The sequence below is a fragment of the Cuculus canorus genome, chromosome 9, assembly GCF_017976375.1.
Source record: "Cuculus canorus isolate bCucCan1 chromosome 9, bCucCan1.pri, whole genome shotgun sequence".
Taxonomy (NCBI): Eukaryota; Metazoa; Chordata; class Aves; order Cuculiformes; family Cuculidae; genus Cuculus; species Cuculus canorus.
In genome coordinates, this window is record NC_071409.1 from 7,177,255 (window position 1) to 7,465,612 (window position 288,358).

Below are 288,358 nucleotides of genomic sequence, written 5' to 3' on the forward strand. Positions count from 1 at the left end.
CTCCCCCACAGGTCAAGCTATTATTGAAAGGGCTCATCAAACCCTAAAGCAATATCTTCAAAAATTTATGGATCTATCTGATGTTCAAGAACGATTAGCAAAGACTCTCTTTGTTTTAAACCATCTATGTATATTTGGAGATCAGAAAGAACCATCAGCATGGATCCATAGTCATGATAGTGATGAGCAAAAGAATCCATCAATGTTTGTTATGTACAGAGATCCATCAACAGGAATATGGCAAGGACCAGCTGAAGTAAAATATATGGGTAAAGGGTACATGTGTGTACCTACTCCCACAGGACCTAAATGGATTCCCAGTAAATGGACCAAAGCAGCAGTATCTCAAGAGATCAATGACCGACAGAGTGATTCTACCGACGGAGGAGGACAAGCAGAGGGTCAATGACAAACTACTGTTAATTGTAAGACCTATTATTGAGAGGTTAAGAGGCTATCGAGAGGAGATCGATGACATTATTGAAAATTCTACATCTTTTGAAACTATTATAGATGGGATAGAAGAGTTAGCATCATTTGAAGTCGAGGGACCAGCTAAACAGGACTGTCTTGGATGTAAGAAATCACGATGTACAGCATGGGTAGCTTTACAATGTGGGATGTGTGAAAAAATATTTTGGATAAGGTAAATATTTTTGAGACTACTATGGTGTCCAACCTGTGAATTTAAATTTGGCTATTATAGTTGGCGAAGAGAGCTGCGAAGGCAAACTAAATTACCTTTGCCTGTCTCTTTAACCTTGTTTGAATCACCAGAACAAAAAATATTGGCCTTCTATCGTTTTCACGCTGACGCCTGTGTAAAGAGAATTCAGGGTCAGTTAAATTCAAGAATTTTAACCTATTGTTGTTCCAAGGAGGTAACATCTACAAGACATTCACTGTTTGGACCCATCGAAGGGAACTTAAAAGAAGAATTGTATAGAGCAATTGAAAAAGGGAACAGTGATCATGCTTATAAAAATTGATCACATTGTACTGTTTATAGCATCAGTAGCTATGGTTTCGGGCATAACACGTTTTAATCAACCAAGGGACAATATTTGGGTAACATTTGCAAATCAATTGAATCAGTCTTCGCTTTGTCTTAGCCTAGGAGGAGTGACTAATCCTTTTCGAACTTGTTTAATAGGTCTGCCAGTGTGGAAGCCTGAGGAATTTTGTGGTTTTGTGAGTAATGAAACATTGTGCCGAAATTTATCTGCAGTTAAGGTTTTAGATGGAATGATTAATGGAACTCCACCACTTCATGATGCCTATCGGCAGTGCCAATTAATACTGTCACTTAACACGACCTTGCAATCACCCCCTGAAGAGTTAGACCTTCTCGGGAGCGCTAATGCCAGTCTGTCAAAAAACAATTTAGGAGGATGGGTTGATTTTACTCCTGTAAGTGATGTGGCACCTCGACCGTGGTTAAAATACAGGGGCACTTGGGCTACTTTGGACTCTAATTTAGATTGGTTTAGTGTTTTTGACCAAACGTTTGATAAATGTAATGCTAGCAAAATTGACACCCCAAAAAGGCTACCGAAAGGCATCTTTCTGATTTGTGGAGATAGAGCATGGAATGGTATACCGGCACAACCACAAGGAGGGCCTTGCTATCTTGGCAGATTATCACTGTTTCACCCTAATGTATCTTTGATCATGCAGTGGAGCCAGCAAACGAGCAGGAGAAAACGTAGTGTACATGAGCTAGACTGCAATCAGATAGGAGACCCTACATTTTGGAGTGAATTCAAACAGGTAGCAATTGCGGCCATTCTCCCTGGAACTGCAACTAATAAGGCAATGAATTTAGCAAAACAATTGGGTTGTTGGGCAAAAGACGAATTGAACATGACATCGGAAATTCTGGATATGCTCACAAGTGATGTACAAAGTGTCAATCATGCAGTGTTACAAGATAGAGCTGCCATAGATTTCTTGCTCCTGGCACAAGGCCATGGATGCGAGGAATTTGAAGGAATGTGCTGCTTGAACCTGTCTGATCACTCCACATCCATACATGCTAAAATAAAAAGATTACAGCACGGCTTTCACCAACTGAAACAGGAAAATGGATGGGGAATAGACAATTGGATACAATCGATATTTGGCTCTTTATCACCTTGGCTCCTCTCTGTGATTAAAGAGGTATTGCGTTGGATAGGCTTAATACTGTTGTTTGTAATTGCATTTAAGATAGGCTACAACTGTATTATGCGCAGTATAACAAAAAATCACCATGCTCTGCTTGTGCAAAAAGAAAAAAAAAAGGGGGAAATGTTGGGAAATGGTTAAGTGAAAAAGGATATGAGAATGTTGAAAAATGGATTGAGGAATGGTTAAGTGAACAAGGACATGATTCAATAGAAAGGCTTTGTGAGACACGTATTGTGTAAAGTAGAAACCTTGTTAAACTCTGAGTGTAGATATGGACTGAAAGAACAAGAAGGCATACAAGAAGGAATTTCTAAGAAGAAACTTTTGAAGGACAAGTGAATCTTTCCCAAGGAAACAGGATGGAGCACTGAGCTCAGCTGTAACTGTAACATACCTGCAAGAAGATACATGAAACTCGAAGTAGCAGTATAGTAATAATGAATTAACAAAGGACAATGAATCAATAATGAATTAACAATAGACAATGAATCAATAAAGAGCAAATAGTTTTAAGTAAATAATAATGTATTCAGTGCTGTAACTGTAACATACCTGCAAGAAAGATACAACCCAAAGTAGCAGTATAGTAATAATGAATTAACAAAGGACACTGAATTAACAATAGACAATGAATTAATAAAGAGCAAATAGTTTAAGTAACTAATAATGTATTCAGTGCTGAACTGTAACATACCTGCAAGAAGATACATGAAACTCGAAGTAGCAATATTGTAATAATGAATTAATAACGGACAATGAATCAATAATGAATTAACAAAGAGCAAATAGTTTTAAGTAACTAATCATGTAAAAGTTGTAACAAAGCATAAGGCATAAAGCACAAAGCACAAAGCACAAAGCATCTTTTGAACGTTAGGGTATATAATCCGGGCTGATTTTGAATAAAGTTGAAGCTTGCTTTATCACTCATATTGAGTCGTCCGCTTGCTTCCCTCGCCCGTCGCAGGGAGTGACCTGATCTTGGTGTACAAAGCACCCATGTGGGAAAGTGGTTTCTGAGAGCGCAGCCATTTGAATCAAGTAGGAAAAGACAGCTTGAAAAAGCGTTTGGAAATTGAAACAAGATCGAAACCAATGATACACCAAAGGTTCCTTAAAACTATTTACCTGCAGATGCAACAGATACTTCATTATTCAACGTGCAAATGAAGCTCAGTCACTTCCTAAATACCAAGTCAGTATCCAAACAGTGAGTCTTGTCAGGACTAGCTAATGCTACTGTCTTCCAAAACAGAAGCTGCGGATTTACTGAAAAATACTTATTTCAGTAGCAATACCATCACACCATCAGCGGCTCTTGGCACCACATACAGATGGGGGTGGGTAATATAGCTCTTTGGTACCATCCACCCTCCACTTTCCTGTGGCACACATGATGCTGGTGGAGAACGTGTGCTCCGAGGCAGCTGACAAATCGTTATTCTTAGGAGATCTAGTTTTTTAGTACCAATTCAGTTTCTTTGCGACTGGAGGAAGTTGCTTTGAAAGCTGGGGGAGAAACATGTTTCAAAGTTGTCACGGTTACACCCACTAGAGATTACTTTATTTGTGGCTGTTACTGATTTTCATGCCTCAGCTACCCTGACGTTTCCTCTTAGCTAAGTGACAGAGAGCAGGTTGCCTTGCATACTAAAATGCCTGTACATTTGTGGTCTTTTCACATTCAGGTAAAAAACTCTAGGCTTCCCAAGTATAAATTTCCTCCTCCTAAAATATATGCACCATTTCTAAAGTTACTTCTGCGCAGGAGAAGCTTTTCACTGGCTGTAGTTTGGATGCTTTCCAGGCCCTTTGCGCTGCCATAGAAAGCCCTGGGCAGCAAAGTGACTCATCTTCAGTCTCGAGTCAGGTGTTTACTGGAGAAGCTGCTGCGCTGGTTTAAGATGTTGACTGTCATCCAGATGTTTGTCATCGCTCTGCAGCAGCTCTACAGTCAGCCCCATTGCGTAGTGGAGGAGACTGTATATAAAAAAAAAAAATCGGTGTTTAAATTCCAGCAGAAAGTCAGGTGCGTAAACTCACATCACTCCTACCAGCACTTACTGACCTGCTGCCATTGCACTGAAACACGTGAGGAGTGACCGGATGATTTATTCTGACATCTGAGCTGTACCAGGAAGAGGGTAATTTCCAGTTTACGGGTGGCAGTGGATGTCTTCAAGTGTCACAAACTCATTTCTACAATGACCACGTGACTGTAGCCTCAAAGAACAGTCATTATTTTAGAGGCTGTGGGTAAACATCCTCTTCCAGACCTGGCTCTGCAGGCTAAAGATGCCAGGCATCTGGAATGGGCATTCCCAGAAACCAAGGCTCTTCCTGTGTCTCCATAAATTGGAATTGTGCTGCTGTTTTCCTGATCTGCCTGAGACAAAGTGTCAGTAATACACAAAAGACACAGCAATAAATTCAGACAAGATATCTCTTTAAACCATAAGATTGTTGCTACTGTCTTTACTGCACTGTTGTCAAAGGGTCAACAAACAGTACCCGTATCCAGCATCAGGCAGCACAAAACCCCCAGGTAGTCTTCTACAAAAAAGCTCACAGATTATGTAGATACAGCAGGTTGTGGGGAAGGTGTGGCAGGAAGGAAAGTGTGTTTTCAGGAATGGGATTACGGTTCCTGGACTTTCAGTACGAAAGGAGCCCTAAAACAAGTGAGGACACCTCACCACACACACATACTCCATATCTTGAATCTGTGCTGAACGTGCATAATTCTTCACAATGAGGGTGGTAAGGCGCTGGCACAGGTTGCCCAGGAAATTTGTCCCCTCCCTGGAGGTGTTCAAGGCCAGGTTGGATGGGGCTTTGAGCAGCCTGGTCCAGTGGGAGATGTCCTTCCCATGGCAGGGGGGTTGGAACATGGTAGGCTTTAATCCAAACCAATCCAAACCATTCTATGATATGATCATTCATGTATGCATTTGCCTCTTGCGCAGAGAGAGACACATGGGCTTGGTAAATCAGGCCTATGTGTGCTGAGACTTGTTTTGGAACAGTCAGGACACAGATGGAAGGTAAGGATAAACTTTTGATGCCAATGAATTATTTGTTTTACCCTCAGGAAACACTTAAATTATAAGAGGGCATGACATGTTAATACTTGGTAGCACTGACCCCTTCCCATGAAAAGGTTAGAGTTTCTCAAAACATTAAAAGACAAGTGCAGAAAAACCAAGATCATAATGGATAAAGAGATACACTAGAATAAAAATCTGCATGCAAGAGCATTTTGCCAGGATGGGCATATCAGAAGTATGGCAAAATATTCCTAAGATAAATGCAGCATATATTTTTAACAGTTCATTGTTACTGATGTACTTTACACAAGCCTGCTGTGCTGATGAAAAAAAAATACATATATTTGAACAAGCAGTAAAGGCTTTTTCAGGTGGTACTCAGGCTGGCAATTGCATTTCTTAGTGTCTCTTTCTAACCTAAATTCTTTCTAGGGATTGAAATCAGTTGTGGCCAGACCTTAAGGCGTATTTGGCTGCAGCTGCCTTGTCTAGGGGATGTTTTATTCATGTCATTACTAAAATAAGTAGTTTGATTTAAAATGCTGTTAGAGAGCCTGCAGGTTCTGCCCATCTAGCATAAGGCAAGCTATATTCCTCAAATGAGCTATGTTGCGTCTAGCACTCTTCAAAATTGTTTTTTATCGCGCACATTGATGTGTGCACACACATTCCTTAATTTGAGCAAACAGCAGGTTTGATACAACTGCAAAGAAAATCTGAATCTGTAAAACACTTCTGTTTCAGTGTGGAGAGAGAATACCAGTAGTAAATTTGACACAGGCAATAAGAATTATTCCTGGAAAATAATTTTACTCTTCTCAGTTCAGTGGGATGTCTAGCCGGGAGTAGAGGAACAAAACAAATCCTGCAAATTGCTTAACTATAATCTCTCTCTGCTACTCTTCTGTTTGTTTTTGGGTTTTTTTTACTAATTAAGGTGCTGTTACTACTAGGGATAGGTATGCACTATCATCAGAAACTTTTTTCAGACGATAACATGGACACAGTACTATGCTTTCTATTGATACCAGGACTGTAGCACAAACAAACAAAAAGGACGTGAAAATGCAAAACAAGCACCATAATCTGGCATTTTCAAAGCGATACGGTATCATTTTTAAATCAATATCACTTTACTTTTCCTTCAATGTATGTTGAAGCCATCGTAAGGGTTATTTCTGACGTCTCTGCTATGCAGGACAGCCGTATGGATGTACATACACGAGAATCACTTCCCGTCCACTTGCCTGTGCAGAAAGTGTTTATTGCTAAGGCTCCAGCCCCTGTTCTTTGAGTCACTGAGCAACTATTCCCTCCAAGTTGATGCAGTGCAGCAGCAGGGCCAGTCCCCTCCTGGGACGGTGGCACACACCGTCACTGATTTGTTGGGAGGAGCAGGGCTGTCTCTCCTGACACCCCTCTTCCCCAGAGTCTTGAGTCCTCCTGATGGGGTACACAGAGGGGCCCAGCATCCCATGTCCCAGCAGCAGGTTTAGCTGAGGAAAGGCCACCTCCACCTTCCCATAGGCCATGTGAATGCCGCCAGCAGCAGCAGCCACTTGTGGGAGAGGCCAAGGTGCGCAAGTGCCCCGGTTTGTCTGCCACCACCTCCGCTCTCTTGAGGGTCCCGCCAAGACCAGGCTGACCTACAAGCTTGGCAGCCAGCTCTCAGACCTTTCTGAGCATATCCAGTGCCAGATCCAGGCACCGAACACTTTTCAGGTATACACAGATACTGAGTGGGGTTTCCTTTTTATTTTCCTTTCATTTCCTAGAACATCATTTTGGATCTAGACACCCAGAGTTCCATCTTTTGTGACCTTGCCATCAATCCTGCTGCCTTTAAGAAGGCTCTTTATTAACTTGTAAGGGTTTGGGTTCAGCTTATCTAAAGACCTCCAAGAATTCGCCTCCTCAAAGATTTCCAATTTTATCTTTTTAAATCTTAGCAGAACAAGAATTTAACAAATGTGTGCCTTAATGAAATACCTGTGGCATAAGTGTTATCTGCAAGCCTTGTCTCTAGTAACAGATTGTTCAAGTAAATTCTAGGGTAGTCCCAAGGTGTTATGGAAATAACAGGAGCAAGGCTTGTGCTATTTTAGCCATTTCATTGTCGAAACGCTATCACAGTTTAGCAACTGCCAGACATCAGGCAACAGTTCAGCAAACCTCATTTAGTTTGCAGATTTCTTAAAACCAGGAATGCCAAAAACTCTTCTCTGCCAAATTAAGCAAAGTCACCCAAATGGAAAGGTGTAAATCCTATCCTCTTGCATACTCAGTGCCTCTAGCCATTCTCAGGACCTGGTGGAGATGGAAGTTGCTTGCTACTAGCAACAAGAAAAAGCAAGAGGCAGAATGCCAGCTTCTAAATTAAACAAACAAAACTCCTTTTCTAGCTGGATTTTAAAGAAATGCATATTTCTTTCACACCTAGCGCTCAATACATGGTCAAGTTTAAGTAAGCAGCTGGAAGAAAACCAAAGACTTACATGTACTTACATTGCTAAAGACTGCATTTTTGAATGCATCCCAAGGATCCTTGAAGACATCCCTCACTCCATCTCTGGGCCATCTGGACTAGTAAAAGTTGGGAAGATTTTTGATTGGAGTGGAAAGTCCTAAAGATCAGTTCACAAGCCCTATCAATCAGCCCAATGTTGGCCCAGTTGCTGTAGGAGAACCAAGTCTAAAGAATTTTGCGATTAGTAAAAAGGGTGATTTATTTAATTGTAGATCTTCACTCAGGGAGAGTGGCATGGATTTTGTTTTGTTTTGTTTTGTTTTGATTTTTTTATTTAATGCTACTTTCACATATCAGAACTGCCCTGTCTTCAAGGGCTTCTTCCGATGGACAGTCAGCCATCCAAAAAAAGCCCTTATTCAAATAGATCTGTTCCCCTTCATAACGTATTCAAAACACTGTTTCCCCATGGGTAAGAGAATGCATATATAAATGCGTCTCTGAAAGGGAGAGAAATGATTCAACGTGACATGTTTATTGAAGTTGTGTGTGCTGTATAGCAAGTAGTTCACACACAGGAGCTCTGGTGTCACCACACATGCTTGGGTCCCAGCAAATACAGGACTGGGCAGTTTAAAGAGTGACATATGGTGCTTACTAACAAGAAAATATGGGTAGATGCCTATGAGAAGAAATACTGTGATACTCCAGACTTACTTTTCAGTATTTGTAGGAAAGCATCCAGGAAGAAGGGAGGAACATTCAAGTCTGGCTCTGTATACTTTCTGCCAGACTCCTAAGAAACTCACTGGGAAACCAATGTGTTCTGGAGACGGCTAAACACCTAAAGAAATAAACAAACACGTGTTGAAATCAATGGAATTATTTCCATCAGGAAAATTATTTTCCAGAGCCAAAACCATTAACTCTCCTTCTCTCTCTTCATGTCCTTTTCCACTTCTGCTCTCTTTCCTAGATCCTGGTCACTAAAAAACCAAATCCAAGCCAGTCTTTCCCACGTAGAAATCTACACCATACTAACCAACCCTTTACATAACTCTGCCAGGCTCTTTTCACGTGTGTCAGAATTAGCTTATACCAGTACTTGTAGGGTTTTCCCTTCTGCTCAAAACTCTTTGCACCAACCTTCGTGACTCCCTCCTCCGGTGTGCAGCTGCCCCAGCCATCAAGGTCTTTGGAACTGCCACAGCGCTGAATGCAAACCGGAGCAAGGCAGAAGGCTGCAAACTCATTTCTTGTGCCAGATGTCTTTCCTTAAAATTATTCTTTTTAATATATATATATATACACACACACACACACACACGTATATATATTTATTTATGCATTGTCAGTAGCAAGTTTTAGTTTGCTTACCAACAATACATTGCTTAAGACCTCCCCCCCCCCATTCATAGTAGCATACATATTAGTGGCAGATCTCTTATGGAGGTCTTCTAAACTTGAAGCTTAAATGTTTCATTAAAACTTACAAAGCCTTTTAGGTCTGCTTGTGTGCAAGATCCATCGGAGCCCAGCTGCTGTGTGTGGGAAGGCAGTGCCAAGCTGGCTGTCAGATGCACACAGTGCTCCATCAGACTCAGCGTGGAGAGGAGCTTCATCCAACATCTCACTTCTGCAGCCACAAGGGAAAAAGACATCTACTTGAAACTGGCAGGAATTTAACTATTAGAGCAGGATTTTACTCCCATTGTTTTCTTCTTGGCATTACACAATGGGTGAAATGCAGACAATTATGCTCTGTATTTTAATGAAGACCTGTGGCCATGGCAGAAATCATTCAAGGATTTCCCAGGCCTACAAGAATGACTTCGCTTGAAGGATTGTGCGTCCAAACGCACAGATTATCCAATAAAATCTGTACCATCCTGATGCTCATCAGTCCTGGTCTTATGAATCAAGAGTTCTGTTGGGTAATCTTGCATCTTAATAATATTTTGGTGACAAGCATGGATTTGAAAGATTCTTTAGGATTACTTTGTTCACAGAAGTGCTCTGGTGCTGGATGTCTGTTGAAATAGTTCTGCCTCATTTTCCTTTTGTTTAAGCATTGTGCAAGGAAATGTTTGCAATGCACAAGGAGATGCAGGGGTCATTGGAATAATTGTGAACATGGGACAGATTTCCAGACAGTTATGCTATAAGCAATACTTGTCAGACGAGTCCAAAGCCCAGGTGGACTGCACAACAGCAATGACCTTGTTGCCCAGGACCAAGCACTATTTTGGCATCGGAATATTCCATTGCTATTCTCATCTCTTACCCTGAAAGATGGGAATCAAGACATACAGCTGAGGATGTTAGCCTATACTAGAAAAAAACAGCCTCAAAAGGTAGTTTAATGTTTTTTACACAGTTAACAATTCTCTCACCCTAGATTAGGAAATAAGCAATGATATCTTCTCTTTAATGCTCATACTTACAGTGAGGCGAAAGAAGACATAATGCCTATTGCCCAAGAAGCTCCACCAAGTTCCATGCATAAAACTGTGTTGCAATTTTTGGTAACTGGATGTTGTCAAAGGGGAAAATGAGGAATGAAGCTGATCGCTTAAGGGCAGCAAAAGGAAGTCTGGGAAGCAGTGGAAGCCAATGTAACTTAGAGTCTGTCACTGCAATGGCCAGTTCTTTGAAAGACTTGTTGCTCTAGATTATGGTTGGCCTTACCTGTGATATTCCTTCCTGCATTTCTGCTTTCAGCTGTAGTAAAGATTATAGCAACTAGCCCATACATGTTACTGGACAGCAGGATTACTGTTGTTTTTAACGTATTACACCATCAGGCAAGCTGTTTGGACAGAACAGCTGACAAGTTGGAGCTAGCCTCCTCCCAATTAGCTGCTTGGTGGTTCTGCTTCTCAGCTAGAAACTCGCATCTCTCCAGTTTTACATGTGTACTTGCTTATTTCAACTAATAAAACAAGGTCCAGTATACAGATCTGATGGCCAGGAGCTCTGTAGTTGTACGTTGGATCATCTCCTCTATATCACATTGCACGTCGCACTGCTTTTCTCTTTGCCCTTAAGAAAACGCAGGCAGCACCATCCACCTACATTCCCAGTATCACTCGAGTAAGGCTTTGGAGAGATGGTACAGCATACCCTAGTAACTGATGTTCACTTTATACAATATACAGGCTCATCAAGCAGAAATAAATTAATGTTTTAAAACCAATTAGCAAACTATTTTTAATTGATTTCTTACAAATGCTGCTGCTGGTAAAGGACTGCCTGGTCCTTTGGGCTCCTCCTCAGCCTGGCAATCTTTTCTAGCAGCTCATACATACTGCACGCTGTCACAGTCAAGGTTCATTTGGAGCTGGGTTGTTTGCATTGCGGTGCTTCAGAAATACTCAGCTTTCCCTTTCCCAGAAGGCTATTCTGTTAGAGTAGGAAAAGAAAGACAAAAGCTAGCCAAGCAGCAACAAAGGAGGCGAGCAAAGCCGCAGCACGCTCCTTGAGGGGCTGCAGGCACTACTGTGCATGCAGCAGAGAGGACAAATTACTCCGGCAGCTCCTGCACACTTTAAAACAATTACACGCACGCAGACAAATTACAGTGTGCTTCCCGGCCACAGAAACAAAATGGGGTCTCCGTATTATTCCACACAGCTAAAGTTAGTACTGCACCACTTCTGAACTAAATTCGTATTACAGTACAGCTCCTAGTTTACATGCGCATATATATATTATCTAGCTTCACTAATTCCACAGCCATGTCCCACCCAAGCACTTGTCCTGCCCCTCCATGAAAGACTAGAACGTGGATTTTTCCCTTGCTTTCAGCAGTGAATGCAGCAGCCCTGGTCAGGAAGACAAGGAATATAGTTGGCACACAGAGAGTAGTAAGCAGTTACCTGCAGCTGCAAACTGTTTTTAAAAGACCAATGGCTTTTCCCTGCTACATCCATCATGAGGACAATGCCAGTTTCCAAGCATATGACAAATCTACACTGGAGCACGGGTCACATGCATGTTAACTGGCCAGTCCTGATCCTACCAGCAGCTCAGAGCTGAGCTCAAGCTATCTGTCCTGCTTCTTGGACAGGTTTTACAGTCTTTGTCAAGTTCTTTGTAGCTACAACTAAAATGCTTCATCTGCTGGGGCTGAACCAGTTCACATGTACTGGAAAGGGCCACAGATAGACTTTCCTATTCCAAACAAAGTGGCCTTTCAACAAAATGAACCTTCTAGCAAAATAATTAATCTTCAAATAAGAGAGACATTTATTCCCTGGCCTCACTCAAAGACACACTACAGAGAACATTTCTGATGAAACCAAGATGGTGCAAATCATGAACAGAAAACATTGTGTTTGGCAAAACTAATTATCAGAGGAAAAAGAAAACCCAAACAGTCTTAGGGAGAATTGCTCCACATAGCTCCACGTCTAATATCAAAAAAACTCAAAATCTGTGGGGTTCATATCAGTGCAAAACTGAGCACAAATCCAGAACAAGGACAAAGCCTCTTTTTGGTCCCTAATTAACCTGTAGGAGCTAATGGATGGCCACAGACCATCAAAAATGGACCACAGACCATCAAAAAACACAGCAGGGCATTTCGAGTAGCTAACTTGGGTTGGTAAGAGGTTTTTTTTTACCATTGCTAGTTTACAAAAAAGATACTTTCTATTCCTGAGGATTAGTGTAATCAGCCACAGCCAAAGTCAGACCAACAGTTCAAACTTTAGGGTGAATCTTTTTTGTCATCTAATGGCAGCTGTTTGGGCTATGTTGCTCTGAGTTGTGCATTACAACTTTGATTGTATAGAGATACACAGGGAAGACAGAATACATAATAAACATCAGAAAGTTCATCGGAAGGACCATTTCTGTTGTTTTCTTGGTAGCGTAGAGCTCAGCTCTTCTCTGCTCTGCACATCATGTTGACAGACTGTGCCTTTCAAGTTTGTTCATCATTGATTGGATGCAAGGGGGTGGTTTAAGAGTGGAAGGAAAATTATGGAGATCTTTGGATAATCCTCCAAAGGCATCTGCCAGGATGACAGCCACTCACTCATCACACGATACTGCTGCCCTCATCCCTACCCAGCCCTTCAAGGGCAAACGGTTGGCGAGTCAGGTCCTGGTTACATCATCACCAACACCTAGAGTTTCGAAAGGAGAGATCAAAAAGGAGATTACAATTGTAGGTGGAGACGTGGAAAACACAAGGCTACCTTCAACCACCTCTTATTACTTGCTATCAGCTAGGCTCTATCTGAGTTTCTTACCCCGCCACTGCACCCTACCGCAGGCAGGCGGGTCACTTGAGTTCTCCAGTTAAGCCCTTAACCCTCACAGAGCCCATTACAAAACATAAAGCTGCCCTAACAACCACCCAGCACCTATCGCCTTCCTCACTCCTGATCACTGTGCTCCTCCCTGTGCAGAAGGGACAGGAGCCTTCATCCCACCGCACTTTTAAAGACCACAGGCATGCATGGGCATGGAGGCAAGAATCTCATTCTTTCAGGCTCCCTTCTCCTTCCATTTTACTAGAAACTATATTTGAGCCTTTGAACTTACATGCTTTTAACTTGTTAGCCATCCTTGCTTGGACATTTAAAAACTGCTGTTTAATAGCACTTCTACTTGACAAACCTACCGTTTCCTTAGAGTTCCTTAGCCACCACTCTCTGCCCTTTCGACTTCTTTTGTATCAGCATCATGGAATCCCACTGGAATTTCCATGAAAGCTTACTACTATCTATTAATCACTCCTTAATTACCTACAAACATTATGTAGGTATATATATTTTTTTTGTTATACCTCCTCCTTTTCCCAAAGTTCATTGCTGTCAAAGCTTGGGTCTAGTTGTTCTTGGGATGATGGGAGCTGAAGTCCTCTGGAAACTGAGACCATGTTAGGCTTGTGCCCCTCCTCAAGCTGTAGAACGGTTTGTCCCTATCAGCAAAAAAAAAAGGATGCCGAACTTCATCTTTGCACAGATGGATCCAAGTATTTTTCAGTCAAAGATACCACATGGGATATAGCTCACACATCCAGTTCAAATATGAAAAGCCAGAGTAAACATGCATTTGTTGATAATGGTATGAGAAATCTAAGCACGATCCATAATTAATACTATTGCAAAATATTAATGGAGGTGTAAAAGCAGCAAGGAAGCTGAATGTTACACCTGAAGTACTAAGAGAGCATCCATGGTAGGTGGGTCAGTGGGAATGCTCACGAGAAGATTTGAAACAAGAGTGGATGCGATGGAGGCAGTGGGAGAACTCGGAAAAGTAAAGCCATCACTGTATACAAAAAGATTTGCAATTTAGCAGCTATAGGTGCAATTAACACCCACAGTCACAGGAAACCAGAGTCGATGTGTTACGAACAAAACCTCCAGATATTTAATATGCTACCATGCAGGATCACTGGATTATCAATTTCAAAAGTAAAGCAGCCATTTCTCACAATATTAAAGCCAAATAAAGCTAGTGCCAATGTTCACCAGTCACTGCTGGTTTGACATTATCACAGATGTGCTACAAAATTGGTCTGAGTTCTCGATCTGTGCCTTTGGAGCTCTACGAGTTACATAGCAAGTGATACATGACATAAAGAGCACCCAAAAGGTGCTCCTTTCAAATCTGCTGGGATGGAAGAGATATGCACCACAAACTCCTCAGATACAGCCTTCTTTAACAACATAGCCTGCACAGGCTGGTGTGACACTATTCCTTCATTTGACACACGCACCTTAAAGTTTGCAGTTATTTTTCCAAAGGAACAAGATCCCAGAAAGAGACAAAACAGCTCCTTATGCTAATAGGTTTGAGCTACATGGCTCCAAATGCAATACAGATGCCATAGCATAGCACCAAAGATTGATGAGCGTTGGCTTTTACCCATCTTTGCATTATTCTGGACTGCATTCTTCCAGTGTCTTGGATAACTGCTACCTGTGAAGTGAGCCTGACCCAGACAGTCCATACAAATGTTTCTTTGTAGCTCATTGCAGTGATGTTAAAGCTGGAACACCTTTCATTAACTAGCCATCAGAAGCAAAACCACAATTAATGAGCTATTTTCTCTTCAGAAAATGAAGGTATGAGATGATAGCAAGAGGCAAGTGAAAGAAAATACCAAGGAACATGCACAAAGACTTTAACCAGAAAGTTTCAAATGTCCCCCAGGACATGTTTCTCCTTGGTGTTAAATGTATTTTCATGGACGCAGCCCTGTCTTCCCCAGCTCAAAGACAGGTACCTGGGAAGGGAAGTGCCAGGTTGGGTCATGCACAGGAAGCAAGGAACTCCACAGCAGCACAGCTACGGGAGAGGGAATAATGCCAAAGGCCATCCAGCTCTCGACAAAAACACTCCTTTCTTCCATTCCCTCCCTGGTAGTGCAATAAAGGGCACTCGTGAACAGGTTTTGCACCCAAGCCTGTAACTTTCCCAACAGTTTTGCAAAGCCAATTTAAATACTGTTGACCAAGGCCCCATTTACAGCTCAGCTTGACAGCAAACCAGAAGAGTTGGGGTTTTGAAAGTTTGTGTGTAAAGCCTGCACTGGTACAATTTCACTGTTGTTCAGTTAGTCTACATTAGTGACATCTAAATTTTGCCTGGGGTCTTTAATAAGAATACAAATATAACTGTTGGGGGTTTAAAATACGTGTTTCAAAACTTGGAGCCATCCAAACTATGCAAGGCAGCACATCTTCTGTGTTTATTTTTATTGCTAATGTAGACTCTACATCAGCTGTCCTCGTGATTTGGTAGCATGGAGAACTGGAAGCCTACCAACATATATACGTAAAAGTTCCTTTTTGTATCCCATCGGTGGAAGGACAGATTATTTTTCTCTCGAAGTCACTAAAAAGTCACTGTGCAGACTAATTCAAGACAAATGTGAACACATGGTATCTGAACAACGGATGTGGGGCTGCATTTGAAGCAAGTACGCTACAAAGGACTGGGCTCTAGGGGTCTTTGGTAGGAGAGAGTGCTGGCAACCACTTGGAAAAAGGATTCTGTTACTGCTGTGGTATTTTGAGCTCCAGATTGCAATGTTTAGAATGTGATCTGCTCGGATGGTTATGGGAGCAGCCCCTCCACCATCACAACTAACATATGGCTTTTTGTTGTTGCTAATAACCACACAGCAGAAAGAAAGAGAAGTAAAAAGGGGGACATGCTTGCATACACAAAGAAAATCTATGACTACATTCCCCAAGGCCGTAACCAGAAGTTATAAATTGCTCTATCATATATTTTCATTTTTCATCGAATTGAAAAACAGGGTATACAGTTCTTGCAGAGAGCCCATTTGTTTTGCTGCACTACCTAGAGCTCAAGAATGCTGTTTATTACTAGGTAGGTACGAGCACAACAAAAGGCCAGAGGAAACTGGCTCTTGATATAATTATTTTTGTCAGGTATGGATGAGTATCTTGTTGGCAAAGGCACAGCTTTCTGAATTGATGGATGCTTTGACACAAAGGCAGAAGATATACGACACACAGGCTCACAGAGCACTGGGAAGGATGCAGAATTGTACAGAGTAAGCAGCACAGCCTTTAGGTTGCTGTCTGCCTTCCAGCCACACCGCTTTTAGAAACTCAGAAGGGACAGATCAGTGCTTGGCCATCCTCAGCATAACACTGGCACTGAACACACATGCTGGGTGCTCTATCTTTGATTAAAGACTGGTAATTATACGTGGAAACAGCTGCTGATCTGCAGAATTCTAGGAAGCACTACTTACATCGTGCCAAAGGAATAAAGAAATGTTAAATAGAGTCACGCTAGAAGCTTATTATAGATTTTTCTCTTTTGTTTTCTGTTCTCTTACCTAGAAGGCTTCTGTTATCCAGCTAGAGATGGGAAAGGTGGCCAAAGACACATCACGGGGCATGGACTGCAACGGGGGAGCAGCCCAATGACCTGCTTGCAAACAATCCTGACTGCAATATTCCTGATCCAATTTTGTCTCATCATGACAGACCTGAAAAAAAAGAAGTAGTATCAATTCACTAAACAGGGAAGGGCTCACACACCATTAATAAATTCAATTCCAGCATGAATTACCTTTTGCAATATAGGTTCGGTATACAGGTATCATTTTGAATTTTGAATAGCTTATCTGAATTGCATCTCCAAACCTTTTTGATAGATGCTTACCTTTGTTACCAAAAATCATTTGATTGCTTATTTAGCTGTAATGCATACAATAAGGAAAAGAAAAGATATCGAAGTACTTATTTTATTTGCAAATCTCTTCAGTGATTCAGGTGTTATATACCTGAAAATTATTTTTATTTAAGTATAATAGAAATGAATTTATAAATTGAAGGCAATGAGCAAACCCATACAATTCTTAGATGATGCGGTGTTTATTCCTCTTCCATTTCTTTTGGCTTTATCTTCCTGATTTGTCATTTCCAGTGTCAAATTATTTGTATCCATATTAACAGCCAAGTTATAAGGGTAAAACTTGCATGTGACAAAATAAATAATTCCATAGTGGTTTACACCGGTATCGATTGTACTGACAGTCCTGATTTGATTCTTTTTGGTTACTTCGCAGGCTGCGATGAAGTGGTGAGCCCAGCTCTGCTACTCAAAGCAACTAAAATGAGGGGATCTGCACCCTTTTGGGGGAGAGCTGTGTGTCTGCAAAGAGAGCAGCTGCACCATCCCTGGAGCTGCTCAAAAAGTGAGTAGATGTGCCACTTTGAGACACGGTTCAGCAGGCACGGCGGTTGTTAGGCTGACAGTTGGACTGGATGATCTGAGAGGACTTTTCCAACCTTAATAATTCTATGCAGATCTGGGGGCTGTAGAGCTGTGGGTTCGGCACTACCTCCTGCTCCGCAGTGGGCAAGTGTGCTCCTTACAACCACACTAGGGACAGTAAACCAAAAGACTGGTCATCTACTGCGCAGGTGAAGGTTAGCTCCAACAGGTGTATGTTAAAATAAATATTAAATGTTGTCCAGGAAATACAGAGGGGTTTGCATGCATATTTCTATGCTACTCTATTCCTGTCCAGCACAGCTGCGGGAATACAGGGTTGTATGGGCTTTCATATTTTCTCCCCTCCAAATCCACTCTCCAACTGGTATTTGGCTGTTAAGACAGCTTTTGGGGAAAAACAACCCAGACAAACCCAGTCTATGGATCAGTGAGGTCTCATGAGAGTCCCTAACATCTGCGGGATGGAAGGTGTGAGGAGGCGACAGGTCAGCAACAGCACGGGACCGAGAGGAGGGCTGTGATCATAGAATCATAGAATGGTTTGGGTTGGAAGGGACCTTAAAGATCATCCAGTTCCAACCCCCCTGCCATGGGCAGGGACACCTCCCACTGGATCAGGCTGCCCAAGGCAACATCCAACCCGGCCTTGAGCACCTCCAGGGATGGGGCAGCGACAGCTTCCCTGGGGAACCTGGGCCAGTGTCTCACTGCTCTCCTTGTGAAGAAATTCTTCCTTATGTCCAGTCTGAATCTGCCCCTCTCCAGTTTATACCCACTGCCCCTCATCCTATCACTATAAGCCTTGTGAACAGTCCCTCCCCACCTTTCTTGTAGCCCCTTCAGGTAATGGAAGGTCGCTATAATGTCTCCTTGGAGCCTTCTCTTCTCCAAGCTGAACAAGCCCAACTCTCTCATCCAGTTCCCACCTCCTGCCATGGGCAGGGACACCTCCCACTGGATCAGGCTGCTCAAAGCCCCATCCACCCCGGCCCTGAACACCTCCAGGGATGGGGCAGCCACCACTGCTCTGGGTAACCTGGGCCAGTGCCTCACCACCCTCACAGGAAAATATTTCTTCACACGATCTCATCTCATTCTTCCCTCCTTCATCTTAAAACCATTTCCCCTCATCCTATCACTCCATGCCCTTGTAAAAAGCCCCTCCTCGACTTTCCTGCAGCCCCTTCAGGCTCTGGATGCTGCTCCAAGGTCTCCCCAGAGCTTTCTCTTCTCCAGGCTGAGCCACCCCAACTCTCTCAGCCCGTCCCCACAGCAGAGACGCTCCAGCCCTCTGATCATTTTTTGTCTAATCTAAATCTTCCCCCCCTTCCAATTTAAAGCCGGTTGCGTGCCAGCAGCTCCATCTTCTGCTGCTCTCCAGGCCTTCGGCAGCGACGCAGCTCAGCAGCGTCCACCCAAGACGCTGCCTCTCCCTGCGAACCCCTTTCCCTCGGACAAGCGCGGTTATTGATGCCGCCGTTTTCGGTCTGGGAGCAGGAACGTGAACCCCCAACCCTCGGGAGAGCCGGACCCGCGCCGCACCGTGCTTTGTCCGCCGCACGTGCTGCCCGGCAGCGGCGAACGGGCCGGGGAGCCGCCGGTGATGCCATCTGACGGGGATGCTGCTCGGCAGCGCCCGGCTCCGAGCCGAGAGCGGCGCCTCCGCCGCGGCCAGCGGGGCGGGGCGGGATGGTGAGCGGGGCGGCGGGGGGGGAAAGGGAGCAAAAGGATGGTGAGCGGGGCGGGGAACGGGGGCGGCTGGGATGGGGAATGGGGTAGGAAATGGGATGGGGGGCAGGGATGGGGAGCGGGGGGCAAACGGGACGGGGAATGGGGAGCAAGAGGATGGTGAGCAGGGGGAGGGAAGAGGGATGGAGAGCCGGGGGCAAATGGGATGGGGAGTGGGGAGCAAAAGGATGGTGAGAGGGGCGGCGGGGGGGAACGGGGGGAGTGCGTGGGGATGGGGGGCAATGGGGTAGGAAATGGGATGGGGGAAGGGATGGGGAGTGGGGGAGGGAAAGGCATAGAGAGCAGGGGGCAAATGGGATGGGGAACGGGGAGCAAAAGGAGGGTGAGCGGGGCGGGGAACGGGGGGGACTGGGATGGGGAATGGGGAAGGAAATGGGATCGGGGGGAAGGGATGGGGAGCGGGGGGCAAACAGAATGGGGAATGGGATGCAAAAGGATGGTGAGCGGGGCGGCGGGGGGGACGGGGAGAGTGCGAGGTGATTGGGGGCAATGGGATGGGGAATGGGGTAAAATGGGATGAGGGGAAGGGATGGGGAGCGGGGGGCAAATGGGATGGGGAATGGGGAGCAAAAGGATGGTGAGCGGGGCGGTGGAGTGGGGAACGGGGGGGAATGGGATGGGGAATGGGGGGAAGGGATGGGGAGCGAGGGGTGCAAAGGAATGGCGAGTCGAGGGGGAAATAGTATGGAGGGAGGAATGGGATGGGGAATGGGGAGCGGAGGGGAGATGGGATGGGGAGAGGGGGGCAAAGGAATGGGGGGAAACGGATGGGGAGCGGGGGGGAGAATGGCATATGGAGGGTAATGAGATCGGGAGAGGGGCGTAATGGGATGGGGAACGGGGAGGCAAAGGGATGGAGGGGCAAAGGGGTGGTGAGCGGGGCGATGGGGTGGGGAATGAGGAGTGAATGGGATGGGAGGGCAAAGGGTTGGGGAGCGGGGGCGGAATGGGATGGGGAATGGGGGAATGGGATGGGAGGGCAAAGGGATGGGGAGCGGGGGCGGAATGGGATAGGAGGGCAAAGGGATTGGGAGCGGGGGGGGGGGAATGGGGTAGGAAATGAGAAGTGAGCGGGGAGGGAATGGGATGGGGAATGGTGTAGGAAATGAGAAGGTGAGCCTGGGGAATGGGGTGGGTGGGGAGGTGGGCAGGGGGCTCGGACTCTGCTGCAGCCCCGGCGGTGTGCGGCTGCCCCGGGCGGGGGGAAGCGCGGCGCAGACAGGCAGCTCCTGTCGGGATAGACAGACAGACAGAGAGCTCCTGTCTGGGACAGGCAGACAGCTCCTGTTGCAGAGGGAAAGACAGGCAGCTCCTGCCGTGGACAGGCAGACTCTTGTCGCAGGCAGCTCCTCCTGGGGCCAGCCAGCTGCTGCCGGTCCCTCCGGGCTGGCTGCGAGCCCCTCTCCTGCCGTGCCGGGGCTGGGTGCCCCCTGCCAACACGCATTGCTTTGGGGGATTTGGGCCACGCCATCCTCGGGCTGTTCCTGCTGGCATAGTGCTAATTCGGGTTATTCTTATAATGTTTTCTGCCCTCATCTCCGATACACAGTTTGTCAGTGCTAATGCTCAAACCCGACAGTGATGGCAAAGCCCAGCTTCCCTCCTGGTGCTGCCGGCGTGCGTGGATCCGACACTGGTGTCTACGGGTTCTTGTCTGCAAAACAGGGTTGAATGCGTCTGCTCTGTTTCACTGAACGCTTGTGAGAAATGCTGACATAAAAGATACACTCCTGGCTACCACACATTATTACTTTTCTTTTTTTTTTTTGCACTATAAATTAAGCAGTGGAATCTTCAGTACAAGAAGGTGGCATTTGGGCTGCATTTTATGAATCAGTATGTCTTTGCCATGCTCATGTGTTTGCTTTTGCAGTATGGATTTATAAATACATGCCTGAAGTCGTTGGTGGTTGAGAAGTATGGTGAAGAAACATGGGAAAACTTAAGGTAAAGTGTTCCCAATAAATGTAGTGTATTGGAAGAAAATGCTCAGGAATGTGGCAGCAGAGGGTTCAGATTTCTCACTGTTCAAATGGCAGCTGATGTGTATGTCAAGTGATTATTAGAAGTAGCTAGCAGGGCAAAAGCAAGAGTTTCTTACTTTGAAGCACTTCATATTCTGATACTCATTTGTCCCAATTAAATTGTTGTATCAGATAATTAAGGATGACATTTAGACTTACGGACAAGCGTGCAGTAGACTCGCTCGCTTACTGTGACAATATCAAAAAGTAATTACATTGAAAATATGTCATCCTTGATATGAAGTCAGTTTAATCTCAGTACTTTCAGAAAGGCAGCTAAATATATCATCTTCTCCAGTTTTGTCTTTACTTTATGAGCTATATGGTATTTCCCAAGGTATAAAGATATAGAAATGATACTTAGATGTATACATCTAAGGATGCATACATGTATAAATGTTACTTAGGTGTATACTTAGTATAAATGATGCTTAGATGCTTATATCTGTCCAGGGAGGGTGTCCCTGCCTGTGGCAGGGGGGTTGCAACTGAGTGATCTTTAGGTCCCTTCCAACCCAAACCATTCTATGATTCTGTGATGCAAATACAGGCATTGAAGCCAGTATAAAAATCAACAAGCATTTGGTCAAGTCTGTGAAGACCCAGGAACTTGATACTGTGGCCACATTGAACAACAAGGCAGTAGACCAGAAGACAAATTAAGCCTTCAGTTGCTCTAGCCCTGCACAGTACGATGCCCTAATCCTTGCAAGAGTTTATCATAACACCATAACATGAACTAGCAGAAATGGGGAGGTTGACATCACCATTCAGCTGTGTTAAAGCAACACTTAACCATCAGGAAAAGTATTGTGTTCCAATACAATACCTTAAGGAGGTGTAGGAGTGGGTTAACAGCAAACACTGGTTAATGAATGCTGGCTGGGTCACCAGAGCATGTTGTGTTCACAATGCTGCTGGGCAAGAATATTGTCTTCTTTGTTGTAGACGCCAGGCTGGGGTCCAGGATTCCTTCTTGACTTTTGAGGTGTACAAAGATGAGATCACGATGCAGCTTGTTGACAAAGCCTGCAAAATATTAGGTATGTGTCACTGCGGCTCGAAAATGAACCAGCCTGAGGCTACAGCCGAGGTCTTAGTCTCCTGTGCTCTTTGAAATGTCCTCCCTGTCTTGTGAATTTTCTATGTTCACTTTTAATTCTCCTGACAGCATTGCAAGAACTCCCAAGCTTTTCAATACTCATTAAGGTATCTTTATTTTGCCAGGTGTTCCAGCTGACATGGTTCTGAGAGAATTTGGAGAGTATTTCTTTGAATTCTGTAAACGTTCAGGCTATGACCACATGCTGAGGACTCTGGGTGGAAATCTCTATGAGTTCATAGAGAACCTGGATGCATTGCACAGTTACCTGTCCCTTTCTTACCAGGCAAGTTCGAGTAGTGTTTATGGAGCAAGTATGGGTGGACTCTGCCAGCAACACAAGGAACAGTGTCTCACAGGTGTGAGCGGATGAAGGAAAAAGACGGTCTAACAGGTTCTCCTATGTTCTGAAACAAATTACTTCAAAATGTTAGGACAGTTTTTAAAAATAACATTTTCTGAGTAATCTTCAACATTAGATATTATTTAGTACATTGGCTTTAATGCATAGCATGTTCTCCTTCACAGATAAACGTATTTAATCTTCTGTATTTCATCTTATTCTGATTACTGCTTATTTTATTAAGACATAGGATGCTTTTCTACAAGTGGAATTTACTAGTAACAGATATTGAAGTTTTGGTTTGGTTTGTTTTTCCACAGGAGATGAATGCTCCATCTTTTAGAGTAGAAAAGAATGAAGACGGTTCGATGCATTTACATTACTATTCGGATAGAAGAGGTCTGTGCCATATTGTGCCAGGTAATCAGATAGAATACAGAGTGCAGATCAGCTGGTGGAGCAATATATATACAGCGCAATCACATATTTGCAGATATGATAGAATCATATGATGGTTTGGGGTGGAAGTGACCTTAAAGATCATCCAGTTCCAACCCCCTGCCATGGGCAGGGACACTTCCCACTGGATCAGGCTGCTCAAAGCCCCATCCAACCTGGCCTCGATCGCCTCCAGGGATGGGGCAGCCACCACTGCTCTGGGCAACCTGGGCCAGTGCCTCCCCACCCTCACAGGAAAGCATTTCTTCCTATGATCTCATCTCAATCTCCTCTCTTTCATCTTAAAACCATTCCCCCTCATCCTGTCCCTGCAGTCCCTGATCAAGAGCCCCTTCCCAGCTTTTCTGTAGCCCCTTTCAGTACTGGAAGGTCGCTATAAAGTCTCCCCACAGCCTTTTCTTCTCTGGGCTGAACACACCAAACTCTCTCAGCCTGTCCTTGTATGGGATTCGCTCCAGCCCTCGGATCATTTCTGTGGCGTCCTCTGGACTCGCTCCGACAGATCCATGTCCTTCCTGTGCCGAGGACTCCAGAACTGAATGCAGGGCTCCTGGTGGGGTCTTGAGAGCAGAGGGGCCATTTGCTCTGGTTTCAGAATCTTTTTTCAGGTGAGGACTGACCATGGAATTGGAGCCTGGTAGAGTTTTGTCACAGACACTGATCTCCATATTTCCGTGACTGTCTCATCGCTCCTAGCTCTCAGTGGCTTCATCAAGATTTATGATATGACAGCCTGGGCCCTAAGTGTCTGTTCCTTCTATAGAATTCCTGTAGAATTCCTTTCCTGTGAGGAAAATTAAAGCTCATAGTGTGTATTGTATCTGCCTGTTGATTAGTTCTTGGTAACTTATGCTCCTTAAATTACAGTGAAGTACAAATTATAGTTGATTTGAAGACAAGCATACATCCTGTAATAAATCCTTCTGCGGTACATACAAACTCTAAAATTACTACTGAACCTTGCTTGAAGCGATCTATTTCTAGCATTTATAGGAATTTCCACCGTTGTACTTGCACAGGGGTTGAAAATCTGTAAATCTGTAAGAGATGATCACATTCCTTTCTTTCATTTAGAAGTTTATCAAAACTTATCCCTTTGTCAAAACTCATTTCCTATTCTCTTTGAAGCCCAGAACTATTTGGAATTTCAGACAGAACTTTTCATGTCATTGTCCGGCATTTTGCCTAGTAGTTAAGCAGAAAAGAGGCGACAGATTGTGCATCTTCATGAAAGATATTTCCTTCCTTTCAAAAGCAAATATTCTGCAGTGATTGGAGTAGATTATTGTAGCAGAATCTCTTTAGAGCCCGTGCATGTTTTGGGTTAATCTGTATTCATATTATCGCTATGGAAGACTATTTGGGCACATTTTTCAGATACCCTGCTGAGCTTTCTCTGGTGAAAATAAGCATTTGTCATCAGGCAAGACAAAAGAAACAGTAACTTTAAAGCTTTTCTCCTGTGCGCATATTCTTACCATGGCAATGGTACTAGGAACGACATGGGTAACAGGTTTTCTTCTTCCAGAGTCCTTTGGAAAGTTGATTTCTGTAATAGTGAATTCCACTGTGGGCCCTCTAAAAGAAAAAAAAATTGGAAAGGGTTTGGTTTTGGCAATGCTTTGTCTTTTCTTCTCCCTTCAGGAATCATCGGTGCAGCAGCCCTGGATTTTTTTAACATTGAGATTTCAATGGAAATAGTTAATCAAACAGAGGAAGAAGAACGAACTGGTAAAAAAGAACATATTGTTTTTCTTGTCACTCAAAACCCTGTATTTTCATACAAGGAGAGAAGTAAATTTTCTTCCTTACCTCAATATCTTGCTGACTCTGAAAAAAAAATTGATAGCCAACTGAAGAAAGAGGTATTTTAATATTTGTTATCACCATATTATTAAAATATAATTAAAGTGAAAACACCCTTGAATTTCCCTTTGGATTTTTTTTTCAACAGGATGTTGAAAAAGCCAAGAATGCTATTAGAGAGAGAGGAAGCACTGTTTGCCCTGTCAGGAAAAGTCACTGGAAAACAATAAGAGGAATAATCGCATTAGGAAAAGGTGAGAGATCATTCAGAGAGAGCTTGTCGTCATCATTCTGAGTCTCTTCTATAAGAAAGTCAGTCAGCTTCCCTATCTCCACCCACCCCTCCATTTGGAAGTTACCGTTCATTGCCTCTGCAGCTTTTCAAAATGTTTCTGGTGAAGTTTCTTTTGTTTAGACATTGGTAATCAAAGACAAATTGCAGATAATAAGCATGCTTAGCGATGACAGCTGCTTAAATGGAAGATGACCTGTCACTTCTGTCTCTTAAACAGGGTTTTCTTCTAAAAAGTACTCTTCTATAAAAAGTCTCTGTGTGTTACATTTCATACTTGTTCTCATGTCACGTGGTCCAAGCTGATGAATTTAAAAGAGTGAGCTTTTTTAACTTGGTAGCTGCTTCTCCTTTCCAAAGTTATCAATTATAGTAAATTCTGAAAGCCAAATTATACCCTCTGTTACCGAAAATACTACTAATCTGTTTATATCATAGAATTGTTAAGGTTGGAAAAGACCTCTAAGATCATCAAGGTAAACCATCAACACAACCCCACCATGCCTACTAAACCATGTCCTGAAGCACCACATCTACATGTTTTTTGAACCCCTCCAGGGATGGAGACTCCACCACTGCCCTGGGCAGCCTCTGCCAGTGCTTTACCACTCTTTCAGTAAAGGGATTTTTCCTAATATCCAATCTAAACCTCCCCTGGCACATGTGTCTTTATATACAGACATAGGACTCTTCAGGGCACTTCTATAAATGCTACAAATTATATCTATCCTATATGTTATATCTTTATAATCTCTGTTTCTATATGTTTACAAAACAGGGGATTTTTGCATTTAAGATCTTTTTATTCCTGAAGAGGAATGAGAATCCAGCTCAGTATTGCCAAGCTGTCTGGATTCTGGGAGGGGTGAAAAATTGAATCTGATATCATCTGGTGCAATGCCCCATGCATTACAAGTGGGCGCTACACGAGTAAGAAATTAATGTATGCTGAAAACAAAATTTTAAAGAATCATTATTACTCAAAAAAATAAAATCCTTTAACAGTTATCCAGACTGTGAAAAGATGAAAAAAACTATTGAAGCAGTAAGAGGTCTAAAAGTTGGGTCCTAAATTTGTAATCCTTTTTACCAGTCTCCTAAGTGACCTGAACATTTTTTTATTAAGCAGAATTTACTAGAGTAAGTGTTACAGCCACCTTCTGGTGGGAAGAGATCACTTGAAATAATCATTCTTTTGATTATTGTGGGTTACTGGAGAATCCAAGTTTGTACTGTGATGATTAAAGGCTTTGTGTGCTTCAATCTTTTGACTATTTTGCCCATTTCATTCACGGTACAAAAATATCTGTGCGCTAGAAAGCACAACATGCTCTGTGAATTTGGGACCATTTGGACAATACCTCGGGGTAAGTAAAATAGAAACAAAATAGTTATTTGGTCTCTGTGCTATGGACTAGAGTTCTTTGTATAGGAGAATGAAACCTAAATCATGGGGTTTTCTCTATAAATGTTTCATAATAACTGGCAAATATATTAAACCCACTTCTGTGTACATTCTTTTTGTGGGATCATAGAATCATAGGTTGTTTGAGTTGGAAGGTCCTTAAAACCCATCCAGCTCAAACTCCCCTGCCATGGGCAGGGACACCTCCCACTGGAACAGGATGCTCCAAGCCCCATCCAACCTGGCCTTGAACACCTCCAGGGATGGGGCAGCCACAGCTTCCCTGGGCAACCTGGGCCAGGGCCTCCCCACCCTCGCAGGAAGAAATTTCTTCCTAATACGTAACCTGAATCTCCACTCTTTCAGCTTAAGACTGTTCCCCCTCACCCTATCACTACACTCTCGGAGATAGCTGTGTTATATCGCTATAACATCCGGAGACTGACAGAGCAGGAACATTTACAGTTGTTCGTCTATTCTTACTGTTTCCACATAATTTCATGCATCTGATGCTCTGTGCTTTTTGTGTGGTGAAGTTTTAAACTCTCAGCCAACTCAAATTAGTTACTAATCATCTGTGAATTAAACCGTGGAGCATTTAGCACAGATGTATGCACATTTCTGGGCCCATGCACTGTTTACTTTGTCTTCACTCCTTACGATACAGGATCCTGTCTCACTGAGTGCTAAGATGTAATGCTGACTGCTTTTATGAGGTGCAACCTGATTAAAAGCTGCACGTTTATCTTGCCACAGGTAAGCTTCTGAGAGGATTTGATCCTGTTTATCCCAAGAGCCTCTGGATTGACACAAAAACATTTTGCAACGGACTTCCTTTTCACATGGTTTTTGACAAAGAGGTAGGACAAGCATATGGTGAGGGCATTTAGTTTGCATAAACCATATAGGAATTTTCTCCTGGTTTGTCTGTCCTACACATTACTGCTGCTGTGCTTACAGTGCACTCACATTTGTAGCATTTGTACAGAGACATGCAACAGAATTCACTTGTCACAACTGGATCTGTGTCATTTGAGATAGGAATCTCCTTTGGATTTTTTTGTGATTGCTATGGCTGAAGCAGCTATGGATATGCCAGCAAGGTTTATTGCAGCACTCTCTGTTACCAAACATGCAACAGAGTTTTTTTTAAGTTTCTGGCCACCTTCCTGTCCTTGGATGTGCCAGAGGCACGACCCATCCTTTAAACTGGGTTTGTACTTACAGCTAGTCACCCTCTCCTCCCAGCTACTAATCTATCAAAATGCTCTTACAAAGCTTTGCTGCCAATGGAGAGTCTACATGCTTCCTGAGTCTATTCCTGCCTGGTATTATTTGCATAATGACATTCCTTTCTGAAGCTTTGTCTTGCTACGAAGGACATTCATTCAAATCTTTGCAGTAATACGTTAATAAGATAGAAACTTTGATCACGTATGAACAGTGACCAGCTATAGCTTGGCCTGAATCCAAACAGGATATGAATTGTAACACGTTGTCCATATTTTCTTTTTAAGCTCAGAGTGAAGCAAGCTGGGGTGAGCATTCAAAAGATCGTACCTGGCCTCCAGACCATGGACATCTCCTTGGATCAGTATTTCAGTATTGTTCACCCAGAAGTACCCTTCACCATCTCTAGCATTCAGAAATTCATCAACAGCCAATTTGTTTTCCAGACTAGAAGAGAGATGATGCCAGAGTCATGGAAACAACGGCCAATGCTAGAGCTGAGAGGTAATTCATTGTTTTCAATAGCCTAAGTGTTTGTATTAAATCAGGAATTATGCTGGAGTTAAACTAATGTCCTTCTGAGGACTCCTGGCTTCACCTAAGTCCTATAAATGGCTTTGTCTCTGTGCAGTGAGGAGAGGATTAGATGGTTCTGCTTTGAGAAACAGTACTTTAAGATGCCTGTAAACAAATTCTGCCATTACCTCACCAGATTTTGAAGGCTTTGAGTCAGAAATAACACCTGCACTTCCATTTGAAAGGCTTAGGCAGACGGTGTTTTTCTAATACTGCACAACCCATATCTTTGCAGGTTTCCTGAGTAACAGAGGCAAGGCCAAGGGAGGGTTAAATTGTTTTCTAAACCACCTCTGGTCTCAGTTACTCAGAGAGTCACAGAACTGACTCAAATCCAGTTGAGTTTGGAAGGGACCTTTGGAGATTGTTTAGTCCATCCCTGCTCAAAGCAGGCTCAGCTAGAGCAGGTTACTCAAGACCGTGTCTGGCTGGGTTCTGAATTTGTTCAAGGATGGAGATTCTACAACCTCCCTGGGTGACTCATTACAGTGTTTAACCACCTTTACAGTAAAAAGGGCTTTTCTTATGTTTAAATGGAATTTGTGCATTTCAGTTAGTGTCTATTATCTCCTGTCCTTTCATTGGATACCACTGAGAAAAGTATTTTTTACTCCCTCCTATCAGATATTTATACATATTCATAAGCTCCCCTTCTCTAGGCTGAACAACTCCAGCTTTCTTAGCTTTGCCTTACATGACAGATGCTCCAAGCCCTCCCAGGTCCTCCATCCTTTACTTCCTAAAAGTAGGAGTGACATTTACTTTCTTCCAGTCCTCATGAACCTCCCCCAGTCCATGACTTTCAAAACCAAGTAAGAGTGGCCTTGCAATGATACCGGCCAACTCCCTCAGCACTCCTGAATACATCACATCAGCTCTTGTGCACTTTTGTATATCCAATTTGTTTAAACATTTACTAACCTGAATCTCCTGTACCGATGGTAGTCTTCATCGCTCCAGACTTTCTCACTGGTCTCAGGCCCCTCAGATTCCCAAAGGTTGATTCTTATCAGCAAAGATTGAAGCCAAGAAGGCACTAAGCACCTTGGGTGCTTAGAGTTCTCCTTTCTCAGCAGAACTCTTGTTCCATTCAGCAGCAGGCCCACATTTTCACTTCTCTTCCTTTTGTTGCTCATATATCTGTAGAAGCTCTTCTTGTTTCTCAAGAAGGAAGGAAGGTTTGGTTTCAATGCCAGTTGCACTCTGAACCTCCCCAGCCCTCAGTTACAGCCTTCCACTTCACTGGGGACCTGTGGAAGGGGCACAATGCCAGCTCTCAGAGCCAGCTTCTGCCCATGGATCCACCAGGCTCGGCAGGGAGATGCGCCAAGCTGTGTAGAAGTCCAGGTCTCACATCCCCATAGCTCTACTCATCAGCCTGTGCACCCAAAACAGAATAGCTTTATGCTGCTACGAATTTTCATTGCCAAAAAAATTACTGCTTTGTATTGGAACAAAACTGAAGAACCAGCCACCCAGCACGGGCAATGCCAGTTCACAGCTTTTGGATTGCATCTTTGGCATCTACAAACAAGTCCTAATGGCATTGCTACAGCTGGAGGCAAGAAACGGCTCCCCCTGTGCCTTCATGCGTTTTGATTCCTAAAATGCGAATGTATGATTCATTCTTAATTTATGCCTTCGAGGGGAGTTATTTGCTACTGGCTGGGTTTCAAACGTGGATAAAAATAGATTAGTTAGCTGTGCTTCTAGTTTTTATAGTCATATTTTCAGATTCTGATTTCTGTCTTCAACCCACCCCAATGTTGCATAAGAGTTTACCAGTTAAAGTTAGTTTAGCAAAAAAGTTATTTTATTTGCTTCGTTTTTACTGAGAGGAATGAGTACGGAATGATTCTCTGCTTTCTGTAATTAACTATAATGACATTTGATTTAAGTCTTCTGTGACCTCAATTTTGCTTTTCCGAACTATATAATATGACCTAATTTTTCATTCTCTCCTTTCACCTTTGCGTGATGAATGCTAAATCTGGCATTCCTGAGATTCAGGGAAAAAATATAAGTTTAGAGAGACCTTGAAAAAAAGTGATGTTACCAAAACAAGGAACTCAAGGAGTCACAGGTAGAATTCTACTCCCTCTAATGCTGTCGGGGTTAGTTCACAGCGTATCTCTGATGTTCCAGTCTTGTTAGTTTTCAGGCCATTCATCCAATTTCCCTGGGTGAGAGAGAAAGAAAGAAATAGGAATTCCTAGATTGCTGTTCAGAAACCCAGGATACTTATGAAGCAAATGAATAATAATAATATAAAAAAAATCAAACCCATAACCAAACCTCAGAAAAGAAACCAGAAATGTAATCTCTCACCAAAAACCCATTCTACTTTTCAAGCATTTTTATACCTATTTATTTTGATCATTGTAATGACTGGAAGGCTCCAGCTTCCAGAAAGAAAAGCTCCATTGACTTTACGGGGGTCATATGTTACCCACTGTGAAATGAAACTTTAAACATTTCACTCAGTCGTTGTGGGTTTCAGTTCCCCTGTGCAGGATGCTGACTGCCTGGCTTCAGGAGCAGCTCAGGTAACTAGTGGCAGAGAAGAGGAAAGGAGAGATGTTGTGAGCACTAGGGTTCCTCATGAAGAGGGACCAGAAGCATGGCAGGGCTCTGCCTAGGACACGCAATGAGGGAATGACTGCTTTCTGGGACCTGAATTTGCACCTCCTCCAAACAAGTCCACCTCTAATTCCAGGAAACAGAGCAATTCCTGCGATGACGCAGACCTTACAAAAAGTCGTTGTCTTTAGAACTCATCCACTAAAATGAACATCAGTAATACTAAGCATCACATGAAAGTCCAAGCTGCTGAAAAGCTCTCACCGACACTTGTTTCAAACAGGCCAGATGATCTGGATGGAGTCCCTGCAGTGCATGCTCTATCTGTGCTCACCTCTACTTCGCACTTTGCATGAACTGGAGGAGCGACAGATGCATATTGCAGACATTGCACCTCATGACGTGACCAGAGACTTGATTCTTCTCAATCAGCAACGACTTGCAGAGATGGAGCTCTCTAACCAGCTGGAGAGAAAGAAGGAAGAACTGCGGATACTGTCCAAGCATCTGGAGGAAGAGAAGAAAAAGACTGAAGCTCTGCTCTACGCCATGCTTCCTCAGCACGTGGCCAACCAGCTGAAAGAGGGGAAGCAAGTCGAGGCAGGTGAATGAACGGGATGTATTTGTGATGTATGATTCATGCACCAAGTGATGATGATAGAGAAACTGGGGTGCTGGCACAACCCCGTTGCCACTATCACGGAGTACATTCTCTATGTGGTGACATCCATGGGTAGGAAAAGGACCACAGACCCTAAATCTAATTAAGATTAGACTATTATTTCAAACAAAACTTTGGCAGCTATTTGCCAATATAGTTCTTTAGGAGGTGAGAGGTGGTAGCAGCTGCACATTCAGGGAACAAAATTCGGTGTTCCAATAGTAACCTGATATATATATATATATGTATTTGTATATTAACATGAGTATATAGGGAAATGAGAGCTCAAAACCATAAGGAATAAAGAAATTAGTCCTTTTTACAAACTTTTCTTAGTTCATCTACGCTATAGATAAACCTAGAGTCCTCATCTTTCCCAGTGCTGTTAAAGATAGCAAGTAAGAATAAGCTGAAATTCCCTTTAGTAAGCATGCATACGTCCTGAATATGGATGGACAAAGGGATGTATTCAGATGTCTGGATTGTTTGAAATGTGAAATGATTCTTATATTTGATACACTCTTATATCAACATCTCTTTCTCCTATCAGCACGCATATACGAATATTACAACTGATGGGTGATGTATCCTGGTGGAATGATGAGAAAGTCATCTTTACAAACGTGTTTCAAACAGATGCCATGATTGTCCAGCCATTAGAAGTACTTACTACTGGTCTTTCTGCTCACAGGAGAATTCAAGGAATGCACTATATTGTTCAGCGATGTTGTGACCTTTACCAACATTTGTGCTCAATGTGAGCCGATTCAGATAGTTCTCATGTTAAATTCAATGTACCTGCGATTTGACAGACTGACCACAGTGCATGATGTGTACAAGGTATGTACTGATTGATAGAGGCTGTAGAAATAGGCTGGAAAAAAAAATGATTGTTGTTGTTTTGTTTTTTTTTTTAAATGCTCTGAATCCTCTTCCCCCCAGCATGGCTTTCGATAAACGATAAAATATTGGATATTTGTAATGTTCACACAGAGAAACTGAAAATCAGGCAGAGGTATGATTAAATAGATTTTAAATATTCAGACAGGAATGTGACGTCTAGCACAGGCTAGAGTCTCTTTCCAGAACGCTGACACCAGAACGGCTGTTCTTTCACACATTCCTCTCTCTTCTCTCAACCGCCTCCCCAACATGACAAGATATCCTAGTTTATGGACCAACTGGAATAACGTTCCTAATTCCTTTATTCCAACTAACTAGGACACAATGTCATGAAGTGTCTCCTTTAGTGGGAAATAGCATTCTCAATAACACCCAGACAATACGTAGACTTTGCGTTGCCTCATGGAGACCTTAGGCGATGGTGTGGATCTGCTGACCCCAAAGAGCATTGATTAGATCTAGAATGTATGAGCTGTCCGAACTGTGATGAAAGAATCAGAGCCATGGTTGACGTATAGTGTTATAATAGTGTTATTAACATTTCCAGAGCTACCCAGATTTGATGAGCTGAAGAGCAAATCCTAAGTTTCTATCTGTCCCTTGCACACATTAAATATTTAGGAAAGCAGAAATAGTAAAGGGTGAAATCCAAATCTCATTCATTCCTTGCTCAGGCAAGGCATGCAGTTCTTCCTGCAATAAATTGTACTGGGAAATCAGAAACTTTTCTACCCTTGCAAGGAAACCATATTCAATAATTGAAGCATCCAGGATATGGTCCAGAGATTTTAGGGTAAATTAGCATCATATTCTATCTAAATCACCCGTCTCATGACTGATTTAAATTACCTGTCACTATTATAATCTCCTTTTGATGCCTGTATAAAACTCATATTAATATTGGAGGAGGTTACTAGGGTGCAGAGGGAGGACGAGATCGCTATTTCAGGGAATTGGGAAAGAAATGAAATATTGAGATTGATCAAAGCAACTTAGCCCATGCTTATAAACATCTGAAGTTATGAATAAATCTTGTTAAATTAAATCTCCTACCACTGCCAAGAAATAATTAGGATATCTATTTGCATTAGTAGCTTTTTACAGTTGTTTTTAATCTGTTTCAGAAAATTACTGGCCTAAGCTTGGGCTTGGCCTGTCTGGTAGAAGGCATTTGTACGGGAACAGATTTTTCAAGACTAATTTACTAAACAGTTCTAAGTTTTTGTGTTAATGGACAACAAAGATGGAATTATGGTGTTCATTTTTAAGACATTCAATTAATCTAATTTTAACTGATCTTTTATTTATTGACGGCAAATGTAACAACGACTCCTTAGCATTTAACAGTCTTTTACAGTCTTTGGTTTAGGGACAAACACCAAAGTATTTCCGAGGTGCCTTATCATGCATTTCAAAGAGCCTGGATGCCTGAAGGAGGACGAGCCCTTCAGCATTTGTCTCACAGGGTGTGGGAAACCAGCTGGTTGTAAGGAAAGATGCTCCCAAACTGCTTAGTTCAAACGTTGCATTCTCTGATGTCCTGGAGACTGGAGAGTTCTTAATTTCAAGTGAACCCCTTAATAGAAAACCACCAGTGAACAGACTTCATTGCTTTACTGTGCCTTCTTAAAAAAAGAAGTCTCTTTGGAAAAAAGGAATAAACTTTTAACACTGATGGTGAATCAGAGCTAATTAATAGCATCTAGCTATTGGATAACCTCCTGGCTCAGGAGGCTGTGCCTGGGGATAGCTTTTTGCTTATAGGTCCGCCCTGGGTAAGAGGAAGGCAAAAAATCTGACGCTTTCACAGCATCCCTTACTCCTTAGGTTATTTCGCACTGATAACTAAAATGGGTCAAGCAAGCAGGGACGGAATGCATTGAGATTTTTTGCGTGGAGTCGAGGAAAGGGTCCCTATCTCAAGGAAGGTCACACACTCTAGAGCTTTTTAGTGATTGGAAACATCTTTTAGAAGAAAGGGGGAGTTGGTGCAGGTATGAAGAGCCTCAAACAGCAAAGCACTAACCTGGGCAAGGTATATATGGCATACTCATATGCTTGTTCCTCTCAATTAAAGGTGGAAACAATTGGAGATGCCTATATGGTGGTCGGTGGGGTTCCTGTGCCTGTACCCACTCACGCTGAGCGAGTTGCTAACTTTGCCTTGGGGATGATAATAGCAGCTAAAGGAGTACAGAACCCAGTTTCTGGAAATCCTATCCAAGTAAGTTGTTAACGCCAAGATGAATGCATTTCTGTCTGCTTCTTGGGTTGGGCCGTTGGTTAATGTATTGCAGCAGGACCTCAAAGAGCATATTCTGACTCCTCTGTGACTTTGGGCAAGGCCCACATGGGTGTGTTTTTCACAGAGTCTGTCTCTATGTATGTTTGATATTTTACTGGTGTCCAGTGTTGCTTTTGGATGAACTTTTAGGTGACTGGATAACATTAAGATGTTAGATAACAAATGACATTTTTGGGTGGTGTTTTATGTCTTTGTAAAGATTAGAGTTGGGATCCATACAGGTCCTGTCTTGGCTGGAGTTGTTGGAGAAAAGATGCCTCGTTATTGCTTGTTTGGAGACACAGTGAACATAGCTTCCCGGATGGAGAGTCATGGTGTCCCAAGTAAAATTCATCTAAGCTCCAGTGCCTATCAGTGAGTAACTATGATGGAAACCTTGCCTCTTAGGATCCGTGCTAACAAACACTGCCTTGACAGCTGTAGCTTTCAAAGTCTATGATGCTGTCTGTAGCCATTTATGAAGTTTACTTATAAATGAAAATCACTACTTGCGTGAGTTTTATTTGTTCTGATTATTTAAAGTGCACTGTATATGGAGACAGAGGCTTGAGCGTCTGGATTCTAGAGAGTGAAATAGGGAAAAAAAGAATTTTGGTATCTTATTTGGAAGTATTGAGTAATGTAGATGCTTGAAAGACAGTTAGAACATTTAATTTGACATCCTGCATAACAAAAGCTTTAAAGTCTCTGATGTATCACAACAATTTGTGGCAAAACAGTTTTATTTCCACTTACTTAGGATTAATGTAATAAACCACTATCCTATTCATTCAGTGAGTAATTTACTTTCCTAAAACTCATGTTACTAAAAATTAAACACTACTTTTTCAAGAGTTTTACGTATGCATAAAATATGCCTGCAAGAGTTGGAAGTGAAGACAAGCTATGAAGGAGGAGTACAAAAACCTGTTTGGGCACATAGGAATGATATTAGGAAAGCCAGAGCTCAGCTGGCATTGAAGTGGGCAAGGAAGGTTCGAGACAGTAAGAGAGGCTTCTGCTGTGATAGCTGAAAAGTATAAATGGAAACGTGCATCTGCTGTGGCAGGTGATTTAGTGACAGTGACCTGAATAAAAGCTGAGTCACTCAAGGCCTCTCCTGTCTCACTCTTCACTGATAAGGTCTTCAAGGTCTCTGCACCGAGAGTTAGAGTTCAAGGAGCAGGTGAATTACCAGTATGGGAAGAGGTCAGAAAAGCCAGAAAGCAATCCAGATGTTACGCTTCTATTGAAAAATGGCAAGGCAAACAGGCTGGGGAGCTGTAGGCTGGTCAGCCTCACGTCAGTCCCAGTAAAAAACAAGTCCTCTTGGAAGCCATTTTTGGACACCTGAAGAAGGCAACTGGGAATAGCCATTCTGGATTTACCAGAAGTAAATCATGCTAGATGATCCTGATTGCCTTCTCTGATGAAATGACTGGAGATAGTTCTGTCCAACGGATCCTGGCTGCTGCAGTTCTTAATTTCTATTTACTGATCCATAAGAACCCATCACCTTGTAACATATTGATTTTTGATCAGGCTGTACATGTAAAGTTATAAAGCACAGCAGGCTTGAATAAACAGCTGAAAGGTTCATGGATCAATGCAATTCTTCCCAGACTGTTGTGACTGGATTTCTTAGGTTAAAATAGCTTTTCTAAAATGTAAGAGTCAATTTTGCTAATATTGAATTTTCATGTGTCATTTTGCTTCTGATACTTTAGATGCCTAAAGTACAAGAATTTTGAGATGACTGAGAGAGGAGAAATAGAAGTAAAAGGCAAAGGAAAAATGCACACATACTTCCTCATTAGAAATAAAACTGCAACTGAGAACGAGATTATGGGAAGGCCAATGAAAGACACAGATTCTGGCCATGAATCTGTCCAGTCCTTTCAAGAAGGCAGGGCTGAAACAATACCAAGTTGTCATCAGCCAGGTAGAGTCAACTCAATGTATCTTTCACTCATTTAACAAAAGAACATTAATGCCAATCAATTAAATATCCTTTTCTGTTCTTCTTTCAGTTACGCAGGCTCAGACAGAGAAGGACCAGACCCCAGCCGTCGCAATGAAGTATAGTGATGGCCCCACAGTTGCACAAAGCAGCCTCAAAAGAAACCAAGCCAAAATCCCAGATTTAACAGGTAGTTATTAATTTATCATGTAGCAAAGACAGCAGAATGAGGGAGTAACTGAGGCTTAACCTTGCAGCTTCATTATATTCGTTTTCTGAATAACCATTGTTTTACTCAAGCCAGAAGTTCATGCCATCACATCCATGTTGGTGAAACTAACCATTCTGCACACTGTTTAGGACTAAACAAATTTACCTTCAGAGAAATCCCCGTTGTTAATTGTGCACTAGGGAGAAAGAAGCTGATGTAACTCTCAAATCCCAGAGTCATCCTGGCAGCGCCAGCGGAACAGATAAATGTTAGACAGCTCTTCCAGTGGACAGACCCAAGTGTTTAGTACACATCTTTTCCTAAAAAAGTTGTTGTTATTTACAATTATGGGGAAGCCCTTACCAACTCAAGCCTGAGAGAGAGAGACCTCTCTGGCTACACAGCCTGGCAATCCTCAAGACAGTCTCCTGCAAGAGGCAGAAGGATTTACTACCATGCCCATGTTCTGAGACCAAAGTTAATCCTCATTTGACTTAGCTGATACCACAAGAGAGATAACAGATTCAATGCTACAACAGTTTAATCTAATGCAGCAAGTCTTGTAATTCTATTTACGTATTTGGTGGTTTTATACAGACTAAATATGTTGTCGCTGATTACTAGAAAATATTTTACTCCCTTCCCTCCCACCTGCTTAGACATGGTAGTTAATTTATTATACGCCGTTCTGACAAACAGAAACGTCTGTGGTCATTAAAAACTCACACTGAAGGAGTGTTTCCTTTCAGGCAGAACTTATGATTCCAAAAGCGATGGGAGTCTCCATGGCAACCAGCATGCAGATGATGGTCCTTGTCCTCTAAACCGGGGAAGAGTCAAACCTGCTACTGAAGAGCCACAGATTAGAAATGTTCGCTCTAATTTTTGCACTTTACTCTAAGTTTCTTACATTTTACATTAAACACAGCAATTTTATTATGATTTGGTGCATTTTGGTGTTGTGGGACTGATTTTGTATATCAAGCACCAAGTGATCTTGCCAAAAAAACCTCCAAAACCCATGAAAGAGAAAAAAGACATTTCATCACAGCTTTCAGGAAAAAGAAAACAACGGAGTATAAATTTTTTAACCAATCTACATGTGCCACGTAATACTCCCACTAGAGAAGGAAACCACCACAAGATGCTTTGAATATGTATTTTTCAGCCTCTGCCGTGTCTTCGAATATCCCCCTGCAAAAATCAGTTTTCAGTGTCTCATGCAGCAATTGAGAAAGAGGTGACTTATCCATCTAGAAATATTCCTACTCAAATGAGCACTTGCCATAAAAGAAACGTTCCTTCAAGTGACCATCTGTCTCAACTTCAGCACAGCCAACAACTTCCCTGTGTAACGTTAGCAGAGTTTGTTCTCCATTTTAACTGTGATGATAGTTTAATCTCTTAACAGGTCTTTTTTTTGGATAAAGGCATGACCACAGAGTCATAGAATGGTTTGGGTAGGAAGGAAGCTTAAAGATCACCCAGTTCCAAGCCCCCGCCATGGGCAGGGACACCTCCCACTGGCTCAGGCTGCCCAAGGCCCCATCCCACCTGGCCCTGAACACCTCCAGGGATGGGGCAGCCGCAACTTCTCTGGGCACGTACTTCTCTGGGCACTAGCAGATGACGCAGTAGAAGTATCGAACAGATTTAGCATAACGTGTATTCTTTCCATCCTGAAGAGAAAACGTTGCATACTTTATAACACTCAACAGTAAGAAAAACATCTTTGACCTTTGAACCAGCTGTCCACGCTGTGCTTAGATGATTGTGGAAGGACATGTACATAGCAGAGTTATGTAGCATCAAATTCATCACAGCACTGAAGGACTGTTAAAGGCCTATGAACTCTTTGAGACCTTCAAATGGGTTGCAAGTTTATTTCTCATTTTCTCACCTCAGCTGAAGCAAAATGAAACCTCAAGGACTGCAGAGAGAGCCTGTCAGTGCTGGAAATAATGATGTTAACATCACTGGAAATAGCAGCGCTAAAGATCAACATCACTTACCTGGTGTCACAGGCTCCTCAGTTGAATTACTTCCATGCTGATGTATCCTCGGATTATTCCTGATCAGAAACGGCAGAGAAAAATTGAAATTCAGCTGTCAAGGATTTAAGGTATAGGAGCAAAACTACAATGGATATAAAAGTTGTGGACAACTCAGCGCATTATAAATTGTTCTCTCACTCCTATAATAGGAGCTTGAAGTAGGTGGAATATGCTTGTATTGGGTGACTTTGATGGGAGATGCACTTTGCACACCGATTTATTACCTCGGAGCATGGATTCATTTTCTGAAGATGCAAAGATGAGACCCACTTGAAATGAAGCAAGAACTTGCTGGAGAATATGATAATGTTACACCTCTGGTACCGTCTAGAGCATCACATTTCTATCTCTTTGTCTGTGGCAAGAGTGAGGCTCTTTAACTCCAGAGGGAAGACTGCTGACAGACAGGCATCTCCTCCTCTCTATAGTATAACAAGATGAAATTTCACCTGGTTAGACTTTCTTTTTAAACTTCTAAGACAGTATCTCCCTTGTCTTGGGGCTCTGCAGCTCTGTCTGTCTTAGCAGGTAGTGCAGACCAGCAGAGAAGGACATGTACAGCAAAACCATCAGTGCTGTTGTCCATGCTACGGATTTCTCAGAGGGTTTGCTACAGAGGTAACACTGAATACCTGTTAGCTTTTGGAGCACCTTATAAGCACGTCCTCTGACAGTTTCATCCAGAAGACATCCATATATGTTCTTTGAGACCACTCTACAGTGTGAAACAAAGTACAGTAAGTGGGTTTGGCCAGGAAATTCACTCAGGAGGATACTCCTGACTGAAAGGCTGATGTAGATGCATCCTTTTAACATTAGCATTTTCATGGTACAGCTGAGCAGTACCATTCTGGAAGAGCACAGTTTTATGAATGACAGGATTTAGTTATAAATGTATAGAATCATAGAATCACTTGGTTGGAAAAGAACCCTGAGAAAATTGAGTCCAATCGTATGTATGCATTTATTTATTTATAGGGATTTTGCTGTCTCGGAACTGTTTGTTATTTTGCTGAGGCTGAGACCTACTCTAAGCTGAAGATTCATTGAAGGATTATTATTGTTAATTTGGATATCAACTTTTTAAGCATTTGGCTGTGTGCTACCCTCATATGCACAACATCTAAATTTCGCCTTCATCCGTAGTAACTCCTCCCCACTGGTACAGCACTGATGGCTTTGCTCTTCTTTATTATGGCCACAGCTTTAAAAAGACTTTCCTAAAGAAAGGCAGTACCCACTTTCTGTCTCGCTCACAGTGATGTAAATGTGAAGTGACAGTTAAATTGGCATTATCCAACTGATTGAGGTCAAGAATCAACTCTGACAAGACTTTTGCACCTCTAACCTAGGGATGTGTTTCACTACTCTTGACTAGCCGTGCTGATGGAACAGAGAACACGTCATTTAACAAATAGCAGTGGTGGACTCCATCTTTATCACCATTCTTTATGGAGGTACATAACCACTGAGCCTCAAGCACACGTGTGACACAAGAGAGTACATCTCTCAGGGGACAGTGCTAATGCAGGAGGGAACCTCTTGCTGCTCAGCTGCTCTTGCAGTCTGATATCTGTGTGGCCAAATACCACTGACCACTTCTCCAAAAGGAAGAGTTTCCAATTGGAAACTGTCCAACAGGCCTGGCCATCAGTGAATAGAGTTCAGTATCTACCCCAGCATTTAATATAGATCTATTCCAGACTGGTTTTAGGTAGAAGCCTGGAGCTCCTGTGAAATTCTATGGATCCTCTTGGGAAGAAGAAAGCAAAGGACTATGGCTTAATTGCTGTCTACATCTCTGTCCAAATTTCAACACTCGCTTTGCTTATTCCCACCAGTTTTGCACTGAACAATCTATGAATGTTTAGTATTGAAATGTTTTAACTGCCAGTAAGTGCTCCATGGTAAAGTGACTTCCTGCTGTACTGTGGTAAACCTGGTGTGGTTTCTCTGTGGCCTCTGCTACAATCTAGTTCTCATGGAGATGCAGAGCTACGTCAACTCTGCACAACTGCTTTCAAGAATTAATGTGCCTGTTCATCATTGCGTGTTCTTACATCTGTGGGCACTGCTAAAGACTGCAAAAGTATCATTAAAAATAAATCTTTCCATTAATATACTGACCGCTATTTGTCAATAACTACTTTGATTCCTTTCCCCCTTTTACCTTCAACTTTTCTGTTCTTTTTCCTTATAAGTATACAAAAGTTTAAGACCATTATACCTCTAATAAATGATCACTGAGTTTAATTTCTTGAGTGAGCACAAAGTTATGTGCATTGGTGTGACATCAGAATCAGTAGCCCACTACAACTGACATTGCCATATGCATACTAATAGGCAGTCTTAGTATCGGTGACCAATCTACACTGAATTGACCCCAAAAGGGTGGGAGAAGAGAATTCCTACCGCTGCTTCATGGAAGCCGAGACTTAGCAAACTTAGAAGTTAAGACTTTTGAAAGCTGTCTGAGGCTTACGGCTTTTCAAATCCTATTAAACCTGGTGTTCAAACACAAATTGTCAGAAGGTTGTGTGCCCCAAAGGTCTGGAGGCCAGGTTTCCAAAGATGTTTGTTGTTATTTTGGTAAGTGGAATCAACCTGATTTAGGTACTTAACTGAACACATATGCAGCATCTAGTTTCTGACAATGAAACTCTCTTTAAAACATTTAAAAAACACTTCTCTGTAAATGCCTTCTGAAATGAGCTGCTCTGTAAACTTTCCAACTGTAACCTCATTTCCTGGAAGCATTTGATTCCTTAACTCTGCCATTACGACGCAGCTCTGTATGGACCCAAACTGAACATAAAAATCTTCAAATAAAATAGCAGTAAAGTCGAAATTGTTACTTCATTGGTAAGCATATATTAAGAATGTACTTGAATATTCAAAACATGCTGAATTTCAAAGTGAAAAAAAGGAGCACAGACTTTTATAGAAGCATACAACATCATGGAAAATCCAGAAGGGATTTTTTTTCATCAGGTCCCTGCTTTCACTTTTGAAAGCTCAAGAGTTTAAGAACAGACAACGAGAAGAAAATCTTCCCTAAAGTTACCGGTACAAACATTTACTGTTCAGGCATTCTCTGCACAATATTCAATCACTGCTGTCTGCATATAAAGAAATAGCAATGGGCAGTATTGGGATAAATATTTCAAATACTTGAAATCAAAATACACGTACGACCTGTCTTTACTCTTATGACTATAATGAACAAGCACTCCTCATTTTTTACAAGCTGTTTGTTCTCTCTCACATTTAGTTTGCACCCATTTGCTGAATTTCTGCTAGTGATTTTTGATCCAAGTTGTGCTGAGACAATTGTTCCTGAACAATTCTTGTGATATGCACAATTCTTCGTATTTTGACTTGTTGTACAGTCTTTAGTCTCTGGCTGAATGAACGCATCAAATCAGAAGCAGATTTGTAGTCACATTTTCACCTTGACTGGTACTCATTGTCCCCTGTGCTCCCTTAGAGGTGAACCCCGAATGGACGTGAGCAGTCATTACCAAGAATTGCAAAAAAATCACAGTAGCGTTAAGTGGCTCTGTGACACCTTCTGAACTTTGCTGCATTAGTACTGTAAAGTTTTCAAGTTTTACATACAAAGAAGACCTCACAGGCTCTTGAATAGCTCTTATTTTGCCATTTGTATCAAATACCTCTCTGGCAAGGGACTCAGCAAATATAAACGGTGACATGGTTTCTGCTTTTCATGACAAACACAGCAAATCCAGCTTCAACACCCAGTTTACAGCAGTCCTAAGGTAAAGGATCCTGAGACGTGGCGCAGAGGCTACTTTGTGGAGGTAACTTTGCTATCATGTGGCTTCATCACGGTGTATGGGCTTCGTCGTGGCTTCTATTTCCATGCTTAAACATCAGGCCAGTGACCTGAAACGCATGCTGAGTGATCTTCTGCAGGCACCCTGCCAAAGCGTTTTGCAGGAAAGGAACCTGACACACAGCTCTCATTTAAGGCCAATTTATCTTGGGAATTAATGGGCCTTTAAAAATTCACCAGCTCACATATCCTTTTCAACCATAGCGGTTAACTGTTTTGTACTATGATTTTGTGGGCTTTGGAGGGAGCCTTGCCTTTCAGCGGATGATGACATATCCATTGGTAAGAGGAAACTAATGGCCTTTACTTTACCTCTGGAGAAAAAATGAGAAAGCATTATGAGGATTACAAATACGCTAAATAAGTAAAAAAAAAAAACAACCAAACCACCCAGCAAGCAGAAGGTAAATGCTTTCAGCACATTCACACTGCATGGAGACAGGATTTCATGCCCTGCTGGGACGGGGTTCATGTGCTTTTCCCAAGAGACCAAGTACAGTTTTGTCTGCCTGTCTGTCTATCTGCCTTTTTCGATCCAGCCTCACGTCTCTGTTGGTGCCTGATGCGTAGGTGCAGAGCTATGTGTGCGCAGAACCCTCAGGACGCACGTGCACCCAAACAGACCCAGGGGGTCCTTCGTTGCCTTTATGCTCATGTGCATCAGTACCCAGGCACTGCAAGAGGGTGTGAGAACTATGGTTTGCAAGTGGCGAGTGTGCATGTGGCTAATAAAGCTAGCAGTGAAAGCAGAGGGAGAAAGATGCTCCTTTGTGTGTCCCAAAACTGGCTGGTCTGGCAGGTAAATGGATTGGGTTTTACAGACCTTTGGTTTCCATTCTGACTGTCCTCTACGACTGCCGTCAGCTCAGGCCCTTGAGGAGCACGAGAAAGGAAAAGTCATGAAACTACAAAAGTATTTATTGGTGGTTAGGTAGGGGCGTCCTGCAGGGCAGAGAACCTCCGTAGTTTCCCTGGCCCTTCTCACCTACCAATTTGAGCTGTCGCACTGGAAGGTGAAACTTGAACCCCAGTGTCGATGTTTGTACCAGGCTGAACTTGTACCTGTTCTAATTTTACTGCAATAGCCCTGAAAACAGTTCTCAGCCTCTGTTATCCTGCCTAATGTATTCAAATATTTAGTCTTCTTTCTTATTTACAAAAAAGTGGGAATCAACTGGTGTAAATAATGCATATATGAATGAAAACGTTGTAGATGTGCAAATTAGTGATGATGTGCTAGCAGTGCTGTTATTTTATTTCTTGGATGCAACTGCATTCTATGTAAATCCCAGGTGATGCTTCTAGAGAGTTAATTGCTAAGCAAAAACATTCAGCCTCACAAATAGAATTAAAGCATTGGAGTAAAATGTGAGAAGACTACAGCAGACAAAGAACAGGAAAACCTGTCATGGACCTGCACGCTGGGAAGCAAAAATGTCATCACTGCGAAAAATTAAGTTCAATTAGCTTTCTGAACTCATTGCCACAACTGAGTTAGTTAAAAGCTTAGTAAGATTGCTGTCTGTGTTAGAACTTTGTGTGTATAATGTGAACATCCACCATTATGACCAGAAAATATACTGAACTGTTTTTCGGTCTAAGCATGGTCCTACATGCTTCAGGATATTACCCAGTCGACCGAAGGGGTAAGGTAAAAAGCTCCTTCCATAGCCATTTCTTCTCCTAAAGCAGCCAACACTGAGTGGGCACGAGTCACAGTGTCACAGGCACTGCTGTTCAGAGCTGACAAGGCGCTCTAAAGATAGCGATAAAATAATCAGCACCATTCCTTTGGCCGCTGGGTAACCGGTCCTTTTAAACCTCTAGGTCCCAAGGTATTAGTTGTAATAGATCTACATTGCTATTTTGATTGCTTTGAAAGCTCTCTTTCCCCTTATGAGAAAGCAGCAGCCTTTGCCATTGCCGTTCCTGCTCCTGCATGCTGACGGTGTTTCCCAACACACACGCTTTCCACGTGAGCTGGCTTCGGGGCAAACCTCTCCAAAGCATTTATGTGCACTGAGAGTCTTAAGTTTCCCTGAACCCAGCAGAGCTTATGCTGAAATCCAGAGTTACAGTGTCAGACTGCATTTGAAAACGATACAAGTTCCCTGCCACGGACTAAATTTAGGTGTTTGAATGCTGTAAAATATATGACCCTCAAACATCCTTATGAAAAAACTTAGGTGCCTATGAACGCTTGACCTCATTGTCCCTTCCAGCCTCTCAGTGAGGAGCTGGGCTCCTAACGGGGTTTGCGCAGGGCATTTGAGGGGCTGTGCACTGCTCTGAGGACACATCGGTGTGTGACAGTGGTACAGAATAAAAGCTTGACATGACACGCGGCGCGGACAGGTGCATCAGTGCAGGCAACATAGAATCATAGGCTGATTTGGGTTGGAAGGGAACTTAAAGCCTAACGTCTAATGTAAATCTTCCCCCTTCCAATTTAAAGCCATTCCCCCTCATCCTATCACTACCTGCTGTTGTAAGAAGTTTCTCCCCAACTTTCTTGTAGTCCCCCTTCAGGTACTGGAAGGCCACTCTAAAGTCTCCCCACACATGACCCACTGCAGCCACGTAACCCCTGAGCAGAGACTGCTGGAGTCCTGTCCTGGGTCACACATCTGTGGGCACAGCACTGGACTTCTCTCTGTTCAAACACACACACTTTGAGGCCATTTGGGCTCTGACTGTTGAGCAGGAGATAATCAGCCCTTCACCCAGCGGTCTTCTTGGATTCCCAGTGTGAATACATACTGGGGGGGGACCGGGGCTAGTCTCGTTATTGGTGCTTCTACCTTTGATTGTTGCCCTGTGGTGGAAAGCTTCTCATCAATGAGCACAGACATTCAGGGCTTGTCCAGCAGCCATTTAACTTAATTTAGAAGCTGTCCTGAGAATGTTTTTCTCAAGGATGAAAGCGTTAACTTGCACTGCTTCAACTGCAGGTGAAATATGATAGAATACATCTAAATCTATGAACCATATTAATCACATTTTCAAAAGCATAGCTCAGAATTCCTTGATATCTCTATGTTTTTCATTTAAAGTTAAAAATCCCTTTCAGGCTTCGCACATCAATCTGCAAAACTCTGCCTGACCGTAATGGAGAGAAGATTTCAACTCCCTTCCCTCTCTCTCCCCTCAATTTAAATTGCTGACACTGGCAATTTCACACACTGCAAGGAGGAGCAGGACAGCTCACCCAAGAGGTCTCTCATCTGCTCAATGCCCATATTCATTTGAACAAAGATTTTGCTGATAATGTCCGTATATGTTAGTAGGTGAAACCTGCAACCAGCCCAGGCAGGTGATGCTGTCAAGGCAAATTGAACCTACCTGCACTTATAGACATGCTCCTGAAACAGCTTCATTTTGCTGGAAGGACTATGGGAGAGAGAGTTGGCTGGCGTCCTTTCAAGCCCTTTCTCCTCTCCAATGATGAGCTGTGCTGCACTGGGAGGGGCTGGTGCCAGGGCACTGCCCGGTGTGTTTGGTAGCCCATTGCTTGGAGACCTCTTGCCAGCCCAGCCAGACTTCATGTTGGAAGGCCCAGGTGCTGGTGACGCAGTGGAGTAGCGCCGCACGGTCATGGTGGTATCTGAGTAGCAAGGACAAAAACAGGGCTAGGAGCAATAATAATGATAAGAACTCAGCTATCCTCAGTATATTTTTAATCACTTTCCTTTGGTTCAAACCAGTTTTGTACGTGGGAAGGCTGAAAAGCAGAGGAGGCCGAGCAGCCCCTTTGGATCCCACTCTTTCCCCTAGAAGGCAGCTAGAGAAGAAAAGCCACAAGGTTAGAGAGCACTCTACACGTCTTTCATGCTTGCCAAAAGACTAATCAGCTATTCCTAAGCTGATGACATCCATAGCCAGCAGCAGTCCCAGTTTAAGAGGCCCTCAGGTTAATAACCTGACCCTTTGGCTCAGTGGGCTTGGCAGTAAGTGTTATTCAATTACAGCACTCACATAGCTTCACATAAATCCACTAGTACAGTTCAGCCCCTTATTGTAATCATTTTCATAGACTTCTCTCTGTCAGAACTTATGGGGACATTTTTCCACAGCCTGGACTTCCTCCAGGAAGCTGGCTTGGAGCTGAAGCTAGGTCAGCTCCAGGACCCGTGGAGAACATGGGCTGTAACAGCAGCTGCAACTTATAACATGCACCATACTAATGCCAAGAACTCGTTTAGAGAAGCAGTTTTCCAGCAGACTGGATGTGACAGACACCAGACAAGGAGGCAACAGCCTGACCCTGCCAATAACCACATCCAGTTCTAGACAACTACTTCTCACCAGACAACATTTTATTCCAATTCTTGCTTCACTAAAAAACCCAGAAGTCCTGACCAGACTTCTGTAACTGAGAACTATTTCCATTGATCAATGGAAATATATTCTATTGATAAATGGAAATATTTCCCTTTGATAAAATTGTGATGAGAGCACATCATATTCCTCTGTGTTTGCCCTACTTTCCCTCAACAAAAACTAACTGCATTATCTGCAAAAAGAAACTGCTCACCTGGTGTAATTTATGCAACCTGTCACTATTTGTTAGTTTGTAGAGTTTTTCTCATCTTTTGCTAAGGCAAGAGAGGTTATGGCACGATTATAACTGTTGGTCCTTCTCTGTCTGGAGCAGTCAGGGGGCATGCACGGGCAAGATAGTCCATGCCCATAAAACTCAAAGCAGTAAGTCAAAATCTGCTTTAGCAAAGACAAACTGAACTCTTCTGCTTAAGCAGCAGCAAAACACTCCACTAAGCTCAGCCTGGGGGATGCTCGTAACCCCTAAAAAGGAAACAGAGTGAGACACCCCATAAGGTGGTTTTGGGTGTGGCACCTGAAGGAGGCCAGAGCACTTCCATCAAGTTAACTAGGCAGACAGCTAGTGGCTCATCCCCCACCCCCTGCAGACGTGTAACAGCTGGGTTGGCAGATCCTGCGCAGGCAGCACACACGGGTGCCATAGGCAGCCCTAGTTCTTTGGTACCTGTCTGGTTTTTTGGTGCAGGAGCAGGACTGGTCATGATGCTTCTATGCAGGAGTGCTGGAGAGTCAGCTGGTCCTTCCCCACCATTGGCAAGGCTCCTCATGTCGTTGTTCCCACCTTCTCTTGCTGCGTCTCTCGCTGATGGCACAACTCTCTGCCCACAGATCTGCAGCTCTCCTCTCAGGGCTCTGTTCTCTCTCTCCAGCTTATTGATTTGGGAACGCATCTTGTGGATGACCTGGAGGAGGTGTATGTTTCCCTCCATGGTCCCACAAGGAGCAGCAGGGCTTCTTGCTCCCCCACCAAAGAAGCAGCCCTGTGGAGAAGCTCCTAAGCTGCCAGAAGGCAGATCCTGCCCTTAAAAGCCTCCGGACAAAAGGGAGTCCCTCCCCACATGCCGGGCTTGGGCAAGCTCCCACCACCAAGAGGGCTGGACCAAGCTGTTAAATTACTAAGAGAGGCCCCATGATTTATTCATTCAGGATCTCATTTTTCAGAGCAGAGCTGACCTCTTACACACTGCACAAATCAGTGTCAACACAATATTGCTGCATCATCAGAAAACTCTCCCACCCCCTCGCTTGCCTTGGGCTTTGGCTTTCTCCAAAAGGACTGAGGAGGAGAATCCGTTTCCTTCAGTTTACCTGAAAAGGCCAATGATTGTCTCTGTTGCAGTGAGGGAGGGGTTGCCCTTTGCTGTGCAGCACTCTTCTCTCCCTTAACACTGGGTGAATTACTCCTTTTCACTGTGCACCTGGAAAATAATTAACAATTTCTCAAAGGAAAATTAAATTTCTAAATGAAAGCTGATACGGTAGAAGACCCCTGCTCTTAGAGAAGGATGCCAACAGCTGTGCTGGAGAAGTAGGTAAACTAAAGCTCTCCTGAAAGGCTGCAGCAAAGCCCGCTGCCCCTTCCCGGGGAGACTCGCTGGCATGAAGCACCTGCACCAGCATCCTGGGAGCGTAAGGAGAGACCAGACATGAATCTTGCATTAGGAAGGGAAACATGATCCTCTGCTGTTTTCATCACCTACTCCCTAAAGCGATCTTTCTGTTGGCAGTAAAACGCAAAAATCTGTGGAACACCCTTCCAAACCCCCCAGCTTGCTTCTAAACACAAAACTGAGAATGCCAGAAAGCCAGCAGAAAAATAATTTAACACACCGTTTGCTTTGAGATCGTTCCTTTTCCAGTAGCTCAGCAGTGACTCAGTAATATCTGAGAAAAAAAAAGGCCTTTCGTCTGTGTGTGCTTCACTGCTGTGCTTGCTGGAGGCTACGGGGAGAAAGAAAGGCTAGTGGGAGATGATCAAAACAAGAGATGACTCAGTGTTATTTATTCCAGAGGGTGTCAGGGGAGGGCTACTGTGAGGAAGCCATCAGGTCTGGGAGGAGATGCTGCCTCCCAGCAGCTACTGAGAAGCTGGGGAGAAACTGCTGGAATTCAGAGGAAAAACAGGCACGAAGGAGAGGATCTTTGTCCTTGGGCATGTTCCCTTGTGGGCAGTGCTGCCTCGTATGGAGCAGCATCCTCAAAAAGAGCTTCATAATGACAAAGGGGTTCCTGTAGTTCACGCTACGCTCACTCCACCCTCTGACCTACAGCAATAAGCCGTGCCCAGGAGGGCAGGTAGGGCTTGCTGTAAGGCCTGCAGGAATATGCAGTGACACTGATTTTTCCAGTGACACAGGGCAGGGGAGAGGGAGCCACAGGAGTCACCAGCAGCTCTGCTGTCACCTCCCGGGAACCTCTCCAGACACCTCTGCAGTATTTGGGCTGCATGCAGAGAGGTGAAATAAATTTGATTTTTCATGCTGCAAACAAAGCCCACAGTATCTACGCTCTCTTGTGAGCTCACAGTGCGAGGGGAAGAGCATGTCAGGCCCTGCTGTGCTGCCCCTGCCTGCTGCTGGCGGCAGTCTGGGCTTGGAGTGCTGGCATCAGTCTTGGAAAAGCTCCTGGCAGGCTGCAGCTGTCCTCTCTGTGCTTCTTCAAGATTGCATCACAAGAAGCATCAGCTTATGCTGAGGTTTTTCCTCCTCTCCAGAGAGTAGTAGGTTGCTGAGAGTGTAACCACCTACAGCTGGGAAGGAATGGGCTCAGAAATAGGCTTGGATCCAGGCTTAAATTACAGTGCAAGTGCCCCAGTGTTGGGGACAATGTGCGGGGAGCAAAGCTGCTGGAAGCAAAATATGAATCCTCTCTATTTTGGAGTCACCCAAGGACTTAAAACATAGCAGCAACCCCTCAATGTTGGTTTCAAAGTTATGTTTCTGCTTCTCCCGTAAGTGGATCAGGTACCGAAGCACCGACAGCATTCACATGTAATTATAGTGTTGCTGCTGATCTGGCAGCTGGCAGGTCTGGATGGGCAGAGGATGCTTGCTGGCTCAGCAATTAGCTACCCGGGCTGCAACCGAAGACATTTGCTCCTCTGATCCCATGCCTGCTGCTCCATTGGAACCATACCAGAGCTGGCATGAACCTTTTGTTGTACTGGAGACTTCTGAGGAACCGCTGTTTATCTTGAAACCTTGTACCGCTGCTCCTGCTGCGTCTCCTGTCCAGGAATTCCTGGCAGGGCAGCAGATGAGTCAGGTGTTTTGGATGATGAAAATCCAGCAAATCTAAATTTGCCACTGGACTGGTCAGCACATTCCCTGTCAGCGGACAGAACTCTATGCATGCAAACTCCTGTTTGTAAATTCGGTGTCCAGGATGTGTGCGGAACCCATGGCACTGCCAGCCTGGGTCAAAGCTAGGCCACTTCCAGGTGCTGCTGCTCCATGTGCCATGGGTGGCAAATGTGCTTGGTGCCTCTTAGCCATGGCACACGTGCAGGTTGCAGGTTTTGGCTGGCCATTTGTTCAAAGTACCTTCCTGTGGCTACTGCCAACACCTGTAACAGTATGGTTTTCGCTGTGAAACACTTCAGCTCAAAGTCATTTAGAGGAAAGGACAGAGTTTCTCACAATCGAGCTGCTTTGGCAACTCAACGCTTGGTAGGATGTGAACTCAGGCAAAATTGTATTCACCGTCAGTCACAGAATGCATTGACTGGCATATCTGCTGCCAGACCCACCACCCTGCACAGGAAACACCTATCCAACAGGCTGTGAACAGCAAACGGCACACATCACTTCTGTGAAAGCTATTTTTTCTAAGCGTGCTTGGGGAGCAACTTCCTATCAGAATGAAAATCACCCAGCGGAGCGGCAGAATGAGCCCAGGAAGGTGATTGCAAGTCTGCATTATTGCTCTCCCCTTGACGCTGAAATGAGGATAAGGAGTGTGGCAGCAAACCAGGCAGGGAGGGGCTGTGGGGAGCCGGGCTGCCTTTGGGGCCCAGACACAACCAGCAGCTTTTGGAGAGGAACACGCTCACTGGCCTCACGTGTAGCAAGGCATGAGGGTATTAAGCTGGCTATGCTTGAATGAAATCTTGCCTTACACTCATGACTAATTAAACGCTAGCTTTTAACGATGTCTGAGAGGTGACTTTTGCTCAAGCTGAGCTGCACAACCTCCCGGAAAGAAAGCAAGATGGCAAAAAAATCAATTAATGTTTATAGCATTCTCAGGTTTCATAATCTAATGAGATAACAATGGCACAAAGAAAGTTATTGGATTAGTCTATTTAACAGGTAATTGCCTAACCTTTTAATGTCCATTAAGCTTTCTCTTTCTTTTGAAGGACTATTTGCCTGACTGAGTGCCTTAAACCCCACATGTACGCAGGAAATCTCACACAAGCCTTGTTAAAAGAAACCCCTGTGAGCAACCTGCTTGTTTCAGTGGTTGAAGGGAACCAAGTACAGGTGCAACACACGGAACCTCTAGCTTAGTGTAAGCAGCCTAATAACCTTACTGGTCTTGCTTTCCTTTTGAGTATTTGAGGTTTCTGAAAGTGGTCCGATTTCCAGCAGGGGATGCTCAACACTTTCAAAAAAAAATCAGATTTAACCTGAACATGGGAAATAGAAACTCCAGGATACATGAGTCGCAACTGGAAACCTTGGCTATGGTTTTGGACTGGGCTGCCACCAGATCAAGGCTATAGAGATGTCTCAAACTTTTCAGAGAGAGCGGTTCATGTTTCATGTTGCATTTCCAAGTCTCTGGGTCTCTCTCCCTTTAAATGGAACTTCAAGTTAGTCTGCAATAATCAAAATTCATCTGTTTTATGCCAGCTCCCTGCAAGCACAACATATGCTGCAGAGTACAAACCCGTGCCTCATGCAAGAAAATCTATATAGACAGCTGGAGATTTCCATACCGAGGAGCATACAACTAAGCCCACAGTTACCTTCACAGGGCTAGTGATAGCTTTCAAATTAAAACAAACCATCACTCATGGGAGCCTTGTGATTATGGAGAAACTCCAAGCAGAAAATCCATCCTAAAAATCAAAATAATAATTATTTCTTACTCAGTTTTCTTTTCTTAAACAAAATGTACCATATAAACTGTATGTGGGGATATTTGTATATATGTGGCTGTTAAGATATCACACAGTCTGCAGTCTGGGCAAATGCATATACAATGTGTCTCAGTACTACAGGGAATACCATACAGAATTTGCAGGGCAAGTATCATCCTTAGTGGGCAAGTAACACCCTCACAGCTTCTTCTCCAACAAAGATGATTGATTATACCTAACTGAAAAAGCACATGGGGAGCACAGCTTAAAAACCACACAGAAAATGCATATCCTACAAAATTTGGGGATAATTAATTGGAAGGGAAACATGCATTTTTTTGCCCCTGTTCATGTGGAGATACTCATACTAAGAGCTTCAAGGTACTTGCTTTGGTGAATAGTTAAGAGCATCATGAAGGACCTCAACGACCTAAGCAGAGAAGTCAGTAATTATGATTGCAGTTTTGCATTACTGAGAATTTTCAAAAAAAAGATGTACCTTGTCTACTTAATGAAGTGTTCCAAACAGCCACACACATATTCCATGTGGACTACAACTCCTGGCCCAAAAGGCACTCCTTCCTCTAACTCTCACTTCACTGAGCCTCAAGGAGGCTCCGGAGGGAATGGGACAATTGTGGCTGCCTGAGATTGTTCCTAAACCTCTGTTAGGCACAACTTCCTGCAGGGGTAACAGCACCTCCTTTCACAGTGCCAAGAGCCAGAACTGCTCACATGCCAAGGTTTTGAATCTTGAGGGCAAACAAGTAAAAGAGACACACAGCCTACTAACTAGGAGGCTTTCCCAAATGAGCTCTTTACCATTCTGCCTTAAAACCACTCACTTTAGTCCCTGATGATCCAGACATCGCAACAACCTTCCCCTCACTCTGGTGGTATCACTATGCTGTTCCTTTTCTCCCATCTCCGAATGCTCCAACACGTACTTCAGAGGTAGAAAAGTTGCTTGATATTTTCCATAGCTAGTATTTCACCAAGGAACCATGCTGGACTTCTCTTGAAAAGAATAGTAATGTTCTTTTTCCTTCCCAAGCCAGTGGTTGCCCAGAGCTGCTCTCTACACACCGCCAACAAAATAGTGCTGGAAAATCCTTGTGTGAGGGAGAGCCGTGAGAACACCCAGGTGTTTTGCAGTGCTCCTTGCTGGGGTGAGCATCGCTGCCAGGGTCTGCTGCAAGGAATGGCCAGAGGGACCAGTCTCATTCAGAACAAACACCAATGCTTTCCTGATTGTAGTAATTTCAAAAGGAAAGCATCTATTTTGCCCTTCCCAATGTTTCCTTGCTTTTCCCAACTGAAATTATTCTATTCAGTTTGAATTAGCAAACAATTTCAGTTGCATTTTCCAGTAAGGAGCATCATATGTTCGAAGCACAGAAGAGATTTGACTGAGCTCTGAAGGAGGCGATGAGAGTAGAGTTGTGTGAATTGCCATTACACAGGGTTTGTAACGAGGCAAGAACTAACGACTCTGTGGCCTTGCAATCCAAACGCCTAAGCTTGGAAATGGGACTGCTTCAGCCCACCTGATCTCTATGAAGCACCAACCCTCTGTCCTTAAGTCTGAGCATCTTTCCATGCTCTCTCACATGAGCCACGTTCTGTCCTGGGCAGGCAGACCTGCTCTTCCCACCAGAGAGCTCACCTCAGAGCAGAAGCCACGCGGGTGGTCTCATGTCCCAGAGCTGACCCATGGCAATTTTGGAAACAGAAAGACTCACAAGCATGTTTTCTCTCTGCTGTTGCACTGCGTGTGCTTACCAGGGCAGGAGCCGTGCTTTTTCTTGTTCAGGATTTACCTACTTGGGGCTACCACAAAAGCGAAAAAAAAAACCAAAAAACCAAAGAAAATAATAGACAAGAATATCAGATTTCTGATGACTCTGTACTGTCTGAATTGGCTCTTAGCTGTCGGTATATATAACTTGCTGGCCCTTATTGTCTCTTTCTGTCTCATAGCAGCAATGTTTCATCAGCAAAGCACCAGGATTTTATTGTAGGGTTAGCTGGGAGATGGTGGCTCCGAAGCTTCAATAGCTCCTGCTGCTTTTATGCTTTCTCTTTGCTCCCCAGTTCCTGCTGCAAGGAAGAGTGTTTTGTCTCATTGTTACTGGTGGCAGCATTTCCAGCTCCTGCATCAAAAGGGGTTTGAGGAAATGATGCATAGAAACAGAGAACGCAAGCAGACTGCTAATCCCTGCAGCTGCAGGTGTGGCCCAGCAGTGCTCTGTGCTTCCACAGCAATGCCTTAAGCGTGACTGATATCCAGTGACCAACAGCTCCGGCAAAGAACTGCCTGTGCAGAAACCTCCCCAGGACAGGCAGCAGCTCTTCTGCCTTCTAGTACATCCCAGTGCAGATGCGTGAGGTCCTTTGATGATTCCTTACTGCAAGGAGGGGAGCTGGAGGAGAAACTGCCTGCCTCACACTGCCACCTCCAAAAAGCAAAGGGAGGACAAGGGGAGCAGGATACCTGTGTGGGGCCATTGGGTCTGTGCCAAGCGGTTCCTGCTCAAGCAGCTCCTGATAAAGCAGAGGGGATGCAGTGATAGTGAAGCTGAAGGTCATGGTCATGGCTCTGTACAGGCTTAGCTATTCTTTGTCTTTTGGCATAATTTTAATTATCTCAATGCAATTCTCTTAAATGAGAAACGCATTCTAGGTGGGGTTGTTTTTTTTTCTCTACAGCATTGAATGCTTTTCTCAAAATCCCATTCCTCTGCTCTCATTTAATATTTGAATTTAACATCTTTTGACTTTAACTGCCTGGGTTCAAAATTGATTTCACGGCTTTCATTTTCTTGCTGTGAATGTGTAACACTGATTATTTTTGCGATAGTTCTAAATATTATGAGAAAAAAAAAAAAAATCTTTCTCTTGCATACCCAACTTGTTAAAAACTGTTCAATGCATTCAAACCCACAGCAGATACTTTTAAGATATCCTTGACAGACCATTTGTCTTGAAGCCTCACCTCCCATATTAATTACAGCTGATATACTGAGTAGTCAGTTACCAAAACTGAAGTGACAGGTACACCCAGTCTGATGCTTCTCAGCATGTGGGGCAACATTTTTTACACTGAGATCCAAAAAAAATCCATTTTCAAAGCTACGTGTGACTGTCATTTCACTTTTTCCCAGCTCCAGGCCCATGGCTGTGCAGCCTAGTCTGGAGTATGAATGGTGCAGATCATCCTCCCGATTCTCATTTGGGTAGTAGCCAAACTGTCCCCCATCCCTGTTCAGATCAACGTTACATTGTCAATGTAACATCTCTCCAGTGAATCAAGATATAATTACCCTGCAAGGAATGATTCCTATTAAACATTTAATACATCTCCCTCTAATTGAAATTTAAGCCTTTGGTTGTGGTTGGGTGTCACTACAGATGTGATTAAACATAAAATATGTATAATGCTTAACTCCTTTTGGAGTGTTGGGATAGCTCCCATTAAGTAACAAACATAAATAATTTCTTTTGCAGTCTAAAAAGTTTTTAAAGTAGCTCAATTGGAGGCTGGTGCAGGACAATCTCCTTCCTCAGACGCTCCCTCAGATGAAAGGGAATCTTTCACCAGCTTCGCCCACAGCAGCAGTGGAAGGGGGAGGGATGAGTGCCTCCTCGAGTTCAGCTTCATCCTCCACCTTCCTGCTCTTTGTCTCCCATTCTCTCACAAACACACTGCCCTAGACCTCCCCCTCCGCTACCTCTCTCTCTTCTGGCTCCACCTGCCTCACATTATTCCTCTTTTGGGTCGTAGCTGCTCAGCCTGCTCTTAGTTCTGCACAAGACATCTATTTGCTGTGAAGGTATAATGGAGAAAAAAGTAGATTTTCCTCTTAGGCAGGGAGTCAAAGTAGTCCTAAATCAAACACTCCCATAACTTTTTTGTCTATTATCTTGCTCATAGCCTAAAGAATCAGTCCTTGTTGAAGTTTCATCCACAAAGACAAACACATATGTAATTCTACATGTTATCAAGAATCATAGAACAGTTTGGGTTGGAAGGGGCCTTAAAGACCATACAGTTCCAACTGCCCTGCCACAGGCAGGGACACCTCCCACTGGATCAGGCTTTAGACAAAGTCTTGAAGAAGTATGAGCAGCTGTTTTCCCTGTCCATCCTAATTTCTTTTCTTCAAGCAGCACAATTAACATCATTGCAGCATTTCTTCTGCCACCTTTGCCTGGTCCCCTGAACATCCGTGCTTAAGCCACCGAGGCTTTGTCCATCCTACGGTAAAAATAAAACCTATGAAAGGCAGCAGTGGGAAAGTGCAACTCATCTTCCCGCTGTTCCATTGGGTCCCGGTCCTTGGTCACCAGAGAGACTAGATCAGTGTCTGCTCCTCCTCCTTCCCTTGTGAGGAAGCAGTAAACTGAATGAGTAAAACAAGTGATGAAACTTTGTTGTGTGATTATTTTAAAATTATCCTAGTATTTTAAATGTAGCAAATCCAGAGAATCACTTTCAAAAGTAAATGAAAAATAAACTCAGCTGTAAGAGTACACTGTAAACTAATTTACTGAAGAAAACCTCAGCTCTGAGAACAGCTGATCATGTTCTTGTGGTTGCCTTGTACAAAAGGAGTCTCAGAATAGAGCTTCTTGGCAGAAAAAAATTGTGTAGATCTCATGCAATCCTAAGAGTTTGAAATGTAGTGACTACATAGAAAGAGCCCTTTCTTACAGTGCCTGCCCTGTGGTACGCAACGTCCATCAGGCATGAGAGTTTAAAACACTGCTCAGCTCTGTATTTCTCTGCCTTCTGTATTTCTCTCATTCTCTCCCCTCAAAGGCTGGGACAACCCATGGTTTAATGCTTTGTTTTGTGTCTTTGCTGTGGCCCTGGTTCAAATCTAATGTTTGCTAATTGCTTTCATGTGACTATGTTGAAAGAGCTCTAGCACAGCAGGGGAGGAAGAGCCATCTGGAATGAGGACCTAGCTACACTCAAGCCTGAGCATCTCTAATACCAGCAATAAGGTAACAGCCAGAATATGGTCTAGAGTTTCAAACCCCCAGAGGAGGCTGCGGAGCCAGTGGCTTAAAACAAATAAAACTCTGCAACCCTTAGACTTACACATGAAACTAATTTTGTGTGCAACATATTGACAAAACAATCCAGGAATCTCCTTACCTCTTCTTTGTAGACCCCAGCTTGGCTTCAGACCAGCCCAGTGTCAGCTTTCTCTCGGTACAAACCACACTTTTGCAAACTACTTATTCCCAAAGATGCCCAACAGATTTAGTTGCTCAATTCTTGCAGACATTAACTAGAAAACAGTCTGTCTCCAGATCAGTTTGATGGCTTCTGAAGTACCCACTCATAAACACAAATCACAATAAATGAAAAATTAGTCCAGTGAGACCAACAAACCACGGGACAAAATGGTTCGATGCTCAGACTTACCTCCTCCGTACTGTGGTTTCCTGCTGTTGGCACCGATGACCGGTTCCTCCCACGTACACAAGCAAGCAGGTAACTTATCTACCACTACATATGCAGTATAAAGTAGGTTAAAATCTGGGCCAGAAATCATTCCTTTCTACTGGCTTTGAACAGGGCAGTGTCTGAAGAGCAGAGCTGGGCGTTTCAAGGGGAGGAAGAGGAAGGTGACCGGCTCCCTGCGATTGATGCACGGTGATAGCTTGGACTATTACCAATTCACAGGCATGGACTTCCATTGCTGCTGCCACTGGAGCAGGGCCCCTTCCCAACCCACAGAGTGCCCATCCCAACTGCTCCCCTTCTTCCCCCACCAGGAAAGAGAACTGTGTGGGTTTCAACACTTAGCAAAGGTTTATTCTGAAAAAAACCAGGTCTGCTGATAGTGAGACACAGCAGCGAGCGCTGGCAGCACCAGCACAGGCGGCATCCAGATAATGGCATTCTACCTCGCAGATAGAGATGGGGTGAATGTAGAGGCTACCCTTGGGCTTTTGTCTGTGGGACCAGGCTACAATTTAAGTTGAGCTTCACCAGTTGTGAACCTGGGGTGTGATGGGAAGAGACAGAGGGAAAGGAGACAGTAGGGTGGAATGCAGAAACACACTGGAAAAACCCTTCTAGCAAGACACAACATTGGCCTCTGACCTGAACAAACACTTGTGAAGGCCTTGAGGGAATCACCAAGGCTTCTCCAGGGAAAATGAGTCACAGCTTAACAGAATTGTGGGGACTGCATGCATAGAAGAGAAGGACTTAACATACACAACGACCAGGGATCCCCGAAATCAGGGCTTTTCTATGGGCAAAGGAATGAAGATGAAGGAGTGTGGTAATGCTGTGGTTAAAGGGAACTCAGGAGCTGGCAGAACTGCTTCCCCCTCATCCCACCATGAGGCAGAAACCAAAACAAACATCTCACTAGAAGCACATGGTTTCCCAACAGGCCCCAAGCAAAATGTATGACTACCAACTTCAAAGGAAGAGCAGAGCTTCCTTGGCCTCAAGCAGAATGACTACATCAAGCCCCGGTTTCCCAAGGTAGTTTCCCAAGGTAGCTTCAATCCACGGCCACGGAGAGACTCTGAAGCCACCTTCTGCAGATGGTCCTAAGTGTCTCTATCAACAACGGCAGCACTACAGACAGACAAGATGCAGGAGGCATCATGAACTCCACCAGTCTGTGAAGCGCTGATACAGGAATGAAGAAACAAACAGACTTTCAAAGAGAAAATTTTATGGACGCTTTTATACACATACACAAATATTTTAATACAATGGTAACTGAAATGTTATCCATATTCTTAGTACTGTCATAATTAACTAAAAAGATATTTTTTAAATTTTGTAAAAATGACATATTTTACACATCTTCTATTTACAATTGCAATATACTTAAATGTTATAAAACATCCACTCTGACCTTTAAAATATATGTATACTAGGACTTAGTATTAGATATATTATAATTTATAGCAAACTTAGGGTTTGCTGTGTACCTATCTGTTCAATGGGAATTTCATAATCAGCCTGGCTTAATAAAGGCTGCTCAAACCCAAAAATGGACAACAACAACAAGGAAAAAAAAAGAGAGGGAATGTGCAAATATTGGGGTAGGTAACAAAAGAAAAAATATCAAGCTTGCAGTTTTAAAAAATAACACTGTGAAGACTTCCAATAAATTAAAATGATAACCTACAAACCCTTTTCCTGGCATTGTCCGTGACCAAATGAATTTTCAATACTATTAATGTAAAAGGGACAAACCTCTCAAGTAACTACCCCACCCCCATTCCCCAGGTCTTCCCAAGGTCGTGTGTTCTGCACGACACAGTCAAGCGTCAGGGTTTGCTGGGGTGGTTGCTGCTGGCATGGATGAGCTGGCTCTATTGATGACTCGTGAATAAGTGCGCTCCATTCCTTGCTGCTTTGCTGAGTCCTCCTTGTAAGCAATCTTTTCATAGAGAAAAAAAAAAGAAAACAAACCAAATAAGCAGCAGTGAGAAAGATCTGAATAGTTTGGTGTCTGATGCATTCTTTGTCTAACTACAGATTTCACATTTTTCGCTTCTTACACAATGATGCTAAGGATCTGATAGAGGAAAAGGACCTTTATCTGGGGACCCAGAGTGGCCAGAGGCTGCAGCAAGAGGGAGAACATCCTCTGAGTTGTGGGGGATAGATGGGGCTGCAGTCACCGGCTTGTGCCATGCTGTGCTCCATGGGATTCCCTGAAATGTGTTTCTTTAATAATTCTGATACAAATACAACTAAGAAGTCACCTACATCTTATCAACTCAGCAGACCCCTGCACTAGCACCTACGGACTGTGGTTCGGACTGGCCCCAGCTCGCTCAGTCATTCGGAGCGCGCAGCATCCCCACTGAGCTTCATACACGCGGCAGCTGCAAAAACACAGCCATTAGGAGGTTTGGAGCAACTGCCCGGCTGAGGCTGTGGGCAGAGCTGCGCTCTCAGGCAGGAGCAGCCGGAAGAGCTTGCTTTGCCCTGTCCTACGTATAGGATTCAGAAAGAAGGAAGACTGTTTTTCTGAAGTTCTTTCTAGCCTTGCTAATAGCTATTCTTCCTACTTGCTTTTATAAAGCCAGGCTGAAAAACTGCCTTCTTCCATGGGGCACTATATTAGAGCATCCACAGCAAAGACATGGGCCATCCCTACGGACCTTGCAGATGTCAGCGGTGGAAAAGAAACCTCTCCCCTTCTCACAGCATTGCTCCTCAGCTATCCCCGGTCAGGACCGCAGGTCAATCACCCAAAATTTATTAGGCACATATGAGCACGCTGCCTCCACGTACGGCTTTAGTGTCTGAGCCAGCAACTTGGTGGGGAGCTGCTTCCATGCCACGGGCTGGAGGAAAAGCACTGGGACTGAGGGACCCCCTGGCAGTGACCAGCTAAGCCAGGGAAGCTGCAAGGAGAGCAGAGCAGCACGGTGGAGCACAGGTAGGCTGTGGCACACGCTGTCTGCCCATACTGCTGACTTCACCCAGCTGTAACTCAAATCCAATGCTCTCCCCAGAGTCATCAGAAGGGCAGAGCTTGGGGCAGCTGCTGCTGCACTGGGCTGGACCAGTCCTTCTGAACCATGTGCATCTGGGCTTGCACATTGTCCGGGAGGCTTGGCTTAACCGGTACTTTTCTGTGCCATTTGTCCCTAGCCCTTCTATCTGCCACTTTTGCTACGACCGGCACACGATTTTATGTTAGGAAGTTCTTATTGAGCTGCCCCACTGACTTCCCCAAGTTCATAGCTGGGGTCCTAAAGAACATGCGCCTTAACACTGCTCCTGGATAACATCACAAGTATTCTTTGTCTTTTTAACTCCCTGAGCAAGGGAGTCATTAGATGAAACTAAACAAACACACCAAGTAGAAAAAACAGCAAGTGAGGAAAGTACATGGCATTAAAATAAAAAATAAATGTAAGAAAAATGAACATACCACTTTTGGCTATAGTATTGAGGGAAATGTTAGACAGGGAAGAAGAGAAGCTGTATAAGCAAGGACCATGACAGAGCTGTCAGAAAAGAAAACAAAAAAAAAACGAAGAGAAAAACATGGTGATGAAAGAGTCATTGTCAGTGGGTGAACAAAACAAAACCCTCTTGAATACGACAATGGGAAAGATGGCAAATCTTACTGGTGTAAAGCACATAGCACAGTTATAAGAGAGCCTCAAGCTTTCCAGCTGAGATAAATATTTCAGCCATGTTTTACAGCATATGATTTCTCTCAGGCTGTGCTCAGAAGTAGAGAGCTCAGGCATTCATTGCAAGAAGAGCAAAGTATTCCCCCAAAGCCACCCTGCCTGGAAAACTGGACTGTCACTTATAGCCTGTCCCACAGGGCTGCAAATGGGAGGCTGGTTTTCAGTGTAGACTTTCAAAATCAGATGATTTTGGTTAAACAGGCAATGATTTTGACTCTTGCTGGATGAACTCTTAACTTCAAATAATAACAATTATGTACAAGTAATTTTGTGTTCTTCAGTCCTTTCATTTACATGAAGAAAATTCAGACCTCACTGATACAAATACAGGTGTGAGTATTTAAGAGAACTCACCAAACGTTTAATGAAGGCTGAAACTCATGGGCTGCTCATTTAAGTTTGCCATATATTTTCTAGTCTTGCGGGGAACAGCAGTTCATACAAGACATGGTGCTGCCTACGTACATTGACTAGGTGGTCAAAACCACTTCCACAGGAGAGGCATGAACATTGAGTAACAAATGATACTCTTAATACTTACATACTTAATACAACAAGCAGCGATAAATGTTAGTTATGATAAAATTACTGGACTGCTTGAGGTTCACAAATCTTCATACACCTAAACACGAAGGAAGCACAACTCGCAGAACAGCAACCACCACTGAGCTCGACCCCAACCAGGCATACATCAGGCCTTCAAAGCAATTACACAGCTTTATAGTCTGTGAAAAACTAGCTCAATTCCACAGTGATTCCACAGTGATTCCAATGGGCCAAAAAACCTGGTAAACCCTTATCCTCCTCATATGTGAAGATGAATAGTACAGCATGGGCTACTGAGGTGTTAATTAAATGCTTCTGTGAGAGTCCATCACTGATCCACAATGGCTAAACAAGGTAACTGTACACAAACAGTGCTTACGTGTGCTACAGGCATCTGGAAATGCCGTGCAACTGCTAGAGAAAAAGTATTTCTCAGATGTAATCTAAGGTGGCCTACATAGAAGCATGCAGTGAAATAATTAAGGATGATTAAATTTATTATTCTGCACTTTATTACGCAGAATCACTCAATATTTAAATTGAATCAGAAAACTTAGTAAAAAATGTCTGCAAAATACATGGCACGTATTTTGACGGTGTACTTTATATATATAAAAAGAAGAAAACAAAAAGAGAAATAACTCTTGCTCTGAAAGCTGAATATGAACAGAAACTGTAAAAATACCTCCTCCCATTATAAGCTATGTCTTAAAAGCAATTTACTGTTTTAATTAAATACATCACAGTTGTAGGAAGAGGCAAGCATAGCACAAACGAGTAATTTAAATTATTATCTTTCTGCACCTCTAGACCTCTTTTTGCATTTAGCCTCATAACTGCTCAACTTTTCAATATGTAGTGAGACAGGGGGAAGACAAATCTTTGTTGATTAATCAGATTCATTACACATAATACAGCTGGTTTTAAAATAAGGGGTGGGGAGAAAAGGAGTAAAGAGTAATGTTTCTAAGTGACTGCTGCACTGTCAGGTTTTACTTGTAGTGTTTTGCTCTACAGCTTCATTTGTCACTAGAAGACGCAACTAGCCACCCTCGTTCAGCCCAAGCAGCAACAAAATAAATGATCTAACCTGTTCATTCATAACCACAGAGAGCTCATTGAGCATATCCTTATAGTGAGACTTCATCTCTCCCTGATATTCAAATTGGTCCTCCTTAATAAGGCGTTCGTTGACATCGAGAGCATGTCCACATGCTTCTGCAAATTGCCTACAAGCACAAAAACAGAAAGAACAACCATACCGCCTCTGTAGTAATGAAAAATCCCTATCTACCTATACATATATACACACACACTACTGTTCCATTTCTCCCCCTTGCAAATTACACCTCATGAGAAATGAATTTCAGAACTCATCCTCAGATCAAGAGGACTGTAGGCTACTAGGATAGCCCATAATTTCAGTAAATGTTTTCTGGGGAATGACTGGTAAAATAAGGTAAAATGCAGATGTAAATTAGTCTGGTTGAATGCAGCCCTATCTCATGTCACACCTACTCATGCTACTCACAGTATGTAGAGGGTGGAACGTCTAAACCTCATGTTTACCTGAAGATTTCCTTCAGAAGCTTAACTTGATTATCAGGATATCTCTTAGCATTTGTCTCCTCAAGAAAAGCTCGAGCATAGGCCATTGGTCCAGCATTTACCTGGGGAAAAAAATACACAGCTTAGGTGCAGAGAACAAGCAGTGCATTGCAATTTTCTCTTGTGTTTCAAGGCCTGGGGGCTGCCCTCAGGCAACCACAGGATCACAGAATCATCTGTTTGGAAAAGATCTTTGAGATCATCGAATCCAATCGTACCTGTCCACTACTAAACCATATCCCTGAGCATTAATCTACCCATCCTTTAAACACCTCCAGGGAGGACTCCACCACCACCTCCCTGGGCACAGGATATGACCAAAAGTAGAAAACATACAAAACATATCTGGAATGATGAAAATCAGAATAAAAATTTCTACAGATACATTGAAACATAAAAGATGGAAAAAGGCAAATTATCGTTACCTTGACACTGACGCTTCCTTGGAGTTTGAGCTGCAGTCGGATCATGTCCACTTCTTCCATTGTGCAAAGCTGATTGAGCTCTGAGACCTTCTTGGACATCTCATCAATTGCTACTTCGATAGGGTTCAGCTCTGTGCTGGTTTGGCTTATGACTTGGATACGCTTCTTCACATAAGGAAACAAGTGACTGGCTGCTCGAAAGCCAGAAACGTATCAACAAGAGAGTATTTAAGAAAGAAAAACAATTTAAGTCAAAATATTAACTTTTGACTTTGTCAATCTGTTTATCTATGTATACACATGAAGTTTTAATAACCAAATAAGCAAAAGTGGCACAGGAGGTCTAAATTGAATCTGATGTACCTGGCATTAGAAGAGCATTTCCTTTTGGTTTCACCACTGACTGCTACTGAGCTACATCACATCCACAAAAGCTCTCTACTCAGATTATAGAATCCACAAATTTCTTCTGAGTTAAAGCACCAAATGGTGAGACACTGCAACATTTTGGCCAGGGAAGTTGTGGCTGCCCCCTCCTTGGAAGTGCTTAAGGCCAGGTTGGATGGGGCCTTGAGCAGCCTGATCCAGTGGGAAGTATCCCTGCCCACGGCAAGTGGTTGGAATTGGACGATCTTTAAGGTCCCTTCTAACTCAAACCATTCTATGATTCTATGAAATGATAAGTCCATACCAAACTTCAAACAGCTCAAAACATCCCATCAAATAAATTTCAAGTTAGAGGCAGGAGCCTCTAGATTAGTTGAACTGGAGATCACTCACCCACAGATGAACTATAATTAAAACATCATCCTTAAAGAAATAAGGAAGTTACTTAGCGTTCAACTTAAACACTGCTATCACAGCTGACGGAGGAATTACTGTTAAAACCCTTTCCTTCCAGCTTTTTCACGGATCTCAGGGAATCAGGTAAAGCTACTGCTACAGCAGATTAAGTCTGACCTAAGCTAACACCTTTTCCTGACTGTTCTACATGCTTTGGAAAGCCTTCCACACTCTGTGTACGCCCTCCTCTGGTGAGCATCCGCTGCCAGTCAGCTCAGACCTAAACGAGCTCTTGCTTACAGGGTGGCTGTCTCCTTGGAAAGCAGCAAACCCAGGACTTTGAGAGCTGGAAGCACAAGTCACAACCAGGTATGGCAGAGAGCCAGGGATCCACAGACCACAGCCAGACTGCACTTGTCCTCTGTGCAACCGCAGGCAGCAGGCTCTGGAGCAGAGATGCTAAGCAGCTACTGTTCCAGCCACCCAATACCTGTGTGCAAGCACAATTAACTTTCACTGCTCTTCCAGTCATACCGGTAAACCTTGCTTTCTTCTCAAACTAAAAGCATTTCTTTTTACACAGGAATCAAATGAAAATATATGATTTAATTGAAGGAGAGGGGGGCAAAAAAGGAAAAGTAAAAAAAAAGATAGATGTTTCCTTTAGAGAAAAGCACTGAGATGAGGCAGGTGCAAAAGGAAAAGCAGGGAAGAAGAAAAGGTCATCAAATTCCCACCTGATGCTGAAGACAGAGTCAGACTGAGAGCGGTGGGAGTGGATGACAGCATGTAATATCCCAGGGAAAATATTCTGCTGGAAGAACAACCCTCTCTGGTTTTGCCAAACATACCATAACACTGCACTTTCAAGTCAGTGAAACTACTTTCTTCAATACAGATCTCAAAACATCTGCTGCTGCTAAACACTACAAAACCCCACATTCAAGCTACTGCTCCTTTCCTCTTGCAAACAAAGCTGTGTCCCATAACAAGATGCCCTCAGACACCAGTGCCTCATTCCTGTGTTGCCAGAACAAAACTTTCAGGTGACTACACCTGTACCCTCTTCACTCTGCCCTTTGGAGGAAGCAGATGCAATGAAGTTGGTGGGGAACTGGATTTTCTGTTGCTCAGGAGCCTTTGCACACATCAGCCTCTCTGCTCATGGTTGCCCATCATGCCTCCATCTCAGACAGCTCCTCACGCTCCCAGCCAAACTGAGACAGGTCTATTTTCACACTAGTAGTTTCACAAAGGATGTCTCTTTAAAAAGAGATTTCAATCATGATAAGGAACCAAATATTTTCTGTTTAATACGACTCAGTAAGAACAGGCATATCTAGTGCTCCTGACATCACCATCTTGAAACACCGATTGTGCCCAATGAGATGAAATCTTACCTCTCACTAAAAAAAAATATATATATAATAAAATTATTATTAATATATAATATAATATTAATATATTAATATATATTATATACAATAATATAATATTAATATATTAATATATTATATAATATATTAATAATAGTAATATAATGTTATATTAATATATATTAATATAATAATAATTATTATTAATATATATATAAAATATATAGTACATCTTATCTCCATTTTGAACAAAACATTCTATCTGCTAAGTTCTACTCTTCTTAGCAGAATAGGTACCCTACTTTGCTTTGTCTTCCACTTGTTTATTATTAAAAGAACAATGGTTCTGAGTGCTAAGCTGCCTCCAGGAGAACCACTCCCAAGTTACATCATTGCAAGGATAGTTCGGATGTCAACAATAAGGAAAAATAAGACAGCTGATGCCTCCACAAATGAAAATAACTTTCCCTAGGACAGTCACAGCAGGACTGCAGGAAAGCATATACTTTGTCAATGGACACACTGAAAAGATTACTCATTCTGCACAACACGCTGTGCCCACTGACAGCAGAAAACCTGGCACATGAAATGCACTGCTGGGTTTAACTGGCAAAGGTGGAACAGGAGGGGGAAGTAGTCTGACCAAACATACTTGTCAGGATTGTGCGCCTCTTGCACTGCTCTTCTACACCACCGTGTTTTTTTCCTGAGAGTGTGAATGGTGTTTCAAACACAAAACGGTTGATATTGTGATGCATTTCAAAGTCGGTCTTTCGATCTTCAGCTTCTTTCTCTTCAAAGAAAGGTGTGACGTACGTCACCTGGATATATGCGTATTTTGGATCCAGATCTTTGGGGTTGACCTGTGTAACAGTGGCAAACATAATAAAATACGTGTGATGAGCTTCCAAGACATCCATTGTATTTCTGATACTTTTATCTATCATGACAATACTGATTAAAACTGAGACCTCCAAAATTGTAATATTCCGATCACAGATTATTATGAAGTTATTTAACCAAGAGGCCCTTAAGAACAGTCAAATTTTTCAATATGGCCATTGGCAAAGGTGGATGAAAGCTGATTAAGAGAGAAAACAACCTGCTTCTGCATTGCAGAAAACATCTGCATGCTCTCTGCAGGAATATGCTGGAATATGCTCTTTTCCCACTGACTGCAATGCCCTGCTATAGCATTGTTGTTTCCATACAGCATCTGTCACACTATAGGGCGAGGGTCCTTTTTTTGATTGTAAAACTAGGTCACAGTGGTTTGCACACATGTTCAGTTCGCAATCATTCAAAACAGCTCTCAAAACAAGAACGCTGCCATCAGTTCTGCCCCTTCTGCAAAACTCAAGACATCTGTCATACCTTGTTGGAATCCTGGATGATCTTCACGTTATCTATTCCAAACTTGTCTGCATAAAGTTTCATCAGCCTCTGAGAGATCTCAGACAAGCCAGTTAATTTGGGCTCTTTATAGATATACTCTTTGCCCTCCTCTTCTTCAAAAAAACCCTGTTTGGCACGAAATGGAAGGATACAGTGAACACAACAGGCAGGGCAAAGCCTGAACAAGGTGCTTACATCAGGAATCTCCATACCCACCAATATGCCATTTCCAGTACCTCAGTTAAAAGCTTACCTCTCTCCATTCATAGCAGACACCTACCTAGCACTTTATAGTGGTCTGGTATCTCTGGTTAAGCAGGAAATAGCTCATAAACATTTATTCATGTAAGAGATCTAGCAGCTTAAAGAATTAAAGTGTTTTCTTGAGAATGCTGGTGTGTGTATGACAAAAAAAAACCCCATAATGAACTAAAAACCGGACATAAAAATTTATTTAAATTTTATTCATTTGGTTCATTAACTATTTTGGAAGTACTAACAGAACATGAGTGTAACAGCTGTTTGCTGGATGCCAGGCCCAGCTGGGGGGCACACAGGATGCACATCCCATCTGGGAGCCACGTGTCCAGGCAAAGGCTGGGCACTATGCAGGGCACTGGTACCTGCAGCGATGTGCAGGGCACTCCTGCCCACAGCGATGCGCTGGGCCATGGCGCGGGGAGCACCTGTGAACTCGTCTGCATCTGTTCAGAGCAACTGTAGAAGAATTCTGGTGGCATCTTGAAAGGCCATGTGCAATTGCAGCATTTTCAGAGACAATCAGTAAATTATTTAGAATCACTGAATGGCTTAGTTTGGAAGGGATCTTAAAGCCAATCCAGTTCCAATCCCCCTGCTGTGGGCAGGGACACCTCCCACTAGATCAGGCTGCTCAAAGCCCCATCCAACCTGGCCTTGAACACCTCCACGGATGGGGCAGCCACAGCCCCCCTGGGCAACCTGGGTCAGTGCCTCACCACCCTCATCAAGAAGAATTTCTTCCTCTAAATGCTCCCCTTTCCAATATAAAGCCATTCCTCCTTGTACTATCACTATATGCCTTTGTAGAAAGTCCTTCCCCAGGTTTTCTGTAACCCCTTCAGGTACTGGAAGATGCTCTTATGGTCTCCTCGGAGCCTTCTCTTCTCCAGACTGAACAACTCCAACTCTCTCAGCCTGTCCTCAGAGCAGAGGTGCTCCAGCCCTTTGATCACCTTTGTAGCCTCCTCCGGACCAGTTTAAACAGTTCCGTATCCTTCTTATGTTGGAGATTCCAGAACTGGACACAGTTCTCCAGTGGGGTCATTTACATTTGAAAAGAAAAACAAGAAAGCCACAGAGACTGTGTTCCTTTGCAAAAAACCCCTCAATCTTGTTAAGGTCATTTACTTAATACACTGGATGGAATGGGCAGAGCTGTAATAAAAGGCTCCACTGATGAGCTATATAAGAAAGTGTCAGGCTTCAGAAAAAATGCCAACCTCAGAAAATTACCACAGCATTGCATCACATGCAGGTGGGGCTGCAACATGATGAACATGTACTTAACACTCTAGGAGAAGTTCTCTCAGCTGAGCAGAACACAGCAGGTGCCCCATTAACAAAGTCTGGATTTATCCCAGTGCCATCAGCAGCACCAGCCCTCCTCCTAGGATTTCATATGTGGCTGATGAAATCTGGCAGTGTTATAACCACTGCAGCTGCACCCAAAACCTCCTCCTTTCACCTCAGTGCAAAGTGACCCAGAGGAAAATACCTGAAGCTGTAGGTACAAAGAGGAAAGGCAGACAGCATTAACGATGTCACACCTAAGACCCTTTAAATTTAGCACATTGACAGCTAATTCTACAATATGCCTAAGCAAACTGCCAGCTGTTGAAGAGAGAAGCACAAATGAACGGAGTCAAGAGATACCTCCAAAATCTCCTTGGAAAATACACATGCAAAATCCAGCCTTTTCATGCTGAGGTGTATTTCAACTTTGGCCACCAAAATTATTGACTAGGCAAATCTTCACCCAAAAATATACAGAATTATAATAAATTATCTGAAAATGTCAACGGGTGTTTAAGAAAAAACCTCTAAGCTTTATTTCAATAAGGATTAACAAATATGTGCGTCTCTGGCTTCTCCTTCAGTGAGGGCAAGGGACAATAAAATTGTCTTTTAATTTGGCAAGTGCCAAGAGCACTGTGGGAATTACTGGAAACCAGTGACTAACAGCAGGAACAGCAGCTTCTCTGATGTATCTTAATCAGTCTCATGCTAACTTTCTAATATCACTCTTTTTAACAACGTTATCAACTCAACTCCATAGGAATATGAAGAGCTTCACAGGTTATTAGAGAACAAATCTAGAATCCAAAAGCTGACACCCTATAAACATTTACTGACCTGGGCAAGCAGTTGACTTGCTATGGATTTCCCTGCGATAAGATCTGCAGGATCATAATCTAGTTTCTGATCTTGTTTCCACTGAAGCAAAACTCATTTATGTGGGGAAACTTCATTAGTTTCATGCAACCATAGTCAAACTTGCTACTCAGGAATCCTTCTGTCAAAAACCATCTGTTTTCTGTTACTATTCAGTGTTTTCAACCAAAAAAAAAAAACCCTTATGTTTTCCAAACAATTCACATAGCAAACTATAGTTTAAGCTCCTGAACACTGATTCTGTCTACACTTGTACGCTGGAACATAGTGTATGTAAGTGCCAAATCTCTGTCCTGACGCTGCATGGCACACCTAGAAGGATATCTGTATTAATGCTTTTGCTTAAAAACCATTTTAGTCTTTTAGTCTTGTCTCTAACACAAGAGACATCATTTAAGCACATATCCCCGACATTACTTCAGCTGACAAGTGACAAGCAGGAGTTAATTGCGAGCTATAAATAATCATATTTGCCATATGCTATATGTCTGGCAAAGACTATTAAAAGTAAGATTAAATATTTTTCCGGAACCAAATATCCTCCAGTTTCAGGATTTTAAAATATTAAGCAGCCAAGGTTACGTTACGAATGCATATCCCCAACTTATTTTCATACTGGCTGGTTTTGCCCTGCAAGGACAGCACAGCCTTACGGATTAAAATTATTATTTGGAGCAGCTGAACATGATGGAAGGGAGATGACCTCCTGGACAGTAGCTTATTGGTTTCCACTGAGCTCTGATGTGCTGAGAGTCAAGTTGTGACCTGGTGTTGTCACCACGGGAGCACTGAAAATGCTCCCCTTCCCGTACACTCCCAGACTCTGCCTTTGAAGCTGACAGTACATGAGATTCTTCTCTGCCCTTTGCTGGAAGAAGACAGACCAGCCCCACAGCCAAGGTAAAACCTTCTGCTTTACCTGCCAAGAATTAGAATTTCGTGGATTCATCCCTGTCTGTATCAAGCGCACATCTCCTGTGATAAGCATGTCTGTTGTACTGTTTGGTAAGGAAGCTACAGCTGTTTTATCACTTTTGGAAAAGGGGGCACATCATCTGCTCTTCAGACATAAGCCTGCAGTGAGCTTAGCACTACGAAAATCTGCCCTCCAATTTCTACAGCTTCTTGCACAGACAGAACAAAACCTCAGCTCTACCTTTACGTGGTGCTGCTCTGTAAAGAAGAACTGAATGCCTTTGCTTATCAGCACATTATGAATTTTCATCCATTAACATGTTTAGCAGCTTTTTTTGTTATTGTTTTATTTCAAGAAATATTCTGACTTCTCAAAACTCATCTGTGAATAAAACCATAAGCTCTGGCTAGTGTGGCCACTTGGTGGTGCAATGAGATGTTGTCACCAAAGGCCCTTAACAGAATTTGCAGTCTAAAGCAGCAGCTGCTGTGACATCCGGCTCTCTGAGCTGGCAAATAAAGCTCTCTGGCAAAAATAACTGACTACATCCTCTCAAAGGACTGCACTCATTCAAACCATCCTTCCAGAGGGACCTGCAGCACTGCAGTAACCAAATGCTCTCTCTGGCTTTGCATGAAGAACGATAGTTTTCAGATGCAGCTGCAGATTTTCTTGTTCTGCCAAGAACTCCCCAAACTCCCCCTGCAAACAGTATTTGCAGTCTTCTTTTGTCTTTTAATTTGCTTTCTCTGCAGTTTTTGTTTCAGTTAAGGAACAGCAGCACTCCATTTTTACAAAACATACATACATATATATTTATTACTGATGCAATTGATAGAAATGTGTAAAGAATAAATGGATATGTGTAATAATACATTTTATATAGGTGTGTGCAGAATCATGAAATGGTTTGGGTTGGAAGGGACATTAAGGCCCATCCAGTTCCAACCCCTCCTGTTGTGGGCAGGGACACCTCTCACTGGCTCAGGCTGCTCAAAGCCCCATCCAACCTGGCCTTGAACACCTCCAGGGATGGGGCAGCCACGACTTCCCTGGGCAACCTGGGCCAGTGCCTCACCACCCTCACTGTGAAGAATTCCTTCCTAATACCTAGTCTATATCTCCCCCTCCCAATTTAAAGCCTTTCCCCTCATCCTATCACTCCATGTCCTTATAAAATGTCCCTCCCCAGCTTTCCTGTAGCCCCTCCAGGTTCTGGAAGGTCGCTATAAGGTCTTCCTGGAGTGTACATGCACAGGCAGTATGTGTAAAGACTGAAAGTGAGTTTCACACCTGCAGCATCCCTCTGTGACATTTCCTGTGTAGTGGCCTAAGAGTGATTTGTATTGCTTTACCCTGGTTTAGCTTTGTAATACTACTAAAACCTGCGACCATTAACTTTTGGGGAGAAGTGTTCCAACTCTACCAGAAGCACAAACAGAGGGAACTGCGTTTAACGTTTTAAATGAATTGGGCACTAAGACTGCTTTCAGCGTAGAGGTCTGTGATATCCTGGCAACAGAAGGACCAAACGGCTGCATATTTTCCCATGTGTACGGCCCAAAAGGAGTGCAGTGCCACATGGCGAAAAGGGATTGACAGAAAGGAAATGTTATGAAGGAAAAATATGCAGGCACAGCCAGTATATGCAGAGACTGTTCTCCCTGTCTCTCCTTCCAGGTTAAGCTTCATCTGTAGCTCCCACACGTGCCACAGTGCTTTGTGTACCTGTGAGTCCTCCTTAATCAGTTCTGCACAGCCACTCCTATGTTCCTTGCTAAATGAGGCACAAGTAGAATCATAGAATGCTTTGGGTTGGAAGGGACCTTTATAGGTCATCCTGACCAACTCTCCTGCAGGAGGAGGGACACCTTTAACTTGGTCAGATTGCTCAGAGCCCCATCCAACCTGACCTTGAATGTTTCCAGGGATGAGACCTCCACTACCCACTCGGGCAACCTGTAATGCTGATGGGAATGATCTACCTTTAATTATGTGCACCATGCCATACACTTTTGTCATTATGCCTCTGCAAGGAGCAATACAGAGCAGTCCCACTTTCTACCCCACAACACCTCTCCTGCAAAGGGAAAGGAGGAAGCTGTGCTTGTTTGCGTTTAGAGCTCAGTTGTCCAGGGGCACCGGGGAAAAGACTGAGCAAGACACAGCTATGAAAAAGTCATAGGCTGTAGAGCACTAAAGCTGTTTAAATGAAGTTGCCCTTGTGGCACTGGCAGCTGAAAAGTCATTGCACCATAACAGGTTCTAACCCAGTTCAGCGGAACCGCTGCAGCTAAATTACCCACTTATAAGGAGCCACCTCTGGGAGAGCCCTGAGAGAAGCTGCAAGTAGCAGAGTCCTGTTTCCCCCTCTGCTGCATAAGGGAAGGGATAAGCAAAACTCTACCCTTCCCTTAGGGGCCACTTGCTTTCTCCTTGCATTTGGTAAGCCCAGCTTTGCTAATCCGTATGAAGAACGAGGACTCGCCATTTCTGACTCCCAGTTTTCATGCTTCTACAAGGGAGAAGAAGGAATGTGGCTACACCCTGCCCAGAGTGCTTCAGGTACCAATTGCCACAGATCCCAGACTGACTCAACAGCCTTTGGCGTTGCTGCACAGGCCAGGGAAGCAGGCTTGCATTCAAACAGCATTAATGCTACACCAAGTTTTTCAACAGAGTAAGAAGGGATCCAATCCCACTCCCAGGGAAGCTGAGAGAAAAACTTCCACTGAGATGACATGATGCAGCATTGGGCCCCACAGAGTGCACACACAACAAGGCAACAGATACAGCTTGGTAATTCAGATAACTGAACAAACAAAAGTTAGCTTGCAGGAGGAAACAATGAATGGAACAATGTTATTCCATCTGCCATGAACCAAGGAATCAAGAGCACAGGAAAGTTAATGTTAAGTAGCAGTACAGGAGAGGATGGAGGACATGTGAGGAGAATTAAACAAAACATGCAAAAGAACTAGACTTACCACAGCCTTGAATAAGATCGAAAGGAGAAAAGAGCAAATTTCTGCATTAAAATCTAATTAGTGAACAGAATGATTCACATCAATCTGTTGTTCACACACCTTATTACTTTAGAGTAAAGGAAATTGTATGCTTGCAAAAAACAGGTCTTAAAGGCACATGCTGGAACACTACACTGGTTTGTAGTGGAAGAAAGCACAAAATAATGCTTTGAGGATGCTGAAGCACAGCAGAGGGAACAAAACTACTCTACTATACATTGCACAGTATCAGGGGCAGCCTGAAAGCAGAAGTCGAAGGCAGCAAGAAACACAACAAAACATCTACTGCATACTGCTCTGCCTTATTAAAGGAGAGAGCCACGTATAAAAGATATATTGTCTGGTTTTATTTAAGTTCTATTCTGAAAAAAAAATGCCCTGCCTCATTCTCAGTTTTGCTTGATGAAGTCAAGAACTAAAGCTGACTTTCAAATCTGTTCTCCACACCACTACATCCAGAGCAGCAATTTACACAGGTGCAACTGAACGCTCTCTCTTCTGAGTAAAAACCTGCTTGGAGTCTGACCCATGATGCACTTTCTGCCCCATGATTCATTGCCAAGTGTTTCCCTGGTTCAGCTTCCCCAAAATACAGCAGGATTAGAACGATATGGCTGAAATCTGAGAATCTGTGGAGACAAAAGAACATGAGTTGACTTACCTGCCCGTAAAATGCAACACGGTAATATCGTCCAAAGAGACGTTTCTCAGAGTTCACTACTTCTGCAACCTTCAAGTATGAGCGGTGGATGTCGTAGTACAAATCAGACAGCCTCTACAAGAAGAAACGGGCAGAGAGAGGGGAAGTGAGAGCACGTGAGGACTTCAGGACACCTCTGCACAAGCATAGCTTGCCTTAGACTAGGTTCTCAAACCTTTGCAAAGGCGGCTGTATATGCTATGGGATTAGTTTAACCTTATTAACAGCCACTAATGATTCATTTCAAGGTTTCTGTCATCTTCGGAGCAGTTTTGTAGCAGTGAGTGCCTTTCTGCACAGGGTCACTCAGGAAGACAAGCATCCCAGTACCAGACAGTGGGAGGGACCTACTAAGAGGTTAGAGAACCTGAGTGTCCTATGCGCACAGGAGAGCAGGGTGCCAACAACTCCAGTTGGCACCCAACCCCATGCAAAGATATGGTATCCACGATTACCACGAAAAAGAACTTTCTCAGGACAGTGAAACAAAATTTCAAGTAAAGTAAAATCTGGGGACCTGTTTCCTCAGCACACAGCTCATTGCTACCTACCTCTTTGCTTCTTTGTAATTTTAAACCAGAAAAATCAGTAAATGAGATCATCATCCAGTTATCTGCCTCGTACTGAGATTGCCAAGTAAATAAGAAATCAAGAAACCCTGGAATTGACACAATTTATCAGCCGTTTCTAAACTTAAATAAAATGCAAACGTGCTCTAGGTTTAAAACCACATGTAAAAATTCACATTCACCGGCTAACGCAAAAGGTTTGTTTGAAAATTTTTTGTTCTTTCACTGTTGTATTGATGCTAAAAAGATGAAGGCAAGATACGAAAGCTTTTTATTTACTCACAGCACAAATCATTAAAAGGAGAAATTACACACATGAAGAAAAACAACATGCCTTTTAAAGTAAGCACTTTGATTTCTCAGAAAATTTTGCTCTTTACTGTTCTCTTAAGATAATAAAATATATATATAAAACCCATACATATAAGCCAACTTACTTTAAAGTCCCTCTGCTTCTCAAAAACAGCAATGATGGGCTTGTTAACCTCAGCAATTAGCTCATATCTCTCAGACTTCCACAGGTATTCAACACACAACTCCAGCTGCTCCACAAGAATATTCTGCAATTCCATGAATACAAATAGTTCAGTGACTTGACAGCTGGTGACATTTAATTAATAGCAATGCACCAAAAGAGCATACACGCTATGCGACTTTATTGTGGAAGAATGGGTGGAAAGTTGCCTGGAGGAAAAGGACCTGGGGGTGCTGGCATGAACACGAGCCAGCAGTGTGCTCAGGTGGCCAAGAATGCGAGCAGCATCTTGGCTTGTATCATTAACAGGGCGGCCAACAGGACCAGGGAAGTCATCCTTCCCCTGTGCTCAGCACTGGTGAGGCCACATCTTGAACCCTGGGTTCAGTTTTGGGCTTCTCACTACAAATAGTACATCGAGGGGCTGGAGTGCATCCAGAGGAGGGCAACAAAGCTGGTGAAGGGGCTGGAGAAAAGGAGGCTGAGGGGAGACCTCATTGCTCTCTACAACTACTTGGAAGAAGGTTGTAGTGAGGTGGAGGTCAGTCTCTTTTCCCAAGTCACAGGCAATAGCATGAGAGCAAACGGCCTCAAGTGGCACCAGGGCAGGTTCAGATTAGATTTCTTCACTGAAAGGGTTCTCAGGCACTGGCAGAGGCTGCCCAGGAAAGTGGTGGACTCCCCATCCCTAGAGATATTTATAAGATGGGTAGATGATGTGCTCAGGGATATAGTTCAGTACTGCACAGATATAGCCAGACTCCATAATCTCAAAGGTCTTTTCTAATCAAACGATGCTATGATTCTATCTTCTAAATTAAGGTTTATTTCAATGACACAATGTTTAATCAGGTTTTGGTGACCTAGCTCTTCTTTAAGTAAAAAAACCTGAAATAACAGTAACTTGAAAATACTTGAATACTTGATATCTCATTCAGAAGAGCAGGTTTGTTTTGTGGGCTCCCCTCTGCCCTAACTTCCAGCTCTGATTCTTAATGTTCTGCTTATCTAAACACCTATCCCTGCTATTTAGTCCAACAGCTCTGACATTTCACTCAAAAGCTGTGTGCCTTTTAATACTGCATGAAGTATGCGCCCGCTGTAATTTATTTTAACACGCACAGGCATTCGTTAGAAATAATGCTCTCTGTTAATACAGAACAAGTAGATAAAAGTTAATGCTGCTGACCTCGTTATAGGGAGTATCTTGCATGCCAGAGTCTTCCTTCATAGCACCTTCTTCTTTAATGTTGGGGGTAATGCTCAGAAAAGCAGGCCATCCCATGGAAAATAAGCCTTGAAGTGCAAGTCATAACAACGTCAATTAATGACTGAATAACCAGAAAATTCAAAAAGTTATTGGATGTCATTAAAACAGAGCTGATTTTACTTGACTGGATTAGTTACTTTTTCCCCGACAGCCCAAGTGGTGAGAAGAACAAATGGAACTGATTGGATTATTGGGACTATTACACATTTTCTCTGTGGTATAAATCCCCATGTCCAGGCAAAGGGTGGCTTTTCCTGATGCAATCTTATTCCTCTCTTTGGCATTTCAATTCCTTAGCTGTACGGTACTGGCAATCCTCGCAAAACTACACGTGCAACACACACACACAGAGGAATTATTATTGCAGGCTTAGGTGAAACAACTGATACTCATGAAACCAGGTCCTCATGACCTTCATGAGACATCAAACTCATGACCTACAGGCAGCTAATGCTCCACGCTGGGACTCACACTTGTCCCACCTGTCAGGATCCCTAAGCGAGAGGGGCGCAGTCCCCCCAGGCTCGCTGAAGCCAATGGGGAGACGGCTGCTCCAGAGCACGCTGTGCCTCTGCCAGGCTCGAGGACACCCTGGCAGCAGCTCTCCCTCCCCTGCCCAGGGTCAGCAGGGCAACAGCAGCCCTAACTGAGGAACTCTCTTGTAGAAAGCTTGGGATGGTGCCAGCAGCTGCTAATGGGAAGGCTTACAAGGATTAAAATGGAGCATACGTTTAATATTTGCTAAGCTAGAGCCTTAGTGCCGTGGCTGCAGAAACACAGGCGCTGCGCATTACAGATCAGGCAGAGTCTGATCTGCAAAGATTTGACCACCACTTTTGAATGGAGAAGGTAAACCGGTCAGTGAAGGAGATGAACTCCTTACATAGTTCATGTTCAATTTAAAATTAGGAAAACGCTACTAAGGCACAATTAAAAAGCTAACCTTTACACACTGAGACAGAGGGTCTCCAGCCCCTCTGTCAAGTTCTGAAAATCATTTAAACACAGGTTTTAAATAAACCGCAAGTTCTTCACTTATTGTGATCTTCTATTCATGCTAAATACTTTACCACTAGCAAAACATCTCTGATATTTTGCTCTTCACAGAAAACTTTCTTCTAAAAGGATGCATTTTTTTTTTATTACCTACAGACACTTCCAACTGTATTGGAAAACCATGGGTTAACAGTTTTTTCTTCCCCAGATAGTTGCCCTTTCCCGCTAGAAATTGCCATTTGTGAAAACCGCTAAACTCTATCATGCTGAGAATTACTCTGAAATGCACATTTCATAAACTAAATAACACTGGCACAGAAGCATTTAATAATATAAGCCTGCACTTTATGTCTCTAATAAGCATCACAGACTAAAAAAAAATGTTGATCTACTAAGTTACATATGGATAAACCGACATTAATTCCATCCCTGTGCCCCCCCAGCTTTGGCTATTCAAGGAATTGGACATGGATTTGCATGCTAAACACCAACTGACTGGAGAGGGATTTCTATTGCTGATGAAGAGCAGGCTGCCCTCTTGCTGAAAAAGCCCTGTACCAGAGGCATTCTGAGCAATCCATCACACCAACCAAAGAGCATCAGGGAAGTAACATGTTTTGTTTCCGACATTACTTGCTTGCTATTACAGCCATCAACATGCACTATAAGTGTTTTTGCTTCGGTAGATACTTTGCCAGATCAACTGGGGAACAGTAATTGGATTCCCTAATGATGTTATTTGACCCATAAACAGGCACGGTTAGAGCACTCACTTCCTCCATTGTGAGTTGTTAGTAACACATTACTATCAGAGACTTGACCATCTTCCAGGAGCATACGTGAGGTACAAATCTTTTCCATTTTCCAGTAACCTATGATAGTGTAAGATGGTATTAGTACACTGCTACTGGTACGTGTTAATACATGCATATTTAATAACAACAGACTAAGAAATGAAGCATTCTCTTTTAGCACTAGGTTACTAAACATTTAATTAACCCCCTTTACACAAAACGCTGTTCCAGTGCTAAAACTAGCATTTACAATATATTTTAAAAGTAAAATATTTGGAAAGAACTCAAGCAGCTTTAAGAATACTTTATATATCAGGAAGAATAGCAGGACAGCCAAAAATTACTTTAAAAAACAATGTTTACAGATACACAGTTGGTTTTGAATATTTGATCTTACCCTTTCTTTTCAGGTACTCTGCAATGAGAGCAGCGATGTGAATATAGCACATAGCAGCCTGTAATGAGAGACCAAGATACACATAAACGTTAAGGTACATTGTAGGACTGGTAGTGTACGCATGATAAGGAGCACATACTTCCATCACTGTTAAGTCATGCTGAAGAAAAGGGAACACAAAATTATTATAACCATTTATTAAAATATAAAGGATTAAACGATGCAAGTCTTCTTAAATTTCACTGTCTTGGGTAAAAGAATACTTTTGCTCAAGAAAACCACTAAGATTATTCAGTAAATAAGATATTCCTGGTCTATGCACTGAAGTTTCACATCATCCATTTGGTTTTTGACGGGAAGGACAACATGTTATAAACAATGCTTCTCTCCTATGCCCTATGGGGGAGAAGAAAATCCTTTATGTAAGTTATGAAATGCTCATCTACATGACACCTATCGTGCTTGTTAGGGTTAAGCAGCAGAGATGCTACTGTGATACCAACCACAGCTTGCCCACCAGACATTTTCAAGTCCTGCTTAAGGACGTATCGGGCAGTCACTTTTAGGCAAACTGGGATAATGGCACAATTACATCTCTACATGATTTTCAAAGATGTTTTTCTCTAATTTCAGCCTATGACAGACACTGTTTAATTCTCTTAAATCACTACTGTTGTCAGCCTTTCAGAGTCCTTTTTATCAGAACATTTCAGCCTAAAACCAAACAGATTTCCTATTCATTTATTTGTGTTACCTCTGATAAATCTCCATTTCTTGCGTGAATCTTGGCCATGCTTTCAAGCCATGTCCGACGTAATTCAGGTGTGCTGGCATATGAATTTGCTAGGCTGTACTGCAGATCCACAAGCATCTCAGGGTCTTTCTCATGCTCCTTCATCTGAGCTGTGGCCATTAAAACTGTTCTGATGCGTTTGGTCAGATCCTTCACCTCTGCTGGGAAATTAACGTTCTTTGGGAAAGATAAGCAATACATCACTAAAGTATCCAAAGATCCACAGGCAGCACCCCAAATGAGCTGACATCCTGCTTATGAAAGACCCCCCCTCTTCTTCCCTAATTCAGAAAGGCTTCAAAACAGAGTTACAGTTCCACAGTAGGTACACACCATACACAAATCTTCAATTTTTTTTACTGATGTATCCTAGCACCTACTACTAAGGTTGCTCAAAGCCTCATCCCACCTGGCCTTGAACCTGGCCTTTTCCCCTCATTCCTTTTGTTTAAAAGTAAAATTATCAAAATATCTATTACAGAAGTGGTATGAAGGGCTGCAGTAGTAGAAAATCCTGGATGGACTTTGGAAACAAACTCAATTGCAACTGCATCTTATTTAATAAGACATCAAATTAATTATGCTAATTATCCACCAGTTTGCTTACATTAACTTAATTATTAACCTCAGTAGAGATACCCTAAAGTCACTTTCAGAGAAGCAAAAACACTTCCCATGTATAAAATTCAAAATGCACGTCAACAGTTGTTTAGACAGGAATTGTAAAAGTTAGAAAACTGGAATCCTTTTCCAATACCTTTAGTAACGACAATGAATAGAAAAGCAATGGTAACTACTTTAAGAGCTAAGTGCCTTTTTCAGTGGGCTAGCAAGCTGTTACAGAACCCAGCTCTTGAGCATGGTTTTGCTACACATTCACTGAACAGACTAAAGGGACAGTTTGCAAACTAAAAATTGTTTGTCAACTGCAATGGTGTTTCATTAGTCACAACACATTGTATCTTCTCTGACAGCAGGCAAATGAACAAAACTGGCACTGAGTAATATATCATTGAATCTAATAAAAGCATCTCTTTTTTGTTTTAAAAATTATTTACAATTATTAAGCTTTCAAATCCCAAACATTTTCATGGCTTTTGGGCTGCCTGAAGAAGGCACAAAATGCATCAATAACTGTCTAATAAGAACCAGCAATTTCGTTCACTGAAACACTCGCTCCTCTGAAACTGTTGACCTTTTGCAAGAGGTAGTGATTGACAAAAAACGTTTCTTACTTTCATCTGCTTGTCTCCATTAGCAAAATTATTTATAATTGCAAGTGAATGTTGAAAACGAGATCCGCCAATCCCTGCATCCGCTATCAGCTGGCTCACTGCTTTGATGAGCTATACAGGGGGAAACAAACACATGGTGCAATTAGCAAAGAAAATCACACTTTCCGAGTAGTTTTTCATCTCTATTTTAGCATAACTTCATGTATCACACAAGCAGAGATGCACCTTTATACCTGTTTTAGGAAGATAGGCTACAAAGGTCTGTGAGTAACCTTTCCAATGTTTGTAACTGCTCACATTTTGCAGTGTAAGTGTATTGTTACTCGACTTTACATTTATGTTACTATACTATCAGATTCTGCTTAGTCCCTTCATTAGCCATGTTTTCACTGCTGTAAGCAATGTACGTGCATCAAGAAGAGCCATTTATCTGGCTATTTACTGGCTATGAAGCTACATTCACAGCTGTTGTCTCTCCCTGGAACAGAGCCGAGCAGCCCAAGAACAGCAGAAGTCTTCAGACTTGGCAGGAAAACGAAGCTGCCACAGAGATTTGCCTGAGGACTCCAAAAGAATTGCTTTGCTACAATGCATAAAAATAATACGAATAAAAACCAACACACATCAGCTAAATACTGATGATCTCACACTTCACTTACCTGTAGATGGGATCTGACTATTGATTTCTGCTTGTTAAATTCAAAGTTCTTCCTCATGAAGAAATAAAGAAGAGCAGATGCCTCTGTCTGAGTTGAACGCGACCTATGGTTACAACACTTCAGGATTTCATAGCAGAGTGAACCACAGAGATCTGCTTGTCCTTGGAAGAATGCTGAAGGGAACTATCGAAAACAATGTGTGAAGATGTTTAGGACTACACTCAGCCCTTGGTATGGTTATTCTGAGTCAATATTTTCTTCTGTTAAGCTTCCAGTGACAACAACTCTCTCCTATATTCATTGACACCAGGGTTTAGTGAAAAAATTAGCTACCAGCTAAACATAATCCCATGTGCATATTAAGATTAAGTAAAAAAACTACACACAAGTTTTCATACAAACACCATATGGAATCCAACAATCACACTGGCCTCTAGGAAATCCAGACAGCAGCTGGCACACAGCAAGCATGAAAGCAGAGCCGCCTATCTGCAAGGAATGCAGAATAGCTAACCAGGAAAAGCCCGTGGGGGGTTCTGCACTAATGCAAAATGTGTTCAGGAGAAGAAAATACTTTGAGTAGCAAAGTCAGCGAACTTCCACCGGTCAAGGGTTTGAACAGCAGGAGACAACAGAGAGTGAAGGACGGCTCTCCAAACAATACTTATCAGCAGAGTGAATATAACAGAGGACAGACTGAGAATAGGTGGAAGATGTACACATTGGCTACGGATTTCAAGTTTCCTGAGAGGTTCTGCTGCAGGAATCATGACTGATCCCTGCTCCCACAGAACTATGAAGAGAGAATTCAATCCCAAGAGCTACAGAATGAATGAAAAAGGCAATCCTGGATATTTATTTGTCCTCCTCATCGCACAGAGTTCTTCCATTCCTGACTGTCTGGTATGTAATTTAAAGCTGTCTGTAGATGGTTTATTTTATACTTCCCCCATGTCCTCAAGCTACGTTACTGGGAGAAGCATGATTTCCTCCTCCTTTCTCCTGAGACAACAACCAGAAGGAGGCCACATGGTTTAAACTGATTTACACTGTTGTGTTTCATAGAAACATCTGGGAGATCAGGCCAGCTTTCCTTATTCTCGTTTCCCCATGGCAATTGTTATCTGTGTGCTCCATTCTGGTTAGTTTTAAGATGACCTCATTAAGTCTATGACTTGGAAATCGTGCAGTCTTTGCACAATTTGTGTCTAATTGCCCATGATCATTTACATAGGTACAACACATGCAAATAAACAGTTTGACACATAAGCATTTTGGTTGTTTTTTTTTTTTCCAAAAACTTTTCTACATTGAAAACAAGGTATTTCTAAAATTGTATTATTTATCATGAGCTTTTGGTGAAGTGTATGGAATATCCTCCTGCCAGCTCCTCTGGGGACAGCTGTAATCATTCACCACTGGATTCTACAACCCAGGTGTCTGCCATGAAGACCTCTATAGAGTTTCAAGCTTTCTTCCACAGGTGATAAAATCCTGAAAGCTGATGACACAACCGGATACCACAGACCTGGACATTATTTATCTATTTATTTTACAAGTTTCACTTTGTTAGTAAATACTTCATTTTCCAAATCATAATTTGGAAAAACTAATTTTTTAGATATTGTGAACTTCTCACTTTTAATTGACAATAAATCAGAAGATCTTTGTCAGGAATGAGCAGGCAAGTTCAGAACTCTTTTAAAGCACTCAACTGTCCTCGAGCTTCACTTGCTGTAACTTATTAGTAAGTCAGACTAACAGAATGAAACCATAATTACCTTGCCTACAAACAGCCGTAAGGCAGCAAAGACGTGCTTGAGAACTGCTGCCGACTGGTTGATTTGCAAAAAGAGCATGTGTGTGTCAAAGACTTTCTTCATCAATGCATTCTGGCAATCAGATTGCTGGAGCTGCCTCTGAAAAGTTCACAGACAAGACAGGACATTCTGGTTATTACAGTGAATGAACAGAAGAAGGATCTGCTGGACTTCATGCCAGAGCTTTCCCAGTGAGATGATTCTTCCAATGTAAAACCCCCGTGGATGAGTCATTTCCAGCTTGCTGCAGACTGTTTTTACTTGCAGTTTTAAGGACAGCACTTTCCTATGCCTGTACTCTTACTTGTGGCTGGCATACACTAGATTTAAGGGCTAGAACGGCAGAAAGAGACAGCGCATCTAAAGGAACCTGCCTGCTGCGTGGTAGTTGTGAGACCTTCAGCAAGTCATCCAGGCCAATACTTGCAGAGCATTCTTTAAAGAGGGAGAGGATCCACCTGCTGACTTGAAGCACTAGAGATGATAAGCAGTTTGGAAATCTTTTGTCTAAAATCCCTGAAATCTAGTGGGATAGGCACGATTCAGATAAGGTGACATATTCGTAGATGCATGACACTTTCACACAGAGCAGGGATGTACACAGAACACTCAGGATGTTCTTCTTCCACATATTTCTATTCAGTTTGGGCACCGTCAGTTGTTTCCTTCATAAAATACCTTCATTGAGGACTGGAATATCCTATTTCCCTATCCTGCTGCCTCAGGCATTTCAAGTTTTCTGTATGCCTTCCTTCCACTACACACCCCACAAGGCATGAGTGCAAGCAGAAAATGAAACAGCAAAATATACCTGGTGATGCAGAGTGTAAAGACACAACAGGTCAAGGATCGTGAGGGAAACTTCTGTAGCAATGTTTGCCTCTGTGTCTACATACTGTACAACGTCTGTCTCATTGGAGCTGCCTGCAACATAAAAAGCAAGATAACAAACACCATCTGAGTATAGTTAAAGCTGATGTAATTCTACAATTTGGTCATTAAGTTAGTACAGATAGGGTCCTAACTGCACATTTAACCAAAGGAGTAGTTTAAAGAAAACAGGAGATAAAAGGGGAGGGAAATTTCAGCCAACTTTTAACAGCTGCACCGGTGATGTGAGTATATTCTTTCACCGATTATGTTTGTCTTCAAGTTGCACCAGGGGAGGTTTAGATTGGATATTAGGAAAAAATTATTTACTGAGAGTGGTGAAGCACTGAAACGGGATGCCCAGGGTAGTGGTGGAGTTGCATTAAAAAAAAAAATGCGTAGATGTGGTGCTTTGGGACATCGTTCAGTAGGCACAGTGGGGTTGTGTTGATGATTGTACTGGATGATATTAGAGGTCTTTTCCAACCTTAACAATTCTGTGATAACATGAGGAGAAAAGCCTAATGGAAACAGGGATAGATGACTTAGACATCATCATTTAAAAGCCTTCTGTTGTGAAAAGGTCACTGTTAATGCTAGATCTAATAAATGTAATATTCCAGCCAGTGTACATGTGCCTGTCCAGCAAAGTATATAACCATAGATGCTGGAAGGGTGGTGAATAATGTCATTAAGGCTATTTAAATATGCCAGGTTATTGTAATCAATTTTGTTTCTTAATGAACTGTGACCAAATTTAAGCTCAGATTTCTTAGTCTCCTGAAAAACAGCCAGAGTCAGTGGCTCTGTTTATGTTAAAGCTTTTCTCTTCAGGCTGTCTTCCCTGGCACTCATGAAAAGAAATTTAATTGTACAGAGTCTGACCCAACCCCCATACAATTCCAGAGGGAAGTAAACAAATTTTTGTACTTACTTGCAGTACTGCTGTCTATCATCTGCAAGAGTTTGGGGTTAGAAAGTGCATTTTTGCCACGGATTATTGGTAAAGTTTGAGATCTGTGATGCTTGTGGCCATTATGACTAGAAGTAGAGTGCATCCTGAAATTGAAAGGTAGCATTAAAACACAAAACCGAAGAATAAACGATCATGCCTATACAGAATTTTTCCACATCAGTTTGAATTTTCTACAACACTCCTCAAGAGCGAAGTTAAACAAACCGATGCAAAATTCTTCAGAGAAGCAAACATGAAGAAGAAAGTCAGTGAGGTGGACAAAACAAACAGATGTGCTGTGATTTCTTGAGATTCCAGGAGACAGAACACTCATTCAGCACTGAAAAAAAGCATCACCTTAAATAGATGGCTGATCATTTAGAAAAATCACTGTTGGGTGAAGAGAAACTGAGATGAGTTCTGTTAACATGGAATACAAGAAAAATGTATCCTGCTCATGGATGAACTAATACAGCTTCTATGAGGGGAAAAAATGATGAACTGACAATGACAGTAAAAATACATGCATGTGTATGTGTGCATTCTTTTAACCCTCTTTGATGTGGAAAAACACATCATTAATTTACAAAGAGAAGCTTAGAACTACAATAACAGTGTTTATTATAATTTTTGAAAGGATTTTGAATTTGTAAGCACTATAGAATTCAGCAAGGTTTAACATCTCTCAAAATTCAGGTCACTTAATAAAATACTTCTATTTACCTTCAATTGCAAAATTGAAAAACACTCTAGGACAGAATTACTAAACCCTCTTTAACATTGGTTATTTTTACAAAATTAATTTATAAATTAACATTTGAGATTTAAAAAAAAAAAAAAGGAAAAGTTGCAAACACAGGTAGAGAATTGATGGCCAGATTTCTGCCTATCAATATCATTAAGTCTTCTATTAATGGCCACAGTGGAAGAATTTGGTTGGACACGGTGTCAAACAAATGCCAGGCTTAGGGAACTGTGGCTGGAAAGCTGCCTGCTGGAAAAGTACCCAGGGGTGTTTGTTGGCAGTGGCTGAACATGAGCTAGCAGTGGCCCAGGTGGCCAGCAGCATCCTCACTCATGTCAGAAATGGTGTGGTCAGTAGTAGAGCTGGCAAGGGATTGTTCTCCTTTACTTGGTGCTGGTGAGGCCGCACCTCAAATCCTGGGTTCAGTTTCGGGCCCCTCACTCCAGGTAGGATGTTGAAAGGCTGGAATGTGTCTGAAGAAGGGGAATGGAGCTGGGGAAGGGTCTGGAGCACAAGTCATAGAATCATGGAATGATTTGGGTTGGAAGGAACTTTAAAAGATCACCCAGTTCCAACCCCCCTGCCATGAGAAGGAATACCTTCCACTGGATCAGGTTGCTCAAAGCCTCATCCAACTTAGCCTTGAAAAAGATAGAAGTCTTACGAGGAGCAGCTAAGGGAACTGAGGCTGTTTTGTCTGCAGAACAAAAAGCCAGGGGACACTTTATCGCTCTCTACAACTACCTGAAAGGAGGTTGTAGCAAGATGAGCACTGGTCTCTTCTCCCAGGTCTCAAGTTGCACCAGGAGAGGTTTAGACTGGATATTAGGAAAAATTTCTTTACCAAAAGAGTAGTGAAGCATTGGAAGAGGCTGCTCAGGGAAGTGGTGGAATCACCATTCCTGGAAGCATTCAAAAAAACATGTAGACGTGGTACTTTGTGGCATGGTTTAATAGGCACAGTGGTGTTGGGCTATCAGTTGGACTGGATGAGCCTAGAGGTCTTCTCCAACCTCAACTATTCTATAATTCTACTATTAACATGGAAAGGATACCAGTCTCCACTAAAAGGATCAAAGATTATTAAAGATAATAATACGGCGCAACTGCACCTTATTATCATGAAATCCACAAAAATTACTAACTCTTGCAATGCTTAAGCTAGGACAATGGAGGAAAAGAAGGCTAGCAGAGAAAGATTCTTTAACTGGCAACACAGACCTAACAGTACAGGACTGTGCTGCACTTAGCAGTATGGATGTGAAAAGATGGGTGTGAAGCAAATCTCTTAAGGGACCTTGTTCTGTTAGATACTTCCCCCTCTGCAACCCTGGGGTATTGTAGAGAAACGAATCTCCTGACACTGTAAGTGTATCCATAGATATTTATCCCTAAAGCAGTAAGATTCCACGAAAGCATAAGGTTGTAGACCTACAAATTCCTTCAGGTTGTGGAAATGTGTGATTTGTCTTTCACATGGGGATCTGAGCTGAAAACAACAGTTATTGTTTCTGGAACACTTCACAATATTGACAGTAATTAAGGATTCTTCTTAAGACTTATAAGTCAAGTTGAAGCTAAAGGGACTGAATTCTTTTATGGTTTACGGCTTTGGGGGCTCTGAAATGCGTTACATGTTGTGTCAACCTCTTCTCAATGTTGCGACAGTGTACAAAGCCTAGAGAATGACAACCAAGATTGCGGTTTTATAGGAGTTAATAATACAACATGTCCTTACCATTGTGAGAGAAGACCTGATGCCTGGCCAGAGGAGTTCGAACCTTTAAGAGTTCCATTATTCTGGGTGGCCTGAACAAACTTAAAAGCAGCAGCAATTTTCCTGTTAAGAGAAAAAAACCATTAATCTGTTATGGAATGTGACCTTTATTTTGCCATGCCTATGAATAATACACGCCTGACAAAACCTGCCACGGAGCATGAACTGGTTTATCTGGTGGCCTTTCACTTCTCCACAGTGTGACATACAGACAAGTTCACAGTGGTAACATTAAATTAAAAATGAAGCATCAACAGAGACAAAGCGTGCATTTCACATTCCACAGCTGGAACACAACCTTATGCTTTTTCACAGAGTGGACAGAGAAGATTGGGTTTTTGGTTTGTTTTTTTTTTGATTGCTGTAGAACTTGTATCTATGCCCATTAAAATTATTCTTTCTATTGTATGGATAAAAAATACAGTATTCAAGTTCCTTTGTTTGGCATATGCACAGAAATATGGTTGAGAACGGTTGGACCATAACTGCAGTAGTGGTTATCATCTCATCACATGCAATTCATCTTTTACACCAGGGATGTACTCAGACATCCAGAACATCAAGATAACATGATTTGCATAAAAGCAAAACTGAAGCTTACATTTACTTCAGCATATCAAACTAATACTTTCAGGATAAAACTGATACACTCTTAACCTCATTTAAGCCTAATGTAATGCAGTAATATTTAAACACCGCAATATACAGTTACAAATAGAAAATTACCTTACAATATTGCGTTTTCCTAGGTACCTGAAATTTTGCAGACAAACCCTGAAAGACAAAACAACACATTTTATGGCTTCCTGCCTATGCAAACCCCTGACTCTTAGTGCCTCTAAGAGACCTGTGGCAAATGCACCTCTTAGCAAGCAAACAGAATAGAACGTAGCAGTTTCCAGCCTACAGATGCACAACATGTGGCACCACTTTCCACATTCTTCTTCCATTTCTTCATGGTTGAAGATACCTGCTTGGTGGAGGAGGCAAAGACTTGGCTACAAAAGCACTGCTTCGTCACCTATTAAAGTGAAATAACTCACAGTTTGCTTACAAGATGGTGAGGATACTTTGAAAACAGCTGCCTGCTTAGATTCTGCAGACATGCATAGATTGAGCAAACCACCTTGGAAAGGTGAAAAGCTGGCAGTCCTAATTTACGTGGTTTTCCTTATGGTTTGGAGGTTTTCGAGAGCTAAACGCTTTTCTCAAGGGACAAACAGAATCTCAACTCCAAATAGGGAAACTGCTATGAAAATCTCTTTTAGGAGGGACATTGAAGCATCTTGCACCTTGTTCATAGAAATGACGAACATAGTAGAGAATATGGTTTTCATTAGTAATGTCTTATTAAGACTTCAGAAGATTATGGCAAAATAATACAAGATAAAAAAAGCTATCCTCATTCTGTTCCACTAGGTGAACAAACCCAAAGAGAAATTATTTACAGCAGTCCTTTAGAAAATCATCGCTTAACACAAAATCAACCACACATAAAGCCAACTTACTCTAAAATGCTGAAAAAGTCTGTTATTTCTGAGAATGGTGCTCGCAACCAGTAGGAAATCAGTGCATCTAAAGGGAGATAATAAAATATATTATGTATCATTTACAGCGAACTAAACTTGACCCAAAGCCTATAAAATACATTGATAATTTAATTTTTTAACTTATTGTTTGTTTGGATCGAGCATTCGCAATATCTTACAACAACATAAACGAGGTATGAGAGCACATTTTATTACCTTCTGAAATGGTTTTCATAATGTGAAGGAAACACATAAGAAGGCTTCTAGTTTCAGCTTGATCCAACTTGTCAAAACGAAGAGTTGATCCAATCAAAGACAAAGGTCTCATGATCTGTTAAATTTACAGCAAAGGTCCTTGTTAAGTATAGTGATAAACTTCCACCTCTAGCAACCATTTTCAACATTTGCACATGTACCTTTTCACACGTGTCAGTTCTCTCACTGTTTTTTTCATTGGTACTTGGGTTAGATTCAAGACTTGCTAAGGAAGCTCTGGAGTCAGCATGGTTTGCTGCAGAGATAGCTATTGATGAAAAGGCTGTAAATGAAAGTCATAGCAAACGTGCTAAACTAAAACATTTATGGATACAAAAACTAACAAGAAAAATGGAAAACTTAAAAATGTGTCACATGCCAGATTGAAACCAGTGCCTTGAACTTCCAATAACAAAGCTATTGATGGCTATGTTTAGTACTGAAAACATGCAGCAAGCTGAAGTAAAATGATTCAGTTGGCCGTTATTCATGGCATTAAAATGGCCTCTGGCATTCCATAAGGCCTGACCTAAAGCCACAAAAATCAGTGGAAAGATGCCCATACGCTTCCCTGAATTTTGCAATGGGTTTTGAAGGAAGCAAACAATATCAGTTGTGTTTCTATCCTTCCATTAAGTCTGGAAAAACTACAAATACTTGTCTCCAGGAGACTTCACAGGTTTTCAGGAGAAACCTTGAAACTATTCTTAAGTCAGGCAGAGACTATAAGAATGAGCTTAGGCACAGGGATTTGTGAGAACCTGAATACTGGCATCATACCAAAGAAGAGAGTAAGTGAAGCAGTGAAAAAACGCAGCTTCACAACAGAAATGAAAATTAATCCAAGAACACCCAAAGAGAAGAGAAACATTGCATACAATGTTTCCCTGCATACTGTATAAAATGTGTGAATGATATTGTCCATGAACACTAAGCAGAAAGCACAATGAATTGAGACACACACAAATCTACCTGTGCGCGTGTTAATCTGTCATTTATACCTGCTATAGAGTTCAGAACATCTTTGGAGAAGGAAGTGTCCACAGAGTTTGCATGTTTCATTGCTGCCTGGTTCTGAAATCCTCCAGCTGTGCTCAAGTCATCCCTAGATCCCTGTATTTTGAAACAAATAGAACAAGCTCCAGTAAACGTTATCACTCATAACTTCCATAACGACAGCACACTTGACGGGCTTTACTTAGCCACTGAGCTTGAAAACCTACTTTCAGTCATTTAGATATGACAGCCTTAAAAGATCAAGGCTTGCCATAATACATCGAATAGTTACCTACAATATGAAACCCTCTCATAACTGAAGTTTTAAACAACAGATTCAGTTTACCTGTGTTTGTTTCTGAAGCACCAGCAAAAGCTTTGTGCCAGGAGCACAATCTCCTGTTACCAATAATCGGACGAAACCAGCTCGTCTTTCAGTCCTTCCAGCAAACAACACCTCTGTTTCTAGATTTTAAAGCAGGGCTATAATGATAACACATCTAACCTTTTAAGAAATAAACAAACATGCTCCTCCACGCACACAGTTTATACAGATATTTTCTGTAGTGGTAAAGCTGTTTTAGGACGTTTATATATCCCTTCCCTCCTTCAGCTGCCTTGATGCATTCCCTCCTTGTATCGAGCACAGTCCCTCTGTTGTACCAATGAAACTGCTTGTGGGTTCATAACGTAAACCTGAAAAGAATCTGTGGGCAGTGGGAGCTTTTCTTTACACCAACGTCTTCCAGACACTTGCCAAGACACCTCCCTGAGGACAGGTCCTCAGCCCCCAGCCTATAGCACCACAGCAGATACACTGGGTGAACCGGCTGCGGCTGCAGACCTCTAACTTTGAGTTTCCATCCCTTGGGCATCCTGTGTCCTCAGTCTGTTCCAGACTCACCGTCTGTCCCCTACCAGTTCAGATTCCTAGGGCCCTGCAAGTGCTCCATAAATTGAGAACTTCCAAGTTAAACATCGTGGGTGCACACATCAGCATTTTCAGAACTGCCCTCTGCTAGCTCATTTGTGACCAGCATGCATGTGGGGCTCTTCCCACCAGATTGACTGGTGGGAACCAGACCTCAGCTTCATTGTTTCAGTGTTCTGAGAAATCAACATGAATTACCTGATTGGAAGTATTGATATTGAAAAGGAACATATCCTTCATGTAAATCCTTGGCATGTTGTCCAAAAGCATTCCATAAAGTGGCATGTAGAGGTTTGCTATTTGTGCTTGTTTTGCCTAAGAAAATAAAGGATACAACATAATCCTAAAGAAACGTATTAACATATACTAGTGGCTAAGGAAGTTTCTGATATGTTTAGCTACTGTATGAACAAGCAAATGAAAAAGAATAAACAAACAGTTTCTTTACCGGCTCTGCGTATCGATCATCAAATGAGTGTTTTGCCATTAAGTTTTTAAGTACAGCCAAAGCCAAGTGCCTAATATCCTGATCTTCTTGCAAGGCAAAACCAACCTCCCGCAGCAGGATTCCAATTAAAAAATGTTTACGGCAAAATTCATTGGTCAATGTGTACTCTGGAATATCTTAGAACAGAACAGACAAGAATGCTTAAATTAATATCCAGGTTACCTAACCCTTTCCTTCCATTTTCCAAATTCTCAACAGCTTTTATTGATTTAATCCACTGTTAAATCTTGATTTCCAGATCTCACTGCTCCCTCACTTGCTAGAATGAATTAATCAAATATTCCTATTTTTTAAAATCATGCAGTTTTCACGATTTAATAATAAAAGATGCCTTATATATACATCCCCATATGAGAATTTCATGTTTTCCATGTATGACCATTCGCTTATTTGAGGCATAAAGACCAAATTGTTGTTCCCATATTCTAGCTAGAAGAGTTCTGAAAAACTGAGATTCAGACTATATACTTTTGAAAATGGTAAATAATTCTTGCCTAAATTTGCCACAATTTAGTGGCAGTGGCTGAAGTAAATCTTAAAGCTCTAGATGCACAATTCTGCTTACTTCTTATGCAGTCACTTTGACCATACCTGATGTTCGATATTCTTGTGTTGATTCCGAAGGCGTCACAGCATCTTCATTTTTCATAAATATAAAACAAAAATAGGCAAAAATCATGTTTTTACTTATTAAAAGTAAAAAAAAAATATATTTTTAAAAAAAAATTGACACAAATTGGAATGGAACAGCTTCTACTGTTAAAGAAAGCTACAAGTGTCAGAACTGAACTCACCTTTTGGTGCTGAAAACTGAAAGAAAAGGGAGACAAGGGCCCATAGTTTGAGAGACGTTGTATGAAGAGATGATTCTGCCTCGACTGGAAGATACCCTCCACTTTCAGCAACTTAAAGGACTACATCCCAAGTGAACTCCCCAGAGTTCATGCAGAACTGTCATAACTGAGAATTGTGCTCAATTCTCAATTGAAATCCCAGTGCCTTTGAAACAAAGAGGAAAAGCCCCCTGGAACAGGGCACTGCCCACAAAGTTAGGATTGAAATAACAGATATCGATGCATAAGTTGGAATGTACGGTGGCTGCTGGCTTTGGGGCATGGGCAGGGTGCACTCACTCCTGTGGAAGAGTATAGGCAAAAACTGCTCATGCCTCTCTGCAAAACATCGATTACACATAGTATCCCCTGCCTCGAGGAGAAGCTCAGGAGGAGATTCTGAAATGGGCACCTCTTGCCTCACTGCTCCAGGTAAAACACTGCAGTATGTGGTGACCATGCCAAGTTCAGGCTTGCTGGAGGCCATGAAAGCAAATGGGAGAAAAAAAGCTGTTGTGTGGGACCTGCCAGTCTGTCCTAGACACTCTGGAGGAAAAAGTAACAATGGCCTATTATCTGAGAGATGGATGTTTCCAAACTCCTGCCGCATGTCCAGTTCAGATCTTCCCCACAAAGGAGGGGCTGTCACACAGACAAGTCACTCCTGACAGCAGCAGGAAAGCCTGCTCCAAACTAGGAGAGATTCACCCTCATCACTGCCTCAGCTTCATCCCCTTCCTGCTGTACCTGTTCAACCCCTTCCCCAGCTCACCGCCTCCTAAAGCTACTGCAGCTTTAGTAATCAGTCCTCACAAACATTCCAGCTCATTCACCTCAAAACCACCTCACACCACCTAAGTGGGCTGTCAAGGATTGCATTTATTTGCAGGCATGCTGAAACGAAGTTATTTTTATCATCCTGCTGAAAAGCCATTTGGGCTTCTTTGCCTGATGTGCATATATGTTACTGTAGAGAGTTAACTGTCTGCTCTTTGAACCTCCCAACAATTTGCCACTGCACAGAAATCCTTTCAGACTGGTGCCTTACCAGGAATGTTTGAAGACCGTATGGGCAGGCACAGAGGGATAAAGTGCTCATGGTGACAGACTTCTTGGAGAAAGTCAAACTTGAACTGAGGCAAAGTCTGAAAATCACAAAAGGCAATGGCTCGAGTTCACATTCAAACAGAGAAAATGGTAAGAGAGCTGCACTGCTATTTATCTCTATCTCAAAATTCATACTCGCATTCAACAGTGAAACCTTATGGTTTGTTATGCCTCTCTGTCATCATCCGATATCCTCAGCTATGCTTTTTCATTGAAGATGTACTCATAAACAAAAGCTTAATCCAAGCTAAATATTTAAAGCTACACTGGGTCTTTTGATGGTATATACGATAGTGTATAAATATAGCAAACTATCTTCTCCCGTTCACATAAATTTGGGACCATCATAATCAATCTGGAAGTGTTCAAGGCCAAGCTGGATGGGGCCTTGAGCCACCTGGTAGTGGGAGGCGCCTCTGCCCATGGCAGGGGGTTGGAACTGGATGATCTTTAAGGTCCCTTCCAACCTAAACCATTCCATGATTCTATGCCTTACTTCTCCACACCCCACCCCGCCTTCTTTTTTTTTTCTTTTTTTTTTTTTTTTTCCTAAGTTTCAGCCATATAGGTCAGATCCAAAACATATTCATAGTAGTGAAAAATTGCCTCTATTGTTGTCAGTGAGTTCCAGCTCTGAGGGATTTGAGTGCTACACACTTTTGGTATACTTTCCTTAATACCTCTCTCCCAAACAGCCATCCATGATCTTTCATGGAGCCTTGCAACTAAATCAAGAATTTATCATCCCCGCTATAATGATGCACCACTTAGACGTAAAGATACTACATGACATCCAATAATAAATTTTTATTTCCTTCTTCTCAGCTCACCATTTTCAGTGGTGGAACGCAATCACTGCATTGTTCTAGGTCAAACATTTGCCCTACCATTAGAAAGTATTTGCGAAGTTCTTCTTTTTGTCCTGTGTTCAAGTCTTTCACTCCCTAAAATTAAATTGTAGCATTTCTGCTGCCACCATGAGACAAGGATACCTAGAACACACACTTTTCAGAGTCTATCAAGTGGTGGGTGGTGATGAATTCTTCTCTGAAAAGTTTTATTGCCCTGTGGTACCTTATCAGGAATATAGCTGGACATGCAGTTCATGGTCTAATGGCAAATAAAGAAATGAAGCTTCAATTTAAAGACTTTCTGACTGGTCAGCCTTTCACATGCTTTGGTCTTTGCAGCATCTGCTCTCACAGAGCTCACTGAGTAGTTGCTTGGACACAGCTATTTATTCCTATAAAAGGGAATAGATGGCTCAAATCCAAGAGGTTTTAACATTTATTTACAGTAAACATTTTCACCGACTCGATTTTTGAGCATGGCGAATGAGATCATAAATAGTTTCAATATAAAAATATTTTGCAGATGAGCCACCTTGGAACAAACAACATCACCAAACAAAAAAATCAAAACTATACCTTGCCATCTCCTGTTCCAAACATACTTATATAATTGTTGACCATCTTGAATACAAATCCACGATCCATAAATGTAAAACAACGCTAAGAAAGGGAAAAAAAAGAATTATTTTATAGCCAAAAAAGCAGTAGATGGCTTCATTTACTTGGCTGTTTGCCTTGTATCACCTATAAACTTGAATCATTTGCACCAGTGAAGTTAGTTTTGTCACAGGGCAAAAAATCACGGAACCGGTGAATCTGGCTCAATTTTTTAATTTATTTTCAGTAGTAACAAATTGATCAAACTTCTCATTTTCACCGTGTCTACAGTCTAAAGGAACTATCACAGTGCAGTAGGAGAAAGCTTACCTAATGAACGTCATCCACACACTGCAACCCTCAATCACTAGAAGTCATATGTGACGGGAGCTGACCTGGATATCTCCCTCAATGACTCTGGAGGAATCAATCTAGCCACATTGCTCTCTGCCTTATGAGCTACATTATCTCTCTGGGAGCAAATATGCCACTAAACTACTTTACAAGAACACTGCTTTTGCTGATTGATGGGGCTAAAGAGCCAGAAGGTGTAAAGCTTTTTTTTCAGGGCTATGGTGCTACAGTTACAGATGTTTTTTCCTTGCATAGTCAGCCTACTAGACAGGCAATGCAGCCTTGAATTGCCCCCCTCTTTGGTGCTCCTTAATTCGGCAAAATTAGTGAAGACTCGAGTCTTCTGCTACACAGCATTTAAACAAAGCTGCTGCAACTCCAGCCTGGAGGAAGCCATATCGTCTATGTACATATAACCTATGTAATTCTTTCGGGCAAACTAGATTCAAAAAGAAATCATCACAGCCAAATGCAGTATCATATAAGGCAACATAACCACCTTCCTAGTTCAGCTGAGGAACACACAAAAATAGCAGGCAAATCTGCAATACCTCCGCAGGTGCAACACCACGCAACTACTGACTAAGCCCCTCCATCTATAACCCCACCTCAAACCAGCATCATGTTCTAAATGATGAAACACTATGGATAGATACAGCTTGACATCAGTATGCCAATGGCAACTAGGGCTTCCATATGGTACTGGCAACAGTGCCTTCCCACCCTCACAGGGAAAAATTTCTTCCTCAGATGTCATTTAAATCTCCCCTCTTTCAGCTTAAAACTGTTCCCCCCTCATTCTATCCCTGCACTCTCTGATCAAGAGCCTCTCCCCAGCTTTCCTGTAGCCCCTTTCAGTACCGGAAGCTGCTCTAAGGTCTCCCTGGAGCCTTCTCTTCTCCAGGCTGGAGGACTCCAACTCTTTCAGCCTGTTCTTGTATGGGAGGTGCTCCAGCCCTGTAATCATCTTCATGGCCTCCTCTGGACTCGTCCCAACAGATTCACATCCTTCCTGTGCTGAGGACTCCAGAACTAAACGCAGGACTCCAGGTGAGGTCTCATGAGAGCAGAGGACAGGGGCAGAATCACCGCCCTTGACCCGCTGGTCACACAATCTTTTAATGCAGCTGAGGACACAGCTGACTTTCTGGGATGCAAGTGCGCTTTGCTGGCTCATGTTGAGTTTTTCATCCACCAGCACCCCCAAAGTCTTTCTCTTCAGGTCTGTTCTCAAAGCATTCTCTGCCCAGCCTGTAACTGTGCTTGTGATTCCCCCGACCCACGTCCTCTAACCTGTGCTTAGGCTTGCCCCAACACAGGTGTGTAACCCTGCACTTCTGTTCCTGCAATACTGCTCTCTTTCATTTGTCACAAAAGATTTGAGACTGGATTTCAGTGTGTACAATATACAATGTTCTGTACTTAATTAAGTACGTTATTCCATTAATGGAAAAGTGCACGTGTCCAGTTTAAATCTAGATGAAGTACCTGGCCACATATCATTTTGAATGGCAATTTTCCCATACTCCATATCTAATTCAATGCTGGGTAAATAAAAAAGGTTGAGAAATATTAAGACAAAATCATAAAATGCAACTCCTTTTAGAGACTTTTCCAAAGTACACATCTATTTTCTTATATTTGGTAAATGAAGGGTCATTATAGAGCTAAAAAGTTAGGCTATAGTATTTCATTTGCAATAATACTTACAATTTGCTTATTCTGGTTCATAAAAGCTGCCCACTCTGGTTCTAATTAAGAAATATTAATCCAACCACAGTCATTCAGAATTATAGTATTTAAGAAAAAATACCAGCTCGACTGTAACTACAGTTTCATTCCTTAGCAAACTTTTTACCCCTTTGAATGTATTGTAAGATTCTGCAAAATTTGAAAACTGGGCTTTTAAAGAGTAAATTAATCAGAATTGTTTTAAAACAGACTTAGTTAAAGCTTTTGCATTCTCAAAGACCCAAAGACAGAAAAACTGAACTATAGGTCAACACTAAACGTGGAAATTGAGCCATCATTCACTCAGAATTGTTTTTATTCCCTTTGACTAGATTAGAACAGTCTCAAGTTTGCATAAAGTATGGGGAAATAAGTGCATGTGCTGTAATGACATAACAAATCACCTTGAGAAATCTGGCAGTGCTGTAGTTTGCACTCCTGGCTTCTTCAAGAGCATCTTTGCACTTCCAGAGAACATGGTCTGCTAAGACCATCACTAGCGTATCCAGCTCCATTTGAAATGATTCTGGAAATCTCTGAGTTCGAGGAACCTAAGCAAGGAAGAGACCGTCACAGGAGAACGCACAATGTTGCACATTACACCTGAAAATACATTCAGGCCAAGAATAAAGACAATAAAACACAGGTCACTCAGCACAGAGGAAAAATATTCCTACAATTCCACGTATCTATTCTGAGTATAAGCCCCCAAAAGAAGAATCTGGTGCATAGGAAAATGAGAAATCTTATTCTCAGATTCCAGCACAAGTATCCTAACAGCATCTTTGATAATCAGGTAGAAAAGAGGTCAAAGCACTGATCTCCAGCTATGTAAGTTGTGCTCAACGCAAAGCAGATTTGCTTGATCATTTATTTGCTGTCTGGCATAATCATCCGTCGGGTAAATAGCAGAAACTAGAGAATTCTCTTTCCATTCTAACCCACTCATTAAAAACTGAAGCAACTGTAATTTTGCCCCATCAGCTCTGTACAAGCAAGAGTAGGTTTGAGCCTAGCCAGTAATATAATGTTTTGTGGGTAAAAACATATTTTACGAAGTGTAACAGTGTTTCTTTTTTTGACCAGTCAGTAAGAAAAGTCCAAGCATGTGTATTTCCCAAGATTCTGCTTTTTATGTTTTCCCTAAGAGACTGCTTGCCTAATTAACTGAGATCAACATACATACATACCTTTGTTTTGTTTGTATCAACCAAGTGCTGTGCCATTGATTTTAAGATAACTGCAAAGAAGAACCAGGAATGCTGTTCAAAAGAGGGGGAAAAAGAGATTAGGAAAAATAATTATCTGATAATAATTTATAATGCATTGCCATTCCTCATAGAAGGACTGCATTTCTCAGCAACGGACAATGATAACATCTGTGTGACAAATAAATTAAAGCCTAAGCGCCATGTAAGACTGCATAATGTCCTTAAGAGAGCTGAAGCCATCTCGGGCACTTTGTGGCTGTGGCTCTGTGAAATAAGGAGCCCACAAACACCACTCCTACAATCCTTCTGTTCCTTCCTGCTGAACACTGTCTTGTTTCTTTGCAGGTGACAGGCAGAAACGCACAATGCAGAGAACCTCAGAGAGCAGAAGCTGAGAATAAAATATTCTGTTAGTTCCAGAAGACTGGTAATTTGGCACAGAGTAAGATGGTAGTCATTTAAAAGATAAACAGAGTGGTTCTTCAAATACCGTTTGTAAAAGTGAACAGGCAGATACTAATCTGTGTCCTCACAGATCTCAGGATATTTTTGCTACTGGGCACCCCTGAGCTGGGCTGGGCAGCTCTTTCAATGTAATCAGCAGGGGCAGTGATGGGGCTTGCACTTGTATGAATTTCTTAGACGTGGTTTGATATGAGAAAACTCAATAATTCTCATTTTGGCCCCTGTCAGTCAAAGGCAGCAGCTGGAATTAGATATAAATGTCCTACTTGTCCTACATGTGTTATGCTGAGAAACTGTAGCAAGTCTGCTAAGGCTGTTCCCTGGAATCCCTGCAGGATGTGACTTGTGCAAAGTTGACACAAGGAAAGAGAAGATGAGAAAGAGATGTGACAAGTGAGTTTCAGGCAGAAAATCAGTCGTAAAACTACAAATGTGCTTATTCAAGCTATCATTCACCTTTAAAACCTGTTTCACTGTTACTTGGTCATTTAACTTCAGAATACCAGTCATGTTCTTGGCCAGCTCCTCATGAACAGTCCTTTCATCAAACGATTTGGTCCTGAACACATACTGCAGAAGAAAGGAAAACAAAAAAATAAAAATAAAAATGTACGTTAAAATGAACAGAAAAAACCTCAGTAGGAGAAGATAAGTTATTTATACAGCACAAACAGCCGATGATCTTTGTGGCCACAATATCCTGACAGAACAATACATTCACATGACGTTTAATTCCCTGGCAGTAACAGCACAATACCGCTCCCCTACAAAATCCCAGTTTTAAATACAACACCCTGTTGATTTCAGCTTAATGCGAACCAAGAGGAATTTCTGCCTAAAATCAGTGCTATGATTTATTTTTTCAATAGGCCATAAGATCCTGACATATCTAAACTGCTTTTTGAGCCATTTAACCAGCATTAAAAATGAATAAGCAAGCAGAGGAAGTCTGGAGGGTTTTTCACCCACCTAGTCAGGGCCACCTTTCACTCACTCCTTTCTTCCAATGGCAACAGACAGTCAGAGCTGGTAACAACTCTTCATCCTGAAAGGTGTAGAGCACCCACTGGAGCCAACATAAGGGGAAAACTGTACCAGTGCTAGAAACCAAGCTCTCAAGATAGGCATTTATCTACCAGGCTGCTCAGCACTCATAAATCTAGTATGAATTTTGCTCTACATTTTAAGCTAATAATTTGGCAGTGGGATCCATTACTTTTTCCCTAAAGCAAGAGCTCTGCCAGCGCATCAGCTAGGATAAAATAGCTTTCCAATTCAACCAGGTAGGTAGAAGAAAGGAATATTACTTGAAAATATCTTATTATTACTCAGCCTTGTTTCCAGAGCAGATGCCATAAGCTTCTCCCTCTGCAGTTTGACGCTTGTGGGTCCAGCTATTTAAGTCAGTGTAATTTCACATTATTACTTGCACCTGAGTGACTCACAATTCTCAATTTATTCTCAAAACAGCAGTTCTAAAGTTCATTTAGAACATTAATTTCCTTACAGATGGATAAAAGAGATTAACAGTTATTGGCTTTTGACTGCTGCTGGAAATGGGAAAATATGCTAAATGGGCTTGTGGTGCAGCCAAATAACCACCTGCTATTTCAAAGACATTTAGCCACAATAGGTGTCTATTGTAATTTCGAAAAGTTATGGAGTAGAAGAGGTGTTAACACCCATTTAATTACCTACGTTTAAATGCTACCCTGAAAAGTTCTGCTGGACCTCTGCAAAAATCCTCAGTGTTCGAATCAGAGTACTTGAGACTAAAAACGCACTACTAAGATGCTGAGATGCATCACCTGCACACACATACTTTCATAAAGTATGAAAGTAAATCCATACCATGGAAATACCAACCAACAGTTGTCAACACTGAGATTAAACAGTTTTCCCACTTAGTAACGTAACTTCAACCACATTTCCATTATTCTACACACAAACATGCTAAAGTTTCAGAGTTCATAAGGAATGTATTCGCTTTTCCTAAAGTCAATTTACAAAAAAACCAGAAAAGCCTCCAAACTTAATGTCAAATATCTTGCTCACAATCCATAAAAAGTGCAAGAAAGACAAAGAGCTTCTGGAGGATGTCCAGAGGAGGGCAATGAGGCTGGTGAAGGGGCTAGAGAACAAATCTTACGAGGCATGGCTAAGGGAAGTGGGCTGGTTTAGCCTGGTGGAGGCTGAGGGGAGACCTTATTGCTCCCTACAACTACATGAAAGGAGGTTGTAGTGAGGTGGGTGTTGGTCTCTTCTCCCAAGTAAAAAGTGATAGGACAAGAGGAAATGGCCTCAAGTTGTGCCAGGGCAGGTTCAGATTGGGTATTATTTCTTCACTGAAAGGGTTACCAGGCACTGGACCAGGCTGCCAGGGAAGTGGTGGAGTCCCATCCCTGAAGGTGTTCAAAAAACATGTAGCTGTGGCACTTCATGACATGGTTTAGTAGGCATGGGTGTTGGGTGGACAGTTAGGTTAGATGACCTTATAGATCTTTTCCAACCTTAATAATTCTATTCTATGAAATACACATTATGAAAACTACTTGCTGCACAGAGAATCAGAATATCATTACAGCCAGAAGTCCATCCAGACATTTGTCACCCATAGGTTCTTGCCATGAGGGTGGAGGATCTCTCATTCCTATTGTGACCATTAATTCTGTCACCACTGAACCAGAGTGGGCCAAGAGACAAAGTGAACGCAATCTCTACTTCAATTCTTCAACAACCTGTAATTCTCCTCTTTGCTGCCATTCAAAATACATCAATAAGTGAATAAACATAACACTCAAAGATATTACAACTTAGTCACTGCTGATTCATCTAGTAAGACTAGAACAACATTTTCCAGCCCTCTCCCTCACAAATAAAAGCAAAAGAAAAAAATAAAGGCAACTGAGAGGGGAAGAAAGATAAAGAAACACTCTTAAGTGAGGTTCATTTGTCTATTAGTCATTATATTTTACTGCTTAAAAACATGATTCTTCATAAAATTCTCAGCTTACAAGGCTGTTACCAACTATACTAACAATGAGATGCTTGCTGGCCAATAGTATTACTCAAACGCATTTAATGAATACTCAATTGATAAAGAAAATAAGATCATCTTTAAAGAGGCCACTGCTTCAGTTTTTTAACTAATACTACAATTTTCCTGGAACCAAACTGCATACACAGACATATCAATGTATGTTTTCTTATATAAACTCTTCTTGAAAACAATAATGGATGGAAAATGCTGAGTAAACAGGGAGCAGTTACTAGAATCTGAACTCCACAGATGAGAAAAGAGTTAATCCACAATAGCACACGTAAAGACACAGGATCTTGAAACTAAAATCAGGACTTAAGAAAATAATCACAAGCTTAGTTAAAAAGCTACAGCTTCCTAAGAAACACGCAGCCATCTTGCAACCATGAAGAGCTCCCAGAAGCACCTCTTCCATAAAAATTACCACTAGAGGATCCTTTACAATTACAAGGGCAACCACGTACATGTATTACAGATGGACAGATACTTCAATGTGATAAATCTTATACAGGCCAGAGGAACACTGCAAACTGTGAGCAAAGTACATTAAATGTCTCTCACTGGTATCTATTTAGCTGAGGTTTCATGATCTTTCATGTATTTCTCTCTCCCTTCCCTCCTCTCAAGCACTGCAAAGTGAGAAAATCTCAGTTTAACACCATTTCATGAAGACTGACGCTAAGCCTATGCTCCTAGAAGCTTAGTGGAAGTGCATTTGCACTAGGTCTTACTTCTAAAATGTAAATTTTAGTCATCCGCAGGCTATGAGGAATGTGCCCCTCCTACATAGCAGTACCCTTTAAGAGTGCATGACAACTTCCTCCTCCAGTGCTTGCTCAACTTGGTGTCCTATGGAAAGGAAGCTGCACTATGCAGAGGAAACATGAGCAGCCCTTTGTCCTCCTCAAAAGAGTAAGGTTGCAAGCCAGGATGCAGCAGTGTGGTGGAGAAGGACACTCCGTGGCATGTCCTTGCTCTACAGGATGCCCTTAAAGCACAGACAGGCAGTGTAATTTGTTCAATATGGAACAAGAAATTTATGGCAGAGGAAGAGAATTGACTCAGCCTCTTCTAAATCCCATGTTCGTTTCCTAGCCAGAGTCACCCAGCCTGCGAGTGGCAGAAAGCTATGATGCAAATGCAGAGAAAGCTACAATCACAACTGAGAGTAAACATGACCCCACCCACCCCCAAAATAGTTTTAATGGTATAACAGCAATCATACCGTAACATAAGAATTGATGCAGTTGTCTAGTTGTTCTTCGTGGCACTTAGCAACAATATTAGTAAGAACCCTGCAAGGCAAAAAAAAAACAACAAAGGAAGAGCAAAAACTGAGCTGGTTTGTGAAATAAGGCTGAGAAAGTCTATTGGATGCATCACGTTGTTCTGTTATCATACCCTTCATTTAATACAGCTCATGAGGGATGTGATCCAAATGATGAATAGCGTGTGCAGAAACTGTCCCACTGGGAAAAAACAATCACTCCTTGGGGCCCCTCAACTTGTGTGGACTGTGCTGTTATAGATGCTTTTCTCTAACATAATCATTAAAGCTCCCAGTTTTTACATTTTAACTGTACTACCATTACAACAAAAGAAAACTACGAACTAACTAAAGCCTACACATACCTTGGATGATTAGGAATAGGAAAAAAGAGAATATGTTAACAAAACAGAGGCAAGAGTCAGGACCTGCTACTTGTCAGGTTCTCTCGGATCTTGGCAATTCTGTAAAATTCTGATACTGTACTTATGGTGGTACTGTTAATCAAAGAGGAACACAAGCCTAGGCTCAAGCCTAAGCATGCTCCTCTCTTGCAGTGTTTGCCCATAAACGTGGACTCAGACCCAGCCTGAGTGCCCAAGCACTCCCGAACAAAAGCCTGAGCACAGTGCTCTCTTGTTACTGAGCAGCACGGAGAGGCTGGATGCTTGGTGCAACCACAGATGCCTTGATCAGCCTGGTGATCAGCAACGTAGAAGAAAAATCACTTGGGTCATGCCAGCACCTGCTCTCACAACCTGAGCTTCTACTAACAGCAAAGATGGCACTACATGACATCACGCGTTTCTGCAAAGTTCTCTCTTCTTCTCTCTTCAATTTGTGCCTGGGCCACCTTTGTTTGAGATCATCCTGCTTCAGAAAACACAAATCTGAGCAAGAAGTCATCTTCAACTTAACCATGAGATTTCCTCGTGATAACAGAAAAAAAAGACTCTGCCATTTTATATTTTTATGTTAAAAGAACGTGGAGGAAACAGTTCACAATTCTCAAATGTCAAAAATTAGTGAACTGTATTTCAAATCGAGTGCAGAATACTACATAATAACAGTATGACTAAAATGGATAATTAATATTCCTAACTGTGGTCCACATACAAGTTGTCATTTTGACTGGCTTGGCGATTTGAGTGTATTCTGCCAATTCTCCTTAACAGACTCAAAATCTTTATAATTCTTTTAAGTCAGTATTTTTCATATACCTCATTTCTTGCTATTAGTATAAGTAGTAAAACTTGTATTAAAACACAAAAGCCATGACAAAATTAGTTGTGCCCATTCCAACCCTTAAGCCTTTATTCTGATTTGAAATTGAAACAAATTCTGACACAGATGAGACAGAGAAATGATGACATGACTGGGCCCCCAGACAAGTAAATAACCATGAGTATAAAGGGAATAATGTTTTCTCTCCAACACATACGCCAATCTATGCTCTCATTCCCTTGTTGTTGCTTTTAACATGTTCAACGCAAGCTGCTTCAAGCTATTCAGAACAAAATACACTGTGTGTATATATAGGACACGTCAATGAATGGCGCACACAGCAGATGTGCATAGTCCCATCGACACTAACTCTACCAGCACAAAAGCTACCACCCATACAAGAAAAACACTGAGAATCCTTCTTTTCTTTTATGGGCCTGGTGGGTGTATAGTGAAAATCTGAAGCAACAAAGAATTAACATCCTTCCATTTTTCCATCTAATCATAAAAACTACTATTTTCAATAGCTGCTTCTTCTACAGCATTTCTTTTCTAGACAGTTAAAAGATACTGAAATTCTAGCCCGGGACACATTTCTTCATGCTTTTGATCTAGTCTCGACATCAGTTGATTCGTTTGACAGAAAGGGGTCCTGAACAAAGGTCTGACCACCCCTCTCCCTTTGAAAATGGTATGGAATGATGAAATCACCCATGTTTACAAGTGAAGGTTCTAATCTTAAATCTTAGATGTGGCAAAACTAGACTTGGCTCTGCAAGGTGCCATGATCCTTTGATAAAGGATACTGAAACTCTAGCTTTCCAAGGTTAAAACGAGGAATTCTGCATCCTTTCTCCTTTAAGTTTTACTAATTAATCTTTCTTCAGGAACTAATACTGGAGAACAATTTGTAGAAAGAAAGAAAATATATTGACAGCAGATTAGCCCAACAGAATTGCTGTGGACAGTTGCCACTTCTTCCTACTCATTCTATTATAGTCCCCATGCTTAGGTACTGGCAGAAGTACAACACCACCACCATTATGGCCAAAAGAAAATTCAACACAACTTTCTGCCCTTCTACAGAGACCAATAATAATCTCTCCAGTATTTTTTTTTCCTGCAGCCCTGATTAACAGCATCAATAAAGACAATTTCATTATGTGAGGGGTGAGAGACTCAGGAAATCATTTCAGCTGTTTGCCTGCTCACTGGAAAATGCTTCCATTGCTCTTCAGTTATTGCTGATATACTCTAATTAAAAAATGCCCCAGAACACTGTGACCTGTTTGTTTGACTCTGCTGCAAGATGCTACGCTTCTCCTATGCTGAACTACACATCCTCAGACCCAATCATAAAACAAAACTGATATTCAGCACTGTTAGGAAGCACTTAGCTCCTTAAGAATGAGAGCTTTACCTACGACTGCCTCAGGGCACAGAGACACCATGGTCAGTGATTTTCCAGTTGGTATCAGTCAGCAGACAATACCATGTTCTTCCACGTATTTGCAGAGCACTGTGTTAAGGAGGAAGCAGGCATCCTCACCAGTAAAGTTTAAACATCATATTACTTTTAAGAGCAGCTACAGTTGGACTAACATCTACATTTGCATTTTACAGCAAATTCTCTTCCTCATACGGAAAATGTTCAGATACCTGGTCACAGCTGTTGTAACTTCATCATCACTGTTTTGCACCAAAACCCAGAACAGTTGATTCAGGACTACAGGAAGAAAATTCATAATTACATGGATCTTCTCAATCCTCAGCAAATTCTGTAACAGATGTAAGAAAGGAAATGAGAGAATTCCAATATGAGCAATCAAAGTTGATTACTTGCTTTCCTCCTTCAGCAGGTAAAATGCAGTGCAGTCACTGGTATAAGAGCAGCAGGAAAACAGGACAACTAGATACAGGACTGGCTTCCCCATGGACTTCATTTGGAATACAACCATCAACACAACTGTGGGTATTGTCCAAATTTCAGAACTCAAATATTACGCTCAACACTGACTTAAGGGCGAGGGACGAGACAACAGATAAATTCAAACCGATTTTCATATTTCACTAAGGATACGTATGAAACAGCAATAAAATAACTTAATTACTACTTTCAAGACAAGCATTTCATAATATTTTTAGGAAAACTCATTCTTTTTATGTAGACAACTGATAAATTGAACTTGGCTAAAATATTTATTTTACAAGCACATTGGTAAAAAGTAGTATTAGCACTCTAACCTGATTGGAGAGGAATTATATTATCTTCTCTGATCAAGGAGGATGTTGAGCTTTTAATTAAAAAAACCACTCCTCCTCGAATTCTTCCTAGTTTTTAACATCAGTCATTTCCAAATCATTCCAAAATATCTTCAGAGGTACTAGCTATTTATTAAGAAAAGCTATTTATTAAGAAAATACTCTGGGGAAAATGACTTATTCCCTGGTTATACTGCATTGTTGCTCCCTTATTGTATACAGCATTGTCTCTATTTTCTAATAAGATTACTAAATTTTTTTTAAAAGGTAAAGTACAAACAGCAAATAAAGAACAGTATAATTCTCGTAATTTAGGTAACGCTCTAGAAAGCTGTGAAGCTTCTGTAGGTTCCTAAACTTGATACAATATGCTCAGTGATTTCCCAAAAATTAATAGTTAAGGACTCTATTCTGTAAAGGTATAAACTCTGAATTTAATGCACATTTAATGCAATTTTTACTTATCTGTTTAAGCTCTGCAAAAAGGGTGTGTTCATTCTAATTTAAGAACCTGACAGGCAACAAGCATCCTTGATCTATAAAAGCAACACACTTTAAGAGCCCTTTGGATAGTATGCAGGTGTTTAGAGCGAAAGTAGGAAGAGTCAGTAGGAGGAAAGCACAAAATGTGTCTAAGGCAAGGGAATACTAGCAGGAATATGGCAGCTCTACAGATTACAGCGACTTTTCCTGGATGTTCCTAGAGCAATAAAGCAACATTAGACCATCCTTTTTTAGGACCTGAGGCTTGGCATAAGTCAGATTACCAAGTGGATGGGGCAGACGCACCCATGCTCTAACTGAGAAGGGATGGGAGAGAGCTCTGTGATCAGTAATGCATCTGTCACATCAAGTTTAGCTGGAGTTATCGTGGACCTGTTGCCTCCTGGTAATTCTATGCCACGGTTAGAATTGTGCAGTGATGGATTCATTGCGAGAAAGCATTAAGTACAATTTTATAGCACAGTTCATGCTGCAGGTTACTTTACCTTGCAAGAATTTATAAAGTTTGAGGTAGGAGGCTGGGATAGATCCTTTTCCCTTTCTTGGCACTGATAAAAAAAGTTATGTAGGTATGGATCCTAAAACGATAAACATACGCATCAATACATATTATAGAAAAGATTACAGTTCAGCTCCATAAAATGATTACAGCAGTCACCTACAACACCAAAGAACACACTTGGACCCTGCTGCCTCAGATATAAGACACAAAAAGACAGATCAGCTTATTTAGTGCAACCCATTGGCCAGTACAGCTTGCTACAGACAACTTATTTCTAGGTGCTTTGACCACTCTTTTTCAGTGTTGGAAGCAATTAATTTTTTCATCATAATCTAAGAGATTTTGATAGCCAGATTTTTTTTTTTTTTCTTCATTCCTGGTACTCACAATTTATTTTCTTGCTGTTTAAACTGATATTCCATGATGTTTCTGCTGGTGTAACTGTAAATAATCTGTATTTCTCCTTAAAGTGAGTATTCCATCATTGTCATCTTACCCTTCTACATTCAAATAACCTCTAAGCATTACAGAAACAAGTTCATGCGCGGTTTTAAACATCTTTCAGATATTCTTTGGTGTCTTTTGTTTGTAAGCAGGTAACAGAATCAAAGTGAAATTCGGCTTACCTGAGTATTTACTGTTGACACAATGAACGTAGAGACTTTGAAAAGTGGCTTCCCACCATCTACCCATTTTACATCACAGCCAATCAGCTATTAAAACAAAAGAAAATAACAACAGAAAAATTATATTTTCCCACTTATTTCCTACTTATTCAAGTCTGCATCAAATTTTCACTGCATAGCTTTGCATATGCATGTGCATGAACTGTGCTGGCTACTGTGCTTTCACAGCCACCAAATTACTGCAATAGAAAACCACTTTTCAGCAAGCCCATGAACTTGTCCCCATCCGAGGGACAAGATTAGTTCCTCACCCTGTCCTCACGACAATAATAGAACAAACATGAGGAGGCAGAAATAATCCAAGCTGGACAGTATCAGTAGGAAAATCAGATATTGCACCACAAAACTGGAGAATGAATCATCATCAGGGATCACATCAGCTGGAGAATACCATATGGCCTGCGCTTGTGAAGAGAGTTCTTTTTGACCACTGTCATTCTCGCTTTGGAGATGTTAGGCATGATATTGTAGAATGCATTTATAAACTTTAGTTTCTCCATATAGACAAGCGTGAATCAGCAACATACGGCTCTCAGTCTAGTGGTACATATATCAGTATATATACTCAATGGTGTGCACACAACTACTCTAAAAGTAGAAAAAATAGTAGTTACTTCCAGCTAAGTGTAAATGCAGATCTGATCTCACGTAAAAAACCTGCAAGTAAATGCTCTGTGCCATTTGAACAATATGAAAATATGAATTAATACCTTTCCACTAGTTGGTTCTTGAAGGCTCAAGTAATTGGGAGGCAGACTGCTTGCCACTGGCACGTTGTGTTCTTGGGAAGCTAACTGGGCATCTTTCAACAAAGGAAGCCATGCGTATCCAACTGCGCACAAATACAAATCAATATAACTCTTTGGAAAAACAAGCTTCTCAAGTTATAGAATCATTGAATGGTTCGGGTTGTTCAAAGGAAGAAAATAACATCCAGTCCGAAATTCTGCAATCCTTATTTGAATGTACATTATTTATACTTATAATTGAAAGTAATTCTACTACAGGTACCTGGTGTTTCCAGAGCCTCTTTCTTTTTGGCATTAGCTTTTGCATTTATGTCACAGGTGACATGATAAAATGAAAACAGAATGTGGTGTTTCTTATGGAGTTGAGTGGGAAGTTCAATTTTCACCTGAAATGTAAAATGTTACACCTCACTTTAGTTTAAAAATCAATTAAACCAGGCATCAGAGATGGTCTAAATGAGTGACATCTATCTCTACACAGAGGTCTAGGTTCAGCTTGCTTTCACTGGCTAATGTTTGTTTGCATGGGCAATAGAAGCTCTCTTAAGAAAATCTTTTAGGATGCTCATCCATCACTTTTACTTAAAAAAGCTATTTTTTCCTCTCTGTCTTGTGGATGAATATTCCATTTACGATGAAAGAGTGTAAGATGAAAGAGGACAGAACTGAAGAGCGATGGACCCTGCTTAGAAGTGATCAGCTATGCTCTAGCAGACATAAACAGCCATCACTACCCTCATATTTTCAAGATGACCAGACCAAAAACTAAAATGGCATCTCCGCTACCATTTCATCATCATTTCATGGCAAAGACCAAGTAATAAATGCTGATACGAAAGTAAATTTTTGTTTACAATTTCTGCTCAATCTTAAATCCCATGTCATCCATGAGTCCCTATAGATTGCATTTATTATAAACTTATTGGAATAAAAATACAAAGGAACCAAAACATGTTACCATGGGAACTAATAAAAAAGACCCCTTACCCCTGTGAGTTATGATGTTTATCCAACTTAGTCCTGTGCTTAAAAAGTAAGTTTTACTCATTGTTCATAAATGCTTCCAGTGTTAAATCAGTTTATGGGTAAGAATCTAATACCATAAACACAGATATGAAATGGGCATTAGGACACGGAGATTACATCAACTTTCTTGATAACTTACTACATTCTTTTAAAGACTGCACTTGCTCTGCTAGGAACGTTTTGGACAGGTGCACGCTTCTTCCAGCCAAATCAGCTATTAAGAACCGAATTCAACAATTTGCTCAAGTTGAAAGTAGTCTGCCCAAACCAGACGGCTAACTAACATCACATGAAGGACATTTTCAGAAGTGTTAAAATCCAAAACACTGCTCTCAAAGGCGTAGCGGGGGGTTCAAGATCTCAGTCTCAGAATATGTCATGCTTTAAGTCCCACCTCAGTTCCTAAATATGAACGTTAAAATTGATACTTCATGTGTAGTCATACACTATCTGGTAGTCAGGCCTCTGACATTATCGAAGTAAATTTGAGCTGAAAAAGGTTTTTCCAAGATCAAGCCAACAATTTGGAAAATGTTGACTCTGTTCAAGTGCTGTTTGCCAGCCTTATCGCTACACACGAAGCAGTAGTGGAAAATTGAGAACAGACATGTGACATTCACAGTCCATCAAACACACTAGTCATTGAAAGGGTGAAATAAAGTTCACCTGCAGAAAGCCCGAGGAATCAATACGTGATGTTGGTGAAACACAGATGCGCGAGTAACTAAACATTTGGCAAAGGCCAAGATATGAACTCTATTCTATAGCTACATCCTCAAAACCACCAAGTAAATTACTTCCTGCAGCCACTACATGTCACTGTACAGGCTCTTCAGATCACTGGATCAACAAAAATACTCCAATGCAGATTTTACATCTCAAAAAGGGACTTGTTCTGACATTTGGCTCCACCCTTCATCATAATATTTACTGTTTCCATTAAATTCAGAGATGCAGCTGGACCCTTAATGTAATCCAGGCACGCATTTTAGAGAGCCAGACTGGTCCTAATTAATTCTACAGCATCTTAACTGTACTCCAAATATCTTACAAAAGGAAGGATTCACAGAATTGATTTAAAAAAATTCAAAACAAATCAAAACATGTGACTGTGAGTAAATCTACATAAGACGCCCGGTCAGATACAAAAGCAATTGTAACAAAAGTACTCTTTACACGTTTTTCTGTCTCATTGGCAAACATGTGGGATTGGCAGACATTTAATGAAAGGAAAAGCACACTGACCTCATCATAGAAATCAGGATTCTGGGAATGATGTAGCACAGCGGTGCAGGCTGCTGTTGTAAATAACGGTCCACCTGGCTTCCCATAAATACACTGATAAAAGTAACATGCTTTAATTACACTGTGAAATTCTGCTGATACTAGTCAATACGTAAGTACATTGAAAACAACATCATGAAAGATTGATAGTCACTTTGATCAAATATTTAAAGAAATACTTTAAGTGCTCAAATCTGCAATTTTTTATGCACACTTCCAGTAAAACTCCATTGATCCTGTGAAAATTACCCTACGCTCTACTGAGCAAAGCAGACTCCTCAGACTTCTTCTTTGTTGTTAACAATTTCAGAGTTTTCTGCAAAAAGCTTTACAAAAGCTATTTCACTTTTATGCAGTTCAACACACAATGCAACTCCTTTACTGACTTCTCAGTGTTACGAAAGCCACACCAGTTAACCATCTCCTTGCTGGCAGAGTCCAGTCTGGAGACTCTCGACTACTGAGTGATGGCAACTTTATTTATTGATGGGGAAACCACAGCACAATACTATGCTTGGTCAATAGCAAAGTTAAGAATCAAGTCCAAGGTGCTTCTAATTTTTTGCACCTCTGTTTTCAGTCAAGTGTCCTGAGCTCAGTGAGAAATGGAAGGTGAATGGTAAATTTTAGAATAAGGAAGCTGTGCTTTCAAAATGGTTAAGTTTTCTAATAGTGCCCTCTTTCCCCTCCACCAATCAGAAAGCCAGCACTGCAAAATGACACTGTGAACTGGAATCATTATGACCAGTCGGGATCAACAGAACCACAGTGCAAATGCAGAAGCATATATGACAACATTCACTCTTTAATAGTTCCAGGTTAGCATAGTCCTGATTCCTGGGGTTTAAAAAGTAACGTCCTTAGAAGTATTGCTCTCCAAATATGCTCTCGTCGTGGCTCACCTTCAGTGGCCTTGCTCCTTCTTCATCAGAGCTTTTAAATTCAATGCACACCGTTATATTCCGTGCCTGAAAAGACAGAAATGTATTAAAGCTTAGATCTGAAATGGGGCATCCATAAAAACACAGGCAAACTGTAAGGGCTAAAATAAAGCTCTTTTCAAAATCCATGCAGATGGTGTATCAACAGTTAAAATGCCTTTAAGTCACTGTGATATCACTAGAAATATTTCCGAGAAAAGCTAGAAAAAATCAAGGCAGATATCAAATTGATTGTGTAGAAGCAGATTGTAAAGTGACCAGCAGTTACCTGTTCTTGTCCTTAAGTAGTTTTCAGTCACTATGAAAATGCAAGTTCCACTTAAGAGTTACAAATATTAACCCGTTTAAATTTATCTATGCGCATCATTTTGTTAAAATACAGCCCTTCTGAAAACTGTGAAAAAGCTATTACGACAGTATCTCTCTTGGAATCACTGATACCACTTAAAAACAGCCCACAGATTTGTTTCATTAAAATTGTACTAATGTTTTAGGATTGCAAAAACCCAAAAAACATCAAAAGCCAAGCCAACGATTTGCACCACCATTTTGCCTTCCTTTATCATGAATACACCTTCACTTCGATGAGAGCTCATGCATTACAGTACTACCCAATACTGGCCTGAATCGGTCACATCCCGTACCTTGTTGAAGTATTTTTGGCTATCATACTTGAGGTGTTTCGGATAGATGTATATTTGGTTCTTGTATACTCTGTAAGGTCGAGAATATTTTGTTGATTCCTGTACAAACTCCTCTACTTCCACTGTAGGTTGATGTTCCCTTATGTCATTAAACGGCTTGATTGGAATAAAAGACGAAGTTACACAGTCTTCAAAAGAAGAGAAAAGAAAACCATCACATACAATATTTGAGTTTAAAATCTTGCTACCAAGAAAAAGGAATATTTAGATGGAACAAGTAAAATCTTGCCTCATTTGCAAAGAATAAGTAATATTGAGATGGAACAGGTCAAATCCTGTCTTAAACTGCATGCATGTTACCTCAAAGCAATTCTAACCTGTCATCCTCAAACGGTTTAACTCGCTTGAGTTAAAAGGCACAGCACTGAAAACCTCTTTTGACACATACAGTATTTGATGGCATAAAGGCACCACTGGTATGAGGACAGTGCCAACAGAACACACCGAAGCGACGCTGTTTCTAATTAATTTTACAGCTCAATATCTCATTTAAGTTTTTCTACTATCTAATAACATAGTAAACAAAATGAAGAAACAAGCAGTGCGGAACTAGATTAAATACATGGCGCAACTGGGATAGCTGAAATCAAATCAAGAAAGGGAAGACGAAAATAAGCACTTTGTCTCCCAGACACAGAGAGGTTAAAACCGGATAGAGTACGCTTTAGCTACAGAAGCCCTCTCAGCTCCTTGGCCTAATCCCTTAAGAACCCAAAAAGTGATCTCTGGACTTCCATCATGTGTGGGTTCAGCATGTTGTGCTCCATATTCCTGGGATACATCTGGCCAGGTACAGGATGAAACAAAGAATGGTGTAATTAAATGAAAACAAACCAAAAACACTCTCTTGCATACTTTTTTCTATACAACAATAGGCACTTTTACCAGAATTGTCTCAAGGCAGCAATTATGGCGGGAAAGCTTGTGACAATGTCCTATTTAATTATAATAATTAAAGTGGAATCATACTTGGATGTTCCAAAGGAACACAATCAACTTCAATCTCCAAGCAGCCAGGTATTGTCTGTATTTTGCTAATCTTCTCTGCTCTGCAAAGACAGAAATGAAAACATTTTAGAAAATTAGAACTAAGGTGATGAGACCGATCACACGAATTAATCCAAAATGAAAAACAGACCCTGATTTAAGATATAAATATAATAAACACATCTAATATATACCTATCGGCTATCAAATGCAACAGCAAGAAAGAAAAATGTTTTGTTTTCTTCTTCTTTCTTTCTTGGCCTCATTCTTGCCTTTTGTCTGCAAGCAATATTAGAGCGTATTTTGTAGAAGAGGAAGAAATTGAACTAAACCTTATGAGAATTAACCACTTTTTCTTTCTAAAATCTGAAATGTTCCTTGAAAGGAATTAAGTGGCAGCTGAGATGAGAGGAGTTCACAGCACCGTGACTTCAGCAGCTGCCATGATGAAAAGGGTCCAAGGTGTATTCCTCATGCCCAAGCAACTTGAGAAGTGCCAAAACAGTGATGATAAATTCCTTTTATCTAGAAGATGCTTTAGACAAAACTACCAGTGGTGACTCTAACACAGGTAGTGATAAATTCAGTAAAGTTTCCTGACCAGTCACAGTAAGATGGCACAAGAGATTAATGGCCCCATCCAGTCTGTGTAGTTGACATTCAGCTCTTCTACAACTTGATTTTATATAAATGGAACAGTAGAAGTTAATCAGACTGATTCATTTCTAGGCACACTTATAGTAGAAGGGATGGAAAGAAATTCTCATGTCACTTATCCAGTATAAACTAAGACTCTGCTCTAGAATGAATCTGATTTACACCTTTGTGGAAGACTATCCAGTTAAATCATTATTCACTAATTTACACACTGACAAACATTCGGAGAAGTTTTTTCCTTCCAAAGTCCACTCTGCAGTTTGCTATGGAGACTAAAAAAAAGCCAAACAAACAAACAAAAAGGAGTGGGGAAACCATTAAAGGATGCTATTTCATTCTTCTCTCTGTTTTTTCTTCTTCTTCTTTTTTTTTTTTGTTTCTCTGAAATAATATTCTGTAATTGGATACCTCACCTGCATCTTCCCTGATGGAAGCTAATTTAAGGCATCCCTATCTTCAGGTTATAACAACATTTATTAACGTGCCAAATGACATTTCAGTTTTCCTGGAAAGTCCAACCACAAGCACCCTTTGGCAGGTAACAGGCTAATGTAAAAAATACTAATTTAATATAGTCACTTTGGCACACAGTGTTAAATGAAGAAAAAAAGCTGTGAAAACTATTCTGCACAGCTTTATAAAGTTTTTATTCCTTCTCAAACCAAATTAAAAACGATTCCTTACCTTCTGTATTCTGCTATTAGTTTAATCAAATCTTCCATGGAAATCTTATTACTTTCTTGCCTGAATAAAGGTGAGAATCGAGAGTCTCTATCAACATTTCCCTGATTATCTTTAAACACCGGTCTACAAAGAAAGAAAAATGACATGCTTACAAACACACCCCCATATATGTTGGGACATCTGAATTCATCATGTCAGTTTTTAACATGGTTATGATATGAATTCTTGCATGAATTCCAGGGCATTCTGCAGAGCTACACACAAGAAAGCTCTTTGGAGCTGTACATTTGAGGAACACAGGCAATTCCAGTTTACGTGCACGTGCAGTCCCAGTCTTACAAAGCCTTAAGCCCTTGTTTAAGTATACACGATGCAGACAGCCCCCACTGACCCCAGGTGCAGTGTGACTGCTCCCAGCCCAGAGCTGCAAGGGTTTAGTGCTAGAACAGATCAGCATCTAGGTCAGCATTCACCATTTGGTCCCCTTTTTCTGTAGTTCAGTCTCACTTGAGAAAGCTGGAAGTGCACAGCACCCCACTGGAGGCAGCTTTCCACTCCCACCTGCCTCTCCATCGCCCTGGATGCAAGGCTGCCTCCTCCAGCTTCTCAGCAAACTCCTGGGCAGCCCCAGAGAGGCCATCCCTGGCTGAAAGCCACCACCCCTCAGCTCGATGGGGCTTTACTACCTTGCTCACACATCAAGGCCATGACTCTTCACGTCAACAAAGACACTGGCTCCTTATTTCAAGGAAGCATTTTGAAGAATTCATTACATCAATCGGTAGTTTCATCCAAGAAGTTATTATCCAATGAAAATTATGATGATTTTAAATACCAGAAAACACAGCAAGATGTCAAATCCCAACCACCACATCTCACCACCTATAGAAAAGTATGCTTTTCCAGAACCAGGTTAGAGACCTCTACTCAGTCTTCCTATGAATTGAATTTGTTCTGTGTCCTCCAGTAACACAATACCGACTCACTGGAGCGCAGCTTTCCTTCACAAAACAAGTTTGTGCAGCATGGTCTAAAATTTTGGTGAAACAGCTACAAAGTGCCAAAAGAAATGGAAAAAAAGGGATATCTGTCTATAACTGGGAACAATAAGTATCAGTTGTGCGCACAGGAAAACATTCGCAGATATTTCCATTCCTGCTCACTGACACTTGCAGGATTTAATTAAGACATTCCAGTGCCCTTTGTATACCCCCGAGGGTCACACACGCTGGCTGGAGTGGATAATGTAACAGCTATCCAAAGTAATGAACCTTGGATTCAACTGTAGTACGCAAAAACATTGCTTAACAAAAGTAAAATGTTCTTGACACTAAGTGCTGTTCTGTGAATCATTTGGCCAATTCCTCTTCCTTAATTTACTTCTCTGTTCCACTGCCAGTGAGAAGAAGAATTGATGCCAGCACAAATTGTTGCCAGATGCAAAATAATGGAGTAAACCTTTGGAAGACGATCCCAAGGATAAGTATAAATGCACCGTGTCTTAACTCAATTAACTGAGAGAAGCACTGCTATTTCACTCCTTCCAACTACAGAGGATAACCAATTCTCTCCAATCAGATTTTTACCTACAGCAGTTAAAGGGAATAAGGTCCACACCAACACACCATGTCAAAATTCTTAGGTTATTAGGAAGCAAAAAGACAATTTCTGGCAGCCACCACTTATTTTATAAATGCTATTTTTCAGCTGTCAGGAAAAAAAAAGAAAAAAGATAAGATTTAATAATTATTACTGTATTGGTGACACCACGATATTTCATAGACTCAGCACCGTTTCCTTCTCCAGACTAAAAGAGAGAGCTGAAACATTCAGTGAGTGATTTCCACCATGCCACTAGGCTCTGCTGTAGCTTATTAAGGAATTCCAGGTCAGGCTCTGACATCAAGCAAACCACTGCTCAGCACAGCAGGGTGTAGGGGCACTTACCAAGGCAGGGCTGGGAATGATCAGAGCGTAAAAGGAAAAAGAGCCATGTCCGTGTTGGAAGTAGCTCACTGTGGGTCAGTGGTACTGAGCAGTAAGCACTGCCTCCTGGGAGCCTTAGGGACACGGCATTGTCACCTCCTCCCCTCCAGTCACTTTGGTTTGGAGTCAGAAGGGCTTTATAGAGTCCTCCTGCCTACAACCACTCCTCCCCAGCACCAGTGCTCCCTGGCTATCATATGCCCTTTCTCTAGAGCTGCTGCTTATCAACTCAGTAGCATATCCCAGCCTAAATAATACACCCAGAACAGAATTAAAGGCATGAAACCAGGTATCCACAATGCAAAACAGGTAAGTATTTTTATCCCTCCAACTTATACACAATACTCCATTTATGGAGTGGCTCTTGCCACTAAGAGAGCAATTCAGATGTCCACTGAGAACAAGATAACCCTTCTTAAAGCCAGGTTTATGCATTCAGATGGCTTTCTGCAGGCTGAGCCACACTGGTGGCTCCACTTCCCCTCGCTCATCAAAGCTGAAGAACTGCCAGAGCAGCGACTATTAGATGTAGTACATCTGCAGTTAAGCAACCACAATCCTATGTTTTGATAGATCCTTTCAGGCTGCCGGGTGCAGGCAGAGCAAGAGTGTTCCTTGTCACAGGGAACATACCAAAGGCACTTGAGAATGACAGCTATCATATCAAAAGTAAGGAATTGTAATAAAACAGTTCTGCTGTCCAGGAGTCCAATATTTGTCTAATATAGTAATGCCTCCTCACTGCTGGTTACTTATTGAGCAAAGACATTATAATAAGAAAAACTTCACAGAACTAAAATCCTGAATAGAACCTAAAGGTGTGAGTCTAGGGGAAAACAAATTAACAGATCTCACTAAAAGAAACCAAAACATCACCTCCGTATTTAAAATGTTTCTAAGATTCTACTGTTCCAGCATTGTTAGCTGATAGTCCACAACCATAAAAATACATCAAGCATGGAAAACCTACACAATGTTCATAATCTAACACTCAACAATCTACTTTTTAAGCAGTGGCATACGATTTGTGGTAAAATTACTCATGTTCAAGGTTAGAGATTCAGTGTGAGATCTGCAGCTACTGTAAACCAGTGCAGCCTTACCACCTTCAGCTACATCAGCCTCTGCCAGCTGAGAAGTGAACCAACAGCTACACCAGCTGCTGAAGGATTCAATATTGGGCTCTAAAATTAATTCAAATAGTAAGTTCTAAAGTTTATGAGGGTGGAGAAGGTCTGAAGAAATAGCAATGCAAAAACTAATGTCTGCGAGCGAAGTTTCCCCACATCTACAATATGCAGCTCAGGCACTTATTTGCAAACTTCGGCACTTCTGTCAGGAATAGGAGAATGGAAGGTGGATTTGACACACTCTAATTCTAACACATCCTGTAATTATACCTGTGAGAGCACACAGACACCAGATCCCACCAATGCCAGCGAGAAATCGGGGAGGAGCCCCGAGTCATGATTTTGAATGATGCGAACAAACTGGATGCCACATAAGCTAATAAAGAGAGTTTTGGTCACACACACAATACTCAGCTGTCAAGATTTTGGCTCGCTGAATGTATACACAAAAACCGCTCAGTGGCCATCTGTAACTGCTTTAAGGGGGGGAAAATTCCACACAAAACCAGAAGAGTGGTTAATGCCAGAATGAAATAACTGGAAAACACATTTCCAAAGCTAGGGTTTTGCTATTTTTTTTAGCCAAACCAATTTTTTTTTCCCCTGTAGTGCGATAGCCTCCAGTGGAAACTTCTATTTTCAAGCTGTGAAAACAGAAATAGATTTTATAAGGCCAAATTATATTTTGCTTTTACCAAAGAGTCCTGAATAATGTTAATACATAAACAGATGCAAATGAGGGCCGAACTTGACCCAATGAACTAAATTCCTTGTGCAACATCAGCAATACCAAAAAGTTCATACACAGTGTATTTTGTTAATGACTTTTAAACTCTGTTATCTCATAATGCAATTATAATAAAAACGTTTAAGAGCTAATAAATACACCCAAGTATATTTTTGTAATTAATTCTACAGACGGAAGGAAAGACTTTTCATTCTATGGGCAGTGAAGCACTGAATTAGGATACCATCCCCAAATACTGCCTGCTGGAGCTGAGGGATGTCTGCAAATCCCAGCTCTGCCCTTTGCCCCCGCACAGGCCATTTGTGCGACGCACACGCAAGAAGTCCACACAATGTTGAACTTGCTGTGCATTTGGCTAATACCACAAGCATATATTTCCCATCTATATTTCGGAAATCTCAGCCAGAAATACTGGCCAGACAAACTAATTTAGGAATTATTTGATCCTGCCCTAGGGAAAGCAAAAATCTCGTATGATGCGGAGGTCTTTTTGATCTTATTTTTTAAGACTGTGGACTGCACATTGAAAAAGAAGCCTGTAATTTCAGACAGAATACCCAGTCAAACAAATCACTGCCTCCTCTGAAACTGAAAAGGTATGGGACTAGGCCCCAGGATTGCCTTTGACAAAAGGCTCATGGAAAAAGACTGAGGAAGGCTCAGACTCCCAGGTATTCCATACCCACTCTACCGTGCATTGAACAATCAAGTTCTCTCAAACACAGCCCTATTGCTCCCATCCTGCCTCATGTCCTGTGCCACATTCCAGCTTTTGCCAATTAACCATTTTGCACAGAACTCCAAATAGAACAACTCTGTTTGCTTACCCAACGCACACTGTTGGGTGCAGCCGCAGCAACTGCTGTGCTCCACTTAGATAAGCAGTAGTCAAGCAGAGCAATCAGTCCACAGAAAACACTTCTGCTCACATGGCTGTGGTGACTGGAAGCTGGTGCTATCATATACAAGAAAATGCAAGAAAACTCATGCAGGTTTATATCTGGTGGAGCACTATTTATTAGTGAAACTTGATCTAATTAAGATTGTATTCCTTACTCCAAATCTGAGTGGCCCATTATCGCAAAATAAATTTATGCTGTTATAATACAATGCCTGAGATGACCAAGAAGCTGAAATTGGTATCTTAATAATAAAATATCTGAAATAAGACAGAACCGAAATCAGAGGAGAATCTTCTGAAAAGCACCATTTTCTCAGTGCACCCCAACTTGAAAGGCACTTAAGGTGCTCTCCACCTTGCAGGGAGAGAAGTAAAACTACATTCGTGCCTGTTAGGCTTCCCACAAGTAGAGGAAGCACAGACCTGCAGCTGCAATTCTGAGGTGAGGTGCAATACCACGTAATGCGCTGGAGCAGTGCAGCCACAGCACATGGACAGCCCAGCCTCTGTGTGACAGTAGAGCACAGCCCAAACCCTGCTTCTGCCTAATCCCTCTCACTGAGATGCTGCTAGGAGTTCCCACTTGGAGAATCCTACAAAAGAGAAATGCGATTCCTCCAAAATAAGAAGGAAACCTTTCTGGTTTTTAGAGTTTTGGGGAGGCAATAAATATTCCTAGATAAGTTTTGCTGAAGATGAGGAAGAATGTTTTAGCCTTCTTCACATGCATAAGTGACCAGTCAGGGTCTGACCTAGTTAAAATCACCGTGCCATTTAAAGACAGCTGCAGCAACGATTGAGTTATAGGACGTCTTACTGACGGTACCACCACAGACCACAGACAGGCAGGACAGAGTTAATAAAAAGCCTCAACTCAGTCTGACGCCGAGCCTTCACCTCTCGCCATTGCATGGTCCATTACACGCTAAAAGTAACTCCGACAACCCAAGAGACAACCATAAAGGTAGTTTTGATGAATGGTCCTTTGGCTACACAGAAGTAGTAAATATTAATGAGTATCCTTGAGCTCGTGATGACAGATCAGAACACATTATCTGTTTTTTTCTTGAGCACGCACGCACTTTTGTTCCTACTGGACATTGACTAAAAATGTATGTCAATAGAAACCAAATAAACTCTTCAAGTGGCCGTACCTTACTATGTGTTTTCTCCTTTGTCATCTAGACACCATACCCTAAAATCATAAGCTTTCCCATACATGCGGCAGGGGAAACTGTGCAATTCTGGTGCTCTGTACCTTCATAACAGAAACACACAGCCAGCCACACAATTATCCCTCACGGTCACAGGCAATGCCACAATGTGACTTCTTCACCTAGCACTCGCTTCTTCTTCCCTACAGCTCAGGCAGCTCTCCCCCAGGCCTGCCGTAATCAGAACAGAAGCCACAGAAGAAAAGCAATGATTTTACTCAGCAATCATAGAATGGTTTGGGTTAGAAGGGATCTTAAAGCCCATCCGTTTCCAGCCCCCCTGCCATGGGCAGGGACACCTCCCACTGGATCAGTGTGTTCAAAGCCCCATCCAGCTTCGCTTTGAACACCTCCAGGGATGGAGCAGCCACAGCCTACCTGGGCAGCCTGCGCCAGTGCCTCACCATCCTCACAGGAAACCTTTTCTTCCTAAGATCTAACACAGATCTCTCCCCTCTTTCAGGTTAAAATAATTCCTCTTTGCTCTATCCATGCACTCCCTGATAAACCGCCCCTCCCCAGCTTGCCTGTAGCCCCTTACAGTACTGGAGGCTGCTCTAAGGTCTCCCAGGAGCCTTCTCTTCTCTGAGCTGAACTCCAACTCTCTCAGCTTGTCCTTGTATGGGAGGTGCTCCAGCCCTCTGGATCTTTGTGACCTCTCCTGGACTCACTCTGATAGATCTATGCAGACAGCTTTCCTTTTCATAGGGAACATAAAATTCTATATTCTCTGCTTTATGCATAGCAGAAAGAGGGGAGAGCTGTCAGAGAGACACTTGGAAGTTTTCCAGACAGGGAGCTCTCTCATTCCAGGGCAGAAGTAAGATGAGAAAATTACAGGAGTCTGGGAAGGCAAAAAAAAAAAAACCTTAGAGGATAGGGAAAGAAATTACATGGAATCTTGAAGGGAGAACAAAAGAAGAAAGCCATATTTGTTTTTTAGAGTTAATTTTATAGGAGATCAAGAGTCACGGGGGTCTCTCAATCTTAAGAGTAAGACCAGCAAGGAATTACTATCCAGGAGAGGAAGAAAGAACAAAAATCCATTACCACCACTACACTGACCTGCAATAAAACCCAACTGACCCACAAAACAAGAGAATAACAGCTCTCTGTCACTTACTAACCACTAAAAATGCAAGAGTACCTGAAGCATAATTCCCTATATATCACCACCAAGGCACGTTTTTAGGGGCTCCATAACCTCCAAATCCTCAGTTAGATTTTTCCTAGAACCTGGCAGGTATCATAACAAGAACAGAGTTTCAAACTTGGCGTGCTTATATTTTAGGTGACCCTTGCAACTCTGTTTCAGACCATAATTATCTTTGTAGAAAATTCCTGTGAGAATTTGAAATCTCTTTGGCAATTTTTAGCACCAAATCACTGGTGGAGTTCATGATAACTTCATATCAACCTTTGCTACCCCCGGCAACTTTACTACATACCGGAAGAAAAGATTCCACCACAGTAGCATTTAATGAGAAAGGAACCAACAATCAGCTGTGTGGAAAATAGGACAATTAAATAATAAAACTATAGGATCTTCTGGGATCCTGCTTAGCTTCAGGCAGAAAAAAGTGGAAAAGAATAAAAAGATATAAGTGTAAGAGCAGAATAAGCTATTGCAAATCTTTATAAAATTATAAACAGCATTAATACATACCTCACTGACCAAGCAAATGGCATGCGGTATTTCCCTAGCTTGCTGCAGAACTGCTTATTGGATTTTAACACTTTCTGTGCACACTACAAAAAAGAAAATATGAAGTATTTCATCAATATTATTATAATATTTGAAATGCAGCACAGGGAACATCCAAGTATCCCTCTGCTGAAGAGAAAACAGTGTCCTTAAAAATATTTAGCCTGACACTGCCCATAACTGAATGTTCTGGGTGGACAGTAAAGATATCACAGATGAATATGATAATGCTGATGAATTAAATCCCTTCACCATTCCTTCAGTCAGAACTGTGTTAGTTACAGTTATTATTCCAGTTGTCTGTCCTATACCCAATGCAGATGTATTGCTCGGTCTCAGAGCCCCTACCTCAACTTTGCTCACATACGAAGTGCACCAAATCATAATTTCTAAAAGACTGCTGAAAGAGAATTTCACTCTGCTAAGACACAGCTAGCATAAAAATGTACCAGGAAGGGATTCATATGTTACAGAACAAACAGTATTTCATTCATTCAGCCAAGAGAGCTTGGACATTTGCTTTCTTACTTGTGGGCCTACCGTAAGCTTGCCCTGCTCAGCAACCACACACGGATGAGATTTGTGAGCACAATGTGCAATGTCTTCAGCTTCCAATAGGCTGAAGCTGACAAGAACCTGATGTTTCTGTTACATTACCTTAAAAGAATCAGGATTCTTAATGTAAGGTTCAGCACTGCTGGCGATGTTTCCTGTAAGCACCTTTTCTATTTTTGCCACTAATACAATCTCAGAATGAGGATTACTTATGGAGAAAAGAGCCTGTGGATAAAAGGAAGAACAGTGAAGAAGTATAGAGTCATACTGAGGAAATGAAATCCCGTCAGTGCTCTCTGTTGATGGAAACGGTAACAATCCAAATTCAGAAAGGATTAATGAGGATTTTTATCGCTCCATATTCAATATAGCCTGATGCAAAGTCTTGTGCCAGTGCTGAAGTAAGCTTGTGCACATGCAGCACATGTGGAAATACTTTGAGATGAATGCAGCATCTAGGTGTTGCTTTAAGAGTTGATTTTGTTTCGCTCATTTGGGAGAAGTCAGTGAATGAATCCAAAGAGCCCAGAAAACATGGGTGGTTCCTCCAAATCATAGACACCAAATTTTTTCAAAGTTTTGACTGTAAATGGTTTTAAAGCTTATCCCAGGAGCACACAACTGAAGCATCTGTATACAAGTAACACAGATAGACAAAAAACCCCCAAACATTCTTGAAAACAAGAACCACTGGTAGTACAGATAAATTCTTTAAGGAAAATGAATACTACTACTGAGCTAAAATAAGTCGCAAGAGCCACTCAGCCATGCAAGTCACATGTTGAATACCTGTTTGGGGTACTTCAGCCATTCTTCTGGGAACCCCTTGACCTGTGGTTCTTCCATTTCATTTGAGTCTATATTTTCAACAGTGCCATTTTCTAATGAAACCGAGGAACCTGAAATCATCTGCCTAACGAGCGGGTGGTTCAAATCCACATGAAAATCAGCAGAGATCTTCCGGCTGTCCCTAACATCATACAGTGCCACACTCACGAAGAAAGGCTCTACCTGCAGAAAACACCAGAAATGTAATACAGTGGTAACTGAGAGCAGGAGGTTTCTGCAGCTAGGGAAAAAAAGAGAATGCAAACAAATATGATTTATAAATTATGGGGCTCATTAAAAAAAAAACACGCTCACACACCCCTACAAAGGTTAGTTCCCAATCATGTGATTTTAGGGGCTTTTAAAAGCAGTTTGTTAACCATGCAATAGAAGAGTGATTGACAGATAACTTAAACTTAGAGAATTAAAATCAAATGTATTTGTCACAGGTAATTATTAGAGTAAATTAATTGAGCCCCAGAGAAAAATGTTACAGGATTTTTAAAATGTAAATTCAGAGTCCTTATAAAAGAAACAAGAATGAGGGCTGGCTTTCCAGGGATCGTCAGAAATGCAGCACACAGATGGCAAATGTAAGCAGATGAAAAATGTTTATGGGTACAAACACAAATGTGTGGGTGTATCATTGTGTAGGAAATACATGTGCCATTTTGCTAGGAAACAAGAGCATTCAAACAGCCCTGACACTACCCACTTGTTCTCTTGCATAGCACCAGGGAACTGAGTCCTATAACTGGACGTAACCTCCAAAGAGCCTACATAGTTCTGATGAAATAAATTAGCCTTAGAATAATACCCCCTGAGCTGTATGGAAATCAGAAATGTAAAAATTTGGACACAAGGAACAACGCATGGCAGGTACAATATTCTCTGCTTTTTTAAGCCTCTGAGGTGAATTATTGCATGCCCTTGCTACAATTACCATGACTTCATTTAAACAGTTTTTCCAGTCTGCCAAAAAAAATAGTATCGATTGCACCATGCTGAATATGCACTCACTGTAGAGGTCATCTTCAAATGAAAAAAGAAAAAAAAAAATCAATGCCTCATATGTAATGTATGAAAATTAAGCTGCCAGGACACTAATTTCTCAGAGCTTCCCTGATTTACTACATACATAGAAGAAATACAAGCGGTGAACTGACAACTACATCTCACTTTTCACTGCCTTTTGTTTTTAAAGTAAGGATAAGCAAAATTTTCTGGTTTGTCCTGGTTTTAGCTGTGCTTTTCCACTAGACGAAGCATCCAGCCCTTTCTATTTTGCCTTCTCTTCTGTAACTAAATCTGCTTGGTTCATGGTCCCTCTCTGAAAAAACAAAAGAGAGGTTCACCAGCAACTGATTTCAGTTTCCTTCCTGCATAGGTCTTGACAGTTTAAACTTGTTCTTATAGCAGTGATTGAGAACCCTCAATAACTTTAATATTACTAATTAGTTTCCTTATTCAATCCCAAGGATGGGCAGAAGAGTAGGAGTGAATGCAGGATGTGTATGATACAGCTTTCCTTTCACCTTCTCTTTCCAAAGCAAGAAGGGCACAGAAACTGAGAAAAAACAAAAAGTAAAGAAAAAAGAGAAAAATCATAGAGAAATGACTAAAACTTACATTGGTTGAAGGATCATTTTCATTTTCAGTAACACAGGCCTGGAGATTCAAACTAAGGGACTTGCAAGTTATCAGGATCCTCTTTGCAGGCTTTTCTTCAAATGGCTTGACGGCTGAGTTTGTCCCCGGAAACTCCTTTTTCTGAGGATTCAATGACTGAAATACATTGGGCGACTCATTATGCATGGGAAAAGCGCGGCATTCCATAACTATATAAGCTTTTTAAAGGTCTTGACAGTTACTGAAGCACCTAGAAACCTCACAAAATCACTGCTATCTTCACAGTACTATAATAAATGAGTGTTATTCCTGATTTATCGACTAGGAAGCAAAGGAAAAAGATTGCCCGAGGACATATGCAACCTCAGAGGCAGAATTAGGGATCCAAGTCAGCTTGCCTGTAATTTTAGAACACTATTTTTTTTCTTGTGTACTTACTACTCCTAAAACTGTAGCTTTTAATTTCCTCATATAAGCAGCCTCATATTTTCACACTGGAACACCACATTTCAGGATTATATTTCAGACCTTCCTCCCCTTTCCTCTTACTTATACACCACACCACTACTTCAATTCACTTAATATTTTTAATAACGATGCTACAGTTGATTGACAACAGGTTTGACTTGGAATATATACTGATCCTGATTTTAATTAAGTCTTCTTTTTCCCTAAAATAAAAGTTTGTAGTTAATCTCCAAAAAAATGTGCATTCAGTGCAAGGAATAACTTTCTTTAAATCGTGAACCCTGACACTAAATGATAAGCAAGCTGAAGATTAAAAGAAAAGCAATCTGCACTTCCCACATTTCCGGCTAAACTTTATTTAACAAAAAAAAAAGTCTTTTCTACCTCCAATTGTACCTTCCCACTGCTTTTCATACCCATCCATGTTTTTGTAATCAAATTAAGTATAATGAATAACAATAAAACCACTGTTCTCATAGCATTCCCAGCCCATGAGAAGGTTCTGCTCCAGTAATATTTTCAGTTTCCTTTAACAATTCAAAACTACACCGGACTAGGCGAACTCCAGATAGCATTTCCACCCTCAACCATTCTGTGATCAGATATGGGTAGAGTCTATACAGAAATCTCTATGGGCTACAGAGAGCTCCCCTCACCCTTCAGAGCTGAAGTCTTGGGGATACCCCATGGCTTGCTGAACTCCATCCCACTCTGGCGGCTCAGCTAACCCGGTCAGCTCAGACCACCTCTACTTTAAAACTTTTACAAACTGGAAAAACAAAAGTTTCACTTACTGATATATCGGGATCCAAAGAGAAAAGATTTAGTCGCTCTGTATTTCGAGAGGCTTTCACTGTTTCTTCTGTCTCTGTAATATACTGCAGTGACAGATAATAAATTAGTTGTCTGCACAAGAACAGAAATCCATAGAATCTCTGAATGAATGATCAATGTTTCATTTGTACCAACACTTCTCATTTCTGCAGTACTTACCCCAAAGCACCTTCAAGAACTCTTTGAAGGTTATACGCTTGTAAAGTAGAGATTCTCAGGCCATGATATATTTCTGAGGAATCCCAAAATATACCAATTATGTAGCTTAAGTTCATATATATTCGTAAAGAATTCACTGTGTAAAGATCACTGCACTAAAATCACTTTAGGGATTCCCAAGTTGAGGAAAAAAAAAACCAAAGCACGCAGAAAACCAGTTGTGTCACAGGGAGGGCAGAAAGGGGACAGAAAGAGCAGCTCAGCCTTCCAGTTGGGAGGACACACAGACTGCACTGTCACACAATGGGAAGCCTGGGAGTTCTCTCCCTTTCCGTCCTTCTGCCACAAGGCAGGATCAGCCACATTAATTTTATTTCTGACAGACACATGCTTAACTTAATAATAAAACCTCTCTGATAAAACCAACTTAAATTCCTGAAGCCTCCTAAGGCTTTACTACTCTGCCTTTTACAAGTTTATTCTTCTAACTTTGATTTTTCCCTCCCCACACTATTTAAGCTCATTCATCCAACACATGAACTATGCCCTACGCATATCCTTCCCCTTACAGATCCCTCATCATATCTTTGAAATCTTTTTTCTCAGTCTAAACGTGCTCAATCTCTTCTTTGTCCTAACTATTCTTTATTTGCCAATCTCTGACCTTTTAATGGAGTTCACAGCTATCCTGGTAGTCCGAGTCAGAGTACAAACATCAGCTAATGTGATGCAGGATGCTCTTGTTCAGGTCCCAATCAACGTTTCGTGTTTTTCACAATAGCAAATCAAGTAACAAGCAGTAGCACCACAGAAAGATCAAGAGCTCTATGTTCCCTTCCTAACATGCCCTACCCATGGGCTGACGAGCAGAAGCAGGTCCTGATGCAGTGGTTTGGGTAAAGATGAGATCAGGAGATGTACCTGCCATGAACTAGGGACAAGACACATACCACTGCTGCAGCCAGGCTTAAAGAGCAAGGGAAATAGGAATTATTCATATAAAAAGGGCAATACAAGCATTGCACAATATGCAGACCATCTATTTTTGCCTTGCAGGCCACCAGTGAAACCATTAAACCATTAGAAAGTAGCACTCCTCAGATGAGATGATCAGATATTCCCATTGTACCTAATAAATAATCTCAGTTATATTTTATCTGTTTGGCTGGTTGTTCTGTTTTTATTTTGGGTTTTGCTTTGGTTTTTTTACATATACAGCTTTCGGTTCAAATCTGTGGGAGTAACATCCTCAAACAGGATTTGGCTGTGTACACAGATAGTGTCTATAGTTGCTCACCGACATAAGACTACAAATAGATCATACATCCATATAAGAAAAAGCAGTCAAATATTCTTCATCTATGCTTTCATCAAAAAGCTTCTTAGCACCTTCTACAATTATCTCATCCCCATGAAGCAGTTTATGACATCCAGAGGAAAAAATGCCTCCCCTGATACCACGTGCATCTTTCAGTGAAACTACACAGAAGGCGATGAGCAACTCAAAGCTCACTTTTCCTTGAAAGTCACACAGGAAGTCTTGGCTCTCCAAGGACCAAACTTCTGTGAAATGCAGTTAGAAGAGTAGATTATTCACCGATAAGTGCAGGGACCAGACCCTTACTACAGGTCTGAGTCAAACTACTCTAGAGAGCACCTACTTTCCTTAAATCCACTGGAGTTTTTCTCATTTAAACAAAGCCATCAGCTGTTCAGAAAGAAATTAGTCCTGTCATTTGTCATGGCTCTAACAGTCACAATGAGCTGTGCTGTATTTTCAAACCTTTCACAATATTAAATTGGCAGGTGTTTTTCACCTAGGTAGCACTTTCTGCTAAGCTTATAAAGATAAATATAACATCCATTACTTTTGCGAAGTCTGGGTGCGAGGTGTTCTCTGAAGAATCAGTCTCTTCTTGAGTGCAATCATAATTCACCAAAACTTCTGCAGGGTCTTGGAAAAAAGGAAAAATATATGCAAATGTTTTTATTGTACTTGCTATTACTCTTGGGTTTAAAAAAACCAAACACGCTATTTCTTTTTATTTCTCTTCAGTATCATCAGGCTAATAAACGGAAGAGAGAATAATGTAAACCTCTGTCATCCTCAGCCTCATCTCTCATTGGTGCTTATTGTAAATCAGTATATATTTAAGCTTTCATAGAAGGGGCCCAACTCTCCTCAGTGAAACATCCGAGACATTCATCCATGATAAACAGTCATGTCCACAAAAACATAGAATCATAGAGTGGTTTGCAGTGGAAGGGACCTCAAAGCCCACTCAGTTCCACCCCCCCCGCAATGGGCAGGGACACCTCCCACTGATTCAGGTTGCTCAAAGCCCCATCCAGGCTGTCCTTGAACACCTCCACAGGAGGAGGCAGTCACAAATTCTCTGGGCAACCTGTGCTACTGCCTCACCACCCTCACAGGAAAACATTTCTTCCCAAGATATCTCTAAATCTCCCCTCTTTCAGCTTAAAACAATTCCTCTTCGTCTTATCCCTGCACTCCCTGATAAAGAGCTTTACTCTTTGCATTTTCCTTTGCTTTCTCCGATTCTTCTGAGTCAACATTGAGGGTTTACGTCACCACAAGATTTTGAACTCTCAGTAACGGATTCTTCAGTGAGGCAGGCAGGGCCTTACCCACTCTTTGGGAAGGGAAGGGATGCAGTCTGGACTCCATCAGCTGCAAATCTGTGGATCCAGAGAATAGCTCTATTTGTCCCTTTGCTTTATTTAGCTCACCAGGGGCCCTTCTGCTTTCACTAGGTAACGCAGACCAATGCAAAATAAGTCACTACAGCTATTTAGGGCTCTTCTGCCAAGAAAGCATCATGCTTTTTGACGAATTAACTCCACAGATCATTCCTATTGCTCGTTATCAGGGTTTTTACCAAGGAGACTTCTGTTTTCTGTTAGCCTTATGTCTTTGACCTTTTATGCACGTATTTCTTCCTGTTTCATTAATATCCCTCATGGGTGGGATTTTCAGATGCACTTCTCGAATTCCGCAGTGCAATCCTCTTGTGCCTCTAAATTATAAAAACATCTTTGCCTATACGAAGAGTATCCTGTTCCTCCAAAATTGGAATTTATTATAAACACCAGGCTAAAGCCTTCAATTAGCTCTGAACTTCCCAAGGTTCAGATGCATGTGGACTCAAAGCTTTGATTCAGCTCACAGCACAAGCACTGCAAATCTGTATTAGCGTTTCAAGTCATAGAATTTCAGCTGGGGTTCATCCAAACTGAACGTGGATTTATTATGTGGAGGAATGAGTTACTGCCACACGAAGAACGCAGCATAGCAGAGCATCCAAGGTTTTCTTCCACAGTCAAAGCATATTAATATGCAAACTAACTCACAAAAGCAAGAACTGAAAAGTCAACAGGCTTCCAGGGAAAGAGCAATACACCACAGCTGGCAGGTTTTTTAATTATTAACTCCAGATTTTTAAAGAAATCAAAACGCTGGAAAAAACTGATCTAACCTCTCTCCAGCACAAAACTCTTTAAAACCTTCAGACTCCAAAGGCAGTAAACCAAAAAGTATTAGCAAGATCACGGATAGAGAGGACTATATTTGAAAAAAGCTGCATATGCAAAGCAGAGCCACATTGCTCCTGCTGACTTTGTGGGGAGCAGCTTTACCTCCCTCACAGTCTTTTGAAAATGATCTGCGGGGAGTTAGCTGACATTGTTCAGGGCTTGCCAAAAGACTGGTGCTGCTTCATCAGAAATCAATAGACGCAGAATCCATTACAGACTCAGGCAGTAAAAATGATTCAATAGTGATATCCGAAGGTTCATTTTTTTTGCATTTGATTAAAAACAAACCAATGCAAGAGATTATTCATACTTACCAAGTTTCAGATCAGTGAGATCTGCACTTTTCCTCTCCGGAATGGTTCCCTCTGGATTTATTTGCAGGATTTTGTTGAGAGTGAAAATCCAGTCATCCATATCCTGCTCATTTTCAGCTGCCAGCACAAAGTATGTAAGGTCATTCATTTTCAACTCGAAGGCATGTTTCCTAAGCCTGTTATTCTGTTGGAACAAAACGAAAAGAAAAAATAAACACCTGAACTAATTACTAAAAGGTACATAAAAAGGCATCTATGAGGTGGACTTTTGCATGGCCACTCCTTAAGAACAACATCCAGGCAGAACTCAGTGGCTTTAAAGAAAATCCAAGTAGCCTGATACTGACACAGATTTATGTCAAATTATTGTTGGGTCTTTGTGCATCTAAGAATACCTATAGCCGTATATACATCTTCTATTTAGCCGCAGAAATCCAAGACTTATATGGACAATAACACTTCAAACTACAGTAAGGAACACTGCCTAAGTGGAACAATGAAAGACTTCCGATAGTAAAGTACAGCATTGCTACATGAACCATAGTTGTCTGGAGAGAACACCTCCAAAGCCCAAGTCTCCTACACTTTACCAGCACATCAGACACTCAAAGAGATACTGAGTAGTGCCAAGTCACGTGAATATGTGTTCAGTGAGAACAGGACCGAGTTCACCAAAGTCTAACTCATAAGCAAGCAAAGTCAGCACAGAGTATTCCATCTTGGACTGCTGAGGGTGGACCTGAATAGGTCAAAGCTAAGTGTGAACAATTGATAAAAATCTTCTGTTTTGAGATATTTACAGATGCTGCTAACAAGCTACTTAAAGTTAACAATTTCTGGGCATCTCGTAAAGGTAGAAACACTGTGGTTAGGATGAAAACATTTCTTCATAATTTTATTCTTTTTGTATTGTTCTGAAAAAAGCTTCCAGTGATGAGTTTAAACTTGGGAGAGATTAACCAGTAAACCGCTCGCAAATTGCAAGAAGACAAATTTCTTCACTTGAAAAGACCACAATGGGCGCCTCCCAGTGCCAGCTTTATGTTAGAAGGATTTAAAAAGTTACCAAAGTGATTTCAATAATTCTTTGCAGGAGGCAAAAAGTAAGGTATGGTGCTGTTGAGTCAATGCAACGCTACCCTTTTCAAGCTCAGAAAAAGAACCAATGCCCAAGTATACTGGCAACAGACTGAGTTCTGAGATCGGTTCTGTTTCACCAGATTATACGTACACTAGATGGTTAATCCATCAATTTCTGTCATAAGAATTATGAGGTACTTAGTTACAGAAACAGCTCAATAAAATTAAACAAAGTTATGTGATTTAATAGAATGTGCTTCATTGCTCAGATTTATCGAATTAGTGAGGCTTTTATCTCTAAGTCTTATGGAAGCAGTTGCACAAGTTGTCTTCTCCCCCTTGCTTAAATCAAAAGAACACTGACACATCCCACCACCTACTACTTCAAACTTTTACAACCACTGACTATGGATAACAGTGCCATCGTTTTGTTTTCAGTATTCCAGAAAATTGCCATCACATTTTCCACACATCTAACTTTGGAGTGATGCTGACAAATGAAAACCAATTAATCCACGCCATCACTGGTCAATTCACTCAATTTTAGTTTTCTAATTAAGTTTCAAATAACATGACAATGGCATCCTGTAGTTCTACACAATGGAACTATTTCTCAGTACAGCTGTATTTCAACAGGCTACTAGGAATAATTTCTAAACTAGATGGTGAGATGACAGCAATATTTTTATTTAAGATGAACAGAGGCAAAATTTAATTAGCAGAAGAGGAGCCTAAGAACCCAAAGCACTGAGAATTAAGTTCCATGAACACTTTTCTTCCAGCAGCAGGGATGATTTAGAAGATTCCTATCCAATCTGTTGTTAATCACTTGCTCCAGTCCTTACACTATATGTCATGACTCAGCTCCAGAATTAGTTAAGACTGAACAACTACTTCTGGAGCTTCTCGGGTCAATAGATTCAGTCAAATCTTGGCTTTTTAAACTGATTTGTGACTCTGTGTGTTATTGTTTTGTTCCACTGTTCTGCTACTAGAAATTCTCTTGGTAGGAAAGAGTTTTCCTCTCAAGTACTTAATTGAGGTGAATAGTCTTTTAGGGATACAAATTTTAGTTCACATAGGGTAAGAATAGGATTGGCGTTTGTAGCAATTGGTTTTGGGTATCCAATATTTGTCTTGCTCCTGAAATCATTCTAATTCTTCCAATCATCACATACATTCAAATTAATGTAAAACAAGCTCTGAAATTTCACTGAAGCCTATTTTTACTGATATAGCTTGACAGCATGACCAAGAACTAGAAGTTGATTCTATGCCAAGAATCTTATGTAGTGACCATTTAAAACCCTTAAAGATGGATTATTTGTACAAGTTGTTTATGTATACCAATTTATGCACAATCTAGAAAGACAAATGCTGCATTTCAATTTACCATCAGAAAGTACAAAGATCATTAAAATTAATGCATTTCTTCCCTGTACTGTGCACTTCCTCTTACAGACATGGCCAAGATCATCATATCAGGTACTGTAACACTATCAGACATTATCTAATAGAGCAATATGTCTCACATGCTCAATCTTAAGAACATTAGGGCAGGAAAACTTCAATATCCACTTCTTCATCTGCACTTCAGACTTCTGGCAAGCAGATGAGATCTACAGCGAAGTCTTTGTTTCCAATCTAAAGCCAACTATTTTCTTCCTGATCAGTTAACAGGGGGGAAAAAAAAAGGAAGTATCATTTCTCAGCTTTCTTCTCCATAAGTCCTTCCATATGGCATGCGGACCTTGAGGTTGACTTGTAATCTTCAAAACTTAACTTCAAGTTTAAAATTTCTTCCACGAGGAAATAACACAAGGTTGGAAGAGAAACTGTGGAGGAGCTATAAATGAAACATCAGGCCAAGTCTAATATCTGCAGGGTCATTCTTCCAAAATAACAGAATTGTTTTGGAAGTATGTCATACTTTATCTGGAGATGATTTCTTCAGGGTGTTTACTACGATTTAGATAGTCAACCTGTATCAAACAGGAGCTCAAAGTCATTCATGAAGAGTTAAATGATTTATAGTGGTATTAAAACTCATTACATCAGAACTTTCACATCACAGTCTTTCTCCAAATCTTCAGCTTTACCCAACTCTTTCTCCACATTCTACGGTTTCCCTGTTAATGGCAACTCTTAAGCCAGGTTTTGTTTTTCAGCCCTGTAGCTCCAAGTTCATCACAGACTTTGATAACTGATGATATTTGCACTGTTACTTCCTTGACTAAGACTCTCACTTCTTGCTAGTGAATACAGCTCATGAATTTGTGTATCCCGTTATAAAAATGTCAATGAAAGAGCAACCACCAAGAGTAGTGTTGAGGGGAGGGTAGGTGAGAGGAGAACATACAGTTCACACAGGTTGGAGTAATTTGTGGGGACAGGGTGCAGGAACACTGCAGATTCAGAAGGCAGCTGTCAAAGCACAGGAGGAGGTCTTCAAACGTTTCTTGAGCTTTTATTTCTGTCAGAGATCAGTCAAAAAGGCCAGGAAACTTGCAGTCAAGACATTTTTGCTATCACGGAGCTCCATCAGAAACAACAGAACAGGCACCCTCTGGAATAGCATTAAATCTGTACCTAAAACCACACTATAGGGGCACTCAGGGTTTAACTAGAGCTCTGGCTGAGACCCATTTTTCAAGGAAGCACAAATGACCAGCAAGCAGCACTTTCTGAACAGGATTTCTGTTAAAGAACCTCCTGTATGGCTTCTGCCACGCTTCCAAGCTACCTGTTAGGGTCTTTCAGGCCACCAGACTGAGACAGGCAAACATCATTGTCCTTCTACATATTTATATACATCCTGTCCTACACCTGTTTGAGAAAACATACACCCTATTGAATTACACAGGGAAAGCAGTTATTGCCTCCAGAGCTGGGTACTTTCCTGGGAGCAGGAAGGAGGTTCTGCAGGAGGTTGTCGGCAAATATTTGCTCCAAGATTGAATTGGTCACTCATTATTTAACTTGCTCCAAAGGGCCTGTGTAGGGGTGAAAGAGATGTCCCAAACAACAAAAGCTTGTGTCTGTCAGGTGTCCTCCCTTGCACTACCTGAAAGGCTTGTTTCAAACCAACCCTTAGATCAGGTCTGCACTAGCACTGTAACCAAACTGTACTAGTTAAGTAGTAAAGAAATAGCTAAGAAAAGTGTAGCTAAGAAAAATTTCATTTCTTTATTTAGTGACTCATGGGGCCAGAGGAACCACAGTAACATACTATTCGAGATAACAGCTTGTTTAGAACCCCCAAAAAAAGATTAAAAAAAAAAGAAAAAAACCCTCAAAAACCTAGACATACATCAAAAGAAATATAGGAAGGTGGAGTAAAAGGGTATAAAAGCTGAAAACTCAATCTTAGGAGAAACAAAAAAAAGTGGCATCAGACATTTCTGGATACTTATTTTTTCCCAGCCACCAAAAACAATAAGTCTCTGTCCTACCCGCTGCCATTAAGACTCTCTATCACCTCCAAAACTGATGATGTTCAAGGAGGCTCAGGATACAAGATTAATTTACCACTCGCCCAACAGCCAACCTGAGTCTCTTTAACCCGCAACAAACAAGAACACTCTTAGTAAGCACAAATAAAATCTGGCAGCTAAGAAAATCATTTCAGTAAAAAGAAACATTTTATGATGTTTTTTTCTCATGCGTGCCATGGGCAAAGAGCATATATGTGACCTGCTACCGTAATTCAATCAGATTTTTATAACCTGACAGTCTGAGGACTTGCACCAATTTAAAAAGCACAACTAATGGTGTTTTCACTTAATGGAACTGCTAATGAGACCACTAAAGTCTGTGTTGGTCTGCTTGCCTTTTTAAATTTATCAGCCAAATAACGACATGAAATAAATTGAAACTTACCTGTACAACACCTGTGCAAGAATCCAAGAAAATGCATCCCTTTGGCTCCTTTGATATTTTTTCATCTTTATAAAAATTCATAATATATGAGCTATCCGACAACTGTGTCAGCTGGAAAAAGCGCTTTTTGAATGACTGAAGTAGAGGGGGAAAAAAAGAACAACAATTGTTGTACTACAAATTATTTTCACTGATCCTTTATTCACAGGGTTTAAATAACAGACAACTCCTACCTGCACTTCAAACACACTGTTTTGCAGACAACTGCAATGTTACTTCAGTATCATTTAAAGCAACGTAATTAAATCTGACCTATAAGCCACTAAATGACAATGGCAAATAAATGCGCCTCTGCGGGGGATATAAATCCAAGTGGAATAAAGAAAGAACAACGCCGTCCCCTTACCCGAACGGTAATGCTATTGTTTACAGTGCTGTTGAAATTCCCTTTATAAAGCCATCCAGACTTGTAAACTCCTGCTGCTAATCCTCCTCCTCCACCACCACCTTTTGAAGATGAGTGCGATGTTGTATCCTGTGTGAAAGACATGATTCATATCGCATGGACTTGTTTTTTGAATTTTAAGACAAAAATAAAACTGCAGTGTGCAAATATCTGCTTGACAACAAATAATCACCCCTTCATTCCTTCTAAAATAGGATGTTATTAATATGCCTGCTGTGCCCATGACGACATAAGAGACAAAGCTGTTCCACTAACTTCAGAGCTCTTTAAAACATGTAATATTTTATAGATCATGAGCCTCCATTATCATTCTTTATTTCATATTAAAACAATAAATAACTCTTCCTCAGGGGAAAAAAAAAAAAAAACCCCAGGATACGTACTTCATCCTTATCCACATCTTCATGATCGATTTCAAAAGAATGCGATGGTAGTTTCTCTTGTCTACATTCATTCCTGGGAGGAGAGGAAAAATGTCTTAAATTTTATTTTATTTTATTTTATACATAATTGTGCATATACTATTTCAGGGAGGCAACAACTCTCTACTGTGCAAGGAAGCAAATCCAAACAGAAATTGAGAAACTACACTCTCCTAAGCCAGGTTCCTCTCTCACCTTAGGGAACTTCAGCCACACTACCTATCTCCTCTTCACTTTCCCCACTTCAAAGTCAGTGTTCTCATGACATGACTAAACCCCTGCAACCAAAGCGAGCGTTCCAGCTGAGCCAGAAGAAACAAGTGCACACAGAACCCAGGAGTGGTTTGTTCTCTGTTTTAGTTTGTTCTGCTCTTGATGTTTATTTAACGTAAACAACTGATCAATATTTGTAATAAAAGGAACATTTGCAATCCATTGACATCTTTGACATCTGTAGAAGTGTTAATAATCAGAATATTTATGATGGAAACCCACTGCAGGTTTTCCAATGCAACCAACGGCAGCTGTTAAGAACTCCTCCCAAAACACTCCCTCTCACCTAAAAAGAAAAAAATCAAAACATAAATCTCAAGCTAAATCCCACTTTTTAAAAAAAAAACATCATTCGAGCCTTCACATTTTTAGACAAAAACCCTATTGAATTGTTCATTATTCAGAGCTAAAAGGCAGACCAACTGATGCTCTCTGGCCACACATGGACAGATAACACCACTTGCTTAAGGATCTGAAGCAGTAACAGGACAAGCTAGTCAGCTACTGAAAAAAAAAACCCAAATCAAAACCACGGCCCTAACGTCCTTGATGCTACTGGGGAGGGGAAGGAGTCGGAAATCTGCTGCATTGGTGAGGTGCTGGCCCCTCACCATATGACACAGCAATTTGGTCCTGCTCTGCCGCTCCACAGTCAGAGTAACGGTGTCCCATGAAACCACAGCCCTTCCACCAGCCTTGGGTAAATGGTAACCTTCTTAGAAAAAAGAAAACCCTTCTGTCCTCTCGGAAGACACGGAAAATGACAGACACTACTGCTTTCAGGTGTCAGATCCCACTGACCAAGCAGGAAACACTCATCCACTCAGAGATCTTTGCCATTCTCCATAGAAAAGGTTTTCTCCTTCCTTGGAATCCTTTTGGGCATTCTCCTCATCATTCTAGGGCAGGTAGATTAAAGAGCAGCAAAGACATGATCCTGTTTTTATACCTTCTTTTTATACCCTCTTTTTCTCTGCCTATGCTTCTTCAGACCAATATGAAAGCACAGAATTCCAAGGGACCAGACCTGAAATATCTAGCAAATGTTCTAAGTTTTCTATTACCAACAGCAAAAGATTTGCTAATGAAATTTCTTTTCCCAGACATGGTGTCACCACAGCACAAACTGAACAACCCCTGTTCTTCCTCCTGCCTTCAACTTGCCCAAGCAGCAAAAACACACCAGCACAAAGCATAAAAACTGGTGTAAAAAGAGGTAGTGAGAGTTCACAGAGAGGAATTTAAGGGGTAGAAGACCTGAGAAAAACCTCAAAGGAGGAACAGACTCAAAGGAAAACTAAAGCAATTGCTAAACGTTTTGATCATGCTGTTATGCACGTTGTGAATCTCTTCCCCAGTACCGGAGCACTACTACAGTGGAATTGCTCCACACTGTCCTCCTTGCCTGCCCCAGGTGGGGAGTATCACATTGCAGCTGCTCCCCTACCAGAAAGGGTCAGCATTCAGCGAGAACAACTTCGATATCAAATAAAAATCTGCTATGCGATGCAGCCACTACTTGGCACATCGTGTAACTGTGGAAACAGCACAACGTGGCCTCATGTGCATACAAGTATGAAGTCCTTCAGCATTGCTGAAGGCTGCTGAGTCCCAGTTTGTGCGTTTCTAAATGGGAAAGCCCACAGGAACATTTCAGCACAGTCTCAGTGAATGGAATTACTTAAACCACAGTTAGATGTGCTATTGCAAATGATGTTCCTTTCTCACGATGCAAAGCTAGACGCTTACACTCACCTAATCTTCCCTTATACAACCATGTCCTTTAAAAGAAATTGATACAACAATACACTAAGATTTCCGGTAGTGCAACAGCAGTTTTTCACAAATGAAACAAAAAACTGTGGAAACGGGGCACCTAAAGCTATCCACAGCAAGATACAATACTATGACAAGACATAGCCAGTCACTTTATTTTTCATGAGAAGATCTAGGCCAAAACACAGAACTTTGTAACATCCATGTGCAAATCAAGGTCTGCTGATGTTGTAGAGACCGGAAATGGTACGAAATAGTGGACTCCAAACTAACTCTGCTTAAAATATGTTCAGCCATGGCAACTTTCAAAAAATCAAATACAAACACTCCTGCATAGCTTTGCTTCTGAAACATCGATCGGTACTGCATCCAAACTGCTCCTGAGTGCTGCGTTCTGATATGAGACAAACCAAGACCTTTTGTTTTGTTATGATCATCTATTCAAGAGGGGAAAAAAGTAAGACATGAGACACCAAAGCATTCCTGGAGCATGAACTCCTCAAAGCAAAACATATTAAGCACCACATTATCATAAAACAACCTTCACAGAATAGGTTGTGTGTAATCAGCTACAAGGGACTTCCCTTGTGTAGAGCAATGCAACTATGTCTGTCAAATGCATATTTCATAAGAATGAAGATGCTTAAGGTTAAACAGAAAACTGCTGCGCTTCCAACATTTTTATTGAGCACTAAATGCACCTATTTTCTAAAACAATCAGTACACTGTGTACTTAAGGAAAGGTCTGTTTATAATCTCCAATTAGCAAAACTGCTCTTAGAGGCTTTTTGTACTATCGTACTTGCTGTTCATAAAAATACTAACATACAAGAGAGAATGCAGATATGAGAGAAAAAGCTTGCAGCACAAAACCTCTGAACATAGCATTTAAAGGGGACCATAAGAACCAGTTTATCAATTTCTGTAACAGTATGTTTACTAGCTTCCATCTAACAACACCCATTCCTGAATTATGTGCATGTAATAACCTTTTTCATCCAGTATCATGATTTTAGTGCCTTGAATTCCAGGATAGGAGAAGGTAACAGCTCATTTGCATTCAGTCATTTCATTAACTACTCCCTAAAACAGTCCTCAGGGCACAGCACATAAACCTGCCAGGAACAAGGAGCATGGGTAGAAACGCATGCACGAAGGAATGAGCACCAAATTCAAAATTTCTTTCCACTCAAGTCAAGAAACTTGTTCCTTCTCTTCTCAGCACCTTTACACTGGTTTTAATGTACTGCCTCAAGCACAGAGGGGTGCCCACTTACCCAGGCACCTGCATATTTATTTCTGCAGCCTTGTATCACCAGTGCTGTAACACATTGCACCCACGTCTGCGCAGAGCAGTCATAAAGCACTAAGTGAAATCCTACTCTGTTACACAGGGTAACTAAAAGGAGAACTAATCCCAGTTAAACGTGAGTGACATTTATGCATTATTAAGGAAAATGGAAAACCAGCTTCCCTGTATCAACTGTGCTTTGAATACGCAAATACACTTCTAAGGATTTGAATCAGCACTAATAGAGTTTGTTGATACTCGTGAATTCTGCAGAGTCTTGAACTTTTGCTAAAGGACCTTTTCTTCCCCTTTTTAAAAATGCAAGGCACTATAAATACAGTAAAACAAGCGGAGCATATGAGACAAAGGAAAGTGCAAATATGGACAGAGCTCAGCAAAATGACACAAACCTAATAGGAAAAAATAGAAAAAGAAGAACTCATGCTAGGTCTTACTGTGGTAAGTGTCGAAAGTCTTCCGAATACTGTTCATACTTGTAGTTCACAACATGCCACTGGGAACTGTAGTATTTACAAGCCTAAAGAGAAAGAAATACAAACAATAGAATTACTACAACTATTTAGACTCCAGAAAGACCTGAGGCAATGCTTTGTGCTAGAGAACACATTCTTCTCTTCTGTGCTGGGTGCACAGTTAAAGGGAAGTCAGTGATTTGTTTCCACATTTTGAAGCACAATTTCCCTTTCAAATCAAATGCATTGAATCATACAAGATGAAGGAGGGGGCTGATAGCAAGTTAACATGCTTTACTGATTCTCATCTACTCTGTAGGAAGCATCATTATCTACATCACTACTGCCTCAAAAAGCACTCCCTAGTTTGGGCCTGACTTTCCCTATGGACATTAATTACACATTTTTTACTTGAATCATGTTCCCATCACCCAAGCCTTCCATTGTAAATACATTTTCCCTACTCTTTTTATTCCCCCTTCTTGTAGCACAAGCTCTCTACTTGTTCTGCCCTCCAGAACTGATCTTTAACCTCCTAAAAACATCAAGGAATATATTAATAGGACTGTCATTTCTCATCGGTCTCATTTTCCCCTCCACACTGAATTTGCTCAGTCATCTCATCAGCTCCTGTTTGTGTGATCTAAGTTTTAGTTAAAACTATGTTATAGTGACCTGGGCTATAAGAATACTCTTACAAGAGCAACATGTACACTGTTCTATGTGAGTTAATGAAAAGCTCGTTCACTGGCCATTGTGAGGATAAGCACAGACCTTCCAATTCATACTTCACTTGCTTGCTACTTGGCAAATGTAAACCAACGGTACCTTCTTCCCCAGGTACTTTCATTACTAAGTATTCTACTTAAGAGATGTAATTAAACCCCACAGAGAAGTCTCAATGCAGGCTTTTATTGCAAAGGTTATAGGCTGATGTGTTGAAAAACCCAAACACTTGTGAAGACTATATAGAGCAGACCACAGTATTTTAGCTTACAACTATAAAGGTTTATTGTGTTCCTCCAAGAAAAAGCTAATCAAAACAAAAATCAAAAGGGACAAGCAGCACATTCAAGTATTACTCAGTAAATTCACAAAAGGCAAGCCAATTCCGTGTGCAACAGCTAATGCTGCTCTTGAACTAGCTTCATGTGGCTATCCATTGTAAATCAGATCTATTTAAAATTAAAAAATTACAGCACTTTCTCTTCAGAACATCCCAACTAAAAATCAAACACTCTGCTGACTTTCAATTATTTTTTAAAATTGGAAATTATTATTGAAATTGAAAAATAGCAGTAAGAAAAATACCCGCAAACCTGACTTGAAGAGCAAGAAAAACCTTTCTAAAGGCAGAGATTTCATTGAGAGGCCACAGCTGGATCATACTGTTCCTGGCAAAGAGCAGAGGCACCAGTGCAGGGGCTGCTGAGCTCAAGTGGACTGTGGAGGAGGAAAAATATAGACGGAGAAATGGAAGCTTTGGGGCGTGGGAGGGTTGGCACATGTTTGCATGAACTTTCCTACTGCGCTGCCGACCAGGCAGGCTGCACAGCCCATTCCCAAAGGCCCTATCAAATTCAGGTCATTCTTTATCTTCTTTTATTTTTTTTTCTTGCCCAGCTGGTCTAATTTTTCCTTAGAGATCCAGACAATCCTGCAAGCTTTTTCCACCTGCAAATTCTTAGCTCTGGTCCTGGTGATGACAGTTTGATGGCCATCACAGTGCAACAGGCACTTAAAAAAGATTTACCCTGCAGAATGGGAAGTGAGACAAACACTAATGAAGCAAACAAAGCATTTGAAAGCAACTCCCCTGCTTACATCCTCTAGGATAGTGATAGGGAAATTCCAGGTCTCTGGAAATGCAGGCACACTTATGATGAAAATAATTTGTGGAACAACTGGGCTTCGCACAGAGAAATGGCACACGCAGGGCAATCCTGCTACCTCATTCACACTCAAAGAGTGGCTATTTCTGAGAAGAAAAGCAGGAGATGTTGAACAGGGGAGAGTAACCCATGCAGGAGGTTGGAAACAGAAAGGAAGGACCTTCCAGAGATGGATGTATCCACAATGCTAAAGGGGAAGCTGCACAGATGGTTCTGTGCTCTGCTCCATGACCAGAGATATGCATGGCTCTACTCATAAAGTCTTCTCAACCGCTTCCCACTCTTGTGACCTCTGCTGCAACATCAAAGGCAGTGTGATGGGATTTGGGAAGGTGGAAGACAATGTGATCACTCTGGCTTGAAATTCTGCCTCCACCCCAGGCCTACCTCTACTCCCTTATGCCCACAACAAGCACAGCAGCGTCACGACTGCCTGCCAGCAAACTAGACTTTCATTTTGGAACTCTTCGAGCTCTTTTCACAGTTGATGAATAAAGTCCAGTGACAAAGCAGAGTAACAAGCCAAAACATTAAAACACACTATTATTTTAAAGCATTGAATATTTTAAAGACATATTTACCTCTTGTGCTACTTTACACTGCACAACCTAGGGAAGCTCCCGCAGCAAGCTGCTCCATCCCTCTCTGGCCCCTGCACAGCTCCCAACACATGCCTCCTCATCCACAGGGCCATTCCCTCTGCAACCATGCTTCCCCAAAGATATCCAAGTAGCATTATCAAGCTACCATATGTATGGACTTTTGTAAGGGATGGGGGAAAAAAAAATCTGATCCTTGCAGGACTCTAGCAATGGAAAAGCTAGAGGAAGAAACAAAGCATGTAACAACTAGGAAGAAACAGACAGGGTTTTGAGGCATTATCACAGACTTCTGACAACCCATTTAATTGACCTACCAGTGCCTTATAGACAGGACCATCTGAACACCACCAAATGTCCAGAAAGATGAGACATGAGGTCATGAATCTGAGCTTTTGAAATAGTTTCAGTACCACATTCTCACACTACGCCATATGACAGAAATTAGTTTCCCCCTCAACAGCAGACCCTTCACTTAACTGACTCGCTTCATATCTTCACGTTACAACTTGATATATGACTGAGACAGTGTAGTACACACTAATGGTGAGAGACAGCCGCCACTTCTTCAGTGAGGTGAAGCTGTACATGGCTTTCCTACAGCTTCCCCAACAGTCCGATCAGGAATTAGACATTAGATCCTGGGCTGTAACAAGTCCAGCTGACCAACAGATAATCCAATACGTACAAGATGGATATCTTCACCATTCATGAGATTATAGTATATTTGAAGAAAGAGAAGGCTCCTTCACTGAGTAAACTGTTGGCTTTTTCACAGCTTCAAAAAAAGAGTGAAGGTCACAAACTCCACTTCTGCACATCTTTCCATAAGTTCTGAACACCAGCCCAGAACACAACAGCCTGCTGCTGGGTCAGTACAGGTTTGTGCAATCGCTGCATTGGACTACAGTCACAGATCCTCACAGCGCCTCATGCTCAGTTTGACTTGATTTTGGACTAGAAACAATCCTCTTTCTGGAGCTTAATTTATTTTATATATAGCTTTTGGCTTTGTGGCAAAAAAGGAACATATGCATTACTACTTTACAGATAGGTCTTAGTCCTGCTACTATTCTATGCACAGGCTTAGAGCTGTAGTACTGTTTTTATTACACTGCTTTGCTCCACTCTCCCTCTCCCCTTGGCTCACGGGTATTGCAGAGAAAGCTAAGAGATGTGCTCAATATTTATTTTACCAGGTTGTCATTAGCATCCCCTTGGAGAACTCGGCTGTAATGGCTCCCAGACACTGTGTACTATGTTCCATTTTTAGACCCACCGTTTTCTCTGTAAACCCACGAGCACAGTGCTCGCCTTGCAACTTGTAGAACCTTAAAATAAAAAGCAGACCCCAAAGTGCTGAAAGGGCAGGAAGCCTTCTACAAAGGTAGATAGTTCCACAAGTTATGCTACCCTTTAACACTATTGTCAGGTTAAGAAAGATGGCAAAGCTCAGGCAATTTGAGCTGGCAGTAAGTTGCTATCGCTCTTTCTAGATCTGCTGGAGAGAAATAGGGCCAGTCTGTAACTTGTCTTGTTGCATACAATTCAACAGCTACCTTGCTATTTTATCTAGGATTTTGTTTTTCCAATCCCTGTGGTTTGTCTGCAACTGACTTTTCCTCCACAAATTCTTTTGCAGTTATAGAGTACATGAAATAGCCTGTACTGATTCAAATCAGGAAGCCAAGTGTGAAATATCCCAGTCTGCAGAAAAAAAAGGCAGGGAACACACACATATAGGCTAGTCGTAAGTGCTAGAAATCAAACCCCTTACAGAAGCTCACAGGTTGCCCAGGGAAGTCATGGCTGCCCCATCCCTGGAGGTTTTCGAGGCCAGGTTGGATGGAGCCTTGAGCAGCCTGATCCAGTGGGATGTGTCTCTGCCCATGGCAGGGAGTTGGAACTGAATGGGCTTTAAGGTCCATTCTGACCCAAACGATTCTATGAGCTATACTTTAAATCTCTAGTGGAAGACGGGGAAGGTTCAGGGAGCCATCTAAAGAAAACTCCTTTGGACAGCACAACCAACACCACTGTGTCCTTCAAAGTGATAAAACCAGTGACAACCTGAAATATCCCCAAGGTAGCAGAAAAAGCAAACTTCTCCTACAATCCTTGCTCAGGTGTAGAAACAATACATACATAGCTCATTTTTAAAGGTAGAAAAACTAATCACTCCTACTGGGGCTCCATCAGAAGAACTTTGCTTGATGTTCTACTATGAAGGCAGAAAAGGCTATAAATACTGACAATCAGTGTAAACCCATCCCTGTCCTTCGCCATACAACTACTTCTCAGACAGCTATAATATACACCTACGAATAAGATACATACTGACAACAGTGTCAAGCAATCATCCTTTTTGGATTGATATTAATATTCCAAAGTTCAAAGTGCATCCAGATCACCAATGACTAGCACTCATGTAAAAATCAGTATATCAGTGGTCTATAGCAGCGCCATGGGAAAACAGCTGAATGAGAGGCTAATTCAGTGCATTTGCAGTTTTCCTAGATACAAATATCTCACAAGAGGCTCCTGTTGATACGCTGGTAACCCTCCAAAGAAACAACATGTTCCTTATAACCACAGCAAATCTCCCCCAAGCCCCTGATTCTATTCAGAATTAAAGGTTATACACACACTAGATACTTACCTCTTTAACAAATAAATTCTCTGCTTTTTGTTCTGCATCTTCAGGTACAGAAGGATACAGTGTCCTGATTTCCAGTGAAATTGTGCCTGTCTGACAATAAACAAAAGAAAAGCAAATTAGAGTGACAGACAGCAGTTTTGCCTCATGAAGAGGTTAAGAACCTTATTATTATGGTTTGCATTTTTCAATTTGTCATGCAGCCAATACACATGAACACCAACATCTACAACCCAGCTCCTACCCACACACACTATTCATTACTATCAGCTAAAGCATTAATTACACTAGCAAGAGCAGTGCTTGAATAGATTTCTGGAAACAAAGCTGTTCCAAGCAAACTTGCTTCAGTCTCTGAGGTTTCTGATAAAAAAACCTCATCAAGTCTTCCTTACATCCTGTCCCAGCATACACGCCAAATCCAAAAGCACTTCTTGCTTCCTCCACCCCTCTTCTGCATCTCATGCCTTTGCAGCAAGGAACGTGGAAACAGAGCTTTTCTTCTTTTGAAAGGAGAGGAGAGAAGCAGAGAGTCCTCCCTAAAAAGCTCACTGGAGCAAGTGGAACCAGGCAAGAGCTACTCAGTGGGTCATTTCACCCACAGGTGCAAAGAGCAGATTGACATGGGACTCCAGACCCTTCCCACAACCTCCTTTCAGACCAAAGAGGCATTGCACAAATAAAGCCATTTTTTTGAAAGCAGCTCCTGACTGAGCTGGCTTGTCAGGCACCACAGCAGGAAACCAAACAGAGAAGTGGATCTCCAGAAGGTCTCCACAAGGAGCTGAGCTTCCTTTAGCTCCCAGCAGGCCAACAAGAGGCCAGATTCACCAGCAATCCTCCTCAATGTGACCCAGGGCCTCTATGCTGACGTCAGGCAAGGCAGCCACTTTGCAGAAGTCACACAAGAAGCAGCTTTGGGGTTTTTATATTAATCTACAGAGCCGGCCCACTCACTTTCTCTGCCATAAGAGGGGACAAGAAACAAAAATGAATCCCAGCAGACCAGATTATGCTCTCTGTTACAATAGAGTAAGTCAACGAAGGACTGAAACCAAGACAAATCTGATCTCCCAAGCTCATTTTCTCTTCCGTTATGGAAAGGCACATGACTTTCAGAAGACCACCTGTAGTACATGACTAGTTTAGTACAAAGAACCACTACTTACTAATACCATGAAGCAACTTGAAGTATCTACTATGCCCTTGGAAACACAGTAGTCTCAGGCTTAAAAGCAATGTCTTTGTCTCTACAAATTGAAGCACACAGACTCTGCATGACAATTGCCTCGATAGGGTTGACTGCATTTTTCCTTACAGCTTACACAGACCACACTGATTGCCCTCCCTTTGCTTTCCATATGAGTAATTAAGAAAGAAAGACATGTATCCCTCAAGCAGATACAAGCGTCATGGGATTTCCCGAACTTTTTCTGTTTCATCTGTTTAGCTCAGGATACCACACGATCAAAACACTTTGGCTACCACAAATAACGATGGTGCCTTGTAGACACAACTAAGTGAAAAAAACCCTCCAGTTGTTCTGACAAAGTAAGCGCAGTTTCCTAAATGTGGTTCCTGGGCTCTACCCAGCTGCGTTACTAAAGCCTGCGTGCAGTGGAGACTTACGCAATCAGTCTATGAGGGAAAGAGACAGTGTATGGAGAAGTACGGATTTTCAGGCCATGTTTAGTGAAGATATCTGAATCCTTGGTTGCTTAGGGATATCCTAGCAGTACCCAGTCTCTGGGAAACATTTTATTACTTTTACTTCAGATCTTGACATTTTATGTTCTTTGGTTTTAAACAGTCCCAAGAAGACACAATCCCACAGGTGCCCCTAAGATCTGTCATAGGGAGTTCTTGCCAGGGCTGGGGTGCCAGCAGTAGCAGCCACAAAGCACGCACATTGTCCTCCCATGATATCACCACTCTGAAGATCAGCTGCTGTTTCCAGGCTAAGGCAGAGTAGGAGGCCACAAAAGAGACGTGTGATGCACTCCGTAACTCATTGACTCTGTCAGGATGGTGACTAAACTGCAGAGAGACCGACAACCTCTTCTGCTTGCCCATAACAAAACTCATCTGCCCCATTTATTATGCAGAAGATAGTTGTATAATTTTTTACTACTAAGACCATTTTTTTTAATCTAATATGCTTCTTGTCAGCTGATATAAACAAATTGACCAAGACAGCTGACATTTGCCTCAATGGGGTCACTGCGCCTCCATTCCCTTACACCGCTTATTCATCTACAGTCATTTTAACAAGATATGTAACTCAAGCCCACTGTTTCGCTTGTGGTACACTCCCCCACCTTTCTTCTCAATGAGACTAAGCTTGAAAGAAACAAGCTTAGCCAAGCAAAACAGAGAAACGAGGTAGCATTTGGTTTGGTGCGTTTGCAGACCTTGCTCAAGAATACCAGAGGTTCATTTACACAGAACTCGGACGTGGAAAAAATCTTGTATATTGTTATATTTAAACTTGTTTTAAAAACTACAAAACACTTCCCTTCTGAGAATTAGCTATGTTCAACCACTTTGCTGCAAAAGCCTTGCCACAATAACACTTCCTGTTCATAGCCGATTACTTCCAAAATTAAATGCTCGTAAAGGCTGATCAGGCATAGCATATATTCACCAAAACCTTTTAACTGCAGAAAACAACTTAATTTCAACAACACACTAAGTGCTTCCAAAAGGGTCATCAAAATATTAAAGGATTTTATTTACAGAATTCAGCATTTATAAACGTGCTTTGAATGCAGCCTAATTTGCTAATGTTTAGGCAATCATAGCAATTGTCTGTTCAAATCAGAGGCCGACGAGCTCCTCATCTGTGCATGCAAACTGTGATAATCAAATAATGCAGGTATAGGCCTAAAGCATTAAATTCCATAATTTGGAATATTTTTTTTCATCTATTTTATGTAAACATGTCACATCCAACAATGATTTCTGGCATTCAGCCAGGCTGTCTCATTTGCACAAACTGCTGGCCCCAGGTGTTTGATTAGTTATAAAGGTGCAATTTAATTAAGCGCCCTCTCTTGCTACATTCGCTCTCTTCAGTGAAAGCCACAAGTTATTACGGGTCCTTACCAATATTTTGATTAGGAAAATATTTTTGGATGCTGCCTATTTCCCACTGACACAGTGAGTTTAGTATTTGAAAATGGAGTTAAAACTCCATTAGCTATTTCAAATATTTTCACTCTGAATCTATTCTAATAGCTTTTAGTCTGAAAGCATGTTACCAGTGGTTAAATCTTCAGACGGATGCATCAAAAATGATTATATTTACTTCCTGAAAAGGCAGCCTTTCTAAGAGAGCTAACCGCACGCAGGCAGAAATGGTCCTGTATGTTAATGCTGAGATTCAATTCTCTCTAAAGAAAGGTGCTTAGCCCCGTTTTCATCCAAGTAAACAGATTTACTTAACATTACCAAAACCTGCAATGAGTTAGTCCATCAAATTAAAAAGCAGGATAAAACGCAACTTTGCTGTACAAATGCCACCGTGCAAAAGCTGTTGCCATACGGGGCTCCCAACAGGCTTCTGTCTGCTGTCCCAGCACAGCCCTCACCACAGAGGTACGTGTGCAGGGGCAAAGTGAAACGAAAGCAAGCACAGAGCACGGCTGAAGGACAGATTTTGCCCCACCACTCTGCAAATCATGTTCAGTGTGAGAGGCTATGCTTTGCCAACATAATGTTTGCTTTGCTTACTGCATTTAGCTCTATTGGAGTGCATCTCTCTCTAAGTGTAGGTATCTCTTGCTTTCCTGATCCTCCCAAATGATGTGAACTGGCACATCAAGGATACGCATATCCCATTAGTAATGAGAATAATGGACTCCATTTCTGCTCCTCTAAGGATGAGCAGATACTGCCTATCACATGGGAAAGTGGGAGATAAGTCATGCACTGTTGGAAATAACCCATGATCTCAACACTGTAACTCTTCCAATCTTAGAAATAATTCAGGTTTATAGGGTTATTTCCAAGGCGGCTCCAAGTCCTGCACTTAGAGCTGCCTCTATGGTACATGTACTCTTTGTCATGTGAAGAGGCAGTGTTGCTGCCTACTCTTGCCCTCTCCCCTTAAAGGTACATCTGGTCCTGTTGTGAACTTCTGTATCAAAAAGAACAACTTCTGTTCCTGTACAACATTTAGATAGCAGAGGTTTCACAATATGAAAAATATGGAGATTCTGGCTCTTCTACCTTGCTCAAAGCTAAAAAGAAGCCTGGAAACAGTCACACCAGCAGCGATGGAGAGTGTCAGCACCGTACAACTCAGCCCCTCTTCTAAGGCCTCTGATTCCTGGAGGACACCTGGGTGGACTTTGAAAAGCCCAAAAGAGTCAGGAGCACATCTCAGATTGAATTTCAATTGGTTTTGCATTACACAGGTAAGCTTTGGCCTCTTAACACCTGTCCTAAATTTAGAATGATTTTTTTATTTCTACTGCAGGTTCAAATCAGGCATGCATTCATAATTAGAAGATTCATTTATAAAGTCTGAGTTTCACTTTTCAAATACAGATTTAAAAAACAGTATGTGGGAAGAGAAGGAGGAACAATCTTTCACGACCCAGAGAGTTTCACATACTTCGATACCATATAAAATTGAAGTACCTATCAAAGGTAGTCATAATAGCAGCCTTCCAGTTAAAGGCAACCTACGGGAAAGCTGAGGAGGGGCTTTTTGTCAGGGACCGCAGTGAAAGGATGAGGGGTAACAGTTTCAAGCTGAAAGAGGGCAAATTTAGTTTCAGTATTAGTGAGGAATGTTTTACTCTGAGGGTGGAGAGGCACAGGCACAGGTTGTCCAGAGAAGTCATGGATGCTCCACCCCTGGAGGTGTTCAAGGCCAGGTTGGATAGAGCTTTAAGCACCCTGATCCAGTGGGAGGTGTCCCTGCCCATTGCAGGGGGGTTGGAACAAGACAATCTTTAAGGTCCCTTCCAACCCAAAGCATTCTATGATTCTAAATACTCCCAGCTAGCTTTTTTATGATGATTAACTTGTATTTAACAACATATTTTTAACACATATTTAGTTACTATATCTCCACAATAGCAAAAGTGTAAGTAAAGGGGTGCTGAGCCTGTTGCCACTTAGGGAGTTGAATAACGATTCTACGCAAGATGAGATCCTGGACAGACCTAAAAAGAGACTGCTGGGGAGAGGTTCGGTGAATTTCCCAAGGACAGTAACATGAAATGAGGACAGAAAAATACTTACAAAAGGGTACAGAAAGCATTTTGCTTGAATGCAGGAAGGTGCTTAGGAGCAGAAGTATAAATGTAGGACAACAAATCTGTGCAAGACTAAGATGCAAAAGGTTAAATGTGAAAAGGAGACCAATCCCAAAAGAAGATATCAGACTTCTTTTGTGGTCTCCTTTCCAGTAAAAACATAGGAGAAAAGTGAGAAATAGGAATGCCACACAGCAGTGGTTCCAGTTGTCAAGGAAGAGCGTGGCCAGGTCAGGGGAACAGAAGGTGAATGGAGCATGGTAACCCGATGGTGAAGATGAAAATCCATCAGCATCACCACCAAGCACGCATTTTTATGAGCACAACAGGAAGCCTATCACCTTCCACTTAGTACCACCAAGAAGTACAGTACAAACTTGTACTCATGTGACAGGGAGCTCCTGTGGAGCTCTGCAGATCCTTCCTCCACACAATTGCTGTATTGATGCAGATTTTTTCACTGGCCATTATTAGACAGCACAGCAACAGAAGAGCAATTTGTTCTGGGAATCCAGAAGCAGGTGAAAAATAAAGCTGAGCTGACATACTTATTATCAAAGAGAAATTGGACTTTGAGCAGGCAGTAGGAGAGCTAGCAAGCAAGGCATTGCTAGGAAAACGTGATGTGGAACTGATATGAATCAATGTTGAGGTTTTTTTTTCTTTTAAAAGGATTATCAAGCACAGTTACAAAAAAATTGAAGCATATTTTCCCTAGCTGGAGTAAAACCAGAGAACGCATCTTTGCAATATACACATCTTGTATTCTTTATTGAAATGCAGAGAAATGATAGAATACAGTCTATCAGGTTCAGATTCACTAAGAATTCTTGGCCGTTTCCCAGACTTCTTGTAAGATGTTGGAAATGATCAGATAAAGTCTTGTGAGAACAACTACATTCTCTTTGTATTGCATTCAAAGAGAAAAATCAATTCTGAGATGAAACAAAAGACCAGACAATAGAGTAACTACGACGATAGCTGACCCATATGCAGTGAATACTACAGGATCTGGGAATGGGTAATCATAAAAAGCAGAATTTTCTCTCATGTTCACTATCTCAGCTAATTCCTTTGGTGGGATTTCACTCTGAAGAGACTTTTGCCCCTAGAATATGCTAACACTCAAGCCCAAACTGGGGCTGCACATCAGCACTGTGCCACAAAGTCTAAGGTAACCGTAATCATCAGGAATTAAACAGTAAGGTCCACCATTTCCTGGGGCATTATCGCATTAAATAGCACTCGGAGCCAGCCTGAGCAACCCCTAATTCAGTCAGATGTGGATCTCTTTCTACTCAAATGGCTGATTCAGGCTTTTGCACACAGGTGATATTTCAGGAGGAAGAAGCAGGGCTATAAATAGAACAGTCTGCAGCTGAAAAACTTGTCTGCTATGAAAGCTCTGCAGTCTTGTCTGGTGGCATAAGCTCTTGTTACTGCATCTGACTTCAACAGAAGATAACAAAGAAAACAGACAGGTTTATTGCAAGCTCTTCTGAGAGTGCAGGACACCGCTGCATGCAAATACCTCTCTCCTCTGTCTTCATATTTTTTCTTCTTCTTGTTTTTTTTGCTTATTTAAATAGATTATGGAGAACAGTTGCAAAGCATAACACAGAACAAACAAAATAGAAGTAGCTACTAAAAGCCAGGCAGCAACTGTTCAAAATGAAATGAAAATAAGGATATGAAAGTATGATTTGACAGCCAGAGGTCTTGAGCTGTAGGACACGATTCTTCTTTCACTGAGGCTTTGGTTCACTGCCTTGATCTCCGTAACGCTAAATCAATGGGCTCAAGGGCCTCGTGGCGGCACATAGTGTGTCTAGTCAGCTTTATAATACTAAATTTCAATTTCATAAATTCACAAATCTGCAAAATGGATAAAGGAATTAACGATAATGAGGAAATCTATTCTGTTTAGTTTTCTCTCAATCCCAGGAGCACATCAATTCAGTTAATGCCACCAAGGAAACAGAGCCATTCAGTAAAACAAAACAGCCGATTAGATTAAGCCAGCCCCACAGGACAGTAGAAGTGCCATGAGCTGATGGGAAAGGCCCTCACACAGCAGTTACAATTGGTCACAAATTGAAATGTATTTCCATTAGAGAACGGCTATTCATCAAAACCTAAGTCTTTTACAAAGATGGGTTGGTTTTGAAGAAATTGCTATAAGATGCCAGCGATCTGCCAGCTTACCGGCCAGGCATCACGCCTCCCCTGCCACCCAGCAGGCAGCCCCTGCCCTCTCCAGCTGCCTCAGCATCGCCACAGTGAGGATTTTCCTGGATTTCCAATTTCTTTGCAGCTTGGCAAGACAAATAATACGGAAAGCAAGATGAAGCTGGGTAGCTCCATGGCTGTGGATTCTGGTATCCACTGCCTGCCAGCATCTCACCACTGGTCCCTGCCTCAGAACTGGGGACTCTGCAGCCCCCATCGTTTCGGATGCCAGATCTCAAACCCCACCGGAGAAGAATTTAAGACAACTCCAAAACTAAACAAAAATCAAGTCCATTTGGATTTATCTTACTCATGCAATCGAATGTCAGCCATAGCACAGCTTGGAAATGTCACAGTCACTATCTAAAAAGTCTGACTTTGAGCAGAAGACCAGGAATCATGGGCTGTCTGATTCTAGCGGGCAAACACGTTAAATAGAATAGGATCAGAAAGACTGGATATAAGTTAGGGAAGTGTGATTAATTAGATTATGAGGGTAGGGGAAGATTCCAACACTGGCCAAACTACCACTATGCTGAGCAAACAGACAAGTATATGTCACCGAATAGCATGATTTCTGAGTTCCTGAAATATATTTGGGAACAAACAGGGCTTCAAGCTTTATCTAATTCTGAACACTAAATTCATTCATACTCAAGTGTCAGAGGAAAAAAACACAGTGAATTTGGTGGGAGAGAAGTAAGGCATTACGCATAAATTAAGAAAACTTAAGAAAACCCTTAATTTAAGAACTTAAAAAAAACTTAATTTTTCTTAAAACTTAAGAGAAATCAACAGACAAACCCAAGAGAAAGAATAACATTTATTTGCTTTGTACTTACTGAAAAATCATCATCAGGGAATAATATCAGATCCTTAAACTGGTTATCCCCAATATTTTTTTCAATCTCTGTGATAACAGCTTCATAATCCAAAGGCTCCAAAAGTTTGGGCTTTTCCTGCTGTGGAAAAATTAAAAAAAAAAGAAAAGATCAGGTAATTACCTTCCTCCCCCCTTTATAGGCTGAGGTGTGCTGCATTTTTCCTTTTTTACACCAAAATACAATTAAGTTCTTCCCCACACCCCTCTCTTCCCAGCTTGCTGGAGCTGAGCTCATGAGAACATCGGAAGTGAGGAAGCTGGGCCAGTTGTAACAGCCATCTGATAACTCCAGAGCAATTTGTCAGCATTTTACAGATACCAAACTCACCACATTAAATTACCTGATATTCTCAGAAACACCCTTTCTCTGTAAATGCACGTAGGCAAACACAGTCAGACACCACTTGAAATGAACACAGCTATGACTTTGAGCTAACGTGTTAGAGAATAATCAATCAATTAATTTCTTCACTGTCTTAGACAGTTCTGCCTCTCGAACTGCTGGTAGCTTATGAGTGCCGTCACATTGTTTTACATGGTAATAACCCAAGGTTATTGTCCGGGAATAAACTATCTGGCACCCATCCCCATGGTTTCTTTTGTCAGAATGGTAATAGAATTATTGCCTGAAACAGCAGTAAAGTAAGAAACCACTACAGGAACAGCCAAACAAAAATAAAATCACAGTGTCTCCAAATACAACCCAAAAATAGAAAAAGAGAAGCCCATCAGACATGCTACAACACATTGAAGAAAGAATCATGTATTAGACTGGCAACATTTGCTTAATTCAAACACAAACACCAGAAACAGCAAATGAGAAAGGGCAAGAGAATTGTTAGAAGAGATGGAAAAGTACCTGATGAGAGAGAAATGGGTTACAAGTGGAAAGCGAAAGCAGAAACAATTGTGCACAACACTTTTTCAGTCCAATGCAATGGTGGACATTAAGTAGACTGTATTTTGCCCACTGTTCTGGCACTACGCTATCCAGAATAACATGAAGTTTCCTTCCCTCTTCCTTAAACCAAAACCACTGTGAACTGGAAAAGAAAGCTTTCATATCTTCATAAAACAAAGGCCTCCAATGGATACTCTCATAATTCCCCATCATGTTTGATTATATAAATATCATTCATTTATGGTCCATTACACATATAATGATCCAAACCCACAAATCTCTCACTCTTTTGACTTTGTTCTAGAGTTCCTGTTTTTTCAGTAGTTAGAGTTATCTCAAAATTTCTCGCCAGCCCTGGTGAACACTGTTTCCCTTCTACATCAAGTTCAAGACTCCCTTGAGTATCAAAAGCATCTATGAAAACTTTACTTACCAGTAACACAGCCACAAAAAATGAATTAAAACACTAGGATAACACATGATTCCTACAAAGTTATTAAATTGTCTAACACAACAGAATCACAGAATAACTCAGGACCTCTGCAGGTCATCTATGCCAACCTCCTGCTCAAAGCCAGGCAGGCTGGATCAGGCTGCTTGGAAACTTGTCCACATAAGTCTTGAAAACCTCCTAGGATGAAGTTGCAATTTAAAAAGTTGGAGCTGCTCCTTCAACAGTTCAGTCCATTAACTCTCTTCTCAGTCTATTAACTCTCTTAGACTTGTTTGCCAGCTTAATAGTTAATAAACTTCTAAAAACCGTTAGTATTTAGCATTCACAGGCCAAAAGCACTATCTACTAATGCTCAGACATTAAAGACTTGTAAAGACAGACAAGATCGGCACATAACAGTAATCAATAGAACTTTTTTGAAAGCTCTTCCCTGAAGAAAGTGGTTCATGAATGATGTTGTGGGATGTGAAGGAGACAGAGGAAAGAAAAACAATATTTGACCTACCTAAACATGGTTTAACTACCAGCTTCCAGGAAGCCACTAAAAGATCATTCTTTATGAATAAAATAAAATGGGATTCTGACAGAGACTGTGCTAGATTCCTTTCTAGATGAACATGGAGCTGTACAAGGACAACTGTACATTTTGCCTTAGAGTTATGAAATGAAAATGGGATTAGAAACAAAACTTGGCATTGTTTAACAGAAAAAAATAAACTTAGCTAGAGGAAGGCCACTGTAAAACACAAAAGGACCAAAAGGGAAGAAATTACTTGAAAGTTTAATTTAGATTCTGTGACAGGACCGTATAGCAGTGTGTGATGCTCAAGTAAGTCACCCTGCTAGGACACAAGATACATCATGTTAACCCAGCCATGCTGCCTTAGACTATCCCAAGGCAGTACTTGGCCCTGACCAGTAACAACCAACACATATCCAGTCCTACTCAAGACATTATCAGGTTGAGTAGCAGTCGTATTCTTTAGAGAGGTTCCAGTCTGCTGTTTACTGACAGTAGTTCTCCACAGGAACGTTATAGACTCATCCAACCATCTCATCATGGACAGTTTCGGAGTCATTCGTATTTCCTCTCAAGTTATGCTGAGTCACTGCAGTATCCCTTAGTCATGAGTTTAGACTCTCATTGATTAAATATACTATTCCACCTATCTCCTAAAATATTCCTATATAGAAATAAGTTTGAAGAGTTAAAACATGGGGTGAGAACACAAAACACACCAAGCGTACCGTCTATGCTGTACCACTCATTTTTGCAATGATGCCTAGATCTGAACAAAGTTCACTCAGTCCAAGTTTAGCAGAAAGCAAACTTGTAGTACTTTAACTGTTACCTTCAGGAGGAAACCTTATAGCAATCACTTCAAAAAAACTCAAAGTGAAAGCAAAAAAATACATACATTGATATTCAAGAGGTACAAGCGTTTCATGCAGGCATTTTTCTGTGTAGCAGTTTCACTGAAATATGTCACAAACTGCAGAAAGTTTGTGACATTAACTACACCGAGAACCCTCCCCTTCCTAGAGCAGATACTGCTAGACTAGTGGTTTTGTAACAATCTCAACTTTTAATAAGTCAGATATGCCATTGAAACCATAAATGTCCACTCTTTAAAACCAGAGACGAGTCAACACAATATTTGTCTAGGCCAGATACTCCTTGGAAAACATCGTGAATGTTGGCTTTCAAAATCTCATAAGAAAAAATAAAGTAAGCACATAACATAAGTAGCCACCTTCCTACTGAAGTCACAGACCAAGAGCAAGCTGGGGAATCCTAAAAATCTTGGAACTTCTCTTGAAAAATGGGGGAATCCCATAAAAGTGTGCAGCATTTGCAGGTTCTCTAATGCCAAAGGAAACTACCCTTTTTGCTGGGGCTGGCAGAACGAACAGATATTCCTTCTTCCCCCTGGAAATCCCTGCAAAGTTGGGGTGAGCACAGCTACACCTCCTTCAAAATTAATGTCACACAGATGTTCAGTTGCATGTGGAGGCACAGGAAGCTATGTCACATCAGCCTCTCTTTTCTCTTCAAAACCCAGCAGTACTCCGAAAGCCACTCCTGATAGCTGTCCAAAACACTCGGGGGGAAAGCATCTCCTGGACAGCTGCAGGGTCAGTTATGTGAGACAAGAATGCAACTCCAGAAAAGCCTGAAGCAGAGAAACATAGCGCGCTTACGAATATCACTCTTCGCACAGCACTAATGCTCTTGTTCTCAGCGCTGTGTGATCTGATGGAAAGATTTTAACAGATGTTAACAAAGAAGTTTTAGCAGAGTTTACACATCTGAACTGTAACTAAACGCAAGTAGACGTGACATTATCAAAATTACTGCAAATTTTTTCAATGAAGCACTTCAATATTTATGGTGATGTTTTTCTGTTGATGTAATAACAAATGCCATTCTTCCTTCTGTGGCATTACAGTAAAATCCTTTATACAATGCTATACTGCACTATGTCAACTCCCATAAATCACAGATACAAGCAATAGCCCATCCTCGTTGATACACAGACAGCAGAGATAATCTAGTCCATCCCCTGCCAACATCAAGCATGATAATACAGTAAAGAGGACAAATCTCTATCAATTCTGTACATTCCTACAAACCTTAAGAGAACACGAACATCGATTCCATCCTTTGTAGAGACAATACTCGGGATTTGGCAAAGCTGAGCACTGCAATGCTTAGTATTGCATTGGTGAAGGGAAAGTCAGCTGGTTTTATCTATTTATCTATTTATTTATTTATCAGTTTATCTCTAGAAGGCATAGAATTACCGCTCAGTTTTCTCATCACAGGCAGAGAGAAACAGCAATGTTAGGATTAGCAAATTTCTCCCTATGAGCACTAGCAGAGATTTGTAAATGAGTACGGCTGATTTAAAGCTAATTTAATAACCACAGTGCTGCCTCTTCTCAATTTAACTCGTCTGCTCTTTCTGGAAACAGACCAACCTAGTAATCTGTGCCAAGATCGAATTACGCTGGCTTGGATTTTTATAGTGCTTTTTATATTCTCTATCTCAAGTCAGTAATGAATTACGATTAGTTGTACTGAAATGCTTGTGAATACATCTAGTAAAAAGGCACTCTCCAACTCTTCACCTGCTACAACCATCTCAGCAGTACCATTACTTCACAGCCTGGCAGTGTCGTGGAGCCAACATTTTCAAGCTCTTTTTGAAGAGTGAAGAGATCTCTAATGAGCACTGGAGCCAACACCACAGAGGGGTAATTGCTACTTAATTTCACACCGGTGAAACAGCCCAGATTACACTTGTGATGTACATCTTGATTGCCATCATCTTCCAATCTAGGTACAAAAGCATTATTTTTCCCAATAATGATGACCAAAAATATCCACATAAATTATTTTTACAAAAAAAGATATGGTATCTGGCTTGCCTGCAGCTGCGCAGACATATCATGTCAATACCAGTAGCAGTCTTCTCTTCATAATTATAGCATAAAATGACTTTTGTATCATCCTTCTGAAGTCATATTTATGTGAATACTCACTGAAGGAGGAAATGAGGTAACCGAAGCCAATAGTCTCTGGATAGTCATCCCAAGCACTTCCCCATTCTAAAAATAAACTAGACCAAATGCTATGATTTTCTAATGCTTTAATGATGTATCATTCCCAGACACCAAATCCTGAGTATGTAAAATCTATTGAATTTAATAGAGATGTTTAAATTAAATTTTTCTCTTCCCTATGCCAGGAAGAAGAAGAAAATATAAGAAACAGTCACATAGAAAGATTTTAAACTGATCGACTTGAGTTACCTGGACTAAAATATCTTCATGACAGGAGGATCATGTATGTTCATAAAAGAATGAAAAGAATTGTGATGGTCAGATTGGTCAACATCATGCAGAACTCTGATTTTACATTACACCCAAGCTATGGCTTGACTAAAATTACAATTCATCCTAGTACACATTTGAAATACTGAAATGGGTAGACTTAGAAGAGAAAGGACCACTTCCCGAAATAACAGCATCATCTTCCTTCATTTTTACAGGCTTCACCATGATATTATTAACCAAATTCAATCCTAGTAAAACTCACAACGGCAAATTAAATTACTTTCTGGGATGACATCAATGTGAAGTGCTTCTCACATTTCTTGTTCTTCCTTTCCTTTTCCCAGTTAAAACAGTGTCTTTGGCATAATACATGACTTTGAATTTTTTAATATGGTTAATAGATGTAGTTGATTTTATTATACTAGAGAGGGCCAACTTCAATTAAATATTTCTTTGCCAAGCCTGTCCAAACTGAAGCTGAAGAACAGCCAGGACTCCATGACTTTTGGAGGAGGTGTAGCATAAAGGCTGAATTTAACCCACCTTCAGATAAACTAGTGATACTATTCACCCTTAGGCAGTACAGCAGTTGATATCCGATATGGTTTCCGTGGAAAGATTGTGCTCCCAGCACACTCGCTGTGTGTTGCTGTGGATCTTTTTTTAAGGAAAATAAGTTTTATGTTTCTAGCACAGGGGAGGAAATTCAGCATCTGCAAAAGGTATGCAAGGAAAGGACAGGGAAGCACAGCCAGAACCAGCCGGCAGATGGGCCCTCCACTTTATTTTGGATCTGGTCATTTTTATCATCACTTGGCCTGGTACACATCTATGTGCAGTCAACGGACTCGCTGGCCACCTTACAAAGGCTGCATTTCGCTCAGCCCGTCATCCACAGTCAAATTTATTCAAATAAGTGGTACAAAGAAAACTTTCTGTGACACTTTTCCCACCCTAAAATACATTCACTTGTCGGGTCTAATACTTAATTTCTCACGTCTTTCAGTAAACCTCGGAGAACTACAATTGGAAAGAACCCAGCCAGTTTTTCAGCACTGCAAAGCACAACTGATACACTCTTTAGTGTCAGCAGGTGACGTGCCAATAAATTCCATTAAGGGGATTGCCAGTTCCCACAAGATTCTGGTACAGAGAAAATTGCAAAGAATTACCAAAAGATTCAAATCCCCAAATTGCAAGCAAAGCAGAAATTAGTTTCCAAAACGTTATAGTACCCATCAGCTTAAGCTGCACAAAAGCAGGGGAACCTGTGGAAGACCCTGCTGGGAATAAAGAAAGAGAAAAGTCATTTTCTTTTATTAAAGCTCTTAATTCAAAGAAAATTCTAATTGACACCAATAACAGATTAGCTTGACTATATGAGACTTTGTACAAATACAGCTGGGACTGGATGAATCCTAATTGCTTACATTGTAAGTTACCATTGTTTTGTGGATGAAAATCTATAAAGGTTTGCTTGGCATATTTTCTGGCTTTAAGAGTACTGGAAATGCCTCTCATGTGGCTGGGCTAACTCAGATAATTTTAACTGATGCAGCCATCAGGGACTTCACTGGCATGCAGACACGTAACTTCTCCAGCAAGCCAACTGCCGAGCGACCAGCACTAAGGCAACTCAAACCACAGACCCCTGTTCTCAGGCAACTGGGAGTGACCTACTCTTTCTATTACCATTCATTTCTCAAGTTAGAAGTTACCTTTGCTTTCATTATGAATTGTGAAAGCAATAAGACTCATAAGACTATCTCATGGTTAAAACACCCAAGCCCATACTCAGCAAAGCATCTGTGCTGAGGAGAGGAAGGGGATGCTGTATGCTACGCTCAACTTAGAGCTAAGTGTTTCTTGAATTCTGTTTCTCAGCCACGGTTATACACTTGGCATTGTAGCCTTGCTGCAGTGCTTTCTTAATCTGGAAGGTATATGTATGGGCAAGTGCATCTTTAGTAGGCACGGTGGTGTTGTGCTGATGGTGGGAGTTGATGATCTTAGAAGTCTTTTCCAACCTTAACAATTTTATGATTCCACAATCCTCAATGACCAACGCTTTAGCTAAAACTACCAACATAGTCTGCAAAATATTCATGGTAACAAGAAAACAGCTTGTTTGTCCTCTGTGTTTATGCAGTAGCTGGAAACTCTTTTTTAGGAAGAGGATAAACAAATCTCATTTATTCAGAAGTTTACTAAAATCAGCATTACCATGCCACTGACAAGGCCTCTAAAGAAACTAAGTTTTTATTATAAATTTAATGTATTGCCTTTTCAAAACACCAAAAATGACAGCTTCTAAAAAGTGAGTACTTCTGAAGCCTAGACTAAATATTTGCCCATCGGTCACTTCAGCGTAAAACAAGAGAATCTTGTTAAGTATCATAAGGTTTGTTTTTATAAGTTTAATTTACACAGACCTGTAACCTGGTAACACTCACCCACTTCACTCTCCTTATCTGACCTCAGCCAGGTAAAAAAAAGAAAAGGGCAGTTATAGCATCAAAGTTTTCCTTTAAAGCTACCATGTTGATTCTATTAATAAAGAAAGCAAGCAAAAGCTAAAGATGTACTTTACTCATCTCCATATAGACATCTGAACAGACAAGTCGGATGTTCTGGAAGGGATTGGGAAGAAGAGAAGAGAGCTGTGGGGTTGCAGAGCAGACCTGCCAACAGTGGCTGGAGGACTCCACCTGGCCACTTGCCTTGTTTGCAATTATTTCACCCCAGGGAAGGGGAAGTGAATTGTCTTGCCCTGGGCATCACAAAGGGGATGTGGGAGTGAGTCTACTTCAGCTGTTCTGCAAACACTCTTCCCTTCTTGTTCCCTTTCTAGCACAGTCTCAGGTGAGTAGATTCATGGTCACAAACAGGAAAGTTAGCAAAACCATCCTGCAACCTGCACGCAATGGATTTGAGCAAAGCTTTTAAGCTTCCAGCACAAAGTTTATTTAAACAGCGCTCCTGGTGCTGTCTTTGTATACACAAACAGACATGCATACAAAATGTCACATATGTAGAGAGAATCATTGTAATCTAAGGAAGATCTACATTAAAAAAAAAAGAGATACTTCCAATTTTTGCCCTTTGTGCCCTAAGTGGCACTCAGTGACCTTCATCACAAAGGTAGAAACCCAGCTCTGACACCTACAGCATCTACACAGCAATAATAGAACTGGCCGTAGCAACAAGATCAGACCAAACTAATCCCCTCCATTTGTTCCAACTGGATGAATAAGGGAGATGGAGCTATGTACCTGTCATCTTCTGTGTACAGGTTTCAGAGAAGGACAGAAGGGAGGATGTGCCAGGCATTCCCAGCTCACTCGCTCCTCCACCAAGCTCATCTAGCACAAACCTACTAAAACTGGGGTGTTTTTTACATAAAATCATGCACAGCACAGAATTGTTTTTGAAAAGATTTATTTTTTACTTTGAAAATAAATAAGTCTTTTTGGTAGACTTTGCTTTTAGAGTACATGGGAGAAATTTTTTTTAAGAAGCAAAAGGAAAACTTGAATGTCTGTTTATCAGATCATGCTCTGATACCAAAGACTTTGATCACTATTGTGATGATGAAGTTGCAATACAGCACATAAGCATTGCCCATTTTTGCTTAAACACTAAAATTTAGATATATGAACTCCTAGACCTGTAGACTGAACAAACAGATTTTTTGAAAGGGGCTCAACCACTTCAGAAATCCCTGAAGCAAAAACAACTGACAAAAATGTTTGCATTAACTCTAAATAAACACTTCAAAAACACCATTTGACTTCTAGAAGATACTTAGTAATAAGTCACTGTCCCGTAGGGCAAATCTCTTACAGGCTGTTCCGCTTCGTTTTACTCAGTGAGCATTTCCCTTTTTGTACCTACACTATAGTCACTTATCTGCTCATGATACAGATGCTTTTCATGCTACATATCAGAGTAAATAATTCTAAGTATCTCCACAGAGGTTTCATCTGTAAAAGTTAGTATCATCTATACATGACCATTATAAACTCAGCTCTCACAACGATGTTAAAATTATAATCTTTTTATTGACAACAACTACCCCCTAAGTAATTGTCTGCCCATCGAGTCATTTACACACATGGAACGTAAATGAGAGCAAAATCTGGTCAGCCACAATGAGCTCAATGAACAACCTACAATCAATTAAAACTAATCAGATTATAATCAGTCTTACAAAAAAAAGAGTTTCCAGCAAATAGTATAAGTCCATCTAAACAAAATACAGTTCTAAACGCAGTATATTAAGAAATGCACTCTTTGACTAAGGTCCCATATACACAAGCTTTACAGCTGCAGTGGAATCTAACATCACTTTGGAATCTGCAGCATCAGGGGTGCAGAGGGAGGACTGATGCACAAAGGAGAGATTGGCTCCTGGTTGATAGCAAAAAGTGCCTGTAGGCCAAAGATTTAACATGCTCCAATTATGAAATACCGGGTAGAAAGACACAGGTCACAAGGCACACAAGTAAAGCCAAGCGTGCAAGTATTTCCTAAGGGCTAAACAACGCATTGAGAAATATGTTCGCTGAATAACATGACAAAGTGACCCCACCTTAGTCTATCTTCTGTCTGAGAAGAACAAAAATTAGAAGAATAAAATTCCTGTATGATACACTTTACTGACTCTTAGAAATCACAACAATTTAAAGGTTCTTTGGCATCACTAGATTGAACACTCAGCTTCTGTTGTCTGAGGATACAAGCAAAAATGAACAAATATCTTTCTCTTCCTCTGCAGGCAGGCTACCGATTTATTGTTATTCAGGCTTTGGTTTATTTCTAGCCATACTTTCCTGTAAGGTTTCAACAGCTTCTGGTGAGCTCTATTCATGTGTACTCAGGATTTGTAGAACAATGACAAAAAAACCCTCCTAAGATTTGAGAGGACAAGTCGAGCACAACTCCTACTGAATTCTTATGAAGTGCCAGGGTTAGAAGCTTTCAGCAGCACCACCAGCACTCATTCTTGGGATCCAAGACCATGAAACTTAAACCTGGTATCTTTGACTGTATCACAATAGCTCAGGGCAGCAGGAAGTACACTGCAGTCTTGTCAAAACCATCAGTTTCCATATAAAATACCTACCCCAAACGGTAGCTAGTCACAAGCAAAACCCAGACTCTACTAGAAGAGCCACAGACCATCTTAACCAATCTGTGACCAAGCGTTACAACTGCAAAGTTATTTTCCTTCCTATTTACAAAATTTAATGAAAATAATCTTCAGTGCATTATTGTCGATTCTTTGTTACACCCATCATGCAGAATAGCCTTGGAAAGGCTTCAATATGTATACAAAAACACAGCTTGTAATCGGATATACAAAACTGCAGAAGAAATCCAGACACCTCTCACCACGAAAAAAAATTTCACTGTCTCCAAACCACAGTTGGGGAAGCCATTTAATGTCTGGCATCTAAAATAATCTCTCCAGTTAAGAGAATACAGTGAAAATGCTTTTCAACAGAAGTCTCTAAGTGTCTAACCTAAAATCTGCAGTTTTGATTTCAGTCAGGAAAGCTTAGGCACAACACAGTTAACGAGAGCTGCTCAGTGTCACACAGCAGAGTTTCAAGAGGCATAGTGCTGGCCCAAAGCCATCATTGGCAAAGCCTGCCATCTGCCTTGTGGGGCAGAACCTCATTTCAGCTTTCCACCAAAGGCTCTGGAGCTTCCTCCATTTGCTCCCTGCGCTGCAGGAGGATGCCGTCTTTCTCCTGCTCCTAGCCTAGAGAGGTACAAGTCACCCATAACAGATCCTGAGATCTGAAACAGTGCAGAGTAAATTCCTACTCCAGAAGCAGCTTTATGGATTTCCATGAAACTACCAAGCATGTGTTACCAGGCACCAGAGAGACTATCACATACCGCTGCTGATCGACAATGTGCTGCTATACAACAGTCTCCCTAATGCGTTTGAGTTCTCTAAACTCCTCAACTCCCCATGCTTCAGTTTCAGACTTCAGTAATCATAGAATCATAGAATGGTTGGGGTCAGAAAGGACCTTAAAGATCACCCAGTTCCAGCCCTGCTGCCATGGGCAGGGACACCTCCCACTGGATCAGGTTGCTCAAAGCCTCCCATGTTCAGTACCCACTGACACGGATTGACGAGACTCAGTCAATCCTGTGTACGCACCAAGGAATAAAACCTGCTCTCTTCTACCTGTTGGGTGAAGATTGTTTGACTTGTAATTTCTTAGCAGAATAAAAGAAATAAGGGGTGCATACTCACGCAGCTTAATCTGTGAATTTCCCCTTGATTCACCCGCCTAACGGTCTTTCTCTTCCTCCACAGTTCACTGGGCTCCCTTCTGAATTTCCCGCGAAAGCTCATTGTATCCGTAGGAATTTAGGCAGCAAACAAACCTCTCTTTAAAAGCTGTGCTCCTTTAACCTCTTTCCTTCAGCAGCTTCAGCACAACAACTGGAAGCTGCGCGTACTGCTCAAGGGGGAAGTATTTCTAAAACTTACATGCTGTATCCACAGTAACTGAACAGAAAGAAGAAGAAAACCAGCAATAACTCATTTCTTCCTGTGAATAATATTCTACTATTAAGGCGAGTGTCTCATTAAACCATAAATACACCCAGCCCCCGCCTCTAATGCAAATCAAAATAGGAAGTTGTAGAAAGAAAGCAAGCTTGCAACCGAACAGCTACCTTCATCTCAAAACCCATTACATCCTTTCTCCTCACCACCCTCCCTGATTCAAAAGCCAAAAAGGCTGCACTCTTACTTCATGCACACGTATGTCTGCAAGCTAAAAAAAGGCAGTCACAGAACAACAACCTCCTACTGAGCCCCCAGGTAGCAGACTTCAATCACGGAGCATGCAGCAACAGGTTCGTGCAGCCAGGGCCCAGAATCACGTCTGCTTTTGGACCAAGTTAACAATTCCCCTTTCAAAGTGACGTGAAACACCAATAAGAGGAAGCACCCTGCCAATTCCTAAACCCGCAGACAGTTATAAAAAGAGAAAAAAATAGAGAAACTTATATGTTAGTATCCAAAATACATTTTTAGCTCCTAAAAACTTGGTTTTAGAAGTGCTCATCATGTGCCAACTAAGAAAAATGACTGCTTGCTTCAGCCCTATTCCCACCTGAGGTGAGAGTGAAGCCACCAGAGCGAGCCTGTTCCCCAGATGCTCAGTGCGGGGGGAACCCCAGCAGCTCCCCTACCTGGGGGCAATCGCAGCAGCGCCCTGACAGGTTCGCAGCTCCCCACGCAGTGCCTCAGAACCGCAGACCCAACAGGAGCAGCGAGTGACACAGGCAATGAAACTGTTTTGAATTAAGGTAGGAGACTCACCCAGTTCTCAGCTGTCTGAAGGCTGGCAGGGCACAAAGGTCTTTGAAAACTGAACAAACTCCCTCAATGCCCACACATGTGCACACATGCACGCAGACCCTTTTCTTCTCCTTCCTTCCAGCTAAGGATTCATCCTGCTGTAGCAGCCAGCCGGCATTCCCCTATGCTCATAGTCTTTCTGTGGGATGCATTAGAGTTTTTTATTTTTACTTAATATCAGTCTGCAAAAATAAAACAAATTAATAGGTTTTCTGCTTTTTCATTCTGGATGTTTTTGCAAATTAGACAATAAGCATCTTTTTTTTCACAATTCTATGAAATCTTTCACACATTTTTCAGCATTTGTAACATTTGATTCAAAGTAACGAACCTCTGCAGAATTTCCACACAATTGTTCCACACGTGGTTCTCCATGCCAGGAGAACAGTCACACCAAGCCCAGCATGTCTGAGCACTAAAAACCAATGCATCAGTCCAATCAAAACGCTCTCATTTTCCACAGCTAAAACACAGTGCAACTTCATGAATTAAACTCCCATCTTATCATTATCTACATTATTTAGCTTTGCCTTTGAGAAGATCGCCTCCCTTAAACTGAGCGTTACCAGCCTGCTGTGTGACTGCTTAAGACAGATTTCACTGTACTCTTAGTTAGCGATGAAAAGCATCTGTGTCTGGCACTAGAAAGCAGAAATGGCAACAGAAACCCGTGGCCAAGGTGTGCAGACGTTTCAAGTGGCTACCAATATAGCACTGCAACATTAACCAAGTTGGAATCATTCTTGTTCTCTCACGAGCCACTGAGCTATCTACACTGACTTTTAAGTGCCTCTCGCATAACAAAGCAAATGCAGCTGCCAAGACAACAGGTCCTTGCCAGAAGTTAAATTTAATGCTGGATCCATCAGCTCTTCTGGCTTAACATTAAGCAGGTATCAATTCCTCTCAGAGGCTCCTTTGTCTATCAACTCCCTTCTGTAACTGCCACACAGAACAAGCTGAGCTCCATCTTTCCTTTCCTCGGGAAGGCTCTCTCCCAGCTTCCTGCCTCCAGCAGCACTGAGGAGCCCTTCCAGGGCAACCATTCCACTAAGATAAGGGTCACCACCACTTCCTGAAACTTTGATGACCTTGTGTTACTCCCAAATAATACAAAAGATGAACTTGGGTTCAGTTTCCAGATGGTCCTTATCCAATTTACTCCACTGAGTATATTCTGTCTAAAGACTTTCATTCCCAATATCATTAAACATCACTTATTGCCATATCTCTGACAGCCATTTTTTCAGACTCTACGCTAAAGGCACCGAGCATTACATTTTTTCAATATCAAGGCATTAAAAGGTTGAAGCCAAAAAATAATAAATAAACTACAGCACTCACACGGACATACAAACAGAACAATAGTAAACACCTGCAAATAAAGATTCCACTTCCTTAGATCAGTTTTGAAGGCAAATCCCTCTACACTTGCAATGGGGGAATAAAATCACCAGTCAAATGTCTAATAATGCTTTATCCTGCAGCAGAAGTATGAAGCAAACTTCATAAACATCAGCGTGACTGTAAAAGACTTTCTAGGTTTTCCTCAAAGACTTCTCTATCTCTTCGATTAAAGATATCTGGTGCTTTAAAACAACCACAAAAGTGGTTCTGTTATTGTGAATACAGTTCCTGCATTGCTTGTAAATTCTTAACTATTATGTACAAGGTGAGAAGTATTATCCATACCTCAAGTTTTTCCAAGAAAAGAGGGATAACTTGCCACAACTTAACCACAAGCCATGGTTTACGTTTGTGAAGTGCTGCATCACATTCATACAACCAAAAGAAGGATGTTGAAGCACTTCAATAAGTGATGAAATAGGTAAGGTAGTCAATTCAGTGTTTGATTGCCTTCTGCTCTGCTGTCTTTGCTGAACATTTTCATCCGTTCCCAGCATTTTGAAGAAACCTACTAATATCTAGATAGGAAAAATAATAACAACTTATATCCATGCTCCTGTTAAGGAACATCGATGCACTCCCTTTGCTTCAGAGCAACTAGCATCCAACCTTCTGATAAGGGTCACAAGTTCTTTAATAACTTTTTTATTTCTTTTTTCCTACATTTCTCCTAGAGCTTCTGTCCAACTTAATTCATTTCCTTCTTAAATCTACTCACTGTAATGCTTCATTGACTTCAGCTTGAAACTATAATGCACAGCAATATGTAAAAATGTACTGCTGGCCAAAACTCATCCACTGCTACTGTATGGCGTGCAGTCATTAGAAAATGAATTTCGCTAGTGCTTTACTAGCAGCCATACAGAGAGAAAAAAATCAGTCCCTAATGTGTATATCTTCAACTAACGGAAAAGACACTTCAAAACAGGATAAATATTTGAGTTGCTGTGTAGCAAATGCTGAATTCACCATACTGTCCTTCTAAAATAATATCTACCACCTCTGACCAAGAAGGATTGAGAAATGAAGCCCCAGTTTTTGATGCTGGCTTTTTTTTATCTCCTCAAATTTAGAGAAAGGGGAAAAATCACATGCCAAGATTGAATTCATAGCAAGTATTAGGGAATGAATGCTTCCCTTCAGCTCACGGCTTCTGTCTGGAAGCAATGCTGACATGTACAAACACAGTGCAAGTCAAAAACACAGTCTTGACTTACACACATGTATATATAAATAATGGTGTATTCATAGTCATTATGCACCTAATACTGACTCAGGCTTTTTATTTAACAGATCTGAGAAAGACAATTTAATTAATAAATAAGAAAACTTCTTTTGCTGGAACACGCTGCATGAACTGCTTATTGAGCCCATTCTACAATTAAAATCTGAAATTACAAACTTCTCATATCAAAATTGGCTTCATTTATAAACTAAGCCCACTGTGGGGACAGTGACACTACTATCCAAGCAGGTGCCATAGCATAGATCAGTGCTAAAATATCTTGATGACCAACTTATTGCTTCACCACTCAGCAGGGTGCAGGTAAGACACCTGCTTGTGGCATTTCCAGCACATCAGACTTGGGTAGAACCACCACAATGAAGTTGTTGGGAAAAAAAACAAAGGATAACAGCCACACTAAACATCCAGCCCTTATTGTAGGAAGAGAAATAATTCTGAACTTGGCAACCATGACTTCAGCACATGGGAGGCAGGCAGCTATCTGCTCAGGTCCTGATGAGAAGAAAAAATGCAGTACCCAGGTCACAAAGGGCTATTTTGGAAAAAAAAAAAAAAGAAAAAAAACCCAAAAAACACCCCAAAACACAAAACCAAACAAAAAAAAAAAAGCCACAAAACCCAAGCAAATTTTTTATTATTTCAATTTTTTTTAAAAGACCAAAACATTACTCCATGTAGCCTTCCAGCCTTCTCTATCCTCTATTATAGACGTAGGATGCAGAAGTTACAAAATTTGGAGGCCTTGTTCGTCTATTCAACGCAGCTAACATCCCACAATGCGCAGCCAGTGTCAGCAGACAAGCTCTATCAATACATACTGATGCTCCTCTTTATATGTTCCTCATCCGGTCTTTAACTGCAGCGCCCAGCAAGCCCACCAACACCCTTTGTCACACCTGAACAGCACAGCAGAGCAACGCTGCCAGGCGTCAGTTATGCATTTGCACAAAGCGAGCCGTGTCAGATGCAATTTGCCACCCTTTCTGTGGTCAGAGTGCTTGCCAGGAAATTGATTGTAGCAAGTGGCATCACGCTGCATGCGGTTTTCAGATATGGTTGCCAAAAAGCTGCTAATGGGACGGTGAGACTAAAACTGAGGTGTCAACAAGCGTACACCACGCTTGTCTTACCTGCACCTTCCAGGGATTAGGAAGAACATGTGCCCTATAGCAGTTTGTGAACGCAAGTAAAAACTGCCCTTCCTAAAAGCTTCACACCGCACAGGTAAAGCAGATCATAGAATTGCTTGGTTGGAAAAGACCTTTAAGATCATTGAGTCCAACCGTACCTGTCCACTACTAAACCACATCCCTGAGCACCTCATCTACCCGTCTTTTAAATGTCTTTTGGTTTGAGTTTTGTTGTTTGGTGTGGGTTTTTTTTTAAAGAGGGTGAACAAATAAACCCAAAACAATTTAAACAGAAGGGTAAAACAATTTAGTTTGGAAAAACTACACATGAAGCAACCTTTTGCGGTCACTCTGGTATCGAATCAACTGTAAGTGAATTATATTGTTTTTTTAGAAATGTGACTGCACTTATAGTCTAAGAACTTAAGGCAAAACATCAACACTCATACACAAACCCTGCAAAGTCATTAGAATAGTCGATGCTTGCCTTTTTCCCTACAAATCCATACAGTTAGCTCTGACCAGGCAAAAGGCAGGGAATCCATCATGGTAAAAATGATATCAGCACACAAGGTGAGCTCTCCAAGGGAGGGCAACAATGTCGCTGCATAAATACCCATGGGAAGAAGCTCCTTAAATTTGTCAGAGCTCTGCTAACAGACATTTCCAGACAACAGTCCCTGATGTCAGTGACTCCACTTATGTCAATCCATTTTTCCTCCTAGCCCGACAGTGTGCTGATCTCAGCTACTCCTTCCTCTGTGCCTTCACCTTCACTTCATGCCCCAGATATCTGGGCACTCACGCAGAATACATTTGTGAGAGGCTGCTCTATTTCTTTGCCCTGCCCGAAAGGCAGAAACGCATCCTCCGGCTGAACCGCTGGTGTCCGGAGCCCTCCGCAGCTGCATATACCAGCCTGTGTGTGTGTTGCTGGAGCTGGTAAGGCTCATCTGTGGCTGCAATCATTCCCAGGAGGTGTGGGAAGGCAGCCTCAGGGAGGGCAGTCTGGCAGCTCCCAGCCTGATCTCACTCGCAGCCCTCAAGGGCCATACAGCACATATATTTCATCACCTCAAAATGACCTCGTAAGCACTCTTGCTGATCATGTCCACACTCCAAAACCCACTTAGTACCCCTTTACAGCTCCTAAGAAAATGTCTCGCTGTTCTCCTGGAAGGAAGAAGGGTCAGCAGAGTTGGCAGCAGTCTCTTCTTTCTCACAGCCTGGGAACACTGCTCCACGAGCACACGCCTTCCCGCTCTCTCCTTGACACAGTCAAGTTTCTGCCAGCTGACCCTGCAAGAACATAAATGCAACAGCAGCATCGTTTCACCAGCTTTCCAAGCAGGAAACCCATCAGCACCTGGCAATAATATGACACCAGATTGAGAAAAGCTTTGGAGAACCTGTTGACGCATCCTCAAGGGCCTCCAGCTATGACCATGTGGTATCACTCATAGAAAATCCGCATTGTGGATCTCATGCTTGCAGCCATTCCTCAGCTACTGTCAGTCCTCTGGAGAGAGCAGACACTGGCGGAGCAAGGAGACAGGGAGCACCGGGACTGTGGTGCCCCTGGTGGGTCATCTTTGCCCATGTGAGGGTCCCCGTCACACTGCAGACTCGCCTTAGCACAACTGAGCGCAGTCATCACAGGCTTTTGTTCCATGTATCTTTCCACAGGTTGGACAGAAATAGGGCTAAAATTATTCTCTTTAGCAAACAAAATGCTGCTTCTTACATCAGCAATCAGGCTGGAAGAATAAACTTTCCATTATCAGCGTTGTCTTGCTGACAAGTACAAAAGCAAAACGTGCAATTACTTTAATTTCTTCTTTAGTTTCATCCATTGGGAAATTTCAAACAAACATTACCCTTTTGTTTTCATCTACTTGGACTGGAATCAGCCCTCGATAACAAAACACATAGTGATGAAAAGCCACAAAAGGCAATTAAATAACTTAATCACCTAAATTTATCATCTCCAGACATATCAATGCTTCTGTGATTTTTGCTTTCGCTGCATGCTTTTCTGATTGCAACTCCAATGCTTGCTATGCATGCTACATTTCAGAAATTATTTTTTTTTCTCTTTACCAAGGAAAGCTCAGATCAGACATCTGGTTTATAAAGAGAATCCACATTTTCACCCAATTTTCCAGCAGGAATAACTGAAGCAAAAGGAGGTCAGGCAACTCACTCATTTACTCAAGGTCACAATCATCATCTACAGTGTCATACTATTGATATAAAATACCCTGGGAACCTCTTCTAAGGGTTCTAAGTGTTTTTTCCAAAAACTAAAATAGACTTCCCTCCACATGCATGCAAGATGACTGTATGACCATTATTGTGTTTGATAACACACACGTGTAACACAAATTCCTATGAGCTCTCTTCTAGTGTCTGTGGGTATCTCAAGCAATTAAGAAAGCAACTGCAGATAATAATTCATGATCTACATCCTATAACTGAAAGCCTAATAATGGCATTTTGAAAGAGAGAAAAAGCACACAAATTTCAAAAGCAGATAAGCAAGGTTTTCTTGTTTTAGCAAAAGAAGAAGTAAAACGTAAAACCCTACAAGTGACATTGACATTAATTAAGTTCAGTATGTGGAAAAGAGAAAAAGACAACTTGCATCCTTTTTGCATTCTCCTTCTCTTACCGGTCTCTTGGGACACAGAAATCAAAAAACAAACCAGCGTAGTCCAATAGATAGTGCCAAGACCCGATATGGTATTTCTCACTCTGGTATAGCTTTCTTAAATCCAGAGAACTGTTTCAATTTTCTAAGCTCCATTTTTAATTTCTTAATTAAAACCAGATAATCTTAATTGAGACTTATAACAAAAATGCAATATTCAGTATTACTGGATTAAGAAGGTAAAAAACACTAAATAAATCCTGGGAGCAGAGTCAGCCAAGCTGATGCACTCGCAAGCATAAGATGCACCTAAATACCAAGCACCACCTTATTTCAGTAGCGAACAAAGTACCCAATATCTGGATGCCCTGCTAAACTCCAGGTTATGTAAGGATAGTCATACTGGATAGGATGAACGTTCATTTAACCCAGATTTCTGCACTGGTGACAATCTACAGAGGTTTAGATGAAAGTACAGAAAACAGTCAGTATAGTATTATTTCTGCTGAATACTCCCAATTTTCACTCATGCAGGTTCTCAGTCCAAGATAGCATCTGCATATTTACTAGCTCTCAAAGACTTATCTTTCATGGATTCTCCCAGTGATTCTTCAAACCTACACAGATACTATAGATGCCAAATATTTAATGGCAAGGAAATTCAGTTTTAATATTCAATTCATCATTTTTTTTCCCCTCCAAACTTGCCCCCCACTAGTTTCATTCGATGATCCCTGCTTCTCTTGTTGCGAGGAGAAACTGCAAGCGAAGTCTACATGTCTCTGATCATTCCTGATTTTTATGGCTTCCATCGTATAGAATCACAGAATGGTTTGGGTTGGAAGGGATCTTAAGTCCACCAAGTTCCAATCCCTGTGCCATGGGCAGGGACACCACCACCAGACCAGGCTGCTCAAAGCCCCATCCAACCTGGCCTTGAACCCCTCCAGGGAGGGAGCAGCCACAACTTCCCTGGGTATCCCCTCTGACTTATTTTCCAGGCCAGTCCAGCTGCAGTCTTTGTCTACATACGTAGTCATGTACTAACTATGCTCATCCTCCTCACTCTTCTCTGTGATTTTCCAGTTCCAGAAAGTCTGTTTTGAATTGTACAAACCATTAAAGCCCTCCCATGAAGCTGCTGTGGAACTCTGCTATCCAAGGACAGATCAAAGAGCACAATTTATTTACTGTTACCCAGTGAGGTGTAAAGTGGACCAAAACTACGTCATTCTTAACACAGTAAAGCTGCTTTAAGCTTCCAGGCCTCAGTCTCTGCAGGCGGAGAGCTGAATCATAGTAATTCCTTCTGCTTCTCCAGATTATTTTCTCCGATGGGATGAGCATAAGCCCTACTCCTGCCCTTGTGTTTCTCCCCACTCCCACATCTCACTCTTTGCATCCAATATGCAAAGACAAGCCCTTGCACCCTCAAATCTTGCGTTATCATCAAACCGAAACCAGTCATTGACAACCTCACTCTGTACAAAGAGGTGGGTATTAAAAAAAAAAAAAAAAATTGGAAATTCTGGGTTTTTTTTAAATTCAGAAATTCTGGAAAGTCCAGAAAATTCCCTCTTACTGTAGAAATAGCTGGAAAATCCTGACTCATTTCTATCAAGCACTACTTGAGCTGGATACAAAAGGATCGGTCAGGAAATCAGAAGCTAAGAGGTTAACTTCTGATTTCCTACAAATATACACTACAGCCAGGCACAAACAAGCGCCAGGAAAGGATGTGGGTGGGAAATAAAGCAGAGTTTGCTGCAGTGCCTCCTCACTCAGCTCCTTGTTCTGCCTTAAACACTGCAGACGCAGTCTGACTCAAGGAGCAAATCCTTTTGTGCAAATATTTCCAAGAAATACAGTTGCCTTTTGAATGCATTTTACAAAAAGCAATGTTCAGCCACCAATTCAGATTCTTTTCGCAGGCTCATGTAACTTAAAATTGCCTTTGATTTCACTTAAAAAAAAGGAAAATTGGCAAGCACTTACATTGTGCAAAAGGTTTTGGCAGCTCAAAAACACTGTGTAAAGAAACTTCTCAGTGGGAGCTAGTACAAAATTGTATGTCAACTCACCTCACAAACATTTCATTTGGGCAGGTCCTTTTTGGTGCATTCTTCAAGAACTGGCTTCTCTACATAGTGAAAACATCTTAGGTTACATTTTATTAATCAATATTTACAGTTTCAGTTAGGTTTGGAAAAATACAGCAAAAACACTGGTACAACTCCAGGCTTGGATTCAGTTTTATCTTTTATATAAAAACCAGAATTAAGTGTGTGTTAGTTAACATTTCTATCATTTCCAAGTAGTTCTTCAGTTCAACTGTGTTCATGAGTTTTCTCTACACGTCCATACATTCTGCTAAAACATGTAGCAGAAAGTGTTTGAGGAATGAGCGTGCTATCTGTCTGAGCTGCTTGGTCAGAGCGTTTCTGAATAAAAACAGGTGGCGGATGCACAAACACTCCAATCACCAGTCCTTCCCCAACTGATGTCTTTGCTACATTGTCAGCAGAAATAAAATCAGGTGCTAGAAGGGGCAAATAGCCATTAAAAAAAAAAAATCAGATGCAACATGAACAACAACGGATATCGTATATCTTAAATATTGGAAAATGCATTCTCTAAAAGTCTGTGTAGATACAGTGCATGTTTCCTACTGGATGTACCAGTCTGGATGTCAGGATTGCTTTCCCCGTATCTTCCACACGTCTGCTGCTCAGGATGTGTTATAGAGCACATGTGTAACACCTGGGAGCCAACAGCCAACTGGGGACTTGGCTTCTTTCATAACAGGCCAGTTAAAAGATAAAAGGAGATCCAACTGCAAGGTTGTAAGGGCAAAGAAACCGGATGTTCCTGGCAACAAACAAGCTTTTAGATAACTGCTTAGATCACTGCACATCCTAAAGCATTGTGCCCTTGCTTAAAACCAAAAGAGCTAATGGTCGTCAATAGCTGGAGGAACTCAAACACAGCAAAAGACAAAACAGAGTCACATAGCCTGAATAAGCAAATCCAGGCACAAGTGCCAGCTGGCAGGTGTAGAGACCTAACAGGCAGCTGGACTCTCTGAGCCTGGCTGCTTTTTCTAGGGAACTCTAGGGAGATGAGAAAAGGCTCCTTAAGCACGTGGGAGAACATGTCAAAGGCAGGAGAAGAGCTCAGGCACTGAAAAGAAAGAAGTGCAGATCAGCTGTATGAACACTACTTACTCTTTACCTACAAGCCACAAGCACTCAAATGTGAGGAAAAAAATAGGCATAATTCCAAACTCTGTTTCTCCCAAGAACTTGTTCTCCACTGTAATCCCATTAAGATCAGATCTCCTCCAGGGATAGCTGCAATGCATGTTAACAAGTAATTTACTAACGGAAGAAATATTTCAACAAGGACAGTGGAGCATCTGGTTCCAGGAATTTACATTTCAGCAGTTAATCTCTTTACTGTTAAGGCTCACCCTCTGAAAGACCTAATTTTAGCACCTAAGTTGCAACCTGTGGAAAACATCAAGGTAACGCCAAACCCTTATCGAAACACCAAAGGAAGCCGAGTGATAGGTAATAGAATGTTCAACTCTCAACATCTGAGTTTAACAGCTAACCACCGACTGATCCAACAAGACCACACACATTTTCCACTCTAAATTCATGATTTCTTGATTTTGGAGGAAAACATGCAGGCAGCAGAGAATTACACTGTGATTCTGTGATTCTGTGGTCCATTTTACTGCATTAAGTCAAAACCTTATTCTGCTGGATTGACACACATATAACTGAGAACTGAATCTGGCTGTCTCATCTTCAAGCAAGTATCAATACTAATGAAAATAAAATGAGCACAGCAGTTGACAGATGAGAAGCGAGGAAAAACAAACAACCAAAGGCATGAAGTGTTCAATTCAATTGGTTCCACACAGTGTGTTCAGAGTTATTCCTCAGACAGAAAGAAGTCTGACAAACATTACAATAGCTATTTTTCATCAAAAACCACACACAGAGAATCTATTATGTTTTAAGCTAACCACAAATCTGCAATAATTATGAACAGACTGCAATAGTAGAACTAAGATATTGCACAGAAATGTTTTCTCTTTAGACAGTGAATAACATTTTGTTCTGAAGAGGCACCAAATTAACAGGATGAGAAAAGCAGATTTTTATTTTTTTTTTGTAATACGTATTTATTTACAGAGTTCCCTGACCTTAAAGTAAGAGTTCTGGCAGAACTGAAATAACTGAGGTCCAGAACAAAGAAGGAATCAGTTTCTTTCTGTCTGGAAACGTGTGCATTTACTTACAGCTGCCACACCTCAGTGTAGATCATGGTCCACAGTCTGAGCCAGCTTCAGCTGGACTAGACTTGGAATAGCGCCCTGAGATGATATCAGACCCTTGCCACCCATAACATCATGAAGTATTCATGTGATACGCCTTTTGGTGTTGAATCCTAATCCTTTCCCCACTGTGGTATTTCTCACTCTAATCACTAATTCCAGCTGGAAGCTTTAATTATTCAAGGAAGTGATTCAAAAGCTAAAAGACCGGGAACTTTTCCTGTATTTTCTAGACACTCCATCTTACTTTGCTCCAAATAATCTGAACACATTCTGCCTATTTCTGTATTCCTGACACAACAGTACTGCAGTGAACAAGAGTTAGTCAAGTACTTTGGCAGAGAACTCATTTCTTATTTCACTCACAAAAGCAAAGCTGCCAGTTAGTACTAGCTGATAGAGTCAAATATGCTGAAACGATGCTTAGCCATAGAAGTGAAATTCTGTGTTTTGCCTTTACAAAACTTTCTTTGGCTAAGGGAACATCAAAACCATTCACTTGTGTTTATCCAGTTCCTCTTAAGCTACAGGACGTAGCACAACCTGGAACTAGGCTGTATTCACCCACACTTTGGCAGTAGTCATAGTCATGAAGTGCTGACGCCTTGCATCAAAACCTTGTATGATTCAGGAAATGCAAGCTATAAGTCAGAATCTCTTGAGAGTTTTTAGAAATCAGGTGACAAGCCCCCCTGAGATGCACAGGAAAAGATAAGATCACCAACGCCAGCCACACTAGGTGTGACAGTACACAGCATTTATATACTCGCATCATCTGCTCCTCACTTTACCTTTCTGATGCAGGTGATGGTGAAATGGTTCAGCAGCAGCGAAGCAACTCCTGTTGCACTGTGCCACGTTACCCTGCCTTGGTGACCAGAGGTTGCTGGAGCAGAGACTTTTCACATGCATTAAACCCAAATGATTATTATAGATGACAGACTACAAAGTGCGGAGATAAAGGCTCATAGATACATCTTTTTGTGCCTTATGAGCAATGAAACTGTGCAAAAGGCTTTTATCTGAAACATGCTGAACTGGAATTCCAATTTATTCAAACTGAGTTTAGACCAAGTGTTGTAAAGAAGAAACTTCAGGTAAGTGAGAAATACCAGGAACAGTTGTCACATTCCATTTGGATTTCCATTCTACCCACAAGGGAAATGGAGTGCAGTTATCCTGAGAGACAAAGCAGAATATGTTTTGCCACTTTGGGAGGACAGGGGTGGAAGAAGGACAAGGGAGGAGGGATTACCATCAATAGGAAGAGGTACACACCAGGAAGCAAAACCAAAGCTTTTGATCAGAAGAACGAGAGAGGAAAAGGCAGTATCAGAATTTCTTGATGTGCCAACGTAGAGCAGTGGTAGCTTGCCCTCAAAGACCAGTTCTTAGCACAGTTTAACAGCAGTGTGTCTAATAAATTTCAGATCAGAAGAAATGGCATTGTCCACATTTCTCTCTTTCTTATCACTGATGTCTTCCTCATCACTCTTCTTTTTTTACACACTGTCTTTGCTTCAGTAGCCTTCCCTCCCACCTTTGCAGCTTCCACTTTGCAGCCTCCCCCAGCAGCTTTTACTTTGGCAGTACTTTTCGGTTGGCCAGTGCTGTCAGAGGGCCCTGGTTTCTTTATGGCTCCCTTCCTCACCCAGCATACCTCTTGCCATCATTCTTTCCAAGCTAAATCAATATCCCCATGTTTGTAGCCAAGGTTCTGAAATGGACTCTGGACTCAGCTCTATGCATTTAAATCCAGATTAGCTCTACATGGAGGATTCAGTACCTTCAATGGCACAAAAAGCAAAGCCCAGCCTGGCTCTCTGCGCTGCAGCCAGCAGAGAGTTAATGACAGTGAGAGGCAAAGGCTGAGGACTGGCACTAATATCATTTTCTGAAAGCATGAGATTAATTTACTGTTCCTTTGCATGCTTCTTCAGCCAGCTGCAGCTCACCATACTCAGCAGGAGCGAACCAGTCTACCAGAGCCTGGGCCAAGGATAGCACATGTATGTTCAGATGAGAAATTCTGCTGCCACCACAATGCCACTCACCCTCCCAGCCAGAGGCTCCCCAGCTGCAGACGCCCCCAGGCACGTTGGTAACACCTGAGTGTGCTGGAGGCACATGTGAAGCATCACAGGTGGATTTCTGCATCGTATCATCTGTGTTTCCTCAACTGGTCTCCCGTGAGCTACAGACAGTGATAGCACTAACAGAGATGTGCTCCTGCGATGGAGCTTGGGCAGTGTGGGACAGGACTGCTTCTCAGCCAAGATATGGCAGCAGGCAGTATCACTGCTTCCAGTCCATTTCTGTAGATATTAAGTGTCTGTAGACATTAACCCACCCACACAGCCTGGTCAGTAGCGTGTCAGGAATTGTCACACATCCCATTACCAAAACCTCACTGTGGGAGGCAAAAGACCAAATGATTTTAACTGAGTCATGGATCTGGAACTACTTAAGAATACCCAGAGAATATCTCTGAAAATAGACCTAGAGGCTGCTGGTAACAAATACATGTATGTACATATAAATGTTTTATATTTCTGATGCTACACTGTCTACTTACAGCATAAAATAAATCTACAGAATTCTGTGTGAAATACATTTTGAAGCATTTTCTTGAAGTCTCCAAAACATCAAAGAAATTGACATCATTATTTTAGATGGTTCATCCTGTGTCTAGTACTGGGCATTTAAATCTATGTTAAACTCTGAGTAAGAATAAAGAGATGATCTTTTCTTTTTAATTTATTCAAGTATTTAATATTGTGATAAACACAGGAGAGCAGACAAATATAAATGAAAAATCAGCACTCATGGCTGATGATGGTGCCACACCATGTAAATAGCTTAAGGGTAACACAACCGTAGTTCACCCGATTCCAAAATCCCAGGCCAGTCACTGAGATTTTTTTCTTGACTCTCCCACCTTCCTTTGTAGGAAGATCCAAAGAGCAAAATGATCAAGAGAAACATCGAAAGCTGGCATTTGCTACAGCCCATCAGAGCTAGAGCCAAGCAGAACTGCAGACAGAGCATCGCAGACAAAACTGCGACAAATCAAGCATGTGTGTGCATAGATTTGTTTATAAATGTGCTTATTACACAAAGCAGTGTGGCTGCAGATGGCCAAAACCTGAACAAAAATGAAATGTGGTTTGTTTTTTTTTTTTCCTGTGTGCGTTTGATTCTTTCTTTGATTTCTAGGCTTTAATCAAGTTATTTTGCTTTTCTATAGGCCAATTTTCTTCTCTCCCAGAAGCATTTTGAGCATGCATCTTAAATCATGATTTCTGTCAAACACATCAAATCCCAAAGGGTTCCCAAAGCACTCCCAAGGACAGCTACTCACAGAGACTTTTCTCTGCTCCTTTAATTCATACCCTACTCTTTCAGGCAAGTATTGCTTACAAATCAATAGCTTACTTCGCTTTTGTTTTAAAAAAAACTAATAAATTCCTCTTAAGTAGGAGGCTGTTTCCCTCATTACTATTTTGAGTCCATACCCTCCATAAGCTGCCATAAGAATTCAATTAACAGATTCGTAATAATTTCATTCCACGTAGTGCCATACTACACACACTGCTGCAAGACTAATAAGTGAAAGCAATATAAAATGTTGGTCAGAGTACTAAAGTCAGATGGAGAAGATTTGCTCAGTGGAAAAAGGCTGGTTTTAATGCGATCGCTTTTTCAACCATATGCATAGTTTAAATGTTACTGCAGCATGCTAAAGCGTGAAACCAGATCCGCATCTTGGGCTTGTTCTCTTCTACAGTGGAGAAGCACAGAATCATAGAATGGTTTGGCTTGGAAGGGGCCTTAAAGCCCATTCAGTTCCAATTCCCCTGCTCTGGGCAGGGACACCTCCCACTGGATCAGGCTGCCCAAGGCCCCATCCAACCTGGCCATGAACGCCACCAGGAATGGGGATGAGGTCTTCACCCTTACCGTGAAGAATTTCTTCCTGATGACTAATCTAAATCTTCCCCCTTCCAACCTAAAGCTATTCCCCCTCGTCTTATCACTCCATGCCCTCGTAAAAAGTCCTTCCCCAGCTTTCTTGTAGGCTCCCTACAGCTAATACAGAAACCATACCCAGAGCCATAGCTGCTGCCTGCACTGGTAAAAGCCAAATGGAAGCCAAACACCTTTCAGCACAGAAGAACAAGCACCGCTCTAAATGAAAGCGATGGACACCATCCTTGTTACGCTGCTCTGCTGCTGGTGGTGCCAAGCCCCGCTGACCCACTGGAGCACACGCAGCGAAGAGAAGAGGCTGGCAAGCGCTTTGCAGTTACCAGCAGATCCAGTGAGCTTCAGACACAGAAGGCAAAGAAGTCACAAAAGTAACAAGACAGTTGCAAGAACAGCTCTAAAGTAGACCTGCATTTTGTGCATCGCTAACTGCTTTTCCTCTTTAGGCTCTAATGCTACTCATTATTCAGACTTAGGCCTGTTTCTGTTCCTGTTGAGGTGAAGTGCCAAAGTGGAAGTTGATTATGGTCAAATAAAGCTACATATGTCTATTGTTGCTTAAAAATGTATTACATATTGAAGCTTTTGACTTGAGCTAAAAGGTATTCATGTTTTGAATATTGCTTTTGAACTTTACAGCCCCGGGTAGCCTCCAGTAGCCTGGATTTCCAAAAACAATCCCTTCTCCAAGACACCAGAGGAAGAGAACACCCTTTGCTTCTCAGAGCTGAGCCTCATGCTGCCGTACGTCCTCCCCATTTGGGTACACACAGACCCATTCCCACCTACAAAAATAGTTAAGTCATGAGTCGGAGATCTTGCAATTATTAGAGCTGCCATCTATTGATAGCCCTTGTTATGCATATAATACAAATTTTAATAGATAAATGAGGAAATGAATGCACTGAATTATTAAAGCTGGAAACATAAAATTCACACAAGTCATGCAACAAAACCTCAAGAACACAATTCTGTTAGTAAACTTCAAAATCCAATAAGGAAACATTCTCAAAGTCATGCTTTTATTTTTTTCTACTGCTTTTAGAAGACTAGAATTCTGTTTACAACTCAAGTGATCTGGGAAGCAGCTCGGGCAGTGCCCCAGTCCTGCCTGTATGCCAGAGCAGAGCAGCTATCCTGCATCTGTGCAACAGGGAGGTTCTCGTACTTCTTTAACTGGAAAGGGTAGAAGAAAATCTCGGTGAGCTATCTCTTCCCAGAGATAAAAAAAACTGAATAAAGAGTCCAAGCTAACGCGTCAGTTCAAGTTACAGTATTTTATCGAAAACAAAAAACATTTAGGCACATTTTTGTGTAGCTGTCTATCAAGGCCAGGGATGCAAGGAGTGGAGAGGAGGATCATATTCTCAACTGTCATGCTTTGCTCTTAACTTTCACACAAATCTCAGCTGCCTAAGTTCATAATAAATCACATGAAAAAAACAAAGAATGACCTACTAGATAAACCTCAACTTATTTTCAAGTCACAAGCTCCAAAGGCAAAGCATCATCCTAAATGTTAGTGCCCCCACCCCAAACACCAAGCAGTTCCACGTAAAAACCGTGTACTAAATTTTCTTCCTTCAGGCATCTTCCTCTTCTCCTTTTTCTTGCAGAAACATCGTGTATGGTCACTTGCATTCACTCTACAAAGGTTTTTAATATCTCAAACATCAACATCTCACGGAATTATTTTGAGAACTAGCCCTTACAGACATACCCTCAAAAAGTACAGAAAGCACCAAGATGGTCTATTAAACACAGAGTTACTGAATACATTGATTCAACTTGTACACCTAGCTAGAGTTTCTTTAGATACTTATTTTGCATATCTCTGGCAACCCCCAAGATTGTCCAAGAAGGGAAGACATAAAACAGTCATTTACAAAGAATTCCCAGGTTTGTCTTTCTAACATCTCTCCCTATTCTGTGGATCCAGCCAAGATGTAAAATCAATTATTATTCTGTCTTGCCCAAGGATAAAACTAGGTTTCTAAACTAATTGAAAAGGGGAAAAAAAATCTGTGAATAAAGACATCAATCTTCACTCTTCACAAGAACTAAAGTGCTGGAAATAACCTGCTGTGATGCCTAAAGGTTTCATACAGTGGCTGTTAAGCAAGAGCTAGAGGCTGTACTTGGGCCTTCTCCCTTTCTTTTCTTGGCATCAAAGGCACAATTCCTAGAACACCCTACAAGGATGTTCCTCGTCAGAGATTAACAAAGCAAAATGGAGCATATATCTATAGAACTGTATGCTTATGGGAAGCATTTTAGAGTAGACTGCAGTTATCTCTGCTTCAGGATTGCTTTCCGTATCAAGGCAACACTGAGATTTTACTTTTGTTTCACATGGGGCAGGCAATCTTGCAAGAACACAGGAGAGCCCAGGGACTTAAAAAAAGCCATTCAAAACGTAGGCATAGTGCATCTCCTGAAATCAATACCAAATGCTAACACTCTCAGCAGGGAGCGTATAGCCAGTGGCACACAAGCTACAAGGAGAAGGACCATTTCATCTAAAGGTACGAAAAGATAAATACCTGATCTTCATCTCACAGGAGCCCAAAGCCTGTGGCGATCGCACCCAGGGATGTCAATATATTTCAAACAGTCTGCATTTGGGGATTTCCTCACCTCTTTTTTTTCTTGAGCACCTCAATCACTCACTGCCCTCAGTCACGAAAACTCAATCTCATTGGGATCAGTTTAGCTCCTGGCATCTGCATGATACGCATAATAACACTGTGAACTAAACATTTTTTTTCTCATCTACACAGTTGTCTCTGTTGTATTATCCAGACATAAGCTTCAATGATCTACAACAGACCAAGGGGGAAAACATAATCTGTTAGGACCACGACTCACGTATTATTAAGGTCCAGTAGCCTCCAGCCCTCTTTATCTTGTTCCTCTTTCAAGTAGCATGAATTCTGGTGAAAACTGGACCATTGATTTCTGCTGCAGAAATGCTCTGAAGCACTTTGTTCTCAACTCACCAGGTCTCCACATCATTACTAAGTTTAACTGCAAAGTTCAGTAGCAAATTATTTTAGGTAAATACATAATTAACTGTCTCTAAACGAAAAGCCACAGTAATGATACACATCCAGAAGAGAAAAAAGAGAGAGGGAAAACCATTTTCCACGAGTCATCCCCTGCCCATCAGCTTCCCTTCGAACGGTGCCTGCCTGTGCCTACACCAGCCTCATCACAGGGCTGAGCACTCATCCTCTTCTTCTCAAAGGGACCAAGGGCAAGAAAATGATCCCAGGGATCTCCTGGGGAAGGGCAGCTAATTTAAAAGGACAAACACAAGTACATTAACTGTTTCTGTAAAAAAACAAACGTCCCTGTTACTGCAATGGGTGGATTTGTTTGAGACCAGGAGGGGATCCCTAAAAGCCCACACCCAACAGTAGTTAACAGGCAGTCTGACCAGCCTCCCTGTCCTCTGAGTACCCCCAGCTCTGCACGGTGGTGGACACCTTCCACAGCTCCCTCCATCCTGCAGAAAAACCTCACTTTCCTGGGAGCCCGGGGACTTTTGCTGTAGCTCTCAGAGGCCCACTCTCCCAAGCCGCTCGTAACTGCACCTGGGTACGGGCAGGCTGCTACATCATTCGCTGCCACAACTCCCAAGACTACCTTTGTCTTCCAAGGATGGAAACAAGTTGCACAGATGATCCATACTCATGTCACAATTTCCTCCAGAGCCTTCTCACTTCATTATGCTTGAAATTACTACCAGGAAGGAGATAGCTATTTGTTTAAATGCTGTTGAGGTCTTTTATTTAACCATTAATTGAAAAACAAGAAAAAAAATAATAAAAGTTAGTTTTCTAGATACTGAATTTTAAAGTAAAAGAAGCTTAAACGCTAGCTTCATAATGATGAAGTCCATCTCCTTCTTCCTTATGACCATTATCCTCCTCTATGCACTGGATAATACATAAAGCACCGCTTGGATTTGGTCTTAGATACTATAGTTGCCATGACTGCACCACACACCTCTGAGCAGCAATGCTCTACTGAAACCACTGCCAGGTCTCATGACAGCTATTACATTCTCTACTGTTACCATCACCCACTTACAACTAAGTTACTATCCTGTAAGATACAGTGGGGTATCAGAGGGATGAACTTTGGACTTTATCCTAAGGTACTTGTGTGTGTGTGTATATATATATATATATATATATATAAAAATTTCTACTACTCAAATACACACGAGTGCCCTGACAAACCACTGTTTGCAGGAATATTTTTATCAACCAAGAGCCACACAGTACCAAATCATCGACGCTTTGGACTCAAACCACCCCAAAGTTCTGGAAATGCTCACCATACATATACTTGGGAAGAAAAAGCAGTAAGCAAGCTGTTATGTGTACTTCTCATTCTGAAACAGTGATTTATAATGAGGAACAACCCTGTCACTTATTCCTAATAAAACCAAAGTGCTTATTATATTCTAGTCACAAAATAAAAATAATCCAATTTCTTTCAGACAGAAATAGACTCAAAACCCAAGAGTATTTTAAGTCTCCCTTCATTAGGGGTCAGAGGCAACTCACTAAACCAGAAAGCAGTGAAACAGCAAACATTTTACTGCTGCAAACAGTTTGCAGCAAAGAGATACAGGAGTTTACTTGCATACAAGATATAAAATCCAATTGCATCCTAGGTGAAAGTAGAAGGGGTTTGTTTTGTTTGGCTTTTAGATTTGTTTTTGCTTTTATGATGAACAGACTTAGTAAATATTTCCCAAGCTGTCTGCTGTTTGGAATTCCAAGTCCAAAATAAAACATAACCACATTTACCGGCTCCAGAGCTGTCTTGCAAATAGCAACAAATCCCGCCAACAATTAAATAACAAAACATTTACATTATATATAGCTTATGCATAGCTCACATCTTCACCTACAAAGTAACATTTCAGCTCTGTTTGACAAGACAGCAAATCTGCCAGCAAACCTACAGTGACAAATAGCCTGTCCGAGCTCTCTCTCTCTCTACGAATACATACTTAAAGGAAAAAATAATCCCATAATATCTGTAATAATAATTCTGTCACCTCTCTCTGCCGATTAACGTTTACCGTACCATTATGATGAGAGTCCTGGGTCTGCTCATTTCATCATCGCTATCCAGCGGCAGAATTTCATGTGACAACTCCTCTTGCCGTCGTCGCCTGCAGATATGTGGACAGTTCCTCTGTACCACAGAACGAAAGGCTTGGAGCAGAACAATGCTGGCAGCACAACCCATATCTGCATCCTGAAGCCTACAAAATAACTTCTATGTTTATGCTATGTTTGAAAAACAGTGGCTCCTTGTCCCTGAAAACAGCCTACAGTGCAGCTGCAGCCAGCTCGCTCTCCAATCGCTTCCTTGAGCTCTGATCATCTGATCACAACCAAATAGCTTGGATGCAGATAGAGGAAAGATTTGATCCACTGAAACTGAAACACACGCAATATTACAATGCTTTTTTTCTCTCTCTCTCCCTCCCTCTCTGCTTCTGAATTCACATGAGAAAACGCGCTCTCTTGTACAATCAGCTGCCGCCTCCGATTCCAGTTTCATGGAACTGAAAGTATTAAAATTCCCAGTTCAAAAGATCCAGCTGTTCATTAAACACACACACACACAGAGAGGCATCCACAACAACTGGTAGGATCAGTTTAAATACCTTTTTTTTAAAAGTCATATGTAGCAAAATAGCAAACATCTGGAAAGTTAATAGCTCTCATTATCAGCACTGCTGTTTTTAAAATACTTTGCCTTGGGGTGTTTTGCCACAAAAGAGAGACATATTTGAGCTCACTGAGGGATTTGGGCTGTAATCTTTTTGCTGCTCGCAATTTTCTGAAACCCAGCAAGCTCATTTGAGTTGTAAATGTAACAAGTGGTAAAAAAGAAATGCAGAAATCTGGATTGCTTTGTCCGGCTCATGCTAAAATAGCCATGGCTCAATGAGGAACAGCAGTGTGCAGCTCTGAAACGCCTTTCAATAGTGGAGTTGTTGTGTGTTCCCACACACGCGTGCTTTCTGCAGAGTAACACATTTTTTACAGCTCCATAGGAGGCTTGTGTGGAGCAGGGTCTCTGCTAAGAGGGTCTTGCACTGAACCAAACACCAATAACCTTCCCAGAGGGGTAAGAGGAAAGCATTTTAGTGTTGTATCCATCAGGATCCAGGAAAAGAGAAGCAGCTGCCGGCAGTCAGCAGTAACAACTTGCCTTTCTGGCTCCTGCCTGACAAGTCATTCAAAAAGCAGGCAGGGATGCTTCGCAATCACATGACTGACCTGGAAACACAGCAAGCGCTAATGGTAGAGAGTGTAAGGTAATAGCGCTGGACAGGAAGTTAGAACTAAAAATATCAACAGAAAATGGATTTCTCTTATGCATTAGGAAAACTAAGAATTTCCAATCAGGTTTCCAGAGAGGCTAATACGGATAACTTTATTACACGTGCACCCAAAACCATATTTACCTTGCACTGATTTCTAATGAAGGCCATGAAAGCTTTGGCATCAATTCCCATGGGGGCATAAGCAACTTTATAATGTCTGTTAATGAGATTTTCGTAAATAATACTGCTTCTAACAATCTCAGTCAGGAATTACACTGATTTCTTCTGGGCTTGATTAGGGCTTAATTGCTCAGCGATCTGGCAAAAGACATCATCATTTTAATTAAAGCATTTGCCAGAAAACCTAAACCCTTTAAATTTGTCCTTTGAAAGCAACAAACTCATTGCGATTCTTTGTCCCTTTGGAGTAAGCTGCTTTGAATGTACACGGAAAAGAGTCAAGCAGGCACCACACAAAGTCACCCACAGCTCTGCCAATGCACCTACCCGGCTCTTCCTCTGTGGAACTCACTGGGCAAAGGCTTCACACGCTTACATGATGTGCCTGCCTAGGTACCTGCACGCCTTACGGAGGGGGGTCTCATATCATGCTTATCAGTTTGACTTTTCTAATGTGATTATAAGAGCGCAGTGGGTAATTTCTCCACCAAATCTGCAATCCCGCCTACTGTTGCTGCCTTTGCTTACATTTTTATCAGTCCCATGCCTAGTCCGGAACCGTGACTGATGCCTTGGCCACACAAAAGATGCACTTGGCAGCTGGGAGACCTACATTCCTACTCCAACTCCAGCAGCAGCAATATGGGGCTGGATAATGTCTGTTGCTGGCTGTTAACAGCAACTGCTCTGCTACCTCAGGGGCTGTGAATGCATCTCCTGTCTGCCTGTAAAGCATCTTCTTCTACTCACCAATGTTCAGCGGGGAGAGCTGGCAGGGATTTCGTATGAAATTGGTGTCCGCAGCACAGCCCAACACTGTCACATACGCACGCGCAAGTGCTCGTACAAGGAACAGCATCCCAGGGCTGGGCTCAAAGCGTCGCTTTGCTCTCAGTGAAGAATCTCATTCATTTCAGTGGTCTTTGGATCAAACTATTCCCTGACAGTGGCACAAGTGACTTCATTACAACTATTTGTGGCTATTATTAGCTACAAGAAGGAATGACATAATCTTGGCATTTCATGTCTTTGGCAAGAAAAATGACAGTTTGAAAACAAGTGAACTAACAAGCCAAAGCCAGCTAAAAGTAGCCCCCAGGCCTTGATCAAAATTCAAGAACTGAAAAATGGCTAATGGGAAAAGACACCACTGAAGTGCTAAAAAAATCCTCTCCTTTAAAGAAATCTTACAGAAGCATGAGCTACCATTGGAAGGAAAACCTCCCATCCCACTAAAAATGCCTGGACACACAAAGTATCAATAGCTTTGTTTTTCAAATGTAGGGGTCTCATTAGCATACATAATGCTTATATACCAACTATCAACAGTGTTATTTACTCTTACAGCGAAGCATTAAGCATTATTTTGTGTTAATTAGCACTTTAATCCAGAAGCTGAATTCACTGAAACCCCCTGGGAAGCAAAATACTCCTTTGTGCAAGCAATTCCTTAATTCCCCATTACGAAGATTTTGGCAGCAGCTCTGGGCTAAGTAATATCAACACTGGAAGCCACCTACCGCCCACCCTCGCTCCATTCTTGACCACCACTCATTTCAGCTACGCTAAGCAGCTGTGCAACACCAGCAGGGTAGTTTACAGGAGCAGGCTGGGAAGCAGACAACTGATGATACTCCAATTAAAAAAAAATCATTAAAACAAGGGAGAAGTAAGGCAGTTGTTTGAACTCACATGGCTTCAGTGACCCAGTCCTTGGCAACTCGAAGGTCTGTGCAGCAACAAAGCTGTGCAAAAGCAGAAGTGGGTCATGCTTGCCATGTCTTATAAAAGCCTGTGATAAGAAAGCAGAGTTCAGAGGCATCTGGATCCTCGAGCTAGTAGCTCTCCGTCATCCAGCCTCAGCTTCCAAGTGAAAGAAATGCCAGGTCTACAAATGGGCAGCTAGGGCCTGAAGTAGTAAATGGTCTCAGCAAGAGGTCTGCACCAGAGTAAACACCTCAATCTTCCAAGCACTGGGATACCCCCCTCTTCCATAATATTCCTGCAACTGTGTAGAAATCTTGCAGAAAAGGATGCAAACATTTTCTAACACTCGTATTTCATAACTTTTTAGCACACCACATTAAAAGTCAAAAAGAACCACCAAGGTCTCCATCAGCAGAGCAGGCCCAAGGGTCTTGCTAGAACTAACGAGAAGAGACAGAAGTACACAGGCTTTGTATGTCTTTAGCTTCTACAAGTTGCTCCTTTAGTGACTTGGGAAAGCAGGCATTTATTGCAATACCTGGTCAGTACAGTTCCTGAATGAGACACAGCTTTTTCATCTTTAAACTGTATTCCTTCTCATAAAGCTACCCTTGACCAACACAAACGGTTCTTAAACTTACTGAGTCACCGTCAGCGCAAACTCCCTAATAAGCAGCATATGCTTATAACTGTACAAGAAGGGCTTAAATCGTTCAACCAGCTCATTCTCCATCACCTTACAGCAGCAAGCAACGCAAGTACACTAGCATTCACAATTCAGCAGATGCCTTCCCAGTACTGCTACAAACCTGCAGCACTGTCACCTGGCTACAGAGCAAACGGACTGCAGAAAGTGAGTGTATGGCACCCTCTAGGGAGTAGTACACAAAAGAAAGTCACCGCCAGACTGCTCTCCTCGCTGGGTATGACAAGTAACATAGATTAAATGCATAGACTGCATTTATAAATCCTCTCTTACTTTAAAAAAAAATAAATAAAAAGTAACTGTGCTATCCAAAACCGTTAAAAATGAGTTCTGTGTTCATCATCACAACTAGGAAAGAGCCCAAAGGAAGAGCTGCAGGATTAGGATTGCTATCTAAACTGTCAAAATATTGCATGGTTCAAATTGAATGACAAGTTATGCACAGACTTACCTTTAAAAACAAAGAAGTGCCTCTGCAGCACAGTGCTACATGTGGCACCGAACGATGGAGCAGGCTACGAGAACTTGCATCTGCTCTAAAAGCATCTCCATGCAAACTCACGGAGCTCACACCGCAAAACACACTCCTACAGCTCTGCTGCTTCTTGACTTTACCTGCTGAAAACGGAAACCATCACGTACGTTCATGGAGGGGAAAAAAAAAAGGCTGTTAACCGCAGAAACAGACTCCTCGTGGCTGCATGTGCTCATGACACCTTTCTCTTCTGAATGTTGCTTTGCTCTTTCATGTTCTTGTCTGGTGAAAAAATTAAATAAAATGGGCTAACCACATTCTATAGGCAGTGATGAAAACATCTTTATTTCTATGCACTTTTGTGGCTTCTGGATGTAGCACTAAATAACAAACAGCAGCTAAAACTGTTCTTGTGGTTTTCTTAAACATGCAACAGGAAAAATACATATTTCACTTCACAGTAGGAAAAATAACTACTTAACTTTAAAAGCAAATATTTGTTTGTTTGTTTTTTCAAAAAGAACATTTATTATCCCATAAAACTGGAGAAGAATTAACTGGACCTTTCAAAATCCAAACTTTCCCTGGCAGTCTTAAATAAAAACCTGTGCTAAGATAAACTGGGGAGAATTTTCACCAGAGGTTAAAAGTGTGTGCCCAGCCTTAGTTGTAAAGCAAAGATTATGCAAATAAGCAACAGCAGAAAAAAAAACAGGCACTACCCCACTGGTCCTCAAAAAGAACCAACAGCAAACTAATACCTTCTTCCCAAAAGATCCACATTCACCTTGCACACAACCCCCTGAAATAGCATTATCAGCAGCTGGTCCTGCTTCCAGAAGACTTCCATTTCACTAACCCAGTGGGAGAGAATCTGAAACCAAAACTGGCATGGAGGGGGAAAAAAAACCCAACCAAGTCACACTAGCCTGTTTAAACACCAGCATTATTTGTTGCAACAGATCTCACAGCTGTAATGGAGTACAACTGATCACAGAATCAGAAAATGGTTTGCGTTGGAAGAGACCTTAAAGATCATGCAGTTCCAACCCCCCTGCCGTGGGACACCTCCCACTGGATCAGGCTGCTCAACACCCCATCCAACCCAGCCTTGAACACCTCCAGGGATGGGGCGGCTACCACTCCCCTGGGCAACCTGTGCCAGTGTCTCACCACCCTCATCATCAAGAATTTTTTCCTAATGTCTAATTTAAATCTTCCCTCTTCCAATTTAAAGCCATTCCCCCTTGTCCTACCACTCCATGTCCCTGTAAAAAGTCACCTCTCCTCAGCTTTCTTGTAGCCTCCTTCAGGTACTGGAAGTTGCTCAACGGTCTCCCCAGAGCCTTCTCCGGGCTGAACAACCCCAACTCTCTCAGCCTGTCCTCATAGCAGAAGTTGTCCATTCCTCTGATCGTCTTTGTGGCCTCCTCTGAACCCATTCCAATGGTTCCATATCCTCCTTATGTTAGGGATTCCAGAACTGGACACAGGACTCTTAGTGGGGGTCTCATAAGAGTGGAGTAGAAGGGGAGAATCACCCCCCTTGATCTGCTGACCATGCTTCTTTTAATGTAGCCCAGGATATGGTCAGTTGCCTTGTCAGCGTCCAAGATTTCCATGAGATGAAAAAACTCCAAATACCTATGTTTAGATGTTTTGCAAACCAATTTTAAGGGATGAAATACACACAACTACACAGAAAGCTACTGCTCCCACACAAAAGCATTCTCCATTTGCTGCCCTGGCACTATCCCTGCCACTTAAGGAAATACTGGGAAGAGAAACAAGTAGCTTTGGAGACCGGGGAGGAACATCCCTCAGTCTGTTCTCTGCATGGCTCCAAGATAAGTCATCACTTGCTAATGAGGTTTTAAGAATAACATGCGGGTTTGGATGAGGTGCATTTGTACAGAAATATTCTCTATGTTAAATGCCCTGAATACGGTTTGAATAGCACAGTGCTTTAATGAACTAGTCCTTCTCCTTTAAAATATGATCAAAAGCCTATCAAAACACCACAAAAGCTCTCACTGACATGAACAAACTTTGGACAAGAGCCATAAAAACCTGTGTTGCTGACACCTCATCTTCAGGATGTGCAACCTAGTCTCCATTTCTTTAACAGCCACAGCTTGCCACAATACAAAATTAGTATTTCTGTTCAAATGTAGGCTAGAAATACAACGCAGGAACAGATACAAGGAGACTAGAGTTACTTTCAAAAAGACACCATCCAAATCTGGAGTAAAGCAGAATTTTAGGACAGTGGTATCTTGCTAGAAAATGCATTTCTTATTCCAGTGTGCCTCCAGGCCAAGCCAATGACATCTTTTGACTTACAACCCAGCTAAGAACAGATAACAAAAAACCAGAACTGCTCCATAACCAGAAAGCTTTCTCACTGTAACTCTTTGAAACAGATAATTATTTTTTTCAGTTCACAAGAGACCTTGCAAAGGAGGGTCTCTCTCAGCCTGCTCCTATCTACTCGCAGGCTTCTTTACTTTTCAAGCAACTCACTTAAGCAGAAAAAAATGCACATGCCTTAAAATCCGAGGTAGGAATTTAATTATGATAAATGAACTCTCTTTAATGTTTCCTAACCACAAATTCTAACCGCTTACACAAGACCATCACCAACGCAGGCCTTACTAGGGAAGCTCGGGAAGCAGGATTCTTGACTGCAAACAAGCACAGGGCAAAAATATCTAGAGAACTGGAGTGTGGCACTTGGTGGCAGCCCATATAGCACATGCTGAGAAATGACCACAAGCAAGATGGAGAAGACAGAAGACTTCTCACTATTCTGTCTCCTTCCCTGGAACACTGAAGTTCACACAGAGAATTTCATCAGCTTTGCAGATCTGCGGTCTCAGTCTCTACCAGGCATTGCAATACCTTTTACCCCCAAGCACATCACTGTGTTTTATGCACAGATAGTTAACTTTGACAGTATCTCCACTTAGGTCACAGCTTTCCAACAGAGTCTTCCATTCTTTAGTGTGTCAGCAATTAAAATAACCACCTGAGGGCTGAGCATAGCTTTTATTTGTCTGCATTGAAAAAGAAAAAAACAACAAAACCCAAACATTTTTTCCCTGCAGGCCAGAGAGGTTGAACTGGCTCATCTGCTGCCTCCCAGTTTTGGTATCCTTCCTCTCTCTCTCAGAAGCCAGACTGACGGGACAAGAGTAGCATCCAACACCTTCTCTGAGTCAGACTACACACATGACAGAGATCGGCAGCAAATCCCACCTGGCTCTGCACATGCTCATCACAGGTGGCTTTTGGATTTTGGAAGCCAAGAAACCCCTTTCCAAACTCCTTCACAAGAATGATGGACTGTCCCAGGGAGCCAGGAATTCAGCTGCCTAAAGCATTCCAGGGTAATTTAATAAATTTTTAATTCAAAACATGAAATGCCTTCAAGATAAGAATTTCTACTGCAAGCTGGGAGTTCAGCAGCCAAAAATAAAGGGAGAAGGGCTGGAAGTAATGGCCAGTGCCAAAATGATCATCAACTACTGACATGACACCAGCATAGCAGAGCTCAATGTAGTCCTGGATATAATGCAAGGTATCTCTAGCAAAAGAAGTACTTGTACTACTACATTTAATAGCAATTACATGTATACCCTCAGAGGACATCACATACATGAACAGGTATGACCACCATGAAGAGGAAATAAAGTTGCAGATAAGACCTCCTAACATGACCAAAGAATGAATGTGCTGAAGAGAATACCTAATGTGCCTGGTTTTCAGATACCCAGTAGAAGTCCACAGACACACTGGATCAAGTGCTGTGAAAAGTCATCAAGATAGAGTGAGTCTGAAGGTCACAATGGCCGAGGAAATGCTGAGAAAAATACATTTGTCCACCTTCGAGAAATGAAGGTTGATAGGAAATCTTGCTGGTTTACACCCTACCTCACAGTAGGATATGGAGAAGACCAAATCTTCTTGGAGATACACTGCCAGGGGATTAGACACAGTGAACAGAATTTACAACAAGGCTATTAAATACAGTAAGTTTTTCACCATGAAGGGTGTTCAAACATTGGAAGAAGGCATCAATACAGACTCTGGGATGTCCATCCTTGGAGAGTGTCAGCACTTGGCTGGACAAGAGCCTGAACTTATTTAATTGGACTGCCTTGGAGCTGGACTTGACAACTTTCAGAAGTTCCTTCCAAATCAAATTATTCCATGACTATATTAGAACACAGATTATTCAGCCTAGCAACCCAGAGCCTGTCTTGTGCCCTGAATTTGTGCCCTGTCTTGGGGGCACACCACCCAACTAAGCCAAAGGCCAACACAAAGACAAAACCAAAAGGCTGTAAACTCGCCATCTGGGCCATGCAATTACACTTTGCCTAAGGCTCCTCTTCTAACCTAAGTAGAAACAGCAAGAGAGGCTCCAGTCTTCTTCCAACTCTGAGTAGATATATAATCCCCGCTTATTATTTCAAGGCAATTAGACTTCGAGGCAGGCTCCATACTCAAAGACTTCAGCCAGGAGCAAGGAACCAAAAAGAACAATCTCATTCAATTTCTGAGCATAAGCTTCTACAGCTGCAAAATGGAAAATGAGGCACAATGTGGATAAAGTAAGAAAAGAAAACAAAGTAAAATTTGTACATACAGGGACCAGCAAAACCTGTGCCTATGTCCCATCACCCCACCTCCCCAGATTGAGTAGCTGCAGATGTATCCTTTTATTCAACAGGAAAGATACCAGGAGAAGAATATGGATTACTTCCACTAGCAGTATAACAATGTGGCTTCAGATCCTTTTTTCTTAACAGTGCCCAGAATCCAATGACAGTGTCTCCCAAAATAAAACAGCTAAGAATCAGGAATCCCAAAGTTTTTCAGGCTATAAATATTAAGGAAGGGTCTTAAGCTTTTTGTTTGTTTTGTTTTTCAAACATTGCTCAAAAAAAGAAACCCAAACCTGACAGGACCAGCAGGAGCAAAAAAAAGCAGCCTTTTCCCATTTGATTATGTCATGCGTGTCCTAACCGTGACATTCCCGAAGCTAAAACACAAAGGGCAAATAATGAATTTCTACACAGAAGTCCACCTACACAGAATCCAATTGGCATAAACTTCAGCCTCCACAAGACAAGTCATTTCCCAGAAATGGGATCTGTGGGTAGGTAGTTCCAGCTACTAACGTACAGCAGTTATACTCTTGATTACAACAGGGAGTCAATTAGTCCCAAAACCTTTCCTTTCTTAGCAAACCTGGAACTTCAAAGAGGCTCACATCCCCCCTCCTTTTACACTAGACAGAAAGTCCAAGCTGCATAATGGAGCAAGGAGACGACCCATGTAATGGCAGGCAATAACCCCAAAGTTCTCAGCTCAACAGTCCTCGGAGGATTGCTGTAGCCCCTTCAGAAAGGATACACCTGGAACACCTCATTCCCAGCTCCTCCACTACCTCTCACGCCCCACCTACAGAAGTGCCTGAAAACCACAGTTTTGCCCTTATCACCATGGGAAGGAAAAGCACCGTAAAAGGCAAAACAAAACAACAAAACCCAAGCATCCTGCGCTTTTAAAAAATGATCTTGTTTTTGCTTTTTTCACCCCACAATAACGTGCTCACTATATCAAACTCAGTAACAGCTATTTTAGCATCTAATAAGCAGCATTGTGACGTTCTGTCCCCTGGACCGCTTTTCTGCGCAACATGTGTTTTTCATTTCATGTTTCTTGTCAGGGTTTCACTCCCTTTCTTTTACTTGAAGTCCAGAAGAAAAGTAAATTATACAAACCCCAAAACTGACAAACCTGTGTTGCTGGTATCAATTAACACTCACATCCACAAGGCTCTTTATTTAACTAAATGAAAAAAACCAGCAAAACTAACTCAACTCTAAGTTGCTTGGTCTGTATTTTTTAAGCTGTAACACCGTCTCTAAAAACATGTCTTCTGGTTGGTATTTCAGGGAAAAATCTTGAGGAGACGACTATTTTGATTAGTAACATGTGGGTTTTGAAGGATTAATACTGAACTCCAAAAGAGATTAAAACACGAGTAGAAACTATGAGCTAAATACACATATGTACAAAGAGTTCTCATTCTCACCGACTCAAATGTCTAGTTACAAGTCATTTGTTTTTCTTCAAGTTTTAATCATATCTCACTTTTTTTTTAATTAACTGATATTTATTAAAAATTCACCTTCTGGTAGAACCATTTCAGAACTAAAAAAAAGAATTTATATAGTTTATAACAGAAGCGATGTAATTCTCTATTTTATTATTACACACCTCAAATAAACTTCCAAGGGATCATTGTAATTTTAGGTAGCACCCAAGTATTGACCTCTTCTCTATTTAGTCTTCAAGGACTTTTCACCCCCAGTAAGAAACAAAAAAACCCAAAGCAGCCAGATATTGCTTTTCATGAAATTATAATTATTTACACTTACAAATGTACCCACTTATTTCAAGAAAGCAATCGGTTCTCTAATTGTGCTGAAGATGTAATTAGATTTTTAGCTAGATGACCAACTTCCTGGACCACCCTCTCGTTCTTCTGCTGGCAGCTGAGCATGCAACAGGCTTACATTACTTAAGTAACTCCAGCTGAAAAATGCACATGTAAGCAATTTCAATATGTCAGAGTACCCTTAGGAACTTTAACCCTAAAGATTTTTTTTATTGTTATTTTTAAGGACATAAACACTCTGGTTGTCTACCCTGCCAAAGCTTTCATTGCAGCATGAGATAGTCAAGTGACTACACGATGACGCAAACAGATTCCCTTTTAACATATCCCTCTTTCACATCAAGGACAAATATTCTCAATTTTCCCATAAAATATTCACAGAATTAAGAGATAGCAACAGTTCATTTCTGTTGAAATTTACTCCAACATAAAATTAGTGCCTTGATTACATTCAAGTCAGAAGTTAACAATCATTTATCACTTTATATGTAATGTTATAATGACTTCATGGCAACACAGAGTTGCAGCCAACAGAAGAGCTCTCACCTTGCTGTCACTTTTGCTTTCGTCAAGCAGCTAAACTAATTAGGAACAATTACATCTAAATAAAGGCACATACACACAACTAAACACACACTGTCAGGCATAAGGGCAGACTTGGTTGCAATTACTCTCAGTAAGTGTCTTTCCTTGATGTGGTAATGCTAAATTCAACGTGACTACTCATCACAAAAGATCAGGTTGGCAATTTCCCAAAGAGAGCACTAGAACGGACTGTCAGTAGCATGCATAGCACGGGGAAATGAAAGCCACAGCATTTCAAGGGAGAATTTTGTCTTCCACCCTGTAAGAAGCTTATCAACTCTATGGAGCAGCACCCTCTGGCTTTTAAATCTCAGGTAACGGCATCTGAATTGAAAAACCCACAAGCTTGAATGCCCGCCATGAAACAGTGCTGCACCCTGGTAGGAGGAACTGCCCTAAGTAAAGACATCCCTGTTGAACCAGTGTTCATACAACTTCCAAGCCAAGGGAAGCAGGCACAGTGAAAGGTTAAGGGAAGTTTACCTCCATCTTTATACTGTTGCATCTAATGCACTGTAGACAGCACCTCCCTAGGGTTTCAAGGGACGAAGGTACAATTCATCTTAATAAAGTAACAGAGAGCATCATCAGCTTGCTCCACACGTAGATTCATGTGGTGATCTGGGAAGCACATCATCAAATGGAACTACAATTGTTATTTGACTTAGGAGTGCAGAGGAACCCAGCACCTAACTATGACAACTTCTGGAAACTCTAACCTGTTCCAGAAGAGCAAACCACACCAACGTGAACCCATACTTTAAAAGTAAGTGCAAGCCTGCTTTCAAGCTTGAATGTACAGGTATAAAGCTGAAGATGTTACACCACAATCAAAAGAATTAATGGGGAATTCTTTTTTTTTTTTTTTTTTTAACCAGAATCTACTCAACCAATTTAAAGTGACAAAGAGATTTAAATTTGGTTGTTATGGACATTGTCTTGCCCACTGTAGCAACAAATGTTGAAGCCCCAGATAGGTTAATATTTATGAGAAAGTCAACGGAACAGCAAACAGATCAGGAAATAGTGTTTCCTGCCCAACTGTCTAAAAGCAGACCTACCGTTAGCACTTGCATTTTGCTAGCTTTTACTACTGTTACCTTACAGACACAAAATCACTAAAAGAAAACAACCCCGAAGCTGAGCCCCTGATAATAGTAATGAGAGAGTTTTATTCCTTGGCCATTGTTCAGTTTTTATTTCTTTACCCTTAAGACAGAGAACACTATTTTCATAGAATCATAAAATTGCTTGGTTGGAAAAGACCTTTGAGATTGAGTCCAACTGTACCTGTCCATTACTAAACCACATCCCTGAGCGCTTCATCTACCCATCTGTTAAATCCCTCCAGGGATGGGGACTCCACCACCCCCCTGGGCAGCCTCTGCCAGTGCCTGAGAGCCCTTTCAGTAAAGACATTTTTCCTGATATCTAATCTGAACCTGCACAGGCACAACTTGAAGCCATTTCCTCTCATCCTATCACTTGTTACTTGGGAGAAGAGACCAACACCTACCTTGCTACAATCTCCTTTGAGACGGTTGCAGTCAGTGATAAGACCTCCTCTCAGCCTCCTCTTCTCCAGGCTAAACATCTCCAGATCCTTCACCTGCCTCTCATAAAGTTTGTTCTCCAATTTTAAAATTGGCCTTGTTAGCAGATGATAACAGGATCTATTTGACACACTGGTTACAGGGATCACCTGGAGCTGAGGCACAGAATCAGACCACTAGCATTTTCCCTTATCTTTTTTGCCCTATATATATTAACAGCAATTAATTGATGAAATCATAAGCTGCATATTCCTTTTCTTCACACACACACCCCCTCACGCACCCCAAAGCACAGCAAAAGAAACAGAAATAGGCATTCAAATATATTATAGGCTTTCAAATAGCAATAGTAAAACAAAGTTTCCAGGTATTAATGATCCAAAAGCTCATACTTAACAGCCATCACTGACAGTCAGGGAGAAAGATTACCTTCTTGTCTCTAAATATTCCCATTTAGTATTATATACCTAAGTACTGTAGCTATCTAGTTACACCGATTCAAACCTCCAAATATATAAAGAGGGAGGGAGGATGGGGAGGGAGAAAAAAAAAAAGGAGACAAGTGAGAGAGAAGACTCAGATTTCTTATAATTTCTTTAGTTTTAACTCCTTTAAGTCTTGTACTTTAAACTATGTATAACCACACATACAAGGACTTATTTTTTCTAAACATTTCATCCTTTTAACTGCCAGCAGTCAGTTGATACATGTCCTTTTATAAAACTGCAGCTGCTTTTTTCAGGGCAAAATGGCAAGGTCCACTTTGCTGCTGTTCCTTTTATCACCAGTCTTAAAGCACTTGAGCCTTCACCTCTGCTTCGGTAACACAATCGAGGGTTACCAACTGCAATACAAACTATGCAAGATGGATTCAACAGGTGCTGTTGGGGTGATGTTAGACCCAGTTACAGCAGCTGGAGCCGTGGGTGAGCTGCCACATTAAGAAGCAACCCCTCACTGCTGCAGCACACAGGTTTTAGACCTCAGCTTTTCAAGCTCCAATTACAAGTAATTTGCTGACTCCCATTCATTATTACAGAAACACTTCCCCAAAATAAAGAAACTCACATTTTCAAATCTGAATCCCTGCCAGGTCCTTTAGAATTAGGAGTTTGGCTCTTAAAACACACTGGGAACCAGTGGTAGTAAACAGAAACTCAAAGGCTCGGGACACAAAGACCGAGTATAATAGGCCTTATAGCTCGTTCTAGCACATCTCTGTATCCATCCAGCACGGAATTTAAATGCCAAGTATCTCTGCTGAAAATCCCCAAAAATACACACGCCACATTATTCCAAGCAGACAGATGTCAGCCCTTGCCACTTCCTATTTACTTAAGTGTATTAAAAAATACATATAAATCCATTGATATATTCACACACCGAGACACTGTGTTGTCTTCCACAATGCAGTGAACCACTGATAACAGAAATTCTTAAGGGAAATAGGCATAGTAGAGGTTCTTATTTCAGGAAGAGTCACTACTTATTATTTGAATTCTATTTTATGTAATGAAAAGTCATTCAAATAGCAATTACCTACACAAAACTATCTCTTTAATGTAAAACTCTATACTAGCTAGGAGAGAAGCTTATTACCAAACCCAAAGAGTTTACATTGACAGTACAGGGCACGGCTAGACTAAATAAGACTGGATAGCTGTTCAGTAAAGAGAAGGAGCAGAGAGATTATCAGTCAGAAAAACTGGCAAGGAGAATTCCTGGAAGAAGTGGAGTTTAGGATGATGAGGATTGCAAACAAAGATAGGGCGCCTGGCAGACCACTGACATACTTTGCCTGCATACAGAAGGCCATTAATAGAGCCTCAGAGACAAGTGGGAGAAAGACACAAAAACAAGGACTGAGGACTGGAAGGGATAAGGGTAGCAAAGCAGGCAGTGGGAAATGAGAGGAAGACAATGTTTAAATGCAACATACAGGCCATGCCTGGACAATTTAGAGGGTTCCCATGACAAGAACAACTTTAAAAAGAAAAAAGGAGATAAACCTTATATCGTGGCACATCAGTTATTGCGTCCCGCTGTACTGCTGCTCATCCTGCTTATTGCAATACAAGTAACTTGTAAATTCCACCTGAAACCCATCTGCAAATGGTTAATCCCTTACACTTTCTGGAAAAAGGAAACATAGAAGCCAAAATGTATTTTATTGTTAACATCCACAGCAAGTTGGAGCTATTATTCCTACATAAAACAAGTCATCTCATGTTCTCCCATTGCCAAAATGGACAGATTTAAACCACGCTAATTTGCTGTGTTTCATAAGCTCCAATTCTTTTCAAACTCTACAGCAACACGTGGATGCTGCTGTACCGAGTAAAAGGTTTCAGAAGACATGTGAAGAAAAGTTACCTACCTAGACGGCAATTTTTTTTTATTACAGATTTCCTAATGTTGTTCTTAAATCGCAGTTTATTACTTGACCAGAAAGAGAGATTTATTTCTTCTCATGTATCTCCTGAATTTGTTAAATTCTTCTTACTAACCTCCAAAACAGTTCTTATTGTTTCTGGGGAAGATACGAGGATAAATTCATGCAGCACTGAAGTGGCCAGTATCATTCAATTCTACTTAATGTTCTATGACTTAGTTTCCATCAGTGTTTGTGATTTTAGCTGTTTAATGAAATGGTGTCAGCAGAACAGAAGTACTGTATAATCACACAGCTCAAAGAGGAAAAACAACTCTTACTCCTGTAAAAGGCAACTGATGCTTAAAGTGAGATGTGAGCTTTGGAACAAGCAGATGCTTTTTGGTAACTTGCTTTCAGATGAGAACTGTATATGATATTTCACTTCTGCTTTGTGACTGTAACTGCTCTTTATCCGCTGCTGGAAGTCCACCTGCCACACATGAATGGAAGGAAAAAAAGTGTGCCTATATGCTGACAATGGAGACATGAGCTCAGCACATACTTTAGTATGCATTGCAAATATGTGAATACAAAAGATAGGGACCACATGATATTCTGGAATAAATATCAAAGTCTGCTTGTTACTGTTTTTAATACTTACTCATCACTCCCTTTCTCTCTGCACGCAGAATCAGAGGTGTGAGCCAGGACATGTTTTCCCAAGGTCTCTCCCTGTCAACGCACAGTTGTTCTGTAACATGCACTTTCCAGTATTTTGTTCAGCATCGCTTAAAAATTGAAAGCCATTAAACAGTTCCATCCCCAGGATGGCCAAGTTTTGGCCCCTGAACCACTTTTGAGACTTGAGACCACTTTTGAGGCTCTTCTCACAAAAAAGGAAAAAATAAAGAAGCAGCCAGGAAAAAGGCATTTCGATGTTCCATAGCGACTGATATTGCTACAAATAACATGAGCAAATTTATGGCCTGTGAAACGCAATGAAGGCATTCCTAATAAGACATTGAGCCTGGCATGTGCCATGGTACTTGCATAGGAATGGAGAAAGCTCTTTCACGGGACAGACTGCAAAGATGACTTATTATCTAAACCAGCACAGTGCAACCAATAGCCCCCAGGCTGACTTCAGCCCATCACTTTCACACTGAAAGACTCAACAACCTCTCAATACTTTCTCCTGCACTTACTCATAGCATGGAAAAGAGTGCGGTATTTCCTTCCAAAAGGGAGAGAAGAGGAATATGGAGGACTGGCATCCTTCCCTCCCTCAAACTGCACATACATTTTACGCAACATCTGGGAATAAGCAGCTTTTCCTTTTTCTGCCCTGCTGACTTTTTGGATTGGACTCTCCACCAGGGCTGCCAGAGCTTGCACAGGGCTAAGAGGGCTAGGAGGCAGCGGGTGGAGAGAGGATAAGGAAGAAAAAAAACAAGTGTCTCACAGCAGAAGAAAAGGATGGAAAAACTAGTTTTGGGGTTAGAAGCCAATGAGGCTGTTACATGCCACTGTGGCCAGAAGATACCGCAGCAGTCCTCCCCTTCCTTCTCCTCACGTCCCTTCTCCCAGAATCCTTGTTCTGTCCTACAGCTTAGGGGACACTATCTACAAAACAGAGTACCCCAAGGTGCTCATTCCCCCCACCTCCCAGCTGCAGCAACGACACACTTCCAGTGAGGAGTCAGGAGCCTGCAAGGGCCAGAATGAAGACACTTGCTCCTGCTTAGACACCCCACAAGGGAGTAGGAGGTCCCCAATTTCTCCCCCGATCCCACTGTCTGGCAAACACTTGCACAACTAGCAACCAGTATAAACATGCTACAAACATTTAATTCCAAATGATGCCATCATAGATATCAATAATGAAACAAGTCCAGTATCACCCAAGGACACTAACTTTCAGGCTCCAGAAAGAGAGGTGGATGATGCTGGTATTAAAGCTGAGAGGAAGTAGAAGAGGCTGCACTGAAAACAGAGAGATGAAACTTCTTTTAGAGTCTGAAACCATCCACACAGTGGAGAGGGTCTGTCTAAAAATCCAATATAAACTGGACATATGAAACAACAGAGAGAAAGTCTGTGGCAGAAAGGGATCAGGAGAGAAACAGCTGATGGGCAGGAGGGAGGAGGACTAGGACAAGAAATAGGATGGTGTGAGAAAAGCAGAACTTGTGCCCAGCATCACAGGGCCCGTGTTAAATCCAGCTAGGCTATACCTCAAAGCTTTCAAGTGATAAACTTTGTACTGGTCCTGCGTTGCATTAATTCTAGTCAAAGAGCAAATGTAGAAGTATGGACCAGGAGAGAGAAAGGGAAGAGGAATCGATACTGATATCAAGAAGAAATATAAAGAAATTAGCAAAGGTGTCACAGGAAAACTGCCTGTAATCACCTGCGGCTCTTAAACAATTCATCTAATTCATGCAAAAGAGAAAACTTTGGCTTGAATTTTAATGAGTAACCTTCTTGCAAGGCAGAAGAATTTGAGTGGAGAGGAAAGGATTTGAAATCCAGTAAGGTTTACAAATCCCTTAAAATTGTCTGAGAGCCTGGCAAAAACTCAAATCCCAGGAGAAACTTCTCACACTCTAGAAGTATATTTTCTTCAAACCATGCCAACTTCTACCCCCAGAAAAAGAAAAAAACAACACCAATCTAGAACAAAGAACACTGAGGAACTTGCATTCAAACACAGGCAGATTTAACCCATAGTTGAAGTTTTCCAGATGCCTTTGGGATAAAAGATGTATCTAGGTCTTGTCCTTGCAGAGCCATTGTGCTCCCCACGTGGTGAGCCTTTAACTTAGTCCTGGCAAAAGCAGAGGCACGTGTTAGGAAACACTTTGGAGTCCAGAATTTCATTCTTGCCTATAAATTAGAAGTACACGCTTCAAAGTCAGCTGACACACATCGTGATGCCTCCTCACAGTTGCAGAAGTGGATACAAGTAGCGGAAAACACACATGGGCAAAAAATGCATTTAAGTTTAAAATCCACTATAGTTAACCAAAAGCACAGACAATATACAAAGATTTCTTTTTCCTTTTTGAAATGCTAAATATACCTACTAATTCTAGTTTCAGAGAATATTTCTGTACTACTCTTGTTGATAAATAGTAACACTTACTAAAAAAAAAAGAAGCTTATTTTCCCCCCTTTATCGTATCCAACTCTGTAGCATTCATTAAATTTCATTATATCTACACCATTTCATTTAGGTCAACATGTCAAAGTAAGCTAGCATCATGTTTGCTTTAAGTCAACCAAGTTACTCTCAAAGCTGAAAACCTCATTTCAGAGTCAATGATAGAATTGCCTTGGAATTCCTCCACACAACGTAAGTCAGAGGTGGAGGACTTCATTCAGAATTAAGAAAATCGCCACAATGTTAATAGCTAACTAAATTTCCATACCAGCACATATACCATCACAACAGGAATATTGGGAAGAAAATCTAGTATTAAGCTAACTGTTAATTATTAATGAATTAATTTAAAATGTAATTAAAATGAGTAATTGAAAATGTAATATAGTGTATTTTTCCCAATTTTTGAACTTTTTTTTGTAGTCTGCATAGATGAAACCTTGTTCCACAGAGGCAGCAGGAGACTCCTGTTGGAAGAAGGCATCCATCTCCACTTCCCTATACATTGCCTGGGATCTTAAGGACTATAGCTACAGTTCACACTGCTGTCTGCACATTGTGAACCTGCACAAGTCACAAATGTGTTCAGATTTTCTCATCTGATGTATTTTTACATGAGTTTAAAGCACATTATGTCATCTCAAAACATTACATTGTGTTCCAAAACGTGCTGTTTAGGTTCTATCTGAAAAGCAGCATTGCAGCACCCAAGTGAAGAGGCTGGATGGGAACTCCCCGAGTCCAAGCTGCGGAGGAGAGGCTGCGCAGTGCCCCCCCAGTGCTCCAAGGGAACTCTCTCCCTGTATTTGCAAAGCACTGGGTAAAATTTAAGCAGAAAAAAAGCAATCTAGACCTCTTGTGTATGTCTATCAGGGCAAGGAATAGTATCAGAAATGACAACAAATCTACTGAAAACATATTTAAGCAATATGTTTGGGTTGTAATTGTGTCTTTGACGTGAAGGGAAAAAAAAATAATAGACCACCGCATTGTGAGCCCAATCTAGAAATACAAAGGAGAGGGGAGGTGTGGGAAATAAAAAGAAGAAAAATCATCCTAAGTTTCTCTTATAACAGAAGGGCTCCGAAAGGCTTAACCGACACACATTACTAGTTAGCACTAATGAAGCTTGGTGCCCTCTTATTACATTGCTATTTAGAGCCTGTTTGCTGCCCAGAAAGGGCCAACGTGAGCAGCAGTCATTTACACCAAGCCAAGCAGCTCTCAATTTCCCTACATTTTACAGGTGAGGGAAACATTTGCCCATGTCAGCAAAGAGAGCAGTGGGGCAGACTAAGAAACAGTCTTAACAGCCAGGTAAGCCATTCAGCCACCGGCGAGGACAGCCCATGATGGGGATGGACTCGGGGACAATTCTTCTAAGGCTTTTAGTATTGCGTGACCTTGGACAGTTAGCTCCTAGTGTTTTGTTTTTCTTATCAACAAAACCAGGGATAAAGTTGGCATTTGCTAATATAAGAATATACAGTTAGGATAAAACAGGCAGCAAATATAATCCAGCTTCAGAAAATTACTGTTGAGTTCTGTGAAATGCAAGCAACCCTAAACTGGAAACCTTACAGGCACAGTAAATCCATCTTTGTTATTTGTGTAATAATCGCATCTGTGTCACTATTTCATAGCCTTTTGACCTTGTGCTAGAAAAGTTACAAACATGTTTTGACTTCTGGAAGTCACATATGTGCTGCAGAACTGCCTGCTATAAACCACAACAATATTAAACCTTCTCTCTGTGCAGCTGTCCTCCTCCAAAGGCAACAAAGGCTTAATTTTGCAGATTCTCCTCTTTTCTACTGCTGTTCATTCTGTCCCTCCCCAGATCCCTTATTTAACCTTGTAATCAAGGGGAAAAAAATGTTAAGGCAGCTTCTATAAACTGAGAGCATTTCGAGTTACTCAAGCTGACTCACTTCCCATGAATTTAAAACAAAGAGTCAGTCAAGTGACAGATTCAAGACGAGTAAAAGCTCTACATTTAAACCTAAGTACCTACATCTCCCTATCTACTAAATGACCGATCGGGGTTGCATATTAAGGGCTTATTTGCACAAATTATTCACCAACCTGACGAGTCTTTCTTGCTGCTCTCTTCATTTCTTTCCTTCGTTTTACCATCTTCTGCAGTCTTTCTTTCCCCACAAAGTCTTTCCTCTTTTCCCCCATTTTCTCCAGTGTTTACTTCTTTCTAAACGGTTTTTCCCCTTCTCTGCCTCAACCTTCTCTCAGACTCTCTTCTCTTATCTCCTTTTCCTCACTGACGCATCAATTTAATGCCCAGCACCAGTCTCAGATGAAGTTCCTAGAATTACTCAGGAGAAGACTTTGGCCTTTTGTCTGCCTGCAGAGGAGGGAGCCAGCAGCTGGAGAATGTGCAAGTGGTGCATTCTTGCCTGTGCCCTTTGCTGGGTTTGCCCTTACATCTGGGCTCCAGCAGCCAGCTGAAAACTATCAGATCCTCGCCAGGGCCACACCACTGCAAGCATCCTTAGGACACCCCAACTGAAGAACAGCTACAAAATTACTTGTCAAGACACTTCAAAACAAAACAAAAAATTTGCCCAGAAAGAAGACTACTGGCAAATAAAGCGGGTCTTGTCTTTGAACAGCAAGGGGAAGTTGCACAGCCTGTTAATTTAAGAAAAATTTTGGAACACAGATTCACAAACAAGGTTCACAGGTAAAATGCAAACATCTACAATGTTTAATACTTCAATATCACACTGCATTTGTAGAAGGTTGCTGACATGCTAAGCTTGCCTGATAAGTTGCCCGCCCTGAGCAAACTGAAACTTATCTCAAATGGAACGGCTGCAAAAGCAGAACTACCAGCTCTGAACCAGAGATAATATCCCCTTATGTCTCTGCCATGAATAAACTCTCTCCTCAGCCACCAAAAGGGGACAAGGCTTTCACTCTATGCACATGCTTTTAAGATCACTTCACCAGCCTATCGCCTTGACCTTAACCAAAGGGAAAACAAAACCAAGAGTCAATACATTCAGTTGTCTGCAGGGAAATTGGAAAAATCTGGCAGCTGGCCTGTAAAGAACCTGCATGTACCTACAACCACACGGTTTATTGCCAGCACCAGGGTATATTATTCCCTGTCTGTATAGGTGACTTACTTGGGTCTCCCTGGACAAGAAGTAAACATCAAAATATCCTCAGAAGAAAGGAGTCTTACACAGTACAGGTTCTGTCTCTGAAAGAGCTCAGTTAAAACTGTACCTTCTCAACAAATTAAGTTTTCGGTGTTGCTTCATTCATTGGCCTGGTTCTCAACATGGAATTCCAATTCAAGCACAACCATGTAATGAGAAAAGGCCATACAATACGATCCTATAGGATAAGCACAGTCAAAGCTCAGCTGTTATTATCCAGGGCACCAAAGCAGTGGGTGCTCTCTGGAAGGCTGTGAACAATATACGTAACTCTTCTTGAGAACCTACACCACACTACTGGAGTCAGAAAAGAAACCAAACCACCAACAGTTCATAACGTACCCAAAAGCAGAAATACACAACTACAATAGAGAAACTTGGTTATTTGTCAAGAACAGACCACGTAAATTGCACATAGGTGAAAAATGGAATCTGTTCTTTCAGGGAGGAATCACAGTGGTCCCAGGTAAAGAGACAAGGAGAGAAACCCATTTTGTGGGGAAGAGAAAGCCATGTAATACAGCCTTCCACTAGAAAGAGACAGCCAGTACGAGGTCATCAGACACCACAACTCTCTGTGCTTGGCTGCAGCGTGATGGAAAGAAACTGCTGCCAAAAAAAAGACACATGGAGCAACAGCCCAATTCCAGACTGCTGTTAACTTGTTTAAGTACGGAAGAGAGATGAGGAGCGAGACCCCCCGCAGTTCTTTTATCAAAGCAGTGTTACAATACTTTACCTAAAGGATGAGTACCTCAGCCAGCAATACTTAGCCAAATTAATTGAGCTCTGGAAACAACGGCATAACATGAAGTTTAGTACTAGCTAAGCAGCTATCAAGCTGATTTCTAGGAGTGCTGACTAGTCCATACCTGTTTTAAAAACTTCCAGTGAATTACTGCCACAGCTCCGGACCCAAACCAAGCAGCAGCAACACCAATTTCCCTCCCTTGTGCGCAGCTATTCAGCTGCAGCGGGTGTTCACACAGCAACTTTCAAACAAGCCTTTCCTATTAGAACAGACAAAGAATTTCACAACAAGGTTTCAAAATGCAATGAATTATTTACCTTCTCTAGATGATGCTATATCTGTTTCACGGATTAGTTTGGTCAGTTGCTTTTCTATGCGAAAGCTTAGCTGGGCTCTTAGGGAAACAACCTGAAGCACTGCCACACACCACTAACACCTGCTAGTACCGCCCCTCCTCCTGCTGAAGAGTTGGGTGATCAACACAGAATGTGTAACTTGTGCCCAAACACTGCAGCTCCTACCCCCTACCAACACACCCTATATTCCACCCTACAACCTTCTCATTGCCACTTTCTGTCTCTCAAGGCACAAGAAATTCCTCTCTTACACAATACAATACCAAGCAATAAACATCCTTACTTCTGCCATCCCCTTTCCCCTGATTAAAGTAATGCTTTCCTTTCTCTAAACAGATTTTTGTGCTGAATTCTAGTAACTGATTTTCCTGTATTGCATGAATAAATATAAGCAAAAGGAAAGGGAAAGTATACAAACTAAAAAGCAGTATATTTGAAGACAGTAAAGGGATCCATAACACAACACTCGACTTTTCCCTAAGACAGTTTGTGCCAAAATGGGCATTTGCTCTCTAGGCTCTTCCCAATTTTCTAAGACACAAATGACTACAGGTGCTGTTACAAATACTGCCAGTGCCCCAGCTGCAATTCACTACAGGACACACACAAAACCAGTACCAGAGGCTTAATTCTTCACACTTTACATCCTCCCTCCTTTGTAGCAGCCAGTTATTCACAGACTCTTGACAGCAGCTGTGCCAACTTTCAGGACACTATGACTCAAGTCCAGTTTAGTATAACTGGAATATAATAAGCTGATCCACTCAGAGCCAGATGCAATAAGAACCAATGCACCTCACTGATTACACCGGATTTCCTTCTTCTACAAGAATATTCACTTCTGCTATGAAAAAAAAGTCAGTACAAGCTCAGACAGAAACTTCAGCTCTTATGGGGCTTTTCTACACAGCAACACAACAGCTTTACCACAATGGCTGCTCCACTCCAGCATCCTTGGTGTCTAAGGCATACAGGCCAGATGAGCTGCCCTGGAAAACACGCCCCAACAGACCTGCTAGCCTCGGCATTCTGTTTTATGGAAGCAGAAGCAACAATCCCTGCCCAGCACAGAACATCACAGCTCCACGCGGCAGCCCCAAACCTGGCTATGGACAATCAGCAATCCTGGTTACAGCTGCCAAGAGATCTCATGTTAGCCAGGACACAATGGTTAACTCTGCTTGTTCTTGGTTGATGTAGCTAGAAAAGATTTAATCCTGAAGATAACAGCTTTGTACCCTGACATGAGCTCTCAGCACAAAGTATTTTATAAAAACTTGCCTTTCACAGGCAACATTGCCAGCAACCCAGAAAAGCATGGTAAAAAGATGGTAACTTCAAATGAAGTTTCCCAGAGCCGTACATATTCAACGCAGCAAGCAACCCAGACTTCAGAACCATTGTGCCTGCTGGTGAATAAAATGTTAACATCTGGAAGTCCCCAACTGCTCCCACTGTGCAGAGTAAATGAAACCAGAATCTGGCCTGGTGTCTTCACTTCTTCACTTCAGTATCTCTAAACGACCATCTCTGCAGATCTGCCTGCATTTCCCTATGACACTGCACCAAAACCCCTGTTGAAATCCAGCACAAGTCCGTTTCATTACTCAACAGGAAGTCAGACTCACAGAAGCAGTAGACAATTTTTGCCACCTCACAACTAATATCTTGATGTTTTAAAGAGACATTGAATAAAATATAATTCAAATACGTGAGCAGCTATCAAATAGTATATTCTTAAGTAAGCTCTATACTATCTGTCAGCAACACCTTAACAAGCACTCTCCTCAAGGGAATTAGACCATCAAATTCAGGCTTGCTTCATCAACCTCATTTGCTGGGGTTTTTTTGTGTGCGTTCTTGCAGCGAAGACACAGCAGAGGAAAACATAGTTCTAACAGAACTTCTTTTACGATACTTTAAGATGCAATTAGACAACACAATCATTTTGCCAGTCTACGGACTTAAATAAACTATCTTAGGAGACAACTACTCAACACAGTGTCTGGGCAGAACCCAAACCAGCCGTGATGGTTCTCAGAAAGTTTCCACCCAAGTATTATCAGCGTAGTGTATCTATAGGGCAATAGGGCAAATTTTGATCTCTGAGTTCCCAGAGGGCAGGACGGTGCAAATCTGCCAACAGTACATTTATAGAGACACTTCAGGATTTAACAAAGGCTTAGAGCACGCGCAACTTTTGTGGGAAATCAGAAGAGACAAGTAAATATCTACCAGGATTTCACATCGGAAGCTTAGAAACGCTTTATGAAGACCTTCAAAGCTGACTGCAAAAGCACTGTAAAGCTCGTGAGGTAAAGAAACAACTTGCATTTGGTGTGCAGATAGCTACGAAGCATGAACTGGCTACTGCTTGCAAGCAGAGCAGCTGGTTTAATGCTGCCACCAGTTTCCAGTGGGCAAGGTCCCTCAGAAGAGGGAAACCGCCCTCTTCATAAGAACACAGTTGCAGAACTGTTTCCCCTTTTTATACAGAGAAAGCCTGGCATTTAGGCATTGGCTGGGATAAACTTTGACTAGTGATGACATTTCACTTATAACTTTCCCTCCTTTAAGTTTTTTAGTCTATTTCAGGAACTGTCTTGCCTGAAAAACTAGAAAAGGGAAATATTTATCTAAGTGATTCACAGAAATTACATGCTTAATCATCTAAGAAGGAGCCATTTATCTCTGCTAACACAACACCAAAGGGATCTTAGTATAAAAGTGGCTAATAACTGACTCATAAATGGCTAAAGATTTGAAAAGGCTAGTGGACATTTCTCTGGGAATCCTAATATTTTGAAATCCGTGCCCATTAGTTATGTTCTAACATACATCCCCGTAAAGAGAAGAGAAAATAGCTTAAAGTAGCTTGGTACCAGCTCCTTTGCACCACTCCAGTGACAGAGAAACACAGGGACAGAAGCCTCATGCAGTGCATCTTAGAGGCAAATGCTACCAGGAAGATCAGGGTCTGCATTTCTGCAGCGCTTTAGGTCCCCCCTTCCATGGGGTTTCCAGTGGAAATCACCAGGAGCACACACGCATCTCAGTAGTTGCAGTTCCACACCAGCACAGTGACTGTGAAGCACCTAAAACTCTTGGCTGACAACTCCTTGGAGAGCTGCAGCACTCGGATCCCATGTCCCTCGGAGTGCATCAGGGTTATTCTGGCACCGGCAGTGAGGTCTTTGCCTTTCAGTTCATCTGCCCGTGCAAAGCTCATTCAAAAGAAAAGTAAAAAGGCAAAACAGGAGGAAGGGAGCGAGCTCTGAAAAGAAAGGCATCAACAGCAGTGTGTGGTGTATAAATGGGAAGTGCAGCGTTACCAGTGCCAGCACGGCCAGTGCTCACCTGCAGGCAGCTCGCTGCAGTGGTACCAGTACTGGGACAACCAGTGCTCTCCTGCAGACAGCAGTACTGGTACTGGACAGCTGGTGCTCACCTGCAGGCGGTGGTCCCATACCAGGACAGCCAGTGCTCACCCACAGTCACCGGTACCACGATACCCAGTGTTCACCTGCAGATGGTCATACTGGTACCGCAATGGCCAGTGCTTGCCTGCAGACAGTGGTACCAGTAGTGGGACGGCCAGTACTTGTCTTCTGACAGTGGTGCCAGTACCTGCATGGCCAGTGCTCGCCCACAAACAGAGGTACCGGTCCCAGTATGGCCAGTGCTCACCTACAGACAGTGGTACCGGTACTGGGAGAGACAGTGCTTGTGTTCACATGATGGTACCAGAACGAGGATGGCCAGTGCCCACCTGCAGACAGCAGTACTGGTACCAGGATGGCCAGTGGTGTCCTGCAGAGAGCACTACTGGTAGCACCAGTGCTCACCCACAGTCAACAGTACCAGTCCCAGCACGGCCAGTTCTCGCCTGCAGACAGTGGTACTGGTCCCAGCATGGCTGGTGCTCACCCACAGTCAGTTGTACCAGTACCGTGATGACCAGTGCTTGCCCACAGTCAGCAGTACTGGTACCAGCGCAGCCAGTACCTGCCTGCAGACAGCTGTACCAGTAACGGGACGACCACTGCTCGCCCCGAGTCTGCAGTGCCAGTACTGGGACAACCCAGTAACAAACAGCAGGACTGGTCCCAGCACGGCAATGCTCGCCTGCAGACAACAGTACCGGCGCGGTCAGTGCTTGCCCACAGTCAGCAGCATCGGTCCCAGCACGGCGAGTGCTCCAGTCAGCAGTACCGGATGGCCAACGCTCGCCTACAGACACCGGTACCGGTCCCAGCACGGCCGGTACTCGCCCCCGGTCAGCAGTAACGGTCCCAGCACGGCCGGTACTCGTCCCCGGTCAGCAGCACCGGTCCCAGCACGGCCGGTACTCGCCCCCGGTCAGCAGTAACGGTCCCAGCACGGCCGGTACTCGTCCCCGGTCAGCAGCATCGGTCCCAGCACGGCGAGTGCTCCAGTCAGCAGTACCGGATGGCCAACGCTCGCCTACAGACACCGGTACCGGTCCCAGCACGGCCGGTACTCGCCCCCGGTCAGCAGTAACGGTCCCGGCACGGCCGGTACTCGTCCCCGGTCAGCAGCACCGGTCCCAGCACGGCGCTCGCTGGCGGGCAGCGGCGCCGGTCCCCGCGCAGCCCGCAGTCCCGGCACGGCCGGTGCCCGCTCTCACTCACCCGGTGCCCGAGGCGCCCGCCGAGCGCCGCCGCGCTGAGCCGCAGCTCCGCCGCCTGCCCCGGGCGCAGGAGGCTCCGCGTGAAGCGCCGCGACCGCTCCCCGGCCATGGGCGCCCGCAGCCCCGAGGCGCCGTCAGGAAGCGGAACCGGGGGTTTTCGTTCCCGCTCCCCCCGCCCGGGATGCCGCGGCCCCTCCCCGGGGCAGCCCCGAGCGCCCGAGGATGCGCTCCCGGCGGCGCGGGGTGGGGGGGGTCGGCGGACAAATAGAAGCGCCGTTGGTGATAACTCTTCGCCGCGGGGGAATCTCAGCGCCGGGATGCGGGAGGAGGCATCGCTGGAGCCGCAGGGGGAGTGGAAGGGTGCAGGCACTGCCCCACGGTACCCGAAAGGAACCGATAGCAAATCGATACCCTCTTCCCAAAAAATCCGCATCCAGCTTGCACACACACCCCAGGAACAGCGTTATCAGCAGCTGGTCCTGCTTCCAGAAGGCTTCCATTTCACTAACCCAAGGGGAGGGAGTCTAAAACCAAAACTGGCACAGAGGAAAAAACAAAACGCACGCTAGCCTGTTCTCACTCTGATGTTTTTTGTTGTGACAGATCTCACAGCTGTAACAGAGTACAACTGATCGTAGAACCACAGAATGGCTTGGATTGGATAAGACCTTAAAGCCCATCCAGTTCCAAGCCCCTGCCATGGCAGGGACACGTCCCACTGGACCAGGCTGCTCAAAGCTCCATCCAACCTGGCCATGAACATCTCCAGGGATGGGGCAGCCACGACTTCTCTGGGCAACCCGGGCCAGTGCCTCACCACCCTTATCATCAAGAATTTCTTCCTGATGTCTAATGTCAATCTTCCCCCTTCCAATTTAAAGCCATTTTCCCTTGTCCTATCACTCCATGCCCTTGTAAAAAGTTCCTCCCCAGTTTTCCTGGAGCCTCTTCAGGCACTGCTCTATAGTCTCCCCGGAGCCTTCTCCAGTCTGAACTCTCCACAACTCTCTCAGCCTGACCTCATAGCAGAGGTTGTCCATTCCTCTGATTGTCTTTGTGACCTCCTCTGGACCTGTTCCAACAGTTCCATATCCTTCTTATGTTGGGGATTCCAAAACTGGACACAGGAATCATGTTCTGTGGGGGTCTCATGAGAGGGGAGTAGAGGGGGAGATTGACCTCCCTTACCCTCCTGGCCACGCTTCTTGTGATGCAGCCCAGGATATGGTTGGCTTTCTGGGCTGTGAGCGCACGTTGTCTACTCATGTCAAACTTCTCATCAATCAGCACCCTCAAGTCCTTCTCCGCAGGGCTGCTCTCAATCACAACATCCCCCATCTTGCATTGAAGCCTTGGATTGCCCCAAGCCAGGTGTAGAACCTTCCACTCAGCCTTGTTGTATCTCATGAGGTTCACACAGGCCCACTTCTCCAGCTTGCCTAGGTCCCTCTGAATGGCATCCCGTCCTTCTGGTGTGACAACTGCACGACTATGCTTGGTGTCATATGCAAACTTGCTGAAGGTGCACTCGATCTCGCTGTCTATATCACTGATAAAGGTATTAAAACAGCACTAGTCCCAGTATGGTACCATGAGGGACACCACTTGTCAAGATGTCCATCTGGACATTGAACCCCACCATTACTGAAGCTGGTGGGAAGCATTTACAAAGCAGCACGGGATGCTGTGGCCCCTGCACTGAGCAAGGCTGGATGACTTCCAGTCCTTCTGCCAGTGGAGTCGCATCCCTATTCCTTCACTGTGAAAAACTCTACCAATACACAAAAGTTCAGCCATTAAACCCACAAAAGTTGCACGATAGTTAACAGGTCTTCCTCCCAAGCAGAACAACGGTATCGCCTGTTAGTAAAAGTACACATCTTTATGCCTTGACTCCAAGCTGTAATGTGGAGAACACAGGACTGCTGTGAGAACTGTGTCTGAATTTCTTCACGCAGGACTCTAAATTCTCTGTGATGCAGACTTTTCATAACTCAGTTACAGTGGTAGCTTTGGGAAAGCAGGCAACCAGGGGTGATCACACATTTGAACGCATGGCCATCCCTGTTACAACACTCACATCAAACCTGAGGAACTTCAGGTATGATCCTCGACAAGGCAACGATGCTGCACAAACGTGAGGGCAATGCTGAAGCTGCAAAGGCACTGAGACACAAAACCCAACAGAGGCAGTTAACGTTTCATTCAACTGTTGATATTAGGGGACTTAATGTTATGAAAACTGTTGGCTCACCTGCTCGTGGAGGAGCATACAGTCTGTTTTGAAGTAGCTGACTGCAAGACACTGGTGTGCTATGAATTGAGTGCAGCCTCTGCACAGCTTCCTGCTCTTTCCTCCAAACTTACTAAAGATACCAAAGGCAGCATCGATAGCACATCATACTCCACAGTTTCAGTATTCCTCTGCAAATGAAAGCTTTTTCAGCAAAATGAATTGTCTGAAGTGTGTTAAGTGCTCCAGAACAGGTTTAAAACTATTAAAGATATTAGTCTAGGTATTTCTACCACTCAATAGGTGTTATCATGTAATATCTTGGAGATTATACTTCCTAAATCTCAGTAAGAAGGTACTGGGTACTAGATTTTCTGAATTAGAAAAGTTTCCTTGCTTTTGAGAAATTTGACACAAAAAGCCACTGAGAATACAAAAAAGGAGACTCCATTCACTTTGCAAGCAATGCAGATAAGGGTCATTATAGGAAACCGCAGCCTAACGTTGGAAAAAAAAGAAGAGTAAGTAGTCTCAGTGGCACTAAGGAAGCATTCTGCCGCAACGCAAAGATGTAATTTATGATAAATTTGACTGCAATTTGTTGCAGACAGCAAAGAAAACAGAAATTGCATCTCTGAGAAAGAATAGTGAAAATTAACCATATCTTCCATTCCATATGTTCATGTACACTTTGGAAAATTACTTTAAGAAAATAATCACCATAATCCAGATCAGGAACCTGCAGCTATCTCTGGCTTTGGGCACAGCGCCGCTGCTCCTGCTCAGATGTGGTCAGGCGAGAACAGCCTGGGTTCCACATTACTTCTCTCTTCACAGCTCTATGTGGGTAAACTAGGGCTTGAGTGAATATGCACCTACTTGTCAGTGAGCGCTTGGCTGCTTAAATCTCTTAGTAGACATCAAAAAATGAAAGAGCCAGCTGTTGCTGCACCACAAACATTTCCAAGCCTCCAGGAAAGCAAGAAAATTCTACAAATACTGAAATAATAAGCAAACAAAGGCAGCTGGATTAAATCTAACACATTTCTGATTATCATCCTCTTAAGTAAACACTCAGGAAGCCTGCACAAGGAGCTTTGTCAAAGATGAGCCCAGCCTGCCTCCGAAATTCTCATGCGTAGTACAAACAAAGCATGAGTCCAGGAGTGTACATGCATCTGGTTATTTGCCAAACAATTATTGTGGAAAATTAGTTATTTAGGTAAGTCTCAGAGTTTCTCTGTATTTAAGAATTTTTTTGACTTTCTGATTTATGCCACTTGTTAAACAGGGCCACTGTAAGAGTCTTTCCATTTGATTTTGATTATCCCATAGTGTAGTTCTATCATGACTGCTAAAATAGATGTATATATAGTTTATCTTGTTAATTCCCCACCCTTAAAAATGTTCTAGCTTGATAAATGTGTAGTTAGCATTAGTCAAAAAGTTGTAGCTTTGAATTTTCAGTAAGTCTTGGAGTTTTAGAAAGAAGTAATACTTAAAACATGAGTCTGAAGTCTACTCCTACGACTGCTAAAGACTGGCTCTAAGAATTGGCTGACTGTAATAGCACTGCTAGTGGAGAACAGTTTTAGCACTGCATACAATGACTGGCAGTGGTTGTTCGAATTAGGTTTCCAACTTAAAACCGTCTTTGGATCTGGAGCACTTTTTCTCAAAGTCCAGGAACATTTAGACCAATCTCTTTTCAATACACTGCTAATCAGAAGCAAAATCTTCAATTTGCAGTTGCATTAAGTAGTAAGACCACACAAATTTTGTCTCTTCTTGGCAAGAGCACAAAAACTATTTTCATTCATAAAGGCATGCTAGCTAGAGCAGACAATAGTTCCACTTTTTCACAAATGCAACAAAATATCGACTCCTCCAATAGTCATTTCCCACAACCATGGAGTAAAACAAGACACTGCAAAACTCAATTTATGTTTGCTTCTTTAAGAGGTTTGTTAACATAACACTTCTAGTACTGACTTTTGAAGCACAGTCTTTTTTTACACCTCTGCTTGCAAACCCACCTAGTATATTGTCTTAGTTTTACAGAGATCTACCTTTATTATCCTGGGAATTCCATGGAAAGAGTTGACTTGGGAATGCAAGCATTTAAAAGTTTTACTTAAGTTTTCTTTGTCCATGCAATGCACCTGGAACCCTGCGTTCAGTTTTGGGCCCCTCCCTACTCAAGAAGGACACTGAAGTGCTGGAGTGTGTCCAGAGGAGGACAATGAAGCCGGTGAAGGGGCTGGAGTCCGTTTGGTAGGACTGATACATTCATGTTTTCATTGCAACACCAAGACACCTGTAAATAGACTAAGGTCAGTCGTCATGGCAACCGCATATCCATGTTAGATTTTGCTTCAGTTAAATTATATGCAATCACACAAATAAAACTATAGGTCAAGTAGGCTTTACCTTCTAAAGTAGAGATTCTACCTGTTCCAGACAGCGCTTGACAAGCGTGCGTCATTATAGCCACCTCTCCAGTTTGACAAACAGGCAGAAAAGTTAAATATAAAATAACAGAAGCTTAAGGTAACTACACATGAAGATAGTCTTTGTTGAAGACCATTCAGAGCACCTTGGAGCTTCTAGTAAGAACTCCACCTGTGCATTTTTCACATACTTGCAGAGTATAAAAAAGGCAAGATTAATTGTCTTCCTGCTATTAATTCTAGTTTTCATGTCCTATATTTCCACAGCACAAATTCTTCTTCCACACTAAGCATATTTTACCATTTGTGGAAGTCAACCAGGTCAAGTTCCTGACCTTTCCATTTTTAAATGCTGTTTTGCCATAGTACTCTATACAAAGTGTACTTGGCATTGAGGATTGCATTCCAGGACACTTCTCTTTCTTTTCTACACGCACAGTCTGCTTGATTTTTCTGCTGCCTGAAATGATTAGTAGGATGGATGTCCTGACCTCTAAATTTTAGTTTAAAATACATTTAGCTTCCCACCTCACAGGTACCAGCTCCCAATGCAAATGAACTGGAGCGAGTGCTCAATGCAACCATAATTGAATGGGTAATCGTCTTGGGTGAAAGCTGGATTCTTTGCCGTACTTTCATTTTTTACAAGCAGATATTGCACAAATCTCTTTTCCTTCATGAAAGTGCAGAGCACATAAGGACTACGGTATAAAAATAAACAGCAAAACCAGCCAACCTCCCTTTACCTCTGCCAAACCTCTTGGACATTGCATGTACACAAACAGTCAACTCCTTTGAAAAAGGAGACAATAACCATAATCAAATAACAACCAAGACAATACAAGTAATACAGAAAGGCCAGTATGTAGTTCAATCACTTTAAAAAAGCTGGAAGCAGGATTCAACAGAGTACAGGTCTCATTCAAAGCAATAGGAAATTAAGCCTGTGCCTATCATTGCCCGCTTCATATAGTAGGTTGGGGTGCAAAAAGACTCCTATAGTGACATACTGCTCCCAGGGCCAGGAGCAGCGGTGGGAAATCCTGGAGACTGCAAATTCTGTATGGCAGAACATGAGCAAAAAGGATTAATCTATAGGGCACAATTCAGGAAAGTTTATTCCTCCATTTGAGAAAACAAAACATGGAAGAATGGACGCAAAGCTGCCTCCTGCATTTTGCTGTCGGCACACCTCGCTTGTAGAGGAGGTTGAACAGGACACGTCTGCCACCAGCTTGCACATTCCTATCTGCAGCCAGGAACTGCACTGGGCGGCCTCTCCCCTTGTCTTTGCCTTCCTCCCACTGTCTCCCATTGGTAAATTCTCCCTGTGCAGGTGGAGGAAACGCCCTCGAATGCCCCAGGTAAACCAGAACACTTTCCCTGCTCCACCCAAGACTGCCGCTCCATTGCCATGCTAGAAAAGCAACTAAGATCCAGTGTACTAGCCCAAGCTGGCGTGGCTGCAGGGTTGTGCCAAAGCAGGCATCTCTGCCTTCAGTGCGGTCTGGTCCCCACCACAGACACACACACCCCAGGTCTTGAAGCTTGCTTCATGGAGTGTAAACATGGCTATATCATGTGGTTTGAGGGTAAGTTTTGTTCCCTATTTCTCTTCCTGCCTCTCACACAAAGTATTTGAAATCACTTTTGGTTTCACTACATGCACAAACATGGGCTGGGAGACCAAGTCTTCCCGTTCACCTTGCTGCCAAAATGCAATAAGATTCAAGGTGCCTCCCACTGCCCCTCTGGAATCTCATCTGGACACTGAAAAGACGCCATTGCCAGAGATGACTTATTTATGGAAAACACTCAGAATAGTTTTGAAGAGTAAATTGATGTAATCTGGTACTCTGTAGAACATCCAGACACCTGCACTCTCCAAGCTAGAAGGCTCTTGGGCCAATCCCCACCTCCGAGTCAGACAGTTGAAGGAAGTGCTACACCATAAAAGCGTCAGAAAGAAAATGTAAACAGGCATTCCAAAATTTACTTCCTAGAGGTTTATTTTGCCAGAGCTTTCTGCTTTGTTATTCTATTACAGGGGAGCTGGTGGAATAAAAGAGAGAGAATAAAATGATCTTCCTCGTCTCCCTCATATCCAACCACAAACTGGTCAAAAATAAAACAAATCTCAACAACTCTCAAAGACTCATTGGAAGGAGAAAGAAGGGAGAAGGTTCTTATTGAGGTATGAACTATTTGCCTAGCAAGCAGCTAATTATAACCAATTCATGTACATGAAAATCTGGAGTTTATCTTATTTCTGTGAGTTTAGACGCTGCCTCTGTATCTGATTTGCTTGCACTGTATAAATATTTTAAGTTTGTATGCCTTTGAGCAATCACTTTCTGTTTACAAACAGCAACGCTAGAACGGCAATAGGCTTACTTTTGATTTGAATTAAGATACATAGTAGATTAAAATGACCAATTATATTTTAAACAAAAATCCTTTCCACCTATTCAGCAACAGGGTCGATCCAAGATTGTAACTCATAAATGAAAGCAGCAGGCAGCAGGCAAGGGCAAGCATTCTACACACTGGGGAATCTAATGTCTTCTTCCTGATGGATTTCTCAAGTCTTTGGAGGTAATACGACAACATCTATAAAGAGAAGAACTAATACTGTGCCAGCATACAAAAATACTCCTAATATTAGGAATCAATTCGTTATAAAATGATGATGGAGATAGGCATGATGGCTGCATAGCTTCCTAGGGAAAAGAACTGAAGAGCTGAACATGAAGCTTTGCCAACATCACTCAACATAAAATAGTTCCGTCGCACTGACTACAACAACTGCAGGTGCCAACATCTCTCTCCTTTTTCTGTACTCATAAATAAAAACATCCAGCAGGATGAAATGAGACATACTCTGCTTCGGGTAACCCTGTATACCTACTGTAACCAGAGAAGAGTGTTAAAACCCTCTCCTGCAATAGAACTCCGAAGCCGTTATCAGATTCTTGATTTTAATTCATAGGAATGACGCATCACATTATTGAGACTGATCAGACTTCATTAAAGTTAGCGGGGCCAGGTCCATTCATTTCCCTAGGCTTTGGCATTTTTCCCTGCATAAGCAAAAATGTTCCACCTTACTTACCACTGATATACATGTTTATTATAAGGGACAAACTCTCTTCTGAATGTATACATGTATTCTTATTCGGCTTCCACAGAAGTTAAATTAACGTGGCAGGAGAAAAGATGCAGTCATACCATTGAAGAGAAGATTTTTAGAATAATTATGGATTCCTTTAACTTTATGGCCACCTTTTACTTTACCATTTGTGCAGTGGAAAGTAGAGCCCTTCATTTCCTGAAGTGCAGAAAACTAAGTTTAAAAGATGGCATTCACTGCTACTTCCTACGGTGCAAACAGGCAGAATGTTTTTAGTCCAGCTTTTGCCCTCAGCACCCATGATAATAAGCCACCTGCTTTTTAAATGTACTTTCTGAAACATTTATTGTCTACTGTGACAGATCCTCTCAGCAGGTCAAACTCACTGTAGCATGCAGGTCCAAATAAAGTTCCACTACAGTGGACAGTCTCACTGTCTCTCACTAGTTTATAAGGCAACAATCAACTGGGAATGACCCATGAGTGGATCAGAGACAAAGGAACAGAAATCAGATGCTTTCTTCCTCCCACATCCGGAGAGCTGATGGGTCCAGGATACTAAAAATGCTCTGGCACTGCCAGCAGCAGGTGGAGTTCACAGAAGCGTAAAAAGCAGACCAAGACGCTGAAGAGGTGCCATTTCCATGAACAACTGTTATTAAAAGAAGACTACAATCAGAAAGCTGAAAAAAATGTAGAACTTTAAACATGTAACCCAAAAAGCACTAAAAGTGTCAGAAAACACCGAGCGTTACTGTGTGAGCACACGAACACACTGTGCGTTTATTTCTCCTAGAGCAGTGGGACGACTCACCAGATAACAAACCCAAAACAGAAGACTAACATCAGCATCACCTCACATGGTGAGCTGCCCAGGTTGCTTCAGCAAACCCATTGCAATCTGACTGCTGCTATGTTTTCTGAGCTACTTGGTTTTTCTCAAGTCCACTTCTTCAACTTCGCTTTGGATTAAGAAATTTTCTCCTTAATCAACCATAAGGCAACACAGATCTGTGACACTTTATAGCTCCTTTGAGAGATAATAGCAGAAGCACCAGGGGCTAACATCAAGATGACTTTTATGACTAGAATGTAATTATATATCACTAATAGCATATGAATAATTATAGTTCTCTGAATTCTCAGTTTAACATGCAGGGAGTCCCTGACTGTGTTCTTAAATGTTATTATGTGGACTCCAACAGCTTAAAACTTCCAGGCCCCATTTTTTGTCATGTCACGTTTACACCAAAGTGGAATAATGCATGTAAATCCAGCATAACAGATGCCATAAACAAAAGCATGAATATTACCAGTCTCTCCGTTTTCCATGGGCTCACACTGCACAGTCTCTCTTTAAAACTGTGTTCCTACCCAAATTTCGCTCAGGGTGGCAACACTTGAGTTTTTGCCAGCTGATTAGTCACAGGTGGGAGATAAGCTCTGCTCCTGTAAATAGTTTCCCTCCTATAGTGCTGTTACGATTAGATGATTAAAACAGAAAGAATAATAATCCCTTAATTCTAAACACCCAGTTTGCTTGCCACTATTTATTCTTCTTTTTTTCCTCAACTTGCCTCAGGTTAGGTAAGGAAACCTTTATGTAGGAGAGACAAGTGTGGCCGTTGGGTTCATAAGACTTCATCTAATTTACCTTCCTTTTCAGAAGCAAGGTCAAGGACATCTTCAAAGCTTAATATTACATCCTCTCTCTCCGAACAGCCTTTCCCTTCCTTCTTGGACTAAACTCTCTGGTTTTCTCATCATTAAGAGATCCGACTTTACGGTACCATCACCATCTTGGCATTCCTATCTAAGTGCCTGATGCTTGTGCATCTTTCTGCTGTTTGGCTAGGTACTGTTTTCATATTTGTGCATCTGGTTTCTCTGAAATGCAATGCATTGGAACTGGATTGAATGTCAAGAGGTAGATTTCACACCATTTCTTAAATTTCTGAATATCGTTACCTTCTGCATCAAAGCTCTTGCAATCCTTTCCTGCATAGCATCATCTACAAATGTTAATAAATAATCTTTGTTTTATTCTTATGTCTCTAGAGGCAATATTAATTACAGTTCGGGTGAGCATAGCTGTCTTCAAATTTCTTCCTTATATTTTAGCAAACTAATTGGTACTTGATCTTTAGAGACTTATCAGGCAGTTGTGCACTCAGATAATGATGTTTTCATCTAGACCATGTTGCCTTAAGTCTGTTTATGAGGACGTCACGTGGGATTGTGTTATGAGCGTGACTCGTATCAGATATGGCACAACCCTGCTCTAGAAGGTCAGTTGGCCTGTCAAAAAAGAAAATGTCACTATCTCAATGCAAATGTTTTGACAAATCTCTTGTTTAGGCAATCTGGGCTACACAGCGCACAGAGAGAAACAAGAGGCAAAACCCGCACAGATTTATATGCCTCTCTTCTTCTGGGTCATTGCTAGTGCCTCTAGTTTTTCATAGCCTCTCTGTCTCTATCTTATTTGATTACTGCACGCACCAAAAAGCAATAGTATTCCAGCTTCCTATTGCAGCAGTGAAAGAGAGAGGCCTGAAACCATGTGCTCCCAACTTTCCCAGGTCCTGTGCCTAGCCCTTACCTTCCTATGCCCAAGTGCAGTTTAAGAACCACCTGTTTTTAAGCGACAGATATGCAGGCACACAATAAGAAGAGACTGAAGAACCTTCAGAAAAAGTAGAAGGGGGCTGCAGACTGGCTGTGATGTCTTGGTGCGCTGCAGACACAGCAGTCTGTAGGGTGAACACCTCAACCTCACAGCCAGACATCAAAGACATGTTCCTGGGAGAAAGGGTTTTGGATGAACTAAATGCTAACCTGATCTGAGAATTCCAGCATTTCAGATGAATGCCTTCACCGCTCAGCTGCTGGATAACACATGCATGCTATTTATTTTCACTGTTGAGGGGTGTTCTCCACAGAAACCCTGCCCCAGTCTGTCAGGTGGACTTGGAAAGTATCAGACTGTGCTCCGCAGGCGAATAAGTCAGGACGATGCAAACCATGAATCCTTCAAGGGTTTAAGCATTACTTTTGTGCACTGGTACTTCATGCTGCCTAGAATGAGATACAATAGGGCATTTCAAGGTGTCAAAATGTCATGACGTAGGGTACTGCAATAAGTTTAGACAGGAGCAGGAGACTGGAGAGTCAAAGTCTTCTGACCGTTAATTCTGTTGGAAGTTGCAGCCAGGTGCTTCAACTGTACATGATGTTAAATCCCATACCTGCTCAGTGATATTTTTATGCTGTGCCTTCTTTGTGTCATTTGTTGGAGATACACAGCAGCTTTTGGTAGAAACTTCAATAAATCAGTGTTTGGAAACAGAGTGAGGAATTTCAAGTAACAACAAAAGCCAGTCAGATCCATATCCTTTCAAGCACAATGCAGGGTAAAGATTCAGAATGGAATCGGAGGCCTGGAGGGGGGAAGAGAGTTGGGCACAGGCTCACAGTAGTAAAAGGGGCAGAAACATCTAATCAGTGATCTATCTATCCTACTACCTATCCAGAGTAGCTAATGAAGATACAGCAACAGACTAAACAATTCTTGTAGAACTGTTTTAAGGAATAATATCAAAGAATAAACAAGACAAGCTGGCTATTTTCTTGTTAAGGTCAAAGCCTGTCTATATTACAATGAAAATTGAATGTGTCTCCTATCAAGACCACTGCAAACTCTTGTTCCCAGACAGTTTGTAGCTAGTACTGGCTTTGCTCCAGAGTGGGAATATCACAGAAGGGCTAAAAGGAGTTTGTACAGCCCGGCCACTTGAGAGCTAAAGCACTGATCATAGCAATGCTTGAAGTCAACAGGCATTCAGATTCCTAGAGATGCTACATTTCTGTGCCTGAAAGCCAGTGGGATATACTGCGCTAACTGAGGATTTCTATAATAAAAAATAAAGAGTTCTGTTGAGAAGTGAGTGCAACAGGAAAATAATAATAAAAAAAAAAGGCCTGGAATAAGCCAATGTCTATTAACAGTGAAGAATTCAGAATTATAAAGGAAAGTTATCAAATCAGAATTCCAGCACGCTTAAATGGAGGGGAATGTGGTCTGCTTCCCGAAGATTTTTTCCACCCTACGATTTATAAATGTTACCTGGCCAGAGAACTACATTCAGTTTGTTGAGACATGGTAGAGGTCAGTGTTTATACGAGTACTACAGTACTATAACATTTAACTAGCAAATTCCAGTACTGTCACTCTTAGCTATTGATGTCCACGAGTTTTGGAAGATCAAGGATTTTAAGTCAGAGCCTAAAAAATATACTCCCCACCCACATACACATTGTTTTTATATATATGTAGGACAGTAACATTTAAAAGTTGTCCTGCAGGCAACACAAACAATGAAGAGTAATGTACAATATGCTGGAAATACATAAAAGTTTAAGAGCTATTCTTAGTGAAAGCGTTTCAAATAGAAATATTAATCTTAAAATTTCACATAATTTTCATTTAATATCAGAGGAAAAAAAACAGACCGGTTAGAATTTGGAATGTTCTGTGGTTCTTTATGTCACATGAAGCTCAGAATACTATTGGGTAAATTAGCTCTGCTGATATCATCTTGGTGGTAAGAATGTGACAGGTTTCACGTCTAGTTTTATACTAGATACCACACATTAGTTATGGTACCCCACTTCCTCCCCATATTTGCTTACTTACAACTACAATTAACTACTGTTAGTCTATATTTAACCCTCCACATTGTTTATTACAGTATTTAAACTGGTTGTTGACCCTATGAATACAACAAATTGCCTTCTCAGCTTTTCATCTGATGTTTTCAGTCTTTCTCCAAAGTTCTGAAGCTACATACACAGAAACAAAAGGCACACGCACACATGTGCCACAGACATGTCAGTATTTAAGTCAGAAAATAACACTGAGGTAAAAACCAAATGCATCTCGTTCTTCACTAGAGCAGCTCCTCCAAGCACAGATTTACATGAAAAAATAAACGGGAAATTACTTTCCTAAATATCAGAATACATAGTGGTGTCAGGCTGACAGTTGATCTTGGAGGACTTTTCCAACCTCAGTGATTCTAATACAGTACTTTCAGGTACAAAAGGAAGACTTGAAGGCAGGAAATCTGTCCGGGGGTTCCAGCCTTGGCATGGATTTTTATTGCATTTAATTTAATTTAATTTTAATTTAATTTAAATTTAATTCTAGTGAATTACTCTTGACCAGATCAACATTCCGGTTAAAAACAGCTGTACTACTTAACATAGAATACTTCAGCATTCTTGCAGAATACCAAAATACAAGGATACGTTCACTCTTTTTTTGTGTGTGTTCTTTCCCTGTATTTCCACAGAGATCTAAATCATATTCATGCAGTGGTAGGGTTTCACCAAGAGACAGAGGAGTTCCTGTTTCTTACAGAACAGCCAAAGGACAGGGAAACATCACTTTAAACCGCTCAAGAAGGGGGGAAAACTAATCTGATGTACTATTTTCTAAGCAGTGCAAATACAAAATGCCAAAAGGCAAAGTGGTTTAAAGAGGACAGTTTAGGACAAGAAATTCCTGCTTACTTAAGAAACGTGTCTTGAGACAAACATTTTGCCAAAACTGAGGCTGCTGCTGTCAACATAGGCTGTGTGTGCTCTGAGAGCCGTGCTATTAGACACAGGGGGCATTATCAACTCGAGCAGGGCTGTCTGTGACCCTTAGGTGCTTAGGCAGCAGTTTGGCAGGGTTTGCAGGATCACAACTTTGCACTTAAATCACTCGAGCTCCACCTGGTTGCATGCTGGGTGGCAAATCCCTTTTTGGGAACTAGCTTGAAACTCCGGCTGTATTTAAGCACAGCTTGTGGTTAGCAGCCCCTCAAGGAAAGGGCCCCCTGAGCCTGGATTTTAACAGGCAGAGTGGTTCCATCTGTTAACTCATAGTAGCCCCAAGCAGTCAGAAATTTTAAACTACTTGGCACACTGCTTACAAGAGAAAAGATGGAAAGGAAATGTTGGTCTGTTGCATCACAACTGCATTTTCAGAATAGCAAACATTAAAACATTTATCTGGAGTCAGTGCCCCAGGAAAATGCACGCATTTTCTATGCCAGATTCGCTGCATGGTCCTAAGGAAGGTATAAGCCATTACCAGTCTACCCATAATCTTTGCATTTATAGGACCATCTTTGCATCCTATGCATCATTTGCAGGGTTTTTTTGGTTTTTTTTTTTTTTTTTTCAGACTCTAATTAAAGTTTTCCAAACTGAAATCACATTCCTCTCTCAGCTCTTTAAGAGAAGTCAAAATACTATATAGTTTCGCTAGCAAAATATTGAGATCACATTGGTTGGGAAAGCTTGGCTGGGTGCTATAGAGGGGAAAAGAAAAGCCCTACCACCATCAAAAGTAGGAAGGAGCGACACTTGGCAGAGCTGCAGCTGTGGGCTGGCACTGCTCGGTGCCTGTTTGTGAACTGCAGGTTCCCATAAGAACAGTTATTTTATAAGGAAGTGAAGAAAGGAAGAAAAGAATAAAAGCATAAAACGTGACTTTTTAGGTCTCTCTTTAGCTTCAAAACTTACATGCTTCACGGAGTACATTTCTTACTTCAAATTCCACAAGTTTGATCCAGTTATTTTCCCCCTTCAGAGTGTTAAAAATGCTTTCCATATGTTTCACATTCTTCTACTCTATCTCCCATCTATGTAACACATTGTCTATCCTATTTATATTCAGCCATTTTGCCTAATCAGCAGGACACTCTCTCTGATCTAATAATTACTTTTCCAGCATCACACTCACAGTTCTCCGTTATCTAGGAATACTCCTATTACTAGGAGTAATTTGCTAATATATGAACACTAGCCCTGCAGATGCTGTGTCCTTGCTTTTGCAATATTAATTAGAAGAATCATATTCCACAACGCTCTAGGTTACGGCTGCCCCAAAACATATGCTTATGATTTCCCCCGGGTTGAAACTTCTCCAGCATAAATTATTTTCTTGTGGTCTCAATCTGTGTGAGTGTTCTGGTGCCCAGGACAGTCTGAAGCATACTGGATTGCTTTTGTTTCATTTTAGCAATCCTTGTTGATTAATAGCTCTTAACTCATATCCTCACACAATTTCCTCCAAGCATTCAGATAATCCATCTTCCACTGCCCACGTTAAATAAAAGCATCATCTTCTCTTTAGAGAACGTCACGGAGGGGCTCCCACTCCCCAAAACTAATAATACTTCATACTTCTGTCTCCTAGCTGTCCTTGCCCAAGCCCTCCACAGCCTAATGAACTTCTGCTTCCAGATCATCTTCCCTTGGAGGCCATTCTATGCAGAAGAGATACATAGAGGTCCTAATAGTGAAATAACTGGTTTACTCTTGTTTGGTTAGTAGTACCAAAACTAACAGAGAACATCTCAGACAGGGAAGCAGGTGTCAGGGCATGGGAATACTGCAAGACAAGTGGGACATTTCCAGCATGTCCTGCCACCCCCTGGCTGCCTTCCAGATGCAGTTACATGAGATATCCCCTTGGAGAACACTGTCAATCAACCATTTCCTTCTTGGTACCTGGCAACGTACTACATTAGCGTGAGGGCTAAGCCAAACGCTGGTTGATTGTAAAACTGATCACATAGGGCTCTCACTGGGAAACCTCTGCTAGGCTGACAGCAAGGTCTGATCAGTACCAGACAACTGGAATGTCACAGGGTACGAGCACAAGGTCCCGATATAATGAGTTGGGCCCATATGAAATGCTGAAAACTCTCATCTCTGTTGGACCCAATGATCAGGGAAAACCAGGGCAGGTATCATCAGTGCCTGTGTTTCCTCTGTGGTGTGGAGGCAGACTGCTGAGTTCTCCTTTGAGGCTAAACCTCAAAATGCTTCTTCCAGATTATTTTCTGATGTCTCTTGTAAGAAATAAAGAAGCTTTTTCTCATTCTCTGACTAATGCTGAGCATGTAGGAACATAAATCAGCTCCAGGTATGGCTCTGCTATTCCAAAGGTCTTCACACAAAGGCAGGCTCTACTCAATAACACTGTGTTAGCTTTAACATGTAAAAATTAGACATGGGGCAAAGACCTACAATTGAGATTAGTGATCTATGTGCTCCTAATATGAAGGATTTTTTTTAGTTCAAGCACAAAGGATGTCATAAATAAGCCAGTAGAATACTTATGAGCTCCCTCTTGATGTCTGTGGCTTGAACTTGAAGGTGGCTCAGTAGGCTGGTGAGTCAGAGCACCAATGTGAGAGCAACAATCACCTTCCCAGATTTTTTCCACTACTTTTTTCTCCTCAGTTTCTGTTCAAGGACACTGAACTAGGAAACACAGCACCCTCTGAAATCAGTTCTTCAGTTTGTCATTTGGGAACTGTTTTAAACACTAAATCCTGAACCAATACACTAGGACAGCTTCTGGGAGACACAGAGCCTCTCCAGATCCTTTGACTAACACTGATCTCGTTCTGAACAGTAACTGGTGTTCTAGGCTGATTCTGGGAACATGGGATTACGCTCCACTAGCAATAGAGATGAAGACCAACTTAGTAACTTGCAGACTGGCATCTAACAAGGCTTTCAGAAACACTAGCTGTTAGCCACTGCTTCCTGCCTCTAGCACAGGGCCTTGTGAGTGTGGTCCTGAGGTCTTTCCGAGCGCGGCCATAACCCACAGCCCATGATCAACTAACAACAACTTCTCCAGAGTCTGCCCTCTCATGAACTGCTTCTCTCCCCCCTAGGAAAAACCTTGATCTAGGGGTGGACTCCAGCCAGTTGCCATGTGCAAACAGCAAGTAAAGACAGACATACAGGACTGCTATTCCAGTCATTCAAAGGCACACCATAAAGTACAATCGCCTGGAGGTGAAGAGCCAAAGTGCCAAGTACATAGTTCTCTTTCCTCTTCCTTAGTCATCCTTCTGCACATTTTCCTTATAATCATACACTCAAGCTTCCATCATCACCTGGACCTACCAGCGCACATAGCATAAACGCAAAAGTTGAATTTGGATATTTCCCCCTCTACGTATCATCCTTTTACAGATGTCTTGTGCAGGCCTCTGCTAGATATTCTGCTTGTTAGCTTTCTCCTAACATTTATCAGGCACATTAAGTAATTGTCTTAATCATTCCACCTGTAACAGTGATCTTGTCTCTCAGGCCAGCTTAGTGTTGGGTTCTCAGTTTCTACTAAAATTAAGACTTAGCAGCTATGTGCCTTTGAGAATTCCAGTTTATCTTTGCACAGCTTTTTGAAGACAAGCTGCCAACAGGGTCACATAACAAATGCCATGCCAGAACAACTGAAAACCCCAGCACCTTGCTAGGAAGGCATAGTGTTAGAGTAAAACTCTTTTACCTCCTATGCACACCATCATTCCCAGTAGTTTAACAGAGCAAGATGCTCCTGAACAGTGAGTGCTTACTGCTCGTTATCAAAGCTGATTTTATTAATCAATCTGCGTCAATTCAGACAACTTACTGAAGCTCTTAAAAGAATGTAACAGCAAAGGAAACAATTCCTCATGTTAGCGACTTTACAATCTGTTCATCCTGATGTACTCATCAAACTTGACAGCCATTTTCAGAGCCTGTAACTCATGTTCAATTTGCATTATCGGAAACTCTCAAATATAGAAATGCCAAAAATAGAAGAGCATTCCCCTCCAAACAAGGAGGCCACAAGTGATGAAAATGGAGTGTTTGAATTATTTTAAACCGCATGCTTGGGTGGGGCTGAGGAAGGAAGAAGTTTAGTCTGAGGGACTGTCTAATCTGTAGTTCCTCAGAGCATCAGTAGGTTGCAGCAGAGCGTTAAATACAATCTGAAATGAGGGCGTTAAAGGACAGGAGCACCACAGGGTACTGTCCTGACAAAACATACAACAAGTCAACACGGTGCTATAGAGGTATCTGGGAAAATTTTGCTGAACAGACTTTAACAATAGGATGGTGGGCTTAAGCATACGCCTTGAAATTGTTTTTCCTTAGGATGCCAACATCAGTCTTTGAGCCTCTTCACCAGCCTGTGACACGATGGAATGACATCACTGATTTGGGAAACTGATGTTTCCATTCATTTCTGTGGTACTAGCTCTGCAGTATGGTTTTGATTAAGGAAGGAGGATGTTTGGTTTGGATTAATTTCTCTTTTGAATGCCACGTTGGAATCCAGAAATTTATGAGAGAAAGAAAACAAGAAAAATAAAAGCAATAGATTAATATGAGATGTTAGTTGCATAAAGCAGTGAATAGCATAGATAAAAGTAAAATTTGGCAATGAAAAAACAACATGATCTAGTACTCCAATAGTAAAGCCACTACACAGAATTGTTTCTCTCTTGATGATACACTTGGATATAAGAAAAAACAGTATTCCAATCAAAGCTTCCGGCAGTTATTAGTGGGGTCTCTGTTCCCTTCCATTGTTCTTCTTCTCTAATTTGATTGTAAATAATAACTCCACAGCTGTGTCTTCTGTAACCACTTGCATGTCTATAGGTTCCTATATTTAGATTGCATACAAGCATACACAAAAAGTAACAAAGACATAAAGAATACTGCTTAGCCTTTAGCAAAATCATACAAAAGAGCTAATGAAGCTCACTCTAATAAGCTTTACTGAATGACCAGCTGTAAACCTTCATTTGTATTCTACAACAGGAATACTCAGTGCAGAGGAGAATGTTACCCTTCCTCTAAAGGTATCAAGTTACTCCCTTTCCAAAGTATCATGCTTCAACAGGCAGCACAGATTTCTCGCAAACCACAAGTAATACCATTGCAAGAAATGATCCTGTGCAACTGCTTAAAGGCAGATACTTCTGTATACAAAAAAACCTCAGGTGTTAGGAGTTTTAGTGGTCTTGCCAGTATAAGCCAGCTGTCAGACTGCCTGAAAAATAAACACAACCACGCCAGTGCTGTTAACAGTGTTTTCCTTTTTCACCATTTCTTCTCTGACTGCATCAGGTCCTCCTCTAAAGTCACCACGTTGGTGCTGTTGCACCAGCAATAAAGCCAGTGGGCAGAAGGAATTCCAGTCACAACAGAAAAGGTTAAGATGTAGTTGGTCATGCTTCTCTATTGCCAAAATTGGCAAACCTTATTTCATAGGAATCTTAGCACATCCCCTGTCCAAACAAAAATATGGTGCCCAGAGCAGCCAGACACCACGCTGTTGAAAAGTTTACACAGCAGTGTTTCAGCTCTGACACTTGCCTGAAAGCAAGGCAAACACAAAGATAAAAGCTCCTCTAAGGAGCAGATAAATTATTGTCCACTATCAATATTGCCTCTTCTTGACAGAGCATGGGACCATAGCACACAAAGGGAATGATGGCAGAGCTGGTGGCTGCCCCTCTTAGAGCCACCCGTGGGAGCAGCTGCCAGATACAGACATCTGTTCCTAATAACTACATGACAATATTAGGGCACATTTATATTGTAGGATGAAGGACAGACATACCACAGTTAGCAAGGCTTGTTATCTGCAGCTGGCTGGTTGCTTAGAGTGATATCACAGCAAATTAAATAGACTGATATAATGAAGCAAGTTCTGCAGAGGATCACCAAAACAGCAAGGGGGCTGGCGCATTCTCCTCCTTATAGGGCTGGACTTCGACTGTCTTGTGCAGCAACAGGAGGGCCATAATTGTGGGGCGTTTGCAGACTAACCTCAGTTGTTCAAGTTGATTCTTGATTCAAAAAGTTAAGAGTCCTAAGTTAATACACTTCTGTGCAATAATTCATAATGCTTTTTGCAGAGGACAATGCTGGCCAGGAGCCGAGCAAGACACTCTGGGGCTACAAAATGCTGAGGCAACGTGTTGAACATAAGGAACAAACCCCTGAAATAAAGCAGCTACATATAGGTAATAGGAGTTGTATTATTGTCCTCCACTTGAAGTTACTCCAATTGCGTATAACAAGAGTTGGAAGAAATCCTGGACAGAAGAGAATATAAAATAAAATAAAATAAAATAAAAACCAAACACTCCATACTTCTCTGGAAGTTTCATCAGCTTCTACAGCAAAAAGGTGAATACTGCTGTCCAAAGAGGCTTGGATCAGCAGTTAACTGGAAAACACCAGTAAGGAAAACCTTCCACCCATGTAGGTAACCAACCAAGCAAATATCTTGAGGGAAATAGCTAACCACTCATTTTTAAAGCCAGAAAACACTTTCATTAGTGTTTTATTACTTCTGTGCTGATTACTAAGAGAACTCATATGGAATTTCTGTTTCTAACAGAACTTCTTTCCTCTGGAAAATGCCAGCTCTCCAAAACTAGGATTTTCCTCTTAGATGATAGCCTGATAGAGAGAAATGTGGGAAAGGAAGGTTCAAATCCCCTTCTGTTTGAGCCCATGTCCTGAACATGAATTTACACTATTTCTCTTACCATGCAGAGGCTCTCACTTCTGTCTGTGACATGGCATCTAGCAGCATAATGGTATTAAGTTCAAGAGAAGATTAAATGGTTCATTTCCACACAGAAACAGGAGTAAAAGCTACTGTCCTCTGCAAAAGGGTCTTAGCTGGTAAAAGCAAGCAAGGGACAGAAAAGTAATAATAAGAATTCAAGTGAGAAATACCAGACCTTTGTGAGTCAAGTACATTTTCATACTAGAACTATAAGTTCAATATATTTTTGTAAAAGGAAGCTATAATATTAACAGTAGACTTTAAACAGTCTGTCTCCTGGCTGGAACTGTTTCATTTTGGGTAGGTTATTAAACATTCACTGAGCCAGAGACGCACAAAGAGAGAGTGGTGAACAAAAAAAAACAAGGCAAGAGAACTCCTCAAAAAACATGTTGAAGGAATCGGTTTCACTCCTGTGCAAAATTCTGCCAGCATTTTATTCATTAATTAAGCCAAAGGGTTTGCCTGGCTGTGAGGCCCATATCTGAAATCTTTATGCTCTTGAGATTCAACAGCCACAAAAAAGTCAAAGAAACCAGAGGAGCAGTATAAACTTAATCTTGGTAGACTACTCAGTTCCCATTACTACAGCAGTATCTGTGCCATTTTCTTGGATTTAAAGTAAACAGAGAAAGATCAGGTAGCCTACTTTTATTTGCATAGATCTTTATTAAAGCGATAATTATCATCATGTTTTAATTTTGTACGCTCCCCACATCACATTTCAACCTAAGAATAAAGTTGTCCTTATTCTACTGGGTAGCTTGAATACAACGTAAAGCTAAAAAATCCACTCCTTTTCATTATGAAGGACAAAAATAACAGTATCAATAAAATGACTGTACGAGATGAAAGAGAGATTTATTCCATCTCTTTCAAAAATATATTATTTATTCAAGATGTGCATATTTTCACGTCACATAGTTTTCCTTGATGAATATCCCAGTAAGTTTCTCGAAGTCCCTTTTTAGTGAGCATGACAAGATGTTCACACGCTTTTCAAGGTAAGGAAGAATGCCAAGAATATAGCTGAAGAGGCCAGATTTGTAATATGGTAGGAACAGTCTGGGAATTTTGTCATCTTTGTTGGCAACCAATACCAAATTTCCAGCGGAAAAGACCTTCCATCTAGAATTAAAACAATTCTCCCACAACTTCATACTAAAAGTATATTAGTGGCCAGTAAAGGGAATGATATTTCCTCAAAGACTTATTGGTACCCCCACAGACCCTCAAAAAACTTGAGCTTATTAATGTTTAATAAAGACATTAATATTACAAGGAACACAACCACTGAGGTTCAGGCACCTATGCTGCCCACATGCCTTTCAGGAGAGACACACAGCTGTAGCTCAAGAAGAAAGCCTGCATGCTGGCAGACCGGGAAATGAAACAGGGGCAGCGGATACAGAACAGTGCAGGTCAGAAAGGAGCCCCCAGAAATGCAGGCCAGACACTTGCCATTAAAATGCCAAATAGGGAAAAAAGAGTGAAAACCAGTGAACCAAAATTAATTCTTAGCTTCAGTAATCATGGGGAGTAATAGCAGCTCATCCCGTTTACCCTGGCAGCTTCCTCCAGTATTAGCAACACCTGGCTTAGGATACCTACTGTTAAAAACATGCCAAGTGCTTTATGATGCACAGTAGAATCATTGTAGTTACTTTTAAAACTCAAAGTACGTCCTGGGAAAGAGAAGTGCTTTGCCATACTTATCAGGCAAGTTACTACAGCTGGAGTTCCAGTTTCCGCAGATGAACATAGGGCTCTCCTCCATTTGCCTCCATGCTCTGTGAGCAGAACTGCTTTGCACACACAGGAAGAAAACATTTCACAATGAGTTCAGTTTCAGTCTTTGCATCTGTGCCCATCTTTGCGTGCAATCACAGAACAGTGAACTAGAAGGCACCACAAGAAGCAGTCCCCGTGTTTAAAAGGTAGACAGCTGCTCCTTGTTTGGATGGCACCTAATCCCCTTCCCACCCCATACAAGAACAGTGGCATCCAAACCACTGTGTGCTGAGCTCCCATAGGGTAAGGTGTTCTCCCTCATGAACCAGACTGTTCAAAGATCCCACAGACCAGTCCTTGGATGGCCAAGTTACATCTTTGATTCCCTGATGTTTCTTGCCACTTGTGAGCCTACATCTTCTATTCAAATACATACTTTAAACCAAGCTTGAGTTGAAGCAGAACAAAGATTGAAATAGTACATTATAGTCATCTTTGGACTGTGAAATACTGAAATAATCACAAATGCTTCTAAGCAAATAAACTAAAAGAAGATGCTACAGAATTTCAGCAACAGATAGTTTTTACCCATGTACTGCTATAAAGTTTCCCGCAAGCAGTTCCTCACTGCAATGATTACCTTCAGATATATGCAAAATAAACTCTGTATAGGAGAAAAGACGTCATATTTCTCCTACTGATCATAGTAGGTTCCAGATAAGACAGAATCTTTTATCTACAGTTGTAAGTCCAGAAAGTTAGACATGCAGCAGCTGAAAGGCACAGGTCTTGTTCTAATAGTTATGTGCATAAGTAATATACATATGCTTAGGTGTATACTTATACAGGTATAGACATGCACATATATATGGGAAGCTAGCATTCAGATCTTGCTCAAATAATCGATGAAACATATCGCACTTAAAGTATATTGGTTCAAAATCGCTTAACTCCATTCAACACCTGTTTCAAAACAGTAGGGAGGTAAGCGCGTACTGTCAGAGTTGTTACACTGTGTGCTATAGGGATATACATTGACAGTCTGACAAATAGAGGGATTTCAGAATGAGAAACTGGCAGGAGCAAAGTGGGAAAGAAAAAAAACTCACTTAAAAATGCAGCAGTGAAATGCATCACATCTGTCAGCATTACTTTCTCATTTAGAGAGCAGCTTGCGCTATTCTCATCGCAGATGTTGGTCCTACAACCCAGAGTTCTAATGGTAAAAAGGTGAAGTAGGATAGAATAAAAGAGATCGGAATATTTCAGTGGCATGAGGACATAGAATAAAAGGAAAGTGACAAAAAACCAAATTTACATTAACAGCTGCTCAGTCTCAAGCTTTTCACATGAGGAGTAAAGACAAACCTTTGAGTTACATAAAATACAGGCAGAGAAACAATGAATGGCTATGCAGCTGTTAATTTGCGATTAAGAGGATGGATTCACAAGCACTGTGGGATTGGTGGAGGGTATATTGGCTACTGCATCATACCTGATCATCTAAAGACATACTGTGACCAGCAGCATGTCTGGGAGCAGCACCTGCTTGTTCTCCTTCATATTCTTTATTTGTATTTCCTACTTCAACTACAAACTGTCTGTCAGGAACTCACTCCTTCAAGCGGCTCTCAGGCCCAGCACATTGGATTTCAGTCTTGGGTAAAATTTGCTAGAGCTTGCTGTAACTCAGACCACAACAATAATATACTACATTTAAAAGATCTTATGTTAATGCAATAGAAAAAAAAATTAGGTGCCTGCCTTGAATTTAGCTGATGGCTTTGCCTCAAGCTAAAATACATGCTAAGTGAGCTTGAACTAATAATGTCATCTCTGTGATTGCTAATGGTTTAATTAAATGACTATACTTACATTCAAATAAATATCTGAATATCATTTTGTGAAGTACAAAAAAGTTGTTTTAATTAAACCTGATTACAGAAGTCATGTAAGGAGGCATTCTCTTTAGTACTTCTGCAATGAAATAGAATCCATTAATCACTTTAATCTTCACATTTGAAATACTACAAAAATAAGTGCCAGTAAAAGGAATTGTTGTCATGTTCTGTAGAAATACGGAGGTACAAAAGCCTGTCTTAGCAGGAAATTATAGATGAGAAATGAAAGACTATTGAAGCTCAAAATTCAATAGTGTTGTGCCTTCAAAAATGTATAACTCTCCCCATGCATGTGAAATCGTTCAGTTGTTTGTTTGGGTTTTTTTTTCCACAGACAATGATAGATATCCAGTTTTAGACAAAATGTAAGAATATCGTTAGGTGTTCTATGGTGGAACCACAGTTGCTGTGGGAACAACCGCACTGGATTTCCATACAGCTGTATTTATATCCTCAACCAAACAATAGAATTAAAATATTTTTCAGCATTCATATATTAGGGGTTGCTTTTTTTTTTAAATTAGAAAAAAACCCCCATGACAATAGAACCTCACATTCAAATAAACACACTGCTCAATGCTGACAGTTTGAAGTTTTTTCACTATTAACAGGTCTTCACTGACAATAATTGCAACCTAATATAATTTAATTTCTTTGACACATTGACCTAGATAGGCTTATTTCAGAAAGCCAAGTTTTCTACCTGGACTGACATGCCTCAGTGTATTAGAGTTACTAGAAAAACATAAGGCATGTGTGCTGGAACAGTCTGATTCTGCAGGGGCTGCCAGATTCCCTTTATTGCCATTAGGAGAGTCTATGGAAAATAAGATTTCTAAGATTTTAATACTAAACCCTTCCAAACCGGAAAAATATGAAGCTTTAGCTTCTGTACAATCTCCTTCCTCCAGGATGATTACTGAAGACAAAGGCTTAGAAAGTTGGGTAAAAGAATTGCTATTAGAAGAAACTATGTCTTATTTAATTGTATATAGTGAGTAATTCCTGACCAACTTGCCTAAAGATATTAGAATCTGGACTGATTCAGCTGCAATCCAGCCATGATTTATGATCACATCGCCTTATAGTTTCTATCACCCTCTCAGGTCCTACTTGCCTGAATTTTGAGTGCTCTTCCTGTGCTGTACATGTTATGGTTACAGATCTGGAAGGTTCAGATTTCCTCTGCATAACTGAAGTACACACACTCCTTTTTCTTTATGAGAAGAAATGGCCTTTGTTCACCAAAAGGGTTCTCAGGCACTGGCAGAGGCTGCCCAGGGACGTGGTGGAGTCACCATCCTTGGAAGTATTTTAAAGGCAGGTAGACAAAGTGTTCAGGGTTATAGCTTAGCAGTGGGCAGGTACGGTTGGACTCAATCTCAAAGATCTTTTCCAACCAAGTGATTTTATGACTCTTGAATTCTTCTAAAGTTTCCCACAATTATTTTCACAGCTACAGACCATGACTGGATTCAAGATAACCACACTGCATCCTCAATGTGTACCTAAAAAGACAGGTAACTATAAGCTTTTTTGTTTTTAAAAAATAGTAAAAGCAGCTGGTTACCCCGGACAAGCTTAATCTGCCGCAAAAATAATGAGCAGAACTTTCTTTCAGAGAAAAAAAAAAAATGAAAGATTTTGATAAAATGAAATGTGAAATGTCAGATTTATGGGACAAGATTTCAGCTGGTGTAAATTCCCCCTGTTCATACCAGTATAGGCAATTCAATTTAAGAATTGAGCCCAAGTCTTCCTTTTCTGGTTAATAGCTGTCAGATGAGGTCCTGTAGAAGGACTGAGATGTTCCTACAGTTGTCATCTTGTTTTTTGCATCTGTCATTTACAATCCAGATATTTCCTCCAACTTTAATTTCCTATACATTGCCTGATTGACCTGGATTATACTCAATTGCAGATGTGAAGATTAAAAGCCTCATAACCACAGGGACTGGCAATGGAGACTTGTAAAGATTACATCTTAAATACTTGTATTGTACCTTTTCTACTGTAACTAGGTTCCACTGTTAATGCTCCTAGCAAACATTTAAAACCTTTCCAAGTATCTTAGCTAAGATTTATACTAGAGAAAATTTTCTAATTAAACCATAAAAATCTAAAAAAAGGGAAGGTATTATTGACAAATAGAACCAAACCCTTCCAGACACACATCTCCTTATATGTCTCCTCTCCTGACATCACAAAGCAAAGCTGACAGACACGATAGCATAGCACAAGAAAATTACCTAGTTTATAATTTTGTTCTAGGCATTTCATGTGGCCTGGTGGCTGCCAAGTATTGAAATAAAAAATGACATAAAATAACCCCAACCAAGAAACCTTCCTACAGACAGTGTCTTGATGACAAGATATTTGAACTTTTTCTCGCATTTCACTACTACACTGTTGACAGCTGCCTGAAAATGTTGCAGAAGATTTACCTAGACATTCCGAGATCCTTCCAAAGCTTCTGTTGAGCATTCCATTAGCCTGAATCTCCTCTTGACAAGAGCTTACTAGCCACACCCCTATCCCAACCAAACTTCAACTGACACTGCTTTGATTCTGAAACCTTTTCTTTCGTCCATACTGTGCCTTTACAGTGGACCTTGTTAATGAAATAATCCTTAAAATACCAGAGCAGTAGTTTGTCTATCTGAAAAACTGCAACTTTGGCCCTTCCCACCACAACTGAAAAGCCATATGATGTTTATTATCATGCAGCATGTGTTACTTGGAGTTGGCTGGGAGGTTGACGGAGTTAACTTACATGCCATACTGGTATTCACATTGGCAGATCTCCAGTTTCTCTTTGCCACCTGCAAACCACATCCTCCTTCAAACAGGATGCTCATTTCACCATTCCCTGTGGGAACATCAGCTTCTGAATGCATTCCTGTTTTCCTCTTATTTTGCAGGTATACAAATTAATCATAAACAGAGGCAAGTGACTTGGACAGCTGAATAACTTCAAACTATTGAATAGCTTACTGAAGTTTATCCTTCATCCAACCCCGCACAGGCTATTAGTCTTTTTGGAACAAGTCCTTTTTGAATTTACTCTGAACTATTAGTTCAGTGCAAGTATGGCTATAGATTTTCACTCAGCCTAAAACAGGAGAATCAGCGCTTCATATCGCATTTTGAGGAAATTGTTTAAGAAAATTATGAATTTGCCAAAAGATACAGATTCAGATTGGCCAGAGTGACTGGATTTGTAGAGCTGTTTTGAAAAAAAAAAAAATGAGTGGAAGGAAGACCAAGAATACCTAGGAAATCAAAGAGGAGGGCTTTTATTTCAAAGGGAACAACCTGATATGGAAAACCAAAATAAACACTTTCCCAAACAAATTAATTAAACTAAAGTTCAGGGGAGTTTTTTGTTTGTGTTTTTGGGGAGTGGTGTATTTTTTTTTCTTTCCCCCCAGTTTATTCAGTAAACTGAAAGCTCAACGCTTAGGGCAGCTCTGCACAGTTTTCTTTACTGTTAACCAAAAAGTTGGAATTAATTTGTTCTGAAACTTCCAAGCTTAACCTCAACCTGCATTTCTCGCTGGCATTATGTTTTTCTTCTTTTTTTATCCATTGAACTGCTTCCTTTTTCCTTATGTTCTGTATCTATTCCTACTGAATATGCGGTATTTTACATTCATGCAACTGGATGACTTGGTATGGTCTGAAAAACTCTTACAGAGAGACTATGGAGCATTCCTAAACAATTCTAAGCCTCATACTTTAAAGTTTCTTTGTTATTTATCATATTATTTCAGCCCTTGGACTTCATAGAATCGTGAAATGGTTTGGGCTGGAAGGGACCTTAAAGCCTATCCAGTTGCTCCCCCTGCCATGGGCAGGGACACCCCCTACTGGATCAGGTTGCACAAAGCCTCATCCAACCTGGCCTCAAACACCACCAGGGAGAGGGTATTTATTACAAATCAATAAAATGGCAGCTCAGCTAGAAATGCTGCTGCATTACTCTTCAGCAAGGCTTTGTGTGAATGGTAAAGCAAGAACGCTTCTACTTGGAGGACAGATGAATAGCCTCCTCAATTCATACAGCCTTAACAAAAGAGGTGCCTAGAATTAGAAAGAGCTACCTGAATCTTGAGTTTAAACAGCTCTTTATAGGCCAATACTGCTCTATGAGGTTAGGTTAACAAGGAATTATAATTATTGGGAGAGAAACTTCCCTATTAAAGGTCAGGGAGGAATCACTACAGCTCCAGCTATGAAAATAATTGGACATTTAATGAAACGCGTCTGCCCAATGCTCTCTCCCTTTTTTAACAAATTAGTTTTAGAGTTAAAATACAGCACAGCAGTGCACTCAGAGATATTTCAGGGATAAAGATGACTGTTTTACACTAAGCTGATTTTTTTTTTTAAATCTGGTGGTATAATTAACAAACCCTAGGGATAAAAGTACAAAGCAATAAAAAATGGTATTGCAACAGATTACATACAGCACAACTTCAGTTTTCAAAACCTGGTGACTGAGTTGATTATTCATTCTGTATTTGACCACTCCGATAATTTGAACAGGTAGAAAGTTCCTAGTATCAATAATTTACATGTTTCAGTTGTTAATATTAGAGTCATGAATTTAAAATTGCTGTAGCTTCCATAGATTAGCTGCGCTGGAGAAGCCTCAACCATTCTCAGTTTTTTCAATGGAGAATTCTAACACCAGGATTTCTGTCTGCTGCAAAACAGATCTCTGGGAAGAGCGCTATATCTAAGTAACAAAGATTCTTAATTAGTATTTACACTAGAATTCTTAAAATTTCTGCCTGTAGCTGGGTCTTTAATCAAATCTAAAGGAAATAAGTATCAGTTCTCTCAACAAACTGAATGATTGACAGTATCTTAAATGATGTGAGAGAAAAGGTCATTCATCCTTGGAATACAGCGATATAACTTTACTAGTCCTCTCGTGGTGGAGCTTGCCACTTTCAACTGAACAGGCAGAAACAAAAGGCATTGAAGAATACGAAAAACAGTTCTGGGATCATTATCTATCCTAAATCAATGCAAAATAAAACTAATATATGGTCCACATCCAAGTCTAGGCCTACCTTCTTATGAGGTACGTGAGTAAGAGCTCACATATTTGAGTGCAGTTTGCTGTACTCTGTATTCAAGGCAAGATTTTTTAATCAAGTAGGTTCTGTAGCAAGGTCTAGTTCCTCATTTGCATTGTGATTCCATTATTGCTAGCACATATTGCAGAAAAGATAAAGAATCATTATCAGTTTCTCATGCGTTGTTACTTTCATCTTTTAAAAGAAAAGGATTTATAGCTGATTTGAATGTGGCTTTCTTGGTCAAGCAGCTATAGCTGACGTTCAGCTACTGTCATTTCACACACAGCTATTCTTGAAAACAGTTCTGACTTCACTTGAAATTACAGGACATAATATCTGAAAGCTAAGGGTCACAGCCACAAGAGTGTACCCACATGCTCCACCCGGAGACAAAAATCAAGCAGGAGAGATCAGGCAGCAACAACCTCAACAATTCTGGTTGAGGACCAAGAGTAACTGAGCTTGTGGGGTGCAAAAAGACATGCCTTGGGCTGCTGATCTGACCCTAGCACACCAAAACAGAGTGCTGATCTAAAGCAAGGCTTCTGCTCCGAATCCAGCCCAACTGGGAAAACATCATTTGTATGTAGATCGTCAGTTTTCTGTGAACATGCAGGTGTATGGAGAAGAGAAGGAAAATGCCAGTTACAGACAAGGTAACAAAAGAAATGGCTTTTGTATACAAGTTTCAAATGACATCTACAAATTATTTTCATCAGAATAACTGAATGATCTTCCTGGTATATACTATCTTGGCAGAATGCTTTTAAAATAATCTAATAGCGTAAAATAACACAGCTTTCCTGAACAAGATTGATCTCAAACCTTCCAAATATATGTCAACTCATATGCATGCTATAGAGCCCTTAAATTGCATATTAAAAGCAAAAGGTTCTTCCTTCAAGCCACTGTGAACTTCAGGCTGGATTCAGGAGCAAATCAAAAGAACTGAATCAAATTCTTCTTTCAGCTATCTTCATATTTTTAGTAAAGACAGAGTAAATTGTGATTCAGTCTACCTTAAATAAACACCAAAAAAAAGGCCCTGTAGTAGATCTGTGCAGATCCCAAGCTAAGCCATCTGCACTCTGTACTGAAGTGGATTTGTCAAGTGCTCGTATGTTCTGATCTGCTGGTAGACCTACAGACTGAACGTTCAGCACTGCATAAGAGAAAATAATGCCTTGAAATGCTGGAGCTGTTTACTGATTTAATGTTCATCTACAGCTTAATGCTGTCCCTAATTAATTTAAGCCTAACTAAAGTGAAATTCATTTAAGCCAAATGAGGCATACTACTACATAAATCCATGACAAAGACAGCCTGATACTTAAAATCACCTTAAACAGAGAAGTCTTCAGCATAACCTTTCCAAGTTTACATAATTGTTAATAATTGAGAACTGATCCTTACATAAGCCTTCCACATCTGTTGGCAGAACTTTCCCATCATCAAGTTATTTTTCTATAGATATATTACTTTGGGGTGGACAAGCATTAAGGAATGAATTGGTGCTTTAAGAATAAATCAGATTGCCAACAGCCGTATTCAGTTTGAAACATGGGAATGAAATATCTAGTTATGCTAGACAGAAAATAAGATTTTCTAGTAGAATTGAAAGGACAGGGCAGAAGCAGAGGACTCCCAACTGGCACAAACCAGATGGAAATAAAACATGCAAACACGTCCTCTAGGACAGGGCTGGGGGCAGAAGCAGAAAGCAATTCAGTTCAGCAAAGTTTTCCTCCTTTGATCAAAATATGAAAACGAATGATCCACAAAGTTTCACAGATCCTGTTCTCTTCATGACTGAGTTACAATGCTCTCCTTTCTCCAGTGTCCTTCACTTCTCCTCAGCACTTTCAGTGACCTATTAGGTCAGGTTTTTGAAATCCACCGGGAAAGGTGGCTAAAACAATATCTTAGAGAACAACAACTGCATTCCACTTCTGTTACAAAAGGACAAAGAATATAAGCTGTCTTCCTATTTGAAACCATATGATACCAAAAATGTTACACAGATGAACAAAAAGATCCACTTTCATTTGTAAATAAAACGAATCAAGAATTACTGAGCAACAAGGAATCCAACAGTATGTAAAATAAGTTAGCAAGATGCTTCTCTTGCTAGGAACAATTGACTCTTTTTGATGGATTTTTTTCTGCCTTAAATAAGGCAAAATTATGTCCATAATGCCTTGAAATATTTTGCTTATTGCTATGACAAAAGGAAGCCTTAAGGGGTAACATTACATCGTGTTAGCAAAAGATTTTCATTTAGCTTCCTGTATGGGAAAAGAACGAGGATGTCATCCAGTTATCTATCAACAAGAGTCTTTGGAGATTTAACTTCTTCTGGTGTATAACATAATCACAATTTTGTACATGTTTTGGAAAAATTTTTTGTTTAGGATCATTTTCTATTGTCAGACATAGACCTGTTCCCCGTGTAGACCAAGAGGCCTATTTTATCTAATCTGGATTTCTAAATCATTGTTATTAAAGTCTATGAAAAAAACTGTCCTTTGCTCTCCAAAGCAATACAAGCACAGTGAGCAAAATTTGCAACTGCTATAGCTCTAAGTTAGAAGAGTCAAACAAAAGATGAATGTATTAATATTCATTTGTATTTATTTAGCACAGAAAAGGACTCTGACATTGTTTAAGCAGGGGACACTGGGCTAATGAAAACTCTAAAAGGATTTGATGATGTGTGGGAAGAAACCAGCTGGAGCAGTAAGTAAGGAAAAAGAGTTTGGTGGTTGCATTTTTTCATAGAGGAGAGAATTCCTTTCTATATCCTTTCTCATTTCTTTCAGTTCTTTTTCCTTTGTAAGAAAATCTTGCATATCACATAATCATAGAATCACTTGGTTGGAAAAAGAGCTTTGAGATCATCAAGTCCAACTACTGTACCTGTCAACTACTAAACCACTTCCCTGAGGAGCATCTCATCTACTCAGCTTTTAAGTACCTCCAGGGAAGGTGACTCCACCATGTCCCTGAGCAGTCTCTGCCAGTGCCTGAGAACCCTTTCAGTGAAGAAATTTTTCCCCCATGTCTAATCTGAACCTGCCCTAACACAACTTGAGGCCATTTCCTCTGGTCCCATCGCCTGTCACTTGGGAAGAGAGACCAGCACTCATCTCACTAAAACCTCTTTTCAGGCAGTTGTAGACAGTGATGAGGTCTCCCCTCAGCCTCCTTTGCTTCAGGCTGTTTATAATGACAGAAGATAAACCTTATCTACTTCTGCAAAAATTGTAGCAGTGTTCTATATTTCTGTACATTAAATCCTCTTGCAGTAACAGCATCACTCGCTTGTTTATCTGGTACTGTAGGTTCTCACTGGTTGTCATATATCTGCATGGTCTTTGGCTATCTTGTGACGTTTGAGGATTTGACTTTTTTGGTTTCAATTTTCTACCTCTTAACACAGTGCCATTCACATACAAGATCTCTATGACCATGCAGACAGAAAATGTTATGATATCTAGATTTTCTTCCTGGTATAGACTTAAAACTTTTCTGAGCGCTCTGTCATTATATGCATGATATTTGGCCTTTAATGCCTTGATATTTCTAGGCATTAGATGTCAGACAGTTTGAATGATTATTTCCTGGTCTCTTGCAGCACCAAATTAAGTTTCACCCCTGACAATCTTTGAAAAGTTACTCTGTTGTGCCTGAACAGAAAGCTCACAATCTCAGGCTCCATTAGAATTCTCTTGTCGAGAGTCTCAGTGGTGTCCTATACAGTCCTCACTGCAGCTCTATTAAAGAAACCTGGAAAGCATCCAGTTCACTTGAAAACCACATTTCATGATTTCCCTTTCTTTATATTCATTGACTGCAGGAGAAATAGCCTCCAAAGCAAAACACTGCAATGCTATGTTTCTAGAAACATACTAAAGGTAATACTAAATTCCTTAATTTAACCATGAAAAGTAACTTTGGCCAAGGTAAGATAACTACTATGCAAGTTTCGAAATTAGTATTGGGTTTTTATCTGGTCAGACACCAATTCACTCATAGTTTTGTAGTTCTCCTTTTCTCATCTTTCCCCTTGTTTTTGGGTATCGGTATATATCAGCAGTGGTAAAGAAAGGTCTTTCCTTCCAAAGATAAAAAAAAACCCTAATATTTCAAATAAGAACAAAAGCCACTGTCTTTCCTTCAGTCATTTAGAAGGAACTGATTCAGTCAACTTCCATCTCAACATAGTTTTTGTACCAAAACTTTTCTGAAGCAATACACACAGGCTTTGAAAGACAATCCCAAATTCCTTCTGGCTATGGTCCAGCCTTGCTAGTTAAAAGGCAAATTCGAAGTGTTGTGATTTCTGGAACAAAATTTGTGCTTCTACCAGTTCAGTGCACAACTCTAGTAAGCTTGACGTTGGAAAGCTTTCAGAAAGAGTCTAAGCTTCTGCCTGTACAGTCAGAGACGGGTTGTGACCTTTGACAGACGGACAATGCTAATGAGAGTACTCTCAGGTAAAACACTTGCCTTAGCAAAATTTCCGAGTGTCATTCACAGTACAGTAACTGTGGGGAAAGCTCTTTTACCAAAGTTGGCTCAATTACTGACATCACTAAAGACACTTCTAAAACTGGATCTGAAAGAAACTCTACGAAACTTATCAAAATCAAACCAGTAGTTCTGATTCAATGCAGTTACTAACCAGGGAACTTGTAGTTGGTGCATGTTTAGGCTGTATGAGAACAGCGCTCACACAAGAAGAGCTGGTATTCGTACCAGTATACCTCAGCAAAAGGATCAGGAACACGCTCAAGTGGAAGAAGCACTAGCAATGACTTGGACCCGCAAACGTGCCAATGAATATTTGACTTGGCTTTTGCTCAAGATCCTAGGTACATTACCGAGTTGCAGACAACAAATAACCTCCCACTTATAATTCAAAAATTTTGATTACTACCATTAAGATTTTCTTTTGTCTTTGGATACATCCAAGGAAAAATAACTTATGACAGCAAATGCTCTACGTAGAATTTCAATAGGAAGCTATAGGGATGTAACAAGCGAGAGTAACTCCAAGCTGTTAGAAGAGAATTTTCCACAAAGATACCTTACAGTCCTTGGCTGCAGCCAGCATACTTTTTTTTTTTATGGAAAAGACACATATACTATTGTAGTTGATTTCTTTTCCAGATATATTGACTTGACTCTAGTTACAAAGTTATCATCAACTCTCTAATGTCCTTAATTGAAAGGCAGTTTATAAATTCCTCATGTCAGGTAAAAGACCTCAATTTTCCTCTAAAGCATTCCAAGTTTTTCTCCAGTATTTAGGTTCCTACACTGGTTCTTTGTGTCATTCTCAAAGCAACGGCAAAGTAGAGACAATAGTGACAGTATTAAAAAGGATAGCTGAAAAAACCATCACTGACTCCACTGCTCTGCTCCTTGCAGATTGGTCAACAATCCATACAGAGCAGAGAAGAAGGCTGTGTATCCCTGTAAAACCAGGGACGCCAAACATAAATGATCTGAATGGAAAGAATGTAAAAAATGAGCAACAATTACCCAGAACTGAACTGAATGATGGCACTGGCACCAGAGAGCAGACTGAGTGAGGGTACCCAGGCATTCGGAATCATTCAGAGTCTGGCACAAACTTCCATTCCCTACACAGTGGAACCCTTTAAATCATTGCTCTGGAGAAATGAGTTTCACCTTCAGTATTTCCTAGCAAGAAACGGTGAGAGCAAGTAGCTTTGAATATCTCTTAGGAAATGAATGTCTCCATTTATGGAGCTCCACACAAACATCTACCAGAAACAGAAGCATGGACTGTCTGTCTGTTCTTAATACAGGTTGTACTCAGAACTGGAGAGGAAACGCTTGCAAGCCCACCTCCCCCTGCAATGGTACTACTACACTATAAATATACTGAGCAGAACACAAGATAGCAAAAGAGCAACATCAGCTGGAGTTACAAGAATATAGAGAAATCCATAATAGCACAGACTTATAACCATGCACCAAGGAGAAACTACTGCGTCAAAACAGTGGACTGCAATTAAATACAAACTCTGTACTTAACACAAGGTAGTCTATTGTCTCTCAGTGGCATCTTGCATACCAACCTAAATTCTAATTAGCTGAATTCTGCCAGTTCCCTCTAGTTTATGACCTCATTTGTTCTTACAAAGAAATTTGTAATATGCCACTTTATAGGGCCTTCCAGTCCCAGCTCTACAGATTACATTATACTTAATGTGCAATGACCACAATTCCCATCTGAAAATTAAAATATCAACATGCCTTAAGAACTTTTTTTCTTCTAAACGTAAAGCAATGAAGACTTAGCTGAGAAATCATTTTAAAGCATGCCTACGTTAAAGAAACTGAGTTCTGAGACCACAGATACTATGTCTATGAAGCCCAAAGCAAAATGGACTTATTTACTTTCATCCAGAACATCTTGGAAGGCTTATTAGGTCCATGCAAATGAGGAATTATACACAAATCCAATCTGTATTATATCCAGTCCTTTACTTGTCTTTGCCCCTTATTTTTTTCTGTTTCTGTTTTTGAGATGACTACGAGCACAGTCAGCATCCTCTCTCCTACCAACCTCGTAACGATACAAATCAACCACGACCCTGGAACAATGTAATGCATTCTTCGGCTCTGTTTGATTGTTCTGTTGTGTTGTTCATTATACCTCTATAATTGTCATAACATTTATTTCCATTTAAGCACACATTTGGACTTGAGAGGCATTAATGAAAATTATTAAGGCTAGAGTTCATCATTATTATTACAAACACAGTCTGTTTCCTGACCTTCATGGATCTCTTTTTCTGGGACGTACAAACCGATCTGAGAAGACACTTTTTGATAGTTCTCAGAACAAGAAGCTAGGTAAAAAATGCAGAATAATTATGACATTTCTCACAGTAGTACAATTACAGTATAATAAAACAGTTTCAAAGACTCAGTGTTAGTGGCCAAAAATACTTTATATTCTCTGCTATTATCATTTTGTATTCTTAAATTGTAGTCCACTAGACTTCATAATTTTTTATTGTTTTGTATTTTTAAACTGCAGTCCATGTGTTATCCTCATTTTTTAACTCAATATGTCAAAATCTGCGGTTGCTCTCTTTTATCCTACAGCAGTACTCAGAGTGCAGGAAAATGAACAATACCCACACCCATAGTACCTCCAGCTGTGATCTTGTCAGAACTCTTAAGAGAAGTGGGTCTGTGCTTGAGTGGCAGGTCTCCAAGGGAAGTACAAGCAAAAGTTACACTGGTAAAGCAAGAGGGGACTGTCTTTTTGCAAGGATGCACTATGCTCTGTTACGTACCTCTTGCAGATCAGTTGCATTGAGTAGGTGACATTTGGCCCTGCAGATCAGCAGATGGGGCAAGCCCTCAAAACACCATCAGTCTCTCTTACAAAGTGGACCAAAACCGGGCAAAGCAGCAATGCCCAGTTCACACCCGAATACCACGTGAATGCTACTGTAGTTGGAAAGCTTCCATGTGCCTGGAATTGAACACGGTTGGACTGTTTGTAGCCATTACAGCCTCAAGGTATTATTATTGTTAACTTGCTACAAAAAGACTCTAGTCCAGAGATGCTGAAATCTAACGTGGACAGCTTTTCTCCCTTGAGTCTATCACCTTCACATGACCTTTTTATTATGCCTGAATATGTTAACAGCTACGCTTAATTTGCTGCTTTGTTTTGCTTGCAATTTGTTAGAGCGACCTCTGCATATCTCAGAGTTTGTATAAATCATAAGGTTAAAAATGCAATGAATTTTGGAATACCTGTTGCTAAACAATGCTGAAGAACACGAGATATTTGTCACTGTTACTATTCACTGTCTAGGCTAATCCATATTCATAAACAACGACTTAAATATGTGAAGCATTAACATATGTAGTTCAGATTTGTAATTATCTCTACAGATAGGCACAAAAACAACATCTCCTTTGCTCTAATGCTGCATTAACCCAAGGACAAAAAAAGGGAAGAAGACAGACTGCTGTCCCTGCGCTGAGTTTCATTCCTAAGCAGCTCAAGTGCTGCTCATTACTTATGCCACAAGAGCCCATACACACACTTGCGACAGATCCTGTCAGTTCCTGAGCCAGAGGTCCTGACTGGGGCCTTCCATGCCAGGCACGCACAGCTGACATTATGCTTAGAATAAAGTATGTGCTAAGAAAGAATTATTTCATCAGGAAAAAGGTTTTGGTGCTTTTTTTTTTGTTGTTGTTGCCTTTCAACTTGTAGGTCTGTGATGCAGTGCTTTAAGATTTCCACACTATTCTCTGCACTCCAGATACTGTTTCCAATTTTCTTTTCTTGTTACAAAGCATGAATTGAAACCTGGAAAGATGGAAAGAAAAAGGAAATGAGAAAGGAAGAATGATTTTAATCTGCCTTTGCACATAGAATAGATAGGGTAGGGAGGGACCTTAAAGATCATCTAGTTCAAACCCCCCCTGCCATGGCTAGGGACATCCCACTGGATCAGGCTGCACAATGACAGGTTTTAAGCCACTTCTCATTAGTGAAGCAGGTACACTGACTTGTGGCTGCAAACACCTACAGAAATGCAAGTTTAGCAACACAAACCCTGATCCCAGACACAGTATTAAAGATATGAAGTTACTATGCAAGCTCCTTTGATATCCCTGCCATCTGAACACTCTCAAGCAGCTAGAATCAACTTTCCCTGACAGCCGCAAGAGCTTTTCACCATAAAACCCAAGGAAAGTTACCTTAACATCACATAGAAGCGGGGCCAGAATATTCTGGTCCCATGCTTTGTGATAGAAATGCATGTAGTATATCCTGAAAACATAATAATGCACCATGCAATTAAACCTATTAGCAATGAAAACCCATCCAACATTTTAAAACCTCAGGGGCATTAACTCATACTAGGAACAAAAAAAGAAGCTTATTTAAAAAACTTTTATTTTTATTATATGGCAGTTCTGAAATGAAAAAATAAACTGAATAAATGCAATCCCATAGCTGAGTCTCTATGCCAAGCTTCAGTCTAGAACATTTTACAGTTAAAAGATAAATCCATGAAAACAGGAATTCCTGTTAATATTAATTGTTGTTCTATAACAACTATTGAACGACTTTTTTTTTTGAGCCAATAGTAATGTTTCAAAGAGTCTATAATGAACATTCTAGATAATATCTAATAGACAGATTTGCATTTAATATTTTAGACATTCAAAGTCATTGGGTCAAACTCATTCAGGTGAAACAATTCTTCAAGATCAAGTAACTTTATCATTAGCGATAAAGTTACTCTGCACAAACTTCTGATTGTGAGGGACTCGCTGAGATTTTTCCCTATTTTAGTAATGCTGTAAAATTTCCTGTGGACACAATGAATTGAAGGCTCTGATGCAGTCAATGTCAACCCTTTCTTTGAATTTTCTGATGCTTTTTGCAGAGATTCTTGAAGCACATCACACCTGCTGTGCCAAGTACCTTCCCTCTTTCTTCCTTCTAAAAAAGTAAAAATGAAATCTGAGGAAAAGCTGTTGACACCTTCAAGACCAATCTTGGGAGGTGTAGCAAACAACCAAACTGTGCAGGCATTCCAGGACTGGTTATTCTCTCATGCACTGAGGGCTTTCCAGAGCTCTTTGGTCAGCTCTACTAGAGATAGCATTCATCTGTTCTAGAAGATACTTTCAGAAGGGAGGAGCAGGCACCCACCAGTTTATAAGATTTAGTGCACTGAAGGCCTGACTCCTTAGCAACTCCCTGAAATTTCACTGCCAATAAATAAATTTATAGGTATTTCCATAATCATCCCCATCCTTTTTTTTTTATTATTGGACTCTTATTTTTTTTAGGGGAAATCTGAACATTTACTCTTTGATGGTGCACAACCGCTTTTGTGGTGACCTGTTAACATCACCTTAAGCTCACCTATGCCTGAGACATGGATTTTATACTGCTATGCCTGTTATCCAGAACCATACACCATGAGGACTAGGAAGAAGAGTCACCTTGGACTACATAAATCAACGCATCAAGTACACTGCCACACTATTTGTCACAGGAAGACTTTGGTATTTAGCTAAGTTAAAAAACAATCACACACTACACAAAGAAAAGAAAATAGAGCATAGCCCAAATGGAAAATAATACAGGAATCAAAGCATATTTGCTGGGGAACTAGGATACAGAAATGACCAGGAGTTGCATCGAAGTAAAACTCAAGTGAACATATTGCATTGAGAAAATGAAACAAGCAGACTTGAATTATTTCCAGCCCCAAATTCTGGTGGATTGGGCAAGAAATGACAAGCCACATCAGATGAGTTTGGCTTCTTCTAGGTTTCTTTGATATGATAACCGAGTTTCTAACTCAAACAAAGATCTAGACTATCTGGAGTTCAGTAGAGCACCACATGGGAGTTCATTAGCTGAGATGAAGAAGTTAAGGGCTGAAAAACTAATTATAAGAGAGCAAAAAAAAAGGAATAAATAGGAGATGAATATGAGCTACACTGAAATTTTATTTAATATTTTCAATAGCCTTACCACAAAAATCATACTAATGAAATTTGCCAGTGACACAAATTTAGGCTGTAACATCGGTAGCAGAAGTTTGGAGGGGCAGACAGGAAGAATTAGAGTAACAGAATGAAATTCAGTATCATAAAACATCACCTTAAGCTCATCAGAGTGCAAAGGACTGAAAAGAATAAGGCCATACAATCCAAATACAAGACAGTGACAAGCTGCCACCATGGCACCTGTGAGAGCAACAAAAAAAAGACATCATTTCCTTCATTAAAGGCATGCAGGTAACACTTTGGGGAAGAACGCACAATGCTGAACAACTTAAACTACAAAACTGCCTATGCTATTGCTCAGATGAAGGGGACTGGTGAAGCTTGACTTGCTTCTACTACAAATGAAAACAGAGAATGGATAGAAGTCCATTAGTGTCTATAAACACATCACAGGGATAAATGCCAGGAAGGGGAAAGATCTTTGTGTGAAAACAGAAGATGCTGGCACAAGAATAAAGCAGTGTGAGCTTTTCCTGAATAAAATGCAAATCAGATGTCAACAGGTTTTTGACCAGAGAAATGATGTTCCGCAAGGAACAGCCTCCCTGCAGGCACAGTGGACCCAAATTCCCCAGTATTAAGAGCTTGCTAAGTTGCTAGAAATAAGTGACTGGAGCCTGCAATGGCTGGGAGTGGGACTTGATCACTTCCAGGATCCTCTCCAGTCTTCTTATTACTGAAGTACAGACCTGGCCAAAGTGGCAATGCAAACCCTCGGTACTCAAACCAATTTGTTATTTAAACTCAAGACATCCTGCATGCTATTCTGGCAATGCTCCGCCTGTCTGCTTGCATGGGGAAGACGTTCTGCCGCCTTCTGCCTTTCACCGTGCCCACAGCATGGCTTTGATTTGTTTCTCAGGTATGCATTTTTTGAGTAGAGGCTGATAATCAGATCACAGGCTTTGCTGCTGTAGGATGTGGGGTTGGTGTACCATATTGGTTTTTGAACTAGAGCTAAGACAAAGCATGCTCTTTGATCTCACCCTGTCTCTCTGGATTTCTAAAGAGCCTATCACCACAGCAGAGGAGTTGCAGACACTATCAGCCCACGGCATAGCTTTGTCAGAACTGAGAAGTTACTATATTTTTCAATCTGCTCACAGTAACTACTAACCCACCTTAGGAAATGCCTATAAATATAGAACATGTACGCAATAAGCAACGTAAAGCCGTCTATTGCAAAGGCAATTCTGGGGGCACACTCCAAGTGTCAACTTGGAGTTGATATAATAAGCTAAGATGCAGTAAGAACCTGCAGACACCTTAGAAGCTGAAAGTGTGGTCTCAGAGATTTAGTTCTCTCATTGCACAAATATTAGCATTAATCTGCCTGGCACACAAAAATACTTTTGTAAGACTAACAGGACATGTATTCACAGGACTTATGACTCCCTCAGACTTCTCCAATGACAGCATCACAACCCAAATTCTTCCTAATGCTCCTATCTCAGCGCTAATAATGAACAGCAGCTAAAGCTGGGGCACCTCATGGAGGTTTTCTGACTCTGACACAAAGCAGGAAGGCAAGAAATACTTTACAGATCTAAAAATAAACCCAAATAGTGAGCTTTTTCCATAGGCCTCTTTGCTTTCAGTGCCATTTCTATTTTGAGTTGTCTTTTTTCAGCCGTTTTGTGTAAGTGAAAAGAAATCTGATAAACGGGAAGCAGAATACTCCACATGCCACTGAAGGGCATACCAAGGTCAGGCCCTCCTACTCACCTTCCATTTCTGCTTTTGGCTAAATTGCCAACCAGACACTGAACAATTCCATATATTTATTGGAAAAGAAGGTAAGCAGATCTTAATTTTCCAGACAGAGATGTATGATAGCAGTGTAGGTTGCCCAGTCTGAGGAGTGGCTTCTTCCCATTTGCCTTCCTAACGAGCTGCATGATATGATCACCTCTGCAAGGGGCTCCGTCCCCATAGCAACAGTGGCTCCAGCCCACTCCCACCCCTCAGCACCCACACCATCCTCTCCCATTTGACTCTGCTCCACCTTTGGTTTGACCCACACCCCACAAAATAGTGCCAGAGCTGGAAAATGCATTCCATCATGCAGCTTCAAGGAACAAAACCCCTAGTGGCTGCGTTTTTAACTTTAAGGAGCTGCGATTTAAAAACAAAGCACAAAGCCCAGCAATTTTTGTCAATAATTATGCATAATAATGACAATTATATGATGTTCTTTACAGGGAAAACTTCAATATAAACAAAATATCGAAAAGAAAATATTAGCTTGATGTACGAGATGGGGAATTAGAAGCATCATGTTTTTCAGTTGAAATATGAAAACTATCAACATATGCAAATATGCAGAACTCTGCCTCTGCTACACTAGACATGATTCAATTTTTTTTTTGCAGCAAGTGACCTTAAAGATGAGATATAAAGGGAATATTAAAAACTACTTTTATTGTAAAAGAACCCTGCATCTGTATCACAAAGCCAAGATGCTACAAACCCCATTTCCTGTTTCCCTGTTGCTCTGCATGGGACACCCACACCTCCCCACACATTCCAACCACTGTGGGTGAGCCCCCAGGCCCTCCTGGTATATTCCCTCAGCTCTGCTGCTCCCCAGCACAACTGCACATGGAAGTCCCCCCATCAGCCACCGCACCCCCCAGCGCCACCACCACAGCACCCTCCGCAGCTCTCTCCCTGCTAATCCCTTCTTCTCACTGTCCTTCACAAATTCCCACATGGTGGGCGTACAGTGGGCAGCACATCCCGAGCTTTATCCTCTGAACCAGTAGAAAAACTACCACCTATCTTTACCCTCTCTGCATTCTGCCTGTTGTTGTTCAGGGGACGATGAGGCAGGCAGCAAAAGCAGTGGAAAAACTCATTTTTGTATGCTGCACCTCCCCATTTCTAAACCCTCTTTATTCGTGGAGCAGCGCAAAGCCGAGTGCAGATTGTGAGAAGAAAACCACACCAGGACATTCTGTCAAGGGGATATTTTTTTGTTTGATTTGTTGTTCTCTTAACCAAATAAACCTAATTCACGTTAAAAGTACCTGTTTGCTTTTTGTGTCTGAGAAAACGTAGGAATTACAATGTTAACATTTCCAAATGAAAAGATGAATTTCAAATTATCAAGCATATTCATTGCCAGCTATAACACACTGGCTGAAATTCACTTCTCTTACAGCCCCTATGCCCGAACCCCATATTAACCATATGCTTCTACAAACCAAGCTTAATTCTGTGCATAGCTTATAATCTGCTTTATTCCAATGCAGTTGCAAAAACCTATAGTTCCTGAAAATTTAAGCAACAGTAAAAAAGAAAACAAAGTATGAGACTTCCAAAATGATGCAAGAGACAGAACATTTGTCATGTATCACACAACACTTGCAACACTTCAAGTAAGTATTTGGTAGTGGCAGTATTTTCCAGAGCATCAAAATGTTTATTGCTGGCTTCAATTCCATTTATAATTTTGTACTGAGGTGTATAAGTTCTGTGGTTAATGTTGTAGAAAGTTACGTACGGTTGTTCACTCTATGAACAAAAATCAAAGTTTAGTAAAATTTCATGTTCAATTTCTGCCTCACCATATGGTGAAAGTTATGAATATGTACCTTATTTAGAAAGTTGTCTCATGGAATTGCTGGTTCTTTTCAACTTGGATGGAACTAGCCTGCTCTGATCCAGGAGTTGAACCAGAGGATGGTCACAGGTCCTTCCTGTTTGTATCAGCTTCTCAAGAGTAACAGTAACTGCTGAACTTAAGAGTCCTATGAACTACATTGTATGGGTTATAATCCTAACTGTTAGGATTACTGTTTCCAAGTAATTAGTTCTTAAAAATCCTTAGCCACAGATGTTGTGCACAGATTTGCACGCAGCAAATAAGTTATGCAATCTTTCAGTTGGAAAAGACCTTTGAGATCATCAAGTTGACCCGTACATGTCCACTACTAAACCAGATCTCTGAGCACCTCACGTGCTGTCTTTTGACTACTTTTCCAGGGATGGTGACTCAACCACCTTCCTGGGCAGCCTCTGCCACTGCTTGATAGCCCTGCAATAAAGCTATGACCAGTCTCAGAACTGTAACTCATAGAGTTTGCATCCTAGCCCTACTTCCACCGGGACTATAAACAGGGCAATCCCCCTCAGGCTCCCAGCTGGGGATCAGCTGGGTGCTGGCAAAGCCTGGCTGCTGGGAACCAGCACAGGCGCTGTGCGCTGCAAAGAGCCTGCCCAGAGCCTCCCGTTTACATGGGGCTGTTGTACGAGGGACTGGACATTCACAGAAGGAAAGCAGCCTCTACTCCAGAGAGATTCCCATCTTAATAAACAGCCAACGTCTAACAGACAAAACACATCTGTAGAGCACATGACGCTGACAACCTTGACTGCTCCCTCTTGTATTAATTTTCTTAATCCAGTTCTCCATGACTCAGTCCCTGCTCACACCATGAGAGCATCTTTCTGGCCTGTGGCTTTTCAAGGCACAAAGAAACCAGTAAACCTCTTTTCCCTCCTCCCCTTCCCCAAAGCATACTTGTGAGTTTCCCATTGTTGTTTTGACAAACCTTCGCTTTTCAAAACAAAGGTTTTGAGACACAGAATCAGTTTTGTTGACTCTTCAAACTTCAATTTCTTGCCAGTTCAGCTTCTCAAAGGCTGAGGAGTGCCAGGGCTTTAGAAACTGGGCCTGAATCGGTCTCAGTCTTTTGAACCCTGAGCTTCTTATTAGCCCACCAGGCAAACAGCCAAAGCTCTGAGCTGCTAAGGGAAGCCTGTCAATTGTTTCTAGCTACTTAGCTTCTCCCTGTAATTGAGAACTTTTGTTTCCATGGGATTGAGTAATAGCCAGTTTAATTCCAATACAGAAAAAATTTATTTTGTTTTTCCTCTTTGTACATGGAAAACTCAACACTTTAATATCTTTCGCCATATAAAATAAGCATGTAAAAAGATTGCACAAAAAGGCAATCTTGTAGCTATATACTCATTAAGAAAGTAGGCAATAGCAGACCATTTGATTGACAAGTCTGTTAAGTACAGTTTGTGCTCTTCTACCACCTTTCCCTTCTGCCTGGACAGAAAACCTCAAATCTATTATGTCTGGAGGATCTATTTGCCCTACCTTTAAACGAAGGCCACTGCTGGCATATTAGCCTGCCAATAGAATCTTTTTCCACTCATGCTTTATTCTTACATGTGCAGTATCATTTTTTCCCCTCCCCTTACAATACATGAAGTTTTCTACACAAAATAACAACTAACTCACCGAGGAGGGCGTTCTGAATACAGCAACACTCTAGACGTCATCAAGACTTGTAAATCCCTTGCAATGTAACTTCATTTGGAATTCACTTCCAAATGCAACATGCACAGCAGTCCTACTTGGTGTTCATGGAGGCCCCAGGAAAAAAAAAAACCTCACCACACAGGGATTAACATAAGTAGGAAAAAATTGGATAAATCCATTTTGTCACTTCTCCATCAGAACCAGACAAGATAATTTGCACAGCTAACTTACCCACACCTTTGAAAAGGGACCTGGGCTGAGGAAGGTCTCCCTGCTGAGATCCTGTTTGGTTTCCTGCCAGCACAGCTATTATTTCTCACTTTGTTTCTGTTACAATAACATCTAAGAGCCTCAGTCCTTGAAGGGAAACCCACTGCCACCCAGTGTACAAATATGCAACAAAAAGACCAGTCCTTGTAGTACTGGAGTCTCACTACTGAGCTTGAAGCAAACTGACAGAGGAACACAGGTTTTCCCTGTTACACTGATGGTAGCTCCCTACTGACAAACAGAATCCTGGGAATCTGAGGTCAGATCCTGCAGTGCCTTTTACTGAGAAAAGGAGCAAACAAACTGTGTAGTACAGTCAAAGAAAGCAAGGAAAAATTAGTTAAATGATGACACTCCTGTTCATAATTTCCCCAGGATTTCTGAGCACTTACACAAGCAGTGCTGAATGCTGCCACAATATGAATAATGAAACCCGATGGCTTTGTTCACGAATCACTGTGCACTGCAATCAGCTCTACCAAATGCAATGCCACGCACATCCCTCGTGTGAGGTTCCTTTTCGCTTCTTGAATCTGAAGCATGCTACTCGCAATATTATAAAGCAAGGTACCTAGAAGGCCTTCCAATATGATTAGAAAGGAGAGACAGATAGGACTGAGCTTGGAAGAATGAACAAAGCCCATGTTATTCATTTAGTATCGTTACTTTAAAAAAATTGCTTGGACATGCTGTCAAACCTGATCCAGGAAAACACTGTCTTGAGCATTCCTGAAATTGGCTAAGTGGCAAGATCAACCAACATCAACAAAAAAGCTTTCAAATCACTGGAAGTATTTAGGAATAATAAATGAACTGTCTTCAGGACTGTTTTATACAGTAATACTTGTACCTTGAATGGTACAAATACCTCTACTATAGACAGAGTCCATCACTGGGAGATCTGCTTTTGTTTAACTAGGACTATCAATTATATTTGATGATCCATTGCTGCGTGTTATCCAGGGCCTTTGCTGCAACCACAGAGGTAGTCAATATTTCTACCCAACTCGAGCATATGGAAGTTGCCCAAAATAAAAGGTTCTGTGGTAACAAGCTCTGCAAAAAAGCAGTATTGAATCTGCAGCAAACATTTGAGTTTATTAAAAAAACCCACAACCCATAAGGCCATGCACCAGAGAGGGAAATACTGAGCAGACTGTGTTGATAGTGGATCTAACCCAACTGGTCTAGAATCTGTTTTAAACCATTAAAGGGAATCTGTGCCCTCCTAAGCCAGAGGAGCCAGTGTTGTCAGGATGGCACAAAACTTTGGGACAGGAGCGACTAGGAATTGCAAGGGAAACTGGTACTACCCTACCTGGCCTGTTATTCAATGGACAATACCAGGTGACAGGACAGCCCTCAACATTTCATCTTTATTTTGTCAGTTTGAATTTACCTCAGATCAGCAATGGTCAGGAAGAGTCACTTCTTTAAGATCAGACTGGACTTCCCTCTCTACTCAGTACCAAAATACTGATCCTGCCGAACACCATTAATGGCTGAAGGGTCTAAGTAAACAGTACTGGCAACACTTCCCTCCAAACCAAAAGAAATACCTCCATTCTCCTCCTCAAAGACCACATTTTTGTTGGAAATTCTACTATGTCCTCCTATAAAAACATTATTAATTTGTAACATTCAGCCTTGTAAAGATATATATCAAATTATTAAAAAATCTAGTATTTCATTCCTCCAAAATAATGTTTTTTGTTAAAGGAGTATTCTTATTTTTTTCATAGAGTTTATTTTAAATCAAAACCAAGTGCAAATTTAAAGCTTTCAGAATATCCCAGAGATGTTCTGTCAGCTGCAAAAATCCATGCAGAAATTTCAGTCTCTCTCACGGAGGGCGGGTTGTCTGTAATAAGACATCATTGCCAGATGCACTTAGTATCTTGGATGGGAGTCTCGTCTGAGTCAATATGAACTGAAAACATTGCAGTCTTCGGTATTCCTTCATCTCTTTGCAGGTCAAGACTGAGACATGCACTGCCGTTTCACAGGCGGTTATCTGCTTTGTGATTGAAAAGGGGATTTTTCTTTTTTCCTCTAGGACTGTCACTTGGGCACCTTTACAGGCAATAAAGAAAGAAAAAAATAAAACAATACAACCTAACTTGCTTATTAAGGGCATTGATGAAGGGGAACGAAAGCCTAACATGTCTACAATAGCTCTGGACCAGGCACGGGTAACCTAGACCTTGATTTATGGGGATTCTAATGCACATCGTGAACATCTCCTTTTACAGTTCAGCAGTGGAGTTGGGGAGGAATGGCTGAAGCTGCTCTGCTCTAGCTCAGTCCATAGACCATGCAGTGCAGTCTTCCTAACCACACAGCATTTTAATTCCTTGTACAGTCACAGGCATCAGACTTAATGTGGATTTTGTTTGGCTATTGATAGAGTTGGCATCCAGTCAGAATTACACTTGCTTCTTGAACTTGCTGAAGTACAGAGTTCTTCAGATCCCATCAAATGGGGCTAAACCCTTGGCTATACTGCAGTGGAGCAGGATGACTGCAGGGGGTGTAGACATGCAAGCAGAAAATAGCTTCCTTACAACAGCAACACTGTCTCAGCGATGTGTGTTTCAGACAAGGCACCAGAGATAAACTGGGTACAACATGTATGTATCCCGGGTACAACAAACAGGTCTATGGCAGTAGAAAAGGATTACACTTAAGCCTGCTCAGCACATCTTACCACTTGAACCCATCCCAGAATCAGATCTTTAGTGCCACTGCTACCTCACACCACTGAATTGAGCATGAATAGATTAAGCACGACCACACAGGAATTGTTATAGGGTATAGGTATTAAGTATTAATTTGGTTTGCTTTAGCATTAAAGACTGAGAACAATGCTCGAGGATGCACTCTCTGTTCTCAAAGAGCATAACCTAAACAAAATCTCCTTCATAAAATGTCTGATCATAATTTTTCAAATAGATGTAGAAGCTATTACAGCAATTTTGACACTTTCAAGCTCTGTTCTAAAACTTTTCTTCTAAGAGTGGTAATTTCTCTTAATGTTCCTGCATATTTTCTTTCAAAAGCTTTCTGTATTTGGTGCTGAGAGGGAAGTACTAGCTGATAGTACAGTGAAATTGTTGCCTCGAGACAAATTGGCATTCATCATTCAAGCAGAAAAATAAATTAAGTGCAACATTTAGGCACTCTGCATTAGGTTAAAAAAAAAAATCAACAAAGCGAAAACAAATGTTATGTCAACTATCGACTGCAGAAACTGAATAAACGAGTAAAATACTTCTCCAGTACTTACACAGCCGTATAATGCATGACATACTTAAGAGTATGAAGACTTTTTGTAGGAACCAGCAATCAACTTGAATTTTTTTGGGTGGAAATGCCACCCAAATCCCCAAAGCTACACCCACCATTTCAGTATTTCAGTTTGGTAGTTAAAAGTAGTGATAGCAATATTATTACTATAGAAATTTTTTAGGCATGATTATGATTTTTGCTACAGTCTATATCACTGCTTTACCGTGCCTTTCAGGAACCTCTTTCTTCTTAAAGGATTCAAGGGTGCTCACACATTACAAATGCACATAGTGGACTAAAGTAGATCATTTTACACACCAGTAAAACGAAGCCATCTCCGCAGATGAGAGTGTCAATTCTGCTTTCCTCCAATGCTGCAGGACAGGAAAGGGGATGGTAATATTCTAACGTAATGAAGTTCACTACTGTTAATATCTGTCACTCAGCACAAGCCTCACCAGCACTTACTACAGAGCTTATTGCTTGTCACTTGGACCTCATGCACAAGAGGCATTACTGTTGTTGGACTTTTGCAGCATAGAAAGGTGTTCTGGTAAGCTTCTACCATGAAAAAACAGTGGGCAAATTGCCAATAATTCATATAGTTTTGTGTCAATCACCATCGCTCTGCCAGGGACATCACATTCTTATTCCTATTCTGGACTAATTTAATGTTGCATCATTAGAAAATTGTTACCTTTCCACTCATCCTCTTTACCCGATTACCACTAAAAACACTGTCACTCCATGCACCAAATTATAGTTGACCTCTGCAGCTAATTCCTCCTCTTGAAAACTGTCCAGCTATTCCTCTTCAGAGACTAGAGTTCCTCTTGCCTTCTCCATTATTTGGCTCTTATCCAGAGCTCTAGTCCACAAGCGAGCAGCAGCCAGGCTGACTTCCTCCAACACAGCTGGGGCTGGTACCACTCAGACATGGCCTAAACATTTTCACGGGTGGCTATAGAAGCAATTTTAAATCCTGTTTTCCCTTCCAAAATCGATCTTTTCCTCTTTTGTCATGTCACCACAACTCAATTGTTTAGCAGAGGAGTTCAGGATTGAATTACAAGTGTGGTATCTGCAACACGCCTACTACATACTTATTTTATTTAAGGCACGTTGACGTGATGCAAAGTCCTTCTACACCAAAACTGACCCAAGCAATCAGCACGTGAGGGGTATGGGGTTTTGTATTTTCAAGCTTTTTCAACAACACAGGATGAGGCATGTAACCCTCAGTGCTCTGAATGTCTTAAACAGAGCCAACAGATTCAGAAACATCCTAGCTGCAGGTAACCAAGTGTGCTAGCATGATATATCATAATGAAAAAATATTGAGGGGTATTTGTTTCAGGACACAAGGCCTTTAGAGGGCTACTTCAATGTGCTTAGAGCTACTAGCTCACTTACAAATCTGATGTTCTCATTGTTAGGGGCTAAGAAAATGCTAACCCTCATAAGTCATTCAAGATATAACAGTGATAACAGTGTGAAAGATACCCTCATTCTCCTCCATCCCCTAGACATCACTGACTTTCACTCAGTGCAGCTGCTATGCTGCCTCCCACTCCCTAGGGCTTTACCTCCATGCCAAGAAGGTGCTCATGCCTACTTCTCCTGATGCCTTTCAGGTAACTTTCCCCCCCTCTTTCCTCATACATGGCTTGTCCCCAGCTTTTCATTTCTGCCTGACACCAAAGGAGAAACAAACACGACAATTTTATTATTAGTTTGTAATCCTCCTCCACATTCTTCCTTTATCTTGTTCCTTGTCATCTTTCCTCTAAGAAAGTGTGTGCCCCACATCTCCTTAGAGTCATATCTGTGCTTCCCATAGAGCATGTTAATTCATCACAACAATCTGGGTTAAGCAAGAGACACCTATTCCAGGGTGGTTTGCCAAGCCCTGAAAGGGTCAAAACCCTGTACATTACACTGGTAATATACAGTCCCACTGACCACTAAGCAAAACGAGTCTATACAACTCTTCTCACTCTATGCATTCAGCAGAGCAGAAAATTAGTCCCTGTTAGTGCCCATAGGATAAATCAGAGAAGAGTAGGGTTTTTAAGGAGGTTTCTTATTAAGAAGAACAACAGCAATAACAATAATTCAGCTCCAAAAGCTCAGGTTAAAGCTCTTTTCTGCCTAGCACTCAGGGCGGTAACCACTGTTCTTTCCCATCAGGTAATAATAATTCTTAGAACAGAGTACTTAAATGCAAGTAGTGCCACTCATTTGCTCTACGTGTCATCAGATCATGTAGATGAGAAGACAAGATTTAACAAACAAGATGCTGGTGAGGTGAGTTATGAGAGAGGGTAAAGAAAGGAATTAAGGCAGCAGTAGCTGAGGTTATATTTTTCAAAAGATTAAAGGGGATGGAGAGTCACAGAAGAGTCATCTCATCTATCAAGGCCACATCTCTTTCCCAAATCATTGTGGGGTCTTGAATGATTAAATAATAGAAGAAACCCAGAAAATCTGAGCCAGAAGAGGTCTTAAAAATATGAAAAAAACCCCAGCTCTGCAAGTGTATAGATGTGATTTGTCCTCTCTGCGTGCTTCCCAAGAACTATTACAGTCGGGCTGTGTACTTACAAAGTCCAGTCACATTTTACCAGGTCAGAAGTACTCATTAAGCATTCAATATTCTTTTAAAGGGAACCTACAGGTGGGAAAGCTTCACCTACTAGAATGTATTAACAGCAAGCAAGGAATTTGGATGGATGCCACTTTCTGGCATGAAATATCTGAAATTGCTTAGGTACTAAACCATGCTGAAGCAAAGATAGTCTCGTGTGAAAAGGTCATCCTTCTGCTGCTTTCCCTGTTTTTATTTTTTGTCTCTTTCCGTCGTATGTCACCGTTCTTGTACCACCTTTTGCTCACAACCTACCAGTGGCAATTTCTCTATCACTTGTCTGACACAAGACCTTCCCTTACGTTTTCTTCTCCCTGTGCATAGATATATACACTCATATTTTGCAAAGAGCTCCAGGGGTCAAAGTAGCAAAATTCAGTGGTTAACTCTTTCCTCTTTCAGTCTCAGGCAACTTGACACAGACCATACACAACCTCCCTATAAGAGGGGAGAGATTACTTTGAATCAAAAGAGGTGGAACAAGTGTTAAGCACACACTGCAGCTGAAAAGGAAATCTGCTATGCTGTTTTAAATGAGAACCTTCCTGCAATTTCCCTGTTTCAAGGTGATTATTCTGTAGTAATATATAGTGAATGACAAACATTTTGTTGGTGAATAATTTGAGTATTTTCCTTTGTATGTAAAGCTGACCTTTATAATGAACACTACTGTACTAGAAAGGTTCTGCATAACAAAAACATTGTACAGTCAACATCTGTTATTCAAAAGACCTGAGGGCTAGAAAAAAATTCACAGTAAATCATTTGACCTAAATATGTTTTGCTCCATGATATAAAATATACTTTTACTGTCTGACTTGCCAAATTCTTCTTGCCTTAGCATGACACTGTTAACAGAAGTAAGCAATTTATGTAACCTTTATGTTTAATGTTGTAACTAATTGTTATTCTTTAATAGTCTATAAGTCATTTGTCACACAGCAAATTGTAGACGCTAAAGACAGATGGACCACCAGATGGACCCTGGGAAGGATTGGTTAAAATGTCAGTGATAAGCTAACAAAATGAAATGCAGTAGACTGAAGAGACTATTCAGCTGAAAAACCTGTTTGCAGAAGTGGGTTTTGTATTATTCACATTCATTAACACACACTTCAACCATGCTGTGTTGACATTTTCTGTTTTGAGACTTCAAAGCAGACATAGCTTTTATTTTCTTTACCCAAATGCTTGTTTGATGATTTAGATCGGCAAAAGTGACCCTAGTGATTAGAGGTGATCACTTTTGCCATCAAGGAACTTAATCACAGTTATAATTAGCCCTCAGACTCCCAAGTGCACCAGTTCAGAGCTCAAACAAAGAGTCAATACATGCATGAATTGCATTGACCAGAAGTGAATGATGGGTTGTTTCTGGTAAACTAGCATGACTTAGATTCCCTGATTCCAGCCATGCGTATACTTGTAACGCTAATTATGATAGCTTCTTTGGGCCTATCCATGAAAATCTCATTAAATAAATGGAAAAATCTTCAGTGGGATCAGCATCCTGGACACAATGCATGTATCTTCCACTAAATCAGCAGCGGGGGCAAGATAAGATTGGTTAATAAAGACACTAGGGAGAAGCTCTGCTGCATAGCAGGAACATACAAAACACAGAGGTTTATCCATTCCCCTATTTCATATGGTTTTTCATCCATTGTTTGAAGAAAGTAGCTTTTTCCATGGAAAATCAGATAAGAACAACAAACTCTTGCAACCCTGGCTGTAATTCTTTACCAATTCCATATATCAGATCTCTCTATGACTTCATACGGGATATTTTGATGGTCCCAAGCACAAATTAGTTATCACCAGAGAAACAAAATCTCATTTTTACTGAGTTGCTAGATCTAACTACCATGAGTGTTGCCTATAACCAAATCAGGAATTCAAAAAAAATCACAGCAAAATGAGGCATTGAGAATAATTCTCCATTTTGCTGTAATTTGAAACAATTGCCAGAGGTAAAAAAATACCTGTTGAAGAATTATGTTCAACTTAATTTTTTCTTGTTCTACAACTGGAAGTTTATGAAATCAATTGTTTTCACTGCAAATATTTAGAACTGGGGGAAAAATAACAAACCAAAACAAAAAAACCCAACCTCTGTCATATCTGTCATGTTTATCATCTGACCTAACAAAGTTATTAGAGCTAAAACCCACAGAACCCATTCCAAAACACAACAGTGAAGTAGGTTGATCTTATGGATATCTTATCTAGGGATGCGCTATTATTTCCCATCACTATAGATCTTTAAGTATTTCTAAAAGGCATGCTGCACGTAAAAAGCTAAATAAGGGAAAATATATTATGCAGCAGTTTAAAGGAGATAGTCATAATAGCCATAATATTCCTTTTTGTTAAAATGCACCATAAATCAGTTTGACATTTTCTACCAGCAAACAATAAAGCACAGAATGAAGTTACGTTCACATGTGTTCATACTTCATAAAAATGATGAAGTGCTCCAAAAATACTAATGGGAGACTATGCAAAATCCAGCAACATAAGATACACGACTGTGTCCAAATATATTGAAGCCCAAACGCACAAAGTGGTTTCCTTATGATCTAAACCAATTATGATTCTGAAAATACTCATTTTCCAAGTGCTGCCTTTACACAGTGTACACACTGCTCCTTGGGTTTTGTGTCCTGGAGTTATCATCATCAATTTATGACCTCGTACATATCCAGTTTACATAACGTTACAGTCACCTCATACAGCAGGAAATTTTATTACCATTCAGGAACTAAAACAACTCAAGATCAAATCCAGTAACATCAGTAACACTTTCTAGTGCGAACTCTAGTGCTAGCGTTCAGAAGCAGAAAAAAAGATCCAAAGGCTCAAACTCCAAGGTTTGTCAAATCAGACTCTTCCACCAAACACAAACTTATTTCTCACTGCTTTGAAGTTAGCCATGAAAGTCAACCCTGAGCTTACAGCATCAGCCTCAAGTCATTTGGCGACCATCAGAAAGCCATGTGGGTATGGTCCCAAGTCATCATTACTGAGCTGAAAAGCCACCATGCAGATTCCCTGCTTCTACCTGCTTATTGCCACTTACAACCCTGCAGCAAACAAACTGAGCAAACATTTTTCAAAGCGTTCCTTGTTTTGTTTTGCTTTGGTTCTGTGACCCACCTTAAATTCCTGACCTCAACAGGACAAGTGAAAGGGCAATAAATGGGCATGGGGCAAGAACTTTTTATAGTCTTAAAGTGCTATCACTCTAGAGGACATCTCAGAATCATAGGCTCACAGAATAGGTTGGTCTGGAAAGTATCTTAAAGATGATCCAGTTCCAACCCCCCTGCCATGGACAGAGACACCTTCCAGTAGACCAGAAGAAGTTTTATTATAGTGACACAAGTAGAAGGACATTAGAGTATTCAACACAAAAAAAAAGAAAGAAATATGAAGCTGTCCAGAAGAGATGTTCTGTAACAACATTTCCATTTTATCTGTTCTGATACCAAACTTGCTGCAAACAAATTCTTATCACCTCAGAAGAATTTCTATGCAGTTTACTAGTCATTAATATTAAAAGTTACCAAGGAGGCTCCCCACATATTCTTTGCCATAGCCAGGATGATTTTAGAATTCAGATCTATAGGATTTTTCAGCAGGGCAGACTATTTTCCATTGAATGTAGCTTGAAGTTATGGCGATCTTCGCTATAATCATTTCTGGCAATTCATACCCTTCTCAGTTAAATGAAGAATATAAGAAACTGTGATTTTTCAGTCAGTAAGTTAGGCTTACATTAAGGGAGCTAATAGGATTTGAACGTAACTCATGAGTTGTAGTTCAAAGTTCTTGATTGCTATTTTCAAGTGTTTGATTTTTTTTTTTAAGAAAAAAGGAATTGAAAACTTAAAAGTTTCCTGATAACAGCTTCTTCTGAAGAAATATCCAGGGAAGTTTAATATGCTGAGAAGATTACATCATTATCTCTTAATATACACAATATAAACACTTGAAAAAATAACAAAAATATATTATAAAAGTATAGTCAAAGTAGATTTGTAGCCATGGTACAGATTGATAGAACAGATTTGTGGTCATAATAATTCCACTTTGTTGAAAAATTATTCACACTGAGCAAACCACCCTGACAAACACCACCGTTTCTGAATGTATACACACACATTCAAACTAGATCAATATGTGTGCATACACATGCATACAACATTGTCCACTGTGGATCCAGTTTACTCACAGGCAATGGCATTGAGCAGCAGCTGTGCTTAGTCACTGATAACATGACATAATATTAGGATATATACTACTACACATCCCAGAAATAATTCCCTAGTCATAGGGAGCTGGAAAAAGAATAACAGGTTTGGAAAGAGCCATGCATAGCCTAGTGGTGTAACAGCTTTGCAAAGAGGATTCTATGTCAGCTGAACATCTTGAAACCATAGACTCTCTGGTTAGTTTTGTCATATTTCAGTGGTAAAGATAGTAGATTTAGCTTTTAGACAAGAATCTCATATATTTGAAGTCCCACAAATATATTGTGAAATGAGCATATTCAATAGTGCCACTTGTAAGATTCCGCTGATGTTTGATAACATCTCTAAAAGTTTGTAGAATTTTCAACTATGACCCGAAAACCAACACCAAAGGCATCACTATCTTTTCTTTAGCTTATAGGATTAAACATATTATATTCCCATGGACAGCTATACTTTGGTATTTAGTCTAATTCTTGGGATGAAAATTTAGTAAAGCTTTCAGAAGCATAACAGAAATAAAGACGAACTTAGCATCCAGTCAGGATAATAAAATAAAAAGGATAGTAAAAACAGACAATGGCTTTCCCTTTTTATTATTTATTATATAAAAGTGGCAGCACACGTGGCTGCAGCCATGGTAAGGTCCATTGCATGAGGCACTGTACAAACATGTAGAGCAAAAGGGACTCTGCCTCCAAGAGCCAGCTGTGTAAGTGCATATACAGGCAGTATTTTTCAGATGGATATTAGCGAACACACATCACACTTCAAACCAGCCGTTATAAACAAACCCAAGCTAATAAACTACATTGAAGGTTTAAAAAGCCTCCATAGTGCAAGCTCGTGTCTTCTAGACAGAAAACTGACAAATCTTGCTTCCCCTGAAGAGTCAGAGCAGGAAAAGCATGGCAAAAGGGATTGAAGCACCAAGCTGAGTTACTCAAATTTATTCAGCAAGCCAGTAGCAGTCACTAGCAGAGACTGTATTTGCCATCTTCCCACAGTGACCAAGCTGCCACTGCTGGAAAGCGAGACTAAATTAACACTAAGGCAAAACATTTCACAGTAGCTTAACAGTCCTGGCTCCTGCACACTTGAACTGACTGCATCTCAGACTGCAGAAAAGGTATCTTTGTCTTCAGAGTAACCTCTTTGGAAGCTAACTGGGTAGCACTACCACTTCTGTGCCTACGTACCCAGGGTCTCTGCACAAGAAAATCCAGGCACACTCAAGAACATATCACTTTCCCTATCACAAAGCTGGATGCATCCAAGGTGTCCTCAATTACAGGATGGAGTGCAATCACTGAAATACTTTTCCCTTTCTATGGGCTCTGCACCCATTTATGGGAATGCTGTATTGTCAGACTCATCATACAGAGTACTATTCTTAAACACAGACTGAAAAATATAGTCATGTCCAAGTCCTCAGGATATTGTAAACAAGAGCTTATTGATTGTAAAACTGAAGGTCCTTCAAATTCAACATCCCACTTTCAAAAGCTGCTAGCTGTGAAGACTTCAAAAAAGAGTGTAAGAATTAGTGCAATCAAAGCGCGATACTTCTCTTGCTAGGGAGGTTTTGCCATCCCCTGTAAAGAAGGTTTCTTCAGGGCATCATGATGACAGAAGGCTACCAACGGCTAATATGAGGGGGGGTTAATTCATTATATCTTGTCTTTACTGTGCTGATGAGCTCCAAGATTTAATTACCTGCTGTGCATAAAGAGTCTTTTTTTTTAGTAGTTAAATCTGATACCCAATAATGTCATTGTTCATTTTTTTGTCCTCAATATTGTGAGACACCATAAATAATCACCCCCTCCTATTCACCTTTTATTCTCCTATTCACTTTCTCTGAATACAATACCAGATCTTTCACTCAGACATCCATCACTCTGAGGTTAAACTGTCATTATCATACAGGGTGAAAGTTTTATTTTTTTAAGTTTTGTCATGCCAGAAACATTCACAAGGATTTTTAATATCCTTTGCAAGATTGTCTCTGCATATATTTGTAATTCACACGTTTTAACTTTTAATAAAAATGGCTAAACCATCCCATCTGCATAACACAGATATAGCCTAGTTTCATCTTTCATTCATTATTAACAGATAGAACTCAGTTATTTATGAGAAGTTTCTTAGTCACTTCTGCATATGCCTGTTCAGCTTTTTTATCTAAAAAAAATTAGATCTTTGTAAACAATTTCAAGAGCAATAGTTTCAGACTTGTGTTCAAGGGCTTAAATACTCCTTGAAAAAGTTACTTTCGATGACTGCAAATATGTTTGTGGTCTGTAATTTTTCTTCTGTTTTAGATCTTCATTTACCCCAAGCTTAGGAAAGGAATAGGTTAGACTTCTGTCAGTACTCCTACCCTGGTCAGTTATTTCAACAATATTTAAGTGTTGGCAAATAATCTCTATCTTACACACTGTGTAATTCAAAGGATAGAACAAGCTGCTAGCTACCACATGGGAATTTTTTTTCCACCGTTGGGGCCTGTTTTTTAAAGATACTACCACATATGCAGTTCATGTAGATCACTAGAGATCTCTTGATTTCACCAAAGCCATGCTCTTTTATAAGCTGGGACATTTTGGCTTTGCAGGGTCTTCAAAGATGCTTAAAAGACAGGGCACATCCTGTAACCAAGAGAGCCAATTTCAGGTCCTCTCCAGCATGTGTGCTGAGAAACTAAGAAATACACAGTTAGATAATTCTGCTCATGCTGCAAAGGGGAATCTGCAAATCTAAGTCTCCATGAATGTGATGAGTTTGTTTTCAGCATTTCAAATGCCCATCCCACAGCTGACGTCCCTGACTTTTTTTTCCATGAAAACTGACAGATATGTCCTTACAGTTTGTGGGTGACCACAGGACTGCCCAGATCAATTCATAGAATGGTTTGGAATGCCTCCAGGGAGGGAGCATCCACAACTTCCCTGGGCAACCTGTTCCAGTGCCTCATGACAAGTTTTTTTCCTTATGTCTCCTTTAAATCTTCCCCTCTCCGATTTACAGCCATTCCCCCTCATCCTGTCACTACATGTCTTAGTGAAAAAACATCTAGGTCAAAGTCCTGTCTGTGCCAGTAGCTAAAAACTAACATGATATATATGTATTTGATACAGCAAATGTATGGAATATTTATCAGAAATCTTCTCCCAACATTCAATGATTTTGAGACTCTGCAGACTTCACGCTCAGACGTAGCTTTCAGCTTTGTGGTCAATGCAGCTATTCAGTCTGCACACATTTACACAGGTATAATGAAGAGTTTTTTACTGATACAGATAAGAGAGGAGAACAGGAATCACACTCCATTGTGAACATCACTAACTGATCACACAATACCATCTATAAGAAGAATTAAGTATTTTATTTGGCTAAAGGGAAAGAAAGCAGGAGTTACACCAAATAAAAAAAACCCAAACATTCATTACAGGGCCTTGATGGTTTCAGCATCAAAGCCATCAGTATGAGAATGATCTGCTGACCTAAGCAACCTAGCCGTCACAATCATTAAGTTTCAAACCCTGAACAAGGCTTATAAATTCAGCTTTATGAGTGGACCTAACAGTGAATATTCTGACAAAGCATTTTTTTGCCCCCCCCATGAGAAAAATTTGATTAGTTGAAATGCAAATATCTCATGGAAGTGTTGTTCCTAATCATGTTTTTAAGGGCAATAGGTCCTTGCCTTAATAGAATGTTAAGCCCAGGACAGCCAATACCACCAACCACTAGTGCTTCATCTACTTTTTAATTGCCCCATATTGCTCTGGCTGAGTCTGACTGGGAAACTAGACCCGTTTGGCATATCCCAGAAGGTATCTACTCCTACTATTAACTACTTTTGTCTGTTTTTTCTGTCTTCTGCCAAAACTCTACTGCTTTATAGAAATAAATATTAACCTAGAGAAAGAGACAACACAGCTCCAAATGCAGGTGAAGGGGTGGGATGCAGATTCAACTCCAAACTCAATGAGTGCTCATTTGTATCCACTAGGAAAATCAACAAGACATCCACAGGATAGCTGGAACAGCCTCAGGAACACAGGCCTCATCTGGACTCTGACTGCCCAGGATCAAACCATCAGCGCGAGCCAGGCAGAACAATGGTTTGGATTGCAGTCTCTGTGATCCAAAGGCTGATCCTGTCCCTCACAGCCGATTCCCTAGAAACTGAAGCAGCATAAGGACAAAAATGGAACTGAAATCAGGAAGCATTTTGTGAGAAGTAAGTTTGAGAAGAAGGCAAAAGCCTTCTCCTAAGGGAAATGCTGCGATCCTTGAGGGCCCTGGCTTTTAAAATCAAATGTTCATAGGCTGATTTGATTTCAACTTTCTGAAGTGAGCACTTCATTTAATAGAATCCATAATGAACTGCAGGGCCCACACAGGTCATATCCTAAGACTGCTTTCTTCTGTGGCTTGTTCTGAATGTTTTGACGTCCTGATCCAGTGAGATTTAGAGGTAGTTCTTGAGAGACTCCAAGCTCTTTGAACACATTGCAGTCAACAAAAACGAAGGCACTTAGTATCTCTCAGGAACAGGCTCTTAGAGATTAAAGGCTGCAATCATTTCAAAATATGAGGGAGTTATGTACTTAGTTCACCTGCATATTGATGCAGAACACAGACATTAAGTATAAGGCAGCTAAAGGCAATTATTCCAATCATTAAAATTTCTAATCAGAGTAACTTTGAATTTTGTATTATGCCACAGATGCAAGAGAAACAATCACAGAAGTAGTCACCTTCTCATTTTCAAGGAGACTTGTACATTTTGAAGTACTAAATACTAACCTTCAGCTACTTTGTGCAATGCTTAAATCACACAGGTTTTGTTTAGAAAAAGTGGTTTAATTACACGTAGAAGCAGGAAATCTTGCAAGATGTTAAAGCTGTATTGCCATGATACTTCCTTCCCTGTGAAGCTAGGGAAGCAATTTCTCATAAAAAGTCATCCATTTTCACAATGATTAGTATCAGTTAGAAAGGAAGCAAATTAGAACCTGGGATTTAAACATACCCTTTTCCATAAATATCTTTAATTATTAAACTGATTGAACCAACTCTACCTTTCCTTTGGTACTGTGACTGACCTTTGGGTTGCTTTATACCAAGTACCTGCAGTTGCTGCACACTGGGTAACAGCTACAATACAGAAGGTGATCTTAAAAACCATCAGTGACAAATCAGAGGTCAAAAATCTGTTCTACTCATCAAGGGACATAGTACAGGACAAAGTTGCTCACTCATGTTGAAGTCCTGTTATGATGACTTCCTTGGGGTTAAGCACTCTGTACCAGATGAATCATAGAATCGCTAGGTTGGAAAGGACCCACTGGATCATCGAGTCCAACCATTCCTAACAATCCCTAAACCATGTCCCTAAGCACCTCATCCACCCATCCCTTAAACACCTCCAGGTAAAGTGACTCGACCCCCTCCCTGGGCAGCTGTTCCAGTGCCCAATGACTCTTACTGTGAAGAACTTTTTTCTGATATCCAACCTGAACCTCCCCTGACGGAGCTTCAGGCCATTCCCTCTTGTCCTGTCCTCTGTCACTTGGGAGAAGAGGCCAGCTCCCTCCTCTCCACAACCTCCTTTCAGGCAGTTGTAGAGAGTAATAAGGTCTCCCCTCAGCCTCCTCTTCTCCAGGCTAAACAACCCCAGCTCTCTCAGCCGCTCCTCATAAGACTTGTTCTCCAGCCCCCTCACCAGCTTTGTTGCTCTTCTCTGGACACGCTCCAGAGCCTCAACATCCTTCTTGTGGTGAGGGGCCCAGAACTGAACACAGTATTTGAGGTGCGGTCTCACCAATGCCGAGTACAGAGGGAGAATCACCTCCCTGGACCTGCTGGTCACACCGTTTCTGACACAAGCCAGGATGCCATTGGCCTTCTTGGCCCCCTGGGCACACTGCTGGCTCATGTTCAGCCGCTGTCAACCAACACCCCCAGGTCCTTCTCCTCTGGGCAGCTCTCCAGCCACTCTTCCCCCAGTCTGTAGCACTGCGTAGGGCTGTTGTGCCCCAAGTGCAGGACCCATAATTTGGCCTTGTTAAACCTCATGCCATTGGTCTCATGAAGATCTCATTAGTTACTGACTCAAGACAGGGCTTATAGCACACAATTCATATCACCTTACTGTAGCAGGCTTGAGTGAGAATGACATGCCCTGAACCTTATTTTTATCGCTTCCATATATTAGGTGGGAGAAAAGGGGATGGAAAGGGGAGAAAAACAACTGTGTGCTCTTACCCACTGAAAGTCAGCTGACAGGATAGCTGTCTTATGCAGTGGTTATCTAATTGATTCAAATGTCAGCTTCGTATACAGAGTCTTGTACCTTCCCAGACACAGACTGTTGCAGTCTCCTTTCATTTATATTTTTCAGAGGCTTTTCTTTTAGTGTATGAAAGGAATAAAATACCATGCAAATTATCACACTAAATCATTCCCTTTAAACATCTGCTTTCCTTTTCATGTTCGTCTCTGACCTGCTGTCGATCCCATTTACATGAAAAAATTACTGGAGCACTTCTCCTGTATCAGCATTCATTAGCAGCTCCCAGTTCCTGGCACACAACAGGGGTTTTGCCTACTATGCAATTCGGGGATGTTCTCATCAGAAATAGGAGCAGATAATGAGGAAAGAACACAGATCCATACAGTTTCTGTCACCAGTGCTCTCATTTACTTCAGCAAGCAGTAATGGGGAAATATTTTCACATGCCAGGCTTTCTCCTGCAGTTTCTGTAGTCAAAGGCACTTTTAGGCACACTTTCTCCATTGTCTACTGATATTTATTGCCCTTCGCCCATCCTGTACCACACACAGAAAGATGCTCTGAGCAGCAAAGTTTAAACACCCATGACAATACACTTGTGTTTCAGCAGAGCCAGCTGTGCGTGTTAAGTTTGCCAGGACTCAGCCTGAAATGGCTGCGACAAGGGCCAGTGTGAAAGGGTGTTATCCACTAAAAATGAAAGGGAATTTTACTCAGGATTGCTGGAAGTCTGTATGGAAGTCAGGTGGTCTGACTGGCAGAACTCTTAACTGAGCTTTACTACAGATAATGCATAGCTTTCTGGCCTTTAGGCTGTGGCTTTCCTGCAGGACCACACGCAGACAGCAAACTTTGCTATTTAAAACATCTGAGGAACTGCCAAAAGAATATTCTCCGAATCAAAACATTTGGTTTTTTTGCTGCAGTTCAGGTTTCTTGCTGCTTAAAGATTGTCCAGCTCCAGCCCCCTGGGCAGGGACACATCCCATCAGACCAGGCTGCTCCAAGCCCCATCCAACCTGGCCCGGAACCCCTCCAGGGAGGGGGCAGACATGACTTCCATGGGCAACCCGGGCCAGTGCCTCACCACCCTCATCACAAAGAATTTCTTCCTAGTGTGTAATCTAAATCTTTGCCCTTCCAGTTTAAATCCATTGCCCCTCGTCCTATCACTCCATGCCTTTGTAAACAGTCCCTCCCCAGCTTTCTTATAGCCCTTCTTCAGGTACCGGAAGGCCACTATGAGGTCTCCCCAGAGCCTTCTCTTCTCCAGGCTGAACAATCCCAGTTCTCTCCACCTGTCCTCATAGCAGAGGTGCTCCAGCCCTCTCATCATCTCCATAGCCACCTCTGGACCCATTCCAACAGTAACATATCCTTCTTATGTTGGGGAATCCAGGACTACAAACAGTTTTTGTTAGCTTTCGCCTAAAGGCTCATGCACAATTATTTCATCCTACTTGTGTCCTAGAATCCTCTAGGATCCCATTTTCTTAGCCATGGTTATAATTTGACCATGATTTACAAATCATATAGCTGTTTATCTACACAATCTTATTTATAAATGGAAAACAATTACTGGCAATACGTTCATTTGATGAATTTAATTCCTTTTCCAAAGCAGACTGTGGTTATTCACACATGTGCTGTGTGAGGTTTTCTAACCACTATTTTTAAATTATTTTAAATAATTCCATAGTTAAACAAAAATCTTTTAGGCACGTTAAAATATGAGCCATATGGCTCCAGAACTGCATCTTCTGTGTAATACTTAAGTTTGTGACAGGAATGATTTGAGGGGAAATAAATTTAAAGTTTGGTTTTTAGACGTTCTTATTGCTGATAAGATATTCTACAGATGATTCTACTGATCATGGCTTATGTAAAAATCCAGAAAGCCATCACTAAAGCTTGAAAACTATTTCCCTTTGATCTAGCAAGAGCCACTGAAAATAATTTGTGTGTGAAAACTAAAGACCCGATTGATGTCCCAGTTTTTCAGGACGTAGCAAAAGCTAAACAGCAGTGAGGTTTACAGCCCACCACCACTTACTAAGGACAAATTCAGAGAGCCCCAGGGTCACGGAGGAGTCTGTACGTAGCATTTTCAAGAGCTTGATGTAAGTAACAGCAGGAGAAGGCTGACAGTCTTCAGTTACTGTTAACAGGCATAGGAAGAACACTTTACAGGAAGGAGACACTCAAGAGAAAGATGCAATTGAGAAGATTTGCCAAGTTTGACTATCGCAGTGATGTTGAACACTGTAAACTCATGAAGAAGTATTTCGCATTTGCTCATTATTAAGACAAAGAATTCTGAACATTACATTAAGAGACCTGCGTGTCTCATTTCAGTTCAAGACTAGTGGGGAACTATATCAAAATTACGTTCCTACTCTCTTCATAGCACTGGATTATTTCACCAAAACTTTCCTGTTCAACTTTTTTCCTCTGTCACAAAAAGCTGCCAAAATGGAAACCACTCATACAAAAGAAACCACCTTAGGAAAACATTTAAAAAAAAAAACTTCCAGAATAGTAGACCCAAAGTATTTATGAGATTATAATACTGATCTTGGCTACCTCTGGTTTCAAGAAAGTTAGCCTTGGGAGAGAGGTATTTCTGTAAGAGTTTGCTCTATAGTGATAGGAGTTGTAGTTTCATTGCCCATGCAGTATTCTACCTTCTGTTATGGTTTATGCAGGATACCTAATGATAAAAATAAAGGTGCATGAGATGCTTTCAGTACATCCTCGTTCTGTAATCACTTCATCACATTTCCCCTTTCATAACCAGGCATGGTCTTCGCATGGTTCTGTTTTGCAGTCGTATTTGGATAAGTATCCTCAGTAAAAAGATGACAAATGCTACTGTAAAATAGATTTCTAGTCCTGCATTCACTTTCTCTGTGATACCTGGGAAAACAAACAGGTGGTAAAATAGTCCCAAGCCTTCGCAAAGTCTTGTCTCATATTTGCAAGTTGGTATTCTTTACCCGAGATAGACTATTAGAATAGATACAGGGCCCAAACAGTTTGCCACCCTTGCTGACGATTACTGGCCCCATAGTAGAGAAAGTTGAAGAAAATACAGATAGGTTCTTCTGGGGAGGCTTAGCAGCAGATACAGACCCTGTCTCTTCAGCTGCCACTGCTAGGGCAGAGAGAAGGAAAAAACAGATGTCTAGGGTAGCAGTTGTTTCACCTGTCTGATAAGTCTGCTTTTCACCCTCCCCAGCATGTTGGGGAGAAACTGGGATCCTTTCAAGAAAAAGAAGGTCACACAGCATCACATAGCACAGTGATCAATGATTTCATCCCTACACTGCAGCTGGTTGACTTTCAGGCTGGACAGGACAGACCATTTCACATGGTGCAAGATAGCCCGTGCCAAATGTGTTATGCCACTAGAAAAAGCACAGCATATGGGCCAGAGCATCTGCTTTGCAGCATACATGCTGTATGGCTTAAGCACAGTGCATGTGAGCTCTTTCGGCTTCATACTTTGGTTTATGGGAAGCTTTGAGTGGTACTGGTTATCATATACCCTGAGAGCCAAGTTCCAGAATCAGCACAAACCTTTTCTGTTACCTTCGGTCAAGCCCAGCTCTGACAGAAAGAAGAATTAAGGTGAAGAAATGCAATAGGAAGAGCACCCAGGTTTTGAAAGAAGCAGCACTACTCACAAGCCAGAGCATATTTTCCTCACATAATTACTTTTCTTACATTTTTTTTGTCTTTTCAATGAAACAAAGGATATGTTCAGCCAGGGTAATTTGATTTCGTTTACTAAAACATTTCGGGCTTGATTGTGATGGGGAAATAAAAGAAACATAGGAAGAAAGAAACACCAGCTAGTTTCACAGCTGCCCAAGGTGATGTCAAACCCACAGTAGAAGCTCAACACTTTTTGATGCTACATCCCACTGGGAGCTCTAAACCCTTGTGACTTTTGCAAACATGCGGTATTTGTCGCTGACTGCACTCAAGTGTTCATATGCTGACAGTCCTGGAACAAAGTTGTGCTCCCCAAAAGCAAGCTACAAATGCAAAGAAATTGTATGTCACAGATCATCAGCCAATCTAATTATTTGGCTGAGACAATGTGACATTCCAGCAGGAAAATAGCATTTAATTAGGCAGGCATGAACATTATGGCTAGAAATAAAATGAGGATTCAAACAAATGCTGCATGTGGGTATAATCTTTACACAACAAATACCAATTTCAAGAGTACAGATATTTTGTCAAAAGGCTAGAACCTACATCAAAAATAAAGGAAGAAAAAGTAAGGTTTTACTTACTCCAGAAATGGAGGTCTTCCAGGGCCTATGTTCACATTCAACACCCCTGTGGGAGAGTGAGGGGCAAAAATGCAGCTAGATGGATAGGGCTGATGGCCAGCTCTGATCCACAGCCTATATATTAAGCTTTCTCACTCCAAACTACAGGGAAATTGCAAAATGGATCTATTCTTGGCTTCCCCGTTTTAAGGCTTTCATCCATCACTTCAGTCTCTTGTGAACTGCAAAGCAGACTTCTAAGAAAGAGGCCTTTCCTATGCATTCCTTTGGCACTTCATCCCCGAGTCTTACTGCCACAATTAGATTGAGGAGCTTCCTCTGGTCCCTGTCTTTTAAGGCTCTGATTCCCAGCTGCTGCCCACCCTTTCTATGATTTCTCATGTTCAGATCTTACTCACAAATAAGTGACAACTTAAAAACAAAAATCAGGATTGAGTTCACAACAAAGTATCTTGCTCTGAGGCAGAATCAGGCCCTGAAATTACATCAGTAATAGGTCACAGAGAAGCTGGCTGAACAGCAGAAGAAGGCTGCGAAAAAAAGGAGAGAGGGGAACTGTGACTGCAGCAGGGCACCTTGGTCTTGGTTGTCTTAGAAGGTTTTCTTTCCCAGTCCTCAGAGGAGTTACCCTCAACTTACACTTGTGTAAAAAAGGAATGGAATCCTTTAGTGCTGCCAAGTTCCAATAAGCAAAGATAGATGAGGTGCTCAGAAGCAACAGCATTTCCTACATACAGTATCCAGGCAACCTGATAAGGAACACCGACTGTTCTGATTTTAATACAGAAAGCTTGCAAATGTAGAGAAGAAAAGGAGGAAAAATACTAGTAGAGAGGTTTGAATTCCCACTTGAAGCCTCAGCTTACTTCAGAGGAAATGATGTAAACAATCTGGTATGATGATGCAAGTTAAGAGCATGAGGAACCCAAAAGAATACCTGAATTCACTTGATAAAGATAAGTTCCAAGAAGTTAACATCCTCAAAACCAGAGGTAATTAATCCCAATTGCTTGTTTATAGAACAAAGTTACATGCTCTATTCCCCTGTGCCATCATTACCAAGATGATGTTTTCTGGCAGTCCAACGCATTGAGGAGAAAAATCCACCAACTGAGGACTTGGAGACCAACAAGTCTGAATTCTCAAAGTCAGAGAATCCCAATCTCTTTCCCACCATTGTGGACTATTGTTGCAGGCACAGGACCAGTGGTTCTGAGATCAAGCTCCATTCTTAGACTTATGTCTACTCAAACTTGCCTGGATTATGGATATTTCATATTCATACAAATGATGAATATTTATATGGAGTGTATAATTGAGTGTTACTCACATTCAAGATACAACAACTGCTCTCAGTTACTGTTCTGTCAGGGATATTTGACTTTGCACAAACGCCTTTATGTTCTTCGTGATAAATTAGAAACATGCAGCTGTGCACTTGTCTGGGTTTCCCACCCACCTTGAAATACAAGGTACTTCACTATTGCAGAAGTGTGAGTTTGTCACTTACCTTAAATCACCCTGTGCTTTTAGTGTCAGCTTCTATTTTGCACAGCTGCAAATGACTCAGTTCTCATAGGAGACAGATAGAGGCATGATTTCATTTACAAATGATTTATTTCTATAAAGTACATAAAAATGATTTTGACTATACAGGGTTAGTATTCCAGTGGTGCAGCTATGGAACTAAAGGAAAAGATCATAATTTCTCTGAGTAATGAAAATGGAGAATCTTGTTTCGTAAAAACTACTGATAAACTGCATCTAGGCTTTCCTCATACTTTTAAAGGGATTAAATAACCAGATCGTTGAAGGGGGTGGAGGCAAAGACCACTATGTCAGGTTGGACCTGCTATCCATCACATCTGACATTCCACAAAAAGCAATCAATCCTTGACGATTAAAAGAAGGAATCCCTCATCTTCTACCAAAGCCAAACAAATCTCTAAGTCCTCCTGCAGGTCTCAATGCGCTACATCAGCTGGTAACTGTGTACTACCATTGAGATAGCACAACTGGACCTTTTAAATTATGTGATATAAAGTCTAAACACTTCACTCCAACCCCCTGAGTTAGTTCTACTAACTTATAACTTCCATTTTCTGCTCCTATCCCTCAGTTTCAAACCTATCAGCTCTGTAGCTTATCAGCAGTTGCTGAACCTAAACATAACATGATAACAATGCAAAATGCTCTTTTTCTGGTCTAAAAGAACTTTCACATCTGTGCCAAGTTTTGCTAATCCAGGAAATTTATTCCCTGTTCTCAGACTTTTCAGGATCTCTGTTACACAACATAACCTGATGCCCCAATTGTTACAGTGCAAGGCAGGGACCTTCTTCAAATCCTTAAAACCATCTTATTTTTCTTACTAGCGCAGCAGTTTATTAGAGGAAATCAGTAAGTAATTACTCATGGTCTACTCTGCCAAAAGCTCATGGTGAAGGCCTGGAAAGTTTCCCAGCAGTGAAAACAAAAGCATTTCCCCTTACAATACAGTGGAACATTTGCCCACCAAGGCTCCTCATTTCCTCTAACCATCTTTCAAGTTAAAAGGTGTCAGTTTGACACCATATGCAAAGCTGCTAGGTACCTAGATTGGGAGTTAGCACTTGCATTCCCTACAGACACAAGAAGTACACAAGAAGGTTAGAACAGATGGCGGAAAGTCAGGAAACGTATGTTTTTATCGGGACACCTTCACACTAAGAAACTAAAGAAATCACCTTTTCTCTGTCTGTTGACACCACTCTTTGTTTCATATGGTTTCAAGTTTGGCAGAGAGGTAGAGTTCATTATTTTCACTTTTCTGCTTCTCACCAAATTAACTGGTTCCATCTCTCAGGGACAAACGGAGGGAGCCCCACCCCTCCTCTGCTCTTTCCCTTCATCCCTGGGAGGATCTCAGAGGCAACCAGAGAGGGAGCTCTGCAATTATATGCATCACTGCATGAAACCATCTAATTTATAACACTAAACAGCTAAACACATGAGCAGAGGAATCGGAGATCTTACCAGTTATTGCTTTATAAGTTTTAGCTGTTCAAATACCAATTTATAGAGAGGCTCAAAAGAGATATAAGCCTTCTACTGTAACAGCAATAGAGCAGATAAGGAGGGGAGATGTCCTGTGCTAAGACACAAAAGATTTTAGAAACAAATATAAAATATAATTGTGAAAGAAAACCCAAATTTTCCATTATTGTCAATCACATGTTTTAACTTGGTTAAGACAAAAAAACAAATAAGAAAAAAATCAATAGTCTTTAAAATTATTCTTTATTGTTCAGTTTGGGTGTGGTGTTCACATAAAACTTAAATTTTTTTTTGAATATTGGTTGCTCAATCACAATGTGACTTTGATTCATAATGGCATTTCTGAACTTCACAAATATCACAGTAGTATTTCCCCCTTTCTCTATGCATTGAGCTCTCCGCTAGAGAAAGAAAATAATGGGCAGGGTGATAAAGACTCACACTACAATTCCCTCTAATTCGAGCCTGTTTCAGTTTCAGCCTCAGGAGGCTGAAAGGCAAAAGGCAAAGGTGTTACATTTTACATGCACAAGGATCAAACTGCAAAATTGTTTATTCTAGATAAAAAAAAATGGAAAAGAAATGTTTCCCTGCAAGACCACAGCATTTCTGCTGACCATAATATACAGTAAGAGCAGAAGTAGTTTGTTGCTGCGTAAAGGTCCATAGAAGCCTGATTCCACAGTCCTTTTCCCAACACCCAATAGAATTTCTTGGCTTTTAAAATGATTTGTTCTCCTTCATGCTCTACTCTACTTTCAAATACCCTTAAACACAGTCAGAGGCATTTTTTTTTGATATTTACTTTTTTATTTAGTTGTTTTCTAAACAATCTTTTCCTGCAATTTCATCCCAGCAAATCATTAGTTGTTGTACCCCAATTCCCTCTTCATCAGGATGGATCATGAATACTTGACACCCATATACAGCTGTGCTTTAGAAACCCATAATGACAATGATCTATTTACCAACTTAATATCAACCTTATTGATGGTGATAATGGGATTTCAAAGGCAAAATTGCTTGAAATATGTAACTCATCTTAATGCCCTAAGTAGACAATTGTTTGTGATACAGATAGTTTTCTGCTGCCCAACCAATCTGCAAAGGGCTACAGACAGCTAACTCCTGATTCCTGGAGATCAGCAGGATATCAGGCCAATGACGCATCTCAGCCTGTAGCTTTGATGGTGAATGCAGTAATTCCGGGGATGTCCCTCACAAACAAAAAACCCTCACAACAGCAATGTTTGCCATTCTGGAGATTGCTGTGATGATACACACGTATATTCCTGAAAATCACTTAGTGATCATTGCTATTTTGTTTTTTGCTGTCTGAAGGGAAGAAAGAACAGCTTTGAAAAATTACTCACAAGCACATGCTACTCATCTCTAACTGGAGAAAGTAATTCTATTGATGGCTTTTTGCTGTTACAATATGAGTAGCCACGATGCTTTATTCACAGTTGTATGGAAACAGACTTTGGGATCATGAGAACTTCTGAGTACAAGCTTGTTAAGAATCTTAAAAAAAATACCTGAAAGGACTACACATTTCTTAACCAAAATCAGGTATCTCGAAAAGCATTCTGCTTGCATTTGAGAACATTTTGACTGGTTAAACCCCAAATGAATTGTTCGCAATATTTTTTCAGGATTTACTCCCTAGGAAAAGTCATGGCTTTAAGTGTTTCGTTGCTGCCTTCTGGCAAACTAAAGGTAAACCAGAAGTATTCCCTCAGATGCATTAAGGTGGAGTAAGATTATTCATGCTCCAGTTGCTGGAAAGACCAGAGCAGTGGAAATAACAGAACTAAAAGAATTCTATGAAATATACAGTTCCTTTAGCTCTGCAAGCTGGGCAGCTTTTCTGAAATCACTAGCTTCAAAAGATTCTAAAAATCCTAAAATGACTACAAGATGATACTCAGAAAGTGCTGTGCCTTAATGGGCTGCAGGGGAACTAATAGGCACAAGACTTTTGGCAAGCTTAAATGTTTGACAGGTACATTCTTAAAGCCTACCTTAAGAAAAGAGCTTATCACACATAGATAAAATGAACACCAAACCCACGAGGCCCCCAAAATATAGAAGAATTTTAAAAGAACAATTGAACTTAATAGTCATTATTCACTATTGAAGACACACGATCCTGGCTGAGCACTGCTCACAGAAACAGGAATGTTATAGTAAAAAGTGGCTTGTGGGGCACTTCTTCCTCCCCCATTTATTTCCACTTTACGTGACAATATCTGCCTAAATTGCCCGTTCCAGGCCACGTGGTGCAACAGCTACTGCTTTATCTTGACCCCACTGTTTAGAGAATATCTGCTGGGGGAGAGGGACCCATCTGTAAATAGCTCATTGTTCTTTTTTTCAGCCACTGAGACACTTCAAAAAATAGCTCCAAGTTGTACTTAAAGAATACAGAAGAGCTGAAAATCACTTCTCTGCGGAGTAAGGGGAAAGTAGAGTTGACATGAGGCACAAAGGTAAATGTCAGTCAAGCAGAAGAAGTACTACATTTGGACAATAAACTACTGTCCACTTGAACAGCTGCCTGTCAGTAAGTAAGTGGTACAAGGATTTAAGGTATATCTTGATACTAACACTGGAAAAGAGATGAGGGTGAACACAGACTATGAGCTAATCATAGAATAAGTTTGGTTGGAAAGAACATTAAAGATAGTCCAATTCCAACTCCCTTGCAATGGGCACAGACACACCCCACTAGACCAGGTTGCTCAAATCCCATCCAACCTGGCCTTGAACACCTCCAGGGATGGGACAGCCACAAATTCCCTGGACAATGTGTGCCAGAATCTCACCACTCTCACTGCGAGGAAATTCCTTATGTCTAGTCTAAATCTGCCCCTCTCCAGCTTATACTCACGGCCCCTAGTCCTATCACTACCAGCCTTCGTGAACAGTCCCTCCCCAGAGTAAGCAGCAATAGTCACTCAAGCAAAGGCAGCCACAGCTCTGGGCTGCGCAGGCAAACCCAACGGCACTGGACAGGCACATGAATATTGCTCCACAGGACTCAAATCTGACAAGGCTGACAAGATCATGCCATCATAGACACTGCTCCCACAACACAGTGAGGCAGAGAAAGGGCTTCCTAAAATTAACAACAAAAATGAGTGAAGGATTAATTTCTTTGAGTCGAACATGAGAAGAAACACACAAGGTACTAGCGCTTATGACACTGAATAACTGTGTATTATGCAGCTATAAAATGGTCACTACAGGCATAACCCAGCTCAGCTGTGCTAAACTTAAAGGCTCCATCTCTTAAAGAGCTCTGCAGGTTTATGCTTTGGTAGGAAAACAATGACAGGCAACTAAAAGATATTTTCCTGTGTAAAATATCATCTCAGTTGCAATGAGGGAAGATTAAGTGCACTCAATACATACAGCTCAACTAAGTGAAGGCTGAAAAGTGACAAAACAAGACTGCTTAAATTAATCGTATACAATAGAATAAACACCACCATGGAGTCTTTGAATATGAATAGCACTAATGGAATGCCAACAAATACATATTTGAAGTATCAGGTAACATTTTGAAAGGAATAAAAGTATTTTTTCTGTGGAAGCAGCTGAAGCAGTGTCTTTGGTCTTATTGGAACTGGACTCCTGAAAACACATCTTGATAAAGTAATATTCTTAGTGGATACTTGAGAAAATCTTTCCTACCTATAACACCCCTCAGTCTGTGGCTCTTTGCATTTCCAAAAAAAAGAAGTACCAAAACCCCCAACCTAAACCCCCAGAAGACATGCACAAAATACAGAGAAGAAAATAAGTCACTTTAAAATTGGACATGGATTCTTGGCATGTAAATTCAGCTGAATTAACAATACATGTTTCTTTAAGCAATTTCATTTCATAAATTTGCAGCATAACTAAGTTACTCCTCAGACTACACATATATTTGATGATTATTTGCATCATGCCTAACATTAATAAAAATACAAATGAATGAAGCTGGAAAAAAATCCAATTATTTCTTACGCATCCAGTCACTGAAAGAGCATTTGTTAGTGCTCTTTCCCAATACAGTATCAGCTCATAATAGCAAATGGCTGCAGCTGCTAATAGACCTATATGATAAAGAGTAATAGAGGGTCTCAATTTAATATTAACTTGGAATATCTCTATATGTGCATCTATATTATGTACCATATATAAGCATACAGCAATATTATATTGTGAAAAAAATTCTGTATAGTGAAAGTCTGCAGGACCTTTCATAAAAATAAGTTTACCAATACAAGAAACTGGTGACCTGCAACATACAAAGCAAGTTGGTGGTATCAC

General features: G+C 41.3%; 3 protein-coding genes and 1 long non-coding RNA gene across 15 annotated transcripts; 1 reads left to right on the plus strand and 3 right to left on the minus strand.

Moving 5' to 3' along the window:
* Positions 1-8,400: 8,400 nt before the first annotated feature.
* On the minus strand, positions 8,401-19,092 carry LOC128853074 (uncharacterized). Its single transcript, XR_008451310.1, has 4 exons — positions 18,967-19,092; positions 16,520-16,672; positions 9,177-9,319; positions 8,401-8,527 (listed from the first exon to the last, which is right to left on the minus strand). It is a non-coding gene; the product is annotated as an uncharacterized LOC128853074 (long non-coding RNA).
* LOC104058797 (guanylate cyclase soluble subunit beta-2) lies at positions 18,985-41,801 on the plus strand. Of its 2 annotated transcripts, XM_054074868.1 has the most exons (16): positions 18,985-19,116; positions 21,047-21,120; positions 22,146-22,240; positions 22,425-22,585; positions 22,963-23,062; positions 24,746-24,966; positions 25,056-25,161; positions 27,361-27,464; positions 28,122-28,338; positions 31,274-31,594; positions 32,343-32,491; positions 34,632-34,778; positions 35,059-35,213; positions 36,566-36,780; positions 36,869-36,988; positions 37,759-41,801. In XM_054074868.1, exons 1-16 carry the CDS (start codon positions 19,114-19,116, stop codon positions 37,908-37,910), a joined length of 2,340 nt encoding a protein of 779 aa, XP_053930843.1. In that variant the 5' UTR covers positions 18,985-19,113; the 3' UTR covers positions 37,911-41,801. The 2 variants fall into 2 exon arrangements, with proteins under 2 accessions (XP_053930843.1, XP_009558667.2); XM_009560372.2 differs by lacking the exon at positions 18,985-19,116 and having other exon boundaries at positions 20,537-21,120.
* Positions 41,802-43,042: 1,241 nt separating this feature from the next.
* On the minus strand, positions 43,043-48,189 carry CCDC195 (coiled-coil domain containing 195). Its single transcript, XM_054073866.1, has 3 exons — positions 47,925-48,189; positions 46,262-46,523; positions 43,043-43,233 (listed from the first exon to the last, which is right to left on the minus strand). The coding sequence occupies exons 1-3, from the start codon at positions 48,187-48,189 to the stop codon at positions 43,101-43,103; spliced, it is 660 nt and encodes a 219-aa protein (XP_053929841.1). The 3' UTR covers positions 43,043-43,100.
* Positions 48,190-59,065: 10,876 nt separating this feature from the next.
* DOCK10 (dedicator of cytokinesis 10) lies at positions 59,066-215,219 on the minus strand. Of its 11 annotated transcripts, none has more exons than XM_054074356.1 (56): positions 215,081-215,219; positions 155,170-155,286; positions 146,835-146,924; positions 141,667-141,749; positions 137,833-137,905; positions 137,390-137,518; positions 136,984-137,118; positions 132,025-132,208; positions 130,024-130,109; positions 127,957-128,040; positions 126,695-126,850; positions 125,027-125,248; positions 124,340-124,462; positions 123,644-123,726; positions 115,999-116,121; positions 114,640-114,719; positions 113,611-113,798; positions 112,928-112,993; positions 111,987-112,079; positions 109,978-110,101; positions 109,677-109,798; positions 108,907-108,993; positions 108,264-108,356; positions 106,672-106,790; positions 103,747-103,816; positions 99,938-100,051; positions 98,996-99,067; positions 98,210-98,356; positions 95,700-95,783; positions 94,214-94,310; positions 92,924-92,968; positions 92,273-92,448; positions 92,023-92,139; positions 90,899-91,010; positions 90,059-90,180; positions 89,859-89,973; positions 89,622-89,688; positions 88,840-88,887; positions 88,075-88,176; positions 85,571-85,695; positions 84,578-84,690; positions 83,728-83,865; positions 81,947-82,129; positions 81,288-81,398; positions 80,014-80,229; positions 79,260-79,317; positions 78,842-78,940; positions 76,992-77,098; positions 75,765-75,887; positions 74,720-74,833; positions 67,663-67,809; positions 66,941-67,151; positions 64,130-64,320; positions 63,666-63,766; positions 63,187-63,325; positions 59,066-59,773 (listed from the first exon to the last, which is right to left on the minus strand). In XM_054074356.1, exons 1-56 carry the CDS (start codon positions 215,186-215,188, stop codon positions 59,654-59,656), a joined length of 6,552 nt encoding a protein of 2,183 aa, XP_053930331.1. In that variant the 5' UTR covers positions 215,189-215,219; the 3' UTR covers positions 59,066-59,653. The 11 variants fall into 11 exon arrangements, with proteins under 11 accessions (XP_053930331.1, XP_053930329.1, XP_053930335.1 ...); XM_054074354.1 differs by having other exon boundaries at positions 155,170-155,289; XM_054074360.1 differs by lacking the exon at positions 215,081-215,219 and adding an exon at positions 208,225-208,343.
* Between the last annotated feature and the right edge of the window lie 73,139 nt (positions 215,220-288,358).

Excerpts from the sequence above, each read along its gene's own strand:
- LOC104058797 (XM_009560372.2), top strand. The coding sequence starts at position 21,002 with ATGAATCAGTATGTCTTTGCCATGCTCATGTGTTTGCTTTTGCAGTAT. Across the intron at positions 28,339-31,273 it reads GCCAATGCTAGAGCTGAGAG|GCCAGATGATCTGGATGGAG; the intron begins GTAATTCATTGT and ends TGTTTCAAACAG. Across the intron at positions 34,779-35,058 it reads TTTCTGGAAATCCTATCCAA|ATTAGAGTTGGGATCCATAC; the intron begins GTAAGTTGTTAA and ends GTCTTTGTAAAG.
- DOCK10 (XM_054074350.1), bottom strand. The coding sequence starts at position 187,834 with ATGGGTTGTGCTGCCAGCATTGTTCTGCTCCAAGCCTTTCGTTCTGTG. Across the intron at positions 89,974-90,058 it reads GAACTGACACGTGTGAAAAG|ATCATGAGACCTTTGTCTTT; the intron begins GTACATGTGCAA and ends TAAATTTAACAG. Across the intron at positions 67,810-74,719 it reads GTGTTGCATTTTACGGGCAG|GGTTTTTTTGAAGAAGAGGA; the intron begins GTAAGTCAACTC and ends CGTGCCAAACAG.
- CCDC195 (XM_054073866.1), bottom strand. The coding sequence starts at position 48,189 with ATGGAGGGAAACATACACCTCCTCCAGGTCATCCACAAGATGCGTTCC. Across the intron at positions 46,524-47,924 it reads TGCACCAAAAAACCAGACAG|ATACCACCATGACCGTGCGG; the intron begins GTACCAAAGAAC and ends CTTGCTACTCAG. Across the intron at positions 43,234-46,261 it reads GAGCATGTCTATAAGTGCAG|AGGTAAAGTAAAGGCCATTA; the intron begins GTAGGTTCAATT and ends TTTTTTCTCCAG.